General features: G+C 45.7%; 7 protein-coding genes and 4 long non-coding RNA genes across 21 annotated transcripts in view; 7 read left to right on the forward strand and 4 right to left on the reverse strand.

Moving 5' to 3' along the window:
• The first annotated feature begins 44782 nt into the window (after positions 1–44782).
• On the forward strand, positions 44783–48936 carry LOC309541917. Of its 2 annotated transcripts, none has more exons than XR_014224001.1 (3): positions 44783–45237; positions 45445–45544; positions 48781–48936. It is a non-coding gene; the product is annotated as an uncharacterized lncRNA (long non-coding RNA). The 2 variants fall into 2 exon arrangements; XR_014224002.1 differs by lacking the exon at positions 48781–48936 and adding an exon at positions 46219–47113.
• On the reverse strand, positions 45641–54532 carry CDNF (cerebral dopamine neurotrophic factor). The gene is made up of 4 exons (XM_082240182.1): positions 54385–54532; positions 49997–50124; positions 48795–48936; positions 45641–45922 (listed from the first exon to the last, which is right to left on the reverse strand). The coding sequence occupies exons 1-4, from the start codon at positions 54494–54496 to the stop codon at positions 45744–45746; spliced, it is 561 nt and encodes a 186-aa protein (XP_082096308.1). The 5' UTR covers positions 54497–54532; the 3' UTR covers positions 45641–45743.
• Positions 54533–54696: 164 nt separating this feature from the next.
• HSPA14 (heat shock protein family A (Hsp70) member 14) lies at positions 54697–67646 on the forward strand. Its single transcript, XM_082240131.1, has 14 exons — positions 54697–54849; positions 56438–56518; positions 56603–56685; positions 57106–57154; positions 57802–57895; positions 58006–58096; positions 59561–59665; positions 60397–60558; positions 61662–61817; positions 62727–62829; positions 63663–63878; positions 65721–65894; positions 66464–66534; positions 67468–67646. The coding sequence occupies exons 1-14, from the start codon at positions 54793–54795 to the stop codon at positions 67544–67546; spliced, it is 1521 nt and encodes a 506-aa protein (XP_082096257.1). The 5' UTR covers positions 54697–54792; the 3' UTR covers positions 67547–67646.
• A 958-nt stretch (positions 67647–68604) lies between these two features.
• On the reverse strand, positions 68605–82373 carry DCLRE1C (DNA cross-link repair 1C). Of its 4 annotated transcripts, XM_082240118.1 has the most exons (14): positions 82207–82369; positions 81141–81192; positions 79879–79963; positions 78757–78816; positions 77090–77145; positions 76204–76305; positions 75679–75751; positions 75050–75190; positions 74790–74891; positions 73264–73400; positions 72117–72171; positions 71038–71126; positions 70332–70432; positions 68605–69611 (listed from the first exon to the last, which is right to left on the reverse strand). In XM_082240118.1, the coding sequence occupies exons 1-14, from the start codon at positions 82313–82315 to the stop codon at positions 68611–68613; spliced, it is 2163 nt and encodes a 720-aa protein (XP_082096244.1). In that variant the 5' UTR covers positions 82316–82369; the 3' UTR covers positions 68605–68610. The 4 variants fall into 4 exon arrangements, with proteins under 4 accessions (XP_082096244.1, XP_082096245.1, XP_082096246.1 ...); XM_082240119.1 differs by lacking the exon at positions 74790–74891 and having other exon boundaries at positions 82207–82373; XM_082240120.1 differs by lacking the exons at positions 81141–81192; positions 82207–82369 and having other exon boundaries at positions 78762–78816; positions 79879–79969.
• Positions 82374–82661: 288 nt separating this feature from the next.
• On the forward strand, positions 82662–92364 carry MEIG1 (meiosis/spermiogenesis associated 1). Of its 3 annotated transcripts, none has more exons than XM_082240185.1 (4): positions 82662–82683; positions 83525–83660; positions 85566–85731; positions 92126–92364. In XM_082240185.1, exons 2-4 carry the CDS (start codon positions 83533–83535, stop codon positions 92252–92254), a joined length of 423 nt encoding a protein of 140 aa, XP_082096311.1. In that variant the 5' UTR covers positions 82662–82683; positions 83525–83532; the 3' UTR covers positions 92255–92364. The 3 variants fall into 3 exon arrangements, with proteins under 3 accessions (XP_082096311.1, XP_082096309.1, XP_082096310.1); XM_082240183.1 differs by lacking the exon at positions 82662–82683 and adding an exon at positions 82858–82990; XM_082240184.1 differs by lacking the exon at positions 82662–82683 and adding an exon at positions 83014–83204.
• LOC309541918 lies at positions 91450–104953 on the reverse strand. The gene is made up of 4 exons (XR_014224003.1): positions 104841–104953; positions 93047–93116; positions 92252–92398; positions 91450–91656 (listed from the first exon to the last, which is right to left on the reverse strand). It is a non-coding gene; the product is annotated as an uncharacterized lncRNA (long non-coding RNA).
• LOC309541924 lies at positions 100107–102812 on the forward strand. Its single transcript, XR_014224009.1, has 2 exons — positions 100107–100201; positions 101073–102812. It is a non-coding gene; the product is annotated as an uncharacterized lncRNA (long non-coding RNA).
• A 189-nt stretch (positions 104954–105142) lies between the features above and the next one.
• On the forward strand, positions 105143–126840 carry TMEM243 (transmembrane protein 243). 3 transcript variants are annotated; one of them, XM_082240174.1, is made up of 4 exons: positions 105143–105486; positions 123159–123209; positions 125197–125301; positions 126207–126840. In XM_082240174.1, exons 1-4 carry the CDS (start codon positions 105409–105411, stop codon positions 126327–126329), a joined length of 357 nt encoding a protein of 118 aa, XP_082096300.1. In that variant the 5' UTR covers positions 105143–105408; the 3' UTR covers positions 126330–126840. The 3 variants fall into 3 exon arrangements, with proteins under 3 accessions (XP_082096300.1, XP_082096298.1, XP_082096299.1); XM_082240173.1 differs by having other exon boundaries at positions 105229–105486; positions 125197–125244; XM_082240172.1 differs by lacking the exon at positions 126207–126840 and having other exon boundaries at positions 105223–105486; positions 125197–125858.
• A 149-nt stretch (positions 126841–126989) lies between these two features.
• On the reverse strand, positions 126990–160972 carry DMTF1 (cyclin D binding myb like transcription factor 1). Of its 3 annotated transcripts, none has more exons than XM_082240123.1 (17): positions 160849–160972; positions 152081–152197; positions 149838–149960; positions 148739–148833; positions 148094–148208; positions 147325–147401; positions 145447–145604; positions 143953–143985; positions 142432–142541; positions 141350–141578; positions 140374–140525; positions 135387–135602; positions 133771–133856; positions 132348–132506; positions 130717–131103; positions 129335–129479; positions 126990–127743 (listed from the first exon to the last, which is right to left on the reverse strand). In XM_082240123.1, exons 2-17 carry the CDS (start codon positions 152187–152189, stop codon positions 127634–127636), a joined length of 2304 nt encoding a protein of 767 aa, XP_082096249.1. In that variant the 5' UTR covers positions 152190–152197; positions 160849–160972; the 3' UTR covers positions 126990–127633. The 3 variants fall into 3 exon arrangements, with proteins under 3 accessions (XP_082096249.1, XP_082096248.1, XP_082096250.1); XM_082240122.1 differs by having other exon boundaries at positions 152058–152197; positions 160849–160866; XM_082240124.1 differs by lacking the exon at positions 152081–152197 and having other exon boundaries at positions 160849–160949.
• A 17592-nt stretch (positions 160973–178564) lies between these two features.
• LOC309542574 lies at positions 178565–179344 on the forward strand. The gene is made up of 3 exons (XR_014224295.1): positions 178565–178682; positions 178910–179011; positions 179134–179344. It is a non-coding gene; the product is annotated as an uncharacterized lncRNA (long non-coding RNA).
• A 14883-nt stretch (positions 179345–194227) lies between these two features.
• The window catches only part of ELAPOR2 (endosome-lysosome associated apoptosis and autophagy regulator family member 2), a 103672-nt gene continuing 12745 nt past the window's right edge, over positions 194228–285154 (forward strand). The window contains exons 1-17 of the mRNA XM_082240109.1: positions 194228–194386; positions 240575–240689; positions 245489–245684; positions 246668–246815; positions 253735–253821; positions 257176–257281; positions 259343–259495; positions 260900–260988; positions 263501–263681; positions 267904–268032; positions 269253–269343; positions 269971–270073; positions 270691–270828; positions 271692–271955; positions 272565–272738; positions 283727–283916; positions 284684–284780. Coding sequence (XP_082096235.1) covers positions 245521–245684; positions 246668–246815; positions 253735–253821; positions 257176–257281; positions 259343–259495; positions 260900–260988; positions 263501–263681; positions 267904–268032; positions 269253–269343; positions 269971–270073; positions 270691–270828; positions 271692–271955; positions 272565–272738; positions 283727–283916; positions 284684–284780 — 2114 coding nt within the window. The 5' untranslated portion in view covers positions 194228–194386; positions 240575–240689; positions 245489–245520. The remainder of the gene's footprint in view (positions 194387–240574; positions 240690–245488; positions 245685–246667; positions 246816–253734; positions 253822–257175; positions 257282–259342; positions 259496–260899; positions 260989–263500; positions 263682–267903; positions 268033–269252; positions 269344–269970; positions 270074–270690; positions 270829–271691; positions 271956–272564; positions 272739–283726; positions 283917–284683; positions 284781–285154) is intronic.

Raw genomic sequence — 285154 nt, forward strand, 5'->3', positions numbered from 1 at the left:
CCTTCTGCACTGTTTTACGAGAGCTTTGTGAGTTGGTGTTGAAAATGGCTGGCAGGAGTTTGTATATCTACCATTTCTTGTTAGCAATAAACCAGGCCTCGAGAGAAGTTTCTGCAGAAAACTTTCTTGCAAAACTGTACAAAATATCAATAATGATGGTCATCCAACACCATTGTTTTGGTGCCAGTCTTTGTTCTACCTTAATAAGAACATACTGGAGGTACGTGAAGTAACACCATTGCATTTTTGATTAGCCTCTACTGACACCACCACATTATAAGGCAAAGAAGGCAAGGGATGGTGCACAGACAACATATTCATTCATGAGGATATTCAAAGTCTCAGATCTTCTTAGAGCTCATCCACACTTCTAGGCACAGGTTTAAAGTTCCCTGTCTGAGGGCTTTTGCTTTTTTTTGGTTGTTTGTGCCCTGTTGCTTTCCTGCAAAAAATCACTCTTTACCGCTGAATCTGCAGGAAACCCAATTGCCATTTGTTCTGATTTAGCATTAAAGAGCAGGTTTTCCTGAGGAAAGTGCCAGGGCAAAAATAAATAAATCCCACTTTGATATGGATCAGGAAAGCACACACCTATGGCTAGAAAGTGTGGGGCAAAAAGTAAGTAGGGATGAGCCCTTACTGTGCTCAACACCAAAACATTCAGACTGTTGAACAATAGCGGTCTGCTTTCCCTGCTCTTCCACCTTGTCCACCATGAAAGGAGAGCTAAGGCACACAGAGATAAACTGCAGAGGAAGAAAGAGAGCTGACTCCCCCTCCCCCTCCTGTAAGGCGGGCTGAAGCAGCTGCTTCGGGCAGCAGAAGCACAAGAGGCGGAGCCCTGCCTGCCCCACCACTTCTGGCGATGGCAGAATGCCCCCACCAGCATTCTGGCATGTGGCATGGCCGCTCTTCTTCCTCGCCCAGGGCCAGAGAAGACAAGCGTTTCAGCATTGCGGCCTGCTCCTGAGGTCGACGAGAGGAGGGCTATTCTGCAGCAGGGTGGGGAGCAGAGAGGGGCAAATTCCCATTTCGTCTCAGATGGTGAAATGGGACAGGCGGCCCCTTCCTAACCATGTTTACTCAGAAGTCCCATTGAATTCAGTGGGGCTTACAGGTAAGTGGGTTTCGGATTGCAGCCTTAGTTGGATATAACCCAGAGAGCTCAGGAAAAGGAACATCTGCATCTTGGGGGGGGGGGGATTCTGCTAAAGTTTTTTTGCATTACTGAACCAAATCAGATCAAATTGTAACATTTAGTGACGTGTCCTTCACAAGTTTACGCCATTGGCTCAAACCTCTTTCCCTTGTTCCAAGAGAGGATCTAGCACCCTTTTTGTTTTATAACTGCTTGGTTTTTAGGAAATATAAATTATTCAGTCTATGCAGATATATATGTAATATGTACATTGCTCCTGCCAGAGAAAGACTGGGGTTTGGGGGTTTTTAAGTTACTTATGTAAGTGGCTGCCAAGTGAAGATTACCTCTCAATGAGACGCATGTATTTGATCTACCAGTTCTCACATGTTGATTGAGCGGAGGGTGACTGACTGCTCCACATGACATTTTGATGACCCTTTCTATACACCTGGTTTGAGTTTAAAGTTAGTGATGGAACATACATCTAGGCATCTTTTCCAGCAGTTTCCCATTTCATAATGATGGCTTTAGAAGAACACATTACATTGAGTCCACATACATCTATCATAAAACACATCCAGAATTCTTCTCTATAATTTTTCAAAATGAGCACAATATTGTCCTTTTATGAGGCCTTGAGGCCTCTTGCATTTATATTTTGGGCATAAAGAAACTTTTTATTTTGCCACCAGAAACCACTGGTAATTAAAGGATTGGCAATAGCCTGATGGATGGTCTTACATTGTATTAAATGGTCTTTGTTATAATGGTTACATGTGGATAACATAGTTTATCATATAGCAGCAAAATGCACATTATAATGGAATCAGAGGAGGGGGAGGGCTCTCCCCTGTAGACCACCTTGAATGGAGAGTCATTGTGCCCTTACCATGGCTAAACCATGGCTCTAAGGAAGAAAGTAACCCCATTGAGAGAGAGTGAATGCTAAACTGATTTGTTTCGCCCTGGTGACCCCATCCATTGAGAATCAAGGTCACTCCTTCATCTGCCTTCATCAGTCCCACTCTCTTCTGCCTTGGTCAGACCACACCCAGAGTACTGTCTCTAGTTCTGGACACCACAATTTAAGAAAGATGTTGACAAGCCAGAACGTGTACAGAGGAGGGGGTCTGAGATGATCCAGGGTCTGGAAAACAAGCCTTATGAGGAATGGTCAAAGGAGCTGGGTCTGTTTAGCCTGGAAAGGAGAGGAGATATGATAGCCATCTTCAAATGTCTCAAGGGCTGTTACATGGAAGCGGGAACAAGCTTGTTTTTCCTGCTCTGAAGGGTAGGATTCAAACCAATGGCTTCAAGTTACAAGAAAAACTTTATGATAGTAAGAGCTGTTTGGCAATGGAATGATCTCCTTCAGGAAGTTGTGGACTCTCCTTCCTTGGAGGTTTTTAAGCAGAGGTTGGATGGCCATCTGCCATGGATGCTTTAGCTGAGATTCCTGCACTGTAGGGGGTTGGACTAGATGACCCTTGGGGTCTCTTCCAACTCTACCATTCTAATGAGCCATCACCCAGGTTATCACCTCAACACAGGAAGCTAGCCTGGTTTATATTTTAACATTTGCTGGATCCAGGGATTAGAAGGATCTCACAACCAGCCTACTTCCTCCCTCGCCCCCAGCTCATAACAATACTATCTGAAGCTCATCAGACCAAGGAAATCAGTGCACAAAGCTGAAGAGGGGGTAGGAAGTGGTATTCCAGTAATCTTCCAGAGAGAGCTGTAGCTGGTGTTTCAGTTCTGCCCTTAGATTAAATCCCTAAGCGCCTTTGCCCAATTTGTGCAACTCAAAGGACTCCAGTCCCACCCAGGAGCCAAGTGCATCGCACTCTTCCTTGTACACACTGTGAGAGGAGTGCCTGCCCACCTGCTGCCAATTTGCTGAGTGCTTCGCTAACGTTAAAGACCTGGCTCCATGTGTGTCAAATTTACACCTTTGGCTTCTGACTGGGACATCCTCCTCTGCTTGAACTTCAGTTCACAATATGCAGTGCCTTGGATGAGGGAAGTAAATGACTTAAGGACTCGTGTTTGTGGAGGACTATGGAGACATGTGGCAGGACTGTGAATGAAAGAGGAAGTCCTAAGGAGAAAAATCTGGCATCAGTGATGCCCCATATTATATTCAACGTTTAGGAATATCTGGCTGATCCACAACTTTCCCTGTCAGCCATGAATTAAAGACCAAAAGGTGAAGACAGACAGACATAACATTTTAACGGTGATTGCAGTGGCTGCCTCAACTGCCTCTCCAACTCATGCCCTGGTGGACCTTTCTTTCTTTACTTTTTAAAGTGATATGCATTTTATTTGTTCATTCTTCATTTGAGAAGACCATGCACAATCATTTAAAAATCAGTTGCAAATTGTTCCAGGCACTCAGAATGGAGGAGATGACAGTTATTACCAGTGCTTTTTTTTCTGGGGTGCTCAAGGGTACGAGGTACAGGCCCCTCTTTCCCCAAATGTCAGAAGTCTGGCACTTACTGTAACAACTTTATGGTGAGTACTGGCACCTTTTTTCCTACCTATATAAAAAAGGCACTGGTTTTTACTGATATCACAGATGCTAACCAACAGGCATTCTCCAGAGCTGGCTTTTCTCTGGTCCACGATGTGAGCAATGCATACATTTTGCAGAACTTTTTTTAAAAAAAGATTCAGGATAGAAAAATGGAATGTTGTGAAGATACAGCTACACCAGTCGCTGTTCAAATGTTAGGAAGAGGTGCAAAGACAGCAGACATTTTCCAATTGCTCATGAGGAAGGAAGTCCTGTGATAAAACCACAACAATTAGGATCAGGAAGGAACAATTCTATTCCTAGATTAACCCAGGTTTTCTCTCTGACCATGGGGAAATTCCTTCAGTTTTTTTTCAAAATGTTAGATATTTCAGGACTTCATTATAGCCATCCCGTAAATGTGACACCTTGTCACCGTCATCAATTTTTACCCTGCTCTTCTGTTTAAAACAATCAAGCAAAACCCCCCAAAGTATGCAGCCTAATATGAAACCAATACAAAGTTAAACCGATACAGAATGTGAGGCAATACTAAAGATAACAGCCGCAAGAAACCAATCCAATATGTTTAAATGCTGCCCTTTAAAACAGCGTCTCACATGTTTAGACTGTCAGTGATTGTAAAAGAAAGTGGTTCTGACCTCCTTTGCCTGGTCCTCAGACCCTGGTTGGCACAAAGAGTCCTTACGAAAGAGTTCTTTGCAGAATGCTGCTTTTATTCTTAAAAGGGGTCTTCTCCAACCACGAGTGACAGCTTTTACACACACCAAATGCAACCAGCTTTCTACCATCCATCCAACCAACCCACACCCAACACTAACATTGACCACTCTATATATACAGGTACAATTTGGTGAAAGGTTGCATGAGTCATTGTAGGCCGCTGACTGATGCTGACTTAGTTCTTTTAGCATTAAAGAAACAGTGGCCAATTTTTAGCCGTGACCTAGGCATAGTGGGGGGTGGAGGTGGCATAAGTTTCCACCAACCTAGAAGTGGACAGAGAGAGGCAGAGGGAGAGAGCTCACCAGATCTCCACCGGAGGATACGCTACAATTTTGACACCAGACCTGAGAAGGCCCCATCTCTTTTTCCGGCTGGCTTGGACAAATATAAGAACAGCTTCAATGGTGGGGCTTGTAGCGCTGAGCTCAGCGACTTACATGAGCGCAGGGGATTTGCAAAGTAAACTTGTACAGGGTGCGTCTTGTAAAAGGGGCCCCGTGGAACCTGTGCACGCTGTATCCCTGGGACCTCTTTTAAAGGAATCGCCCCGCATAAGGCCAATTAGGGCTTTGAAAGTCAGCACCAGCAATTAATTTATGAATATACAAAGTTATAGACTGCCTGCTCGTAAAAATATCAGTGATGATCAAAATAAAAGCAGCATTTCCGCTTTCCCCTTCATTTTAAAGAGCATGTCTAGTCAGAGAGGCAAACGGTGGCAGCTGCTCTCCTAGCCATATCACCCAGAAACTGAAGGAGGACCCCTTTAGTCCACCCCAGAGCAAGAGATGGAGGGGATGGCAGAGAGGCTTACGGAGGGGGGGGGGCAAGAGCAGCTCCCACGACAGGGTCAGAAGGGGCCGGACAGATCATGGTGCAAGCAGGCAGGCAGGGCTGCTGGCAAAAGACCTTTCCAGCCATTCCCATCATCCCAGAAATGTGCCAGGTCAAGGAGGACTCATACCAAGCCAGAGGCAGACTTTCCATTTTCAGTGGCACCCTGTACAATGCCAACCCCCCCCCCCCGCGCCTCTCTCACTGTTGTTGCACCCCCTGCAGACCCTCTCAGCTTGGTGAACCAAACTGTGCCTCAGCCCCATTGCATTGCCTGGCCGATTGACTTCACAAGGGATTGCAAAGAGGCTTGTTTAAAGCAGCACCGCTGACCGCCCCCCCCCCAGAGCACAGGGGCCACATGGGCGCCTTCCTGCCTGTCAGAACCCCCAGGTCTCCTTCTTACTAAGCTTTGGGAAGGGGAGGGGTTCTGACAGGGTCCTGGAGTCCTCCGCCTTTTTCCCGATCTGACTTCGGGAAGGTGGCACAAGGGTTGGGGTGCGTGTCAAATTTTGGCCTCGCATAGGGTGCCATTTATTTATTTATTTATTGAAATTATATACCGCCCTATACTTGCAGGCTATAATCCCCTAGGACTGCATATACACCACAGTGAGTTACTGTCTTGTAAAGAATCATCTCTATTCACTGCAAAAGTGAATATTATTAATACAGTATTAATTATAACTATCTTCTATCATAGTACTGGATCATGACTTACAGTGGCATAGCTACACCCCTCTCAAGTATAATTAATTTACCACATTTAAAAGATTTGAAAATTAACATCTGTCCCTCATTGCTTTTTATCCAAATAAATGTGGTGGAAACAATAGAATTAAACTTAGTGCTTCAAATCACAAAGTTAATTTGTACCTAAAATAGTTGTGAATTGAAGGGGTTTTTAAATTACAATTTGAATCAGATTTAGAATGGGTGACATCCACGACAGATGGACTCTGTCTGATACTAATTTAGCTAGAAAAAATAATTGGGCAAATCCTAAATTCATTCATCTTCATTATGCTCCTAAACATGTCCCTCTGGGGTGGGTCAGCTGGAAGACGTGGTTAATTAGTTCATTATCCTTTCACATTTGAATTTTATTCCCCTTTTAGATGAAATGTAGGATGAGGTCCTATTCGGAGAGCATTGTAATTGACAGGCACATGCTGTGAGGAGTGGGGAAAGATCAGTATGGATTGTCTTTGGATAATGGTGGTCCCTTGAGGACCCAGCACAACGTTAGTGCTAAGCTATGGTTGCCTCCTAGCGGCACGGTTATGAAGCCGCGATCATTGGTTGCAAGGCTGCACATCTGGCTATGGAAGAGATTGCAAAATCTGCTCGTAGCTGGACATGTTATCCTAAATTAACAAGAGCCGAATGATTTTAAGCCACTTCACTGCGCTGACCTCCCGGCCAGGATGTAGCACAGCAGCTTCCAAAGAGAGAGAATCCCAGTCTGAAAGTGGCAATCAAAGCCGCTCTTCCCCACACCACCTCCAGATATTGCTCTTTGCCAGGCTACTCCAGATGGTTAAACTGCTCTCTTTGGCAGGAACTAGATGATTAATGGCTGCTGGAAACCCCCTGTCCAACCTGCTTCTGTATGTGAAACAGGGCAGGTGGAGATGGGGAAGAAATCTTGACCCAGATGTTTGGGGTCATCTTCAGGTACCCACTGCAAGGTTTCTCTATAGAGGTGAGGGGAGAGGGGAGCTATTGATACTGTTGATAGCAGCCTCTTAATCTGGCCTCTCACAGGAGATGCTCTTGAGGCTGCTCTTTACACATCAGACATCATGTGATTGTGTTACATTCCATTTCAATTGGTAAATTTCTGTGGGTGTTAGGGAAGCATCATGATGGATTTATAGAGTCCAGGAAATAGAACCACAGGGAAGATGAAGTGACCTTGTTTACTTTGCCCAGGCAGGAATTGGGACCTCTGGCTGCTGCCCTAACTTTTAAACACATTTCTTCACCATTAATCCTCACTTCTTCCTATTGCAGTGCCTGGATTTATCACCCCATATAACACACCTGCTAAAATAATTATAATGTGCTTCTTTTAAAGATAAAACTGACAAGGTTCTGTAGGCCTTGAGAGCTGGATCACTCATGTTTTTTGGCAATGTTTCTTCGAGATGAAATGGTGGGTGTCAAGAGTTTGTGTAGGTCTGGTAGCATTTCATTTCTCCAAAAGGCCCAGGATGCGCCCACCAATACACGCAGGCAACAAAAGTTACATAGTGCAGCACTGACATGGAACCTCATGGGGAACATGCGCTGAACTGGGAAAAATCACAGGAGCTGAATAGTCTAAGAGTTGTCCCTCATTTGTGTTCATCTCTTGATGAGCGCATGATCAAAGGAGGATCTGGACATACAGTATGTAAATGAACCAGCACAGATCAGCTACTCAGACAGAATTTTCATTGCACCCATTCACAAAACCACAACTATTGTTTGGTAAGTAGCTGTAGTTCACACAGTCAAGTGTGAGTTATCTGGAGATACGTACATAATGAAATGAGGAGAAATCTCGTGATTTCTATTTGTGTCAACCAAATGTGCACTGTAATAAGGGATGTTCTACTGTATTTGTCTAGGGATATGGATTCACAGATTTGAAATGTCAGACAGAAAACAGTTTTCATTTCCATTCTGTTTTTAATAAACATTTAAAAAGGCCCCTTTTTTTTGTTTCTTGTGTTGTCAGGCTACCCTATGATAGGGGTGGCGGGGTAATTCCTGTTCTAGGTTCTCAAAAAGCTAGTTCATGGTTCATTTAAATGTAAATATTCCATGGCTTTACCATAACTGATTTAGCTGGAAAACCTGTAACCGAAAGAAGAGGGACGTCTTAATAAAGGAGGTTGTGGTTCCTGGGGCAGATACAGTGGCCCTATTTCCTGAGATGAAAACAACTGACTGCATTTTTATTGTTGATTTTCTGTGCTTCCCAGGGCTTCTTTTTGGGTGGAATGGTGAGATATCAGTTTTAAAAATAAGTCACTCAAGAGGCTTGGACTTATTTACATCCATCCCTTAAGGGTTCCTTTCACAGCTCAGGGAAGCAAGGGCTGTCATATTCTGCTATTTACAAAAATCTATCCTTATTCTTGCCTCACCTGCCTTCTGATCAATACGAGCGAGGGACTTATTTTGTGGTACGATGCACTTTGCCTTACTAAAGAGGCCAAGGAGACCATCCGCTCGCACTCACCTTTGGCACTCCGATGATGGATGGTCGGGGTATCTGTGTACGGACAGGGACTTCATCGCAGCCCATCCCTTCTGCAGGCAGCGCAGATGCGTCAGGAGCCCCAGGCACGGACTGGGCAGCCACATCGTTGCTTGAGCTGCTCTTTGCTCTTAGGCTGCTGTTTTTTTCTGTGCCACGTCTGTGGGGGGAGATTTCTTCTCCAGCCTCGTGGCCCTGAGGATCCTTGGGGTGGGCGGCTTCTGCAGCTGGCTGCCCACTTATAGCAGAGTCGGTTGCAACTTTTTGTACTTCCGCGACGGCCAGGCAGTTGGGCTCAGGCTGGTCGAAAGGCGTGTTTTCCCTCACACTTCCAAAGCAGGTGAGCAAAGCGGAGCAAGGAAACGGATGCATCGTGAATACCAGGATGCTGCTGCTGCTTATCCCACGTTTGGGGCTGGCATTCATGCTGTGGAATTATCACATCCTGAAGAGGGGGGAACCAAAAGGTGACAGCAGGTAGTCTTCTTACCATGGTTCTCCCAATATCTGAAGTCCAGAATATTCCATGGCCTTGGAGATGGTGGGCTGGAGAACCATTCCGCAGGGATCTAATGGAGGCAGACGATGAATGCCCAGTGCCCTTGGACTGGGCAGAAGAGGCGAAGGTGCAAGGAAAATGTTTTGCAGCAGATTCTCGTTGTCAGCAGCCAAACAAAAAGCTCTTACAAAAGAAGCATCTCCACAGCAAGCTACAGTTACAGCCTAAGGCTGAACAGATGCTTCCTGGTGAGGTAGTGCTAAGTCAATAGTGCTGTGGCCTCAAGTTACTTGGCCGAAGCGGCAAAAAAAGATAATGTAGCCTGATCTGCCCAGCTATAATAGTATCAACGTGTGTATCGGTGACATCATAACAATAGCATAAGCGGTTCTGGTTACGCAACTCAGATGATTATTAGCAAAGGCCCAACATTAAAATCTTTGTTTGTCACTGATGAAGATAAAAATGTGTTTTCCAAACCCCTGCAACCCATCCATTATTAAAGTGCAGAGTTTGATTTTAATCTTATGTCAAGAGGGAGACAATTGGGTTCGCTCTTCTACCTCAGTTATATCAAAAGATTCCTCCTGTCCTATGACTGTGAGTGCACAGAAGAGCCTTTGGGACATCTCTCTCTATGCCCCATGTAGACGGGTGATTCTTTCTTTTTTATCAACTCACCCTCCAGACCTTATTTCAGACCCTGCTATTGTGAAGTGGGGGCAAAGGCCACTGTTCCTGGGGTGAACCCAAAGCCAATAAATCACTACCAGGGGCGGAAAGGGAGTGAAAGGTTTATTTCAAACAGCAGCAAGAAAGGCACAGGTTAACACCCAAAGTCTGCACACCATCCTAAGGGATGAGGCTCACATTGCTATGGTTTCTCTACGATGTTTCACATAAACACAGTGCCATCAGCCCATGTGTGCATTTTCATTGGTTCCCACAAACCTGCTCCAATCTGCAGAAGCAATATCATGGCAACAGGTAACTTTAAATAAAGCTGCACCTTTACACGTCCACTAGCTGTGGCCGCCTACTTCTGATGTACTTTTCTCTTTCTCCGAAGTCTCTGGCTTCCAGCTCGCAAGGCTGACTGCCCTGGCATGTTGCTTTGCCCAAAGATAAGAAAGCTCACAGCATACACAAAATCAAGTAGTTCCATTAACAAATTTATACTTTAAAGGAGTTTAAAGGAGCAACATGAAATAGTTGTGCCAAAGCAGGAGTAGTGATCTGATGGGTCTCCTCCTCCTCCTTGAGGGCAGATGACTGAGCCACCCAAACAGCACCAAATGTGTGCCATGACAACACTGCCTGGCAAGATTTCCCATCCCTGCCCCATTCATGTCTCTGTGTGTAGGGAATGATTTAACCAAGAGGGCACAATTATTCATCCATAAGAGGAATCATGCAGCTAATATGAAGCATTAAAAGAAGATCCAAATCATACTCGACTGCCAAGGCAACAGCATCCAAATCATACTCGACTGCCAAGGCAACAGGGAACATTTTGACTTACTGTCAAAGAAAATGCATCAGGAATGTTGCCTGCTCTTTCAGAGAAGACAACCACCTTTCATTGGCACTCGTATCACTGCCTTCTTGTAAAATAAACAAAGAAAAATGTCCTGTTGGGCAAACCAAAATCTGGATCCTCTTTTCCAAGCTATATGTGGGTTCAGCTTTTGAGTATGATTAAATGGAGAATAATTCTTAACAGATAGTGTGGTGACTATCATTGATCTGCGTTACCTGACCATGTGTTGCATTTTATGAAATCATTTTGTATGAAGTGATGAAAAAATCTGCTCATTGACTGGATAAACAAGGCTACGTTGCAGTCTTAGTGCTGTCACAGGAATAATATATGAAATAAATGCTGCAATTATGACCTAAGTATATTGCTATTAGAATTATTTTTTGTGTTTTGGCTGCAGTGGAAAGAAAATTCACAGCCCATGTTTCCTAAATGTCATTAAATAAAACATCATGAAGGAAGTTGGGTGTATTGACATACTCTTTGACTCCTTGGTCAGCACTGTAGACATAGACGTATAGATGCACACACGTAAATAGGGTCCAACAGTGTTATATCACTGTAAATGAGACCAGAATCTGACTCTGGGTGGGAATCAGAGCTCATATAACAGCTGAGGTTTCAAGTGACCTCCTGTGTTCAGGTCACCTTCAAGGTGTCGCATCCTGGCATTTCCCCCTCCCCTCTCCCTTGTAAGTCCTTCGGAATTGCAGAGGGGCAGCAATGATTTTAGGCTGCAATCCATGCACCTGTGTGTCAGCTTCACCATCAGCTGGACTACTCTTGGAGTAAACATGCGCAGGATTGTGCTGTGAGTCTGCTGCAGTTTTAATTGGGGATTGGATTTCAGAGATCTCAACCAAGAAGAAAGGACTGGAGTTTGCCATGGATTTCTCTTAGGAACTTGGGATGGGGGATTTGATTTAAACAGTCTGTCCAAATAGATACAGTGGTACCTCTGGATGCGAACGGGATCCGTTCCGGAGGCCCGTTCACATCATGAGCAGAATGCAACCCGCACCTGCGAGTGTGCGGGTCATGATGTGCCGCTTCTGCGCATGCGCGTGACATCATTTTTTGCATCTGCACATGCGCGAGCAGCGAAACCCAGAAGTACCGGTAACCCTTTCCGGTACTTCCGGGTTGCCGCAGGACACAACCTGAAATGCTCAACCTGAAGCAAACGTAACATGAGGTATGTCTGTACATGGCTTGTGTCTAAGAAGCTGCTTCCATTTTTGAAAGCGCAAGGCCACATGTGGTCATGAAACTCTGGTGCCAGGACTTCCTGCAACACAGACTGCTATTTAGTTCAAGCTTCTGTCAGTCACTTGTGGCTCATGTTTTGACGGATGCTTATTTCATTATACCCTCTTTGAGCTGTGAGGAAGTAAAGGCCAGGTTACAAAAATGGCAGTTTGTCGGTATCGGAAGGGGGGGGAGGGTTAGCCAGGACTTTTGCCCCGGGTGACGCCTCTGGGGTGGGGGGCGCCTTTGAGGCTCCTAGCCTACCTGCCATTGTACTGTCTGGGCTTCAGGCGGTGTGGCTCTCTGCTCTGTGGGTGAGTGACTGAGTGGCATGAAGAGGAGAAAGAGAAAGAAGAGAATGGAGTTGGCTTGCATGCCCAGCCCTGGCCGTTCCTAAAAGTGAGCGACCCTCCTCCTTCCCTTTCCCAAAGATGGGATCCCCTGTCTGGTTTTGCAGCGGTGAGAGTCTTCTGAAGCAAGGTTCCCCATCTTACTTGCAAGAGGGAGAGAGCAGTTGGAAATCCTGGAGAGGGGAAGTGGGGGAAAAGGCTGCCCTCCAAGCAAACTCGAAAGTGTGCATGTTTGTTGCTGTCAGCTGCTAGTTTTGCTGTTAAGTCTAAGGAAGGGAGAGTTGCAAGGGACCCAGCCCCCTGAAACGCAGGGATCTCAACTGAAGCATCCCCCTCCTCCTCCTTGTCCTCTGCTACCCCACTGCCAGGCAGTCCGGAAAGCGGCAAAGGAGCTGCAGAGTCTTGTTTACACCAGATAAACACTGGTATTGACTGGTATTGTGAATGAAGAAGACCTTTCCCTTCCACGTGCTGGGGTGGGTGGATGCATGGGTATGGGGAATATCCTTCTTCTTCTTCTTCTTCTTCTTCTTCTTCTTCTTCTTCTTCTTCTTCCTTTTTCCTCCCCTCCACCTCTCAGAGATGAATTAAAAGTGGTGGAGAGATCAAACCTCCGTCAAACCTCACTTTAAATTCTGTAATTGCAATGGTTCAGCAGCCAGCAATCTTTTAGGAAACTTGTGGAGTGTTTATTCCGCAAGTTGTCTACTCAGAAGTTAGTTAGTTTTCAAAAAGGGGGAAAGAGAGGACCCAAATAATTACCGCCCAGTCAGTCTGACATCAATAGCAGGGAAGATTCTGGAGCAGATCATTAAGCAAACAGTCTGTGAGCACCTAGAAAGGAATGCTGTGATCACTAATAGTCAGCATGGATTTCTGAAAAATAAGTCATGTCAGACTAACCTGATCTCATTTTTTGACAGAATTACAAGCCTGGTAGATGAAGGGAACGCAGTGGATGTAGCCTACCTTGATTTCAGCAAGGCATTTGACAAGGTGCCCCATGATATTCTTGTAAAGAAGCTGGTAAAATGCGGTCTTAACTATGCTACCACTCAGTGGATTTGTAACTGGCTGACTGACCGAACCCAAAGGGTGCTCATCAATGGTTCCTCTTCATCCTGGAGAAGAGTGACTAGTGGGGTGCCACAGGGTTCTGTCTTGGGCCCGGTCTTATTCAACATCTTTATCAACGACTTGGATGATGGACTCAAGGGCATCCTGATCAAATTTGCAGATGACACCAAACTGGGAGGGGTGGCTAACACCCCAGAGGACAGGATCACACTTCAAAACGACCTTGACAGATTAGAGAACTGGGCAAAAATAAACAAGATGAATTTTAACAGGGAGAAATGTAAAGTATTGCACTTGGGCAAAAAAAAATGAGAGGCACAAATACAAGATGGGTGACACCTGGCTTGAGAGCAGTACATGTGAAAAGGATCTAGGAGTCTTGGTTGACCACAAACTTGACATGAGCCAACAGTGTGACGCGGCAGCTAAAAAAGCCAATGCAATTCTGGGCTGCATCAATAGGAGTATAGCATCTAGATCAAGGGAAGTAATAGTGCCACTGTATTCCGCTCTGGTCAGACCACACCTGGAGTACTGTGTCCAGTTCTGGGCACCACAATTCAAGAAGGACACTGACAAACTGGAACGTGTCCAGAGGAGGGCAACCAAAATGGTCAAGGGCCTGGAAACAATGCCTTATGAGGAACGGCTAAGGGAGCTGGGCATGTTTAGCCTGGAGAAGAGGAGGTTAAGGGGTGATATGATAGCCATGTTCAAATATATAAAAGGATGTCACATAGAGGAGGGAGAAAGGTTGTTTTCTGCTGCTCCGGAGAAGCGGACACGGAGCAATGGATCCAAACTACAAGAAAGAAGATTCCACCTAAACATTAGGAAGAACTTCCTGACAGTAAGAGCTGTTCGACAGTGGAATTTGCTGCCAAGGAGTGTGGTGGAGTCTCCTACTTTGGAGGTCTTTAAGCAGAGGCTTGACAACCATATGTCAGGAGTGCTCTGATGGTGTTTCCTGCTTGGCAGGGGGTTGGACTCGATGGCCCTCGTGGTCTCTTCCAACTCTATGATTCTATGATTCTATGATTCTATGATTCTATGATTCTAGTCCCATGCTATTTAATGGAGCTTACTCCCAGGTAACTGGGCAAAGACTGTGCAGTCTTATACTGCATTCGTAAGCATTTTTACTCAGAGGTAAGTCCCACTGAGTTCCATAGGACTTACTCTCTGGTATGTGCCTGATCATTGTCACAGTTTCCATTATTATTATATTTATATATTGTGCGAAGTGCTTGACATGCAGATCTTGGAGCTGTGGGGTCTGCCTTTCCTTAGCAATATGGGAAAGGGGAAACTAAGCACCCACTCATGAAACTCTTGGTATCTCCAGCTCAGCAGTGCTAGTGCTACAAAAGAGTCACACCAGAGGCTCAGAGGAACTTGGCTCCATGGCTATTACCATGCTTGCCTTGCTAAGAGGAAGGGGGCTGAAATAAAACACAAGGGATCAATAAAAACATTATATAAAAAATTAAGCTTTGTATTCAAATGATAGATTGCCTACTTTTTATGCCCTTTAGAAACAAATGTGTTAAGGGCTGTGTGCATGTGTGTCCCACATGCTTTGACCTTCAGTCTTTGACCCAGGTGAAAGTAAGCCTTGTTTCGCCCCTGATGGTTGGTTATAGTTCAGCAAGGAAACATCAACTTCTGAACTTGTCTGGTATTTTCATCAAAGCACCCCCAGGACTACGGCACAATCCCAGTAGAATCCCCCCCCCCCATTTTCCCATCACGGTGGTGCATTGGTGGGAGAAGTTGCTGCTGGGAGCAGTTTCCCCTCCTGTCTAATTCTTCGAGATACAGAAGCCCTCTCAGGGTCTTCAGCTGACCAGCCTCCCTCAGGAACATCAGTGGCTCAGATCCACCACAAGCCATGCATTCTGTGGCACTCCCTCCCCACTGAGACCAGGCAGGCCCCTCCCTGCTGAATGGCAGGTGCCTAACAAAGACCTTTCTATTGCAACAGGCATTTTAAGTAAGTTTAGCAGGGCCCAGTGTCCCTGTGCCTGTTGCATTTCCCAAAGGCTTTAGAACCAAAAAGTCTTAGACCTGTAGAGTTGGAAGGGCCCCCCGAGGGAAATCTAGTCCAACCCCTTTGCAATGCAGGAATCTCAGCATGCGGTTCCCGCATCCAATTTGAAACCATACCAGACCCTGTTTAGCTTTGAAAATGCACCAACAGTTTTATTGCTGCACCACTAGTAACTTGTGCTATCAATTGCAGTAAGATCCACAATATTCAATTTAAACAACAACTACACTATTCCAGCCTCCCTGGGTTAACTCTGTAGACGACAAGTTGCATTTGCTTCTGCTGGTCTCCTTTTTCTGCTTAGGGTGGTATCATAGCTCTGTAGCACAGCAACTCCCAGTAGGTGATGCCAGGCTAGCTGGAAAAATGAGCAGATTCAATATAAGAAATATTCCTATTTGCATATGATGGTTGCTTACTATTTTAATGGAAGATGGTAGTCTGTATGCATCCATGTTTATGATCTTGCCTAATGAGGAGTGGGAGACACCCCTTGTCTTTTACATAGCACAGATGGGGCTCATGTTAAACCAATTTTCAGCCACGCTTTTTTGTGATATGTGAAAGTAACTCTAATGAGCCATGGGAATTAATTTACCATTCAGAACTGCGGAAAGACATCCCAAACCAAGTGTGCACCGTTCTATGGGAATAGATAATAAATAGGCTGTATCCATCATTAAATCCTACAAGTGTGTTACGGTGAGCTTTAAATCATAATTTTGGTTGCTATAAAGATTACAGTTACAGCATAGGTTTGAGATGCTGCGGTTTGCCATCATATCAGATTAGCCCGAGGGAGGACAGAGTATTAAAATGTAATCTTACCCTGTGATATCATATTTGGATATGCACAATAGACAAAACTATTCTCTTTCTAGCAAATGGTCCTGTTCTAGAGTTACAGCCTCGAAACTGAAACTAATGGCTTACAGACCTCCTCACGCTCCTTGCCCCTCCTTGGGGGCAACATGGCCAGGGTGAGCTACTGCAGACACAGCAAAGCATCTCTCAGCCACCGTTGGCTCTTATGGATAACTACTGACACTGGAAATTAGCCTTTGGCTAAAATAATTTTCACAAAAATTCTTCAACTTGTTGCCTTTCTAAATCCTTAAGTAAAAACATTGCTCTGCCCTTGTTATCAGCCCACAATGAATGCAAGTCCAGCTCTGCCCAGGACTGGGAATGGGTTGGGCTGGATAAAGTCCACAGCGCTAGAGGGCGGTTGAAGGGCGGCAGTGGAGAAGTTAGCAAGAAGAGGAGGTGGATTTGGCTCATTGGCTTGCTTCCCTTTTCTCTCACGCATACCCTCCAACATGCTGAGTCTTCCCATCTGTGCTCCCACGTGAATCACATGACCTACAAGAGATTGCAGAACCCCAAAATATGCCTTTCTCTGGGTCGTGCTCTCACAGCACACACAAACACGTGAAATTGTACTAGATCGCGGCAACCTCAATGGCTGCCATGTTCCTGCATGAAAAAGTGGATGTCCTGTTTTTCCTAGGACACTTGAAGGGTATGCTCATGCTTTCACACCCTGTACACCCCTGGCAGACTGTTGGCTCTATGCCATCCTGCCCACTCCCAAATTGCAGAAGAAGAGGACCTTTGCTGCGTCTCAACAAGGGGGGAGGCACAGTTGATGGCAACTCTAAAGAGGCAGGGCCTTTGCAGTGGCTGCACCAGTATTGTGAAATACCTTGCTCCATGAAACATGGGTGGCCACCTCTCTGGCTGTCTTTTCCTGGTTGGCACCACCAACCTTGTTCAAGCAGATGTTTGCCAGCTGTGTATTTTATTGGAGACCCATCTTCTCCAACTTTGTTGTATTTTCTTAGTTTTCAATAATATGGTGATCTTAAACTGGAAGCCACCCTAAGTAGTGCAGTGACACTAGAAGGGCAAGATAGATATTCCTATATAAATGACCAGATGGGTGGGAGGCCGCCTGCTCTTGATGGGGTTATACTTCCCCTGAAGGAGCAGGTTCATAGCTTGGAGGTCCTCCTGGATCCTTTGCTGTCACTCGAGGCTCAGGTGGCCTCAGTGGCCCGGAGTGCCTTCCATCAACTTTGGCTGGTGGCCCAGCTATGCCCCTATCTGTACAGGGATAGCCTAACTACTGTTGTCCATGCTCTGGTAACTTCAAGGTTAGATTACTGCAATGCGTTCTATGTAGGGCTGCCTCTGAAGACGGTTCAAAACTTCTGCTGGTGCAGAATTCAATGGCCAAGACGGTTTGAGCATGTTACACCTATTGGTCTGACTGCACTGGCTACCAATTCATTTCCGGGCCCAATTCAAAGTGCTTGTTTTGACCTATAAAGCCTGAAATGGCTCAGGACAGCAATACCTCTTTCCATATGAACCTACCCGGACCCTGAGATCATCTTCTGAGGCCCTTCTTAATGTGCCTCCTCCTCAAGAGGTCCAGAGGGTGGCAACACAAGAATGGACCTTCTCTGCAGTGGTTCCCCATCTGTGGAATGCTCTCCCCAGGGAAGTTCGCCTGGCACCTTCATTATGCACCATTGGTCAACAGGCAAAAACACTCCTTTTCAATCAGGCTTTTGGTTGAGCTGATTGGCATCCTATGCCCTTTTAAAATGTGGCTCTTTGGGGGGGGGGGGTGTTATTGAGTTATTGTTTTTATTTTAATATTCAATATTGTGATCTTTTCCGTGAACTGCCTGAGACCTCTGGGTATAGGACAGTATATAAATTAAATGAATGAATACAAACAAACAAACACATATTCTATACTAAGCCTGCCTCAAAGCACATCTTCATCTATTTTGCAATACACATTAAGATAATGCCCACCACATCAAAATACAAGAGACTGCCAAGAGACCACGTATGTTTTCAGAATGTGACTTTTCTCATGTGAAAACAACCTCACTCCCCTCGTCATTTTTACACCAAAACATCTGATGAGCAGCCTTCCCCAAGTTGGTGCCCTCCCAATGTTTAGGACTACAGCTTCCATCAGCCCTTGCCAATGTGGTCACGCTGGCTGCAGCTGATGAAAGTTGCAGTCAAACACCAGGAGGAGTCCAGCCTGGGAAAGGCTAAGAACAGGGGGCTTATAATGGACTCATCACCCTTTCATTTGGACTAGACTGCAACTCATGGTGACATCCCACAAGAAAGGTGCAACTAGCTTATAGCTGCCCCTTTTGTGCAGGCTGAATTGTCAGTCAAATCCGATCTTCCTCTCCCTCCATCTCCTATCAGCCGAGCACAGCAGGCAAACCCCACTTCCAGTCTCACTGCACCCCAGATGGCTAATGAGGACAATGGGAGGAAGACGCTTGCTTCTGCACCTGGACTGAGCTCTCTTGCATTGAGAAGAAATGCAGGTCTATCCTGTCAGTTGATTCAGCCCTTTCCTGGTTTCTGCTTTGCACCAGCAATTCAGTTTTACATCCTTTAGGGTCGCTTCCCCTGTTCCTGCCTCTTTTGTCCTAGCAGGATACTTGGCTCTACTGGAAATGTCAGCCCGTGCCTTCAGTGGTTTATTCTGGCTGGCATCCCAATCCATTCTAAAATTAGCCATGCAATCCTATACGTGGCAACCCGGAGGTTGGTTCTTACTCCCAGGTAAATAGATATAGGGCTGCAGCCTAGCAGAACATTCCTACAGTGGGGGGGGGGGGGTCATGGTGGAGAAACCATAAGTCCTACCTGGTTTAAACTAGCTCAAGTTGGAGTTTGCAGGATGGGGAGGCTGGAGGGGATGTTCCACGCTCCATCATTAATTTATTTTTAACATTTCCCCGAGGGAAACAAAATACACCAGCTCCAGGCGCCATGTAATCCGTGAATGCTAGTAGCTGTTTCCATTGCATGAAAATGACCAGTGAGTGCCATCCAGAGTGCATAGGGGCCCTTGAACTCCTTGGGGCTAAGAGGACTCTGGGAGCACCTGATCCCACAGCATTGCTGTTCGAACATGGGAGCCCATCCAGTGCCTGGCAGAAGCTCAGTGTTAACGTCATATAAAATGGGGCACAAAGTACCCTTAATTTCCTGGTGGGTCTTTGGACTCCAATAAAGAATTGCTGTTATACCATTAATTTCAGGGATTTGTGGGCAACCCATAGAGAACTTAGCTTTCTCCAGGTTGCCCCATATCCTTTAGAATTTCAACTTCAGAGCAAAAGTTGAAGCTGAGCTGGTGAAATCCCTGCCTTAGATATCAGCTCTGCCACGAGTTCCCAGCTTTCTCTGAGCCACAGGGTGATATAAGGAATGTAATATTAGCACAGCTGCTGACATAACAGCAATGTGTGTGATGTGCTTTGAGTACTCGTACTTCCTCACTTCCTATCACCTATCCATATAAGTCAGGTTCCAACGCTTTGTCCCACTTTGGGTGGTTCTCAGTGCTTCCAGAGACAGGCATTTATTGTGGGTTTGGTGTGCCTCATTCCCACAAGTCTTTGCAGCATCCATATGACATTGCTGGCATCAAAACGCCGGCCTGTTCCCCCTCTCCACCATTTAATCTGGATTTACCTTTCATGCGAAAACCAGATGAGTTCTAAAACCTTGTTCAGTTGATGGTGCCCGTTTGTCATATCTGAATCACCTGCTTGTGTCTCCTTGTACAGGAGGTCATGCAGTTGACAAGCTCCCCTTCCAGATGTGTCATAACTATTAGGAGGACAAAGTTGTGCTGCTTTTTAAAAAATAACACCTCATGAGCCCTACGTGCATAATGTATTCTGGAAGTTTATAACACCATTAATCACCCCTCTTTTGCCGTTTGGCATCCTCACAGCTTCCTGTATTGACTTTGCTCTCATTTGATTGAGTTCCATTCTGCAGATTTTATTATCTTCTCAGAACCGACCGGCAGCCAGCCTGAAAGGGCACCTGCAGGGCCTCATCTGGTTCCTCCGCCTGCCTGATCACAAGCTGGAATTGCTGTCCCCTTGCCCAAAAATGATTCTAACAGCTGTCTCATTTCCACATGCCTTCCTGATCTCAAACAAATTATTTTTAAATCCTCTCTCTTTTGACTCCCTGTAACCTTTTCATGAAGCACGGCTTAATTGTGGTCTATTTTAAGCTATGGCAAGTGAACTTGCATTGTTTCTTTTCCTGAGAGAGGTGGACATTTCAGGAATAAACCTAAAAGACCAACTAAGTTAGTTCTTGGTATGAGCTTTCGTGTGCATGCACACTTCTTCAGATACCACACTTCTTCAGATATCTGAAGAAGTGTGCATGCACACGAAAGCTCATACCAAGAACTAACTTAGTTGGTCTTTAAGGTGCTACTGGAAAGAATTTTTTTATTTTGACTATGGCAGACCAACACGGCTACCTATCTACTACAGGAATAAACCTGTGCAGGATAATTTCTCCTCTGGGTGCTCCGGGGCTTCTCCTCAGGGGCTTCTCCAAACTTGCTGCTCTCTCCCACCATCAAACCCCCTTTGCCGCCCAGCGTACCCAGGCAAGGCGCTGGTGAGGGGAGCTGGGATCAACCACAGGCTGTCTGGCAGAATGGCACATTCTTGCAGCAGTGTCCGGGACTCCTCCCTCTCTCAGTTTCCCCTTCTCCTCATCAAGGTAAGCTTGGAAAAGGAAGTGGTGGACTGCTTCTTTTTACGCAAGCTGAAATATACTCAGTCACGTAGTGATTTCATGCTGTTTATTGTGTAGCACCCTGCTTGTGGTTAACGCTTAGCTGGAATGAAATATTCAACGCAGCAATAGAGAAATTAAAATAATTATTTATTTGTCAGACAAATAAATGAGAGGCACAGTGGTATATGGTTACCAAGCTCTGGCCTGGCCTCCTGCCATTATGGCCAGCACTTATATTCCCTTAATCCAGCCCCCTTTGCTCCTCCTTTGGCTGCCTCTGTCCAATCAGCCTGGTTGAATTTCCTATTGGCTGATTGCTATAACCAATCCTAAAAGATACACCCATATCCTCCTGTCCTTATATGGAACACAAAGAGCTATATATTGTTACATCTATAAATGACAAATAAGTAGTAATATATCTTACATGTGTCTCAACAAGGCATCTTAATTACCAGCTCACCTCTTGCCCTCCTTGCCCTATTGCCTTCTAAAACAAATGGTTAATCTTAAATTTTTATCTTAAACATATGTCAAGGATCTTGAGTTTCACATCAACATTGAAAGATCTCCTTCATTTGAAGGTTTCTAAACAAATGTCTGACAACTAATATATCAGGACTGCTCGGATGGCGTCTTCCTGTCTGGCAGGGCTAGGCTGGTGGCTGACTTAATTTAACTCTTACAACTATATGAAATCTAGCATTTCTTAAATCCTTTGCATAATTACATTTAAGACAATATATTTAATACATAACATAGGTAGCCTTTTAAAAGGAATAAGGCCTTTGTAAAGTAGAAAAGGAACTCAGTAAAAAGGAACACAGTAAAAAACCGCTTTAAAAGAAGCCTCTTCAGTTTACAACCCCTCCTTCAGCCAGCCGCTTTTCCCATTAGCTCTTCCCAACATTTATTGCCCTTTAACTCTCTTCAGTTTAAGAAAGAAACAGCTTTAAAAAGACTTCCCAAAAAATGCTTTCTTTCTGCCAGCCAGATGCTTCTCCATTTGGTCTTTAACCTTGGAAAGAAGATCTGGCTCATTTTACTGGGAGGCACATTGGCATTATTTTACTATTTACTCATTCCTAATTATTTATTTCTGCCTTTTTTATCTTCTGTAACATATAGGGTCAGTGTCCTCACTCAGTCTGTAATTCCAGCTTTTACGACTTTGAGAATTGTTTTCTGCTATCAATCAAAGGGGCCCTTGTCTAGGAGGATAAACATTACCAAGGTTGTAAACTGCTGGTCTTCTGCCTGGCTTGAAACTTTTGAAAATTTAAGCTCTCTCTTTAATATACAAGTCCTGATCAAACATTAATAAAATGCAGGCTTATGCCTGATGCCTCATTCCCCCCTTTCAAGCTCAAGGACCTTCATCCCAAGTGTCCTTGATAGCTTGACCTTCATCATGTTCCTGAGGTAAAGCTCTGTATAGGGCCATGATATGAGGTAGAGTTTCATTTGAAACCATCTTGCTAATTGTACTTCTAAAACATGAAATGATACATGGCATCATACATAAAACCATTACCACTACTGTCAAGAAAAACAAGCAAGACAATAGTATCCCTCTGAGTCCTGTGACATTAGGTAACCAATTGGTGAGCCATCCCATATCCCATCCTTCCCATGTTTGTACTGGGACATGTGCTATATTCTCCATCTTTGTGGCCAACACACGGATTGCCTCACCATTATCTGAAATGTTAAAGCAACAGGCATTCCCTGTCAAGTTCAAGACTCCACATAGGCCTCCCTGCTTGGCAAGTACATAATCCATTCCCATTTTCAGCTGCAAAATGGCGGCTCTACTTTCATCCAACTGTTGTGCAATAAGTCTCAAACTCTGGGCCGTTGCATTGGTTACAAGTTCCACTACTGCTTGCAATCGAATTATTCTGTTTAGATTATAAATAGGATCCCGTGCCCCTTGTATGAGCTCACCAGGATTCCAGGAGGCAGGATCATAATAGGCTATAATGCGCTCTGGTGGCCAATCATCAGTACCGCTCCAACTTTGGGTACTTCCTCCTGCTATATGAGAAATATCAGCGTTTCTTCGTGTACGCTTGGCCAAATTAGTGGGCATAATCCACATTGGTGGTAATACCCATCCCAGGAAACAAGTCCCACTCCATTTGGAGGGGAGTTTCTTGTATGCCCATTCTCCACATATCCACCACAACCATCGGGTCTGAGGTTTTTGGTACGTGGAGTACAGAAGGCGAAATAGCAAAAGAGGTAGAGAGTTCACAGTGCAGTATGTTAGATTGCCTTTTTCTGTCACAGTTATGTTCCATACCACTTTCCATGCATGAATAAAAGGAGGTGCACAGGGCAAGGCATTCCGAGTTCGATAGGTAGTACCGTGTGCCCAGGTATTCTTAATATTATCCCAAGTATAGCGACAATGAGAAGAGCCTATCATGGTAGAATCAGCTGCATCTGATGATTTATGTACACAGAATTCCCCTTGTACAGGTATAACTCGTATTGGTTTAGTTGAGTTCCATCCGGGGAAATTCTGTATTTCTGTTTGGTGTGGTATTTCGCTTACCATACCAATGGCATCTAATGGTATCGGTAATAAGGGCATACCTCCCTCTGAATCATCTGGCCCAAGAGAGCAAACAAGGCAATTGGTCCTATTTGCAACATTGGCTACCATTTCAGCTAAACCTACCCACATATTGTGGTCATGGCGGAATCCATATTTAGTCAATTTGGTCAGATTCAAGGACCCTTCCCCTTTCCAAGGGATCAGGATTAATAATAAAATCATGTTGATGTCTAGCATATGCATTCCTTCCACAAAAGATTACCTTATTGTGATAGCAGATAAATATTAGTCCCAATATAATTCCCCCAGTGACAGAAATGGGGAACCACCAAGACCAAAACATATATCCCGAGGATCCCCAATGAGTAATATCTCTGATAATTGTTCCACAAGGGGGGGGCAGTCAATTAATTGTATAAGAGAATCTTTCCTTTCACAATCGCTGGTTCAGATGCTCCTCAAGCTTCAGGCGTGCGCAGGTCAGCCAGCTTCCAGGTTGTGGCTGCAGCAGGCCGGTCGTCTAATGTTGCCCGTGACCTAGCCCGTTCCCGGTAGGGCTAGATACAGGGGTTTTTAGAGAGAGTCAGTTTAAGAGGATTAGAGGGGTCACCTTTGCACGTCCAACTGCCTTCGGACTTCTTCAAACGGGAGTGATGAATCCAGGGGTTCACCTCAGCTACCTTCACCGCTGTTGGAGTAGAGAGCAAGACGGTGTAAGGTCCACGCCACTTAGGTGCAAGTGGATCACGTTTCCACTCTTTCACCCATACGCTATCGCCAGCCTGGAACTGATGAATCGGCTCGGCAATGCTGCACGGCGTGCGCTCGAGGGCCCACCTGTTAAGAGAAACAAAAACACGGGAGAGAGATTGCACTTGTCCCTGTGTCACATGGTCTCCTATTTGTTTAAGGTCAGCTGAAATATCCTGAACAAAGGAGGGCGGCCTCCCATACAGGAGCTCAAAAGGTGACAACTTAAGTCTTTTTGTGGGTGCACACCGAACACGAAACAGTGTTATGGGTAACACATCTACCCATCCCAATCCCGTTTCCTGGGTTAATTTTGCCAATTGGGTTTTCAGAGTCCGATTCATTCTTTCAGTTTTCCCTGAACTCTGAGGCCTATAGGCTGCATGCAGTCTCCATTTCACTTGTAGGACTCGACATACTTCTTGTACTACTTGATCAATGAACGCTGGCCCATTATCACTTCCAATGCATCTAGGTAACCCAAATCTCGGGATCAATTCAGTGAGGAGTCTCTTAGTTACCTCTCGTGCCTTTTCAGTTCGGGTGGGAAAAGCTTCAACCCATCCGGTAAGAGTATCCACAAACACAAGGAGATACTTGAATCCCTTAGAAGGGACCAGCTCTGTGAAGTCCACAATTAGGCTTTCCATGGGGACATATCCCACATGTTGGATTCCAGGAGGTTGTACCGGTCCCTGCCTGGGATTGTTTTTAGCACAAAGAACACATTTCTGTGAAATGCAAGTTGCTAATTGTGATAGATTAATAATATACAACTTCCGACTGAGACTCTCTCTGGTTGCAGTACCGCCAAGGTGAGTAGATTCATGATAATTTCTTACAATTGTGCCTGCTAGATGATGAGGTACATAAATCCTATTGTCTGGCAGGATCATCCAACCGTCCTTCACAACCGCTCCTTCCTGTTCAGCCCACTTCCTCTCTTCTGGGGTATAGTGAGGTTTAACTTCTTCTGGAACTACCTCTGGTATGAGGGCTGCTATAAATCCTCCCACAGGCTTTTGGGCTGCCTCTCGGGCTGCTTTGTCAGCAGCATGATTTCCTCTGGTTATTGGATCCCTTCCTCGTCCATGACCTTTGCAGTGCATTACAGCAATCTGTTCTGGAGCCCATACTGCCTCCAACAGGATTTCTACTTCAGGTCCATATTTCAAGGCCTTCCCGTGGGCTCCTATTAGACCTCTTTCTTTCCATAGAGCTCCATGTGCATGCAGGGTTAAGAAGGCATATTTAGAATCAGTATAGATGTTTGCCTTACATCCGGCTGCCAATTGCAGAGCTCTAGTTAAACCTATAAGTTCAGCTTTTTGTGCTGAGGTGCCAGCAGGCAAAGCTTCAGCTTCCACAACTTCCTCATTGGTGACCACAGCATATCCTGCTCGTCTGGCACCTTCATGCAGGTAACTGCTACCATCAGTATAATATACAACATCTGGATTTTTCAATGGTTCATCTTTCAGATCAGGTCTACTGGAATAAACTTCATCCATTATTTGGAGACAATCATGTGATTCTTCATCATCTACCTCTGGTAGGGGCAGCAAAGTCGCTGGATTGAGCATATTCACTACTCGTAGATGAATCCTGGGATTTTCACACAATAGGCCTTGGTACTTAGCCATCCTTGGGTTCGTTAGCCAATAACTACCCTTATATTCCATGAGTGTCAGAACAGCATGAGGTACATTCACATACATCGTCTGGCCGAAGGTAAATTTATCAGCTTCTTTGACAAGGCTTGCAGTGGCCGCTACTGCCCTTAGGCATGGAGGCCATCCTTTTGCTACTGAGTCCAATTGTTTTGACAAATAAGCTACTGGACGGTTCCAACTTCCTAATCTCTGGGTCAGGACTGCCGCTGCAATCCCATTCTGTTCATGTACATACAGCTGAAAGGGTTTTTCCGAATTAGGCAGTCCAAGGGCTGGGGCCTCCATAAGTCGTTGTTTGATAACTAAAAAGGCTTGTTGCTGCTCAGGTCCCCATACGAATGGGTCCTTTTCTGCACCTCGAGTGCTTTCATGTAAGGGCTTGGCCAGACTGCTGAAATCAGGTATCCATAGTCTACAAAACCCTGCTGTTCCCAAGAATCCTCTGAGTTGTTTCCTTGTGGTAGGTTCCTTGATAAGGCAAATAGCTTCTTTCCTCTCTGGTCTCAATGCTCGTTGTTGGTGTGAGATGTCAAAGCCCAAATATTTGACCTTTTCTAAACATAACTGTGCCTTTTTCTGGGAAACTCGATAGCCAGCTTGCCAGAGCAAGTGGAGCAGTTCCTCTGTACCTTCTTTACAGGTATCAAAATCCTTTGCTGCTAGTATAAGGTCATCTACATATTGCAGAACCACCTTTTCTCCAGGTATTGAGGGGTAACTTGTTAGATCCTTCGCCAAGGCAGTGCCAAATAAAGTTGGGGAATTTTTGAATCCCTGGGGCAATCTTGTCCAGGTTAGCTGGCCTTTTGTTCCTGTCAAAGGGTCTTCCCACTGGAAGGCAAATATAGGTTGGCTCTGTGGTGCCAGCCGGCAACAGAAGAATGCATCTTTCAAGTCCAATACAGTAAAAAATGTTGCTTCTGGTGGGATCAAACTCAGCAAGGTGTATGGGTTTGGTACATTTGGGTGCAAGGTCTCGATAGCCTGGTTTACGAGCCTCAAGTCCTGCACTGGCCTGTATTCATCTGTCCCAGGTTTTCGAACAGGCAAAAGGGGTGTGTTCCATTCTGATTGGCAGGGTTTAAGCAGACCATATTTTAATAGGCGGTCCAAATGTTTCTGGATGCCCTCTGCTGCTCGCCGGGGTAAAGGATATTGCTTTACAGATACAGGGGTAGCCATAAGTTTTAAGGTTACTACAATTGGAGCTATATTCTTGGCCATTCCTGGTGGGCTATTTTCGGCCCCTCCTGGTGGCACCTGTAGGGTTCGGAGGAGCTTGTTTAACTCTGTATCCAATGTGGGTTGGACTTGCAGGGCTGACATTAGGCGCCATGATTGTTCCTTAGGTACTGAGAGGGAAATTATTCCTGCTGCCTTTGATGGCAGTTTCATTTCTGGACCTCGAGGAGTGAAGGTGATTTGGGCCTGCAATTTGGACAGCATATCTCTACCTAAGAGAGGTATTGGACACTCAGGTATATACAAAAACTGATGGGTTAAACGATGTCCCCCAATCTGGCATTCCAAAGGTTGGAGGAAAGACCTCTTAGCTGACTGACCAGTGGCACTTTTAATGACTACACTTTTGGATGCCTTTTTCTGCAATAGTTCTGGGAGTACTGAGTATTCAGCCCCAGTATCAATCATAAAGTCTATTAAATGGCTTCCTAATTGAATCGTGACCGTGGGCTCCTGGAAGCCTAACTTTATGGAGTCCGGTCTTTCCTAGTCTTGGGTAAAATCCTCCTCTGCCAGTCCAATGAAATTGTCTCTACTCTGTCCTTGTCCAGGTCTCTGATATCTTCCATTTCGGATCATTCCCCGTCCCCGTCCCTGGTTTCTTGGGCCGGAGCCTGGGCCTGGGCCTGGGCCTGGGCGTACTTCTTCCAACCTCAGGGGTTCAGGACATTCCCGCTTCCAATGACCCTCCTTCTTGCAATTCGCACATTGATTCCTTCCCAGTGGTGGATTCCTTCCCCGCCCTCTTCCTCCATTTAAGGGGCGGTAGTCTTGCTTCACTGCTGTGGCCAGCATTACCATCTTTTCCTTCTGCCACTTCTTCTTCTCTTGTTTCTCAGCCTCATCCCTATTCTGATAAACTCGGCGTGCAATGGCCATAATTTGGCTCATCAGCATCCCTTCCCATCCTTCTGATTTCTGAATTTTCTTACGAATGTCAGAAGCGCACTGGGCCACAAATGTAGCAGTAATCATTCTACTGTTTTCAGGGGCTTCAGGGTCAAAAGGAGTCCATATACGATAGGCTTCTTGCAGCCTCTCTAAAAAGTCTCCTGGACTCTCATTTGGTTTCTGTTCTACTTCTGAGACTTTAGACATATTAGTGGGCTTCTGGCATGCCCTGCGGATACCTTGCACAAGCGTCTGGCGATAGGTGGTAAGTCTGGCCAGGTGAATTACATTGTTTGGATCCCAATTAGGATCTTCCAAGGGAAAGTTGTCTTGGAGATGACGGTCAATATTATAAATATTTCCCACTCTGGCCTGCTCACGCAAATATATCTGTGCCTTTTCAATTATGTCTCTCCTTTCCTCAGTGGTGAACAGAGTATTCAGGAGCTGGCGGCAATCTGTCCAAGTAGGACTATGAGTATTTATTATTGAAGTCACCAAGTCCATCATAGCCTGAGGTTTTTCTGCAAAAGATGGGGTGTGTGTTTTCCAATTCATCAGATCCGTAGTTGTGAATGGAATGTACTGGAGGGTCGAAGTTCGAGGTGGCCGTGGTCCGAGTTGCCCGTTAACCAGCACAGGCTCCTCAAGTGCATCAAATACTCTTCTGAGAGGGGCTAGTACGTGATCTTTCTCTTCGCTTTGCTCTAGGGGCCTCAAATCATAGGGGATGGTATTTGTCCCAAGGCGTTCTTTTAGCAGCCTTATACGCCTGGCTGTATTGCTTGCTGACCGATTAAGGTCTCCCTGTAACTTCTGTAATAATTCTCTAGGACTTGGATGTACAGGGGTTTGGGGTAGGCAATCAGTTGTTCCACTAAAAGAGACTGTAGATGGAGTTCTACTGGGACTCACAGATGGAATAACCGCTTCTGCTTGGGCTTTATTATAGGCCTCCAATGCCTCCTGAAGATATTTATCATAATCTATCAAGGAATCAAGTTCTGTGACTCCAGCCCCATTATTCATTCCACTTTCTTGCCTTGGGGTTACAACTGGTGGAGTGTTTGGATTAGGCTCCCTTCGATGTGGAGCATAGGGTGGTGGAAGCAGCTCTTCCTCTGGTCCCTCAAAAATGGGTTTGAGTTTATTTGGCAAGATTCCTTTCCTAGCTTCGGCTTTTACAGCCAATAATTTGCATCGTTGGACTTTGCATTCCCTTATCCATGGAGGATTTTTATTTAATGTGCTCAGCCAAGAATCTATATATGAAAATTGTTCTGGGCACCCTCCAGTTTCTTTGGCGATGTTAGACCAAAGTTTGCTTACTAAATTTATATCAAAGGTTCCTTGAGATGGCCATTCAGTATTTTGCTTCGGCCACTCTAATTCACATAACGTTCTCAGGCGCTCTGGCGTCATTTTGACTCCATACGCCCCTGAGAAGGCTTTCTTAAAATTATTTAACATACATTCAAGAGGTGTATTTCCCCCCTTTGAACCCCCAACTCCCATTGTATGGCCCTGTGAAGTATCCACTCAGTCACTCACACACACACTTCGTGGGTTTCCTTGCCTGGTGAAGTCGCCTTACCAGGAACCGAAGTACTGCCCACTCCACACTCAGGTCAGCTACAGATTGCTCTGTACTTTCTCACACATACAATGCGCTAGATACTTCACCACACACTACCTCCCATTCTTCCCTTTTCCCCCACCAGACCACCATCTGATATACCCAACCACCTAGCGTACTCAGTTCCCACTTACTGAGACGCAGAAGTTTGATCAAGACTTCTCTTCCTCCCAATTAATTGGAGGGCCAAAAAATCCTTTGTGCACTTACCCTTGGTTGGTTCCGTTTCCCCCCGGTCCGTCGCCTCCAGTGAGCAGGGTATCAGACAGATGAGACTTCTGCGTTCCCCTGGAAAAAAACTTTCCAGTGCGCGCTGGGTAGGCAGTGAGTGGTCCTCTCTCTTGTACCCTGCCCAGTAGGGCGAAGGGGCTGCGTTCCAGCAGACCACTTATCCGAGTCGCAGGCACCATAAAATGTAGCACCCTGCTTGTGGTTAACGCTTAGCTGGAATGAAATATTCAACGCAGCAATAGAGAAATTAAAATAATTATTTATTTGTCAGACAAATAAATGAGAGGCACAGTGGTATATGGTTACCAAGCTCTGGCCTGGCCTCCTGCCATTATGGCCAGCACTTATATTCCCTTAATCCAGCCCCCTTTGCTCCTCCTTTGGCTGCCTCTGTCCAATCAGCCTGGTTGAATTTCCTATTGGCTGATTGCTATAACCAATCCTAAAAGATACACCCATATCCTCCTGTCCTTATATGGAACACAAAGAGCTATATATTGTTACATCTATAAATGATAAATAAGTAGTAATATATCTTACATGTGTCTCAACAAGGCATCTTAATTACCAGCTCACCTCTTGCCCTCCTTGCCCTATTGCCTTCTAAAACAAATGGTTAATCTTAAATTTTTATCTTAAACATATGTCAAGGATCTTGAGTTTCACATCAACATTGAAAGATCTCCTTCATTTGAAGGTTTCTAAACAAATGTCTGACAACTAATATATCAGGACTGCTCGGATGGCGTCTTCCTGTCTGGCAGGGCTAGGCTGGTGGCTGACTTAATTTAACTCTTACAACTATATGAAATCTAGCATTTCTTAAATCCTTTGCATAATTACATTTAAGACAATATATTTAATACATAACATAGGTAGCCTTTTAAAAGGAATAAGGCCTTTGTAAAGTAGAAAAGGAACTCAGTAAAAAGGAACACAGTAAAAAACCGCTTTAAAAGAAGCCTCTTCAGTTTACAACCCCTCCTTCAGCCAGCCGCTTTTCCCATTAGCTCTTCCCAACATTTATTGCCCTTTAACTCTCTTCAGTTTAAGAAAGAAACAGCTTTAAAAAGACTTCCCAAAAAATGCTTTCTTTCTGCCAGCCAGATGCTTCTCCATTTGGTCTTTAACCTTGGAAAGAAGATCTGGCTCATTTTACTGGGAGGCACATTGGCATTATTTTACTATTTACTCATTCCTAATTATTTATTTCTGCCTTTTTTATCTTCTGTAACATATAGGGTCAGTGTCCTCACTCAGTCTGTAATTCCAGCTTTTACGACTTTGAGAATTGTTTTCTGCTATCAATCAAAGGGGCCCTTGTCTAGGAGGATAAACATTACCAAGGTTGTAAACTGCTGGTCTTCTGCCTGGCTTGAAACTTTTGAAAATTTAAGCTCTCTCTTTAATATACAAGTCCTGATCAAACATTAATAAAATGCAGGCTTATGCCTGATGCCTCAATTGTAGCTCGTAAAACAGTGAAAATCCCCCCCCCCCGAACCTCAGGCTTTATATACATTATGTACACAATGTGATTGGCTGAGTCTGCTTGCATTCTATGATTCTCCTGACCTAATAGGCTGATTAACTTCCACCTGGGGCCTGAATGGGCTGCTTCTGCAGGCCAATCAGTTGTTGCATTCAAGGATCCTACTTGCCTGTTGTTCTAGGATCCTAGCTCAGTGCATAACACAAGCATTGAGTGTAGGCCCTGCTATGCTCCCAGTGATGCGTTGGAAGTGGGATAGAGGACCAAGCCTGGTCACACCTCCACTCAAAAATGTGTCTTGGGCCATGGACCCCCCCAGCCCCCCAGGTTACGCCAGTGCCCCGAGGGTCATCTACTCCAACCCCTGAAGTGCAAGACCACGCAGGAGGCCAGTATGGGGACTGAACCTGCAACCTTGGTGTTCTCAGGACCACATTCTCACCTGCAGACCTAAGCATGAATTATTTCAGAATTAATTTCATTTTAGATCGGCCCATTCCCAATGGGGCCAGGAGTGACTTTGCCCATTATTGGTAACAATCTAAACTGTCCAACTTGAAACTATCGGTGTGTGATTGCATTATTATATGTTCTTCCATGATGATTATTTTTTAAAGCCTGCTCAAAGTCTGAAAACCTTGTCCTCCAACATCCAGTTTTATACATTAGAAGCCAGTGGCAAGAAAGAATTAGCCTGCCAGGAATTAGCCAGTCAAAGCAACCATTTTGCACCCAGATAAGCAGCAGCCTTGGAAATCTCCACAGCCTTCTTCTTTGGGAAACTGAGGCTGCTTCAAAGCTGAGCATTTTATCTCTGGGTGCTTGTCTCCCTCCTTCTGTTCAGGGTTGTGCAGTCATGAGTGAGTGAGCCATTGTGGTGCAGTTCAGCCAGGAAGTGCACAGGGTGAGCTCAGGCTAGTCGCCATTGTCCCTTGGCCTGGCCTGCCTCCCTCCCAGGCTTGTTTTGAGGATAACGTGGTGGCAGTGGCAGCGGAGAACCATGTAAGCTGCTTGGGCAGGATATAAGTGTAGCAAATAATAAAGAAGTTGTACATGTGTATATTTATTTTATTATTTTATTTATTTCAGGACTTTTATCCTGCTTTTCTATCCGAACAAGCACACTCAAAGAAAATACAAAAACAAAAAACATCCAACCCCTCATGACAGTCCAAAAAATGAACTGAGCAAAATCATCAAGAAACAAAGCAGAAATCTGGTTTTATTTCTATAAATCAAACAGAAGGCAAACGAAATACAGAAGCCCTCACCTGGTGGCAGAAGACAGTAAATGGAAAAGTACCGTATTTTTCGCTCTATAACACGCACCCCACCATAACACGCACGTAGTTTTTAGAGGAGGAAAATCCGTAGGCATGCCACCTGTAGGCATTCCCTCCATAACACACACAGACATTTTCCCTTACTTTCTAGGAGGAAAAAAGTGAGTGTTATGGTGCAAAAAATACGGTAAATCTCTCAGGGCAAGGAGTGCTGCAATTTAGCTGCTGCTGCTGCTGCTGAAAAGCCCCTTTCCTTGGTTTTTGCCACCGCTGAAAAGCCCCTCCGCCTGGTACACGGAACTGTAGAGGCGAACTTCTAAACACTTGAGCAACAGCTACAACGACACCAGCTATAATGGGTTGGGAGTTACTCGTGCGTAATCCTGCTCCGTTTGAGCATTAGATTGCCTGGTTAAACCCTCCGGACTGCACAGCCCATCTCAGCGTGGCTGCCCTTAGTCACTCGTAGAATCTGTCTGTGGGCGTTTCTTAAAGCGTTGCCAACATAAGAGTTGTTTGACGCCCAATCGTTTCCGCCTCTCACTGCGCGGGAGTCTCCTGCGCAGGGTGGGCGTGGGCAGCGGGGTGCTTGGGCTCTCCTCGCTAACTTCCAACGAAGAGTCCTGGAGCCCCTGCACCTCCCTGCCCCGTTGCTCTCCTGGATCCCTGGTGTTACACTCATTCTCTTCCCCTTCTTCCCGGCTGAGTCTCCCTCTAGCGCTTGGACCTTCCCCTGCAGAATCAGAGACCCTCTCCTTCTCCTTCTCCCGTGCTTCTGATGGCAGTTCCCTGACACCAGCAATCCCTAGGAAGCTTCTGGGGATCAACAACAAAGTGTTATTCTGTGAGAGGGCCTGTTGCTGTGAAGGCACAGAATCTCCTTCTCTGCTGGAGTCACGAATTCCACAAAGCCCGTCCACATCCCTCCGTAGGAGCCATAAATTCAGCCAGTCTACAGGCTGACAATGGCCCAGGATGCTAGCCTCGTACCAGAGGCTGAACCGAGCCTTGTCCTCTCGACACAATCTCTCTTTATGGCTGAATTGCTCCCCACAGTAGCCAGTGTTTTGAGGCTTCCTTCTCTCCCCCCCCCACCGCCCCCATCCCATGGTTGGTGGACAAGGCACTTTCTCTTCTCCTCACCTGAGACAGAGGGGCATAAAGCACCTCTGGGCCACTGCCAGACACTGTTGCGGCACGGCAGGCAGACGGGAGCCACACGGCCCGTAGAACGGGCGCTGGTCACCGGCAAACCAAAGCGCATTCCCAGCTCCTCTGCTTTTCAGGGGCAATTAATAGGCTGTTGTGCCAAGTAGAGCACCCAGTAAAACGGCTTGCTAAGCCAACATTGCCTAAGGATAGCTTTCTTCTGTCCCCGTTTTAAAGGAGAGGTTCTACTTGGGTTTGAGGCCAGACAGTTCTACCATTTTAGGACGGGATTCTCCGCCTCCCCAAATCATGCTCATTTGCTGCACAATTCCATACGATGGATGAGGAGAATGCTGAGGACGTAGTGTATCTTGATTTCAGTAAGACTTTTGACAAAGTCCCCTACGATATTCTTGCAGAGAAGCTGGTAAAATGTGGGTTGAATGAGGTAACTGTCAGGTGGATTTGTAGCTAGTTGGGTGACCGAACCCAAAGAGTATTCATTAATGGTTCCTTGTCATCCAGGAAAATAGTGACAAGTGCCACAGGGTTCTGTCCTGGGCCCGTTGTTCTTCGATGTCTTTATAAACGACTTGGATGAAGGAATTGAGGGGATGCTCATCAACTTTGCAGAGGACACCAAACTGGGAGGGGTAGCTAATGCCGCAGAAGAAATAATCAGGATTCAAGATGACCTTAACAGGTAGGAGAACTGGGCCCAAGCAGGGACGGAGGAAGGGTGGTGCGGTGGGGGCAGGCCACCCGGGTGTCACTACTGAGGGGGGTGACAAAATGCCGGGTGGCACTCACTCTCCCGGGAGAGACATGGTGGCTTAGCTGCATGCAGGCTCCGCGGTGCCCAAACGGTCTGCCCGCCGCCTCCCCCTCAGCTGCAGGGCAGGCAGGCAGACTCCTCAGAGGCCCCACAGAGCGTGTTGCCCTGGCTTGGGGAGGGACCCCTGGGCGCAGGGCATGCGGATTGCTCCGCTGCTGCCCAGGCATCCCCCTTGAAGGCAAGGCACAATCCTGGGACACTCAACACCCAACGGTTTTCCATTTCCAAGGCACGGGGTCCCTCCCCAACTCCAGAACCGGTACCTGAGCTCCTCCTACCTTGCTAGTTCCTCCTCATGACTGAGTTCCTAGGACTCCACGGATCTCTGCTAATAAGAGCTATTGCCAGAGCCCCTAAAAAAACTACAGTGGGGAGGCATTTGTTTTTTTAGAATAGGGATGAAGAACCTGCACCTTGCTCACGCCCATTTCCCAGGAACGGGGAGTTGAAGTGCTTCTTCTAACAGGATGATTACAGGGAGCAACAGTGCTTTGCTTCAGCTGGAATTTGCTGGACCTCCACTCCAGTCAATGTCAATATTTATTCTTGTCATCTCATTTTTGACCACATCCAGCTTACCACTGTACATGGTTCTTACATTCCAGGTTCCTATGCAATATTTTTCTTTACAGCATTGGATTTTCCTTTCGCTTCCAGGCAAAAAGCAGAGGCTTGACAACCATATGTCAGGAGTGCTCTGATGGTGTTTCCTGCTTGGCAGGGGGTTGGGCTCGATGGCCCTGGTGGTCTCTTCCAACTCTATGATTCTATGATTCTATGATTCATATCTGCAACTGAGCGTCCTTTCGGCTTTGGCCCAGCCGCTTCATCAGCTCTGAATCTACTTGTCCTTGTCCTCCGCTCTTTCTCAGTAGCATGTTGGACGCCTTCCGACCTGAGGGGCTCATCTTCCAGCGTCATAACGACGACAACAATAACAACAGTATTTCTATGCCACTCATCTCCTCTAGACCTCGGAGCTCCTCCTACCTTCAGAGTTCCTTCGCATGGTCACTGATGGGCACACTTGATCCTATGACTGGACTACTGATCCTGAAGAGCTGCCCAGCCCAGCTTCAGGTCCCCCCCCCCTTCTAGGACCCATCACTCTCAACTGCCTCCCCCCAACATTCACTCTCCCTTTCCAAGCCTCCTCCAACCTTCAGTCTCCACCAGAATTCCACTCTCTCTCTTCCCCCCTCCATCCCTGCTGGACATTCACTTGGGAATTCTAATAGAATCACCTTCATTACCCTACTGCAAAAAGAGAGGAAGAGGTTACAGATGGGAAATGTCCGGGAATCCCAAAGTCTAAACTCACAAACCCTGGCTGATATCTCACAGGAGGACTCAGGATACACCCCAGACCTCAACCTCCCTGTGTCAAATTAAAGATTGTAAGCCCCTTGGGGCAAGAACCTCTTAAGGGTCACATGCAGTGATGGTGCAAACAGATAATACAAAATAAATCTCACTGCGCTCCTGCCCCGTGCAAGATGAAGCCCGCCAGACGCCTTTCCCTTAAAACCAAAGCTGTGTACACACGATCCATATGGGGCCCCTGCAGCAATGAAAAGGGGCTACATCCGCAGAGCTGCATTGCTGACAGGCAGGGACCTGGCAAGCTATCTACAGCTGTCCACAAGTCAAGCCAGGGAGCCAAGCCTCATGCGCCAGTGATGGGTGATGCTAATAGCAAAAGTAATAGTAGCAGTAGTAATAATAATGATAATGATAATTGTAGTGAAGTTGCCATTGTTAGAAAAATCATTCCTTGGTCAAGAAGACGAGTGTGGCCTTGTGGGTATTCTGTCAGCCGCAAGGACCCTGGGAAAGTGAGTTGTATATCTTTAAAACCCAGACTTTCTGGCTCCTTGCCATGAGAGGTTTATGGGAGGAAAGGGGTCCTTGATTAATGGAAGGTTTGGCACCTGGGTTGTGGGTGTGAATCTCTTCCTCCTTCCCGGAGGTTGTTTGTTTTCAAACTGCTGAGAATTGGGGATCTGGTTAATTTCCACAGGTGGGAGGAAGATTCTTTGATTAAGGGTTCAAGCCTAAATTGACCCAGCTGCAAAAGAATGAGCTGATCAAATTAAGACTCTTGATTGGCCAAAAGTTACGACGCAAAGTCAGAATTGTGGATAAAAGATCCAGGGATGTTTTGTTAGTTGCTCTCTGCCATTGCAAAATGCTAGATGCCATTGCTCTGCAATCCGCAAAGATGCCCGGCTGTAAGTTCCATCGTTAACAGCCGTTTCGTCCTTTTGAAATGGAAATCCTCTACCAGCTTCATTATACAACAACTTGAAAGGACTCTTGACTATTCTAACCGTGTTCTCTTTGTGAGTATGTATGAGCTAGTTATAATGTACAATGTTATTGTTTTCATGTTTGTAAGACTCTTAAGAAGTGCCTGTGGTCTTTCCACAAGTTTTCAGTTTTCTTTTTAAAATAAAAACTTTTAATTTAGAACCTGTTAGTGTGTTGGTGCCTTTTCCGGGGAACAGCTAATTCCAAGCCTTCTGCTTAGTCATGCTATACCGAGTGAACTTCTGCCTGCAAGCTTGTGGATGCAGCTTGTAAGGAGTGGGGATTGCCAGGGTAATTGGACACACTCTCCTCCCTGGGTGGTGTCTCTGGAATTCCCTGAACTAAAGGGAGTGGTGGCAGCCTTACCGGTGTGATTTCAGTCTGTGTTTGAAAAGTAACTTCCCTCGCCAACCTATTCCAGGAACCTGAATTGGCCGGAGAGCAGAGTCAGGGAGGGGGGAATGGGGTGGACGAGTGGAACCGTTACTACATGTTGGCAGCTTGGTGGGATCTAGAACTTCCCTGCGGAAAAGCACTGTAACGTTTTAAAAATAGTTTGGCACGTATCTTTTGTGGCTTACAAACGGTTTATTATTTTGGATAGAGATAGTTAGGATGGAAGACTCTTTAACAATTGGACAACAATCCATGAAAACTATTGATGAATGGGGGGTAGTAGGAGGAGCCAGTACCCTGCCGGTGGAAACCAACCCCATCAGGACTCCAAGTCCTAGTGAAAAGTCCGCGTCGTGGTATTCCGATGGGTCCCAGGAGGAGCTGGTGGATTCCAGCATCCCAGAGACGATTCGGAGGGGTCAGCAAAAGACCTGTCGTGTGGAAGGAGGGAGGGCTGCGCTGGAGTGCCAAACCCAAACTCCTCGTGAGGAGGTGCAAGTAGAGACAGCTTCTGCACGTCCTAGGGAAAATTTTCCTGTTTACACAGAGTCCAGGGAGATGGATTTCTCAGAGGGACTTGATGTGGAATGGATTCGTGATCCAGTGGACGGTGGATTCCGTTCCAGAGAGAAGTGTCCAAAAGTCGGTGGGGCTATTCGTCTAGCACCAAGATACGACCGGATGGCGTATGATTCTCAAAGCTTGCAGCAACAGCAGCAAGAGGTGACGGAGAGAGGCTACAGCCGAGGGGCATATGCGCCGGATGTACGCAGGAAGGTGGGACAGCCTTCGTTTAGCCCGGGAAAGACCTACTCGCCCGTCAATGCTCAACCGCTTCATGTGCCGGTGCGTCGGTATGTGGTCGAGGAGGAGGAGTTCTACCAGAGACCTCAGCGTGAATATGCAACAGCAGCGGAACCGCGACGCCCGGATGGGTGGTTGCCGCCTAGCAGAGTTCTAAGGTATGAACCGGTCCCTGTGCAGGGGGGAAACCAGCAACAACCGTCCCCTCCAGGACTGACTTTAAATAACTTAAATTGGAGGGTGTTTCAGAAATACCAACCTCCCACTGATGTACTGTGTTACCTAAATCTTTTTGAGAAAACTTGCAAGGACATGGGGGTTGCACCAGAACTGTACATGTTGGTTTTGCGTTCCCTGGTTTGTGGGGATTTGTCCGAACTAATGGGAACTCTTCCCCAAGATGACCAAAATGACTATGAGAAATTTAAAAGACTAGTTATGCGACGGCTTGGATTACACCCTGAGCAATACAGAAAAGCTTTTCGGAAGGTGGAGAAAGGTGGGCTCACTGATAACATAGCCGTTTTCTCTGCAAAGATGGCTCAGAATTTTGAACTGTGGCTTGCAGCCGAGGGGGCTCAGGATGCGAAGGATATCAAGCAGCTCCTGCTAATTGAGCAGTTGATGAGGTCCCTGTCCCCTGATATTGCTAGCTTGGTTGCAGACCAAAAGCCGCGAACTTTGGAGGAAGCTACCTCCTTTGCTGAGTCCTTTAGGATTAATCGTCCCCATTGGGCTGCTAAAGGGGGGAACAATGCTAATAGACCTATGATTGGGTCTGGAAGATCTGCCCCCCCCCATTAAAGAACCTAGCCCAGGTATTCCAACCCCTGCTAAAAACTTTGCTGCAACAGGGGGAGACCGTCCGAAGTTGTCCCCGGCATCTGGACTGTGTTTCTTGTGCAAAAAGCCGGGACACGTGAAAGCCGCTTGTCCCCAGTTGGGAGATAAAAAGCCCCCCATCCTCACATCCACTCCCGCCGTGCGAATGATCCAGCGGCTGGAGGAGGACTGGGAGGAGGAGGAACAAAAACCTGGAGCTGGAGAAACCCCGTTCCTGGATGGGAAGGGTGTGGCAGCTCCTAAGGCTATGGCTCCTGGAACAGCTGAAGCCATTTCTAATGCCGTCACAGTGGGACCTGTGGGTACCGGTGCTGGTCCAAATGCGCCTCACGTGAAGTGGGCTATTTCGCAGTTTACAGCGCCCATCGAAGTCAACGGAATTGCTGTGAATTCTTTTAGAGACACTGGGTCAGATATTACCAGCGTGTCTCGTGATCTGGTTATGCCTATACAAATGCAGGATAAACCCATGAAAATTAGTCCTTTTGGTGTGAAAGAGATTCTTCAACCTACTGCTATTATTTCGATCTCGTACATGGGTTTTCAAGGAAAAATGTTGGTTATAGTGCATGACCCCAAAATGTGTAAAAGTCCTGTCTTGGTTGGTAATGACTTGGGATACCGGGTGTCCCAGCTACAACATATAACCAACGTGTGTTCCATCAAGGTTTCGTCCACCCAGGTACAGGGAATGGAGAACTGGGGAACAACACCCCAAAGTTTGAGAGTTGTGGAGAATCTTGTCCCGAATAGGGAGGGTGGAAGTTTGGCGCCTGATACTATAACTCCCAAAATTACTGAGACTGTTGGGACTGTAACACCTGAGGAATTGGTGGGGAGGAGGGTTGGCTTGATACGTATTGCCACTCCTTGTGTTAATGAGCCCTGCTCAGCGTCTGACGTCATCCCCAGAGTTCATCGAGTTGTTGTGCCTTCTTTTCAAAGTATGGACTCTGTTACCGTGACTTTACCAAAGGACTCAGTTTTGTCTCCATGGAACCAGCCTGACTTCCAGAGGAGTAATCCTGGTTGTGGGACTTTAACTCCCCGACCTGCAACTGGTGATTTGTTTACCTCCAAGGGTTGTACGGGGGAACCTTTTGATCTAGGTCTTAGACCCCAAGCTAGTGAAAGTTTTCTTTTGGGTGAAAATGTTGTGAGATCTGCAGTTTCAGCACAGCCGCTTGCAGAAAACCCCCTAGTAGCACAAACTGTGAACTATGCAAGTGTTACCTGTCAGCCAAACGCTGAGAGGCAAGCAGAAGGAGGGGGGTCACCTCCACCCAATCAAGCAGCTGTAAGAGCTTTTGAGTTTTTTGATCATTCTTTCCTAGGTTACCGGGAAGTTGCAGAAACTCCACCTTGTGAGACTGAGTTTATTTCTGTTGTGGCTAACAAAGAAATTCTTTGCCCACAGCTCAAGAACTTTAAAGACCCTGATGATGTGTTTATTGTGTTTCAAAAGATGTTTTGTAATGCAAATGTTTGTGTCAAGAAGAAAGTGAATTTGGTGGGTCTTTTACAGAATTTCAGTCCTAGGAAACAGTGTGATGATGTTAAGAGCAAAAATGTTTTCAGGTTTGCTTGGACTTCCATTTTGCCCAATCCCTGCGTTCCAAATCTGTTGGGTATGTTTAGAGGAAACTGGGAGGGATTGGAAGAACTTAATCTGATTTTTTCTGATTTGTGGCCAAAACGCCTTAAGCATGTGCAGAGTGTCTTGGCCCAATTGCAAGATCCAAACCTGACCGTAATAATGTCTAAATGTCAGTTTGCTCAAGGAGAAGTGGTGTATTTGGGATTTAGAGTTGGGTCTGGAAGCATTAAAACTCTGGAGGCTAAGATACAATGTATTCAAGAGTGGCCTCGCCCTGTGGTGGAAAAAGATGTGCAGTCCTTCATAGGGTTGGTAAATTATTACAGGCGGTTCATCAACCATTTTTCAACCCTGGCAGCTCCTCTCACCAACCTTTGCAAGAAATCCTTGCCAGTTAAGATAGAGTGGAATGAGGAGTGCCAAAGAGCTTTTGATTTGTTGAAACATGCACTGGTGAGCAATCAAGTCATGTTGGCCCCAGATCAGAGTCGGCCGTTTAAAGTACAGACGGACGCTAGTCAAACTGGATTGGGTGCCGTTTTGTTACAAGAAGATCAAGAGAAAAATTGGCGTCCCGTGGTTTATCTGAGTAAGAAATTGATAACCAGGGAACAAAATTATTCTACCATTGAAAAGGAGTGTTATGCTTTAGTCTGGGCTCTAACCAAACTGCGTCCCTATCTGTGGGGTACTTTCTTTGAAGTCCAGACTGATCACTCTCCACTGTGTTGGTTGGAAAGAGTAAAAAGTTCTAACCAGAAATTGGCCAGATGGAGTATGGCCTTGCAAGATTTCCAGTTTAAGGTCACTCACATTGCTGGAAAAGAAAATGTGGTTGCTGACACCCTTTCTAGGATGTACCAATCTGTTCCATGAAACATGAATGTGTATTCTGTCAACATCTTCTGCTGAGAAATTATCCTGAAACTGTGTAAATAGTGGATTGGGGGGGGGTGCTATTAGTGTGTGTGATTTAAAAAAGCTGTTGAAAAAACCCCTGGTCCAAGAAAATCTACCTCATTGTAAAAATAGTTTTGAGAGAATAGAGGGACTTAACCCTATATTCTCTCTAGGGGGGAGCGTGTAGTGAAGTTGCCATTGTTAGAAAAATCATTCCTTGGTCAAGAAGACGAGTGTGGCCTTGTGGGTATTCTGTCAGCCGCAAGGACCCTGGGAAAGTGAGTTGTGTATCTTTAAAACCCAGACTTTCTGGCTCCTTGCCATGAGAGGTTTATGGGAGGAAAGGGGTCCTTGATTAATGGAAGGTTTGGCACCTGGGTTGTGGGTGTGAATCTCTTCCTCCTTCCCGGAGGTTGTTTGTTTTCAAACTGCTGAGAATTGGGGATCTGGTTAATTTCCACAGGTGGGAGGAAGATTCTTTGATTAAGGGTTCAAGCCTAAATTGACCCAGCTGCAAAAGAATGAGCTGATCAAATTAAGACTCTTGATTGGCCAAAAGTTACGACGCAAAGTCAGAATTGTGGATAAAAGATCCAGGGATGTTTTGTTAGTTGCTCTCTGCCATTGCAAAATGCTAGATGCCATTGCTCTGCAATCCGCAAAGATGCCCGGCTGTAAGTTCCATCGTTAACAGCCGTTTCGTCCTTTTGAAATGGAAATCCTCTACCAGCTTCATTATACAACAACTTGAAAGGACTCTTGACTATTCTAACCGTGTTCTCTTTGTGAGTATGTATGAGCTAGTTATAATGTACAATGTTATTGTTTTCATGTTTGTAAGACTCTTAAGAAGTGCCTGTGGTCTTTCCACAAGTTTTCAGTTTTCTTTTTAAAATAAAAACTTTTAATTTAGAACCTGTTAGTGTGTTGGTGCCTTTTCCGGGGAACAGCTAATTCCAAGCCTTCTGCTTAGTCACGCTATACCGAGTGAACTTCTGCCTGCAAGCTTGTGGATGCAGCTTGTAAGGAGTGGGGATTGCCAGGGTAATTGGACACACTCTCCTCCCTGGGTGGTGTCTCTGGAATTCCCTGAACTAAAGGGAGTGGTGGCAGCCTTACCGGTGTGATTTCAGTCTGTGTTTGAAAAGTAACTTCCCTCGCCAACCTATTCCAGGAACCTGAATTGGCCGGAGAGCAGAGTCAGGGAGGGGGGAATGGGGTGGACGAGTGGAACCGTTACTACAATAATAATACATTTCTACTCAGGGCTTCATGCCCCTCCTATCTTCACAGTTCCTACTCATGATCAGTGATGCGCAAGTATCTTGGCAAGCATCTCACCATCATCTGTCAGGCATCCCTCTTGCAGGGTAATATAAGGCTGGCTTGCAAAGTGGCTCTTTGTGACATCAGATGGCAAACAGGGGCCAGGCTGCTGGGTTGTCAGGCAGCTGAATGAAGAAAAATAAAATCAGGGAGGTCAAAGTATGCTGGGATGAGGCCACCGTGGGTCGGGCCAGAGGGTGCTGTTGGGGTGTGTGGTTGCGCCTGCCCTTGTTCTGCATCTTGCTCCCCCGCCCCTTCCTTTAGCTGCTTGATAGAATCATAGCATGGTAGAGTTGGAAGGGATGCCAAGGGTCATCTAGTCCAACCCGCCAGGAATGCCAGGATCCTGCCCACAGTCAGCCCTGGCTGGGCTCCAAACTCCGACCTTCTTACCAGCCAAATGCACTGACCCCTTGCAATTCTGCATGGAGGGGAGAAAAAAGAGACAGAAACATTTTGCTTTCTCTCTCTCAGGACATGGATATGAGAGCCACACCATGCAGCCCTGTCCATAGCTCAAGGGCCGTCACAGGGAGGAGGGAGGAAGCTTGTTTTCTCCTTCTCCAGAGGCCCTCAGGACCTGAAGCCGTGGCTTCAAGCTACAAGAAAGGAGATTCTGACTCAGCTTCAGGAAAAACTTTCTGACAGGAAGAGCTGCTTGACAGTGGGAAGGAATCCTCAGGAGGCAGTAGACTCTCTTTCCTTGGAGGTTTTTCCACAGAGGTTGGATGGCCATCAGACATGGAGGCTTCAGCTGAGATCCCTGCACTGCAGGGGGTTGGACTAGATGACCCTCAGGGTCCCTCCCAACACAACAATTCTGTCATCCTATGATTTAAAGTGCTTCCCTCTCACAAATCTACAATTCCAAGAGCCTCTGACAAACTACAATTCCCTGGATCATTTAGTGGAAGACACCTGCTTTTTAGAACAGGGATGAGGAACCTGCAACTTGCGTTCCCTGATTTCCTAGGAACCAGGAATGGGAAGCTCAAGTGCTAACAGGATGCTTTCGGGGACCAGGGTGCATAAAATATTGTTCCAAAAGTTGAGTGTCTCCCCTCTCTCTGCTGAGCGGTGGCAAAACCCCATGGTGTTCCAGGCTCTCACCTCTGGAGGGTTGAGACTTGGCAGAGGCGGCCGTACCTTTAAGAAATACGGTTTATTCACCTGTTTACACCTTCAGTCTGCATGGGGGGGGGGAGAGTCCAGATCTTTCAGCAGAGTCTTTCCAAAGGGACTTGTCCCCCACAGCAGGGCAGCCAGCCTTCCCAAGTTGGGTTCCAGACTCTCTTCCTCCTCCTCCTCCTCTTCCTCCTTCTTCTTCCCAGCACCCCTTGCTCAAAACCTCTTTTTTCCTTCTACCTCACACCCAGTTATCCTGGCTCTTTCAAATCCCGTCTCTGTTCAGACCGCAGGGCAAGGGAGAAGCAGTTCTCTGGCATTTCCAGTTCAACTCTCCTTGTCCTTGAATTGTTTCCTAATGGCCCTCGCTTGGCCAGGTCCTTCTGCAATGGCTAGCCCAGCAATTCCTCTGCAGCTTGTATTTCTCCCTTCAAAACCCAAATAATCCCAAATCCTACCATCTATTAATTTCTAGGGTTTGGTGGGATCCTCCCTCAATCTATAACAATATTGTGTGATATTGTAACTAAGGTACATAATTCTCTTCGAATTCCAAAGGGAACGTTAAGCGGGGTGGGGGTGGGGGAGTGGAATTCTGGTGGAGAAGATTGGAGGAGACTTGGAAAGGGAGTCTGAATAATAATAATAATAATAATAATAATAATAATAAAAAATTTTATTTATATCCCGCCCTCCCCAGCTGAAGCTGGGCTCAGGGCGGCTAACAACAATCAAAATAATCCAACGATTCTAAAAACATTTCATTATAAAAATTAATTAAAATCAAATTGATGGCAACCATTAAGCAAAATTCTGTGCAGATTGCCAGAGGAGGAGGGGAGGCAGTTGAGAGTCGGTTGAGAGAGGTGGGTTCGGGGGGCACTTGGTGGGGGACGTCAAGCTGGGCTGGGCAGCTAATTAGCTTAGGATCAATAGTCCAGTCACCATCGCCCAAAAAGGAACGGAGACACAGCTCAAGGGAAGTAATAATACCACTCTATTCTGCCTTGGTCAGACCACACCTGGAATACTGTGTCCAATTCTGAGCACCCCAGTTTAAGAAGGATGTTGACATGCTGGAACGCGTGCAGAGGAGGGCAACCAAGATGATCCAGGGTCGCTTGAAGGAGCTGAGTATGTTTAGCCTGGAAAAGAGGAGACTGAGAGGAGCTATGATAGCAGCCTTCAAATATCTGAATGGCTGTCCCATAGAGGAGGGAGTATACGGTACTTGTTTTCTCCTGCTCTGGAGGGTAGGACTCGAGGCAATGGCTTCAAGTTACATGAAAGGAGATTCTGACTAGACATTTGGAAAAACTTTCTCACGGTAAGAGCTGTTCGACAGTGGAATGGTCTCCCTTGGGTGGTGGTGGTGGACTCTCCTTCCTTGGAGATTTTTAAACAGAGGTTGGGTGGCCATCTGTCATGGATGCTTTAGCCACGATTTCTGCATTGTAGGGGGTTGGATTAGATGACCCTTGGTGTCCCTTCCGCTTCTACAATTCTAATATTCTATTATTCTATGATTCCTCAGATGTAAGTCCTACTGAAGTCCATGGAGGACATTTTTAGGGGAAGAAAATGCTACGGAGTAAACCCTACACAGACAGACAGATGCCAAGAACAACTCCCAGGTAAGTGTGTGTAGGATCACAGCTCTTTTGTGCCTTATTTTTCTCATCTACTCAAGTTCTCTTTATACTTCACCACAAAAGTATTTCAAGGCCCAGGAACTTCTATTAACATTTATTTATAACAAATTCCTTGGAACTATTAATATTTCGGGGTTTATGCTTAGAGATGTAACTGCATGAAGTAAGATCAGGCATTCCATCAGAGGTCAGCTCTGGAAGATGCAGCTGTATGTTTTGGTGCAAGTGCTCTAATCAGATCCACAAAGTCCGTTTTTTCAATGCATGCTCTGCACACTTCTCCCCAGCTGTCCAGGATCTTCCTCAGCTCAGCCACTTTCATCTTAGAGAGATCTACCGCTGTTAAATCCAGTTCCATTTCTGTAAAAACAAAAAACCTGAATCATAAGCTCTATTAATTTTATTTGTGGTATTATAAACAAGGAGCTCGTGATCCTATGCATGTTCGAGGAGAATATTGCTTTTCCAGCTAGCCTGCTCATGCTACAGGACGCCTCCAGCAGGCAGACAGATGCCCATGGAATCTCACAAGGAAGGAATCTGGAATCTGCCCATGGAATCTCACAAGGAAGGGATCACAAGGAAGGGCTGGAATCCCTCGCACTTGGTATACCCCCCATGAACATTTGGTTATCAAACCTAATATATTTCGACAGATCTATTATTTCCCCCACTCCTTTCTAAACGCCATCCAAGGTATCTTGCAGCAGTGAATTCCATGTATTCCATTCTGGGCCCAATCCACGTGGGGCAGTTCGGCCCAGAAAATGAGGCAAGTCCCGCCCACATCTTATTTCCGCAGGGGTCAACGGGACAGAATCTCCCTTGGGTCTTTGGGCCCCCATGGGAGGTTGACGGGAGTCAGGCCTATTTAAGGCTTCCCCCTTCAGAGTTTAGGGCCATTTTGCTCCAGAAGCTTAACCCTCAGGTTCAGAGGCAATTGTGGGGGCCGACGTCACATGCGTGACTTCAGGATGTCTGGAGGAGTGAAGCCAAAGTTGTTGGCCGTGTGGCTTCAATGGTCCTCCTCCTCCTCCTGGTGCTGCCACCCGTCTGTGGCAGGAGGAGGAGGAGTTGGCCATTGGAGCTGCTTTTGGACATTAGGGGGGACACTGCTACCCAAAAAATATTAGGGGGGAGGGCTCAGCCCCCAGGAGCTGGTGCCCCTGCTCAGCTTAGAGCCTTTACTGTGCTATCTGGATTGCTGGTTGACAGGGCAGGAAAGGAATTTTTTCTCTCAAACTGATAGGCTCTTGGATGGGAGTTTTTCCACCATTCCCTCAGTAAAACACATGACCCTTTTTTGTTGTTTTTTGTTAGGGGGAATAATGTATGTATAGGGGTGGGAATGGCATTGGGCAGGATCAACGGAGTGAAGCCAGGTATCCCTAAGGGGCCTGAGGGGCGAATTTGCCTGGCATGCCCCAAGCTCAGGTTGGGTCTTTGCCTGGTGGGAATCCTCACCCGGCTGCCCAGTCAGATCTTGCCAGCTTGGCTTGCACCACAACAGGGCTCAGCACTGTGGCATGGTTGGTCCAAACCCAGGGGATCCCATTCATAGGCGCCGACTCCATGGGGCCTGAGGGGGCTCGAGCCCCCTCAAAAAAAATTTTTGGGGGGCTCAGCCCCCCCAATAATCTCGGGCGCCCTTCCAGCAGAGCGCCGCCGCCGTCCCCGCCTCCTCCCCACCTGCTCCCTCGCCAGCCAGCCAGCCAGCCGCGCGCCCTAGTCGGAGAGCCCCGGCCGTCCCCCGCGAGATTAGGGAATCCCCGGGGGTGGGGGCTCCTGCCTCGCTGCTTCGCAGCACCACCGCCACTGCCAAGGCACTGCTGGGGGGAATTTCCTTCCTCCTGGCGGTTTCAGCGGTTTAGGGCCGGAGCGGAGGGGGCTCGCCCTCTCTTCTCCGGCTAGCCCCACGTTTCCCGCATATCAGCTGTTCCGGAGCTGATTTATAGGCGCAGCACGCTCTCCCCTATTTGCTCACGAGGAGGCGGCACCACTTTATTTGCATATTCATGAGCTTATTTATTATTCATGAGCTTTCCCGGGCCCCCCCAATATTTTTTATAAGTCCGCGTCCCTGATCCCATTCCACCAGCAGCGGGGGAGTTGATGGCAAACCGATGCTGGCGCTATTGCCACGCTGACCTGCACCCTGCATTCTGCAGCCCATAAAGAACTGGCCTGATTTCATCCCAACACCTGGAGTCTTGTCAGTTCATTGGCTGCTCTTCTGCGTAATGTGCTGGCCAGGACAATGATGGACATTGTGTAAAGAAGCACTTTTTTTGTTAGTCCTCATTCTAACTGATAGAAATTATATTTTCAAAAATGCAAGGGATAAGCTAAAACTTGCTTCTTTGCTCCAGCAGCCCTGGGTACAGCCTGAAATCTGCATAGTGACTAGGAGAGCCTGAACCAAAAGCCCAAGCAATTTTGTGCATGTTTATACAAAAGTAAGTTCCACTGTATTTCATGGCATATGCTCCCAGGCAGTGCTTTTCGTCTAGATGAAAAGGTGCCGGAACGCACCTCCCTCAAAGAGGGAAAGGTGGTCTCCCCACAAGCCTGCCTCAGCTGAGCACCTTAATGAGCTCCCCCCCCCCCGGCTCAGAGTGGGGGGGGGCTTGCTCAGCTGAGGTGGGGCTTTCCTGTGCATCAGCTGTTAGCTGGGAGGCTGAAGAACCTCAGCAAAGCTCCGCTGAACATCCAAGTCACAAGGGGACCCACTCTGGGGCCCGTACAGGATGTCCTTGTGAGCCGGAGGTGCAACGGGGCTTTGCTGAGGCTGGTCAGGTCTCTCCCCCTACTTCCAAGACCCAGCTGAGAGGTGCTGAAATGCCTTTCCAGCGCATTCTGGTTAAAAAAAGGCCCTGCTACCAGGTAAGTGTGCTTTGGATTGCAACCTGGCTGCCCTCTCTTCAACCTACCACATTCTTGAAAAAACATAATTCCCCATGTTGAAAATAGCAATAGAAAAAGCCTCTCATTGCTGCCAATCACAGAGTCTAGGTTCTAATTTCCACGCCCCGTTTGCAGATCATGGCCAAGTGCGAATGAGTGAGTCCGTGCAGCACAAATCCCAGCCTGCTTCTCTTCTTCCCTGATCCTGCAGATGCCCAGAGCTAAGCCATGGTTTGGTTTAGTGCCATGTCTGAACCTGGGCTCCTTTGTCTCCAATATGCCTATTTTGCTATGCCCTCCTCTGTTTCGCACAGGGATTTCATCATACCGTATTTGAGCTCACAGATTTGAATGTCGATTTTCTTCAGCTTCTCACAGATCTTTGGCACAGGTATGTGAGCACTCATTGGGCGGCTGACTTCACCAATTATCTTGGTTGCTGCATCACTTGTGGCTCCGATGTAGTAGCACTACAAGAATAGAAATCTTGTCAGTACCAGTGCAGAGTTAGGGCTCACTCATACTTCCGCTTGCCTCGTGCCTAGAAAGCACGGGTCCAAGTGGTTCTGCCTTTGCTCTGCTGCTTTCCTCTGGAAAACCTGCTCTTTAGCACTAATTGGAACAACTGGAGCAAATCTTTGGGAAGCCTGAAGCAGTTTGCTCTGATTCATCACTAAAGGTCCTGCTTCCCTGGGGGAAAGTGGCTTCCCTCTTCCTCCTCTCCCATGCATGCACTCTACCTTTAAAGCACATTTTTGCTCCTCAAAGGATTCTGGGCACTGTAGCTTGTTGCTGGGAGCTATAGCTCTGTGAGGGGAGAACTACAGTTCCTTTCAGGAAAAGAATGTGCTTTGTGTGTGTGAAAATAGAATCCCTGTGACCCACTTGTGTGGGGTGAATCACAAAGGAATCGGCCAGGTGCCTGGATTCAAAGTGTGGGACTAAACTAACTCTCTAGCTAGAGAGAGCCCCTAGTTGCAGAGTTTAAACTCACAAAGTCAAGCAGGACAGTGAAGTATAGGAATATAGGCTGCCAAAACCTTTTATATATCCCTTTTAGACCTCTTGCAAAGCACTCCCCTCTCTCTATCCCTCCTGCAATGAACAGACCACACACTCTTAAGCTTGAAATGCTTTACTTACAAAACATTCCAAAGGTCTGATTCACGCATTTATCCAAATAGCAGCAAGAAGAGCACAGGCAGAATACTCATGAGTTGAAAATACAGAAAGTTGGCTTGGAGCTTGCCCTGGCATGTCTTCCTTGGTTGGTTACATGGCATGGAAAGAGAAGGAACAGGGAGAGAAAGCTCCACTTCCTCCCTCATTGGAAAAGGGGAGGGGGTGACCAGGCGGAGTCTAGGAATCTAACTCTGTGCAGTCTTACCCTTCATGCATTAACTGGCACTCACACATAGTTATGTTTGACTGCAATCTCCCAGGCTATGAATGTGCTTTTACGGTAAAGTGTGTACACACAGCCTAAGCACTGGAAGCATTCCCAAGGGGGGAAAGAGTACGAAGTCATACCAAGCGGTTTTCTTTTCCTTTTGTGTTCATGCAGCTCCTGACTAATTCATTCTCAATAGAAGCCACGGAGAAATCAGAGTGCTTTTCTTTTAAAGAACTATAAAATCTTTTCAAAAAATCTTGACACACTGTGTAAGAAAAAGGTAAAATATAAAATAACAGACACACCCAGAGTGCTTTGGTCAAAGAGATCGACAGAAAACAAAGTGGAAAATAAATTTTAAAATGACTAGCTTCACACAGAATGGCTTGCCATTCTTGCAGCGCATGCACATCTGATCTGGAAATGGCCCCATGCTGAGGTGCTTATTATTGCCTTCCAGTGACGCCACTTAGGCCCCCTACTCATCACTGTGTCCCAGGGAAAGACCCTTGCCTTTCCCTTGAGGACAGCAGCAGGGGGCATTCCAGGGGTCAGACAGAAGTGCTGGGCAGGGCTAGAGATGAGAAGGCCTGGAGGGGTGGGGAGGGGAAAAACTGGGGGGGGGAGATTTCCCCATATTTTTTGGAAATAATTGGGGGGAAATGGAAAAAATGGGGCAAGGGTGGGACTGGGGCTTCTCCCCATTCCCCTCACCCCGGCCAGGCTTTGCCTCTGTTGTGAAGCCACAGACAAAAGGAGGTGGAACGAAAGATCACAGGATCAGAGTTGGAAGGGACCTTGAGGGTCAACCCCCTGCAATACCATGGACCTCAAACCCACAACTCTGAGATTAAGAGTCTCAGGCTCTGCCAACTGAACTATCCTAGGCCTTTTTTAACATAATTTTTAATAGTAAATAATAGTAATAATAATCATAATCATCATCTTTCTTCAGTAGGCAATGTTGCAACCACACAAAAGTCTGAGGTTTCAACCCCCACCCCTCACAGGTCACTTCATCAAGGCAAGCAAGAGGGCACACACTAAGGAATCCAGGCACACACAATGTGCACGGGGGGAGTGTGCATTCCCTTTTCCAGCGACTTCCAGGTTGCAGCAATGTGCACAACCGTGTGTGCATTGAACAAGCATAAAACGGTTGTTGCCATACCCTCCAAGTGTCCCTATTTCCAATCCCAGCTTTGATTTGATCCTGGAATGTCCCCATTTCTCCCACCAGTGCTGCCACTGCCAGTGGATGAGCGACTGGGTGGCAGCAGTGGCGACTGCAAGGCAGCATCCCATGGCCTCACCATGGCCAGGGCTGCCGGTTTCCTCCCTTGGGCAACTCATAGCGGCTGCTGGAGGCAGGAGAGGAGCCCAGCCTTGCCTGATGCTCTGAGAGGCAGGCCGAGGGCAGGGTTGCCCTGGGAGGGAACAAAGGGGCAGAAGAGCAGAGTCTTGCTTTAAACAAAAAATGCTTTGTGCATCCACGGCTAATCTTGCCCCTTTCTAAATTTATTTCTTGGGTATTTTTCTTTTTGTAAATCTTCCGAAGAATAAAATAAAATCGGGACTAAAGGGTTTTCTCAGGACAGTGGAGGGCACGTGTTCTGTGCCCTGTAGTGGTGTTGGCACCCACAGGGGCATAGGAAGGGGGCGCGGGGCACCCTGGGTGTCATCCTGAAGGGGGGGTGACATTTGGCACGCACCCCCTGCCCACGACTCCCCCAAGCCCAGCGGGCAGCAAAGCGGCTGCTGCAGCTCTCCCCCTTCCCCTCGCTTGCTGTAGGCTTGGAAGTCGCAAGGGGGCAGCCCCCAGGGGGGATCGCGCAGCCGTACCGAGATCCGCCCTGGGGAGGATTGCCATGCCAAGATAGGTCCTGTGGGCGGTTTGTCCCCACCCCCGTGGGCAGATCGCTTGCCCCTGGGTGCATGGTATGTGTGCCCCTCTGGGTGCCAGAGCACCCAGCTCCACCACTGGGTGCTCACCCTTCTTCTGACAGGACATGCTTTGCAGAGGGCGAGAAAGAAATTGGGGGTGGAGAGTGGGAGGGGAGAAATGTCCCTATTTTCTTTCACCTGAGGAATGTTGGAGGGTTTGTGTTGCCGGCACGACAATCCTCCCTTTGGCGCCTGGGGTTCCCTACCCCTTGTAGGACAGCCCTGCTGTTACTGTGCAGGGCTGGCATTAAGGGGGGGGGGCAGTTGGTGACTCTTGGGCAGGATCTGGCCCTTACACTGACCCATCGTGGCTACCAGAAAAAGCCAGAAAGTTGTTGGGAGGCATAGGACCTAAAGGAGTCAGCGAAGATTACACTCAGTGTGAAGAAAGCCCACCACTTATATTCCTAGGCTGCTTCTTGCCCCCAAATGCCTTTCAGGTCACCTCCTCTATATAGCCAAATAAAAACAATGTGGTTCTCTTGCTTATAGATGGACATCATTTTCGGAAGAGGGCTTGGATATGCACACTGATCCTCATACACACAGGTGATCTTCTCTATTATGTGAAAAATAAAAAAAAATATTTCTCGCTACTGCCAAAGAGAACATTTAATTCATCTTTATTCAACACAATTAATCTATCACTTGATTGAAATGAAACCTCCAGTTTACAATAAATATTAAAGATATCAATAGAGACAGTAAAAAAAAAGAAACATTTAAATTAAAACAGTAAATGAAGTTCACTTCCCATATTGTAGAAGAAACTACAAAAACGCAGTTGGAAATATCCAGTACTTATTCTTCTGTCCAGTTCCTCTAGAGGTAGGTTCTTTTATTTGTTTCAGAATTTCATAAAAGGTCGATAGATCATTTGAAAACTAAGTGGTTGCTGGCCTGTGCAGACAAGTTTGCTACCTATAGGGTAGCTTTATTTATATGAACTAGCAGAGAGAAAGTTGTGATCTATGTTTTATCATACCACAGGCAACAGCTCTTGATCATGTAGCTGGCTTTCTCTGGTTCTTTAATGGGAAAGAATCAGTCCTTCTGTGTGAACCAGTGAGCCCCTTCCTGGGTCCAATTCCAGGACAGCAGAAACAGCTACTGGTTGAATCCCCCCCCCCCAATTGAGAAGGACCCCAATTAATGCAGCACCGTGCCACCATCCAGCAGATTTGGACATTGTTAAAGGCCCTGGGAAAGTGTGCTCACTTAGGTTATGTTGTGGTGCTTTTGCTTCACTGCAGATCATGAGTTCAAATCCTGAGGACCATCGCACTGGGCTCTAGAGCATGTCATGAATTTCTCTGATACTCCAGTCCCTCCTGAGTGGATGTACGCTGATTCTGAAAACACACTTGCTAAAGGAGTGCTTTTAATCCCCTGCCCTTAGGTTGCCAATACGAAAAAGGAGCTGGTGTTTCATCACCTGTTTCACAAAACCCTTATTTTGAACCATGATCCTATTCTGAAGGCTCAAACCATTCAAAACATAGTTCCTTACACATAACTGAGTTCTCAGTGAGGGCGTGTTGTTATTATTAAATTTGTATTCTGCCTTCCATGCAAAGATCTCAGGGCTATTCACAGCATAAAAATAAAAACTCTAAACACATAATGAAAACATGAATGAAAACAAATCCATATATCCCCTCCCAAATATATACTAGTTGTAAACCTCTGAGGTTTACAATCAAGTGGTATATACGTTTTATAAAATAAAATGGGACTTCTGCACTGAGCATCAACTTGTAACCCAGTGATGGCCAAACTCGTCCCTCCAGCTGTTTTGGGACTACAATGCCCATCAGGCATCAGCTTACAGGACCAGTGGTCAGGGATGATGGGAGTTGTAGTCCCAAAACAGCTGGAGGGCTGAGTTTGTCCAAATCTTGTATTTTGACATGCAGATCTACTTAAAAGCTATCATTTAAAAAGCAGCAAAAAAGGGGGGAAATGGTCCAGCCCGAATGTAAATCGCACTGTGTGAGGAGGTCCCATCAACAGCAACATTGACAGCAGGGAGTTAGTATTGTGCCACAGCTGCAAGCTTTGGAAAACAAACAAACGTTCCAATTTTGCACCATTTAGAAGAACTGCAACAAACACAAACAGGCATTTTTTATTTTTTTATTTAATTTAATAAACTGCCCTTCACTTGGGGATCACAGGGTGGCTTTACAACACAAAAGCACGTGCCATAACACAGCACACTGGCGGCTGACTGGGAGCCCTTTAAACCTCAGGCCAAACGGATGTGTGGTTGTGTGTTGCGTGTTTTCCTCCATGTGTGGCGTATAAAGTGGGCCTGTCCCATATTCCAGTGCGAAATGCCACGTCCTGCGTTTCGTCCCGTATCCCGGGTCTCTTCTCCCTCTCTCTTTCCACGTGCCGGTGTGTGGGGAAGGTCTTGCCTTTAAGCTCCGGAGAGCCAAGCACAGGCGGGTGTACAGATTCACGTGTATGTGCGTGCACACGTGCGCGTGCGGGACTGCCATGCGCTCCTCTCAGGTCCCTCCCCGCCCCCTATTTCGTGGGTCGTGACCCCGCAGCCTCCCCCCCCCCAGCCCCTCACCTTCGCACGGAGCTTCTGCGCCCCTCGCGGGGCTAGAGGCGGAGGCGAGGCCGAGGCAGAGCGCCACGGCGACGCAGCAAGGGAGGCCCCCCGGCCGAGGCGGCCGCAACATGGCTGCGTCTGCGGCACCTGATCTCGCGAGAGTTCCGTCCGCCCACCGAGAACGTCACGCCGCGACGCCGATTTTTAATGTTTTTTATTTTGCTGCCTCCGTCTGTGCGCTTCTTCCGGTTACGGAAGCAGGCCCGGGCTTACGCGGCTGCTGATTGGCTGTTGGATCTGAGTTGGGGCGGGGAAACAAAGCTGCACGCCGGGAGGTGGAGGGAGAGGAAGCGGCACGCGCATGCGCTGACGCGGCCCGCCTCGAGGTGCATTGTGGGTAAGACGTCTCCCGGCGACGGCGGATCCATGGCGGCCATCGGGATCCACCTGGGCAGCAGCTGCGCGTGCGCGGCCGCCTATAAGGTGCGCGGCCGGTTGGGGGGGGGGTCTCCCCACTTCCGTGTAGGCATAAGGGGGGCAGGGGAAAATAAATGTAAATTTAATGATAATAATTTTCGTTTCCTGGGCGAGGTAGTGCTGTTGAGTGGCTAGAGCGGGGTTTGAGGAGGACGCTGGAGTAGCCAGAAGCCTTTAAATCACAGTTATTGGTGCCGTTGTTATTTATTAAATTTGTATCCTCCTGAATTTGTTTGTGGGAGGGGGACGTTATTGCTTTGTTCTGGTTGAAGGGCAGCATACAAATTGGATTAATCCTAATCACCCTAATCAGGAGAGAGTCCGTGGTCCCCTGTGTCCTCCCCCCCCCCAAAGAAAACCAGCCCTGCAAGAGGAGCATCTCACATAAATAAAAGAAAGCTTATGTGCTTATTGTAAAATGCATTTCCATCAGTTTACTTGAATGACACTTTGCTGGATAAAGTAATATATGCATTGGTCTGGTTTGCACATAATTCTAAGCTGTAGTTTTTTATACAGTGGTACCTCGGGTTACATACGCTTCAGGTTACACATTCCACTAATCCAGAAATAGTACTTCAGGTTAAGAACTTTGCTTCAGGATAAGAACAGAAATTGGGCTTCGGTGGCAGCAGGAGGCCCCATTAGCTAAAGTGGTGCTTCAGGTTAAGAACAGTTTCAGGTTAAGAACGGACCTCCGGAACGAATTAAGTACTTAACCCGAGGTACCACTGTATTATGGTTTATGAAATCACAGTTTGGTAGTATTTGTGAACCCTGCTAACTTAACTATGGCCAATTTACTGCCAACAATCTATAAACTGAAGTAATGATTTGTTGTTGGCTTATGAAGCTTAGTTTGTTTTAATTATGGCTTACATGCGAGTCCAGCACTTTGTTATCTATGGTTTGGGGTGGGCCATCAATCTAGAGCAGCTGGAAAACAAATCAACAAACAAAAGGATCCTGTTATATTATTCTCAGTATGTACAGTGGTGCTTCGCAAGACGAATGCCTTGCAAGACGGAAAACTCGATAGATGAAAGAGTTTTCAGTTTTGGAGGTGCTTCGCAAAACAAATTTCCTATGGGCTTGCTTCGCAAGACGACAATGTCTTGCGAGTTCCTGCTGGTTTTTTTTTTTCTTTCCCCCCCTTTTTCTAAGCCGCTAAGCCGCTTATCAGCTGATCCGATCAGCAGATAAGCCGCTAAAAGCCGCTAACAGCGCTAATCCACTAATTCGTCAATGGGCTTGCTTCGCAAGACGAAAAAAACGCTAGACGAAGAGAATCACAGAACGGATTCTTTTCCTCTTGCGAGGCACCACTGTATTAGAATAGAAGCTTCCATTTACAAGAGTTTCCTTTGTACATTATTTGTCTTTATACAAAATTTACCCTGTGCATTCCGTGGAAAAGTAATAGTCAAGAACAGAATCTAGCCTCTGCTGGACAAACAAAATTAAGGGATCCTGTATTAAAAAATGATATTGTTTTCCGGGGTTTCCAAGTGGTAATGAGTTACTGTGTTTAATTTCTGTGTCAATGAGCTATTCTACTTAATCATTCTCCTCCATGTGTGTGTTGCTTCTTCAGGATGGTCGTGCAGATGTTGTCGCCAATGATGCAGGTGATAGGGTTACTCCTGCTGTTGTTGCATTTTCAGAAAACGAAGAGGTAACTTTTCCCCCAGTATAAATTTGAAGAAAAAGTGGTGGTACCTTTGTTGTTTTTGAACAAATCTTTTAAAATTATTTCCAGGTTGTTGGTCTGGCAGCAAAACAAAACAGAGTGAGAAATCTTTCAAATACAGTGGTGAAAGTGAAGCAGATTCTCGGGAGAAGGTGCGGAAAGTAATAGTGAACTTCATTTTGGGATTTAGTGTGGGTTTATCTGACAGAATGGGATTGTTAAACAAAAATGTATAAAAACTGGCATGTAAGTACAAACCTTGTTACCAGGCTTAAATATGCAAGTAGGCTGCTTAAAAGTCTCTTGTAAGCAGTATATATTTTATTTAACAAAATTTAAAGCAAGTTATTCTGGAATGTAACTTTGTTTTGTTTTGAATTTTTTTCTACTATTAAGAAATAAAAAGTCCAAATTCTGATATCATGCTGAAATACATAAAGAAAGCTTTGAACAATTAAAGATTAAGGAGGACTTCATTAAACACAATTCTTATGTGCTGAAAATATAAATGTAAATTTTGGGGTGTTTTTTTTTTTTGTTTAAGTACACGTCAATTTCCCTTGTTTTGACAGCTCTGGAGACCCACAAGCTGAGAAGTACATTGCAGAAAGTAAATGTTCAGTAAGTAAGAAGCTACTTCATGTTTTCCTCCCATTACTATTAGTAGTATTTATAAACTGCTAAACATTTCACAAATACCATAGTGATATACAACAAGCAGAACCAGATAAAATAGTTCTCAAAAATCCAGCCCAGCAATACGTCCAGATACTGGCCTGATTCTAATGTCACAAAGAAATAGAGTTGGGTGTCAAGCAACAAACTGATGACAATTTGTTTCAGATGTCCTAATGACAGCACCCAGTGGTGTTATACAATGTTAAACAGCAGGAGAGGTCTGTTGTGACTGACAGGTCAAGCTTGTAATTAGAGGGAATGATTTCACTCAGTTCTCCAATCCCATTGCCTTTGGGGGAGGGAAGCACAGGAACCTAGCACAAAAACTACTGAACCAATATATCTGCAATTCAGCAGATTATTTACCGAAGATTACTCTTGTGCCTGCTGGAGGGATACAGTGCAATGCTAGTGGACTCCTCCTTCTTCCCCTCCCCATTTGTTCTGGAGTGTCACCAACCCTTGGGAGCAGACCTTGGATGTGTGTGTAATATTTGCTTTCTAAATCATTTATCAGACGAAAGGAATCTTGCAGAATCTTTTATAACAGATAAGCTGAGAGAGAGTCATATTTGTATTTTCATTTGTAGGTCATTGAAAAGAATGGAAAACTAAACTATGAAATAGATGGCAAACTTGTTTCCCCAGAAGATGTTGCAAAGCTTATCTTCAGTAAAATGAAAGGTATGATATTAAAATGTACATTTTTAAACTATTTCCCCAGAAGAAAAGTGGTACGTATACCTCTAAATTGAATTTGCTTGTACTCACAATACAATATATTTTTGTATTAGAAACTGCTCAGTCTGCTTTGGGCTCAGATGTTAACGACACTGTGATTACGGTACCTTTTGACTTCGGAGACAAACAGAAGAATGCCCTTGGGTGAGAATACAGTTTTCAGTTTATTTTTATTAAATGTATTTGTGGGAATTTGAGATGTCTGGACAGGAGGCATTTGGACATATTTGGACTTGGAAGATCTGGGTTCAACATCTCAGCTCAACCATAAGTGCATTGTGCTAACCTGGAGTAGCTCAAATCGCATCTAAGTGGACTCTTTCAGTGAAATTACATCACTTGTTGTAGTTGTTTAAGAACTTCCTGCTTAGAGGTTCTGGCACCACGGAGAGAAAACAATATTCAGGTTCCTACCACACAGTAAATGGACTGTTAAAACTACTCAGAAATTGAGTGGCGGGTCTGTGATAACTTTTGGCTCACTTTGTAGCCACATGATAGACAACCACATGAGCTTATAGCTGCCATACGGGTAGTTCTTAAATAGGCAGCTTACGGGACATTGTTGTAGGTCAGTCTTCCATGGAAGCTGGTATCTTGAGCAGAGGCCAGATAGTCACAGATTTACGACTACCAAGCACCCTGGTTTTTCACTAGGAGGAACTGAAAACCTTTACCAGCAGTGGCCTCATCTTTCCTGGCCAATTTTCACTCGCCAGGACTAGCATGCATCTTGACTTCCAGTTGGATGCCTCTATTCCTCTCTTCTTGCCATGGTACACATTCTGCATAAGGAGTGGACCATTCAGTGCAGAGCACTGTATAAAATAGGAAAGGGCTCAGACATGCCAGCTGAAGGCATTTTGCTATTTGTAGCAGATTTAGGGCTAACAGTTAAAAAGTCTTGCTGCGTCATAGGAGCACTCATTTGTGCCTCCACCTGTTCCCTATTCTTGATGCCGCCTGATCACTTTACCCTACTGCATGTCAGAAGAAGAAGAAGAAGAGTTTGGATTTGATATCCCGCCTTTCACTCCCCTTCAGGAGTCTCAAAGCGGCTAACATTCTCCTTTCCCTTCCTCCCCCACAACAAACACTCTGTGAGGTGAGTGGGGCTGAGAGACTTCACAGAAGTGTGACTGGCCCAAGGTCACCCAGCAGCTGCATGTGGAGGAGCGGAGACGCGAACCCGGTTACCCAGATTACGTGACTACCGCTCTTAACCACTACACCACACTGGCTCTGACTCTCAGGCACCCTCCCCTTCCTTGTGTTCAGACATTGCTAACTGCATAGTCACCAGGGTCTCCAAAGAGAAACGGGTGCACATTTCCTGTACTGGTTTGAGCTTCACGTTCAATTTGCATGAACAAACAGGTAGGCAGCTTATTCTCCTACCACAATGTGCCTATCTGTGCTTAAGTAAAATGTCTCTTGGCATGCTTACTGTATGTCTTGTAGCAGGTTGGCAATGTTTTGTAAGGTGTTTGTGGTGGTGATGCAGGGATAGGGTCCAGCTATACCAAAATAAGGTACTTTGCTGTTTTATGTTGAAAGAAGGCATCAGTCTAAAGTGATGTACTAATATAAATTGTGTCTTTATTGCAGAGAAGCTGCTACTGCAGCTGGTCTTAATGTTCTTCGGTTAATTCATGAACCATCTGCAGCTCTGCTGGCTTATGGAATTGGGCAAGATTCACCCAGTGGAAAAAGGTGACAATTGGTCTTTAAGCAACCATTTCCCCCGTGCAATCCCAAGTATGCTTCCACAGATATAAAACTCAACAGGACTTAATCCTAGTTTCAGGATTACAGCCTTGGTTTCAAACAGTATGGTGCAGAGTGAGTTGGCTCTAGGGTTGTGTGGTATGGACCTTTGTGAACTTAATGCTTCCCTGGGCAGAAGGGAATTTTTGCTGGTCTCCTTCCCTCTGTAGGTCCTTGTGCAGATGAAAATCTGCTTTAGAAGGTTGGGGAACCCTCTGGAACAGCACGGGGAGGGAGTATTAGGAGCTGCTCCCCTCAGGAATATTCAGTTCATGGAGCAGAAGTCTCTGCGGAATCTGAGCCAGAGGGATCCTAGACTGCTATAAGGAAGAAAATCCAAGTCCTTTGCAACATATTTTTTTTTAATTCAGGAGATTCTAAACAAGTGGCAAAGGCAGGAAACCAAAGCATTATACTTTAACCAATCTTTAATACTGTAATTTAGATGGACTTCATTTCAGGGTGGGCCAGGGCAGTGTTAAGTGAGAGAGCACTAGGAGGAGAACCTCCCTGACCTGGCTTCTGCCCCATGGAGTGCAGCAGTGGCACTGATACCAGGAGGTCATTTTGAGACACAGTCGTCATTGTCCTGAGAATCTGCTATTAAGGCTTTTAGTATTGATGCTAATGAGGCAAGGCATACTGATTTCCTTTTCTTTATATTGTGTGCATGGAAGCAATGTGCTGGTGTACAAGCTTGGAGGAACATCCCTTTCTATCACGGTTATTGAAGTCAACAGTGGACTTTATCGTGTTATTTCCACAAACACAGATGATAGTATAGGTGGCATTTGTTTCACAGAAGCCTTAGCACAACATTTAGCATCTGAGTTTCAAAGGTAAGTTCTCTGTATCCTAAATAGTATGTGGTGTTTTGTAAATGTGTAGTAAGGAATCATTGCTGTTAATTTCGTAGTATGGAAAATTGCCAGCACATTTTGTAACAGATTTTTTTTACTGATATACAATACATTTATTTATGAAAATCATTTCTATCCACCCTCTGGGTGCAAAAATATCACTTGGGGGGCCACAACATATATAACAGGATTTTTAAAACAATTACAGTTTAAAAATAATAAAATATTGTCTCAAAATGAAAACTTCTGGAAATAAAAATAGTGAGTTTTTTAAAAAAAATTACAACTTCTAAAGGTCTACGCTGTTGAAATAAGACAAACAGTACATTAACATAATGTTTTGGGGAAAGGTTGTTACTGTAAATTTGACATCAGTTCTTAGTTCAATTTGGAAATAATCCCAATCTTGTAAAGAGCTATTTACCAGGTTGTCTGAGGTGAGTTAGAATTGTCTCCAGGCAACTAGATGGAAGCTTGCGAACAATGGTTTCCTCCCCTTTTTTTCTTTTCAGGCCACAAATGACTAATGTAACTATGAGAGGGCAAGCAGCCTAGTATTTTTATTATTATTATTATTATTATTATTATTATTGTTGTTGTTATTATTATTATTATTATTATTATTATTATTATTATTATTATTATTAGGGCTAGTGACTTTTGTGGACTTGCAAGGCTGTTAGATACTTTGTTTCATGCTTACATTATTGAAGGATCCTGATATATATCACTTACAAGCAGCATGGGAAAGTTGGGGTGGATATAGCCAAAGTTAAGCATTTCCAAATTCTGTTGATTTCAACATGAGAGTTAAGCACAACACTAAGATGTCAGAGCCTTAATGTTTGCATTTGTGCTTCATGAATACTTACTCAAAAGAACCTCTCTTTCAGTTACCATACATCCCCAGCTTTCAAGAGTAGATGCATATAATGTTTATACTTTGAATTTGAAAAACCTGATAAATTTCAGGATCCACCTTTCCCCCCTGACTTCTAGGGTAAATGATGGCCACTATTACTGAGTAGGTTCTCTGTAATGGTTAATAATGCTTTTTTTGTAAAACAACAACAACCCCGTAGATCTTATAAATATGATGTGAGGGAAAACTCCAGGGCCATGATGAAGCTCATGAACAGCGCTGAAGTGGCAAAGCATTCACTATCGACACTCGGAAGTGCCAACTGCTTCGTTGACTCCCTGTATGATGGGCTGGATTTTGACTGTAATGTGTCTAGGTAAGATATACTCTTGAATCTCTGCATGTGTAGCATTGGTTTCCATGACATCCTTTAAATTTAACTTGTGTGAATTTAGCTTTAGATGCTTGGCATAAAATAAAATTAAAAATAGGAGCAGCTTCCGGAGGGGGGCGGATGTTGGCAATCCTAACTACCAATACACTCAGCTTGGGAGAGCGCAGGGAAAGGGGATGTTGACAATAGGAGATTTTGGCTTTATGCATGATCTCCAGGATGTAACCCCTACATAAGGTAATGATCGTGATAGTTGGCTACTCTCCATATGGAATGTATTTATAAAAAGGCAAGAAAATTATTATTATTTATTAGATTTCTTACTCTCCCTTCCCCATGAGGTCCCAGGGAAGTGTGTTACAACCGTTTAAAAAGAAAATATTAAAATTGGTTAAAACATATGACAGTATATGAAGTTGGAATAAAGAGGTACATTGAAGGTGCCAGAAGGAATCTCGCAGTTTAAGGGCTGCCACAAAGATTCCCCTCTTCTAGCCTCCCACCGCACCCAGGATTTCTTAGGGTAGTGGAACACCTAAGAGGGCCCCGTCCACTGATCTGAACACCCAAGAGGATCTGTAGGGAAGGGGCTGATTTTTCTGGTATCGGGCCTAAGTTATTCAGGGCTTTAAACACCAATGTGAGCATTGGGCTCAGAAGCAAACTGGCAAGCGCGTTCAGCTCTTTTGAAGCTGGCGTTGTGCGAGTTCTAAATGGAAACCCAGCCACTCACTCTTCTGGCTGCTTCATTTTGGAGCAGCTGAAGTTTCTGAGCCATCAGAAACTGAGGGCAGCTCCATGTTTAATATTATACTACTGTATTGAGTTTCTCTGCAAACTTTTCCCTGTGGATGAACAGATATGGATGTGCTTGTTTTTTTAACAACACAGGGCCAGATTTGAACTTATTTGCTCTGCACTTTTTAACAAGTGCCTAGAAGCCATCAAAAAGCTCTTGAAGCAAGTTGGACTTACAGCAGATGATATCAATAAGGTAACAATACAAATAACTTGGTTTATTTTGAAGTCATTCTTGAAATTCTTGTTTTGACAAAAATGTAGGAAATACATAAGAGTATATTCACAAAGAAGCAGATGCATTTGGATGGTTTGGACTATTGTTCAAGGCTTCACAAACCATGCTTTATTAAACTGGAAATGAGATCAGGGACAAGCATTCCTCCCTAGTAGGGCTGGGCAATATATCAATATCTCGTCCAAAACCGGTTTCAAGTCTGTATTTTGATATCGGTTTCATAGTTTTTGCCCTGGCAATATATCTTGAATCATGAAGTGTGTTAGGACTGGATGATGTACCATCTAAAACCAGTTTCAAGTCCATATCATGGTAATGGTTTCAGAATTTTTGACCTGGCAATATATCTCAAATCATGATGTGTGCGTGCGTGCAATGCAAAAATCACCATGCAGGAAAAAATTGTGAAGCCATCCAGTGCCTCTATAGTTCCACCCTTATTTCAGACATCGGGAAGTATCAGTATATTGCTATGTTTAGCTGGTGATATATCTGGTTGAAACCCAGGTATCACCCAGCGCTACTCCCTAGCTGCTCCCCTCTTCTCAAGTGCTGCTTCACAGCTTAATTCCTGAAGCCACTGCTCTCCATTACATCTAAGTGGTTGGGCAGCGGGGGTGGGGGACTATAACTTAATGCCAATTAACAAGCCAGGATAATAAGTCTGAACATCTGTTTCCCCCCACTTTCTCTGTGTGTGTGTTTGCAAATTTTGCATACACAAGTACCCTTTGAAAAGCCTAACCGGTCCATCTTTGCTGTTGTCCTATTAATGCTTTAATGTCCTCTAGGTAGTTCTCTGTGGCGGATCTTCTCGCATCCCAAAACTGCAGCAGTTGATCAAAGAACTTTTCCCTAGTGTTGAATTGCTGAACTCTATTCCTCCAGATGAGGTCATTCCCATTGGGGCTGCCATGGAAGCTGGGATCTTGCTAGGAAGAGAAAATACATTTTTAGATGATGAGATACTGCCTATTGAATGTTCTGCCAAAGATATCTTAGTCAAGGTAAGCAAACAAATTAAATGAATGAATGAATGAATGTCTTTATATCTCTTGCTTAGAATTAGAAAGAGAGCTCCCTCCCTAATCTGTATTATCTATCTTCCACCACTGCTACCTTTGTGGGTTTAGGTTTTAATGTGAAAACTTTCCTGAAAGAAATTTGGGGTCACTTAGGCAGCAATTTAGGAAATAAGTGAGAGACTGAAACACATTATTTCATATTGATGCACAGTTAATATATTTGCCATTCAGAACTCTTCATTTTTAATTGAAGGACTAAGTATTTGAATAGGATTCCCTAAGATTCCAGAATTAACAGGTCATCTTAACACGCCAATATAAACAGTAAACTTTCATATTTTTAAATTTAATTAAGAGTCTATCAAATAAATCCAATTCTTTAAAAAAAATTAATTTGGCCACCTATTTCACCTTCACATCTGATCCATAAATTATTTCAACACTCATAGGATTTGACTAGTAGCATGAATCAATACAGAATCATATTTAAAATCTCCCCTCCTTTTTACTCAAGGGTCACTGTTTGTGCTGTAATGTTTTCCTGTCTGTCGTCGCAGTGCACATGCTGTAACACATTGTGGTGCCTTAAGATTTGGAGTCCTTTCTGTAGAGTGATTATGTTGCATATATCTTATTTCTTTACTTTATATTCTTCATTGAAAAACAAAAAGTACATAATTACATGTGCAGAGAGTAAGATGACAAAAAAGAAGAAAAAAGAAATAGTAGCTATGTAGAAAACAACAGAACAACAAAATACTATATACATTACAAACAAAGGATTTTTTTTATTGTAGTTAACCAGACTTTAACTTAATACGGTATTTAGAAAAAATAATTCCAAATATTGTTAAATTTGGCCATGTTTGCAAGCAGTTTGTTCAAGTGTAATGGGTTTGTCCATATCTTCAGGCTTGAAAATAAGCCACTTATTTATTTTTCCAGTTCATTAATACCTGTCTTTTTGCCATAATGAGGACACAGATAGTCCATTCATATTCTCCCTTTGTTAGATTCCATGTGTTTTGGGTATATAATTCAAAAGGATATTTTCCTCTGCAAATTTATGATTATTCCATACAGTCATGTTGATCGTCTCTATTACCTTCTGCCAAAAATTTATCAATATAGGACATTGTACAAACCTGTGTTTTAGAGAAGCATTATCTCCAGCAGCTCAATGTCTTAGTCCTTTCATAAACGAGCGCAATGGAGTCCTAAATAGTTGTTTTGCTGTATGAGACTGAATTTGAGGTCCAGAGGCATGCTTGTTATAAAACTTAACATAGTTTCCCATTGTTTGGTTGAGAATCTCCAGTTCCTTATACCATTCTTCCTATATAAGGAAATGGGTGTGTGTGTTGTTACATAAGAGTTAATCAGCTGTTTTAATATCTCTGGGGTCTCTGCAGCTGTAAAAGCGGTTGGTCCGTTAATGGCAGTTAGCATGTGCTTTATCTGAAGATATTACCCTTGAGCATTTAAAGGTAATTCATATTTGTCTCTTAGAATCATAGAATCATAGAGTTGGAATAGACCACAAGGGCCATCGAGTCCAACCCCCTGCCAAGCAGGAAACACCATCAGAGCACTCCTGACATATGGTTGTCAAGCCTCTGCTTAAAGACCTCCAAAGAAGGAGACTCCACCACACTCCTTGGCAGCAAATTCCACTGTCGAATTAACTTGTCAGGAAGTTCTTCCTAATGTTTAGGTGGAATCTTTTTTCTTGTAGTTAACATGGAATAGGCATAAAATTCATCCTTCTTGTCTATTGATTGCTCTAAGTTTAATATACTCAACTTCATCTCTCTTATTTCTTAGGCAATGGATCAGTCAGGGGCTGATAAATTTGTGATGGTGTTCCCATCAGGAACCCCTTTGCCAGCTCGAAGGCAGCATACTCTACAAGCCCCAGGAAGCAACTCCTCTGTCTGTCTAGAATTATATGAGTCTCTGGAAAAGATCCCCATAAAAGAGGACAACAGATTTGCACAGGTGAAGAAATATCAATAGAAAATAACGCTTGTTTTCCCCCAGTGTTTACTCAAAAGCAGACTTCAGTGTCACAAATCTTAATTGTATGTTCATTAGGCATTTGAAGCTTTTGCCTCTTAAATTCCTTACCTTATAAAATGTTGTAAACACATCCACAGTATTTTTAGAGCACTAAAAAAACATTTAAAAAAAACATTTTAAGCAGATAAAAACTATCAAGTAACTTGGTTATTCTGAATTAAAATTGTAAACAATAGGGGCTGCAAGTTGCTCACCTGTGTTGAAATACATGCTAATTTATTACTCCATTTAGCCTTACAAATTGATTCACTTGTTTTTTCAGAGCATGCTTTGTCTGCCTTAGAAAACAATTTTTCTGAAATTACCTTGAAACTTTGTAGCTCAATATTTTATATTTTAGCTTTTGTATATGGCAGTATAGAGCAAATGGTTTAAATCAAAGTGCTTTTGATATAATCTCACTTGCATTTCTTTGGTTTTGACAGTTAAGATTGCTAAAATAGATAAGATGCAGATGACAAAGGATCTCAATGTTTTGTTTTAAGCAGATTGTCCTCCAGGATTTAGATATAAAGGAAGGTGGTCTGCATGATATCCTAACTGTTCTCACAATGAAAAGGTACTGAAAACCAAAATACTACAACTTTGGTTCAGCATATCAAGTACATGTGAAATGTCCATCTTTCAGAACTTGGGTTTTTCTGTTGCAGCTTTTTGGTAGTATCTACTTTTCAAGGTGGGACGCGGGTGGCGCTGTGGGTTAAACCACAGAGCCTAGGACTTGCCAATCAGAAGGTTGGCGGTTTGAATCCCTGCAACGGGCTGAGCTCCCGCTGCTTGGTCCCAGCTCCTGCCAACCTAGCAGTTCAAAAGCACGTCAAAGTGCAAGTAGATATATAGGTACCGCTCTGGTGGGAAGGTAAATGGCGTTTCCGTGCGCTGCTCTGGTTCGCCAGAAGCGGCTTAGTCATGTTACGCCGGCTCCCTTGGCCAATAAAGCGAGATGAGCGCCGCAACCCCAGAGTCGGTCACGACCGGACCTAATGGTCAGGGATCCCTTTACCTTTACCTTTTCAAGGTACTGCAGAAATTCCACCTATCGGGTGTTGATGTATTAGGGGAGAACTGTGGATCAAATCAACTTCTGGAATATCAGGGGTGCTTTTTCTTTCCCAGATCAGTGGGCAAGCGTTCTTTGAACTGTGGGGTGCTCTGGTTAACATCCCCTTCTGCTGGCCCTTTCCTTTCCAGTTAAGAGAGGGGTGGGGATGTTGCTGGATCACACCTCTCTTCATTCCCGAGTGCTGGCCACGCTCCCCATGGCTAGTGAATGCTGGGAATCCAACAGCTCGAAAGCCACAGGTTCCCCACAAATGAGAGCATGTTTTCTGGGTAATGGGACTCCCCACACCTGTCAGCTGAATCAAAGAATTCCACGGAGGAATGATGGGGACATCCAACATGGGAGCTTAGTTTTTGAGACCTATTCAGGCCCTCTCACGGTGCAGTTAGTCTCCATATGTTCACACTATAAAAATCTCTCTTTTCTTAGGGATGGATCACTGCACGTTTCCTGTACAGTTCAAGATACCGGAAAATGTGAAGCCATTACTGTAGAAGTGGCATCGTAGTCTTAATTCAGAAGGTTCCATTTTTTTAATTGTTACCTCAAACCAGGTTTTAAGGGAGCGATGCCATGTGTACAATACAATAAATACAATACAATGAAAATATGGAGTCTGCATACATCTTTGGAAAATGGAAAAGTTGGGTCATTACAGTCTTAAGAGGAAGTTGGTAACAGTTGTGCATTCAGCAATGAGCTGCAGAAAATATTGCATAGGGGAGCTAGAGTTTTATACATGGCAACTGACAGATAAGGGGTGAGAGTAAACAAGAGTTCATAAAACCCAACATATACCTAAAGCGATGGAAATAATCAAGCCGGCTCCACTTCATGTCCAAGAAGCACCCTTTACGCCTGGATGGTTCCGCTATGACTCCTCTGAATGCCAGAGGTGGTTTCAAGCCCAGCTAGTTTTGGCTAGTAAACATCTGAGCAATTATTTGGGAAGATAAGTGAGAAAGGAGGAAAGTTGCTGATTGTGTCAAACCCATGACCTGAACACTGGACTATTTTGGTTAAACGTTTTCTTGCCTCCCAATTGGGCTATAATTTTTATTTTCAAAATGGTACGGTAGTGTACTTTGTGAACACAGGTTGGCCCCAAAGCAGGAAAATGTATATGAAGGTGCTACTGGTTTTGGACTAATAGTTGAAGCAAAGAACAGATTAACAGACCTTAAGGAAAAGGGAGAACTTTAAATAATGGCAGCTTTGTTCTGCTGGTAAAAAAGACTAGGAAGAGTAGAAAACATTGTGTGGGTTATCGAAAGTTTTAGTGGTATCTGTATTAAAGTGTTAGAATGATCACAGAAAAGAGAAACTAAAATCCAAGCAGACTTTAAAGCCATGGTTTCCAAAAGGATTGCCAAAGTCATATTATCAAATCTCACTTCTGTTGTAGAACCCTAAAATTCAGAGGGCAAATGGTTCAATTAGATTTCCAGTTTCTCTCAGTGTGAATGAAGCAACTTCCTATAAAAACAGAATCATAGTTTGCATTTTCAGTATAAAAATTAAAAGTTACAAAAGCAAAAATTCAAATGGCACATGGTCAACTTTGCTTCCTGATCAGAGCAGACTTTCCCCTGCTGCCAGCTTCTTGTACAGGCTGCACAGCTGGTCTGGTTTAGGAACTTCTGTCTCTGGGGTAGAGGGGATTTCAAAGTCAGAAGAGCTCTGAGACTCTAGTTGGTCCTCAGGCTTGAGCAGCCCTGAACTCCCTTCTTTGCTCCTCTCCGGAGTTGATTCAGCCTGCACACTTGGCATCAGAGCAGGTGCTGCTGCTGCTGCTGCACTTGCCTCCTGAGCTCTGCCTTGGCGATCCGACTTAATACTGTTTGTAGAAGGTGCACTGTGAGCCAAAGCCTTGCAACTCTGCATGTCTGTTTGGTTTTCCCCAGCAGGGAAACAAGATGCGTAAAGCATTGCTCGCTCTGCTCCTCTCTTTAAAGGGCTGGACTCAAAAGTCTTTCGCTCTTGTGGGGAAATGAGCACAGTATCCGCCTGACTGTCCCACCCTTGGCTACCTTGTTCAGATATGTGCGTTGACTGAGAAGAGTTTTGGGAGGAGATGTGAGTAGAATCACTAAAATCCTCATTATCGCTGAACAGGTTGGGAGACTGAGGCTCACTAGAATCTGTGGGAGCTGGAGCAGAGTCCTCGTGTTCAGAGGCATCTGTGTCTTCCACGTGTCGCTTAAAGTAGGCATCCCACTTGGGCACTTCCAGGTCCTCGTTTCGCTTGCAAGTGGGCTCTGAACAGACCAATCCTGGATCCGGCAAGACAGTGGCAGACTCTGCACTGGGTGGCAGAAGTTCATCTAGAACCATGTCTTTCTCCAATTCTTCCTCCTCATCGTCATCCTCACCGTTGGATTCCTCACACTCTATGAAATCTACCTTCAAAGGGGCTGGCATGGAAGTTGCCCTATAACTTGTTTTGTCGCTGTCATCTTGATGGTTATCAGGAAGGGGCCTATTTTCAGATGCTATCATTTCTGGGAGAAGTTTTGGAATCTTGTATCTTATAGGAATCAATTCTGTATCAAAGAGATCATCACTCCCACCATCTGTCAAGACAAAAAAACCAGGAACATGAGAAGGTAGTAAGATGACTTGAAGCCAATCTCCAAATGCCTTACCATCATAAGACACCTTTCCCTGGATTATAAAACTTCCAAGCATTTGGGGGAGGGGGGCCTCTAAACCACAGCATGAAGGAACAGGTTGCCTAACTTCTCCCAGCTATTTTCTACATGCAGAGAGATTTACCATTGGTGTGCTTTTGTCTACAATTCCCTCATCGGAACAGGCACAGTCCAGGATTCTGTTGCATGCTTGAATCAGCAGAGCAGCCTATGAGGCTGTAAACCGATGTCTGGACTGTTGGACTCCAAGCTAACCAGGGTGACCACTCGCTGGGAGCCACTGTGATACTTGGGAGATAGGGTACAGGTGGAGAATGTCAGACTAGGACTTGGGAACCCTGAGCAAAATCCCTGCTTAAAGCTACGAAGTTCACTGGGTGACCTAAGTCATGTTCACTTAGTCTAAGCTAAGTCCCACAGGGGTGTTGGAAATGTAAGCTGGAGGGTGGACAGCAACTATGCATGCCATGTTGAGTTGGTTAGAAGGGTGAGATGCAAGTGAAATTAAAAAATGTAGTAAGTTCATTAGAGAGATGACATAATCATGCAATAAACATGATTTACTGCTTCAAAACCACAGGAGTCCTTTCCTTTGCCATCTCCATCTGACACGGAAGAGAGAAAAACTTGCCTTTCTCTTACCTGTGTCTGTTATTTCTGAGGGTTTGGCTCTCTTCAGTGCTCCAAGTGGTTTATATTTCAGCTCGTTATTTTTGTTGTATGATGTACATAATGGCTTTAAACTGAGAAGAAGCAATACAGAATTTTGTAGCTCTTTAGACTTCTGAAACATTTATTAGTTTCTCTTTAATTTTCAGCAAATTCAGATCACTTGCATACTACACTGAACTTTACAAAAATTCAGGTGTTCAATGAAAAAACAACAACCAACAACCCTGCTAAGATAACCAGAAGTACTTTGCCAGACTTACTATAATTATGGAAGGGGGGGGGGATGCCCAACCCAGGCCCAAATTAAATGAATTACTTCTGTACAATACTTCCCTAAAAGTATGGTTGTGTCATAAAAATAGATCTATATAAAACCGATTTAAACATACTTCTTTATCTAGAGCCTAAGCTCCTCTCCCTGATGTTACTAGACAGCAGAAACAGGATGCTGCTTTCATAATGAAGATGGCTTTCACTTGTGAATATGGACAATGACAGCGTGTTGTTTTACTATGCAGAGCAGAGATGGAAAATTACTACAAGGAATAAAGCTTTCTCAATTGAGCAGTTTCAGTGGGCATAACAGATAAATAAGTCATACAAGGCAGTGTCATTTTCAACACTAGTTAAAAAACATCTTTGCAGCAAAGAGCCAGAGAAAAAGACAGAAACTTACATTTCCATAAGTTTGTCTTCTGTCACACCTACTGGAATTACATTGGGAAACACATTCACCGGGCGAATGTAGCTCAAGAAATCCTGAATCTACAAAATAGGATTGGAGGAGGAATTAATTTCTGCATTTAAACCTGGCTTGCAGTCCTTTTTTTGCTGTGATTTGCCATTGCTTTGAGAGGCTTTTTTTCTTTTTACAAAGAAATGAGGCTGAGAGCGAAAAACTCTCATAGCTGACATGGTAAATGACTCCAGTTCCAATTCTGCCCCCTGTACCATGCTGGCACTGTGTCTCACCACGTCACCATCTCCAGTCAAAGCTCCTTCAGCATTCTGATTTGCGCACAAGACTGCTGTGCTTGTAGAATGGCCCCAGCAGGCATGAGGACCCCTTTGCTCAGACATCTGTAGCTTTTCTTTCTGACATATGCATCCATTTAAGGTTGCCACTTTTTATCTCTCTAGTTCCACTTCAGTGGGGTGAAGCCAGTAGGTCATTAAGGGGCTTAAATGAAGCAGGAATCCTTGGATGACGAGCAGACTCCAAATGTGATGGACAACACACTCTGAATCAGCACCTGCTATTGTGGACATTCCTACCAGGAGGCAGATGCTGCCGCCTTCTCATGCAGCAAGCGTCAGAAAACAATCAGCCATTCAGGGGGCATGTGAAATCTATGGACGTTTATTAATGCTTGGTTCCCTTTGCCTATTTCAGGCTGTGGAGCTTCAGGGCTGCGTTGAAGACAGCAAGCTACAAAGTTTCTGGTTCAAGTCTCCTGTCAGCTATGAGAGGAAAGAGGGGCTTCCCTAGGCATGCCACATCCTCCTCAAGCTCAGTCCTTGCCTATAAAATAGAGAAAATACCTGCTGACCACAAAGGGATGTTATCAGGATTACCAAGATAACATATAGCGGCTTCAACGTGCTTCATAAAGATGAAGAATAATCATTATTGTACTTTTACTAACCCCCAAAATGCATCCTATAAAGGCTACAAAATCTAAATATAAAATCTTGTAAAGGCTGCTCTGTATATTGTAAAAGGGGTTCATTTTACAAAACAAATACTATACATACCTCGCTGTAAGAAGAGTGGAAGGAAAAGCAAGCTCTGTATGAACTCTCCCCAGTCCTAAGCAGAAACCAGAAATTAAATTATCAATATGTGAACAGCATCAGCACCTTAATAAAAAGCAGATCACATATAAAAATCGATATCCTGCCTTCCTGGAAGAATATCACGGAAAGTGGGAGGCCAGCCAGGCCCCACCCACAGGCCAGAGAAGGAGCACCTTGTTCCTGCAAGCCTTTAAGGGCAGCGAAAACACTCGAGAAGGACTTTAAAACCAGTAGCTCGTGCCCAAGGCTGGTTCTTCCCCCACTTTTGTTTTGTGTCGTGTGTTTTAGATCATGTCGGAGGGCAGGGACCGCCTTATTACTCATCACTGCAAGACCCTATAGGGGCCTTCTTCAGTTGCAGAGTCATGCTGCACACCTACATAAAGATACCTGTATTTATCTGTATTCTGCCATGTGTGCCAGGGCAGCTATCAATATAAAATCCAAGGAAACTATATACAATAATCAAAGTGGCAAAAACTGCAGCACCTAAATGTACCTATCCTCTCCCAAATAAAAGTGCCCTCGAGTTTCACTTGAGCGGGGGCTGGGACTGCCTGATCTCCTCTGGAAGGGAGAAAACCGTCTCTTGCATTCACAATTAGGTCATTTAGTGCTTTATTTACTGGCAGCAGGGGACGCGGGTGGCGCTGTGGGTAAAAGCCTCAGCGCCTAGGGCTTGCCGATCGAAAGGTCGGCGGTTCGAATCCCCGCGGCGGGGTGCGCTCCCGCTGCTCGGTCCCAGCGCCTGCCATCCTAGCAGTTCGAAAGCACCCCCGGGTGCAAGTAGATAAATAGGTACCGCTTACCAGCGGGAAGGTAAACGGCGTTCCGTGTGCTGTGCTGGCTCGCCAGATGCAGCTTTGTCACGCTGGCCACGTGACCCGGAAGTGTCTGCGGACAGCGCTGGCCCCCGGCCTATAGATGTGAGATGGGCGCACAAACCCCAGAGTCTGTCAAGACTGGCCCATTCGGGCAGGGGTACCTTTACCTTTACCTTTACCTTTACTGGCAGCAACACCTTGAATGGGGTCTGGCAGAGTAGCTGCTCCATGCTCTGGACTGTTTGAGAATTTAAAAAATAATAATTGAAAAGAGTACTTGCCTCACTATTACATTCGTTTTCCTTGTCCTCTCTCCAAACCACATTGTGGATGGCTTGACGCTAATTATGTGCAACCGCTTTCCATCCTGAGAAATCACACCACAAGGCAACCTGTTCCCTCGGAACATTTCATCATCCTATCACAGAGACAGCATTAACTGTAGCACCCGGGCAGATCAAGCACATCCTTTTTTCAATACCTAATGTAACTTTGCAAATTCTTTTACCTACTACCTTCCTCTGCTTCCCTGTGAGAAATGGAAACACACACACACACACACACACACACACCCAATACTGGCTGCCTCCTGTGCACAGGCTGCCCACCTAGTGGCGACAGAGCACCAGAGTTCTTCCATTATTCTAATATTATAACATCTTCATTTATACCCCACCTTTTTCCCTGAGGAGACTCAAGGCAGCTTACAGATAAAAACAAATACTGCTAAAAACAGAAAATTCAAGCATTAAAATACAATTAAACCCTGAGAGAATTAAAAGTACATACATAAAACCTGTTTCAAACAGATGCAAAATCACCTAGATGCCTTTGTGCTCTGAGGATCAGAAGCTTCATACAGTACAGGGACCATGAAGAGAGCAGCCCAGCCAATGTGTCACCATATTGCCCAGATCTATTGGGCAGCCATGTTTGTTCTTTCATGCATCTAAAACTGGGGTGGAGGGAGGTCTTTGCAATATTTTGAGGAGCATCGCACAATGAGGGGAGCTCAGCACTCCTCCCCCACCCCCGGCACTTAGTATCACATCTAAGTGTAGCTTCTCTCTATGCTCTTGGCACCGGACATGCTTGGAATACACTTGATGTGCTTTTGGGCTCAACTGGAGGTGCTGAGTAGCATCTCTAAGCCCTTAAGCAGCCTGGATCCTGCACATTGCAAGGTACTTTCCCACCAACACATTCCTCCCTGAAGTTTCCTCTGGGATCAGCTGGGGCTCAGGAGCAGCTGTTCAGAGGTGGCAACCATTCCTGGAATGCCCTTCCCTTGAAGGTACACAGCAAGCTGCCTTACACCAAGTCAGACTACTGCTCCACCTCGCTCAGTGTTGCTGACTCTGACTGGAAGCAGCTCTCTGGTATTTTAGGCAGCAGACAGCTCTAACCAGATGTGCCGGGGTTGACCTGCAGAGCTTGTGTGCTGTCCCTGAGCTACCGCCCTTCCACTCAGCCAACCCAGGACTGACCTTCAGAGTGGTGTTTTCAGGGGCGGAAGGGGAGGAACCAGTCTAATAGCCTCCCTGATGGGTTTTTAAAAGTGATACTTCACTGTCATCTCATCTGTGCTTTAGTTTTATTTTGGTTTAGTGCATTTTATGGCGCTGTGAACAGTCATTTTAGAAAAGCCATAGGAAAGTAAACCTTCCCCCCCAAATAAGAATATTAAAGCTGCTTTGGCCAAACATCTCCTGGTTTCTTCAAAGCCAGACTCTTCTTTAACATGGAGCCCCCAGGGGCTCTAGCACTTAACACCCAAGGGGGGTGTCAACTGCTGACAGATACGCACCCTTGGATGGCGACAGGCATGAATCTGAGTGTGCCGATTGGAGGTGATGTGGTAGAGGATTTCTGGCATGTTTTTAAACATTTCCAATTTGTTCACGTGCACCTAGGAAATGAAGTTTGCCATTATTAGTGCTGTTGTAGACTAACTGAGAAAAGAGACAGCAAGCTTCTCCTTCTCAAGGAATTTGCCTTGCGGTGGGGAGGAGGGATCATGGTTGTGCTCCATTCAGAAAGGGGTTGTATTCAGAATGACAATCTTACCTTAACTCCAAGCTCCTCGCTGAGATTTGTGAACAAATACTCATATCCATAAGCTGCTTTGCAGTTCAGCCACACCACATGGTAAGGACTGAGGGTGATCCAGCTCTGCACTAACTCCAATATGCCTTTCATACATTCTTCCTGTTGAAGGGAAAAGACTGCAGGGCATTCGCATAGAGCAGATCTAAACGGATTTGCGTTCTGTTGAGCCCACAACTGATCCCTGGCCACTAAAACCAAGCACTTTGTGCAGGCAGAGTAGGGAGCCTCTTTTGGCCAAGGGCTGCCCTTCCACATGGGGGGGGGGGCTTCAGGGTCCACATACCAGCAGTGGGAAGGGCCAGAGGTACACACAAGTCAAATGTTTCTCCCTCCCTCCTGCCCCTTCTCTCTGTCCTCCATCCAGCTGAGAAATAGGCATCGACACAGTTCAAGACAACATTTCAGTCAGGTCAAAGCACTGCAGGAGGACATGGGCACCTACCAACACTCAGCACCCCTAATAAACTACAGTTCCCATTGAAAAGTTGAGTGCTAAAAGTCCCAAGCGGAATTCTGGCCAAGCAAGCAAGCTGCATGTTGGGTTTTTTGTTTGTTTAAAAAAACCTCTTCCTTCAAATTGTACTTACCCTGCTGGGGATCTGATAATACTTGGGATCACAGAATGTAGTATCCAAATACACACTCTGGATGTCTTTCACTCTGTAAGAGAGAAATTCAATATTCAAGATTGTGCTTGGCACAGCGCTATCAGTCGCGTGTTACGCAGCAACATACTCATATTTCTGTTGGCATCCAAAAGGTGACATTTGCCTTGACAAATGAATGCACCTAGAAGAAACCAAGCAGCCTTCCTACCAAAGCAGTGCCCAAATCTCCACGGCACACTGTGGCCATGGAAGGCAATATGCAAGCGCTAAGGCTCCGGGGTTTCCTTTCTGTCAGCTCCCGGGCCAAAGCTGTGACTGCTCTCTAAAGGTTTAAGAGGTTTGCATTCAGGGTCCGTGTGTTTTAGTGGTTTTCACACGCAAAGCATACCATTTACAAGTTATTGTACCTGCAAAGGGTTAATAGAACAGGGTTCTGCTTGTCATGCACCTGACCCTCTAATAAAGGGCAACGAAACCAAACCAGAAAGGTCCACAGTCCATTACCTGCTCCCCGAATGCAAAAGTTCCATTCTGGCCACTTCTCCCTTGGCAAGTCTGAAATCCCCAGTGTACAACACAGTGCCACTTTCACCTTGGAAGAGAAACCTGCACGAGAAAAGGCACTGCTGTGAGAACAATGGAATGGTGAAAGCCAGGAGAGTGGGCTATGGCACTGGTTTTCGGCTAAGAAACTTGGGCAACAGACGATTGCACATAGCGGGACGAAGAAGCATATAAACAGGAGCAATGCCCCAAATATCTTATCACGCTTGTAACTATATGCATTTGCTCTTGTGGCTCTCCCCAGTTCTCACAAAAAACCAAACAAGGCCCTGTTCCCCCAAGCTGTAAGTGCAATTTCATTTCCCATCAGCATTGGCATTAACTGCAGCTAACACCAATGGGATTCTCTCTTAATTACAGAAACAGCCTCAAATCCTGGCTTCACTTTTTGGTTCAGAATAACCACTAGAAAAGGATGGCAAAAGAGAAATTCAAGTCCCTCTACCACTCCCCCTCTCCCATTCTGCAACCTGCTGCTGGTTCAACTAACATTGCTATTCCTTTATTTTGTTTTTATTGTATTTTAAATCTTATTTTGTACTGTGTTTGATTCTATGTTATGTCAAAAGACCAACTCATTAATAAATAGTAATAAATATGAATACAAACTGCAATTTTGCCTGGGCATGGTGTGTGAGACCAAGGCATCCCATTAAAAGGCCCCAATGCCCATAACCAGGGACAGAAAGTGGGGGAAGTAAGTCTTTGGTAAACAAATCCAAAATAAACTAACTGCAGTTTAATTCTTATAGAACCACAACCCACTGTGACATATATTTTTCATATTGATTTCCATTAATTATCTGAAGGCAAGAAAAATGCATACATAACTGATCCTGGGCAATGGCCGGCTGGCAGAAGGGTTACAACTAAATCTTCTTTCTGGAAAGAGACACAAAGGAAGGAAGGAAGACACACAGACATTGACTCGTATCAAGTTAACTTTGTAATGAATAGTTTTTGCCTGGCTGCCGTGCAGAGTGAAGACAAGGAGGTGGGAAACAGAACCTTGTGCACACAGGGCATCTGGGGATAGGACCCTGTGGCCTGGGGGTGTGGGAAGAGACCAGTCTCACAGGCTCTTGCCCTGCCCCCTGACTTTCATTTATATCAAGGATGGGAATCCGGCCAGTGGATCCACTCCTTATCTCCGTATATCTCCCTCTCACCAGGTATAACCGGCGGGTGCAGTCGCCTGATGTCACAACAACTCACTTTTGCCCTTGCTCTGTGAATTCAAATGGTGCCGGCAAGACGTGTCCAGTGCTTCCCTAGCACTAACAATCTGCTGATCATCAGCCCTGGGGAAGTCCTGAGAAGTGGCGGCTGGGAAGTGCTACGCAAGGAGCTGTGCAGGCACAGACCACCAGCTGATCAGCGGTGCCTGAAAAACACCTGCCAATAAGGTGCATGGGCTAGAAGTTGCCTGCTCTTAATCTACGTGGCATGGGTTCTTGTGCCATATGCTATTAGCATATACTTTTATTATAAAGATGCAGAAAAGAGGAGAAACCTGAAGACTTCAAAGCACAGTATAAAAGAGAGAGGAAATTAGGACAAACAAGGCAGGGGAAGAAAGGAAAATAGACAGCAAGCTTCTATCGTATTTTTCGCCCCATAAGACGCACCGGCCCATAAGACGCACCTAGTTTTTTTGGGGGGGAATAAAGGGAAAAAAATTTATTTCCCCCCCAGGTGCGCTGCGCTACACCAGGAGCTTGGGGCGTGCGGAGCTCAGCGCGCCCCAAGCTTCTGCGTGCCGGCAAGGTCTCCGCTAGCGTGGGAGAGCCGGGTGCCTCTCCCAGGGCTAGCGGACCCCTGCGCTAATCCAGAAGCTTGGGGCGAGCTGAGGTCAGCGCGCCCCAAGCTTCTGCGTGCCGGCAAGCAGTCCGCTAGCCCTGGGAGAGGCGCGGGGCTCTCCCAGGGCTAGCGGACCCCTGCGCTACACCAGAAGCTTGGGGCGTGCTGAGCTCAGCATGCCCCAAGCTTCTAGGTGCGCGCAAGCAGTCCGCTAGCCTTGGGAGAGCCGCGGGGCTCTCCCAGGGCTAGCAGATCGCTGCGCTACACCAGGAGCTTGGGGCGTGCTGAGCTCAGCGCGCCCCAAGCTTCTAGGTGCGCGCAAGCAGTCCGCTGCCGCCCCAAGCCCCGCGCACCCGGTGGGACCTCCTGCCGGGTGCGCGAGGCTTGCAGACACTCGCCCGAAGCAGGGAGAGCCCTCCCAAGGGCTCCCCGTGCTTCGGGCAACAGGCTGCTGCCCCAAGCCTCGCGCACCCGGTGGGACCTCCTGCCAGGCGCGCGAGGCTTGCAGGCATTCGCCCCATAAGACGCACCCCGATTTCCCCTTCATTTTTGGAGGGGAAAAAGTGCGTCTTATGGGGCGAAAAATACGGTATTTTGTTGGCCAAAATTGGAATTTCAGAGCAAAGAGTAACTAGCACTCCTACCTACTTAGGTGAAATATTAAAATGTTAAACAGTCAACATAACTGACTACCTCACCAGATGCTTCATCAACCAGAGAAATCTGCGTTGGAGTTTCAACTTCAATGGAAACCTACAGCAGACAGACAAACAAATGTACAGAGGCACATTATAGGTGATGAGAACTGTTTTTACAGCATGTACAAAACAGATGTTTTTAATGGCATGGTAATAGCTAGGATCAGGAGACAAGCACATGTCTGTGGAAGGTAAGCCATTAACTTATGACAAGGCTCCCCAACTTTCTGGAGCCTGGGGGCATTCAAAATCCAAGAAACCTGTATGGAAGTCTAAGAAACTGTTGTGGGCCCCACAGAATGCCTGAGGACATGCGCCTGAGGGACCTCAGATCTACGAAAAGCAACTGTTAATGGGTACTTCTTGCAAAACATGACCCAGTAAAGGAAGAAATATTACTCATTCAAAAAACCAACTTTTTTCACCAAGTTTCTTCCTTTTTGAATCATGTTCCACAATTTCTTTGCAGCCTAATAATCCTCTGTTCTGCACCAACAGAAGCTCCACAAAAAGTCTGGAACATACCGTATATCAGACAGGAGCTTGAGATGAAATGCTAATGCCCGGCTTCGGCTGGGGAGGGCGGGATATAAATAAATTATTATTATTATCATCATCATGGAGTTCTCTCTGCATGAAGAGACCTGAGCCACCAACTCCTTCTGTGGCTCTGCCAGAGCAGAGAGAACCTGAGACTGAACAGTCTAAAGAAGGAAGAAAGGCCCAGGATACACCTTTGTATTTCATTTTAAGACACAACAGGTGAACAAAGTAAAGCTTAGGGTGGTATTGAGTTTTACTCAGAGTAGACATACTAAAATTAAAGATGACGACTACAACACAGTTTAAATGGACTTCACCACCTAGGACAGGCATCCCCAAACTTGGCCCTCCAGATGTTTTGGGACTACAATTCCCATCATCCCTGACAACTGGCCCTGTTAGCTAGGGATGATGGGAGTTGTAGTCCCAAAACAGCTGGAGGGCCAAGTTTGGGGATGCCTGTCCTTAGGATTATGGCAGCTTCATCTTTTGCTGACACTGCTAGCTATAACAGCTTTAAGATGCATTAATAGTGTCTGTTTACATCAACTACACATGAAAAGAGGTAACTTACAATGTGATTCTCCCAAAATTTATACCGTGGATTAGTTAGCAGCAGCTCCTTTGTTACTGGTGAACAATACAAGCGAACTTTTAAGCTTTGAAGAAAAAAGATATACATGTCTCACAAAAAAGCAAATGGTGGTTGTCCAATATCCAAAAAAATCAAACAACAAAAAGTAGTTCCCATGCCTCCTTGCAAACTCCTTCAACAAGCAAGTCTGTGATATGGCAAAGGTGTCTGTGACTTAAGGAGAGAGAAGTAAGCATTCCCAGACATCATTTGCTGTATTATATGCCCTTTAGTCTCTTCCCCTGCCTACAGACAGAAGACACCCATCTGACATCACACACTTGCTAGCTAGACAACTTTGCCTCTACCCCAGGGGTAGGCAACCTAAGGCCATAACTGTCAACTTTTCCCTTTTCTTGTGAGGAATCCTATTCGGAATAAGGGAATTTCCCTTAAAAAAAGGGAAACGTTGACAGCTATGCCTAAGGCCCAATTGTCTTCTCAATCCGGCCCATGGACAGTCCGGGAATCAACCTGTTTTTACATGAGTAGAATGTGTGCTTTTATTTAAAATGCATCTCTGGGTTATTTGTGGGGCATAGGAATTTGTTCATTATTTTTTTCCAAAATATAGTCTAGCCCACCACATGGTCTGAGGGACGGGGGACCGGCCCACGGCTGAAAAAGGTTGCTGACCACTGCTCTACCCAAACTCCTCATCTTCCAAGATTTGAATCCCACATTCCAGCACCTTCCCTGCATTAGCTGAGTACATTTAGGGGATAAATAGAAAAGGTTGGCTACAATTCTCAGGGCATGTAAAAATATGCACTGCAGAAAGTGCAGTGTAAAACACACATAGATAAATGAATCCTAAAACTAAACTACTCTTAAGAACTGGGCAGGAAAGGGGAGGGAGAAATCCTTAGAATCTGAGCTACACTTACCCACATGGGAGAAATGGAAGTGAAATTGTAGTTTTTACTAAGGACGCAGGCAGAATGCTAAGAACTCAGGTAACAAACAAAGCAAAATGGTGTATATGCAGTAAATCAGAGAATCTACTATGGTCATTTTATAAATTACAGATTACTGTATTTAGTTGCAGAATATGAGAAGCTAAACTTCCATGTTTAAAATAAAAACAAGTTTCTTCTCATCCTTAAGGAGATCAGCCTGAGAAGGTGCTGATGCTTTCTTATCCCTTCACTCACCACAGGTCCCAGGCTATTCTCACACATGTCTTTCTCCCTTTTCATTACCTGCATGCCAGTCTTCTTTTTAGGGAAGGCGCTCTCAGGCCTTTCATGTGATCTAAATATTAACATATTAAAAGAGGAAGATTATTTTAGAACTCCGCCATGCTAAGAACAGTCTTGGGCCTCAGTACAGGCCAGAAGGACAGACACAAGCATCAGCATGATCAGAGAAGCAGGGTTAAATCAGAATCTTCTAAAACAGTTGCTAAGGAAATAGCACAAATTGCTCAGGGGACAGGATCCTCTTTTCTGTCTGAAGAACTGCAGCCCAATTCAGAATCCCTCCTTCTCCTGAAGTGTGCAATGAATGCCATTACAGGGAACTCTCCACTTATGAGCATTTAACTTGTGCGGGTTCAGCTTTATGCGCTTGGCAATTAAAAAAACAAAAATTAAATTGGGGGGAGTGCATGGGGGGGGTAGAGTTTATCAATCCCACCTGTCATTAAACCCAAAATGTTTTGACTTTATGTGATTTTGGCTTTATGCGATATCCCTGGAATGTAACCCCGGCACTGGCAGGTGGACAGACTTCTGTTACTGCTCAGGGACAAGGGCTCTGGGGTGTCGGCAGAGGCAGATCAGCAGGCAGAGCATGTCCAGGACCAGAGATTTGCCAGGAATGTTTCCCCAGCAGCTGGTTTCAACCAGGCGGGCAGCCCCTTTTGAAACACAATGAAGGGGGCAGTTCTGAGAAGAAAGGGTGGCACTCGGTGCATGCTCAAAGACACGCGTCTCTGTGAGTCTTCTCTTCCCGAGGCTGAGCCCCGGCAGTGGAGAGTAACGAGAATGAAAACTAGTGAAACAAAAGCAAAGCGCTCTCTACTTGGGTGTTGGAAGGATGTTGGGGGGGGGGCAGCATAAGCCAAGGGCTGTGAGGTGTAGCGGTTGGAGTGCTCGTCCCCCCCCCTCGGCCCCCTGGCTGTGACTCTGGGCCAATCGCTGGCTCTCAGCGGGGCCTCCCTCGCAGGGCTGGTGTGAGGGCGGGGGGAGCATGCGCAGTAGCAGCCGCCCCTTGCAAGGCGGAGGAAAGGGAAACGGCGAAGCAGCAGCAGCAGCAGGAGCGGACCTTTGTGGCAGTGGGACAGGAAATAGGCCCTGGCGCGGAGGTTCTCGCGGTCGAAGCGGTCGATGGAGAGCCGGAGATACTCGCGCATCCTCCCGCCGAAGCTGCTCATGGCGCCGCCGGACCCCAGGCGGCGGGGCTGCGGGGCGCCCGGAAAGGTCCGCCGAACTCCCTTCCGGCTCTTCCGCCGAGGCCACTTCCGCCAGGCTCCTTCCCGCGCCGCCGCCCCCATTGGCCGGAACAGGACCAGGCCCCGCCCACGCCTCGGCAGACGCCGGAGCTGAGGTAAACCCCCAAAGCGTGTGAAGGGTAAACTTTGCACTGATTGGCTGCTTACGGACAGCGCCCTCCCAGGTGCGCCTCCTGATTGGCCGCTTTCGTTCAGCGGCTCGAGACGCAGTCCCATTGGCCGAACTCCCGCCGAAGGTTGCTAAGCAACCTCACAACCGCTGAGTGGGGGAGGAGACGCTCCCGTGAGGGGTGAGTCGGGGCTCCGCGGGGCGGACGGGCGGGGCTTCGGCTGGAAGTGCGGGAGAGGCGGGGGGGCCCGGAGGGAATCACGGCGGGGCGGGACGGCGGAGCGGGAAAAGGGGACCTTCCCTGCCCCAGAAAGAAGCGTTGCTGATTGGGTGCCCAGTCAGCCCCGCCCACCTCTAGGTGCTTGGTCCCGCCCCCTAGATGGAGCCCCGCCCCTTTCAGGACTCAAATATCGCGGTATCTCGACCGACAGCCCCGCCTCCCGATTCCCTCAGGGGGGTTAACTTTATGAAAAGAAGAAGCAAAAAAGGTTGCTTCTTTTACGGCTGTTGTGGATTTGTTTAGTCTTTTAAGCTTTAAATGGCCCCTGGGAGAAGGAAGGGCGGGGGCGAGCCTTTAATAAACAAAAACTCCTCACTCTCCCCCCTAAGTTATGGTACTTGAGGCAATTCAATATATACTGTATTTTTCCGTCTATAAGATCCCCCCATGTATAAGACGACCCGTATTTTTTGAGCCTAAAAGTAAGAAATATATATTTTAAACATTCCGTGTATCAGACGACCCTCAATTTTAAACTTAAAAAACTTGGGGGGGGGACATAGTCTTATACATGGAAAAATATGGGGGGGGGGGAGAGAGAGAGAGCAACTCACAAGTAAATAAATGATGTCTCTTCCCAAGTGATTCCAAAAGCACATATTAGACCCTTCCAGATTTTTAATTCAGTTAAAAATTGGATTTATTTGTATTCAAAGTTTCATTAAGTCACTCAACAGGTACTTGCAGGCAGCAGTAGGTGAAAGTGCTCTACACACTTGGCTACGTTTTTTTGTTTTTGCAGGAGCTATTATGGAAAACCCAGTAGCCTTCATGGATGGTAAGGATGTACCATGTTCCGCTTTCTCCTCTGAAGAAGCACCTGTGTCAGACGTGCCTGGGACATCGTTCAGGAGAGAATCAGATAGCCTTGAAGACTCGTAAGTGGTGATAACACAGAGTCTTCATGCTAACATGCTAGTCAAGTTTGGTTTCATTCTTCACTGACAGATAATATAGGCCCACATATGAACAGAACTAAGAGAAAGTTAATCCTTCACAACTTGCAGAGTTGGGACAAATAGCGGCACTAAAACTTTGTGTTGTTTGGAATGCAGTATTTCTGTTGCCAAAGTCCATTTTATTGTATATAGCCAAAGGCCTTTATAATGTATAACAGGGAATAAAAGAAAAACATTCATACAACATAACCTGTAGCAGTTGTAAACATAAAAGAAATGTACATCATTATATTTAAAATTGAAGTGCATTCATGTAGCTGGAACGGAGCTTCTTGGCTGCCAGCACAAATATGGCTCCCTGGTGTGTAATATATAGATGTTTATCCGCTTGGAGTTCAACTGTTGCTTCCTGTGCAGATCGACCTGGAAGCCAATTAAGAATATAAATTTCCATCTGGGCGTTGTATACAGGGGGGAAATCAGCAGATAGTGTGTGATGACATCTATATATACATTTGCAATCCATATGGAGAATTCCCTGATATCTCCCTTCTAAAATATGCTGAGGGCATCTGTTGGAATCTTAGTTCTGCAAAGGCCCTGCGAAGTTGTGGAAAGGTCAGAGTCTCAAGGTAACGGGGCCTTGAGTGATTGGTCTTAATTTGGGGGTACCAAGTAGAGTAATGGGCGGCAATGATGTATACTCTGTCTTGGTTGGCATCCTGATCAATAATCCAATTTCTAAGGTCCCGTGGGCTAAGGGCTAAGTAGTTCTCCATTTGAACATTATAAGCCCTAAGCTTATATTGGCACTTTTCTGCCCAGCCCCCTGTCCTTGGTTGCTCTCACCAGCAGAGCTTAGTAAGAGTACGATACTCGAAGGCATTTAGCATGCACCAGTATCTCAGATAGGCTAGATCCATTCTGGCTGCTAGCAAGGGGAGACACAGCTCAGCTCTAAGGTGGGCTGCTGGTGTCCTGCAGGGAAACCCTAAAATCTGCCTCATAAATTTATTTAAATCTATTTCAGATTTAACACCAGTTCCCCATATCTCAGCTCCATAGCGCATTTGGGCAATGATTTGAGAGACAAAGATTTTAATAGCTGGGTTGATTAGCTGCCTGCCCTTTGAATGGAATAACCTATATAGCTGCCCAGTAGAACGACCAGATATTAGCTTAATTGCTTCTGTTTGATGACTTCTTTTGCCAGTCAGAGTCTGTATGATGGTGCAAAATAAGGTGAGTAGAGGTCCGGAGAAGGGACTCTGTGTGCTAGGATGATTCTCTGCCAGCAGAAGGAGGTGCACCAACGTTGGCCCTTGCCTGCTTGGGTACAGAAGAAAACACAAGGGGAAGGGGAATTGTACCCTATGGACACATGTCCTGAGAGCCCAGTTCTCCTTTCCAAAGATCCTTTTTTAAAGCAAAGAGAAATTCCCACTTCACTGCTTAAGAGATCTCAGTGGAAGAGAGAAATTGCACCCTGTGAAATTATACTACAAAAATGTCAGCTATTGTTTGCTGCCAGAAAGATCCTGGAGGAGAGGAAATTGGGATCCAAAGCCACAGTCCATGACATCATATTTCAGCAACAAAGACTTGACTCCCTTTTGCCAAATGTGGGATTGTGGAGAGGCAGAATATACCCTGTAAATGTCATGTGTCCCCACTCATTTGTCCTGCATTTTACATATAGCTTCATGTAGTTGATAGATTCTTGTACTTAACACAGTTTAGAATGGGTTATTGTTTACTTGTGTTTTAACAAACTATAATTAGTCGACAGTTCTCATGTCTTTTTATATTCACCTTCAGTTGAAATTCACTTCTAACTCTCAAGCATTCTCCATACAATTGAAACTCTTTAAAAATTACTTTCAGCAAATTAACTGGTGATGTCTCTGGAGCCACAGCCGGTATTGACACCAAGCCTAAATCCATACATCGTGCCAAGATATGGTCAGGTGAAGTTGAGAATCTCTACAGATTTCAGCAAGCTGGATATAGGGATGAAATTGAATATAAACAAGTGAAGCATGTAGACATGGTAAGACTTCATAATTATGCAAGCATTTTGTAGTTTAGTGGCAAACATTCTGTCCTTTTAAAATATTGCATATAAATGTTTTCTGTGACCATAATTCATTTTTTTATATTTGTGTTCTCTGCCTGAACTGATTTGCCCCTGGGTACACCCTCAGAACAAGAAGAACAAGAAAGCTTTTAGGCTGTGTTAGGGGACCAGTAACCTTTCACTTGGAGTCTACCTCAAATGTCTTGTCCCATAGGAACCAATTTGGGAAGCTTCACTGGCTTATAAAAGCTATTGGTGTCTTTGTGAATCAGTAGCGGTTACTCAAATCACACCTCCATCTCAAGATGTATTTGCAGGTCTAGCAATCAGTGTACATTACCCTGATCCAACGGGATCAAGAGTTCATTGTCCATGTATACCAACCATGATTTCTTCCCATTCACAAAATTCATATCAGAAATGAGGTGGAGTAACAGCAATCCTATGCTTACTCAGAAATAAGTGTGATTGAGTTCAATATTCAATACTCCGTTCTCAGTTCTTAATTCAATATTCAATACTCCGATTCAGAGCAGACCCACTGTCATCAGTGGACATGACTTGTCCACTGATTTCAGCAGGTCTGCTCTAAGTATGGTGTATGGGGTGTTGGGGAGGGGTAGTACCTCTGGTGGGGGACATGTCATGCTCCTTCTGGGGTAGTTTGTCCACCTTTGGTCCCCACTCTGCACTCAACTCTTACCTGTGGCTCCTAGAAGCTGTCAGGATGTGACAGTGGCCACACCCTGGGAAACAGCTTCAACTGACTGGCTAAACCAGGAGGAAGCTGGTGGGTCTCCAACCCCCCTGATAAGTTAGGGTCTTCCCCTGTAGGCCAAGACAGGCTCTGGTGGATTGAGTAGCTGAGACTGATAGTGGGTTCAACGGTCAAGAAAGCGGTTTTTGCACATGCTATGGATGGAAGTGAGGAGTAGACAGGGCTCATGAATCTGGGAAGGGAGCTCATCTAGAAAAAGGAAAACTCTGAACCTAAACCTCTGCTCCGTTGCGGGATACCTTTGGCAGAAGAAAAGGCTAAGAAGTACACCCTGCAGAATTCTGGAGTCCATAAGACGGTTGGATGGTGCCTTGCATGCCTCCTTCCATCAGCACCTGCAGCCAAACTGGTGCCAAACGTCTTGCTTTGCTTTCCTCTGTACCCCGTCAGAGAGACTGAGAGGAGGGTCTTGTTGTCTGGGCAGCCCAGGACCTCCAGACACACTGCCCAGGCTTGTTCTTCAGGGAAGTCATTTCAGTGCTGCTGGCACAACAGTTTGACTTCTCACCCCCAGACGTGCACTCCATTGTCTCTTGAGACAGATGGATACCAATAACTCTGAGTAGGACTCAGTTGGATCCTACCCCAGGTGCAGAAATTCTGACTGTCATGATTTTGTGTGCATGTGGCGGGAACACACAAACCTGTTTCCCTGACTTTTGATTACTATTTGGTAGGGGCCACTGGGTGTCGTATGCAGGTCTCCACTTCGCCAACCAGATCACTTTTTGAGTCTCTCAGAGTGCAGAAGAAATGTATGATACATGAAATACATTGGCTGGAATTCAAGGAATTGCATAAGTAATTTCACATGCTCAAGAACACTTTGTACCAGCATTTTGTGAGCGTCAGCTCCTCTCCTTACACATAGCATGCCATTATTGAATCTGAAGGGACGTTCTGAAGCATTTGGAGGGTTTGATATATAAACTGGAAAGCCAAATATCCCAGCAAGCATGCCCAGCTCCTTGGGAGTGCTTAAAGTAGCTGTTTGGATCCTGGCCATGAGTACAGCTCAGAAGTGGCTCTTCATATCATTCAGCCATGAGAAATGGATTGTCTCTGCTTTTTAAACAACTGAATGGTTGATAGTTAGTTTCACAGTGTGTGGAGGTTCTGGTATCCTTGACTAATCAACAGGAATCACACACTTAACGGGGGAGGAGGAGAATTCTGGCATTACAGCTGCATTTCATGTACGCTCTGGCTACATACCATACATCTGGCATTTACCGGCTAAAGGATTGCCTGCACACCTTCCTGCCTGAGGAGCTGTTATGGTCATGCCCACTCCAGCAACAATGAAACCAGCTTGGACTGTAAAGAGGCAGTTATTAGGGTGCTCTGGTGCTGTTCATCCTCCTCAGGTTGAGCAGTGAAAATGTTTCCTCCCCAAACAGGCTTTCGCACCCTCCAGCATTTCATTTTGAAGAATTAATCCCTGTTAAGATTGTTTTTTCCAGGTGAGCATTACAGAGTCCTTTGTATTCACCCAATTCTGACAATAATGAGAATGAATGGGGCTGGACCTTTTAGCCTTCCAGCTTCTGACCCTTCAAAACTCCTAGGTTTTTTGAGAACCATCTTTCTGTGGCTTTCTGTGTTTTGGATTTCATAAAAGCTGTTACCCTGGGAAATACATATGTGCCAGAGAACACAGAGTTTCTCCCATTTTGTTTAGAGCAGATTTTCTTAGAGCAGATTTTAGCTCATTTATTCATAGAGGAACTGAGCACCCTAAATTTACCATTGAAAATATTTGAAAGTATCCTTTACTAATTGAGATGAATGACCTGCAAGTGGATGGTGCTCACAAGACTGGATAAAACAGTAAAATATTGTGGAACTGAAGATTTGTTTTTGTTCACTTTGGTTCTCTGTATCACTTTATTCTTTCTGAGAATCCATGACATATTTAAGGTCTCACAGAGGGAGGGAAACAGCTTCATTTTGTGGAGGAAGCACAAGTACAGAGATGAATCATAGAATCATAGAGTTGGAAGAGACCACAAGGGCCAAGCAGGAAACACCATCAGAGCACTCCTGACATATGGTTGTCAAGCCTCTGCTTAAATACCTCCAAAGTAGGAGACTCCACCACACTCCTTGGCAGCAAATTCCACTGTCGAACAGCTCTTACTGTCAGGAAGTTCTTCCTAATGTTTAGGTGGAATCTTCTTTCTTGTAGTTTGGATCCATTGCTCCGTGTCCGCTTCTCTGGGGCAGCAGAAAACAACCTTTCTCCCTCCTCTATATGACATCCTTTTATATATTTGAACATGGCTATCATATCACCCCTTAACCTCCTCTTCTCCAGGCTAAACATGCCCAGCTCCCTTAGCCGTTCCTCATAAGGCATCGTTTCCAGGCCTTTGACCATTTTGGTTGCCCTCCTCTGGACACGTTCCAGTTTGTCAGTGTCCTTCTTGAACTGTGGTGCCCAGAACTGGACACAGTACTCCAGGTGAGGTCTGACCAGAGCAGAATACAGTGGCACTATTACTTCCCTTGATCTAGATGTTATACTCCTATTGATGCAGCCCAGAATTGCATTGGCTTTTTTAGCTGCCGCGTCACACTGTTGGCTCATGTCAAGTTTGTGGTCAACCAAGACTCCTAGATCCTTTTCACATGTACTGCTCTCAAGCCAGGTGTCCCCCATCTTGTATTTGTGCCTCTCATTTGTTTTGCCCAAGTGCAATACTTTACATTTCCCCCTGTTAAAATTCATCTTGTTTGTTTTTGCCCAGTTCTCTAATCTGTCAAGGTCGTTTTGAAGTGTGATCCTGTCCTCTGGGGTGTTAGCCACCCCTCCCAGTTTGGTGTCATCTGCAAATTTGATCAGGATGCCCTTGAGTCCATCATCCAAGTCGTTGATAAAGATGTTGAATAAGACCGGGCCCAAGACAGAACCCTGTGGCACCCCACTAGTCACTCTTCTCCAGGATGAAGAGGAACCATTGATGAGCACCCTTTGGGTTCGGTCAGTCAGCCAGTTACAAATCCACTGAGTGGTAGCATAGTTAAGACCGCATTTTACCAGCTTCTTTACAAGAATATCATGGGGCACCTTGTCAAATGCCTTACTGAAATCAAGGTAGGCTACATCTACTGCGTTCCCTTCATCTACCAGGCTTGTAATTCTGTCAAAAAACGAGATCAGGTTAGTCTGACATGACTTATTTTTCAGAAATCCATGCTGACTATTGGTGATCACAGCATTCCTTTCTAGGTGCTCACAGACTGTTTGCTTAATGATCTGCTCCAGAATCTTCCCTGGTATTGATGTCAGACTGACTGGGCGGTAATTATTTGGGTCCTCTCTTTTCCCCTTTTTGAAAATAGGGACAACATTTGCCCTCCTCCAGTCTGCCGGGACTTCGCCTGTTCTCCAGGAATTCTCAAAGATGACTGCCAGTGGTTCTGAGATCACATCTGCCAGTTCTTTTAATACTCTTGGATGCAGTTCATCTGGCCCTGGAGACTTGAATACATCTAAACTAGCCAAGTATTCTTGTACTATCTCCTTAGTTATTCTGGGCTGTGTTTCCTCTGCTGAATCATTTGCTCCAAATTCTTCAGGTCGGGCATTGTTTTCTTTATCGGAGAAGACTGAGGCAAAGAAGGCATTGAGGAGTTCAGCCCTTTCTGTGTCCCCTGTTTGCATTTCACCATCTTCTCCTCTGAGTGACCCCACTGTTTCTTTGTTCTTCCTTTTGCTACGAACATACCCATAAAAGCCTTTTTTGTTGCTTTTAACCTCTCTAGCAAGCCTGAGTTCATTCTGTGCTTTAGCTTTTCTGACTTTGTGTCTACACGTGCTGGCTATTTGTTTGAATTCCTCTTTGGTGGTTTCCCCCCTTTTCCATTTTTTGTACACATCCTTTTTTAATCTTAACTCAGTTAAAAGTTCTTTAGATAGCCACCCTGGCTTCTTTAGGCACCTTCCATGTTTCCGTCTCATTGGTATTGCCTGAAGTTGTGCTTTTACTATCTCCCTCTTAACAAACTCCCAGCCATCATGAACTCCCTTTCCTTTTAGTATTGTTGTCCATGGGATCTCACCCAGCACTTCCCTAAGTTTTATGAAGTCGGCTTTCTTAAAGTCAAGAAATTGAGTCCTAGTATGCTTGGCTGCTCCTTTCCGCTGTATAGTAAACTTCAGAAGAGCATGATCACTCGCGCCTAATGATCCTTCCACTTCTACCCCACTAACCAGGTCATCAACATTGGTTAGGACCAGATCTAAAATGGCTGTTCCTCTTGTTGCTTCTCCCACTTTCTGGACAATGAAGTTGTCTGCAAGGCCAGAATCTGTTTGACCTTATGCTCTTGGCTGAGTTTGACATCCAACAAATATCCGGGTAATTGAAGTCCCCTCATTACTACTATCTCCCTTCCTTTTGCATGCTTGGCCATCTGTTCCAGGAAGGCATCATCTATGTCTTCCGTTTGGCTTGGGGATCTATAGTAAACTCCCACAATGAGGTCACTGTTATTCTTCTCTCCCTTAATTTTGACCCAAATGCTGTCACTTTGGCTTTGAGGTTCTAAATCTTGGATCTCTTCACAGGTATACACATCCCTGACATATAACACCACTCCTCCTCCTTTCTCGTCTGGTCTGTTTCTCTGAAATAGATTGTATCCCTCCATTATTACATTCCAATCGTGGGACTTATCCCACCAGGTTTCAGTGATGCCTATTATGTCATATTTAGTTTGCTGTACCAAGAGCTCAAGCTCATCTTATTTCCCATGCTTTGCGCATTAGTGTACAGACATTGAAGTCCATTAATCATTCCCCCGTGTCTCTTATTTAAGGATTTTTTCCTCCCACCACTAGATCTGCACGCTTTTTGCTCCATTTGGTCTATGACATTTGGATGATCATATGACATTTGGATGATGGTTATAGAGGTACAGAATTGGGGAGCATCAACTTAAACTATTCATCACAGATTACAATCTAGATATCTTATCAAATATACAAAATGTATTAATGAAACACAACCAGGACCTGCACCCAGCCAATTTGCCCATCATGCTGCACCATGGTTTGGTGTTCTCTCCGTAGGCCAAGCTTCTGACTCTTACGCTCCCCAACTCCTCTCTTCCTCCTGCACAAATAGGAGAAGGGTGTCAGTATTTACTGTTAGTTTTCACAAGCTGTTACTTGTCATTGCATACGAACTGGGGATCACAGCTTAATTAATCAATTAATTATACTGACCCCCAGGGCCCCAGCCCTTCATTGACTGGTCCCATATTACCTAGAGTATCACCATTTACATGGATGTATAGGGTGTTGGGGGAGAGGTTGTGCTCCTTCTGGCGCTGTTTGTCCCCCTTCGGTCCCCACCCTGCACTCGGCTCTCAACTGTGGCTCCTAGAAGCTGCCAACCTGCGACATTGGCCACACTCCAGGAAGCAGCTTTGAGTGGCCCCAGATGGAACACCTGAGCAACTGCCCCTCTCCTAACTCTGCATGCACTGCACTTATATGTCGTCGCTGATGGGTACCTTTTTGCATTGTGCCGGCTGTTTGAAAGACATGTGCATCCCACCCTCTTGTCCTTCTGCACACAGGTGGAAAGGTGGCCTGAAACTGGATTTGTGAAGAAGCTTCAGAGAAGGGACAATACTTTCTACTATTACAACAAAGAAAGAGAATGTGAAGACAAAGAAGTTCATAAAGTCAAAGTTTATGCTTACTGATTTTTGTTACGCCCCAGTGTTGTTGTTTTTCTAAAAGTAAAGTGCATTGAAATCCTAATTTTGTTGTTGTGAATAATCTGGAAAGCATTAAACAAGTTGTTTTAAAAGTAGCTTGATCACTTTTTAATTATCTCTCCAGTCTTTCTGCAAGAAAAGAAAAAGACCATCATTATTTTATTGAAACAATATAAAAAGACAGGTGAGAAACTGTAAAAGTGGGGTGAGATCCAGTTGGCTTTTGGGGCTCTGCAATCCTATGAGCCCCATTGATGGACTGTTGACTTGTTCAGGGTTCACACTGAGGCCTCGCAGATGTGTCTGGTTGCGGCTTTGCTTCCTGACTTTATTTAGTTAAACTCTGAAAGCTGGACCACATCAGCATCCCAGCCCCCTCCCCAACTAGGCTGCAGACACTGGCGTGGCAGGAGGAAAGAGGCCTGCAGCTCTGCAACCAAAGCAATACCCTGGTTGGTAACTAAATTTTCACAGGTGCTGCCCATTTCAACTGACCAAGGACTGGAGGGCCAGCACTATGGACTTAGTCCCACACATGCCAATGCCACAGTCACTCACTCACTCGCTCACTCCCCTTTCTCTCTGCCTTGGGCTGGTTTGTTACGTGGTCTAAGCAGCTGACAGGGAGGGCTTTGCCAAGTCCACTCTTGCTATTTTTATATTGTGGCAGAGAGGTTCGGAGAGCAAAGTACAAAATAGTGTGAGAGTGAGGATAGGGGTCCTTTACATCAGGGTCTAAGATGGGCACCACCTGAGCTGAGTTCTCCAGGTACCTACCTTTCTCTAATATATGGAACTTTGCTTTTGTTCTCCTCACTCCACTCACTGCAGTAAAGAAAGGGGTGACCTATTTTTCAGAGAGAATGGAACAGGGGCGTCAGTGTTGTCAACATGGAAACTGCCACAGCAAAACAGCTTTAATGTCAGGCTGCAAGATAAAATGTTACTGAAGAATGCCTGCATGTGTCAGCACTTGCAGGGGTCTCTGGGGCAACACAAGTTGTGCCGGAAAACAAAAGAAGAAGTTTAGTTAAACTTAATTGGTTAACAAGTTACGAGAAAGGACTGTCCTCCATTTTTATGGTAGCTGAAAGTAAGTTTGCAGCTGCATTGTTGGCTCCTATAAATGAGTCCTGGGTTTCTACTTTGAGCTCCAGCTGTATAGTACTGAATTGTTTGGCATATCAAATGATGCCTGCTGAATATAATGATGATGATGAGTCTTGGAATAAATAAAATATAAAACTTGGTTACATGGATATATAATGTAGCTTTATGGATTATGGCCTCAGTGTTCCTGCAGAATTGGAAGGAACACTCTGTCTCTACCATTCGGATATTAGCACTTCAGGGACGGCATGGAAAAAGGACAGGGAAGAGAAGAAGAGTTTCTCAGGGAAGTTCCATAGGCAAAGCACATGCACTTCATGCAGAAGGTGCCAGGTGTAGACGTCTCCAGCTAAATGAAACTCAGGCACCTGGGCTCAGAGTGACCCCTGCCCAGGACCTAGAGAGCCACTGTGAGTCAGAATGGTCAGGACTAAGCTAGACACAGCCGTGGCAGAGCCATAGGTTCTGCATGTGCAATCTAATAGCCTTATGTGCTGTTGAATCCTGAAGGTGAGACTGGTCAGTCCTGGACACCACAGTAAAAATATCATTAAGACATTAACAGAACATCTGGTCTATACCATGACTTCTGTCTTGCTTCAATTTTGTGTTGTGCCCTTTTGATAGAAGACGTATATCCTAGCCGCAATAAAACTTTTGCTGAATACAAATCACCTGGGGAGGCATCAGTCTGGCAGGATGTTGATTCAATTGATCATAACTGATAGATGTTTAGACTGTTCATGCAAGGATGGCTTGAGCCTCTGTAGAAGCAAAGGTCTCCGTCTGAGAGCCTGACCCCAAACTTGATTGTACCCCAGCTGGTGGGAGCCCCAGCCTTCTGCTGGTGGCTGGGTAGCCATGACCAGGTCATGGCCTGATCTCAAGTGGGCTGCAAGAGCAGCAATCCTGCCATACAATTATATGGTGAAAATAAAAAGAAATGGGTCTCCAAATGTATGTTTGTCTGAAAGGTGGCTCAGGGCCTGAAAACTGGATTTTCATTTCAGCCATGGACTCAGTTTCTCAGCCATAGTTGCTAATGTGCAATATGAAAATAATCTGAGTTCAGTTTAAAGCAGAGCTGGGCAGATGAAAAAGAGTGGGTGTAGTAATCGCACGGGCTATCCACCCCCCCCAACCAGTCTTCCAGACAGTGGCAGGACCTGGCAGGGAGAGGGATAGTTACGCAAGTCACAAACCAAATGGTAAGCTGCCACAACCCTCAAATGGGGTCCAAGAAGGAGAACCCCCAGACCTGTGTCACTGTACCATGATGCAGACAGAAATCCAACAGGTAGATGTACCAAGTGGTCAGGCACCGGTTTAGCTTCTCCGGCAAAAGTCCTTTTCCAAATTTATTGAAAAAGCTACTCAGAGAGTAAAAGCTTGCACATTTCTTAAAAGGTTACAAACAAGAAAATAAAAATGTTGCACAGTATCACTAACTAAAACATACTCAGAAAGTATCAGTAGTTCAAAGCATAGCAAGAAGTCACAAAGTCCATTCTTCTGGTCAAACGCCCTCAGGCGAACACCACGGCAAGGTAGTCTGCCATTTGCATCTGAATTACCCAAGCCTTTATCCTTGAGAAACCCCATGTGGAATACAGGTTTAGGAACCAATCATTTCTTTGGGTTAATTACCAAATTGCCAATGGCTGTATGATAAGACAATAACTCCTGATTGTCAGAAGACCCACACAGCTGAACTTTGTTTATTCTCAGAGACCTTGAGATCAAAAGAGCCCTCTTTCCATTCTCAGACTATTCTGACATATCCCAGGCTCCTGACATAGGCGCCGACTCCATGGGGCCTGAGGGGGCTCGAGCCCCCTCAAAATTTTTTTTGGGGGGGCTCAGCCCCCCCAATAATCTCGGGCGCCCTTCCAGCAGAGCACCGCCGCCATCCCCTGCCTCCTCCCCACCTGCTCCCTCGCCAGCCAGCCAGCCAGCCAGCCGCGCGCCCTAGTCTGAGAGCCCCAGCCGTCCCCCGCGAGATTAGGGAATCCCCGGGGGCGGGGGCTCCTGCCTCGCTGCTTCGTTTCAGCCCCCGCGAGAACAGGGGAATCCCGACTGGCCACACCCCCAGCCAATCGGCTGGCTGGGGGGCGTGGCTTGCCCTATTTGGGGCCGGAGCCACTTTATTTGTATATTCATGAGCTTATTTATTATTCATGAGCTTTCCCGGGCCCCCCCAATATTTTTTATAAGTCCGCGTCCCTGGCTCCTGATAGCCTTTTCACACCCAGTCCACATTCAGGCCCCCAGCTGCCAGAATCTGTAAATCAAATAATGTTAAGTTGTGGGCAAACATATCAGACGATACAGTGATTCTTCCAAAGCAGCTCTTTATTTGTAAGCTGGAACAGAACTGACTGAGGAGCTCAGTCAGCCTGCTAATATAGGGCTCCAGAACAATGTAACTGTTGCCATTTTCTAAAACTATCCAATCACTGAACGTCACTTTCGATCCTTCATTTGCATAACTATCTACAGTATCCCCCTGCTGGCCCAGGGTGAGAACTTCAGTACATAACAGATAACATCCCATCCTGCTTAGAGTCAGGAGGCAATTTGATTTACACTTCTAAAGACAGGGAGTTTTACAGTTAAAGAGACCAGATGCCCATTCCCCAGAATTCCACAGTTTCAACTCTCCCACAAAGCTTCACTCTTGTGTGAACCAAAGTTTCAACATACTGTACTAAGATTTCCCAACTTCACTACAGTGGGAGATTTTCAAAAATTGATTAGCAGCAACAAAATTTCTCTCCACCCTGTTAACTAAAATGAAAGTGTGGTGTGGGGCAAGGGAAGCTGAAGTGGATCTGTGTGAAAGGACTTGAGACAAATTATGGGCTGGACATTTTCTCAGAGGCTTCCTGTTTCCTTAATTCTAAGGGTACCAAAGTGTTCCGATGTCATGATACTAAGCCAAACAAACCTGAAATCATAAATATTATTAAAAAATAAGGCTCAATCATGGCAATTGTTCCATATGTGCTAAAAGTATTGCTTGCTCATCTATAGAATTTACTACACAAAACAATCAGATAAATGAGGACACTTTTATTGGGTGGTTTGAGACCACATTGTTAGGTAAATATTGATGGAATAGGAAAAATAATTGTGACTAGAAACAATTTTATTGAAAAGAAATGTTTTGTAATAATCAAATTAGAATTACCCTGGGATCCTTTGGGGAACAGTACTGGATCAAGCAGACTTGGGCTTCTGTCCAAAGTGCTAATTCCCCTGGCATCCTTCACATAGGGATGAGGAAACATGTTTGTTCCTTGTTTCGTCCCCAATCAGAATCTGCTCAGGGTTTTGCATTCTGGCCAACTAAACTAAAGTTGCCAGCTTGCCCAGAGCGCTGCTTTTCAAACTCTGGAAATCCTCCCCCCAAACCACATACGAATCTCCCCTTGCAAGGGAGCCTTTGTGGAGTTTTCTTGAGTGCACTCTCAATACATACATGCTGACTGCGCCAGTGTGAATTGAGTATATGCATTCCAGAAATGGTCATGCATTGCACACTGATTTCTCTTCTGAGGAGCTCGCAAGCATTTGCCATAGAACCCTTGCAAGTTGCAGATGATTTTGAGGTGAGCCCTCAATTCATGTTACCCTGCAGCAACTGAGAAGATACCTCAGAAATATACCCACAACCCATTAGAACTCTAGATTGCAGCAAAGGATGTCTCTCTTTCATGTAATCTTGCCTGCCATTATGGTCTGTCTTACTGAGGAACCCATTATGTCTTCCTACAGACCTTGGGGCTTCCGTGAAGCACAGCTTGAAAGGAGTTGCACTTGAATGTAGTCTACAATGTGCAGCATTTCTGTGGCAGATGCCCATGGGTTCCTCAGCAGACAAACTGATGTGGAACATGCTGTGAAGATAGAAACCACCAACTTGCAATATAAAAGACGCCTTTTATGTAACCCAATCAAAGGTGGAATGGGGCTCCAGCTAAGTGCTTGACGGATGAGCATATAGACCCCTGAACACAGACCCCAGCCTAGTCTCGTTCTCTCCATATGGTGGTGGCAGGGTCAGGTTTGGGCATGGAAATCTCAGGTTCAGATAGGGTGCTTCCAGACTGCCGTTATTTCCAGCTGGGATTCAATCAGGTTTTGGCAAATTTAGGTTAATTGGGAGCTCTTGTGCAATGAACCCATTTTTCCAAATCAGACTTTTTGTGATTAAAAAAAAGGATGAGAAAATGCACTGAAAACTGGGAGATGAGACTTGCTCATCTAACTTCTGCACAAACAAACCAGGATGAATGTTCATTAATGTTATTTAATCTTTCTGCAAACAAATGAGGATGAATGCTCAATAAAAAGGTTGGAAGCATCCCCAGGTATAAGAAGCTCCCTGCAGGATTGTAACCAAATCACAATCTTTTACTCCAAGCTATCTCGTAGTGTTTTCTTAAAAAGAGAGAGAGAGACTATAATGTTATTCTGAATTCTTTGCATTGAAGGTTAGATGCAAAAGTGTCAGTAACTGGAGAGTCCAGTACTTTGCCTCAGTTTGAACTACAGGGCTTACTGCTGCCGCCGAAGGGACTTTGCTGACCTGGACTATCCTTTCAGCCTTTAGCCCACTTAAGAAGCAGATAAAAAGAAAAAAGAGACAATTGACACTAACACTGAGCTACAATTACCTCAGTGATGTTTGGAAGGGTTTGAGAAGAAGGCGTGTTTACATTTCAAAACTGGTTTAACTGTCCTGGTTTCTCCCTATGGAATCCTGGGAACTGTAGTTCTGTGTTAGGCTTCAGGCTTGTCTAACAGAAGCAACAACCCCTTCAGAGACCTCACAAAAGAATGAGATCTGCAGATCAGCCCCAGACGGGTGAGCTTTCAAACAAGTCTGATAGACACTGCTAGTGAGGTAATCCGTGCCTCGGTTGCTCATTAGTAAAGTTTAGGTAACATAGTAGTTGTGCGGGTTTGCCAATATAATGGAGTTGAGGATGTGTCCATCAGACCACATGGCTCAGTAGAAATACAGCAAGTCATAAAATAAATACATTGTGATGGGTAGGTTGGAAGATTTCCTCTTCCAGAGTATTATATCCTGTTCAAACTGATTTTATGCATCATAAGACTGATCCCAAGAACCTTTGAGCAGAACCAACAGAGAGTGGTTACTTTGTGAATTATAGTTTTCAATGGTTAATATTTGGGGCTTATATTTTTTGCCTATGAATATTGCTTATCATGTGACAGCACATTGCCAACATGTAAACAAACACATCCATTCATTCATTAGGAATGCTTGCCCAATTTACATCCTTGGGGCTCAGCAGATACCACAAAGAACTGGCCCACTTCTGATTCAGAATTATCACATGAGATGATGAAAAGTTTGCTGAAGTGTTTGCTGAAGTCACAGACCAATGCCGTTTTCACCCACCTTCCCTTTCAATGGGTATATTTGGTACGTTCAACCCAAGCTGTTACTCTTTCATTTACTGACCTGTATGTAGCTAAGATAGAAATATAATGCATTTTACACTTATTAATGCACTGGTGTGCCAAACTCCTAGGAAATTCCATCACTGCACTGAGAGTTATTTCAGGAGCTGAATGCTCTGAATCATGTTTATTCATCATTGACAGAGCACTTTGAGATCCTCATAGTGTCTGCCTTGAAAAGGTCATGGCATGCTAATTTTCCTGGCTTTCAGTGCCAGCAATAAAAGCACATTTTTGGCTATCAATCCTCATCATCACCATTATCATAGCCATCCTATTGTTGCTCTTTGTTGGTAGGTGACAAATGAAAAAAACAACAACCACAAAGAGAAATGAAGAGCAAAGTCTCAGGTCCCCTGAAATAATTGAGAAAAGGAAAATATGCTAAGGAATTGCACTGGCACTCAAAAAGCATCAGGACATTTTAAAGAAAGAAAGGAGACAGCCTGCATGGGCTAACTTTGGTCTCATGTGATCTACCTATTCCTGTGCTGGAAAGCCAGTGGTCCGTGGCATGTGCAATATATTTTCAACGGAAGAGGGCATGATCAAGATCTCTTAAGCAGGGATGGGAAATCTGTGACCCTCCAGATATTGTAGGACTACAGCACTCATCATCCTGACTACCAGCCGTGCTGACTGGGACTGGTATATGAGATACGTTGCTGTCCGAATCCACCATTCTTTGCAAGAATCCCAGGAATCTAAAGCTGCTAGTCAACTGATCATGCATTAGGTAACATAAGGACTACCTTGTGTTCACCTCTGAGCAATATTCTTTTTTGCATAAGGCACTGTAGAACAATAGAAAATACTGTACAGGTCTAGATGGAACAAGGAGCCAGTGTAAAGAGCCACAAAGAGGTGTAAGAGGACAAGTGGGAACACTGAGCTGTGTTGCAGAAGAACAAAAACTGAAGGCTGAGAGGGAGAAATAGGGATGCAATACTACATTATTAGCTCTCAAGTCAGTGCTTTCCCCCACTAAATTAGTGGGTGGACCATCCCGACTTCTGGGCTTGCCCTCCATGGGGCCAGTCCCATGACATCATCAGTTGTGGGGCCTTCGTAATTCTGGTATGCATGTGTGCTGGGCCCAGGGGTAACCCATGCAACGTGGTCCAGGACCGGTCCAGAATCCGAAGGTTCCGCTAGTCATCAGTCCGACAGGGCCAAGGCAGGACACCAAGCAAGGACAGGTGCAGGATCTGGCATACAGCAATGTTGCTCCCGCAACCTGAGGCGGGGCCCGACAGCCTTTTATCTTTGTCGGGGTAGCGGCCGGTCCTCATCCCCCAGCAACTCACCTCCCTGTTTCGCCTGAAGGTGAGCACTCTTCCTGCGAGTACTCAGGCCTCTCCTTCTCTCAGACCTCAGTCTCTGCAGCTCGGGAGACGTCGGTGGGTTACTAGACTGAGGGGCCTCCTCAGCCTCCCCTGACCCAACTGGTAGTGGAGCAGCTGTAAGTGATGGCCCAGCTGGAGGCAACGAGGTCATTTCCACATCTGGAGCCAGGGCAGGCTCAGGCCCCTGACTCAGCCCAGCTGGTGCTTGTTGCAGGGGAACCTGTGCAGACTGGGGCTCTTCAGAATCAGGCCCCAGACTAGGTTCAGCTGCCGCCTGAGGCAAAGGATCTGGTGCAGACTGAGTCTCCTCTGGTTCCGAGTTTGAGTCCCAGGCCATCACAGCATGCTGCTTCCATTGGTGCCACGGGCATCTTTATCATGATTCATTTTTGCATTGTGCATGTATGCGCACCGTCATGAGGTCTGGGATTGTGTGCTAGTAGCCACCAAGAAACAGCAGGAACAGGTACAAACTCAGTGGGGAGGACAATGATTAATGTGAGGATCATTTGGTCCTTCAAAGAGGTCTGCCTGATTTTGCCCTCAGGCCTCAAGATATGTCACCACAAGATCAGAGCACTGGATTTCCTGGTTCCATTATGACTATGTACTCATATCCGTGCAACAGGAATTCTCTAATGTTTAGTGAATACAGATCTGCATGTGCTGATAGACCACCCTTGGAAAATATTGCAAATGCCCCCAAACTCAAATATGTTGATAATCATCTAAACTCTGTTGCATTGCCTGCAATAATGGGTCTTTTTAATTTTGCATATATAATTCATGTATAAAATACTTCTGACGCACAAATTATGCTCTAGTAACTTGATAACTTTCTGCCTTTTCAGAACATACAAACGATTCCTTGTGGGCCAAGCAACAGGGCTACTCCCCAACTCCTCCAGATTAAGAGCACTTGGGGCACGATGAGTCTGGAGAGATCCTCACAGAGATTTGAATCACGTGCTGGTTAAACACAGAAAACACCGCAATGTTTCATCTTTGGGTGTGCCAGGAACCTTTCACCAGTTTGACTTCACTTCCAGTCAAGGTGCACTGTTCTTTGCCCAGCAGTTTCATGACTGGGTGGTCAATATGAAATTAAGGGGTTCGTCAGACTTCAGAAACGCCACTTGAGTGAACAATGCTCTCAGCATGCGAAGGTGATGATGCTTGAGAGGCTAAGGAAGTGGATACCAGCACGAGAAATTTCTCACAAATTGTACTTTGGAATTACTCAGAGGTCAGGTACCATTCAGGGTCGCTCAGCTTCCAATAACTTTTTCAAGATGGGCTCTTTGATGTGTCAAGGCACCCACTAGAAGTGGCATCAGCTTTCCAAGCCAATAAGGCTGCTCCTATTTGCAAAATCTAAACCACTCAGCAGTTATAGGTGGTCAAGTCTCCTGTTGTCTCCTCTTCCCTCCCTCCCTCTTTTCCTTTTAAAAAATTATGGTTAAATCACAAAGCTACCAGGGGTCCAGTTTACTCCTGTTGCAATGATTTGGTAAGTGAAAATATCAAGCGCTCAAGCTAGCTGAGGTCAATTATATATCCCTAACAATTTATTAAAATACAGTAGAAGAAGAAGAGTTTGGATTTGATATCCTGCTTTATCACTACCCTAAGGAGTCTCAAAGCGGCTAACATTCTCCTTTCCCTTCCTCCCCCACAACAAACTCTCTGTGAGGTGAGTGGGGCTGAGAGACTTCAGAGAAGTGTGACTGGCCCAAGGTCACCCAGCAGCTGCAGGTGGAGGAGCGGAGACACGAACCCGGTTCCCCAGATTACGAGTCCTGGAATGAGTGCTGGAATATAGCATTTTGCTTGTATCATAAGTTCCATTTTGTTGTGGTTATACCACTTCGAAAGTACTGCAGTATATTCACCTCCCCATTTTTGTCATTTTTTAAAAAATGTATATCTGTGTCAAGAAAACAAACAAACAAACAAACAAATAATAAAAAAGTAAATTATACCCTTGCTGCGAGAGTTAACATTTTCATTTTGCAAACTTGCAACACTGGTTCTCTATATGTGTGGTGCTATTTTGAAAGGGGGTACATGCTCAAAAAACAATGCAATGCTGAGCATATCAGGTATTGACTCTCACTCTGGAAAAAGCTGAGCAAATGTCAACATTTTTTCACTCAGGCTTTCCCTAGCCCTTAAGGGCAGACCCTATTTTATGTGTTGGAATCCTTCCTCTTTTTCTTTACACTTTTATACTACTATATCATTGCTTTTATGTTGCTTTATATTGTACATCGTTAACAGATTTTTTAAAAAGTGTTTTATAAATGCTTAAAATGTTTATTATTTTACAAAGGTATTTGTATAACGCTTTCTTACAATATCAGGGATAAAACTGTTAGCACATCTGCAAAGCTAAGCAGAGTTTGGTATGGTTTCGAATTGGATGGGAGCACCGTGTGCTGAGATTCCTGCATTGCATTAAAAAAGTTATTACTTTTAGATCATTTTTCTTTCTGAGTAAACCCAGGTGCATATATTGTGTCTGTAGAGCCCATTTTCTCCAAACGAGATGCAGTTTGTATGCATGCGGATGGATGTGCAACAGTCAGGCAGCTAGCAGGTAGACAAACGGAATGAGTCTCCCAGGATGAAAAATCCTTCTTCTCGTTTCCTTTGAAAACTCTGCCAACGCGAAGGGGCTGCCCAGGTGGCACCTCGTTCCCCGCAAGCCGTGTTGCCCCCCGGAGGAAATCGGGACCCTGGGAGGCGGGCGGCTGTCCTTCTCCTCTCTCTTCGTCTCCGCGCTGCGGCGGACGGGGTTCCCGGAGCCCCGCCAGCTCCTTCCCCCGCGGAAAACCCCCGGTCCCGATTTGCAGCCAGGGGCGGGTCTGGCCCGCGTCGCCATTGGCGGAGCCCAGCCCGTGAGCTCACAGAGGAAGGCCGGGCTCGCGTTCAGGGCGGCTGCTGCTGCTGCTGCTCCTGCTGCTGGTTTGCGACACTTGGCGAGAGGAGGATTATCCGGCCCAGGGGGAAGCAGGAACTTGCCGCCGCCGCTCTCTCCGCAAAGGGGCTTCTTCTCCCGGGAGCCTCGCGCCAGGTAGGGGCGGCCGGGGGGAGGCGGCGGCGTTGGCGTTCCTTTGCGGAACGTTGTGTTGCCGTTTGCTGGGCGGCGGCGGGGGGGGGTGTCGCACGTGGTTCTCCCCCCTGGGAAGCCGAGAGGGAGCTGCAAATGTCTTCTTCCTTGAGCTCTCCCAAGCGCTGCAAGCCGCTCTTCCTTTCCCCGAAGAGTCCTGGCCGGCGCGGGGCGCGGAGGGTTGCCGAGTGCCGGCTGCAACTCAGGCCGCCGCCGCAGATCCCCGGGCAGAGAAGGGCTGCTCGGTCCTGGGCTGGCGGCGGCGGCGGCTGCTTTCCCGGGGGAGGGCAGAGGGACCTTCGCCTTCCTAGTGGATCGCAAGTGCTCGAGGGACAGCGAAAGTTTGTGGCGCTTTGGTTTAAAATGGAACAGGTCCTTTGAGAATCTGGGCCGCCGCCGGTATCCGGCTGTGAGAAAACCTGGTTTGAAACAGGGGAGGAGACGTAAGCCCCCCCCGCCCCCCCCCCCCGTGGCAGGATGTGTAGGAGCAGCCGGTCGCCTCTTCGTCGGTTGGCGTGGTGGCTCCCGCATCTCGTCGCCAGTGGATCTCTCTGGCTGGGTTCTTCGGTCGAACCAGGTGCAGTTTTTTGTTCTCAGTCCCGGGGTTTCTGTTCACGAGGTTAAACTGCCCCTACAGCTCTCCTGTCATTGTGCACATTTCCTCAAATATGTATATGTAAAATGACTTGCATGACATCTTTTCACAGTTCAAACCGTGCTCCAGGTGGCTTATGGCACCCCCAAAAATGTATAATTGCAACGTAACTAAAGCAGCCATAAATAAATTAAATGTTAAAAAAATACACAGCCAAACTGAGCTGTATAAATTGCAGGGTCTAAAATAAATATTCAAAATATTTAAACAGCAACGGCCTCCACCCACCAACAAAACCTTCTAAACAACCCCCCAGTGGAAGAGTCTGCTCAGCAGTCTCTGCCTCTGCAGCTGGAGTCAATCTGCCCCCCCCCCCAGGTGCTAGGCCTCCCTCCCAGTTCTGGCCACAGCCCCTGCACAGCTCCTGGGCTTGCCTCCAAGGAAGCCTGCCAGGGGCGGGAAGCAGGAGAGTGTCTGTTTGCGGACTGCAGCAGCGCTCTCTTGTCTGAGGGCTCCCTTTCCCATTCCGTAGGCAGAGGTGCTTCACCTGGAAAGGTGGCTCTTGCCTGTGACACCTGGCAAAGAAGAATTTGTATCTGCTGCGCTTGCAGTGCAATGAGGTGGCAGGATGCTGAGACAGGAGGATGGACTTGAGGGAGGTTGCTGCTGCATGTGGGAATGAAAGGGAAATGCTCCCAGCCGGAAGGAAGGTTCTGCAGCCTTGCCTTCTGCATGGGATGCTCTGGTTTTCTGTTTGCAGAGAGAGTTCGACACAAGGCAGCATTCGGAGCCATAACCCCGCTCTCTTTCTGCAGCCTGAAGTGGTAACAACAGCCCATTCTACTGCCTCTGAGTTAGGCCATTAGTCGGGCTCAGCCCCTTGGCCAGGGTTCCAGTCTCTCCCAGTCCTACCTGGAGATGTTAGAGATTGAACCCGGAACCTTTGGGATGCAGAGCAGCAGCTGCTGTGCCTCTGAGTTACATCCTTCCTGCACCTCTTCTGTGTGCATAAAACAGGCCAAAGAGAGGGCTTGAAGGGGGTGGGTGGGGCGGAGAATGAGAAGATTCACCTGTGCAATATAATCCTGAAATGGAGCGGCCCCTTGCTAGTTCTGCCCAGGAGCAGAACCAAAACTTTGGAACCGTGGGTCGTGTTGTTGGGTGGGTTGTGTATGCCATGTTCCTACTGAGTCTTCTTTCTCTTCTTCTTCTTCCCAGCTCTTGATCATGAGGAAGGGAGTCGTGGTTTGGAGGAGAGGAGGCTGGGTTCCCTGGCTTTGAACGCCCAAGTTGTACGCAGCCTGCGGAGCAACAAGAGAAATGCGTTTTCCATAAATAAACTCTTCCCTCCGCCTGATGCTGCGGCTGCTTTTTGCCCCGGGCTCCAGGCCTCTGAGACAAGGAGTGGGTCTGTTCTAAGAGGATCTGCCGATGTGGGAGTGAGCGATCACAGCCAAGCTTGAGAAGAGTTGGGGGAACAATGGAGGACTTTACCACCCGGACATATGGGACCAGAGGGCTGGACAACAGACCTCTCTTTGGAGAGACTTCGCCAAGGGTAAAACGAAATCCTTCGTGTCCCTTCTCTCCTCCAGGAAGGGGGCTTGTTTGCGGGGCTGGCCCAGGGCAGTGGGGGGCTGCTAGAGGGCTGCGCTGGTGCTCCCTGAGCTCCAGCGCAGTGTTGCAAGCGATGCTGGCTGCAGCGGGGCTCAAGCCTGTGGCTGTGCGCAAGCCCAAAAGTTTCAGCTGGTTGCTGCTTTGAAAAAGATCCTGGGATGTATCTCTGCTGGTTCGTTGGCACCTCTGAACAGAGGACTGCCTGAGCAGCTGTGTAAGTGTTGGGAAGTTTCATTGGAAGTATGGCAATGGCGGGCATTCGTTGCTCTCTCTGTCCCCACCCCACCCCTTGTGGCTGGCAACTCAGATCCTTGGTGGGGTGTTGTCTCATGGACACATTATGGTTGTGCAATGTGTACAAGCCTTGCACCATCACATGCCCATATCATGCAGTATGGAACAACCTTGCTTCCTCGTGGGCTTTTCTGATACTGAGCACATAGTCAAACGGCTGCAGCGCAAAAGTGTTTCCTATGACAAACCTACCTTGGAATTCTCTTGTCTTGGGTTAGATTATTTCAAGGCCTTTTCTCCTGTAGCAAATTGAACCTTGTAACGTGGCCCTCTGACTTGCATTAGTCAGTGCAGTGCTTCCATATGAATGCCCGTGCTCGTCTTATATTGACCATACCATGCAAGAATTCTTATTTTTGAAATTGTTTATGGAATGCTGTATCATTGATTGCACAGTGCTTCTTAACTCGCTCTTCCCATCAAGACCTCTTTTATTCTTTTGTAAGAGTTCAGCTGCATAGACCAGTGGCGGGCATCTGTTGGGGCTGTTGGATCATTTTCTAGGCTCTTATTTGATTCCTTGGCCTGAGTGGTCTCTGGGGGTGCGGGAGCAGGAGGGTTGCAGCAGACTTGGCATGGCTCTGCACCCCTTGCACGTTCTGCAGCCCACAAAAAATGTAAGCTTAGTATGTTGCATGTAGACCCTGATGTGCACTGCTCTCAGTAACCGCTGATGGCGCTGGTTTACGTGGCACTCCTCCAACAGTGTGCGCATACATTTCACAAAATTGCCACACAGCCTTTAACACTTGAACCCAAGGTGGCTTATGGGAAATAGTGTCTGTGCTGGGTATATTGTCAGTGTTAGCAATTTTGAGGTGTTCCTAGCATCCTTGGTGATGTTGCAGGAGACACTTATTGTTGGCATTTGTCTGGGGTGAAGTCAAACGCTGGGTTGGCAGTACCAAAGTGCCAGCCTGTGTTGTGTGTCTGGAGGTCCTGGGCTGCCCAGATGACAAGACTCCCCTCTCGGCCTCACTGATGGGGTCGAAAGGAAAGCCGAGCATGACAGTGGGCACCAGCTTGGCTGCCAGAAGGGGGCGTACAAGGCACCATCGTGGGGACTCTGCTCTGGATTTGTGTAGGGTCTTTTCGTCTCGCAAAGATATCTCGCAAGGCAGCAGAGGGTTAGTATCAGAGTTTTCCTTCTCCTAGATGGGCTCCCTTCCCATCTGCCCCTCGCTTCCCTCTACAGCACGTGCAGAAACCACCTCCTTGACTGTTGGACCCACTCTTGGTCTCGTCTGCTCCATCCGCCAGAACCTGTATGCAGGGGAAGCCCCTAACGCCCCGGGGGTTTGAGACCCTTCAACCACCCTCACCTTCTAGGAGCCACAGGTGAGAGCTGAGTGCAGGGTTGGGACCCAGAAGGAGCCCAACATGTGTCCCACCAGAGGTACCATGTCCTGTCCCCTAACACCCCATAAGCCCCAGGAGACTCTGCAGTGCGTGATTTCAGAGGCACATCTTGGCTGATGTCACATGAAGCCAGAATTGTGTCCCCAGCATGCATTGCAGCTCTGCAAAGCATGCTGTGTAATCCTTCTCAGCTCACCTGCCACTTGGGCCAGGACACCCCCTCCCTCCTTTTTTGGCTGTGGTTAGAGATGCTTTCTAGGAAACCTCTGAGACCATGCTGCTTTTGTGCTTCATTTCTTTCTGGCCGTGAAACGCGATGGTGAGCTTTGCTCCTTGCCTTCTCTCCTCCTCCCACACTTGGTCTTGGCTGGCAGCATGAAGATGAGGTCTCTGCCCCTTTATTGTGTTCACTAAAAATGGTTTAAGACATGAGGGCTTATTGGGCACTACTTTCTTAACGTGTTTATAAATGTCATTTATAATATCACAAAGCAATAGGATTTCAGATAGTAATGACAACATAATTTTAAAAATCATTGAAGAGCAGTCAAGGAAAAGAAAGGAAAGCTAAGTAATTCATAGGAGAAAGGAAGAGAGCAATAGTTGCTCCTTGATAAATGTTGATTTTGTTAACCAAACAATGTTCCTCTACAGTGGTACCTTGGTTTAAGAACAGCTTAGTTTATGAACAACTTGGAAATAGAACACTGCAAACCCGGAAGTAGGTGTTCCGGTTTGTGAACTTTGCCTTGGAAGCTGAACATGTTTCGCTTCCTGTTGAGTGTAGATGTGATATTTGAAGCTTTTGTTTTTGCCATTTTTTGCGGTTTTTTTGTGTGGCTTGTTTTGACTGACTTGTTCTTTGTTTTGTGGGACTGACTTGTGACTGTGGCTTGTGACTTCGTTTGTGACTGTGTGGAATCCAGTTCAGCTGCTGATTGATTGATTGTGTGACTGCAGAAATGGATAAAAGCCCCCCATCCAAACAATGATTATCATCAGTGCATGTAAGAATTTTTTAAAATAAATTTTTATCCTCTACAATATTGTCTTATTTGTTTTATAGTACAGTATTATTGCTTTCATTTTATGGATCAATGGTCTCGTTAGATAGTAGAATTCATGTTAAATTGCTGTTTTAGGGGTTTTTTAAAGTCTGGAATGGATTAATCTATTTTGCATTACTTTCTATGGGAAAGCGCGCCTTGGTTTTAGAATGCTTTGGTTTTGGAAGAGACTTCTGGAACTGATTAAGTTTGGGAACTAAGGTACCACTGTATTTAAAAAAGCTGGTTTGAAATGCTGGGCATTTGGGGAGTTTTGCAGTAGAGAGAGATGGAAGTGCTGCTTCCTGCAGAGATTCCTTCTGTGCAGATTGGCTCTGTCTGAAGCCATGCAAAAGACCTCTGGTGAGGTAGTAGCTGAAGCAGAAAAAAATGCCATTTTATCCTTTGGCTTCTGTGCTGAATGCTGAATAACTGCTAGTTCCAGTTGACTTTGCTTGTAGGCAGCTGTCAATAATATTTTTGTGGGCCCCTTCAGAACTCCTGGCTGTGTTTCTGAAAACTTTGAGCCCTGCCTTGCTTCGGGATTGATAGCTGCATGGGGGACGATGGCTGCTGTGCTTGCAGAAGTGCCCAGTATCTCCTGTTGGGACTAGTGGTGTCCCCTGCCCAGGACCCTGGAGAGTCACTGCCAGTCAGAGGAGACACAACTAAGCTTTGGCAGCCCAGTGGACGGACTCTTAGGATAAAAGAAGAGCCAGCCCAGAGCAAGGAGCTTGCTTGAATTGCTTAGTATTAATTTGGGAGTGTGAGACTGCTGGTGCAATCTTAGACTTGTCTCTGGGAGCTAGCCCATGGTTTTTCATGGATGCCTACTCCCAAGTAGGCATGTTTGGGATTGCAGCCTAACTTTGCAGGATAAAGTCAGCCATCAGCAGATCCTCCCGGAGCTAGCGGTAGGGGCCTGCACATGTTTACTTGGGAGTAAATGCTACTGTATTGGGGGGGGGATTGCTGTCCAAGGGGAGAGGATTCTTCCCTGTTGGCTGATTGTTTGTCTGCAATGTGGTCTTTACTATACAAGCCTTTCTCTTCTGGGGAGAATTGCATTAGAATCATAGAATCATAGAATCATAGAATCATAGAGTTGGAAGAGACCACAAGGGCCATCGAGTCCAACCCCCTGCCAAGCAGGAAACACCATCAGAGCACTCCTGACATATGGTTGTCAAGCCTCTGCTTAAAGACCTCCAAAGTAGGAGACTCCACCACACTCCTTGGCAGCAAATTCCACTGTCGAACAGCTCTTACTGTCAGGAAGTTCTTCCTAATGTTTAGGTGGAATCTTCTTTCTTGTAGTTTGGATCCATTGCTCCGTGTCCGCTTCTCTGGAGCAGCGGAAAACAACCTTTCTCCCTCCTCTATGTGACATCCTTTTATATATTTGAACATGGCTATCATATCACCCCTTAACCTCCTCTTCTCCAGGCTAAACATGCCCAGCTCCCTTAGCCGCTCCTCATAAGGCATCGTTTCCAGGCCTTTGACCATTTTGGTTGCCCTCCTCTGGACACGTTCCAGTTTGTCAGTGTCCTTCTTGAATTGTGGTGCCCAGAACTGGACACAGTACTCCAGGTGTGGTCTGACCAGAGCAGAATACAGTGGCACTATTACTTCCCTTGATCTAGATGCTATACTCCTATTGATGCAGCCCAGAATTGCATTGGCTTTTTTAGCTGCCGCATCACACTGTTGGCTCATGTCAAGTTTGTGGTCAACCAAGACTCCTAGATCCTTTTCACATGTACTGCTCTCAAGCCAGGTGTCACCCATCTTGTATTTGTGCCTCTCATTTTTTTTGCCCAAGTGCAATACTTTACATTTCTCCCTGTTAAAATTCATCTTGTTTGTTTTGGCCCAGTTCTCTAATCTGTCAAGGTCGTTTTGAAGTGTGATCCTGTCCTCTGGGGTGTTAGCCACCCCTCCCAGTTTGGTGTCATCTGCAAATTTGATCAGGATGCCCTTGAGTCCACCATCCAAGTCGTTGATAAAGATGTTGAATAAGACCGGGCCCAAGACAGAACCCTGTGGCACCCCACTAGTCACTCTTCTCCAGGATGAAGAGGAACCATTGATGAGCACCCTTTGGGTTCGGGCAGTCAGCCAGTTACAAATCCACTGAGTGGTAGCATAGTCAAGACCGCATTTTACCAGCTTCTTTACAAGAATATCATGGGGCACCTTGTCAAATGCCTTGCTGAAATCAAGGTAGGCTACATCCACTGCGTTCCCTTCATCTACCAGGCTTGTAATTCTGTCAAAAAACGAGATCAGGTTAGTCTGACATGACTTATTTTTCAGAAATCCATGCTGACTATTGGTGATCACAGCATTCCTTTCTAGGTGCTCACAGACTGTTTGCTTAATGATCTGTTCCAGAATCTTCCCTGGTATTGATGTCAGACGGGCGGTAATTATTTGGGTCCTCTCTTTTCCCCTTTTTGAAAATAGGGACAACATTTGCCCTCCTCCAGTCTGCCGGGACTTCGCCTGTTCTCCAGGAATTCTCAAAGATGACTGCCAGTGGTTCTGAGATCACATCTGCCAGTTCTTTTAATACTCTTGGATGCAGTTCATCTGGCCCTGGAGACTTGAATACATCTAAACTAGCCAAATATTCTTGTACTATCTCCTTAGTTATTCTGGGCTGTGTTTCCTTTGCTGAATCATTTGCTCCAAATTCTTCAGGTCGGGCATTGTTTTCTTTATCGGAGAAGACTGAGGCAAAGAAGGCATTGAGGAGTTCAGCCCTTTCTGTGTCCCCTGTTTGCATTTCACCATCTTCTCCTCTGAGTGACCCCACTGTTTCTTTGTTCTTCCTTTTGCTACGAACATACCCATAAAAGCCTTTTTTGTTGCTTTTAACCTCTCTAGCAAGCCTGAGTTCATTCTGTGCTTTAGCTTTTCTGACTTTGTGTCTACACGTGCTGGCTATTTGTTTGAATTCCTCTTTGGTGGTTTCCCCCCTTTTCCATTTTTTGTACACATCCTTTTTTAATCTTAATTCAGTTAAAAGTTCTTTAGATAGCCACCCTGGCTTCTTTAGGCACCTTCCACGTTTCCGTCTCATTGGTATTGCCTGTCGTTGTGCTTTTACTATCTCCCTCTTAACAAACTCCCAGCCATCATGAACTCCCTTTCCTTTTAGTATTGCTGTCCATGGGATCTCACCCAGCACTTCCCTAAGTTTTATGAAGTCGGCTTTCTTAAAGTCAAGAAATTGAGTCCTAGTATGCTTGGCTGCTCCTTTCCTTGGTAGCATTAGTGGCTACCATTCCTTGGTCTGAGCATGGAAATGATAAATATGCATAAGTAGGTTGGGAAAATGCAGCTCAGCTGATCTTGCAATGTTGGCCTCGACTTGCTGACCTCATGGCAGGCATTCCCCTCCTGCATTCCTGATTTACAAGAACATCCCTTCCTTCCTTCCTTCCTTCCTTCCTCCCTCCCTCCCTCCCTCCCTCCCTCCCTCCCTCCCTCCCTCCCTTGTGTTGGGAGGACTTGCCAGCTCATCATGTGAAAAGTGATTCTGCCTTCTTCCTTTAATAACACTTCCAGCCAGCCTTGCAAATAAGCCTAGAAAAGTTACTAGTCCTCAAGTTTTTTGTGATTAGCCTGAGACTTGATGCTGGCCAGGAAGGAGGGGAAGTGCCAGCCAATCAGCCTTTTGTTTATTCATCTGTTATTTACTTAGAGTCAGTGTTAGGAATTAGCCAGGTTGTTTTGCGACTGGTGCAGGTCCAGTTGCAACCATGTTGGTGGTCTCTGAGTGCCAGGTTGGCAGCTGACATCTCCAGTTTTAAGTAGGCAAGCAAAGAGCTTCCTCACTGCCTTTGTCTCCCACCTTTTTCTGCAAGGAGTGCCTGGTTCATGTCACTCCTCAGTTAATCCCTGCATTGACTCTGTGAGGGAGGTTAAGAGGCTGTGCCTGGCTCCAAGGTCACCCAGTGAACTTCATGGCTGAGGGGATTTGAACCCCAATCTGACCCACTAACCACTACACCCCACTGGCTTCCTAGGGTACTTCTGCTATGAGATAAATTAAGTAGGTAAATAAATATGGGGAAAGCAAAATGCCACTTAGAGAAGGAGCTGAAATATTTTCCTTGAGACTTGAATTTGTTTTATTCTGGATTATTTTATTTGAGGTTTTAATGTGTTGTAAACCACTTTTGAGCTTTTTTTCTTTAAAATATAAAGTCGTATAGAAATGAAATGAAAAGTAATTCTAGTAAAAAATCGCATTGCGAAAAAAGGCGCCTAGACATTCTGCTGTGGTGACTGAAATCATTTGGTGATTAGCTTATTTAGCTGAGTTTCTAACACTGCTTGCAGTATTTATGTACCAAGAAGAACAGTTTTCTGGGCTCTTAGCAGGCTGGTTTTTAAAAAGTATTCTACCAAGTGGAATGATCTTTTGTTGCTTTCTGCTTCCGCCACCCTCATCCTGCTATTGTTTCTGTGATGGCTGGGAAGATGCTTCCTTTCCTCTAGGGTGAGCGAGAAGCTGATGGATCTGCTCTTCTGCTCATTTGCCTGCATGGGATTCCTGGTCGCCTGGGGTGACTAGTCAAGCTGATAAACACAAGGCAGCTTTAAGTTGCCGTTTACCTTTTTCATCCTGCTCTGATCCTTCCTCCGTGGGGCTCGGTGCACAAGGGCTCTCTGAGAAATGAACTGAGGACAAAGGGCCCACCTACAGCGGTTGGGGGGGGGGTCCCTCTGATTTGCTGCCTCCTCCTGGCTGCCTCTCTACTGTATTGGAAGCCTTTTGATCTTTCAATCTCTTCTGGCACAGAAGCTCTGGAGAACAACACACCGTCCAAGGTTCCTGTCCCTTTTCTGGATGTGTCTTGTTCCCGGGGCCAGCCCAGGTTAAGCAGCCACCTCGGCTGGTGGATGCCCCCAAGTCCATCCGTCCCCCCATGGACACCCTGCACTGTCACCTCCCTGGTGCCAATTTCTGGCAAGATCTCGCTGAAATCTTGTGAGATCCTGCGAGATTTTGGTGAGGTGCCGGTGCCATTTTCTGGCCGTGGGCACAGCAGTTGCTGTTTCGCCCTGAGTGGCCAAAGGGGTCTTGCTGCCCCTGCTCATTGGACTTGGGGCACAGACCCAGCCTTGTGCAGAAACACTGGAGAGCTGGTCAACCTTACTCTTGTGCCACACATGCGTCAGCTTAGTTGAATCCTGCCACCTGGTTGGTACTTGCTGGGTCTTGTTCAAGAAGACAAAGAAGCTGACCATTTGGGCCTGTGTTGAGGCATTTGTCCGACCAGTTGAGCAGATGGGTCCGGAGGGGTGAAGTTTGTTGGCTTTCCCCTGTCCTCCCAGGCTGTGTGGATGCGCCTGATGCTCTGTGTGGAATTTTGCCCCTTAAAGTGCCAGCGGCTCTATGGGGTCCATGGTCTCTATGTTGCGACTGTGGTGGGTGTGGAGCTGCTTTTGGGTGAACGCTGTGAGCGATCCACTTTCCAGCTCTGGAGCTGCAGAGGGGTGTGGTGATTATGCAAGTGTGCCCATGTGCAAGGCGGATACACGGGCAGTGCCCCCTCCATGCTCTCTAAATACAGTGGTGCCTCGCAAGACAAAATTAATTCGTTCTGCGAGTTTTTTCGTCTAGCGAATTTTTCATCTTGCGAAGCACAAAATCCCATAGGAATGCATTGAAATCCAATTAATGCGTTCCTATGGTCAAAAAAAGTCTAAACAAAGCCAAATTTGGTACAACAAGAGTTTATTAAGTGCTCTTTAAAGTCACACATACTGTAAAGAACATTTCAAAAATTGAAGGAACAATAAATTAAGCTTCTAAACATGACAGGAAAAACATTTAAAAATCAAAAAAGGGTACATTACATTTTCTAAGACTCTGGGGGACCACTCGAAGAAGGTTCCTCTTCCACTCTTTGCTTCTTGCTGAAGAACCTGTCCATGGTCTGCTGCTTCATCATCTCCTTCAGCACCTCCCTGAAAGGCGACATGACCGTCGTATCAAAAGTGTTCGCAAGGTCATGTGCCACGTGCTTGTTAGGGTGGTGCCGCTCTGCAAAAGCCTGCACATCCTTCCACTTCATGCAAATGTCCCTCAGTTCTTTGGAGGACAGCCGTTCCTCAGTTGCTTCCTCCTCTTCCAGCGAGGCCTGCTCCTGCGCAGCCTCTGCCTGCAGTTCGACCAGCTCCTGGGTGGTCAGCTCGTGGTCGTGCTCCTCCACCAGCTCGTAGACGTCCTCCTCTGTGACCTCCAGGCCCATGGTCCTCCCCAAGGCAACAATGTCCTGCACCACTGTTGACTCTGGTGCATCAGAGTCACTTGGTGCCACACAGTCCGGCCACAGGCTGCGCAAGCGCAATTCAAATTTCTCTGGCTGATCCCTTTCCAGGCCGTGGTGATCATCTTCAAGCAGGTGACGATGTCGAAGTGGTCCTTCCAGAATTCCCGCAGGGTGATGGTGGTGCAGTCAGTCACCTCGAAGCATCGCCTGAAAAGCTCCTTGGTGTAGAGTTTTTTGAAATTGGCGATGACCTGCTGATCCATCGGCTGGAGCAGTGGCGTGGTGTTAGGCGGCAGGAACATGATGTTGATGAAGCTGAACTCCTCCAACAAGTCCTCCTCAAGGCCCTTAGGATGAGCAGGAGCATTGTCCATCAGAAGCAAAACCTTCAGCGGCAGGTCGTTGTCCAGCAGGTACTGTTTGACAGCAGGGCCAAAAGCAAGATTGACCCAGTCCACAAACAGCACACGTGTGACCCAAGCCTTGCTGTTGGATTGCCACATGACACTCAGCCGCTCCTTGTTGATCTTGTGTCTCTTGAAGGCCCGTGGGTTCTCCGAGTGGTACACCAGCAGGGGCTTGATCTTCAGGTCGCCGCTTGCGTTGGCACAGAAGAGCAGGGTCAGACGGTCCTTCATGGGCTTGTGGCCAGGCAACTTGGCCTCCTCCTGAGTGATGAAAGTCCTTTTGGGCATCCTCTTCCAAAACAGCCCGGTCTCGTCGCAGTTGAAGATCTGCTGTGGAACGTAGCCCTCCGTCTTCACAGCCTCCAGGAACTCCAATGCAAAGTCTTCAGCCGCAGGAACATCAGAACTGGCAGTCTCTCCATGCCTGACCACGCTGTGGATTCCAGATCTTGTCTTGAATCGGTGAAACCAGCCTCTGCTTGCCTTGAAGACTTCTGGCTCGCCTGAGGTTCCTGGCTGTTCCTGGATGAGGTCTGCGTGCAAGGCCTTGGCCTTCTCACAGATCATGGCCTCAGTCACTGTGTCCCCTGCACGCCGCTTCTCTTCTAACCAGATGAGCAGCAACTTCTCCACCTCCTCCAGAACAGCTGGGTGGTTCTTCACGATCCTGGTGACTCCCTTGGCTGCATCAGTGGCAAGGATCTTCTCCCTCATCTTCAGGATGGTGCCGATGGTCGATGGGTTCCTGCCGTACTCCCTGGCGAGGTCCGTCACACGCATTCCACCGTCGTGCTTCCGGATGATCTCCTTCTTCATTTCCAGCGTCACCGTCTCCTTCTTCCTCTTGCCGGCCTCTGCAGCAGCAGTCTTCTTGGGTCCCATGGCAGCACAGCTCCTAGCTTCGTAAACTCAGAAAAGAAAAAAAAAACCAGTGCTTCACACCCAAAAAATTCAAAAGCACCCAGCCACCCACCACACAGGAATTCAAACCCAGAACCAAGTCCTTGAATTCCAAACACCCAACCCAAAATCCAACCCCCCCCAAAAAAAGTTTTAAAAGTTTAACTTAAAAAATGGCTGCAAATCACCAAAGTCTTCAAAATCCTCAAATGGCTGCAAAAGAAGCTTTGGAAAAGCTTTAAAAATCACCAAAGTCTTCAAAAACCTCAACTGTTCCCCCAGCCACCCACCACACAAAAATTGCAAACCCCTCCCCAACTGTTGCAAACCCCTCCCTAACTGCTGCGAACCCCTCCCCAACTGTTCCCCCAGCCACCCACCACACAGAAATTCAAACTCAGAATTTTTTTTTTGAAAAACAACAACATGGCCCAATAGTCACAAAAAATCATAAAAATTCAAAAAAAACCACACAAGCTCCCAGATTCTTGCAAACCCCTCCTCAACTGCTCCCCCAGCCACCCACCACACAGAAATTCAAACCCAGAATTTTTTTTTTAAAAAAAACAGCAGAGTGGCCCAATGGTCACAGAAATCATAAAAATGCAGGAAAAACCCACACAAGCTCCCAGATTCTTGCAAACCTCTCCCCAACACCAAGTCCTTGAATTCCAAACACCCCAACCCAAAATCCAAAACCCCCCCAAAAAGTTTTGAAAGTTTAACTTACCAAACGGCCGCAAAAGAAGTTTTGGAAAAGCTTCAAAAATTAGCAAAGTCCTCAAAAACCTCAAAAAAGGCTACCACACCGCGTGCTATGAGTTGCTCCTCGAAGTCAAGTTGCAACTGCACCTCTTCAAGCAATGCACCCTGGGTATTAACGGTTTTACGAAAAAGGAAACAAACTTGCAAGACATTTTCATCTTGCAAAGCAAGCCCAAAGTCTTGCGAAGCAGTTCAAAAACCGCAAAACCCTTTCGTCTAGCGAGTTTTCCGTCTTGCGAGGCATTCGTCTTGCGGGGCACCACTGTAACTGGTTTGTTTACGTGGGCCTTGTGGCATTTGCACCTCTGGCTTGCTGCTTCCCATGGGTGGATGTGTGGAAAGGGGCGTCTGGACTATTCTACTTCTCCTTGCAGCTGCGGAGAGTACCTCCTGTCATACTGAGAGAAGCCTAGCCTAGTGCTGCAGAATCTCTCCACCCGGCAGATGCAAAGCCCTCTTTCAGGCTGGTGGTCTTAAAGCGGGCTGCCCAACCTTGAGCTCCCATCTTCCCCGATTCCTGGCCATACTAGCAGGGAGACGGAGGACTCTGGGGTCCAGCTGCATCACGAAGGCTACAGGTGGTCAGGCTTTGTGGGGCTGGTGGGGAGGGAGATGCGGCTCTGTGACACGCAGCCTTAAGAAAGGCTGGATAGCCTTTTCAAACCAAGAGACGCGGCCAGCTCCTTGACAGCTCTTCCACTCCCTCGGTTTCCGTGTGTGAAGTTTGTTCGCAGTGCAGAACCAAAGAGATGCTGGTAGGTGGATGATGTCAGTCCGGCCTGCCTCATGAAAAACCCCAGATTATGGCAGATTTGGAAAACTGATGTCCCACACAAATGTGGATGTGTTAGAGTGCACTACTATGAAAATGATTCTGTTAACCTTGAGAATACAGACTTTGCATAAAACGGGAGCTCTCTTTTCACCAGAGTGAGCTCAGCTTGGATACTAAGATGGCAGACTTTTGTACCAGTGAACAGAAAACTTGTTCAGACGTCAGTCTTGCCTTTCCTTCCACGCTTCTGGCTAGTGTTTTTAAAATGTGCTGCACAAACTGTTCCTTGTTTGATTGTTGCATTTTGTCTTACAAGGAGACTTGCATTCTGGCCTCTGCTCAAACTTGCAGAGCTATCCTTGTTTCATAGCTCAGTCCTGGAATAGGTTTGCATTGCATTGTAGAGTTGGAAGGGACCCCGAGGGTCTTGCAGTCGAACGGCCTGCAGTGCAAGAATCTCCCTATCTGTGATATTTATTAAGATTTTTAAAATACACATAGAATTATAAAATACAGTTCACACAACTAACAATTTAAAAAATAAAAAGAGACATAAAGGAAAAAGAATGATTAGATATACAAAGAAAGAAAAACAAACATATAAAGTTTAAAGTTTAAAGTTAATTCCATCCTTCAATCCTCCTTTATCTCATCACCTTGGTTCTTTGACCCCCTCACACCTCCCCCTTTGTATTCTCATTTAAAAAGTCCTTTCAGCAAATCCTTACCCTCTGTCATTTTTCATAACTCTGTGTCATCACCTATTGTAAATATATATTTCTAAGTGTTAACAATCTATACTTGCATACACTTTAAAAAAAACACTTTTAACCAATACCACTTATTTTCCATCCAGCATCACTTTAACTTTCCTTAATTTTACAGTGTTTCTGCAGATAATCTTTAAATTTCTTCCAATCTTCCTCCACCGACTCTTCTCCCTGGTCACGGATTCTGCCAGTCATTTCTGCCAATTCCATATAGTCCATCACCTTCATCTGCCATTCTTCCAGAGTGGGTGGGTCTTGTGTCTTCCATGCAGTGCAAGAATCTCAGCTACACCCTCCATCCTCTGCTTAAAATCAAAACCCTTGGAATTCGTAGAGGCCTTGCAGTGTGGCTTCCGTGAACTTTTCGAAGCCTTTTTATTTCTCCTTGGGTTCCTCTCTGTCCCTTCATGCCCTTAGTGAAGGGTGTGGACTTGCCCATGTACTTTGCTTTATTGTGCTTTATTGGTTCACGAGTTGGCCCCTTCCTTCCTTCTCATGCCGTAAGTCTGAGATTGAGCTGCTGTGCAAAACGCAGGGCCAGCCTTGGAGCGCTCCTGCCTTCCTCACATCTGAACTGGTTTGGCAGCTGGCAAGAATCTGGGGACAGCAAGGTGGTTGTCAGGGAGTGAGCACTGCAGCCATGAAAACTCCCCTTTCTCTCTCTCTTTGTATGGCTGTGCAGTGATGCATTGACAACTGAACAACTTTCAGGGACCAAGCAATGGCCAGGCCAGAGTGACTCATCCCTGAGCAACGGCCTCTGCCAAGCAAGGAGCGCAGCGACAGGCCACTTGGCCTCCTGACTTTTAAGCTTCCCTACAACCTTCCACTGCAGTTTTCTGCTGCAGCACTGCACCTGCTGAGTACAGTATTATTAATTGAATTTCTATACAGCCCTATACCCTGGGTCTCAGGATGGTTCACAGAACAAAATCAAGATATAAAACTACAAAATACATAATGAAAATAAAGACAACCCAATAGCCCCCCTTGATATAGCAAGAGGCACCATACAGCCCTGCTTGCTTGCTAAATATATTTTTGCCCAACCATCCCATAGCTTGGCTCCCAAGGAAACTTACCAAGAAAATCCAAACCATACCATATTTTTCCATGTATAAGACAACCCCTGTTTTTTGAACCCCAAAATAAGAAATCAGGCCAGAGCCCAAACCTGAGCTGCCCACGCCAGACATTGAACCCAAACCCCTGTGCATTCAACATCCGTGTATGAGATGACCCCCAATTTTTGACTAATTTTTTGAAGTAAAAAACATTGTCTTCTACATGGAAAAATAAGGTAATAATGGTTTGTAGAAAGGTTTAGCACATTTAAAAAAACCCTGTTGAAATTCAGTGTGAGAGTTAAGCACCTGTGGTAATCTTTTCCATTGAATCTGAGGGGACTTAATAGAACATACAAAGCTGCTTTTATACAGAGTCAAAATATTGGTCTCCCTGGCTCAGGGTCTCCAGGGCATTTTTTCTCCTTAACGAAACAGCAATGTTGAATTTTGTATAATTAGATGCATATTTGCAGGTGTTTTTTTAAAATTATTATTACAGTGGGGTACCTCATCAAATTAGCTCCTGGTGACCAGTTAGCTTTTTTACTTTACATTTAGGATGCTTAGCTGCCTCCCACTCATTCACCATGTTGCAAAGGCCTGGGACTGACCCACTTCCATTTGGTGGGTAGTGGTCTCAGGCAAAGCAAACGGGGTGGGTGGGTGATTTAGGCCTCATCTGTACTATGCATTTAAAGCAGTCCCATGCCACTTTAAACCCTCATGGCTTCCCACACCCCAGTGCCTTTTTGGGCAGCCTCAGAGTCTTCCTCCTTGAGAACTTCCTCAATTTCCCCCCTGTTCCTGAGGTTTGTGTGTCGCCTAGTGAGCAATCCAGCCTGAGTCTCTGCTTCTGATCTGCTAAGCTGCCTTCTCTTGCCGGAGTATTTTTAACCTTTCCCTGGACTAAGCTTGCCAGCAAACCATGGTGTTTCAAAGCGCTGCAGAAAGACCTCCTGAGATCAGCCTTGCGACTCCTGGACCCATGGCTTCTAACTTTGGGTTCCTGGGACTGTGTGTGCCTTGAGGGGCTCTGAGTCCATGGGAAGGTGCTTCCCTCTCGGCTTGCCAGTTCCACCCTGGGGGTCACCTTGACCTCCATTTTTCAAAATGGCCATATTGGAAAACTTGTGTTAGGGGCTGTCACTGACTGTGTCACCGACTGGCTGCCCTTCTCCCTCCTTGTAGAAAAGCCCCCAAGAGCTGCACACACGCTCCGCGCGGCTCGTGAAAGGGAGCGCTGAGCAGAGCCTCCCACCTGCATTCGCTCCATAAGATGCACACACATTTCCCCTTACTTTTTAGGAGGGAAAAGGCGTGTCTTATGGAGCGAAAAATACAGTAGTTCCCGTTTTATATCTGAGTTGCTGAATTGGCTACATGCAAGAGACTGAGGGTGCGCAGAACACAGAGGATAGTTTATTTGGAGATATTGGAAGGAAATGGCCACATGTATGGTTCTCCCACCTGCACACTGAAGAGGTGCAGTCTTAAGAGGGATCTACTGTTTGGTTTTCTGGAACATGCAAATCCATAAACAAACCTCTGGGGGTTAAGTGTTCTTAATTGGTTACCCTGCATCCTTTGTGTGCGCCTGACAGACGTCTGTTGTTCCCTCCTCCCTTTCCAGATGGGATTTGTTGCGGCATCCCTCTTAAGCCATCAAGCTAATGGCAGCCCAGTTTCCCTATACTGGTGCCAGTGGGGACTTGCCTTTCTCCAGTCATGCTGCGGATGGGTGGTGGGCAGCAAGTTTTGCCAATCACGTTTGGAGAGAGGAGGGAAAAACCTCTGACTTTAAGAGGAGTTGGGGCAGATTGATGGAGGATGAGTGTGGGAGGCAGTTGTGGCGCCTGTCCTGTTCTGGGCTTGCTATGCGCATCTTGTGGGCCACTCTTGAGAATTAGGCACTGGGGTAGATGAGCCTTTGGTCACATCCAGCCAATCTCTTCTCATGTTTATCAGCTGCTCTGCTGCGAACTCCCAGAGAACGATTGCAAGCATAACCTGGAACATCTTCAAAGTAGTGCGTGGAAGCAGTTTTCCTTGTGGCGCAGCCCCACACAATGCGGACACCATTGTTTAAAAGGATGGATGGATGTCACCATGCCTTATGATACCAGCATTGCCTGTCCCTCAGTGAAACATTTTAAGCTGCATGGCAGATCTTGGGATCCCTTCCAGCTCTACAGTTCTATGGTTCTAAGCTGGCAGATATCCGTCTAGTTCACTTTTGTAAGCTAATGTGTGCATATTCATTCTCTCTCTGTGTGGCACACAATACCTTTGAGATATCTGGGGCTATGCTTCTCCCCAATGTGAGTTCCCTCCGCCCTCCCATTCCTTTGGTGGTCCCCATTGCGGCAAAAAAATGCTAAGGAACGATCCCACTTTCTTTGGGACGCTGCATGGAGTAGTTTTGGACAGGCAGCGAGTGTTAACTGCTAATTCCCTGCAGAGGCTGCCAGATCCCATTTAATGCTATGACAACAACTGATCCTAATCCTGTTCTGGGCCCTGATTACAGCTGGGCAGGCCAGCTTGCTTCTGTTTGCATTACTTGACTTATTTTCCTCAAAGCGAGGTATTCCTCATTCTCCCCCTTCTGCCTCACCTTTGCTTGCTTGCTTTTTGTATTTGTCACCCTGCCTACCCCACCCCCCATAAAAATACTTTGGTTTCATGGTCTGTCACCGACTAGGGAGGAGGGCAGGAATTGGAAGAGCAGTTTGGGGATGCAATGCCCAACCCCAAAATGGTCTTGGTGATATTTTGCCTCAAGAACAAATATGCAAACAGCAAACATTACAGTTTTCCCTATTTTACAAGGGAATACTCCAGTTGTCCGTGGTCTCTTATCTTGGGCTGAATTACTTTGTCTGCCCTGCCTTTGGTGCAAACTGTTTTTAAAATGCCACAGTTGGTTACTTGGGTTGCCCTTCTTCAAGTGTCAGTCTCTTCCCCCCAGATTTTAAAAAAGTTAAATCATATGTGTGAATAAAGAAATCCTGGCCTCCCGTCTACACCCATTTTACAAGTATCTGTGTGAACACTGAAGGCACCAGGCCATTTCCAATGTCGCTGACAGGTGAGATGGTTCCTTCTTGAACTGTTCATAACCCAGGGTGGCTGCTTTTCTCTTCCCCAAGTCTCCAGCCACACAGAAGGTCCCTTTGGCCAGGGCAAGCTGGGGCTGGGCAAAAGGTTTCCATCTGCTGTTTGTACTAGTTGTGGAGTTGTGAGCTCAGGCAGTCAGGCGTGTGTATCATTTTGGGAGGTAAAGCTTAGCTTTTGCAGATTGCTTCAGCGAGGGGTCATAAAAATGTTTTTGGGTTTGTGCCATTCAAAGCTGCTATTATTTTTGTGATCGGACAGCATTTAGCTTGGTAAATCTACATTTTGATGAAGAAGCACATAAACTGCTTTTGGGAAATCAAATAATTTTAATTTTACCTTCTGAAAATGTCAGGTAATGCTTAATAATTATAATGATATAATAATATGTAGATTCAACTGCCAACCAGTTGGACGTGCAAAATAAGCTCTCAAAGTTTATTTAAACGGTGCCTGTTTTTCTGGAATTAAGCAAACCAAAAAGGTAGCCAGTTTTCAATGCTAAACATATTTGGCGTGGGGATTTGCCCAGGCGGTTAACAAATGGCTGCTTTACACAGGTTTAAACATGGATGGTTGGCACCTGAAGGTGTGAGCTGCCTTTACTAAAGGGAGAATTCACTTTTGAAGACTATAGTCTTTCCACTCTATTTTTAAATCTTTATTGCATCTACCTCTGGTATGCCTTAAAATTCTTAAGATCAAAACCTGGGCATTGAATGCAAATCTAGCACAATTAGCACCAGATGTCAGCTGTTTAGAATAAGGCTTTAATAGAAATGTCAGAATGCTACGGCTAACACTGTGTTCTTCCTTCTTCCAGGATAGAATAATCAATTTAGCTGTTGGCAGCGTCACATCATTGCTGCTCATAGTAAGTATTCAAATCAGTATGGCAAACTTACAGCACAATCCTATGCAGAAGTAAGTCCTGTTCAGTTTGATGGTAGATGGGAGCAAGTCCAAGTCATGAAACCAAGTCATGACATCCCTGGCTTAGAGGTTTCTTGCTGTATCGTCCTCAGTGGGTTTTATTTCTAAATGAACTCATCTGCCTGGATCCCTCTGCCATTAGAGATGCCGGTGTCCTCAGGGGCTGGGAGTGTCTTTCGCCAGCTTTGGTTGCTAAGATGGTGGTGGCTGTTCCTGGATAAGGACAGTTCGATCACAGTTGTCCATGCATGGATAACCTCACAGTTGTGCTACTGCAGTGCACTGCCTGTGGGGCTTCCCTTGGGGCTGGGTCGAAGGCTGCAGGTGGTGCAAAAGGCAGCGGCTAACTTGCTTGTGGGGGCAAACGACGCCAGCACAGGACGCCTCGCTTGTAGGATTAGCGCTAGCTGCCAATCTGCTACTGGGTCCCATTCAAGGTGCTGGTGCCAACATAGGAAGCCCCATACAGCTCAGAACCAAGTGACTTGAGAGGCTGCCTTCTACAGGAATGTTTCTCCTACAAGTCCCAAAGGTCTCAGCAGCCCATTTTGCACTATTCCAGGGCAGAGCTTTCAGCATGGCTGCCCCTGTTCTGTGGAATAATCATACCTGTTGAGATAGAACAAGTGCCCACTTACTGCACTTTCTGGAAACAGTTGAAAGACATTTTAGTCCCAAGCAGATTTCCCAGCTGGAAGAAGGGGTCTTTGCCTCCTAGCTTTCAGAAGCTCCTAGCCAGCTTTCCCCCAGCCTTGCTGCTTCGGAGCCTTTTAACTTGACATGCTGATGGGAAGCATGCGCTCTATGGCTTCTCAACCAAGATCTCGAGAGGGAAATTTCTCTTTGCATCATGACCTGTCATAAAACTTTGTCAGCTCTCATCTCAACTCCATAATATAAACAACCCCATATGCCTGGGCTTTGCCTCAAGGGAAGATGTTCCCACCCCTTGCTCATTTTAGTTATATATTTCAAAGCTCCTCGTAACTTAAGCATCACTGTAACACCCTTTCAGTATTTGCTAAGACCCATGTAAAAAGATGTTTTAGCATTGGTACAAAAGAGATGTCCACATAAATGTTAGTCTTTTACAACCAAAACCTATGTACTGTCCAAATGAGTGTTCCCTTCCTGAGCCATTGGAATTACTTGCTTCAAGTATGTGCCCTTAAAAATAGTCAAAGCATGAAAATGTTATTTGGTGTGGCACAAATGCACTGCAGCCACAACCCTTGGTGGGCTTCCAATTTCTGTGTTCAAGTGAGCCAGATGGTCAGGCAAAGGCAGTGTGCTAACTGCAGCACAGACACCCTGAAATTCCAAGGAATCCAGCGTGCAGCTGGGGCTTGACGGTCTGAAGTGGAGAAATCCTGTTGTGTGTGTGGTCTGGCAACACCAGCTAAAATTTGCCCAAAAATATCCTGCCTCCCGTTGAGGAATGAACGGAAAGGAGCTCCCTGTTGTAGAAGCCTTGCTCAAAATGCCTGGCTTGTAAACCAGCACTCATGTTGTTGCCTACTTGGAGTAAGAATTGCCCTCTGAAGGAATGGGGGCAGAGGCTGGATCTTTCCCCCCACCCACTCCCATTTTAACCAAATGACCAACATAATTAAGCCTTGACCAGTCGTTTGTGTAGACATTGGAAAGTAGCATTAAGTTTTTTTGTCATCTGCTTGTAAGCCTTTGCGGAGAAGGATGGCATGCAAATTTACATGGAAATAAATGGAGCACCACCACGGTCCTCTTCAAAGGAGCAGGGGCAGTTCCTGACTATAACTGGTGTGATGCTGTTTAAACAGTGGCGTGAGATGGGTTGGGCTGCATTGCATGGAAATGTAATAGGAATTCCTCGCTAGGCAATGCATCAGAACTGTGTTTCATATTCGGTGTGAGAAGTAATAGCTGTGCCCTCCCATTCTTTCCTCTAGGTCACTCTAATCAGTGCTTTTGTCTTTCCTCAACTACCTCCAAAACCGGTGAATATATTTTTTGCTTTCTGCATCTCCTTGTGTAGTGTTTCGGCTGGCATTCTTGTAAGTATTGTGACACTTGCTATGCTAAGACTAAATGGACCTGCTCAAACTGGGGGGAGGGGACAGCAGCACCCCAAAGCCCAAGAAGGCACACAAGGGAGATGCACAGTAGTTTGTGGATTCCTCTTTGGTATATGCATGGCCAAGCAACGTGGCATCTGAGCCACAATGGAAGTTTACTTCTTTCCGTAGGGAGAAAAAGCAGTTGTTTTAGGAAATGTTGAACAGGTCTATGGGGTGGGTGTTTGGAATGGGGAGGGGTTCTTTTAAGGGCCTAATTCATTAGACAGTTGTCTACAAACTCCCATGGAAATGAGAAGAGCTGCCCTGGATTGATGGATAACACCCGGGGGGGGGGGAGTGACCTATTTTGTGTGTTGAATATCATGATCTAAATCCCATTGGAGAAGCAAATTTGCATCTGCCGGTATCTGTTCCCATACTTGATGTTTTAATTTACGTGGAAGGAGCAGCGTCTTTTGGAAAAATAAAAATGACTGCCTGTTTTTACTAAAATGAGCCTAGTACAACATGGTACAGTGGTACCTCGCAAGACGAATGCCTCGCAAGACGAAAAACGCGCAAGACAAAAGAGTTTTCCGTTTTTTGAGTCGTTCCGCAAGACTAATTTCCCTATGGGCTTGCTTCACAAGACGAAACGTCTTGCGAGTTTGTTTCCTTTTTCTTAAAGCCGCTAAGCCGTTAATAGCCGCTAAGCCGCTAATAGCCGTGCTTCGCAAGACGAAAAAACCGCAAGACGAAGAGACTCGCGGAACGGATTAATTTCGTCTTGCGAGGCACCACTGTACTTGCTTTGCCATAGAATTTGTAGGCGAAGGAGTGTCTTAACCTTTAGTGGTGCCTGCTTGAAATACTCATTTAACTAGTTTTTTTCCTCTCCTCAGATCTACTGGTATCGACAAGGAGACCTCGAGCCCAAATTTAGGAATCTAATTTACTATATCTTGTTTTCGATTATTATGTTGTGTATATGTGCCAATCTCTACTTCCATGAAGTGGGGAAATGACTCTTTGAGGGCATATCCTAAGGATGCATCAAGTGGCTTCTGGGCAACACTGTAGGAAATGCTTTCGGAACGGATTACTACCCCAGGCGAAGGCTTCATCTGAGCAAGCATCAAATGGGGACTTGCGTTTGCCATCTGCCATGACAGCTTTGTTTTTTTGGGGGAGGGATAAACAGCTACCAGTGCACTTAATGAACATTCCAACTCTACACATTTTTCAGAACGGCACAAATTTTTTTCCTTGCAGGGAAAAATGCATTTTTTTATTACACTGTACAAAAACTGCAGCACTGCAAATGTCTGTACTACAGTATAAATAAAAAGGCATCCTACTGTTACAGAAGACAAATAGGTTATTGTTTGTATTAAATTGAACAGTTATTGCTCCCTAAGCAACCAACTGTTTTGTAAACTACTGTCATTTTTCACATGAACAGAGAAAGTCACAGACTACAGACAAACCGACTTCTGAGGAAGCTAATTACAGCAATAAATATTGTTTTTCTACATATCTTTGTAGTGTTGAGTCATGTTTCCTACCCAAGTTGGACTCTAAGCTCCACTTAGTGTCTCCTTTTACAGCCCTCGCATGGGGGCAGGAATAAAAACCCAGCAGCCATCACTGAACTTGTGTGACAGGATCGTCCAGACAGCACTGACCTCCCACACTTGCGGTGATGAATTCAATTGTGAAGGTGGTTTTGGCTTCTATAGCAGAGTTCAGAATAAGCACTGAAAGGGCTTTAAGTTTATTGCAGGGGTCAGGGTGGGAGTAAACAGTCTCAGGCGTCCTTTTCTCCTATACTTGCGGGGAACGGATTCAGTGCATTTGATCATTCTGGGGCTACTTCATCCATCGCCAGCAACAGATAATTCTTTTGTAACCTCCTAAAGTCTAGTATTCTCAGACTAGTAGTGTTTCCATATGAAATGCACTAGAAGTAACAGTAAAGGACTGGAAAAATAGAACTCTCCTGCCACTCCTTGTTTCCTGTAGTTCCTGCACTGAGGCTATATTTTGTCCTGTTGATGCTCAAGAGCTGCTATCTTTGCTTGCAAGACTTGCTTGTTACTGCACTATTAACCTAGAGCACCCAACTCTCTTCTTATCAGAATCTGGTTCCAGTCTCGAGGAACAACCTACGAAGCAAAAAACCTTTGATCAGCTGCGGCCACAACTTCTTTAAACCTCTTCTTTGCCCAGAAAGGTGGGCTGAAGCTGTTTCAGCAAATGCTTTTCTTTCTTTGGAAAAGGTGGTTCAGCACTCAGTTCTTTCTATTTTTTGCAGCACCGTGGGATGTGCTCAGTGGCAGCTCACTAAATCTTCAACATCCTTGGAGTCTTCAGAACCAGGGCTATCCAAAGAGGAGCCAATGATATGGGAGTTCTCTCCATGGTGTTGCAATATAGGATCTGTAATGAAAAAATGGTTGTGAAAAACAAACATTCTAAGAGAGATACAGTGGTACCTTGGTTTAAGAACAGCTTAGTTTATGAAGAATGCAGTAGGTGTTTTGGTTTGTGAACTTTGCCCTGGAATAACAACATGTTCCGCTTCCTGTTGAGTGTGTTCCATTTGTAAATTGAGTCCCCCGCTGCTATGGGAAAGCACGCCTTGGTTTAAGAACACTTTGGTTTAAGAATGGACTTCTGGAATGGATTGAGTTCGTAAACTAAGGTACCACTGTACATGCAGGTCCTGCTTACCGAACACTATGTGTTCCCTGGAAATCATTCATGATGTGAGCATTTGCATAACAATTTCCATCCATTCCATTCTATTCATTCCCATGGGGAGCATTTCTGTGATCTCTCCGGCCTCCCACCATGGTTTCTGCCCCCAAATGGATGTGGCCGACCAGCAAAGCACAAGTAAAGAAGTAGACAAACTCTGGCTGTTTGGGGATCTGAATCAGTGGTGTAAAGGGGATTGGGGCTGCTTGTGCGTAGATGTAGCTGCTGCTCTAGGCAACGTTCCCTGGCTAAACCTTTCCCTGGCTGGACAGCCCCTTCTCCGTGGCTGTCTCAGTCACTGGCAGAATCCGTTAGTGGGCGTTTCCTGAACTTCCTCCAACATAAAAACTCCTTGACACCAAGTCTCCGCCTAGACTCCCTGCGCGGAAGTCTCCTGCGCAGGGTGGGTGTGGCCAGCGGAGGTCCTGGACTCTCCCCGCTGGTCTCTGTGGAAGAGTCCTGGAGCCCTCTCTCTGAAGTCCCTCCCTGCTCCCCTTTCTCCCAGGTGTCACGCTGATTTCCTTCCCCAACGGAAGTGTTCTCTCTCCCTCTGCTGGTCCCTTCTCCTGCATAATTGGGGAGCCTTACCTCCACTCTTGGCTCCGATGGCAGTTCCCTGACAAGTGGCATGTGCAGCGAGGTTTCAGCATAATTCTTTTTGTTGCTTTATTCACATCAATATAGTCTTAGTTTCCTGTACTGGGTAACAGTGGCTCTGGAAAGTCCCCTTGTGACTTTCCAGAAATGTTTTGCTCAAAGCACGACTGCCATTGCAAGTGTGATCCCACTGCTCTTTGTAAGCTACCTGAGTATCCCAGGAAGAAGCTTGGGCCTTGGGCTCTCTTTCCTTTCTCCCTCCCTAGGAATGATGGAAAGCTGCTTTAGAACTAAGCACAGCTCCTCAGCTGTATGAGCACAGAGGGAAAAGCCCCAGTTCCACAACTAGTTAGTAAGGAATCCTAGTCAAACCACGGTTTGATAGCCTCGTTTATTTCAACTAGCAATAGTTAGAAGAAGTTAAAATCGCCCCCATCCAGACATGGGGAAAATGCACTTGATTCTAACCTGGAAGATTTCAGAATCTCTTGTATGACATGGTAAGAGAGGGCAGCATACAAACCAGAGGGCTGGACAGGCTTCTTCCCATAATGGGAAACTGGTCCAGTTACATTGAGCTTCTCACAAGAATCACTCAGAAACAGCATTGCTTCACACACAGGAAATTAGTACTTTTTAAAAAACAGTCTGCTGTGTCAACCTCACGAGTTACCTGTTAGTGTTGTTAGGGGCAAAACGGATTCGCTGTCTATGTCGTCTGATGTCTGGATAAAGCCATGGGGCGAAGGTACAATGAGGACGGTGTCATCCATGGGAGACGCCTCAACTTGTTCTTCTGTCGTTGGAGAACTAAGATCCTGTGTGAAAACCAGCATTTTTCAACTAGTGTTTACAGAACAGAAACATGCTTTTTTTAAAAAAGAAAGTCCACAATAGCAAATAAATGAAGCACTGTGCAAAATTGCTTGCTTTGAATGAACCATTGTGGGTGGAGGATGGCAATTTTTTAACAGCAAAATGCTTTGTCTCTTAGTTGTGAACTGTGGCAGAGCAATTACTAGATTTATTTGCAAGGATGACTGAGGACTTATTTACAAAGTAGACTGAAGACGACCTCCCAGTGCATCCATCACCTATCTCACCCGGAATAAAAGTGCCAGGGCTTAAGTAACAATGATGTGTAAGAGCTAAACTAAAGCAGATGTAAGCTGAAAGCAAAGGGGTTGGTGGGGAGGGGGGAGAGAGGGGGATTGGGACAGTGGCAGTGGAGGACAGGAGACTAGTTCTCCCCACTCCAATGCCATTTCCCCAGTGAAAAGAGAGCTTTCAAGGGCAGTTTTATTTAGTTTACTTCTGAGTGTTTTAACAGCCACAAGCCACCAGGAGAATTGCTGGTTTCTTTGAACCGCCAGCAAGTGTTAGGAAATGGATTAATTGAAGAGCTGCCTGACACGAAGTTGGACCATCGGTCCATGTAAACCACAATTCCAGTTCAACCAGCAATATTCCCCAGGCAGGCATCTCACTCCATGTTGCTACTTGATGACGTTTTAACCTCAGATGCAGGGGCTGAACAAAGCATATTCTAGAATTATATTATCCCACTTCTGAAGTTGCTCAGAGATGCTGACATTTCATTCCCTGCTCCCTACACATATGTACTTGAACCAGGATCATGCGTGTTCATGACCATTCTCACACATGTTCTCATCACTGAACGTTTGGCACTTCTCTCACTTTTGTCTGAAGCAATGAGGAACACCAAAGGGCACACAGGAGCCAAGAATGCCCCACCTTAAGATGATCTCCCCTCGGAGAAATACATAAGCAACTTTTACAAATTGGCCAAAAGCAATTCTCAATGTTTCACGCAAACTCAATTTGCAAACTTGGGTGTTTTCCATGGAGTGCGCATTCTACGGGAAGCTGCAGTCAGTTCTCAGATGAGTGTACCAGCACAAAGCAGGTTTGTTTAACATGGTTAAAATATCAAAGATGAATTGCATGAAGTTGCACTTGCTGAGCCTCAAAAACAACTGCTACAGATCCAGCCACGTGCCAAATCCTCATGCTGCTAAGTATTGCTTTCCTTACCTCAGAAACATAGGTGCCAGCTAAGTCAGACCGACAATCCTCTTCACACTTGATATCAGTGTGCAAAATCTCTCCTCCGGCTCTCGCCATGACCCTGCCAATGAGTTCACTGCTACTCCTGCCACCAAATTTGGAGGCGTCGTCTTCGCTATATGCAGACTGCTCTTCCACAGCCAGCTTGGGTTGATGGATGTCCTCTGGAAAGGCGTCTGCTTCCAGAGCCGTTGGAGGGTCCACCAGATTAACTGGCTGAATGTCTGAATCAACAGCAAGTTCTGCCTGGGTTACGGAGGGAGAAATCTCTTCTGCTGCAACAGTGCGGATTATGACACTTGGTGCATGGCACTGCACCGTAACATTGTCACCGGTGTTCAGCAAGTGTTCTGGCTGTGAGAAATGGCCACAAAATTGATAAGTGCCACATAGTGTTGTGACTGACTTCATTATGCCCCTTCAGCAATGGTGAAAGGGGACCAACTATGCATTTTATTTTAAATTATTCTATACATACATCGTAACATTGCACACAAAATTACCCATTCTTCACTATATACTAAATCACATAAAAAACTTGACATCTTCTCTATTTTCCTGAAAAGTTATGTTCAAATACTCAACAAATAAGCTTTACATTAAGTTTTTTCTATTAGCCAAATTGCACTAACAGTGGGAGTTTTACAATGTGCTCCAGCCTTTTGGCTCTGGGCCTTGTAACTCCCTCCCCTCTCCCAATTATAAGCTTTTTAAATCCAAGAAGAACCTTGCTGAATGAGACCAAAGCCCTTTCTAGTCTATTGATATTGGGCGGCCCCTGTGAGAGCAGGATGTGGGGCGAGAGGAGCTACTGGCTGGAACCAGCAGGCGGTTCAAAGGCTTCCATGTTATGCTCTTATCAACCTGCCTTATCACAGACGTTCATATTTGGGGCTTTAAAAACACGAATTTAGTCATGTTCCAATCTTATTATTTCAATGTATATTGATTGGTTTTTCTCACCCCCCTTGATCATTATATTTTACAAAATAGTGAGAAGTAATGCCAGACATCAATAAACAAAATCTGAGAGATGAGCACATACTACTGTGCATTTATTGTGATCATGAAGGGTGGAGAAGGCACAGCCCTGACTTCCTTGGGAGAGACGGGTCTGTCAGAGGAAAAGCTTCAGAAATAGATGAGAAGGGTTGGGATCAACCAGGCACCTCAGGAGGTGGCACGCTGGCACTGGTTTGGGTGGGACACCTGAGAGATACTGAGGGGCCATCGCTGCTCCAAAGGCAGTAGAACTCACCCCAAGGGTCAGTCTGAGGCTCTGTCCATTCAGGCCACAACTCGGATGCTGCTGAATGCAACCTGTGCGCACAATGCCCTTCCCACAGTCCATCAAGCTGAACCCCAAGGTATGATGGGCACCATTTTAAGATTTGACTTCCCATAAATCATTGTCCCTTGTCACAACTAGCACAACTAACACTGCAGAGGATTTTCACCGGAGAAAATACATTCAAGTCAAAACTGTTCTGCGCTGGCGTTTCGTTTGATGCAGCACAGCTGCTCCAGCTGACTAGCAGCAACTCCAAGCCCCCCCCCCCCGCCCTTTATCGCTCCAGTTTCTCCTTTGAGACACCTACGGATAAGGCGTGGACGATGATCTGGTCTGGTGAGGCTGGTGCCGTGGCAGCTGTGAGGGTCACTGTTGGGCTGGTGGTCAGTGTCAAAGGCAAGCCTTGGGTGGAGCTTGTCTGGAGTAAGTACGTGCCTGGAGTCCCCGTGGGCTGCAGATGGAAAGACTCAAGAGAAGAAGGAAGAAGATCAATGGGAGGGTGCTCTGCAACTCACTCATGAAGGACATTGACTCTGAGGAAGTCAGACTCAAAACGTAAACTGTGTTCCTAAATGCAGCAGAACTGAAATAACCCTAGAAATGTAGGACAACTGCCCCCCCATGTCCTTCCTTTCTCCCCACAAGGAGAATGTCCAGCAGAACAAAGCAGTGCCTGCGGTCACCCATGTTATCCTCAGAGCCATCCTGTGAGATAGGCTTGGTTCAGGGACTATCCCAAGGGCACCCGGTGACTTCATGGTCAGGGAGGAATTTCAACCTGGTCTCCCGAGTTCCAGTCCAACCCTCTTCAATAGACTACATGGCTCTGAAATGCAAGTGTTCCATCTACTGCATAGAAAGGCAAGTCCCTCCTTGCTTTGCAATGTGCCAGGCTCTCTGGAATTTGACCATTGGCATCTACCAGTTAAGCCAGCTAGCTGGGATAAGAGGTATGAAGGATGCCCATTTCCTATTGATTTATCTTGTCAGACAACTGGGGCTGAGACTCCTGCATAAGATACATTCTCTTAAAGGAGGAGAAGAGAGAGCACCATCATTTTCCTTACACAGGGACAGGTGGACTTCAGGTTTGTATGGCCTTTAAAACAACAACAACAACAACCACCACCACCACCACCACCACCACCACCACCACCACCACCTTAGTGGTCTACTAATACATTTTACATTTTGAAAAGAAAGATGTGTATAATTAGGACCTCTTAATGTTAAGTCATAACATTAAGACATCTTTTGTTTCGTGATTCCAAGCACTGAGAACATAAGAAGCATCTTTCTGGACCAGACCAAACTCCAGAATGATCCAACACTCTCCCATGAGAATCCCAATAGCCCTGCAGAAACCAGGTGCTCCATCAGAGACTGGCCAGTCGTCCAGCCATAGGGATGGCAATCCTACTTTTCAGAGTGCTCCTGATTCTTCCTCTGAAGTTTGACATGCCTGCCCAAAGTGGCCAGTGGAGGGCTGGCTGGATCCAGTTACCCATCCCTGGTGCATGCAGATAATGTGACACCATAAAGTAAGTTGTTTTGCATGATTTTAAAGCTTCCAGTTATATTATGCTGTAATATCCTGCTAACTGAACCTCACACATTTTATAATACTTTATGTTGCCATAAGGACACCATTGAGATGCTCCTTACCTCAAACTTAAATCTGAAAAACACAAAACATCAAACCAGGTAGGTGTGGAATCTGTAGAACTTACTGGCAGGATCTCAAAGGTCTGCAGTGTCCCACTATTTAGAGTTATCGTCTCAGAGTCAACAGAAGCAGCAGGGGAATCTGCAGAAGCTATGGGAGTAAGAGGGAGAAACATACTCTATTTATTTATTTATGAATGAATAATATATACAGAGAGAGAGCGCGCCCTAGGTGTATTTAACTGATAGACAATCACATAATTTAGTATTGAAAGACAAAGGCTACAGTGGACTGCCAGGACAACGAAGCAGTTAGTGAGCATCTTAACAGTTGGTTTGCCATAAATAAGCCTCTCTAAGCGTTGTGATCCTTCAGCTGGGAAACACTAATTTTTTTACTACTAATTACATTGGGAAAACAGTTGATAAATATACATATGATAACTACACAGAGATTAATTAAAACTTAAAACAAGCATTTTCAACACAAACACCCCCTACCCCCGACAGGCTCTCATGGTGGGTGTCACCAAATCCATGTCAGCAGCTGTGTGTGAACATCTCATGGCTCACTCTCACTGTGGGGTCAATCTGAAGTGGCCCAAAGAGGCCCCCAACTCCTGAATGGTTTTGGTCTGCTGCTCAACATGGAGAGGAGGTATCGCTACTTACACACGAGTAGCATACTAAGAAATACAGATATAAAATCTCATTGCCGTGGAAAAAAGCAGGGGCATGTGTCAATACATGAACTGTGTGGGAAAAGGGTGCCTTCCTTGTTTATGAGTCTCTTCCTCCACACTGCTCTGAGCAGCTTATGTATGGTTCAGAGACAAGGCCAAATCTGCTTAGTTTCAGTAGAGGAAATCACTCCGGCGTCTTCAGGCTATTTTGTGAGCAGCAGCAACAGTCTGCCTTTGTTCAGCCTGCAGGAATGCGGGTGAAGTAGCTGGCCTTCAACCTCAATTTTCTGCATTCTTCCAAAGGTGCTGGCTGCATGCACTGTCCTCTGCTGGATGAAATCTTCAGTGCTTAAATAGATTATATCCAATATAATGTGCTGTGCAGCAGCTATAAAACAATCAGGTGCTCTAGTACTTTCTTTATGTTCACTTTTTACATTAGCTGCCTGGAAAGCAATACTGAGAGGGCAGGATACCCCCCCCCCATTTAATAAATTAAAAAAATCACTGGCAGTGCTGCATTTGCTTCCCTCCTCTGCCTTCTTCCCGTATCACTCTTAGAATCCCCTGCAACTTTATCCCAAAGGGTGGGGTACAAACCCCCCACTAGCAACCCCCACCGTCTTAGAAGCTACCAGCGTGGCATAACATAGCCATGAAATCCACTGCCTTCCTAACCACAGCAAACCAAAGGCCATTTCCTTTTCCTCTCTGAACGCAAGAAGCCTGCCCAACTTTTCACATTCTCATGGCTATAGTTATGGTTACCCATATTCACTGCTTGCGCCACGTGAATGGCGTTGGCGCATAAACCATGATGTACATACTGTGTTCTGTCTTTGCTGCATATGCATGTTATGTATGGGGTAGCCTACAGGCCAACTTCTTGCCAGACCAAAGAGAGATCCTCTTCTCTCTGAAAATCAGGAAACCCCTTGATTTGAGGAAGGGCAATGATCGGAGGGAGGAGGAACAAGTGAGGGATCAGAGGGACTTACAGACATGGGTAATCTGAACTGGAATCTGCAAAGCTGCCATGGGGCTCGGAGAATTGCCTGAATTCTCATCCAAGCGAGCCACTCGAATCTGCACGTGCTGAACCCCAGAACTGGAATGAGCATTTGGCAACCCAGGTACAGGTTTCGTCTCTGAAAGCTGGTGCCCTGCAGCGTTCGTCTGGCTTTCATGAAGCTGTTTCAGACCTTTTATAAGAACTGAAATGGGGAAACAAAAGGGTCACTCGGAATGTTACTAGACGCAAAAGACAGAGAGAAGTGTTTGGAATAAAGCTGTGTGTATGACAAGAGTTCAAACCTCAGGAGAACTTTATTAAAACTAATTCCCTGCAAAAAAACCTCTTGAGTAAAGAGCTTCGTGCATCAGGCAAATCAAAATGAAAAAGACCTAGTCTTCCTAATGTCAGAGGCAAGCACATCTATCAGTCTGTCCACATCCTCTTCCTGAACTGTTTGCAAATAAGATGGGAAATCTTTCTTCAGAAGACTCTCGCCGCTGCAAAACTAGACGGGGATCCCATCTTTGGCTTTACTGGGGAAAGGGGAAGGAGGAGGGTCGCTCACTTTTAGGAACGGCCAGGGCTGGGCATGCAAGCCAACTCCATTCTCTTCTTTCTCTTTCTCCTCTTCACGCCACTCAGTCACTCACCCACAGAGCAGAGAGCCACACCGCCTGAAGCCCAGACAGTACAATGGCAGGTAGGCTAGGAGCCTCAAAGGCGCCCCCCACCCCAGAGGCGTCACCCGGGGCAAAAGTCCTGGCTAACCCCCACCAAGCTATGGCACTGGGGAGTGGCAGACTTCTTTTGACAACCTGAGAGACAAGAGAGTCACCACCCTGCTATGGGTAGGGTCCAACATTTGTCATACTCACAAGTACACCCATTGAAAGTTAGATGTCCCTCAATATCTATTTATGTATTTAAATTTGTTATTTGCCTTATTCTAATTACTTTGTATGTATGCATGAGTGTGTGTCCATGCGCTATTTTTAAGGAAACAAACTTTATGAAAATGTATATATGCAATATTCATTTAAATAAGGAGAAGTTTAACTAACACAAAAACCTCAAAACACTACAATCTCAGTCCTAGATGTCAAGAGCCAGCCTAAAATAAAGACTTCACTTTATGCCTTTGCTTTTTCAAAGTTTTTAGTTGCATTTTGTAATCCATGTCAGGACCACTGAAACTGAAGAAAGGCAATAAAAAAACCAAATGAGTCAACACAGGAACTAATAAAAAAATATTAATACCTTATCTTAGAAAACAAGGATGGCTGGGGAGATAACTGCACAAAACAGCCTTAGGACAACTGCATAGGTTATTCAAAGCTCCTATCTGTCTAGTCCTCAACACGCTTCTCCAGTAGTCTTCTGCTGTTACCGTTTCCTGCATGAAGTCTTCTCCCTCCTCTTTCGGGAAAGCTACATCTATTAGTAGCAGCAATCCTAGAGGAAGAACCTCTACAAAAGTTGAAGGTTTGAATCTCACCTTTGTAATGAACTCTAAGAAAAATGTAGCCTCCAATCTGAAAATTTGGGGAGAATAATGAACTACCTCAAAAGACTGTGGGAAGGATTACAAGATATGGAAATCAGGTGGAGCACTCTTAAGGGCTATGCAAGCGCTGTTATTTCCTACTTTATTTTACCCTCCCAGCAAACAAACAGCAAGCAGGTAAGGTAACTGTCAGGGAACTGACCTCAGAGGGAAAGGAGGTGATAGGGCTCCCAGAGACTGGGAGAGACTCAACAGCCAAAGCAGGGACCAGCAGGGGGAGCGCGGGGTCTCTGGAGGAGGATCTCAGGGATACTGAGAGAGATGCAGCAGCGCAGGCAGGAAGCAGGGGGGAGAAAGGGGTGAGAGACACGTCCAGTGAAAATAGTGGGGAGGTGTCAGAAGCAATTGCAGGGAGACCCATGCTTCGTCGGAAGCTGTCACGTCGTGAGTCCAGGAGACGTGTTTCCGTTAAGGAACTTCTTTGTTGGAGGCGTTTCCGCAAACAGCCACTGTCGGACTCTAACAGTGACTAGAGCAGACATGTCTGAGGAGCTCTGTCACACACAGAGGTTTGTGGGGCCGCACAAACTCTGAAGGGGCACCATTTTAAGCACAAGCAGCTAATCATCCCCTAATAGCAGTCCGACAGTCTCTGTACGCTGCCTGTGCAGGAGAAAGCATCATGAGCGACCCAGCCGGAGCAGGGGGAGGAGCTGATCCAAGCTTGGAAGAAAGATGCCGAGCATTGGAGGTCCAACTGGCGCTGCAGACGGCGAGGCTCGAGGAGAGGAGGGCTCAAGATGCAGACAAGAAGGGGAGAACCACTCAGTTCCCCAGAAAGGTACCAGGATTGGTGCAGAAGTTTGGGGGGGACCCCAAGGATTACCATGCCTTTAGGACTGAAATGCAATATGCCCTGAATGTCCAGTTTGATGAGTTCCCTGATGAGGAATCTCGAGTTGCTTTTGTAATTGGGCATCTTGAGAAGGGCGCGCGAGACTGGGTTCGACCCCTGATGGCAACGCACAACGATATCCTAAAGGACACTATGAAATTTTTTCGTGCAATGGATATCATGTTTTCCAGCGACGTTGAGGAAGGGGCGGTGCGCAGACAGTTAATGGCTTGCAAGCAGGGAAGCAGATCTGTCCGTGAGTACTGGACTGAATTTACCATGCTGATTCACAGATTGGGGTGGGATTTATCGGCAGCACCCATTCAGATGCTATTTGAAGAAGGTCTTTCTTCAGCTGTGAAAGACGAGCTGGCCAGGAGCCCCAGGGCGGTGTCTATGGATCAGCTGACCAAATCTGCGCTGACCATTGGAGCGCGCCAGGAGGCAAGAGCCTTGGAGAGGCGGGAAGGGAGAGGGGAACGTTGGAAGGAGTTACGCATTCCAGACATTCCTGAGCCAGCTTTCCCGCCGGCAGAGCCGATGGAAATCGGAACAGCCCGCGCGCGCGCAGTTTCAAAGCCCAGTGAGGGGGCGAAGAATTGAGGGAAAAGGTACTCAAGCAACTGCACGATAACCCCACAGCAGGGCATTTTGGGCAACACAAAACCATGTGGCTGGTTACCAGGGAATTCTGGTGGCCCAAGGTCAGGGAAGATGTGCGTGAATATGTGAGAGGGTGTGACCGTTGCCAACGAGCCAAGGGGGAGAGGCGGGCACCGGCAGGTTTATTAGAACCACTACCCACGCCGGAAAGACCGTGGGAGGCAGTGGCAATAGATTTTATGACTGATCTGCCCAGGTCCAAAGGGAAAACAGCCATTATGGTGGTGGTAGATCTGTTAACCAAGATGGCACACTTTATAGCCTGCTCACATGCGGTCACAGCAGAAGAAACCGCCAAATTGTTTGTGGAAAATGTGTTTAGGTTGCATGGCGCCCCCTTGAGGGTGGTTTCGGACCGAGGGAAACAATTTACTTCCAGGTTCTGGAGGAAGCTCATGAGCTTACTGCATGTAGAGGTTAATTTCTCTACTGCCCGTCATCCAGAAACCAACGGGCAGGCGGAAAGAGCTAATGGTGTCCTCCAGCAATATTTGAGGTGTTATGTTAATGACAGAGAGAATGATTGGGTGGAGAAGCTGGCGTTGGCAGAATTTGCTTACAACAATGCAGAGAACGTGTCCACGGGAATGAGCCCTTTTTTGGCCAATCACGGGTGTCATCCCCGAGCCTTCCCAGGGGGGGAGGGGGAGAACTGGAGCGTTCCAGCAGCAGAACAGTTCGTTGAAGAAATGGAAGCGATCCATCGCCAACTCCAACTTAATTTAAACCGGGCGAAGGAGGAATATAAGAGGCAGGCAGACAAAACCAGAAGGGAAGGGGAAAGCCTTAGGGTGGGAGACCAGGTGTGGCTGTCCACCCAAGGCTTACCATTTAAAGGAGGTTGTAAGAAGTTAAGACCCAAAAGACTGGGCCCATTTGAAGTCACGCAACAGGTCAACCCAGTGGCTTTCAGACTCCGGTTACCGAACCACATGAAGTTGCACCCAGTGTTCCACAGATCGTTGCTGTCACCGTATATAGGGGACAGAGAGGGGAGGGTCAATAGGGGACCAGCGATGGAGGAAAAAGAACACAGCTACCATGCAGCGGAGATCCTAGATTCCAGGTGGAAAGGAGAGCAAGTAGAGTATTTGGTAATGTGGGAAGGGGAACCGGAGTCGGAAAACACCTGGGTCAGGGCAGAGGATGTAGATGACGAGGTTCTAATTGAAACTTTTCATCAGAGATTCCCTCGAAAACCCCAGCCAGTGGCGAGGTTCCGGAGGGAATACTTCGCCACCACAGACGAAGAAGAGGAGTTGGAGGGGTTCTCTGATTCCGAGGTGGAGGAGGATTCAGCGAGTCGGAACAAAGACCGATGGAGGGAGATGTTCGAGACGTCGGAAGATGAAGAGGATTCGTTTCGGGGTTTCAGCTCCTCACCGCCCAGAGGAGAGGGAGGGGGCGGGGGGGAAGGGGGCCCTGGAGGGGAGGTGGATGTCAGGGAACTGACCTCAGAGGGAAAGGAGGTGATAGGGCTCCCAGAGACTGGGAGAGACTCAACAGCCAAAGCAGGGACCAGCAGGGGGAGCGCGGGGTCTCTGGAGGAGGATCTCAGGGATACTGAGAGAGATGCAGCAGCGCAGGCAGGAAGCAGGGGGGAGAAAGGGGTGAGAGACACGTCCAGTGAAAATAGTGGGGAGGTGTCAGAAGCAATTGCAGGGAGACCCATGCTTCGTCGGAAGCTGTCACGTCGTGAGTCCAGGAGACGTGTTTCCGTTAAGGAACTTCTTTGTTGGAGGCGTTTCCGCAAACAGCCACTGTCGGACTCTAACAGTGACTAGAGCAGACATGTCTGAGGAGCTCTGTCACACACAGAGGTTTGTGGGGCCGCACAAACTCTGAAGGGGCACCATTTTAAGCACAAGCAGCTAATCATCCCCTAATAGTAACCCTTTAATACTTTACCAGGAAACGAAACCTCTTTGTGGTTTGCGATCTGCCTTTTGATCGTCCACCATTTACTACGAAGCCACTGGGGTGAGCGCACACTGCTCCATCCTTCGGCCAGCAGATCCCAGTTGATATCATTTTCATCAGATACTTCTAGCTCTGCTATTCTGACAGGATTACATGGGAAAGAAGTGTGTGTTAGAGAAGGCAGCTTCCAGCACAGAGGGAATGTTATGGTAGCTCCTGCTTTAATCAGATTTAGTAAGACTGCCCAGCAACAAATGGCACGTGGTCTCAAGAGTGATTCCTGGTGGACTGTGGTCAACATCCCAGAAGCCTCCTTTTGGGCAGTGTCACTGGAGGCCAAAAGCCTGAAAAGGCTGAGGGAGTGAATGGCTTAAACCCAGACAAGAGCCTCTCCAGCATTCCATCCTGCATTGGCAAACCAGACATCTCGGAAGTCCACAAGCAGAGTCTGAGGGTAATAACTCTCTCTCTCTCGCTCTCACACACGCAGATTTGATCTCCTGCATCTAGTATTCGGGGGCAGGCTACCTCTAAGTCTGAAGGTAGCAGCATATAACCATCATGACTAGTAACTATAGGCAGCCTTAGTGTCCAAGGATTTCTCTTCTCCTCTCAAAGCTTACATTGTCACCCAGTGTGGTGAAGCAGAAAAACCTTGGAGGATTTAAAGCAGAGACTGGGCGACCATCTGTCCTGGATGCTCTTGCTGAGATTCCTGCATTGCAGGGGGTTGGACTAGATGACCCTTGGTGCCCCTTCCAAATCTATGATTCTATAATTTCAATCTTTAAACTTTCATAGCAAGAAGATTAAAGTATCTGGGAACAAGGAATGCAGCGGCCATTGTTAAAGAGTTGCCTAAGGTATTAAATCAAAGTGACAGAGATGTTGATTTTGTCTTTTTAAATTCCCCCCAGCCCTGCTGCCTCATCCCTGGATGTGCTTTCCAAGAAAATGGCACAACCTCAGGATTAGGTTTATTTCATCTTCTTTAGTCCACTCGGTGCCTCCACTTTGTTTCCAGTTTAGGTAGTTGAGCCATTTGGAACGGCACTGCTTCTCAGACCGCGTCCCGACTCGCTCTGCCACAGCAGCCCAAGACACTCCTTGCGTGACAATGTCCCCAGGCTCTGTGCTGGTTAATTCATGTACCACTTCTGCCAGTCTCTTTTCTTCTTCTTCTGTCCACTTCCCTGAAGGAGGAAAAAAGTAGGGAACAATACATGGCAATGAAAAGCACAGTTTCCCTTAAAAATAAAAAAATTAGATGTATATATGGCCTATCCTTCAAGCTCAAAGTGGCATGCAGACGACTCTCCCCATTTTATCCTCACAACCATCCTGTGATGTACATTATGCTGAGAAACAGTCACTATCCCAAGGTTACCCAGTGAGCTTTACAGCTCCTTGGGGATCTGAACAAGCGTCTCCCAGACCCTAATCCTGCACTCTAACCACTACACCACACTGGCTTGGGCCCTTTTTTTCTTATCTATCTCTGTTTTACTCCAGCAATGCCTCTACACTTTCAGGTTCTTAAACTGCTCTGACCTCTCCCATGGCCTGTTCGAGAGAAATGTGCTTTTAGAAGCCTGGTAATGGGCTGGAGGCTCCCTGTATCACATCTACAATTTAGCCAACCTTCTATAGCGGTATATTTGTTGTAGCATTTGCAAACATGCAAAAGGTTCTTTCAACATTTTAAGAATGGGCAGTAAAGGGGCAGAAGAAGTTTAGTACAAGAACCAATATATGTGCATTGAAAAGTGTAAAGTCCTAAAGAATATGCACTAGATGCTGCTACCCAGAGTCCCTGAAACAGGCACATCTGACCCTTCTTCAGGGAGGAAGGACAGGATATAAATTACATAAACAATTTCCTCTCCCTGTCCTCCAAAAGTTTGAATCAATTATTTAGCTATTTAGTAATGACAGAACAAATTTCTAAAGCAATCCTGAGATGTACAGTCTTGAAGATTATGAGATACACTTTCTGCAAGTCAATTGTGCCTCCATTGGGAATGCCAATTGTTGTAATACTTGTACCTGTATTGCAGGTGTCCTTCATCAGCCTGCATCGGTCTTTTACTGAAGAAGCACTTCTTCCGAGGGCAGCTCCAATAGTTGCCCAGTCATTGCCGTGCTTTATCCGTAGCCTAAACGGAACAAGTGTATTCAGCATGGTGTGCAAAGCATTTCAGTTGTATATATTTATTGGTTTACGTCCTGCCCATCCTCTATAGGAGCCCAGGGGGTGGGGGTGCTAACTATATATAAATATAACCCACTTAAAATAATTAAGAATCAGGGCGTTTCCGGATGGGGGCTTATTCTGGCTAATGGTTTGTTCAGTTTTGGGTTTTTGATGAGCATGCTGGTAGAACAGCACAAAATAAAAAATAAAATCACATTCTTAAAACAAGCACAAATCTGTAGATCAAATTAATACATCAACATAGCCAGATCACCCCTCAAGGAATGGCTGGGTATAGGGGGCCTATTTAGCAATCCCATTTAAACAACCACCTCTACATCTCAAACTGTCTGTAATGATCAAATAATTGATTACTTCATATTTTATCTTTAACCTGCTTTGGAATTCTGTTCTCTGACAACATATACAGACATCAAACCATTCTAAAACCGATTGCCCTGAAATGCTGCACTCACAGTAGCCTAAGAACGACATAGAATAGTGCTTAAGGACACGTGAATCCCTGCACTCCACAGTGAGTTTACTCTGAAGCCTCACAGGACACCCTGTGAGGTCTAGAACCCAAAGCTTGCATTAAACTCCTTTTTTGGAGACGGGAAGTTGAACATATTTTCAGCCAACCATCACTGTATTTATTGCATGTGAGCATACAGATCTTACCCTTAGTTCTGTATTATTGTATTTCACAACTGAGTGCATTGCTGCATTTCATTTTGAAATGACTAGCTGGTCATGTCCTTTGACTACTGCTTTGGAATCTGTAGCATTGAAGGGTTTTCCTCCCATTATATTTTGAATAAAGACCATTGCATCTGGTAATGCAGCCAAAGATAATAGGTACCAATTTCAAAGGATGTTAGGGTTCTTATCGGATATCATGGGGCCTCGATTACACAGGAAGGTGCTCACATGTCCTTAAGCACTATTCTATGTTGTTCTTAGGCCACTGCTACTAGCAAGGAATGGGGAAAGAAAGAGACACTGGAGATGTAGTGTGAAATCGCAGAGAGCGCCAAAAGCTGTGCAAGAGATCAGTGAAGCACTTGCAGCTTAGTTATTTGCTCCACACAAAAAAGAGAGCCTGCCCTGAAAGTTTAATGCAATTGCAAAAGGGACTTGGGAATGCTCACTTTGAATGCCCAGTCCTGTTATTCCTTGCCTGTGCCTTCCCCTTCCGCAAACTACACTGTGGCTCCTCTTAAAAGAAGCTGGTGCTTGGCAAATGGTAACCTAAGGAGCCTGAGTAAATTCATGGGCCTTTGGCTGCCAACTGCACACAACTTTGGGGAAAGAGAACTGAAGGTTCTTCCAAACTGTTCACAAAACACTGATTAATGCAAAATAAAACTTACTCCTTGAGCTTTTCAATTTCATCAGGAGTGTACCTGTGAAATATACAAACAGCACATTTAATTAACAGACACACATAGAATTTCTTTCAATTTCTTGAATTCCCCTCATTAGGACTCAGCACAGCACACAATATGTAACATTATTCACAAAGGCAAATATAATTGCAACTTTCAGAATAAAGTAGAATTTCAAAGTGCAATATGCCATACTGGATTGTTACCAACACTAACCTGATGTTAAGGCACAGAAGAGAAAGCAATTGTTATAGTCTTTGACAAGGTTCTTAAGTTCTGTAGGATTCTCTACCCATAATGAGCAGACATACCAAATGGTCATTAATCTTGCCAATGTATTATTCAAAACTAGTCACATGTGCCCAGTGTCATGATTAAAGATGAAAATCCATGTATGTGCTTAGATACAGCTTCTGAAGTGAGCAGAAAAATAATGTAACTATTGGTGAAAGGTAAAGGTACCCTTGACCGTTAGGTCCATTTGTGGATGACTCTGGGGTTGTGGCGCTCATCTCGCTTTATTGGACGAGGGAGCCGGCGTACAACCTCCAGGTCATGTGGCCAGCATGACGTAAGCCGCTTCTGGCGAACCAGAGCAGCGCACGGAAACGCCGTTTACCTTCCCGCCGGAGGGGTACCTATTTATCTACTTGCGCTTTGACGTGCTTTTGAACTGCTAGGTTGGCAGGAGCTGGGACCGAGAAATGGGAGCTCACCCCACCGCGGGGATTCAAACTGCTGACCTTCTGATCAGCAAGCCCTAGGCTCTGTGGTTTAGACCACAGTGCCACCCACTGTGTTGGTATAAACTACCAATTATTCATCTATTTGGGCATACGATAAAAAGCAGCACTGATAACCCTGATCTTGAGCCAAAAGGCCCAGGAGTTCCACCCACGTCCCCACCATGCAGGTTGCACACATGAAGGGGTCCAGGATCCAGTCTTGGGCTCATGTCCCCCTCCACTATGGAGAACCTCGTATCTGACCAAGAATCTGAGTGCAGTTTGTCCAACACACAGTGGATACACATACATATGGGTGTGAAGTCCTACACAGAATCATAGACTTGTAGAGTTGGAAGGGACCCAATGGTCATCTAGTCCAACCCCCTGCAATGCAGCAATCTCAACACATGCTCCCCCACCCAATTTGAAACCATGACGGACCCGGCTCAGCTTTGCAAATATACTAGCAGTTTTATTGCTGCAGCAATGGCAATGTTGCATGACTCATTCCCATGGCTCTACCACAAGCAGAGTTCAAGTATCATATGAGACTGTCAACTTACTAAGGGTGAACATTAAGCAAGTGCTTAATTTGGAGAAATGTACTTCTCCAAGGCTTCATGGCTCAACATTGTTTTCCCCACCTTGATTCTTCTGGCCCTACATAACATGGTGCTAGGACTTAAAAGGGCCCCCAGGCCATTCTTAACCCTTCTCATACCGTTTGGTCAAATGTTAGGAGGTTTCATACTTGCCAACGTGGTTTCGATCATCATACATGCGAAGTACTCGTCTATAAACAGCAAAGAGAGGCCGGTTCAGACCCCATGCAATAGTCCTGTAGAAATCTTTCCTTTCATCCTTTGACATCTCAAAGATGATTTCAGTGGCATCTTTTATTCCACGTGCCTAGTCACATCAAGATTTGGACGACAAATTTAAGTTTCCCAACATCTTACAATAGATCAAGCCTGATACTTTATTAACAAGCTCTGCAAAACTATGTATTGAATGTTGAAAATGTGACCAAATGACTTTTTATCATTAGCTATTAAAAAATAAATAAATATGACTATAAATGCCCTGTTTCTATTCAAAATTTGGAAAACAAGTTACAATGCATTTAAATTGAAATCAAATTTGGGAAAACATGAACTTAAAAAAAAGTGATGCAGGAGATCCCAAGTGAGTGGACTTGTTCTCTTTACGTTTTATAAAGAAACGGACAGGAGAAAGGTTCTGCACCTGTGCTTCATGTTGGTTTTTGTTAACTTGCATATATATGGTCGTTTAAGGTTCTAAATGCCCATTTACAAAGATGCTCATATAACTAATATTATTTTTTCAGTACCTGAGCTCAGCAAAGTTAAATATATCAGACCAGTTTGCAAATCATGATAAGCCACAGTTAATGGCTTAACATGAACAAGAAGAACACTTGTCTACATTCATTAACCATGGCTTACTTTAAGGTGCAAACTGGTGAAAGCCTAAAAAAGAAGTCTGTCTAAACTGGTTGTTAAACAAACTAAGAAAACAGTAAGTAAGGGAAGTTGTTTGCAATGACTATCCCTGGATGCAAGGCTTGGGATATTACAATACAGTGGTTCCTCAGGTTAAGAACTTAATTTGTTCTGGAGGTCCGTTCTTAACCTGAAACTGTTCTTAGCCTGAGGTACCACTTTAGCTAATGGGCCTCCCGCTGCCACACGATTTCTGTTCTCATCCTGAAGCAAAGTTCTTAATCCGAGGTACTATTTCTGGGTTAGCGGAGTCTGTAACCTGAAGCGTATGTAACCTGAAGCGTATGTAACCCGAGGTACCACTGTATCCTATCTTAGGATCCACTGGCTTATTACAACCAATAACCCCTTGAACAAACAGAGGACTCTACAGTCACCCATTTATTTATTTAAGATATTTATATACTGCTTGTCAAATGAACCTCACAAAAGTGGTTTACATAAAAACTTTAAAACAAGCCTAAGTTAAAAACGGTAAAAAAGCAAAGGTACCAAAATGCTTTTTGAAAGCTACACCTTCCCATTCCTCAAGGCATGATGGTTCTTGGGTAGACAAAACATCTTATCATGGTGAGATTGCAAATACTGATAAAGTGACACAAAGAAAACTGGCTGCATTCTATAAATTGTGGCAGATTAGAATAGAACAAGATCTCTGTTGGATCTCTGTGACAACACTGCAGAAAGTAATAAGAAAATGAAACAACGGAGGAATTAAAAAAGTTGCTTGAAAGAGAACTAAGGCTTCTTAGAGAGTAGAGGCTGCTTGTAATTCTCCCTCCACATGTTCCTTCTTCGCCTATGGCTGACGATGACCAGCAATTTATTACAATGGTATGCTAAAGCTTTAAAAAGCCTTTTTGAAAAACTTAAATTCTGAGGCAAAGTAGGCCTACTAAAAATATTGTCTATCAAAATAATTGTACATTTCTCCCTAATGTGTACTTTCAAAGGACTGAAATTATTCAAAGGCTGTTTGAGGATGCTGTTAAAATATTAACATTAATAGCTTGTATCAAGATCCTGCGCAAGTGAAAGGCCCCTTAGCCAATGGCACTTTCCCCATTCGGCTACTGAAACCAGTAGGTTAATTGAATGCATCAAACCTTTAAATAGCGTTCTATGTTGCTCATGAGAATGTCTATTTCTTCTTTCGACCACATTCCCTGCTTCCATTTATGACCTTAGAAAATGGAGAAGACACTATCACTGGAAGTACTCAGCATTAGGAAGAACAGCTAGGTAACCCAGTGAAGAAATCAGGAAGCAAATTTCCATTACTAGCCAAAGGAAAAAAAGGCTAAACAGGGCAATAAATTAAACAGCATAACCTTCCCCATCATTCTCCAAGCAGGTGCCATGTGGAACAGCATTACATCTGTAGTCCTGATTCCAACAAACACTTATCAACAGGCTTATCACATACACACACAACATCTTCAGAAAAATAAATCCTACATGTAGAGAAAATGGAAGCTTCTAACATCAATGGATTGTGCCTAATACTTGTAAATAAGAAGCCTCCAACGTTGCCAAACAGCAGCAAAGGAGTAAAAAGGCTGAAACCAATGTAACAGAAGGTATAAAATTCCATTTGCTTACGCGAGTCAAATATAAATCAAATTTAGTATGTTATCCCTGAATGATTATAATGAAGCATATGGCCATTCTGTATCAAAGCAATCCTACAAAAATTCTCGTGTATTTGCCGTATATGATAAATGTTTGTGATGCCCAAGAGTACTTGAAATAAATAAAAAAATTGTCCGGTAGCACCTTAGAGACCAACTAAGTTTGTTCTGGGTATGCCCACGTCAATTGATGTCACATCAAAACGTAACAGACATAGAGATAAGCAGGAGAATGTGAATTTACCTTTGTTTGTTAATGAATCCTTATCCTCTTTGGTTGTAAACCAGGCCTGACTAACTGCAGACACTTCTTCATTGCCTAGAGAAGAGATTTCATCCAGTTGTTCATTCTGGAGAATCTGGGAAAGGCAAAATAAAAAAGGAGACCTCCAAATTGACCTTTGCTCTCATGAAGTCCTTAAGAATCATGAATTAAGGAGGATGCAGCCACCTCACCAGCACTTACATTCTGAATTATTTCACACTGAAATCCCCACGGATTATGTTGAATCAAACATGCAACCTTAAGCATTACATTTATTCTGCCTGGGATGGGGAACCCTCAGCCCTCCTGATATTGTTGGACAACCACCCTCGTCATCCCCAAGATTTAGGCCACACTGGTTAGAGGAAGAAGATGGAACATGCAGTCTTAGGGTGGGATTCACTTGACGTGTTTCACCCACGGGAGCCCTGGGCAAGGACGTCTGCTGGCCTAGCATGGCTTTCCCCGCTCGCCCCCTGAAATCGAAGAGCCCCCAGAACAGCGCCTGGGGAAGGAGAGGGGCAACTGTTCCACCCGGCATTTTATAGTTTATCTTATTGCACACCACTTTAGTAGCAGCTGGCTGCTTATAAACCTGCAACTAAATAAATAACGAAGCAGTACCTGGATCTGAGTCACAGTCCCTTCGTTGACCTCATTGTCAGCTACCTCAGTGGTAGCTGTCATAGTCACCTCAAAGCTCTGGTCACTTTCTGAAACTTAAGAATATGCAAAATGTAAAATTAGCACAGCACCTGCATCTCTGTTGCAACCTATGGCATACATTAAGGCTGTAATCCTGCGAGTAAGTCTCACACTGAATATTGTGCGATGTATTTCCGAGTAAGCATGCTTCTGCTTTAAAAATAATCTTATGTAGCAAGATCCTAACATCCCACCAAGACCAGAGGGTCTCATTTTTCCCTCTCCTACATGCAGGGTGGGGTCCGTGCTCCCTAAATGATCTCCCACTGGGGTCATGCCTCCTTGCCAGCTGCTCCTCAAACTACAAGACACTCATTTAATATCCTTACAGTTACAGGTAGGTAGCCGTGTTGGTCTGCCATAGTCAAAATAAAAAAATTCCTTCCAGTAGCACCTTAAAGATCAACTAAGTTAGTTCTTGGTATGAGCTTTCGTGTGCATGCACACTTCTTCAGATACACTGAAACAGAAGTTGCCAGATCCTTCTATATAGTGAGAAGGTGGGGAGGGGTATTACTCAGAAGGGTGGTGGGAATGGGAGATTGGCAGATAGCTGAGGTGAGCCTGTTCCTGTAAGACCTATTACAGTCGTTAAGAGTCGTCAACAGGCTCACCTCAGCTATCTGCCTATCTCCCATTCCCACCACCCTTCTGAGTAATACCCCTCCCCACCTTCTCACTATATAGAAGGATCTGGCAACTTCTGTTTCAGTGTATCTGAAGAAGTGTGCATACACACGAAAGCTCATACCAAGAACTAACTTAGTTGGTCTTTAAGGTGCTACTGGAAGGAATTTTTTAAATTTAATATCCTTGTGCAGCTCAGAGAAGTCCAACTACAGACCATTTGTCATCACACATGGGCATCACCCTCTTGCCTTCTTGCCACTTCAATGCCCTATCTGAAACTAAACCACCCCTCACCTGCAGAAGCAAGGCCCATATTCCTACAAGTCCTTTTCTGAACTGGACTCCGGATTGCATTCCTTCAGCCTTCCATTAGCAGTGACCGACTTACTTGGAACGGCAACCACAGAAATGCATGGAGTCGTGTCATCAAGACTCTGGTCATCTTCAGATGATAAGCAAAGCCTTTTATGTGGAGGTTTGACACTGTCTTCCGATTCTACTTCATCTGCCTCTAAACACACACACAGAAAAAAATGCTGTGAATGAAACTTAAAAGGAAAGCTTGCTGAGCACTTTCCCACTGCTTAAATGCTTTTTGCAAGTACAGTACCTTCTATATCAGCATTTCCCAACCTGTGGCTTGAAAAATATTCATAGTTTGTTATATATAAAATTGCTTGAGTAACTATGCTTTTAGAATAAATGTTTAAAGCTTCTGAAGCAGGTATCCTGCTGTTAGATGGTATTCTTACATACCTATGAACACAACTGCAAATAACTTTGTAAGTACTATAAATATTTCAATAAATTCCACATTAATAGAGGCATCAAGTATATGTCTGCTTGGATGTCTCAAACAATGCTTCTAAAACAGGCACAAACCTGCAATTAAAATGCATGTAACCAATGGCTGCTACACACGGAAGACCAAAATTCATGTGACAATAAAAGGATGGAACACCACAGCAAATGAATTTGAGCTAGTGGGTCACCATACCCAAAAAAGATGAGAACCGCTGTTCTATATAGCAATGTGACTGAGACTCCGGTGGACAATACTTTAATCAACACTGTACACATCATTAAAATAATTATTTACAACTTTTAAACTCTGAATGAAAAGGGTATACCATTTAGCTGTTCTAAAGAAATAAGGAACAGTTTCTCCTCACTCCCCCGTGTACTGGTTTGTGGAACTCCAATGGATGTTACACATCACACTATGCACATTAGGGAAGTGAAACAATGAGTTGATATTTAAAAGAAACCCAAATGGAAGCTTTGTTGAAAAGGCCATGCTATACAGTGGTACCTCGGTTTTCGAACAGCTTAGTTCCTGAACAACTTGGAACTCGAATGCTGCAAAAGTCAGTGTTCCGGTTTGTGAACTTTGCTTTGGAAGCTGAATGCGCTCCTGAGCTTCTGTTTTCACTGTTGCGCTGCTAATTTGCGTCCCCCCCCCATTGTAATCAAAGCCTTCCATTTCCTATTACAGTGTTCTGAGGTGATATTTGGAGCTTATATTTGGTGCTATGGTTTTTGCTATTTTTTGTGTTTTTGTGACTGTGGCTTGTTCTTTGTTTTATGATTGATTGATTGTGTGACTGCAGAAATGGACAAAAGCCCCCCCCCCCCCATGCAAACAATGACTATCATCAGTGCAGGCAAGGAATTTATTTTTTAAAATTTTTTATCATCTACAATACTGTCTTATTTCTTTTATAGGACAGTACATTGATTATTGCTTTCATTTTATGCATCAATGGTCTCATTAGATAGTAAAATTTGTGTTAAATTGCTGTTATAGGGGTTGTTTTTAAAAGTCTGGAATGGATTCATCCGTTTTGCATTACTTTCTATGGGAAAGCACGCCTTGGTTTTGGAACACTTTGGTTTTGGAACAGACTTCTGGAACGGATTAAGTTTGAGAACCAAGGTACCAATGTATAGTGAAGAGTTTATCAGACTGAAAACTTGTGCAGAAATCTATATACATTTGGGTAATTTCCACAATACTGGTCTACAACACTTTGTTCATGAAACCCTTTGTATGCTAACTTCTAAGCTAAGAAATCCAAGACCGATTCTAGCATAAATCCGGTCATGTGCCAGGCATGTTGGGTCTTGCCATTGCTCTGCACCTTCTGAGAACACAACATACAAAACCCAGAAGCAGGGGCGCTTTCTTAGCAGAGGGCAAGCGGTCTCTGAAGGAAGGACGGCAGCTCAGTGGAGCACACATGGTCCAAATGCGAATCCCTGACATCTACAGCTTTAAAGGATCAGGTGATGGAGAAGATCTCTGCACAGACTCTGGAGTCACTGCCAGTCAGAGAAGCCAAAACTTGGATAGACGAAGAAACAGTCTGACCTGGTATAAGGCAGCTTCCTAAGGGGAACCAGGGCTGATCTTTGCATCTAGAAGCTGCTGAAAAGCTTCCAGGGAACCCTAAAGATCCTCAGCGGTTCTAGAGCAAAAATCCCACAGGAAAATCTGCTCTACCTAAACTGCAGTACACAAATATCCAAAGGAAATAATATTAAACAGATCCCATCCTACTTTGTTTGTTGGTTAACTATAATTTGAAATAATATGGAGAAAGCATACAGTCAAATAACAGTTGTCTATACCATCCTGAGGGCAGTGAAGAATAAGGTTTCCTTCAGTGTCTTGGGTCAAAGTCACAGAATTCACGGTTTCTACTGTCACTGTGTCAGATTCTTCTTTAACTGTGCTCATACTCAAATCTGAACGAGAACAGATCACAGATTAGTAACGTTTAAATGACCACACCTGTTTTGAGTCTGTAAGCTGTCTATTATCCCAGAATCAACATGATCTCATGTGCTGCTTAAATTCTGGGTACAGAAAACATGCCTGCCAGGTAGAACCACCAAACTATAGCCAAGGCACAGACCTGGCTAAGAGAGCCACAGCCACTACCATTGTGGTGGAGGACAACGAACTCAGAGCACGCATCCAGTAGCCCATCACAGCATTGGGCACCTGGAACTCGTAGCTGGAAACACTCGTCATGTCTGGGTATGGCACAGAGATACGCCATGCTTACTCTCAATGCAGCCCTAACTATGTCTGTGCAGAAGTATTCCCAGGTAAGGGGGGTTAGGATTGCAGCCCAAACCTCTAAAGGTCTTAACCACACAAAAGAGGAAGGGAAGGAAATGAGGCACAACAGAGAAAGAAACTCAGGACAAAGTACAAAGAGGCACATTTCTGGCCTAAAAAAGGAGCCCCCCCCCCACTGCACAGTCTGATTAGGTGAATCCTCTTCTTATTTGCCATGAGCAACCAGGTGAGCAGCAGGGCTTAAACCTTGGAATGCGGAGTAGAACTTTCATGAACCATCAAAAATATATCATACAGAATAGAAAGCAGGGTAGCTGTGTTCTCAAAACTCCTTTAGAAGTCCCACCCCAAGTCACCCTTAGTTTTCTCCCAGGAACCAAGAGCTGCTGAATAGAGGGCACTTCAGTATTGCAAATGCATCTGACCACAAGTCTCATTTGGAAGGGGACTGAACACGAGTTAGTGCAACAGGACTGCTTGAGGTTCCCCGATTACATAACTGCAGAACACGAGAGAGATGTTGCTGTCCCGGCACCTCCATTTCCTCGTATCCAGAAATGCAAGAAGGGCCTTTACTCTTGCCAGAGGTTTGGCTCTGCCCTCGCTGGTTCTGGAAGTGGGAAAGTCCCGCATGCTCAGAGACTGTGCCTGCCCATTAAGGGAAACAGGAAGCCCTGAACACTTATTTTTTAGATGTCCTTTTTACGATGAGGCACATAGAGATACCATCGGCCCCCCATCTAGTGAGGCTTGCTGACCTTCCGGACAAGCCTAACTAAATTTTCTCCTCTTAGGCAAAGATCAAAAAATGACCCAGATGGTCACCAGATTCTGCGCGCAGATTTGTAGGCGTAGAACACCCCCTGGAACAAATAGATTGCTGAGAAAACTGCCGTAGCCGGCCTCCTGGGCGTCCCAGAGGCAATCTGCATGTTAGTTTAACCTTAGGTCTTTTTGTGTTCCTGCAACTGTTTTAATTTTAATCTATAAGCTGTTATTGTATATTGTTTTAAATGTCTATTTCATTCTTGTGAAAGCAGTCTCAGTTGTGCTTCTTGAAGTGGTCTTTGACTGTAATAATAAATTATTACTATTACAGCAGTTAGCACATAATTGTGCTTGCCTTGTCTCAATGTGGGCGGTGAAGGAGCATTTTGAAGTCTGCATTTATAGGCTCTAGTTGCCAGTCAGTGGAGCTATTTCGGAAGGTTTGGAGATTGCGGACTCCCATGGTGAAATGGGGACCTCTGCAGCATGTGAGGACCAGCAGTGCTCAATTGGCTGCACATTTTGAGGGCAGCTTCTAACAAATTAAAACATCAAAAACTTCCCTATGCAGGGCTGCCTTCAGGTGTCTTCTACAAGTCTGATAGTTATTTCCTCTGACATCTAAAAGTTTGGGTCCGCTTTCAATGAAGGATCACCTTACCCCACATTGTGCCCATTCACTGCCTTATCTCTGAAAATGGCACTTGCAGAAGTGGCTCTTATGTTTGCTCCCTACTTGCAAAGGAATCAATATTTCAGCAGGGAAGCACCTAAACACTGGAACTCCCTGCCCATTGCCATTGGGAAGGTGACTCTGCTGAACTGTTTTCAGTGTCTGCTGAAAAAAAAAAGTCTAGGCAAGTCTACCTGTTATGTAAAGCTGACATGCATTTTAATATTTAATCTTATTTTATGACATATATTTTAGCTGATTCTGTTTGTAACTTTATGTTTTATAAATAAATTTAACGTGTATTTTACATTTTATGTAAACAGCTTAGAGGTTTTTACAATTAAATGATGTGCAAACTGTTGAATATTTTTTTAAAAAAATAATAGCTTCAGTCTGTAATATTTTATAAATCTGATGAAAAATTATGTTTCCTTGGTGTTGTTTTGAAATGGTATAGTCAAAATTAAGTAAATTTAGCCATAGTGTGATTTAAAATGCTCAACCTTATCTATGTCTTGCTCTTGGCCCATGCGAACTCCCCAACTGAATGCACCCCCCCCCCGCCTAATCATGGCCTAGCAGACATTCACTAAATCACCTGTTTCAGCTGCTTCCCTGGAAGTGGAAAAGTGAAACAACTGGCAGGTCACACTGATCAGACCTAGGGATGTGCAAGTACCTGCATCGTGTCTTCAGTTCATGTCCCGAGACCACACTGACCCACTTCAGTAGAAAACATTAGTTATGCAACTGCTGCAGCATCTATCCTCTGCACCTACAGTGAGGGGGAAAAGTATTTGATCCCCTGCGAAATTTGCCCGTTTGCCCCCTGGCGAAGAAATGACCAGTCCATAATTGTAGTGCTAGGTTTATTGTAGCTGTGAGAGACAGAACAGGAAAACCCCCAGAAGACAAAAGTCAGAGATTGATGTGCATTATAATGAGTGAAGTAAGTATTTGATCCCTTTGCAAAAGATGACTTAGTACTTGGTGGCAAAACCCTTGTTAGCAATTACAGAGGTCAGATGTTTCTTGTAGGTGGCCACCAGGTTTGCAAACATCTCAGGAGGTATTTCATCCCACTCCTCTTTGCAGATCCTCTCCAAGCCAGTAAGATTTCGAGGCTGATGTGTAGCTACTCAAACCTTCAGCTCCCTCCACAGATTTTCAATGGGATTAAGGTCTGGAGACTGGCTAGGCCACACCAGGACCTTAATGTGCTTCTTCTTGAGCCACTCCTTTGTTGTCTTGGCTGTGTGCTCTGGGTCATGTCATGCTGGAGTACCCATCCTCGACCCATTTTCAATGCCCTGGTTGAGGGAAGGAGGTGCTCACCCAAGATTTGTCGATACATGGTCCCGTCCATCGTCCCTTTGATGCAGTGAAGGTGCCCTGTCCCCTTAGCAGAAAAACACCCCCAAAGCATAATATGTCCCCCTCCATGTTTGACGGTGGGGATGGTATTCTTGGGATCGTAGGCAGCATTCCTCCTCCTCCAAACACGGTGAGTTGAGCTGATGCCAAAGAGCTCAATTTTGGTCTCATCTGACCAGAACACTTTCACCCAGTTCTCCTCTGGGTCATTCAGACGTGCATTGGCAAACTGCAAACGGGCCTGTACATGTGCTGTCTTGAGCAAGGGGACCTTGCGGCTCTGCAAGATCTCAGTCCTTCTCAACGTAGTGTGTTACCAACTGTTTTGACGGTGACTATGGTCCCAGCTGCCCTGAGATCATTGACAATTTCCCCCGTATAGTTCTGGGCTGCTTCATCACTGTTTTCCTGATCATTGCAACTCCACGAGATGACATCTTGCATGGAGCCCCAGACCGAGGGAAGTTGACAGTTATTTTGTGTTTCTTCCATTTGTGAATTATTGCACCAACTGTTGTCACCTTCTCACCAAGCTGCTTGGCAATAGTCTTGTAGCCCAGTCCAGCCTTGTGCAGGTCTACAATCTTGTCCCTGACATCTTTGGACAGCTCTTTGGGCTTGGTCATGGTGGCTACTTTAGAATCTGCTAGATTGATTGCTTCTGTTGACAGGTGTCTTTTGTACAGGTACTGTAACAAGCTGGGATTACAGGTAAGACCTCTCCCTTACAGCAGGTGCTTCTAATCTCAGCTCGTTACATACAGTGGAGATACCAGATAGCCTGACATCTGGCTGGTTGATAGGGGATCAAATACTTATTTCACTCATTATAATGCACATCAATCTCTGACTTTTGTCTTCTGGGTTTCCGGGGGTTTTCCTGTTGTTACTCTGTCTCTCACAGCTACAATAAACCTATCATTAAAATTATGGACTGGTCATTTCTTCATCAGAGGGCAAACAGGGAAATTTAGCAGGGGATCAAATACTCACCCCCCTCACTGTACTATTTACGGTTCTTTTTGAGTAACTATTCTGTCACAGATTATATAATGAGTGTCATTCATGTTTCACAAAATGCCACCCAGGGCTGACCCAGCAGCTGTCTACAGAGCCAGGATTCCGCCATGCTGGAAGCAGGTGAGTTCAAGATCTTAAGTGTTTCTCCCTGCATGATCTGGAATTCTCTGCAATATCACAGGTTCTGGAGCTCACTAAACTTGTACAGGGATCTCTTGCTTCTGTAGCAGGAATATTTTTACTCGTGCCTACTGTAATTATAGCTTTATTTATTTACTGTCAGGGCTCTTGCCAAAGCATGCAAAAGTATCCAGAATTTTAAGACAGCATAAACTAAAACTCTGTGAGAACTTTCAGCTATTTTTTTTTCATTCATAGTATTTTTAGAATCACAATGCTCACTTTTACAGGAGTGCATTTTTCACTGAATTTGGCTTTTAAAAATCCCATGTGCAAAGCAATATAAAAAATGGATAAAAGTTTCACAATAGAACCCTTTTATAGGGGGAATTAATTCCTTTAAAATATGGATAACGGGCACGAGAGATTACAATGAGAAAGTAGTGACAAAGGCTTTTGAATGCACAGGTGTATTTGGGCAGAGTGTATTCTTATAGGGTGGCAGAGGATGGTTGTGGGTAACACATGTATAAATATAGTGCACTAGTGGGGACAGAATACTAGTTTGAATAATGAGGTCCCCTCGACATCATGGTTCTTTTATTTTTCCAAATTAATGAAGAATTAAAAGAGAGGTTCCCCACGCCCTTAAGAGAGCAGTTTCTTATTCAGCGGTGCCCCTCGCCATAGCTAAAGCATTTAGGATCAACAATTCATGATCCCCTGCCTTAGGTATTCAACTGCATAATGCTTCAACTATGCAGCCATCACCATCATTGATGGCCTTATTCATTAATAATTATCTATGTATATCTGCATTAGTCCTATTCAGCAATGGTCCTTTCCATATTTAACTGGCAGTGTCCTCATTGCACTTTTCATTCATTTCTTCCTTAATTATCTCTTGAACAGCCTATCAGAACTGAAACAATGCCTGCTTCTTTTAAAGACTTGCCTCCACTTTTTTATAGTGGAACAGTTCTATTTTGCTATAAGATATAAAAAGAAATTCAATGAGCTAATTATTAGGTCTATGGTGATCATGCAAATGGCAGAGCGGACTCTGGCCCATGAATGCTAATATGTCTTCAAAATGCAATGAGGCTCTTTGCCATTTGGGCTAATTGAAGACTTTACAAGTTCTGCAGAAAGTGGTTACGTTTTGTGTGACACTTTTTGAGGAAACAGAACCTAATTGAAGGGATTCATCCCAGAAGGGGGTATACAAAGATGCTGAGGGTTTCTCTTTCTGAAGCACTAAGTGTGACCACAATATTACAATACAGCATGTAGAATTCTGTGCAGAAGAGAAGATTTTTGGAACGTTATTTATTCATTCATCAGTAGGTGAATGCAGAAGAAGGCCGGCCGCTTCCCTCAGCATGCTGAATGGTCAGGGGTGGCGGAAGCTTCAGTCCATCAATATTTGGAGGGCACCATATTAACTACTTCTGCTCCAGGGTGCAAAGCCAGTGACATGCTGTGCATTTTGGGTTGCAGTGAAACTGAAACAATTGATTTCAGGGTGTTGTATGTGAAGATCTCACTACTTACTTATTTTACATTACAACGTCTGTGTCACTTTTCAACCAGAGATGGACCTCACAGCAGCTTACAAAATATAAATACAGTACAGACAAAATAGCATACCAATAAAAAACCTAAGAGCCCTGTCTGAATCAGACCAAATGCCTATCTAGGCCAGCATCCTGCTATCACAGTGGCCAACCACATGCTTATGGGAAGCCTGCAAGGAGGACCCAAGTGTGACAGCCCTGTATGGCCCATCTCCCAAAGGAAGGAACTCCAAAGACTGGGCAGCACCAGCAAAGGCCTGGTGGGCATTACTAGCATGCCCACCGACATAGCTCAGGAAGAGACAGGATGCCAGGCAGAAGCCAACAACAATGCTAATGGGTGAGCAGAATCATATAGAAGCAAGGAAGCCTGGGCCCAAATAATTTAGGGCTTTAAAGATGGTAATGAACACTTTGAGCTGGGTTCAGAAATGGATCACAAGTCAGTGCAGATTGAACACAATTGAAATAAGTGCTCTGAATAATGACCGCCCCTCAGTAACCAGGCAGCAGTGTTCAGCATTAGCTGCAGTCTGAGAACTCTTCAAAATTAGTCTTTATACACAGTCCAGATGTGACCACAGCATGTGCAACAGTGGCTAGACCCACTGGCAAAGGCTGGTCCAGTTGCACTCCCCAACTGCCTGGTCCTTCGGAGGGAATGAAACCCCCACCCGTAAGCATAAGACAATTTGAAAACTGAACCTAGAGTAGATCATCCTCTAGGGTGCCACAGGACTTTGCTGTTATGGGCAGGTCACACAAAACTGAGATGGAAAGATACCATTAGTTTGGAAAACCAGCCTGACACTAGGGAGGGAGGAATGGAATGCTGGAGCATTAGTATTTTCTGTAGGATGGGGTGCAGCTTGTGAGAAAAGTTGTTAATGGAGTGGGGGGAGGTGTTGCACTACATTCTGACAGCATTATGCAATACTTCAGGGGTGCAAAAGAAGAGGGCCGGGGGTGGGGGGGATAAACTGGCAGCGCTACATTCTTTTTCTGTTCCAAGTTCTGTAGAGAACAGGAGGTGCCAGAACAATTGGAGACAGTGTGAGTTTTGAAGCTGTGCAATGTTACATAATATGGAAATGCAGTGCATATGTGTAGGGGTGCAACAGGAGAAAGGAGTAAAGAATAATTAGCAGGATAATGTTCTGGCTACTTGTGGGATAGCAACCTTTTCTCCAAACTCCTCCTCTTCTCCTATGGCACCCCTGACACATAAGCACACTGTATTTCTGCATTATAAAATAGATGCTGCACAGCATCTCATCCCTGTCTCCCCCATCCGCTTTATTCTCATGCTCCTCCTCCATGGCCCTGTGAACTGCCTCAAAATTCATTTCTCAGGGCAATGTAAGTTAACACTGTTTGTTATTATTATTTATATGGCGGGTGTTTTGGGTTTTGTTTTATAAATGAGATGATAGAGGATATATTGATGTATTGTATGATCACCCCCTCTTCTTTATGGTATTGTTATAAGTTTGTGAAGGGGAGGAAAGACTCCTCAAAATTTCTGGAACCAGGAAAGTTAGAATTTAAACCAGTCCCATGAATCTTCAGATACAGCAGGGACTCAATGGCTGACCATGGCAGCCATTAAGAAAATAAAGGCAGGGATATGCGCCCTTAGCAGACTCTGTACCATGTAGCAGAGAGGTGGCCCCCCTCCTCCAGCTCTGTTAGTTAAGAGCTGTTTTTAGGACTGCAGTTTCCTTGATGTGAGCTTTAGAAAAAGGTGTCAGTCTGTAGGCAGTGAGCTGGGATAGAGGGCTATGGCTCATTTCTGTAGACTGTATGTCCAATGTCCTGTAGACTCAATGTCCAAATAGGAAGACTGTAGCCATGGGAGAAGCAAGAACTCTTTGAGAGCGTAATGCTGTAGGCTCCCGTCGTAGGCTCAGGCTGTATATATGTGTACACCATTTATCAAATAAACACCACAGCCCCCTCACTGGCCTCAATGTCCAAATAAGAACCCTGGGTTCTGACACCTGGACCTCCTGGAACCTCACCACCCTCAGAGATGGAGGTGGCGTCTCACATGGGTGTCAGAAGTGGGAACCTTCCTGTTACTTTTCTACAGGAGAGCTGTTAAATACACACCTGGGTCAAATGTGTGCATTTCTCGGAGGGTGTAGTCTGTGGGGCACCTGGACTCCCCATCTAATTTAGCACGTTAAAATACAAGTCGGGTGCCATCCTGGTGCCTTTTGGGGTGGCAGGCTCAGGTGGTAGATATTGTGTGAATAAGCCATTTATCATAAGGACCCCGCGGTCTCCAATGCGACCACAGAGTCAAGGAATCTCCCGGTGCTGCGGAGAGTGGGGTGGCGCGTGAGAGTGCCGAGTGTGGGGATGCCTGAGCACCGCTCCCCCTCGGGGTTAGACCGAGGCTGGGGCGGGAGCCTTGGACAGCGCAAGCCCCCCTGGGGCGGGCGAGGGGGAGACCCGCGACACGGAGCTTCCCGGGGGGGAAGGAGACTCCGGCAGGACTGTCGCCGCTGCCGCTGGTCGAGTGCGCAGAGCGCCCCAAGGCCTCGGGGCGGAATGAGAAGCCCAGGGGGCCTCGCAGGGTAGCGAGGGGGCCCCTCGGGGCTCACCGGAGAGGACGGAGGCGCTTCCCGTGCCCTCCCTCCGAGACCTCCCTCCCGTCCGCGGCCCCTCCCCCCCCCCGCGCACCCCAACCTCCGCCGGAGGGCCATGGCCTCCGCCTCCGCTGGGCGCCCGCCCGGCCTGATCCCCGGCCGCCTCTCCCGCCCGCCTCGCTTACTTCCTGTTTTGGGTCCGGGCACTTGAGAAACCAGGATGGAGGCGCCCAAGTACCAGGATGGAGGGAGAGAGAGCGAGTCCGCCCGCCCGCCTCGAGCGGACGCAGAAGGAGAAGCGGAGGAGGGGCCAAGTCGCGGGGGGAGGAAGCCGCCCGCCAAGGCCCCGCCCACGGCTTCCGGCGCCACAAAAGTCGCCGAGCGGGGTCGGGAGACGCGCGGCGGGAAGCGCGCCAAATAGGTCCCGCGTCGCGCGCCTCCGCCCCATTGGCCGGCCTCGCCGCCTCCGCGCCCGTCGCTCTTCTGACGTGGGGGAGGGGACAGAGGCGCCGCTTCGCCCCTCGCAAAATGGCGCCGCCGCCGCCTCCGCTGTTCCCTCAGCGAAGCGCAATAGCAGCGGGGACTGGGCCTCCCCCGGGATGTGAGGAGGAGGAGGAGACGCGGGGAGATAAGAATATTGTACTGTGCTTTCTGCTGGGGCCGGAGGAGGAAGCAGCCTCTCCAGGGACTTATTACGGATCTCTAGCAAGTTCTCATATATATAAAAAATCCAACATTCACAAAGCGATTTTAGCGTTTCTGTGAATATGAAATCACAGAACGTGACCAGACTTGACAGAAAATATCCCGAGTTTCCCTCGACCTCAGAACAAAACTCCCAACGGAAAGGCGGCAGAGCGTTCCCTTCCCCTCTAAAGGAGAATCTCCCGCAACAGCCTCTCTTTCTCTTTTCCTTCTAAAAAGCAATATATAAAAAGTGTCGCAGCATCTTAAGGCTGCCACATTGAACACAACGGGACCACGCAGAGGAATCTGCAGACATTTCACAGAATGGCAGAGTTGGGAGGGACCCCCGAGGGTCATCTAGTCCAACCCTCTGCAATGCCCAGCGACAGAAGCACCTGAGATGAAGAGGCTCCTGCTTTACCTACAGAGCGATATGAGCTGGTTGCCACTGTGCTTTTAGGAATGGTGGGAATGTGCTGTTGTGGAGGCAGATGATTTGATATCGTTACACGCCTAATCCCCCCTTTCCTCCCAGGAGCTTCTCCCCTTCCCCATTTTGCCTCAACCCTTTTGGGGCAGGTGAGGCTGAGAGATGGCAACTGGCCCAAGGTCTCCACCCTCCGCCCCGTGGTCTTCATCACTAGGTGTGGATTCAAATCCTGGCTTTCCAGGTTTTAGTCCAAATGGTCCAGCCCGTCTCCCTTGCTGGCTGCCCAGGAGTCTCCATGTGTGCTCTTTCGGGTGGCCATTGATGTGCAGAGCAGCCCCATCCTCTTCCAGGGCCACTGAAGACAAAGACAAAAAGATTCAGAAGCCACGGTGGTGTCCTTCCACTCTGGCCACAAATATTCCCACAGCATCTCATAAAGATCAATGGTAAAACAGTTCTTGGTTTCAGGCTTGCAGTCTAATGACACAACACAAAACAAAAGGGGGAAAAACAAACTTCTGAGCTACAGTCTGCCATTTCGAAGAAGACTTCTGTCATGGGTATGATTGACTGTGGATCAGCCATGTTTTATTCACGTACTTTTTGGAGAACATTTGCACACTGCAAGCAATACATCTCCCTCCAATGTTTTTCTTCTTGTGATTTTTACACAATGGCCATTGTAGGTAGACATAAACTCTTGATGAATGGGGCCTCCTAGGAGGGGGGCCTTGTCATAAGGTTGGCTTCACTGGATAACATTCCCTGAGCTAAGTTATACATGACTTAAGGTGTTTCCTCCACAAGTCCAGCATTTGACATTATTAACATAGGCGTGAACTATATAGGCAAAACGCTTGAGGCATGCATTTATGTTGGTATCCATTTCTCTTGGGAGATCATGGAGTGCGCCTCTGGAGGTGAAGTCAAACTGCTGGAGCATCACAGCACCGGCTCTGGCTGCAGAACCCACCCCATGCACCATCCCTTCAGACCAGGCTTCCTCAACCTTGGCCCTCCAGATGTTTTTTGGCCTACAACTCCCATGATCCCTAGCTAGCAGGACCAGTGGTCAGGGATGATGGGAATTATAGTCTCAAAACATCTGGAGGGCCAAGGTTGAGGAAGCCTGGTTTAGACTGAGAATAATTAGCTGCTAACAGTGAAAGGGGAAGTGCTCTGCTGGAGCAGATAGAGCCCAGGCACCTCATTCAAAACACAGGAGAAGAGTCGTCAAGGAGAATAGCCTCTACGTTCCTTGTTTCATGTGCTATGCCACATAATGGACAAGTTCACCTCACTGTCCACCAGGCAGCCTCACTGGGGTTCTGCTTCCCTTTCTCTGACAGGGTTCGGTTTGCAGCTTGGACTGCCAGTCCTGGCTTCCTTCATGGGGAGGCACTTCACCTGAGGGTGGCCTCTCCTCTAACGTGTGGTGATGGGCAGATTCCTCTTTCTCTAGGGCTCTTTGGCCTCTCTCCTGAAGGACCTTGTGTTGGCTGTGCCTACCTCTATGGGGATTTAAAGGAGAAAAGCAGAGGATCATATGTTCCTATGTAGCGTTTTACCTTTTTTTTTTACTGCATTCAAACTCTGACCCCCCTCCAATGGAATCCGAGGAGCGGTGTTAAAATGTGACACCAGAGGGCAGAGCACAGCAACCAGCAGCACGGAAAGAAACAGAATTTTGGGAAATGATATGATGAGGTATTACTTACACTTGACCAAAAAAATCAAGGTAAAAAAACGTTTTAGTTAACATACATGCCCTGTGACACTTTAGAATGACATATCTAATATTCTTCTAATGGGGGCAAACAGGTCAGTGTAGATCCAACTTGTGTTATGAGCAATTTCTAAAGCATTAAAAAGATCCAGAATGACAAAGATACCCTTGAATTCTCCAGTGACCATTGGGATTGTTCAGCAGTTGCTGGGTGAACAATTAAAAGAGATCAGATATACAATAAGGGTAAAAACAACAACATGGAATATTACTTCAACATGTGACCACAGTAGAGAAATTTTTAGTATGAGCATGGATGGAAGAACATACTATTATCCAATGCAGAGGAATGGTGATGGGAATTAATAGAAGTATAGCTAATTATTATTAATAATAACCATTTGGAATTCCCTCGGAGTTTCGTGGGAAGAAGAAATAAATGATGTGGTGACACTTTGAATAAAAAGAAATGTGGTTAAACAGAAAGTGGAGATGAAGGGTACCAACATGGACTGGATGGTTTAAACAGTCCTTTTCTAATGTAACCAGCAGACAAAGAATCAGAAATATTTTTTAATCTTTGGTGTTTCTTATTTCTGTGTTCTCCCTCCCCTTCTTTCTTTCCTTTCCTTTCTCTTTCCTTTCCTTTTTTCTTTCTCTCTTTCCTCTCTCTTTTGTCTTTTGGATTGTATTTATTCTATCCGTTATTTTACTGTATTGTGAAAACTTTAATAAAAATCAATTTGGATGAAAAAAATGGGGGGATGGAAAATTGTAGGGATAGTTTTATGTCCTAATTTCATGTGATGAAATTTGTGAAACACAAGTAAAATAAACATGCTAAATTGGATAAGAATTTAAAAGTATTCTTTTAGCCCATTTTGATGCCAGGCACCTGACTGAGCCAGCACCTCTAGTGCTCCTTATGGTTTCGTGGCCACTTGGCATTTCCCTCTTGGTTCTGAAAAGAAGACACCTGTGTCTTGGTTGGGAAGGTTGGGCTGCAGTTTCCCCCAAAGACAACAGACCCGCAGAGTAAACTCTGTGGTCCTTCAGCACAGGCTGCTCTGTGATGTTTCATTCAGGGAGCTCCAGGACACCTCGTGCTGTGGAGGACCAATTGTTGGCATCCATCTGTCCCAAGAGACAATGGAGTGTGCCTCTGGAGTGAAGTCCAACTGCTGCATTAGCAGAACCAAAGTGACCTCCCTGGGGGGCAAGTGTGGGCTGTGTGTCTGGAGGTGCTGAGCTGCCCAGAGGACAAGACTCCCCTCTTGGCCTTGCTAAGGTAACCCAAAGGAAAGCAGAGCAAGACATTTAGCACCAACTTTGCTGCAGGAGTTGCCAGAAAGAGACGTACAAGGCGCCATCTAACCATCTTGGGGACTCCACTCTGGATTTGTGTAGGGTTTACTCCTGAGCCTTTTCTTCTCCCGAAGATATCCTGCAAGGCAGTGGAGCTTTAGAATCAGAGTTTTCCTTCTCCTAGATGGGCTCCCTTCCCGGGTAGATGAGCCCCACCGGCCTTCTTGACTGTTGGACCTACTACTGTCGTACCTCGGAAGTTGAACAGAATCCGTTCCAGAAGTCCGTTCGACTTCCAAAACGTCTGGAAACCAAAGCACAGCTTCTAATTGGCTGCAGGAAGCTCCTGCAGGAGCCTGTCTTCGCATGCAGGGGAAGCCCTTAACTCACCCTCAGGTACCCTCACCTGGCTTAGCCAGCCAGTCAGAGCCATTTCCCAGGGTGTGGCCGCCATTGCATGCTGACAGCTTCTAGGAGACACAGGTGAGAGCTGAGTGCAGGATGGGGACCAAAGATGGACATTGTACCCCAAAAGAAGCATGATGTGGGTGTCCTCCACCTGAGGTACCACCCCTCCCCAAACACCCCAGATAACCAATTGGTAAGATAACCATTATACTGAAAAGTTCATGAGTCAGTCACATAAAATATGAAAATACATGACTGTAACTTGCTGTTTATTAACTGGATTTTGAATCCACTTTTGAACATTTTCATGACATGGTATAATAACTTTGGAGCTTTTCCTTCCACTTCTGAAGTTTCCCAGCAATGATCAATGAGGTGACTAAGTATCACAGTCCTGGCACTTTCAATAACTGACTAAGTCCACCGTCAGTCCCCTACCTGGTCACTGAGTAAGCTGCCACTCCCTGTGTGCACACCCCATTTACTCTGCAAAGAGTGCACTCCTGCTGCACTTTTGGTTCTCCACAGCCACCAGATGTCCCCGTTGCTCATGCTTGAGCTCTCTGGTTGCTCACTTTCACAAATGGGGTCCCCTTTGACAAGGTTCTGTAGACGATGAATGGGTATTGCTCTACAGCGTGGGCAGGCAAACTAAGGCCTGGGCTCCGGATCCGGCACAATTGCCTTATCAATCCAGCACGCGGATGGTCCGGGAATCATCGTGTTTTTACATGAGTAGAATGTGTCCTTTTATTTAAAATGCATCTCTGGGTTATTTGTGGGGCATAGGAATTCGTTCATCCCCCCCCCCCCCCGCAAAAAATATAGTCCGCCCTCCCCACTAGGTCTGAGGGACAGTGGACCGGCCCACGGCTGAAAAAGTTTGCTGACCCCTGCTCTACAGCAGCTGTTCTTGAAATTGTGCCGGGTGCACAAGGTAATCGCTGCAACCGCCATGAGAACAAGACAGAAAAATGAGTGGGGCTTACGAGAACAGGCTTGCTTACACTGAATGAGGGTGCAAAGTGTACAGCTCAACTATCTGAGTACACAGATTGTACACTTGTGCCTCTTATCCTAATAGGTACTCAGAATGTCATACCCATTGAGCATGCTCAGTCCTCCCTGGGCCTTTCTGAGGTCTGCCCCTCCCCCCTTCCCCATATTTATTTTTATTTCCTCCAACCTGTGGCTCCTGCAAACCTTAAGATGTGCATGAATGGTGCATAGTTGGCATTGCGTGGACATAAGCTCCCAAAACGTTTTCTGAGTGTCCCAGGTAGGGAATAAGTTTGGGGGAAATTGAATTAAGGGGCGATCTTGGTTCCTGGGTAGACTATTAAATTGGGCTATTAAATTTAAGTTGACTTCAGATATGGTTTGGGGGTAACACAGGGGAACTGAAGGAACTGAATGGATCTGGAACCAATCTTTTCAAAACAAACAACCTGTTTTGGTGTGAACTGATGTGGGGAGCAAATTAATTGAATAATTTGTCTGGGGTGGTTTGGACAGATAAATTGGTTGACTCACTTTATGTAACACTGGATGTCTAAACCTGTGTCTCAACCTGTAAATTTGCAAATTTTATGTAAATATGTGTCCATGGCCCTATAGCCTAGGCCTTTTAAGTTCCCAGAGAGAGTTTCTTGCATTGCACTTCTTATCATAGGGGATCCTAGGCTGGGAGTATGTTATGGGTACAGAAACTTAAGCCTGATAAAAGACTGCCAAGCTGATAAGATTTAATGGAGCTGATGATGCATCAAAATGAGTTTGAAAAGTTTGAAAGCAAAGCCAGTCAACCCTAACACATCATGCATAGCTCTCTCAAATGAAGTCATGGATTCTTTGGTGGAAGTTACGACTGTTTAAAGTGGCATGATGCTATTTTAAATGTGCAGACAAAACCTTAGACATTTCATGCATGCCATCTGTTTATTTTCAAACTCCCAATAACTCTCATAGTCGTTGTTGAAATGCAGTACAGCAGTTAAGTAGCTACTCATAGAAGATGGGGCTGCATCTTAAGCAGCAAAGAAGCTATGGAGGAAAAAGGAGGCCTGGGATTTTTATTTCCCCCCCAGCTAACTGCAATGCCATAAATCAATACAAAATGTCGGAAGTTGGAGAAGGTGAGATTGAAGAAATGTCCTTGAAAATCTGCAAGTCGAGTGAGCTAGACTGTAGCAAAATCTGATGCACAGATTATAGGCTTGATGACAGGGTGAGGGGCAGCGGTGACAGAAAGGGGCAGTGAGGTTAGATGGCAAGGAGTGACAGCATCTGTTTGCTCTCATGCCATTTTGACCTCATTTCTTCCTTTGCAACATGCTAAATGGGCTCCTTCAGATAAATTAACATGGGCACTGGAGTGCAGGAGATGGCACAGAAAATGTATCCAGAAATCCCAAAGTTCTTAGCTGATGCCTTCTTCTTCTTCTTCTTCTTCTTCTTCTTCTTCTTCTTCTTCAGATTCATTTTTATTTTTTAATGTGAGTTTACTGTCAGATCTGTTCAGAATCACAGGCTGGTTTTGATTGGTTTGCTGATTTTGGATGCAATGGACAGACTGTAGGTCGCCTTGGTTGCCCCCTGCCCTGGTGCTAGTCATTTTCCACCAGAAAACAGCTCAGCAAAGATGATTGCAAATAAGGATTAGAGGGCGTGCTCCAGCCCAGAGAGAAGCATGCCTTTACAAAGATGGGCGCTTGCGTTGTCTTTGTGGGTGGATGGATTTGTTTGTTTGTTTTGCAGTGGGGGACTAACAATGGAAAGCTGCCAGTTGAGTCTTCTAGACATACTGTATTCACTTGAGTCGAATGCGCCATCAAATCTCACGCACACCTCAGTTTTCAGAACTTTGAAACCAAAAAAAGTATTTGCTGGCAAATGTAAATGTTCCATTGAATCTAATGCACACCTTACTTTGCACAACGTAATTTGGCCAAAAAAGGTGAGCATTAGATTGGAGTAAATGTCTGGGACCTGATTCTCTTTCTAGATGCATCGGGCTGTCCTTCCCTGCCTGTGGCACTGTCAACACGGAGCACCAAAACTTAGTCTGCCATCCACCAAAGAATCGGGATTATCACCTTGCTGACCTCTCCTCCTTATGGGTTGGATCCAGTTTCAGTCATGCTTAGAGTAAGCCAATGAGAAAAGTTAGTTGCAACTTACCTAGTGATGGGGGAGAACTTTATTTCAGTTTGCATTTAGAACCTAATTTACCAAATTTGCACTTTACAAAAAAACATGAGAACTGAAACACAGCCATCCTTCAAAAGTCACACTTGCTTGAATTTTGCAACACATTTCTCCAAACAAATGTTTACAAAAATACATATGTTGGAGGCAGGGGGTGGGGAAGTGCCTAAAAATGAACATATTAGTGAAAAAATATGTTCCTGTTCTCCTATTTTAACAGAACAGAACAGGAGGTGGAAGGTGCCATTCAGAATGCGGTCTTGACTATGCTACCACTCAGTGGATTTGTAACTGGCTGACTGACCGAACCCAAATGGTGCTCATCAATGGTTCCTCTTCATCCTGGAAAAGAGTGACTAGTGGGGTGCCACAGGGTTCTGTCTTGGGCCCGGTCTTATTCAACATCTTTATCAACGACTTGGATGATGGACTCAAGGGCATCCTGATCAAATTTGCAGATGACACCAAACTGGGAGGGGTGGCTAACACCCCAGAGGACAGGATCACACTTCAAAACGACCTTGACAGATTAGAGAACTGGGCAAAAACAAACAAGATGAATTTTAACAGGGAGAAATGTAAAGTACTGCACTTGGGCAAAAAAAATGAGAGGCACAAATACAAGATGGGTGACACCTGGCTTGAGAGCAGTACATGTGAAAAGGATCTAGGAGTCTTGGTTGACCACAAACTTGACATGAGCCAACAGTGTGACGCGGCAGCTAAAAAAGCCAATGCAATTCTGGGCTGCATCAATAGGAGTATAGCATCTAGATCAAGGGAAGTAATAGTGCCACTGTATTCTGCTCTGGTCAGACCACACCTGGAGTACTGTGTCCAGTTCTGGGCACCACAATTCAAGAAGGACACTGACAAACTGGAACGTGTCCAGAGGAGGGCAACCAAAATGGTCAAGGGCCTGGAAACGATGCCTTATGAGGAACGGCTAAGGGAGCTGGGCATGTTTAGCCTGGAGAAGAGGAGGTTAAGGGGTGATATGATAGCCATGTTCAAATATATAAAAAGATGTCACATAGAGGAGGGAGAAAGGTTGTTTTCTGCTGCTCCAGAGAAGCGGACACGGAGCAATGGATCCAAACTACAAGAAAGAACATTCCACCTAAACATTAGGAAGAACTTCCTGACAGTAAGAGCTGTTTGACAGTGGAATTTGCTGCCAAGGAGTGTGGTGGAGTCTCCTACTTTGGAGGTCTTTAAGCAGAGGCTTGACAACCATATGTCAGGAGTGCTCTGATGGTGTTTCCTGCTTGGCAGGGGGTTGGACTCGATGGCCCTTGTGGTCTCTTCCAACTCTATGATTCTATGATTCTATGAGAACATGCAGTTGGGCAAATCTCCAGGGCCAGATGGCTTAACCTCAAAATATTATAGATCTTTGAAGGACTGGATAATTCAACCACTAAAGGAGGTTTATAATGAAATTTTGGAGGGGGGAAAAGCGCCAGAGTCGTGGAAGGAAGCTTAAATTACACTAATACCGAAAAATGAGTCTGAAAATGAGTCTGAAAAGACACAACTTAAGAATTACCGCCCCATAACCCTGCTCAATGTGGATTACAAAATTTTTGCAGATATATTGGCTAAAAGATTGAAAAAAGTTTTAGTTGAGGAGATACATAAAGACCAAGCTGGCTTTCTCCCGGGCAGACACTTGTCTGACAACACGAGAAATATAATTAACATTTTAGAGAAGCTGCAAGTGAATATTAATACTAAAGCTGTTTTAATTTTTGTAGATGCGGAGAAAGCCTTTGACAATATTTCTTGGAGTTTCATGAAGAAAAATCTTCAGGGGATGGGGGTTGGTCAAGGGTTTGAAAATGGTATAAGTGCAATTTATTCAGAACAAAAGGCTAAACTAATAGTTAACAATGTGGTGACAGAGGAATTTAAGATAGAGAAAGGGACACGAAAAGGCTGCCCAATTTCCCCATTGCTCTTTATTTCGGTCCTGGAGGTTCTGCTAAACATGATCAGAAGGGACCGTTTGATCAAAGGTATACAAGTCGGTATACAGAAATATTGTAAAATTAATGAATGTTAGAATGATGTTGGATAGAAACTAAGTGGTTTATAGCTGTAATGTTATAAGGGAATATGAGAAAATGGACTATTAATAGGTAAAAATCCAATGTTACAATATTTTAAGATTGAAGACTAGGATAAACAAAGAGGGGAGGGATTTGCTGAACTAACAAACTGAACTGGAATACAGAAAAGGGAGGCGTGAGGAGGTCCGGTAAATAAGCAAATGAAAGATAAATCATTGAAAGATTGAATTGTTTTTAACTATTTTTATTTTGTATTTTTCTTTCTCCTTTTTTATTTTGTAATATTCTGAAAATCTTAATAAATATCTTTTTTAAAAATATGGAAAATGCATTATATTAGGATAAATTACTAGCAATGATGCATGCATTAGTCAAAACTGCATACAAAAAGATGTGTATTAGAAAAACAGACATTAACAACAATGTGATATATATAAAACACAAGAAGCTTTCAATGATGAAGTCAAAAGAAAGATGCCAATTTTTCTTTTCATGTGCATTGTCTGTCTTTGTTGTTTAGAAAAATTAAAGTATTTAAAAAAAGCTTTAATAGGAGAAATGTGCACTAAAATGCTGAAGAAATTTCTTTCTTTTTTGGAAAATGACAAATTGCTGCTGAAATGTGGAGAACTGAGTTTCAGATTCCAGTTACAGATGGGTAGCCGTGTTGGTCTGCCATAGTCAAAATAAAAAAATTCCTTCCTGTAGCACCTTAAAGACCAACTAAGTTAGTTCTTGGTATAAGCTTTCGTGTGCATGCACACTTCTTCAGATACACAGATTGCTAGGGATTGCTAGGGTTGCCATATTTCAAAAAGGACTTGTCTTTGTCTGTCTGTCTGTCTGCCTCTCTCACAGCAGCTCCAGGGCAGCGTCCACAGTCTCTTCTCCCACTCCCTCCTTTTAACTTTGCCTTCCATTCAGTGGCACATGCAAAGTGCAAAGCCTGCCACAGCTGTCTGCAGATGCTGATGAAGATTTTAGCTGTGACAGACACAATGGGAAATTGTTTAAATGAGCTGGAAAGAGCCACGTTAGCTTCGTCATGCTTGGTGGCCCCGTGGCAGGAAACATCCCCGAGGCAGGCAAGCGTTAATCCGAAGACACAGATGCTGAGGGACAGAATCTGCACTCCTCCCATATGTTGGGCCCCTGCTGATAATTTAATGTGTTCATGTCAATTCCTAGTTATGATCTCGGAGAAGCAACATTAAATATGCTTGATTATTTTGTGCATGATCGTCTGTAAATAAGCACGTCAATTTCTCTCTTTTTTGGTAATTATTTTTTTCAAAAATAATAATCAGTCAAATAAGGCTACAAAAATCAAACCACCATCTATCATTTATACTTCTAATAAAAAATCCTACTATTTTACAAACCATCTTTTGAGGTTCTTTAAACCTCAAGACTTCCTTCCACCCCCTTCTACTGGTTCTTTACAACTTACATAATTATCTGCATTTTGTTATCATTTTTATCCGCTTGTCACACCTTTACATTCTCTAATTCTTTACTACTTACAAGTGCTTAATCTAAACATGCCAATGTACCAACTTGTTTACAGTATTTCTGCACATACACAATAAATTTTCCCCTTTCTTTTTTAAACTTCTCATTGTCAGTCTTTGAGTTTTGCCGTCAGCTTTGCCATTTCTGCATAGTCCATAAGTTTTATTATGCCATTCTTCTATTGTTGGCAACTGTTCTTCTTTCCATCTTTGGGCTAACAGCTAACAGGATCAGGGCTACAAGCCCGTCAATTTCCAGGAACAAAGTTGTTGACCTTTTTGGGGGAACATCTACCCCCAAAAAAATTTTTTTTGGGGATTTTTACAGCATTTTTCTTTAAAAATTGCCCTAGTTTTCCTGGACATTTTGCCAATTAGGCAAACAAAGATCCACCACAGGCCATTTTGACAGTCCAATTCCTGGACATGTCCTGGTTAGTCCAACGTTTGGCCTTTGATCTGAACAAGAAGATTATAAATTATATGTTATTTTATGATCAAATTGAAAATCTCACATTTATTATTGATTGATTGTTCAGCATATAAATGGTGCCTCACGCAACACATGCAAAAAGACAACGACTGCAAAGAGCTTGTCTAAATTTCTGCACTGGAGGAAGACTACAGACAGATGGGAAGGAAGATGAAAGGGCAACAGACAGACCAGAGAGGAACATGACAAAGATAGTTACACCTCCGTTGATTTTGTTTGATCTAAGCACCAGTTATCTGACAGTATTGTGATTTTGCCAGCCTGTTTCTCTCCACCCTCCCAATGCAAGCCAATCCCCAGAGGCCATGTGGGCTTCCCCACTAGGGCTCGCCATGCTTCAGTTGCTCCCTTTTATAGGGTAGAGGGAGGTCCACACAAAATCACCGCCCATTTGTGACCCTCCTGTGTTTATTCCTTGCTTCTTTCATTTCCCCTCCAGCTGAGAGCACTTCCAGATGGGGGGCTTCATATGATAAACAGGTTCACAATAGGTTCCTTGCAATAGCTTTTAATTTTTTTTTATTTATCCCATTCCCCACCCCCCACCCCCCACCCCCAGAAGAGCAAATTCAGATGAAATGGGAAATGTATGGATGCTACTAAAAAAAATGCATGCACGAGGAGACCCTTCCCACAATAAACCCTTGTCTGGAATCACCCACGGAAACCCCCATCTTAAAAAAAATATATACCTGCATGTTAGCACAATCCTCAGAGATGCTGACAGTCCTTAGCCTTAGCACTCCTGTCCTTTAACAGGTGTGTAGTTTGGCTGGTACACTGACATTTGGGGGGCGACGACACCACACCTCCTCACTTTCACCTGAGCACAACTTTGCCATTTCATTTCCAGTCACCACCTTTTCCAGGTACCTTCTGCCATGAAGACTGGTTGCTTAGGGCAAATGGGTCGCTGGGTCAACTGTCTGAGCAGCCTCAGCTGGCTGCCACCTGCCTCCTTTCTTACATCCGTCCATGGCATGGCCTCCGCTGGCAGCTTCCTTCTCTTTAGTCCGTGGAGACTAATACCACCCTTTGGCCTGTACTTCTAAAGCCAAAAGTAGCTCACTGCAAGGGATACCAGGAAGCAGGCGAGGAGGTTCTTGGTTCAAGCAGCAGCTGAAAGTGTTAGCTGTCAGTCTGGCAAAGTCTGGTGTTCATATTTTGTGTTCTAGGCTCAAATGCTTTGTGTGTGAGATAAACAGGTCTCATTCAATGTGTTCCTCACAAGCTCAGCAAAGGTTCTTAATGTGCCAAATCATGATTGGTACTTGTGACAAATCAATCAAATAACTTGTCCACCTGTGTTCAATTTTTGTTTCAGGGAGGTGGGAGATCTTATGGAAATATGATATTGCTCCTTTGTGCTGCTTTAAAGTCTTTGCCACAAAACCACTGAAACAGAGTGGCTGGGTGCATGAGCTCTGGGTGAGTAGCCCTTGGGCTGAGCAATAACAGCTTAGAAGCCATTTCATAATAAAATAGGTGATTTAGGAGCACAACGTAATCTGAACGGTTATACTGCAGTATAAAGGTAAAGGGACCCCCGACCATTAGGTCCAGTCGTGGCCGACTCTGGGGTTGTGGTGCTCATCTCACTTTATTGGCCGAGGGAGCCGGCGTACAGCTTCTGGGTCATGTGGCCAGCATGACTAAGCCGCTTCTGGCGAACCAGAGCAGCACACGGAAACGGCGTTTACCTTCCCACTGAAGCCGTAACTATTTATCTACTTGCGCTTTGACGTGCTTTCGAGCTGCTAGGTTGGCAGGAGCAGGGACTGAGCAACAGGAGCTCACCCCGTCGCGGGGATTTGAACCGCTGACCTTCTGATCAGTAAGCCCTAGGCTTTGTGGATTAGACCACAGCGCCACCCGCGTCCCTATACTGCAGTATATAATATGCATAAAGCCTGCATCCACCTGTCTCAAGAGACAATGGAGTGTATCTCCGGGGATGAAGTCAAACTGCTGTGTCAGCACCACCACCTCCCTGGGACGCAAGCCTGGGCAGCGTGTCTGGAGGTCCTGGGCTGCCCAGATGACAAGACCCTACTCTCAGCCTCACCGATGGGGTCGAAAGGAAAGCAGAGCAGTATGTTTGGCTTCTGGCTGCAGGAGTTGCTGAAAGGAAGCACACAAGGCACCATCCAACTACCTTAGGGACCAAAGCAGCCAACTGCTACGGACTGAGGTCTTCCCCCCCTAAAATGTTTGAGGGGGCTAGCCCCACCTCCCACATTGGTGGGCATTGCCATTCAAATGGTGTGCATGCACTGTCTGGTAATTGATAATGTAGGGTGGTGCTTTCCTGGCTCCCCCCAATATTCTATTCAAGTTGGCACCCTTGTTAGAGACTCCACTCTGGATTTGTGTTGGGCTCCCTCCTTAGCCTTTTCTTTTCCTGAAGATATTCTGCATTGCAGCGGGAGTTTTCCTTCTCGTAGATAAGAGATTTCCTTCTCCCAGATGAGCTCCCTTCCCAGGTTGACAAGACCCATTTGCCCCTCGCTTCCATCTACAGCACGTGCAGAAACTGCCTTCTTGACTGTTGGACCCATTCTTGGTTTCGTCCACCCAATCTGCCAGAGCTTGTCTTCACATGCAGTGAGTCCCTAACTCACTGAGGGTTTAAAACCCATCGGCTCCCCTCACCTGGTTTAGCCGGCCAGTGGAAGCTGTTCCCAGGGTGTGGCCGCTGTTGTATGCTGACAGCTTCTAGGAGCCAAAGGTGAGAGCTGAGTGCAGGATGGAGATCAAAAGCAGACAAACCAGCCCAGAAGAAGCATGATGTGTCCCCCACCAGAGGTAGTACCCCTCCCCTAATGCCCCATGCACCCCTCATAAAGCTAATGCATGTCAAAAACATGTTTACAGTGGTACCTTGGTTTAAGAGCAGCTTTGCCTTGGAAGCAGAACATGTTTCGCTTCCTGTTCAGTGTGTTACATTTGTAAATTGCGTCCCCCGCTGCTATGGGAAAGCAGGCCTTGGTTTAAGAACGCTTTGGTTTAAGAATGGACTTCTGGAACAGATTAAGTTCATAAACCAAGGTACCACTGTAGTTCAATTCAGGCAACTTGAATTGTCTGTAGAGGAACTACTCTTTCCTCCATCAAATGTGACTTGCTTTTAAGGACTCTAAATCTGTGTGCAGTGGGGGAAAGGGCTTACACAGTGTCAGGAGAACTGACAAGCTGAAAAGGAAATTAAACGAAACAGGCTTTCTAAAGGAAACACAATCCAATTAAAGGCTTCTCTTTCAAAGTACTGAGTAGGATTTGAAAAGTAGATTCCTGAAAGTGTTAGCTGTCAGTCTGGCAAAATCTGATGCTCATCTGATGACCACTGGCTACTCTTACACACCAAGTCACCTACAGGCTGATTATCCAATAGACTGTTTTTCTCCTTAAATACACATCTATAGACACAAACCCTGAGAAAATCGTAGATGGGGGCAAATTACTGAAAAGGAAAGTGTTAACCACCCCTCTCCCTGCCTCCCCCAAGCTGTGCTGTTCAAACTAGCAGCTTCTCAAGGCTGTATTTAGTTTCAGAAAAGAATTACAGGGTTGCATCTCTGTAGTTTGCCACTAAGAAAACAAAAGAAGAAAAGCTGTAAGATCTTTACTTGGGAAGGGAAGGCAATTTTTGCAAGATGGGGTTTCAGGTGCTGTTTAAAGTAGGTCGAGGTGTGATGGAGCTAGTGATGGAGAAATTTGTCAACTTCAGTTCCTCCCAGGCTCTAATTTGTTCAATCTTTAATTCAGTAATCAACATCTGTGTATGATTTTTTTTAAGTACTTATGAAAATTCACCAGCAATTCAGTGTCAATTTCTCATGCACATTTTCTGTGCAATTTTGCCCAACATATGCATTCTGTAAAGCAGTATCCCCTAATAGAATGCCCTGCAATATATGCATTTCTATGCAAGCTTCAGTCTAGTATACACATTTCCCCCTACACATTACTTGGCTGGAGAACTGCATTGCAAAATCTAGATATTTGCAGATTCTGAGGGATGGCTGTGTCTTTTCAAAAAGCACAAATGAGATATATTTGCCTTTAAACACAAACTGAGTCTAATTTCTCTCTCATCCCTAGATGGAGCATATTCTAGAGCAGTGTTTCCCAAACGTTTTTGGGCAACGGCACACCTGTTTACCGGAAAAAAATCTCGCGGCACACCACCATTAAAGCCCCGCCCCGTGACGTCAGCGCGCAGCGTCACGCCGGGAGGGACGCACAAAAGTGAAAGTTTTTTCCCTTCCCCTTGCCGGGGTGGGAGGAGGCAGCAGAGCGAGGGACTGAGGGACGGCGGCAGCTGAGGCGGCGGCGGTTGTTGTGGTGGTGGCGGCGATAGCGGGCGGAGGAGGAGCTGTCGCCGGGAGTTGCTGCTGCTGCTGTTGCTGCTGCTGCCCGGACATGCCGGCCTCCTCCTCCTCCGCTGTCTCGCGCTCCTCCCTTTTGCGCGCGCTGCCCCGCCGCTCGGCACCACCACCGCGGAGCCGCCCCCGGCTCAACGCGGATCCTCGCCGCCGCCGCCTCTCGCCGCCTGACTCGCCCGCCTCCCTCCCACGGCACACCAGCCGGTGTCTCACGGCACACTAGTGTGCCGCGGAACACCGGTTGGGAAACACTGTTCTAGAGAGGAGAAAGAAAGAGATATTCCAATTCAACAAAACTAGTGACTTCCCACTCGCCCAACTTTGATGTTTATAACCCAGAGTACATACAATTGTGTTTTAAGATTCCACCATGTCTTATTTTATCCTCTCCAACTTGTTTTCTTTTAATATGTTATGCTATTTTCTTACACTTCTGACCCTGCTGTGGTCTTTGCATATGGGAAATAACATACAGACTTGAAAGGGTTTCTTTAAATATTTTAAATTTGCATCTTTAATCAGTGCAGTCAGTTTTGCCATCTCTGCGTATCCCAGGATTTCCACCAGCCACTCTCCCTTTGAGGGTGTTTTCTCCTCCTTCCATTTCTGCACACAGAGAATCCTTGCCACTGGAGTCATATACATAAATACTGCAGAGGCTTTCTTTGGGCTTTCGCTCTCTAGTATCCCCAGCAGGAAGAAATCTGGCTTCTTGGGAAAATCCACTTTAATTTAAAAAAATATTTTCATTATATATCATGTCTTAAAAGGCCTTTGCCTTCCTGCAGGTCCACCACATATGATAGAATAACCCCTCACAGGCCTTACATTTCCAACATTTATTTAAAGCCATAACATGCTGTAAATTTCATTCCTGTTTTCCAAAGCTTTTCCCAAGCAGCCATATCTATATTATGTCCAACATCCTTAGCCTCAGGGCTTTTCATTCGGCCGGAGAGCACAAGAAGGCAGGTGTGTGCCATTGCCATTCCAAGAGAAGAAGGGAGGCGTTAATGATGAGTTCTTGTACCTCTTTTTCAAGAAAAATAGCACTGCCTAGCTCACTTAATCATTATTTTAAACACTTCATCCTTTGTTTTCCATGCTAACAGCAATTTGTACATTTTAGAAATTAATTTCTCATCATTTTCACATAAACCTACTTCAAAGGTTGACCTTTGCTCTGCAAATCCATTCTTTAAATCCTTTTTATAGATTTTGTTTAATTCATGATATTGGAACCAGATACCCATTAAGTTTTGTATTTCATTAAGCTCATTGTCCTGAAAACTCAAGAAATCTCTATATAAAGCCCATTTGGGTTGCAGATTTTATTCTTTATGTGCTCAGGCCTCCATTGCTGATAACCATAAGGGACTTTTATGTTCCACCAGATTCCTCCATATATAACATAAAGAAAAGCTTTCTGCACTTTGCCTTTGTCACACCACAGATATGAATGCCACCCAAATCTTCTGTCAGATCCTCCCAAGTCCAATAATGTAGTATTTCTTAACGTCACCCACTCTTTTAACCAAGTTAATCAAGCTGCTTCGTGACGCAGTTTTAAATTAGGTAAGGCAAAACTTATTCTTTGGCATCTCTTAAATTCTTAAAACTTATTCTTGCCAAATAAATATAGTTTTGTCTTTTTGCCATTGTTTAAAACAGGGAACCACATTGATTACCAGCACAGTCTGAAAGAGAAACAGCATTTATTTTTGGTACTACATTCCTTTTGACGACCGGGATTTCTACCCATCAGGGATTCTACCCATCCTTCTACTCCATCTCTGTAAGTCTGCTATAACCGTATTCCATATTTTCACATAGTTGTTTTGAAATAGCACTGCATTTTTATTTGTCAACCAAACACCCAGATATTTAACCTTCTTTTCAACCTTCAGCCCTGTCAAATCCTGTAATGTATATTTGATCCATATTTTTTTAAACTAAAACCTTAGTTTTGTCCTTATCAAAAGAAAAGCCATCTAATTGACCAAGCTATTCTGTTTTCCCCAGAAGCCTTTCTGCAGCGCAATCTTGTTCTCAGGGAATTCAAAGAGGACAAAGGTGGCAGATGCTCCGTGCGAAAAGAGAACTGAGGACACCAAAGAGAACAAGGTAACCCAAACTTCCATGGTATACATTTCTGGGGCCTATAGAAATGATAAAAACTAATCACACTGTTGTTCTTTCCTTTTGCTGCTATTGTTGCACTGATTAATCTGCTTCTCTCCCACCAGAGAGGCTTGCCTGGGGCCATCATGACATGTCTTCAGGCTCCAGGCAAATCGTCCCTCTTTGCCCAGGCATTCAGCCATTAAATAATTTATGGCCTGTTAAATGGGGGCGGGGACTGCTATTGTGATTATTTTATTATTATGCTACGTATTATAATGCTTTCTGTTGTTTTTTAATCTTATGTTCCACAAAATGTATTCTTCATATTGTGCACAGTCCTGGGTGGTATGTAAATTGAAATAATAATAATAATAATAATAATAATAATAATAATAATAATAATAATTATTATTATTATTCTGCTAATCATGTGGAGGGGCAGGAGTGTTGCCAAGGCACTGATGCCCTGCTCTTGACCAGCTGATTCATAGCCAACTGCCTCTCTGGGTTGGGAGATATTTTCAGGCACCTAAGGAGAATGAAGCCGGCACACCAAGTACCCTATTACAGTTGGAAAGAGGTGCTGCAGGCCTCCGGCTTCCACCTACAGATCCTGCAGCAACAGAAAACCCCAGTAAAAATATTTTTGCCAAAAGGAGGAAGGTTTAGAGCAGACCTCTGTCAGAGCACATCTCTTTATTACAAGTGTGGAGCATCCAAACTGAAAGCTGTTCAGCTGCAGTCTGAGGTGTTCTGCCCACAACCAAATTTTGTATCATGTGTATGATGGCTCTGAATCAATGTTTTGGATAAATACCTTCCGATCCTTACTGCCACTCCAGTATATATTTACTGTGTCACTGTGTTATTGCTGTTTGTTTGCCCAGAGTTTGTAAGCCCAGCTTTGTTTTGTGTAGCCATTGTTTAATTGGCTTTCAGTGTAGTTGGGCTGATCTATGTATGCGAGAGAAAGAAGAATAACAGAGAAGCAAACGGCAGCACATAGCCCTCATACACACTGAAATTTCATCCCATTATTTATTCCTTAATAATCTGGGAGGGAGGCAGTGGTGCCTTTCAGCTCTTCCTCCTGTGCTCCCTGACCGTTGGAGAAAAGTGCCTTGCGACTGATATTATACTACTCTAAGGGACCTCCACAGTTTTTAAATCTACCTGTATCTTGCTAAAACATCAACTGCCACTGCAAGGGATGGTTGGACTTTCCGAGTCTGGTAATGGGCCACCAGAGGTTTGGAGTTGTTGGGACTTTTAATTTTGGAGGGAATTTGAAATATGTTTTTAAACATCACATGGAGCTTAGTCTGGACTGTGAGAAAAGGGCTGATTTGCTGAAAAGGGTCAAAAACACTATGAAGCTGGAATTCCCGGGAGTGAAAGGAAAATATGAAGAAGAGCTGCGAAAGGGACATGGAAGAGATTTAAAGGCCTTGGATATAAGAGCACCAGGTTAATGTGTCCGACTAATGGGACAAAAAAAAAGACTGACAATCCCGGTACCGGGGGGAGGGGACGCTGGAAGAAGATTGGATTGCTTTTATTTTATTGTATCTTTTTTATATTATTACTACTAGAAATGTTCTATGAATTTTGGGAAAATGTTGAGATGAAATTACTTGGCTCTTGTAAAAAAGTCTAAAGAATTTGGCAAAAAGGTAATGGTTATGAGAAGTGGCAAAAAAAATTAAGTTTTAAGCTTTAAGGTCGTTTTTATAAGACAAGATGATAATAGAGTAAAGTAACGTAATGATAAAATATTATGAATTATGGAAAGGATTTGCTGTGACAATTATTAATTAAGATACAAGAGATGGGAGGAGGAGGAGGTCATGGAAAGAAGGTAACGGAAATTGGAGAATTTGAAAGTGATGGTTTTATTTTCTCTTTTTTTTTGTGTGTTTTTGTCTTTTTTTCTCTTTTTTGTAATGTTGTCTTTTTTCTGTGTAATTTAAATTTTTTTTGTGTGTTTTAATAAATATTATAAACACAAAAAACATCAACTGCCACTTGACACATAAGGTTCTCCGCAGAAGCAGCCTCCTATTAGTTCTCCATGGCATTTGTGATAAATGTCCTCATAGAGGCTGACTCACCTGTCCTCTTTGCACTGTGGATTTAAGCTTTGAGTGGAGCTGGAGGATGGTTTTTTAAAAAAGGAAGACTCCTCCTCTCCTCCAGTAACAGCATGTAAATCTCAACATGTAATGCCATCATCCTGGGTGAGAGCTTCCCTGGTTGAGCTTCCCTGGTTGCGCAAACTCCCAGGGGCTGAGGCAACCCCCCCCCGCAAGTATAAGTCCCCTCAATATACAGGGAGCATTTGACTCCACCCCTGGCTCCTCACAGCATTGCAGGTGTAATGTCAGGGTGTTGTGTAACGTTGCGCACGGACCCCCTCAAACCTCCTAAGGTGATTACGCCCCTGTGGATTTGTAGGTTTGTAGAGATGAATAAAGACAGACAACGAGATGTTTTCTTTCAGAGAGCTTGCGTGTGTGCCAGATGAAAGTGAGAGAGAGAGAGATTCTTTCTCCTCTAGCCTCACAGCATCTCCTTTTATTCAAAGTTACAAAAAGCATGGCCACGAATGTGCTAGTGGCTGATTGGCTCAATACAAGACAAAGAAACTGAAATCCTATTGGCTCATTTGTATGTAAGGCGGGCTTACATAGCTTCATAGATCTTTGGCACATGAAAGACAGAATGTTAGAGCTGTATTTAGACAGGCATATAAGCTCTTAATCCACCTATGACTAAGATTGATAATGTTATGACTAAGGTGTTTACTAATGTTTAGATTGTTATATAAACTCACACAATTAATTATACATTGAGGATTAACACATCATTGTGATTTACACATCATTGTGAACTAAAGGTGAACTAAAAGAGACAAAGTGTGGTATGTAAGGAATGCTATACAGAAAGATCTGTGCCAGGCACAGACCTTTAGCCTTGTGCGTGAAAGAGAGAGAGAAGCGTGATTGATTATAAACAGGCCTTATAGTCTGTTTTAGAAGCAAAGAGAAGATAGAAATAATTCCCAGAATGCAGGAGGAAAAGAACCAATGTTTTACTATACTAGGCACATAGAAATAACATGTCTACATCTCCTCCTTTTTTTTCTTCTTTGCGAGGTAAGGCAACTAGGTGAATAAAGCAACAATACTTCCGGATTAGTGGTTTGCCATCAAATGCTGGAAATAATACTGCTAGGGTGGATGGGGCAAAAGTACTTCAAGATTAGTGGTGTGCCAACGAATCTCAAAATAATCCTACCCACATCTCCCCTTTTATTTTTGTTTTTTACTTACTGGTGGCGTTGCCATTTCGCATAATAGGCTGCAAGGAGCGCGCTAGGTGGTGGTGGAGGAGAGAGAAGGCGAGAAAAAAGATTTGTAAGGCTAGGAATGCATTGGAGAAAGCAACAAAACAAAATTAATATACATACAATAATAATTACATAAAAAAAGGCATTGCGTAGCCAATCGAGATTAGGGAGCCACGCCGTAGACCACAAGGAAAAGGAATCCCAGAGTCCGGAAAATCCGATATCCTTTTTAATGTGATGAGTGAGATTTTGCAAATGAGAAATTTGCCTTTGAACGGCCTTAGAATTGTCAGTGATGTTAAAACAGCACATTTCCTTGAATTGTTCGCAACCATAATGATGTACCATGAGTAGGTAGTCCAAGGTAGATTTCGACCTTAATAAACCGTTGCGAAGTTCGGCTTGCTCTGTGTTGAGAAGATGAAGCGCCTGAGACGTAATATTCAGGGATTTTGCTGCAGAGCAAGCTAAGGAATTAATATTTGCGCTATTACGCACAGCCAAACCTGGAACACCTAAGAGAGAGACAGCTAAAGAGATGTATTCAGACCTGCTAGGGAGAGAGACAAGATCATCGCAGTCATCAGACAATTCAACACTACGCTGATGTCTAGAGTAAGAGAAATGATGTTTTCCAGGCAATATGATAGACAGACGGCTTAAACAACAAGGTGTACCGTGACTAATGTTTGCCGGAATGTAATTGAAAGTGTAACCTGGGCAGGACCAAAACCAGCCTGCTGGCAGTTCTGTGTACTTATATATATAAGAAATGTTTACATAATCAGAGCAATTGAAGTTATTTTTGCCCATTTTCACGCAGTTCTGTTTCGTACAGTTGACCATACGTGCACAAATAGCATTATAAGAGGCCATTGCGGAATCCATATAGGATCAGTGGACTTCCAAGTAAGTGGAAGCACAAACTTACTCATTTATTTGAATGGTTGCTTGTAATTGTTGCAACAAATCTCTTCCCCACAAATTAAGATGAATTTTGAGCACACAGGGCTGAATATATGCAATAACTTCAGAGCTATCAGGCAAAGAGACAGGCAGCCACTGTGCGCTTTTGCAAGAAGCCTGATTACCTCCCACGCCCCACACTTCAGGAGAAGTTTCAAGCGGCCAAGTTTGTTCCCAAAAATTACTCGAAATAACCGAAACATCCGCACCAGTGTCTATCAGACCCTCTAATATTTTTCCATTGATTTTATACTTACGAAGGAGTTTCTCTCTTCCAATACGTTGGGTCACAGCTAGAAGCTGTGGGGAAAAAGATAAAGAGAGCTTGTGCAGATTAGTGTCAATTGCATAAACAACATCAGGTGGTGAAGGCAGCATCACCAAATGAGCAAAGGATTCACCCTTTGTTAACTGCATGGGCATATGGCTCCAAAATTGAACCATGATTGTGCCCACATAGTCAGGAGGCAAGGCACCTGGGATGACATGAATGCCTTGTTTTGCAGCAGAAAATTTAGGTAAAATTAAACCTGTGATATTAGAAGGAAGTGGACCTGCCATTTGGCTGGCCATGATTATGATTTCACCAGGCAATGCAGTGTTTTTGGTCTCTTGATTAATCAAATCAATGGCAAATTCAGAAGGCATATTTTAGTAACTTTTGCAGCAGCAGAAACCAAAGGCTGACAACTCTCTATTCTTTCGGGCCCGAGAGTCTGGGCCCAGTGAAGTTTCCCTGAGACCTACATTGATTTGCCCAATGATAGCCTTTCCCACACTTTGGACATTTTTTGGAAGGTCTGGTCGTGGTATTTGCATTATTATTCTTCTGTGCAGTCCCACCTTGGGCCTTGCACTGCTTTGCAAAATGACCAGGACGGTGACAATTATAACAGTTTCCTGTTGGTCTCACGGAAGCCTGAAGTGCATTGGCAAACAAAGACATTGTATGAGATTGACTCCCTACTTCCGAACACGCTTTTATCAAATCTGCAAGGGAATATGTTGAACGGCTTATGATTGATTGCAGCATTTTTTTACAGTCCGTGTTAGAGTTCTCATAAGCCAATTTTTTTAGCAACTCATTCTGAGCCGTTTCATTATCTATCTGTCTACAGATAGATTCCTTCAGTCTATCCACAAATTGATGGTATGGCTCTGTATTCTGCTGTTTAACATTTACAAAAGAACTCAGTGGCTGTCCTGAGACAGGAATTTTACGAAATGCACGCTGCACGCAAGTTGCAGTGCGCTGAAAGTGTGAAGGTGACAACACGGCTTGGGCAGCCAGGGTCTCAAATGGAGGAGCGCCGAAAAGCTGGCTTGCTATATGCGTTGGATCAGCCAGAGCTATGGCTGCATGTTTAAATTCATTTTCAAAAACTAAAAATTGCGCTGGAGATAACATCATCCTCATTAAATCTTTCCAGTCAATCGGAATCATTGTATAAGAGGTAGAAATGCCCTCTATAATTCCCATTACATAAGAAGATTTAAGACCTGAATCACTAATGGCTTTCCTGAGATCTTTCATGACAGCATAAGGCAATTTTTCATGATAAACTTGTAATTGCTGACCTCCAGGAGCATTTTGATAAGTGAGAGGAAAAATTAATGGCATTTCACCAGCCCATGCAGCTGATTCTTCCAATGAAAAAAGCCCATCTTGCTTAGCCTGTAAAAGCCCAGCACGGACGGCTCCATATTGTTTTGGCAAAGCAGCATGGTCTAGAGACAAAGAGGAAGGGACAAAGGCATGCTGATTTGCTTGTTCAGGCAGAGAAGGGGGGCCGAGGGGGATGGGGGGGAATTTGTAAACTGAGACGACGCAGGAGCAAGGGAAGGAGAAAAGGGAGGGGGATTTTGGCTAGGTGATGAAGGAGACAAAGGGGGCAAAATCAGAGGGTATGGCGGGGGGGAAGGGATTTCTTCAGTTACCAGCAGTGAAGAAATTGAAAGAGAAGATTGTTCTAATTTTGCTATGGCGTTAGCACACTTTTGCCATGTGAGTAGGCAGCTGATTGGAGCACGTGGCTCAGAAAATAAAATTTTGCCGATTTTCTCCCATGTGCTAATTTGCAATGAGCCTTCTGCTTGATAAAAAGGACATTGATGAGTTATTTCCTGCAGTAGCTGTTCAATCTCTTTTAGAGAAATTTGAACTTTGTCTATTGTCTGTCTTACTAACGAAAGAAGCTCTTTCGCGTGAGCCTTTTGCACCTTACTTAAATCCCCTCCCATACTAACGAATTAAGCGCTTTAGACTTTTTCCCAGTCGGATTAGTATGAGGAATGCTTTTGGCTCTAAAGGGATCTCTATTGGGATCTGATTACTTACCCTTCTTCAGGATCACGTCAAGGGGTCACCAGATGTGGATTTGTAGGTTTGTAGAGATGAATAAAGACAGACAACGAGATGTTTTCTTTCAGAGAGCTTGCGTGTGTGCCAGATGAAAGTGAGAGAGAGAGAGATTCTTTCTCCTCTAGCCTCACAGCATCTCCTTTTATTCAAAGTTACAAAAAGCATGGCCACGAATGTGCCAGTGGCTGATTGGCTCAATACAAGACAAAGAAACTGAAATCCTATTGGCTCATTTGTATGTAAGGCGGGCTTACATAGCTTCATAGATCTTTGGCACATGAAAGACAGAATGTTAGAGCTGTATTTAGACAGGCATATAAGCTCTTAATCCACCTATGACTAAGATTGATAATGTTATGACTAAGGTGTTTACTAATGTTTAGATTGTTATATAAACTCACACAATTAATTATACATTGAGGATTAACACATCATTGTGATTTACACATCATTGTGAACTAAAGGTGAACTAAAAGAGACAAAGTGTGGTATGTAAGGAATGCTATACAGAAAGATCTGTGCCAGGCACAGACCTTTAGCCTTGTGCGTGAAAGAGAGAGAGAAGCGTGATTGATTATAAACAGGCCTTATAGTCTGTTTTAGAAGCAAAGAGAAGATAGAAATAATTCCCAGAATGCAGGAGGAAAAGAACCAATGTTTTACTATACTAGGCACATAGAAATAACATGTCTACACGCCCCTGTGTGTCACACATCAAGACTGACCAGATATTTCTAGGATAAATGGAAGGAGGAGATTGGGGGCAGCTGCTTTTGCAATTTTTAATGCATAAGGGGAAATCCTCACCCCCCAGGAAACTCAGGCATGATTTGCCAACCTATTTTGAGCACAGCTGGCACCCATGTAACCTGCTTGGCTTATTTAGGTCTGCCTCTTGCATGCAGACATGCATTGTGGAGGACTGGGGGCACTTGGGAGAAGATTTCAGGGATTTGGGAAGCCATTTTGACTAAGGGCTGTAGGGCTGGAATTCAGGGCAGGCACAGCTCACCAAGTTATGTGGAAAGGAAGAGCCTTTGTTATCTCATTATTACCTTCGAGTCTCTCAAATCCATATGAAGAGAGGAGCATATTTAAAATGAATTTGTGTGTGTTTTCAGTGATAGCCGCTATTTCTAGAATACAATAAAGCTGTGATCAGGCAATCCATTTGATGCCAGTCTGTCCTGCTGAGACTCAGTTTCCTTATCTCAGTAGTCCTGCCTTTTGGGGTAGGGAGGCTGGATGGATGGAAGAAGTCTTTAGCTCAGCCGGTCTCTATTTTGGACTCTCTGGTTAGACCTGGGGGAACTTGCACTGAAATAAGTTTGCAACCTTGAAGGGAATTCCACTCAGTTCTTTTAAGTAAGTATGCACAAAATTACAGACTTAGACTGAAAAAAATACATATGAATTTTTGAATCTGTGTTCCTGGAAAACACTGGGGATGTAGGAAGAACTCATGAAATTGTCAGAGCAAATTACATCTGCATTTCCTGTCAGATTGCCTTCTGTTCTGGGATGTTGTCATAAAAAAACAACAACAGCTCCCTGAGGAAGTCAGTAAATCAAACAAATACAAGCAAAAGATTTGCTGTTGTTAAAATAGTTCTACATTCTTCTCAACCTGAATGCTCCTACAACACTCATGCTCCCATGGGCTGCAACCCAAAAGGTCTTAAAGGTGTGCAAGGTGCTTTGATGCAACTACTAAGACTTCCCTTTAAAAAAACAACAAACTGTTTTAAACTATTGTTTAAAGGAAATTGCTCCCATTGTCAGAGACAGTATATCTCTGAGTCCCACTTGCTGGCACCACGAGCGGAGAGAGCGATGTTGCTGTCCAGTCCCACTTGCGGGCTTCCCATAAATGTGGTTGGTCCCTTGCGAGAACATGACGCTGGACGTGGCCTGATGCAGCAGGACTCTTCTTCTGTTCTTAAGTTAAAAACAAGAGGGGGGGGGAGAAAGCACAACAAATGAGGGGAGCTAAATTACAAAGCGAAAAAATGAATCCTGAAATGGACAAACCGTGCAATGGAAGAAAGGAAACAAAATAACTCTGCCCAAAATCAAAGTTGTAGTTAAACAACAGAGAAAATACAGAACTTGGTCAGAACACCTTTGGCAGAAGCTCCTTATACTGTATCTGTTCCAACTTAAAGCTTCCCTGAATTTCAGGACGGTGGCATATGGAATATATGTAGAATAAAGTTCTATAGTAGTAGTGTAACTGTTCTGAATTAGGACTTCAGCCATGAAGCTTCCTTGTTGGGCTTGGGCCAGCAACCATCTCTTCGCCTGACCTGCCTCATCTCAGAGGGTTGCTGTGAAGATAAAATGGGAGTGAGGAAGAATCCTGCACACTCCTCGGAGTGCCTTACATGAATACATTAAATGTGCCATTTCCTCTTGTCACATCAAGATTGCTTTTGTCTCTTTCTGTCTTTCTATGGGCCCAATCCACAGTGGCCACCTGCCAGCCAGTATTGCCTGCAGGTTTATTCTTTGCGGGGATTGAACCTGCCCTGCTTTCTCATTAAAACTGAGTTTCATTCAGAGGGGTGTAGAAAATAAAGTCCACTTAATTAAAATGTGCTGCAGTTTATGTACGCTTGCCTTGAGTTATAGACCTATAAAAAGGTAGGTGGTTATTTTTAAAATGTTTTCCTCATTAATTTATAAAGCATATTTGGGGAGCTGTAAACAGTTTTACAACAAAATGAAACCGGATCTGCGACTGCACATCCAACAGGATGCGTTCTGTTGCCCCAAGCGAGCACTTCTGGGGAGAGACACCATAACTGCAGCTCTGAAGGAGGTCACATCCCCGAAGGCCCTGAGGACTGTGAAGCATTCAGCTCAGGGAGGCTGCCTGGGGCACCTGGCCTGACTCACAGCTGGCTGGCAGCTCCATCTCCAAGGGAGGCCTTCAGGGCACAGAAGCAGCCGCTGAGGGACGGGCAAGACAAGTCAGTGGAGAAGAGGGTCTGAGCTGTGAAGCATGGTGGAGTTGGATAGTTTTACACTTTGGCTTTATTTTTTGGGAGGTGAGGAATGCTCTTTATGCGGCAACATGTGCTGCTTTGCTTATTTTGGAATATGGCAAGGCAGCCCGGCTGTGTTTGGGGTTCTCCTGCTCATTCTGCCAAGGGGCCCTGGAGTTCTGTCCCCAAAGCTTGGGACCCGTCTAGGAGTGCAGGAGCGCCGCTCTTTGCATCTTGCTTCTGATGGGAACTCACTAAGTGGCCTTAAGGAATGAGCAGACAGAAGGTCAAGCAGAATTTGCCGGTACATCCCCAAGTGATTTTCTTTAGTAAACTCAGAAAGGTTTCTGGCTCCCAATTGTTTGATGACAGCAACAAAATTACCTTTCCCTGCTAAATTAGGCTGCTGAAAGGAAGAAAGTGGACCAGGAGTAGCCTTTTGTGTGAAATGACATTGAGCAGATCTGGTACTGAAAATGAATTTCCGGACTCAGAAGGACAGTCTCATTATTGTATCCCATGTTAGTTCTACTCCAAGTAGACCCACTGATATTAATGGGTGTGACTAGTGTAGGCACATTCATTTTAGTGGGCCTACTCTGAGAACCTAGTTAGATACAACCCTCTGTCCTTTTGCATCTGGCTCTCCTTGGCAGATCTTGGAGTTCTAATAAACAGAAACGCACACAGAGCAAAGACCCCAAAATCTTTAAGTCTGCCCAGCTCTGCCTTAAGTAAGGTTACCACCATGGGCATAGCGGGGGGGGGCAAGACTTGGTTAGGGGAGGCAGGACTTTTGGGGGGGCAGAACCAATGTGATTGGTAAGTTAGTTAAATATTTTTATTGCTTTACTTGATGGGGTGGCTGCTGCCCATGGTTGCCACCCATCCCTAGAAAAATGGGATCACCCTGTTTTTGGACAAAAGTGTCCCCTGTTCTGTTTGGACTTTTAATAGAACACCTTTCGTCCGTATTTGAGCTGTGGGTCCAGCTGATGAGGAGCCTGGCATGATGTGAGGGACAACAGAGAGTAGAGGGAAGGAGTTTCCTCCTGTCCCTCATGCCTGCCTTCCTTCTCTCTTGCAGGTGCTCCTCCTCAGCCGTCACCCACTGGGCTAGCATGGTGGGGGTCTGCCCTGCTTGGCCCTTCTGCCACCCCAGCTTCACCTCCTCAATCCTCCCTCTGTGCTCAAATCTCTTCCGACGCCAGCATGGGTGAGAGGCTGGAACTGCAGCTCAAGTTGCCCATGGGAGCCAGCATGCAGGAATCTTTTTGCCCAACATGGGGCTCAAACTCATGAACCTGAGATTAAGAGTCTTATGCTCTACCGACTGAGCTATCCCAGCAGTAGGGTGTATACGGATGTGATAAGACAGCCTTGTTGTGGCAATCTTGCGGGTCTGAGAGCAGCTGAGGGAGCACAAACTTCTACATCCCTAATAGAACTAGTGCTTCTAATAAAAGAGAACTAGAAGGAGCAAACACAAATATTTTATGTGCAAAGGAATCTCACATCCCAGAGAAGGGAACGAGGGAGACCTCGCCTAAAACACCACCAGACATTACAATTAGCTGAGCAGTTATCACTGAGGATGTTGATCTCTCAGCAGCAGCAGCTGAAGAAAGAGTTTAATTGGAAATCAGCATCATATACTGTACTGATTGCCAGTTGCTTCATGTAATTTTAAAGTACTAAAAAACCCAACCCAACCTATTTGCAGAACCTCTCCCCCAAGCATGGTGGTGAATAGGCTATGAAAAAGCCAGATCCTGCGTTTCGTGCCCAAATGTTAAAAATTTCAGTCCTTTTCTCTCCCTGGAAGCAAAACACCACGAATTCGTGGTACTCTATTCCAGCAGTTGTGGTGTATCTTCCAGGCATTTGAACTGTGGGGACAGAGGTGGCCCCCATTCATAGAATCATAGAATCATAGAGTTGGAAGAGACCACAAGGGCCATCGAGTCCAACCCCCTGCCAAGCAGGAAACACCATCAGAGCACTCCTGACATATGGTTGTCAAGCCTCTGCTTAAAGACCTCCAAAGGAGGAGACTCCACCACACTCCTTGGCAGCAAATTCCACTGTCAAACAGCTCTTCCTGTCAGGAAGTTCTTCCTAATGTTTAGGTGGAATCTTCTTTCTTGTAATTTGGATCCATTGCTCCGTGTCCGCTTCTCTGGAGCAGCAGAAAACAACCTTTCTCCCTCCTCTATGTGACATCCTTTTATATATTTGAACATGGCTATCATATCACCCCTTAACCTCCTCTTCTCCAGGCTAAACATGCCCAGCTCCCTTAGCCGTTCCTCATAAGGCATCGTTTCCAGGCCTTTGACCATTTTGGTTGCCCTCCTCTGGACACGTTCCAGTTTGTCAGTGTCCTTCTTGAATTGTGGTGCCCAGAACTGGACACAGTAGTCCAGGTGAGGTCTGACCAGAGCAGAATACAGTGGCACTATTACTTCCCTTGATCTAGATGCTATACTCCTATTGATGCAGCCCAGAATTGCATTGGCTTTTTTAGCTGCCGCGTCACACTGTTGGCTCATGTCAAGTTTGTGGTCAACCAAGACTCCTAGATCCTTTTCACATGTACTGCTCTCAAGCCAGGTGTCACCCATCTTGTATTTGTGCCTCTCATTTTTTTTGCCCAAGTGCAATACTTTACATTTCTCCCTGTTAAAGTTCATCTTGTTTGTTTTGGCCCAGTTCTCTAATCTGTCAAGGTCGTTTTGAAGTGTGATCCTGTCCTCTGGGGTGTTAGCCACCCCTCCCAGTTTGGTGTCATCTGCAAATTTGATCAGGATGCCCTTGAGTCCATCATCATTCACTTCAGTGTAGTAGAAAGCTTTCTAATGAATCTATACAAACAGCAAATCATGTTTTAATTTTTTTCCTGAAGTGTCCAGGAAAGGTTGCCTTGGGATGGTGGTGTGCTTGGGAGGAAGAAAAAGCCCCTGAACCATTTACACATAGAAAATGAGAAGGGACGGCTGGAACACTTCTCCCCAACATCAAGTTCTCTGTGCGGAGGGAGGAGCCAGCAATGCTCACCCCACCCTTCTTGTCTGACGTCACACAGCCCAGGAAAAATGTCATCTGGTTGTCATCATAGTTACGTAGAGAAGAGAATTTTAGCAAGAGGTTTCCTCAACCTCCATAACTTATGACAAGAAAATCAGCACCTTCTAAAATTTCATTCCCCTCCCCCACTGATAAAGCCATGTCCTAGTGTAACTTCCAACAATATAATATCTCCTGTTCTATTTTTCAAATAAATATTCTAAAGATAATGGAGTTCTGCTAGGGTTGACATGGGCATTTTTAATCCTCAATCTTTCTTTAAGGAAAAAAAATCATTTGACTGTTCCCTCACCTCAAGCAGGATGTATCATTTCCTGATATTTTTCACTCCTTATCTAGAATTCATCCCACTGACCCTCCTGATATTTCTGGTGAGTGTGCAGTGAGTTTATCCCTCACAAAATGTCAGAAAGAAAATGCCTCGGGAAAGCACAAAGGTTTTGAGTTTCACTCGCCTGATAGGGTTAGCAGCAAAAGGTTAATGGTTTCTCTCACCCTTTTTTGTTGGCTAAGGCACCATAATGCCATCCTAGAGACCAAGCTAATCTTGGAGCAGCTGCTAATGGTTTTCTTCTAAACATGAAGACATCTGCTTAGATTCCCCTTTTCAGTTGTGTGCTGGGTATAAACATCAGATCAGAGGAAAATATGATACAGCCACTTTTGTGCCACTGTTTGTTCACAACATATGGCTTAGTTGGGGGATGGGCAGATCATCCCCGCCATTTGTGTTGCTTTCATATTTGTTCATTCATAAGTCAGTTTCGTACCATTTCTGCATTAATTTACAAATGTTTAAAAATGCTTGAAACTTCATATTTAAATACATATTTTAATCAGTATATGTATATAATTGTGCATGCTTTTAATGTAAAATACATTTAGATATGCACTTTATCTCAATGTATGCATTTCCAAACCCATTTTTATCCTAAAATGCACATTTTAAACACATTTTGATCTCTTTATCGAGCTATAAGAAAAATTGGGACAGGGTAATTATGTTCTAGGTGGGACGCGGGTGGCGCTGTGGTCTAAACCACAGAGCCTAGGGCTTGCCGATTGGAAGGTCGGCGGTTCGAATCCCTGCAACGGGGTGAGCTCCCGTTGCTCGGTCCCAGCTCCTGCCAACCTAGCAGTTCGAAAGCACACAGTGCAGTAGATAAATAGGTACTGCTCCAGCGGGAAGGTAAACGGCATTTCCATGTGCTGCTCTGGTTTCACCAGAAGTGGCTTAGTCATGCTGGCCACATGACCTGGAAAAACTGTCTGCGGACAAACGTTGGCTCCCTTGGCCAGTAAAGTGAGATGAGTACCGCAACCCGAGTCTTTTGCGACTGGACTTAACTGCCAGGGGTCCTTTACCTTTTAATTATGTTCTGATTGTCCTGTTAGGCTAGAAGGTACACATAAGAACAATCCGAAGCCCGGGGCTTTGTGTACATGGAGAAATGCACTTGTTTAGCTGATACATAGGGTTACTTGGCTGATAGCCTCGCAAAATGTACTGTGTGTTAGGCAGGCAGCCAAACCCCCTGTAGGCCAGGCTGGGGTTGTGGGGAAGGACAGTCTGCTGGGACTGAACCCCGTCTTCCAACTGCTGAATGTGTACATGGGCAGAAGTGCTGTGGGTGGGGTCCTAACTGGTGACAACCCAGGAAAGCCCTGAAACCAGTCTGCATGTCAGGGGTAGGTAGCTAACATGGTACCCTCTAGATGCTCCTGGACTACAAGCCCCACTATCCCTGACCATAGGACATGGGGCTGGGAAGACGGCACATCCGACGCCTTAAATATTCACACTGATTTTTAATTCTGCTTGTGCCGCTTTTATTTCTTCCATCTTAGTGTGTTACAGTTTGAAGTCTATGGAATTCCATAAAAACAAGACCCCATTTAGTCCGGTGCATTAAAGATGCCACAGCAAGTGCCCCAGACCCCCAGCCGCTCCAGGCAAGAGTCTGTCGTTACCGGAGACCCCGAAAGGCGGGAGCCCCAGCCGAGGAGCCCCGCTCGAAGCCCGCTTGCTCTCCGGCTCCCCTCGAGGGCCGCCTGGGCGGCGCAGCGCCGGCCGGACAGGTGCGCCCTCGGGGAGCCGGCGTGGCGCGGCGGCGGCGGCATCTCGGAGCGGCGGGAGGCGCCGCCGGATGGGGCGGCCGCGAGAGCGCGGAGCAGCGGCGCTGCGGCGGCGCCTGCGCACTGCGCGCCCCTTCCTCCTCCTCCTCCTCCTCCTCCCGGGCTCGGTCCGCCCCGCTGGCGAGCGCGAGCGAGTGAGCAGGTGGCGCGCCCGGCAGCCGCTCCGTTTCTCCGGGCTGGGAGGAGGAGGAGGAGGAGGAGGAGGACCAAGGCGCAGCGCCGGGAAGAGAGCAGGAGAGGCTCCCCGTCGGGGGCGAGCGGCGAGCGGGCGCGGGTCTGAGCCGGGCTCGGCGGCCGGGAGCTGCCTGGGTGCCAGGATGCGGCGGGCGAGGCGGCGGCGGCGGCGCTGCTGCTGCTGTGCCTGGACGGGCGCCGCGCCGGCCCCGAGCATCCTCCTGTGGTGCCTGGGCGGCTGGGCTCTGCTGGGCTGCCGGAGCGCCGAGGCGGTGGCGGCGTCGTCCATCCTGCAGCTGCCTCAGTGCCAGGAGGTGAGATGCGGACGCTGCTTCTGCTTCTTCTCCTCTCTCCCTCTCTCCCTCTCCCTCTCCGTCGGGCAGACAGAGCCGAGCAGTTGGGGAGCCCAGCGCCAAGGCGGCTCTCCAGCTCGCTCTCCTCGGGCAAGTAGGAAGTTGGTCTGGCCGAGTCCCTCGCAGGGATCTCCATCCCCTCGAAGTATCAGCGCTTCTTGGCCAAGGAGGGGAGATCCCACATAAGCAGTGGCGTAGCGTGGGGGGTGCAGGGGGGCCCGGCCGCACCGGGCGCAACATCTGGGGGTTATGGTTAGGGGGCGCAAATCCACGGGTTAGGGGGCGCAAATCCACGGGTTAGGGGGCGCAAATTACTTGCCTTTCCCCGGGTGCTGACAACCCACGCTACGCCACTGCACATAAGCGCTGGGGCACGAATAGGATTTCAGATAGGGCATTTTGGGGGGGGGGGAAGCGCTCCAGGTCTATGAACTCGGGCTGCTTCCAGGCGCCGTGTCCCTGGCGAGTTCTTCCCGATTGGTTTCCGCGGAGACTAGACCTGAGCTACTTTAGAGGAGCGTTTGTCCGGATTCATTTGCAGGGGAGATGGATGATGTCGTTGCACCGAAGCAGGTGTGGCCTCACACTTTTCTGGTGGCAAAAACCTCCAGGTTTTTTTTTGAGAGGTGGGACCTGAGTTTGCTGTGCAAGAGCGACAGCAATTGTGCAGCTTGAATCGGGTGGCGTGTGATCGAGTTATACCCCAAAATAGCGACAGCAAGAAAGCGCCCTTCCCAATGCTTGCAACAAGCAAGTTAGCCGATTGGTATTACTGCGTTAGTATTCTCATTTTGCGGATAAAAAGCGGATGCTGTGGGGTCGCCCCTCTCCCCTGCCTCTACTCCTGTGCCATTTGCAGTAGCAGCAACGTGACACGTAGAAATTAAGCGAGCAAGGAGATAAATGGACTGGGGTTGGGGAGCAGCTCCTGCTGAATTTCTGGGTGTTAGGAGCAGAGCCAGCAAAAACGGTGGCATCCTTAGAGATCGAAAAGTCCTCGTGCTTGTCTGGCAGCACAAAGCGAAGACGCGTCTGCTCAGAAGTAAGGCCTATCGCATCTAATGGGCTTTGCTCCTAGGAATGGGTGTGCGCGATTGCTGCTGGATCACTTCATAACTGAGGTGCGATTTTAATTGAAATCTTCCTGGTTCTTGGCTCCTGTTCTAAAGAGCCAGCTGCACACTGCAACTAAGCAGATGCCGTGAGACCTTGATGGGCTTTCTAAAAATTAAAATCAACTCTCTCTCTCTCTCTCTCTCTGTTTAGCTTTGGACAGAGGAGCTTGAGGGAGTGCTTAACCCTTTCCCTGATGACTGTTGTATTTTCTGAGTTTAACAGTCTTCTCCAGCAGCTTTTCACCTCTGTAGTGCCTGTTACCCTGGTATAAATTACCGTAATCTGGAACTCATGTGGGTGGGAGATGCATTCAGCGTGTGTGTTATTTGGAAGGAAGGAAGGAAGGAAGGAAAGAGACTTAAGTATCCTCATCTTCCTTAAAGGTTGTTTTTTCCAAAATCACAACCTCCTGAACCTGCTTTTTATTAATCACAATAAAGCAATCCTTTTTTAAAATATGTGCTTGTACATAATACGAACTTTCCCTGTAACTATGTCTGCTCATTTATGGAGACACAAGCAGAGCCGTCCTCAACAAATGTGGCTTTCACGGTTGGCTGCCCGACACCAGACCTGGGCAGACTTCACGTCTATAGGATCTACTTTACCTATATGATAGGGTCCCCAAAGCCCACTCACCAGACCCAGGTGCACACTAGGGGGACATGTATGTACAAATCTCTGTTTGAGTTACTTGAGATCAGGGCTTCTAATATGAGGGGAGGTGGGTGCTGCTTTTTGGTGCTGCTACTGCTAAACAATTGGGAATCAGAAACACTTGTTGACCTACTGCAAATCAGATCCAGATTGTCTCCTGCCCACAGGGGCGCCGACTTATAAAAAATATTGGGGGAGCCCATGAATAATAAATAATGAATAATAAATGAAAGCTCATGAATAATAAATAAGCTCATGAATATGCAAATAAAGTGGCGCCACCTCCTCGTGAGCGAATAGGGGAGAGCGTGCTGCGCCTATTAATCAGCTCCGAAGGAAATTGGGTGGAGCTTTTGCTCGGGAGGGAGGGCAGGAGGCATGCAGCCCGACCCTGTGCATTTTGGGCTGGGGGAGGGGCGGCGGTGGCGCTCTGCTGGAGGGGTGCCCGAGATTATTGGGGGGGCAGAGCCCCCCCAAACAATTTTTTGAGGGGGCTCGGGCCCCCTCAGGCCCCATGGAGTCGGCGCCTATGCCTGCCCACCCTCTGCACTATGGGATCTAGTGCATTTGCCAGGATCCCATGCTTGGAATGCAAATAGCTCCCTCTGGGAGGAGAGTTGCTCCCTAGTGCCCTCTGCAGCATTATGGCAGAGGTTTCTGGGGCATCCCCCTGGCACTGAATTCAGTGACGCCCTCAATCCCATTGCCATGCTAAGCAGTGTGGGTTTCTCGTGCAAGCCCTGGGCCTGAGGTTTTGCTTGTTTACTTTGTTAGATTTGTGAAAAGGACCAAGCTTGGCTTTTCACTTTTCTCTTCACATTTGAAACCTGTCTTCATTAGCTCTTCCAGAGAACTCAAGATGGCGTACATTTGTTCTCACAGCAATCCTGTAAGATAAGTTTGGTGAAAAGCACCGGAAGCTGCCTTTCACCAAGAAATCTTTGTCCATATAGCTTAATGTTGTCTGCACTGACTGGTAGCAGGTTGCAGACAGGGGTTTCTCCCAGCCCTACTTGGAGATGTTGAGGATTGAACCTGGGACCTCTTTCACGCAAAACAGATGCTCTACCACTTAGCTAGGTTAAAGGTAAGTTGGGCTGAAGCCTGCCTTGCCATAGACCAGGGTCTCCCAAACTTGAGTCTCCAGCTGTTTTTTGGACTACAACTCCCATCTTTTTTTTAAATAAAATGATATTTATTGAGAATTTAAAATTACAGAGAAAAAAAGAAAAAGAAAAAAAGAAAAAAAAGAAATTAAACAATACAAGTCAATAAAAAGAAAAAAGAGAACAAAACACACAATACATCAAAACCAAAAACAAAAGCAAACAAAAAATTAAAAACAATTCTAATATTCCCAAATCTTTATCTTTCGTTATCTTGTTTCATCGACCTCCTCACACCTCCCTTTTTTGTATTCTAGTTATTAATTATCTCAGCAAATCCTTTCCATCTTTCACTATGTTCTGTCATTAAATTGTCTTAATTTATTTTAACCTTATCTTACCATAAAAAGCCCTAAAACTTAAAACTTATTTGTACATAACTCCTTATAGCATTTCTACTAAAGCCAAATAGTTTCATTCCAACATTTTTTCTAACACTCATTAATTTTACAATATTTCTCTAAATGAATTTTTAAACTTTCTTCCAATCTTCATCCACCGTCTCTTCTTCCTGGTCTCGGGTTCTGTCAGTCCTTTCTATCCATTCCATTTAGTCCATCAACCTGGTGATCTTCTATCTGAGGCTCTTAACTCTTTTCCATGTCCCTTCTGCAGATCTTCTTCATATTTATACCTGCACTTTACTTTGTCTTCTGCTGATCTTGTTCTTAATTTCCTTCCTTTATCGCTGAGGAGTAGATCTCGGGGAGACTCCAACCTAACAATGTCTTTATCCCTTCTCGACAGGTCAGCCCATTCTCCATAGTCAGCACTAAAATCCAAAAGGTGTTTCAAGGCATGTTTCAAAGTCCCTCCAAAGTTAAAGGCCCCGACAACTCCAGACTCCCCCTGGCACAGAACCAGATCCCAGAAGCCAGAACAGCTCTGCATAGGAGGATCTATCCAATTTCCCATCTCCAAGCCAAACAAGACTCCATCTCTCCAAATCTGACTTTCTCCAGGTTCGGTCATCAAAAACAACAGCTTATGTTCCTGCAAGGCCGCGGCTTTCTCCACTTGTATTACTTGAGGTTCAACAGCAACCTCCTCCTTTGTCTTCTGCACAACTTGCCCTGCCAAAGCAGATTCCTGGGTCGGTTCCTGAGTGGTTTCTATATAGGTTTTCACTGTTTGTCCAAAATTATTAACTGCAACAGTCATCAAATCATCTTCTCATGTAGCTGTTCCAATAAAGCGCTTGTCTTGCAAAAAGCAATCACTAAGGCTTCTTCTGGGCACATTCTTGTTCAAGGTCAATGTCTGGTTCTCACGATCTTTAATCTCTACAGCTGGAGAATTCCCCAGATCGACTCCAACAACAGTTTCAAAATCTCCCTCTAGGGGAAACAATTTCTATTTGTATCCGTCCTTTTAAAAGCAGATCCAGCAACAAAATTACTTTCGTTTTTCAAATATTTTGTTCCTTTTAAATGCAAAAGGAAACATTGCAATCAATATGTTTCTCTTTTTTAACTATCAACAAACGTTTTATTCATAGTCAATGAACTTTCCCAAAACGTCTGTCTTCCTAGCAACCCGTTCCCAGGTTCAAGGCGGTGGAAATTTATCTTTCTTTACTCTCCCTCCTGCAGGCTTGAACAATCTAAGATTTCCCCCCTCTTCTCCTGCTTCCAAGGGGGGTTTAGTCGTTTTAGCCGATGGAGATTTAGTCCTTTACAAAAGACTTTCCAGACTTTAGCTTGCAATGTCTTTGCTTCAAACTATTTACAAAAGCGGAAGGCGGACTTCCTGTTTAGAACCTTCCCGCTTCGGTGCCAAATTAAGATGTTTCATAGTCCAATTTTCCGTTCTACTCACGGGTAGTTGTTTAAAGTCCAATTGTCCACAGGAAAAAGTCAGCGCTCTCCGGCAACAGCAATGCGGCTTCACTCCGTAAAAAGAGCAGTCGATTCGAAGCACTGCGCTGCTCACCCCACACCGCTCCGGATCCCCAAAACCGGGTTTCCCCGCGAGTAGGGGAGGCGCAAAAGGTGCCTGCCGAATCCCACGTCCACAGGCTTCTCCCGCCTGTGGTTTTTGATGGGTCTCTGCCTCGCCGTGGCGGTCCAGACCCTAATTTCCACGAAGCGGATTCCTCCCGATCAGAGGAAATCCGCCATTGCCGGAGGCGCTAACCCGGAAGTCCCTACAACTCCCATCATCCCTAGCTAGCAGGACCAGTGGTCAGGGATGAAGGGAACTGAAGTCCAAGAACAGTTGAAGACCCAAGTTTGGGAAACCCTGTTCTAGACGATGCACTGAGTGTCCTGACTGAGGCAGGATTTGAAACCTTATTTCCTAGCTCCTAGTTCCAAATTCTATCCACATTGACTCCACAAGGTATTATTACACTTATGGGCTTGCCATATGTACATATCTTTTTCATCTGATGCAGCTGTTCATTCAACACGGGCAGGACGCACACTAAACCACTCAGCTCAGCCTTCTTCACTCTTAGGACTGCGGGTGTTTTTGGATGACCTTTGGCTAAGTTGGTTGGGGCTGATGGGAGGAGCTCTAGGGCAACAACACCCAGTGGGCAGACAATGCTTTCAAAGGGCAGCTCCGCCCCCTCCTGATTGTCTGGCTGTGAAGTCCTTCACGGTGTGCCATTGGTTGATTGACAGGTGGGCAGCCTCAGCCATCTGTCAGATTTGGCCTGTCAGGGATTGAGGAGATAAGGATCTGGTTGGCCTGCCAGAAAAAAAAGTTCCCCAGCCCTGGCCTACAAGGACCTGCAACCATTTCCTCCTTTGCAACATTTGAGTGCTGATAGGATCTTCTGTGCTGTGCCTGCAGAAGTCCAAGGGGAAACCGCTGGTGTCTTCTGTTAAAAGGTTCAAGAGGCAGGGGCTGGGAAGCAATTCTCTGCCAAAGAGAGCTTCTGCCGATTGCAGTAGACAATAGTGGGCTAGATGGATAATTAGCCTGACTCAATATAAGGCAGTTTCAGAAATGCCCACTCTCACTGAAGAGTCTCTGACAGGCTATGCTGCGTGCTCAATTTATATTGGGAAAATGTTCCATGGCTGCCTCTGCAGGGTCTTTTCTGTGGTGGCACAAAGAGTTGAAAATTATTCCTGAAGGGAATTGGCTTATTTCTCTTTCTCCTCCTGGTTCAGAGAAAAGCTAAGTCATTCTTATTTCACCCAGATTATGATACTGCTGAAAAATAAATAAAATGGAAACTGAACCCCCCCCCCCGTTGTTAATGTTGACGTTTTGATTAATTCTGTATTGGTATTTTGATTTGGGAATATTTTGAATATATTTTAGACAGTTGGCTTATGCAGGATGTTCGGCAGAAGCACAGGGCTATGTACTCAGAAATAAGTTCCGTGGAGGTCCATGGGCCCTACTCTCCAGTAAATGTGCATTGCAGCCTTACAGAGCAACAGAAGCCTCTACTCTACCCTTCTGGATTTGATGTGGGTCTCCCTGCGCTTGGCTCTGCTGTCCTGCCACAAGGGCCCCTGCTAGGCCTGCTGGCAAGCCCTCTAAAGGGAGCTTTTGGGAGGCAGGGAGGGGGTGAAGCTGGGCTGGCCGAGAATCTCCCAGATCCTCAGCCAGTCCACTTACCAATTATGTGCCCAACTTTGACTTCTCTGCTGCTCTGGCCAGAGCAATTGCCGCTTCTGCCCTACCCAGTGCAAACGGCAGAGTTTCAGAGATGTTGGCGGCTCCCCTGCAATGTTCACCTCTGCTGTTTCTGACCAGGAGTTGTTATTATTTATTAAATTTATACACCACCCTTTATCAAGAGACCCCAGAATAAAATACAGTGGTATCTCAGGTTAAGAACTTAATTCGTTTCGGAGTTCTATCCTTAACCTGAAACTGTTCTTAACCTGAAGCACCACTTTAGCTAATGGGGCCTCCTGCTGCTGTCGCACCGCTGGAGCACAATTTCTGTTCTCATCCTGAAGCAAAGTTCTTAACCCGAGGTAATATTTCTGGGTTAGCAGAGTCTGTAACCTGAAGCGTATGTAACCTGAAGCATATGAAATCAGAGCTACCACTGTACAAGATAAAACACAAGTAAATAATTAAACCAAAATGTTGTAGGATATTAATCTCTGTATAAAGCCAGTTCCTGGGTTGTTCCACACCCGTCTCAAGTGATCAAGAAGCAGAGCCCAGGGTGGGACTCTACAAAGAAAAGGAAATGGATATGCAGATAAATACTAGCTTGGTTTTCAGCCGTGTCCATTTGGCTCTACCAAAAGAAATAAAGAAACTTCAAAACAGATTGCATCTCCAGCACTGGAATCTGAAGTGAGTCCTTAGCTCCCTTCCTTGCCATTCTTTCTGCTTTATTGTGGGTATTTTAGTAGTAAATCAGCAAACCAACCAAGAGTATAAAGCCCACTGTAGTTCCTGCTTTAACAATACAGTACTTCATGAGTCGTCCTGTTCTGCCTCCTCCAAGCAATTCTTTATGTTTCTTAATAACCAGTTATCTGAAGAGAAGCCATAGCAAGCAATTTGTTTTTGCCCTGGATCAAGTGAAAGTCAAGTTTTGAGGTCTGGCGGACATGCATGCTGAACTCAGCAACTTTCTGGAATAAAATAGTTTGGGGAAATGTTGAGGTCTTTCTCTGCCTATCTGTTGCTTTCATGGCCGGTGTCTTCAGTTTTCAAGGCCTTTTGACCTTGTAGCAGTTTGAAAAGGAGGCAAACTTGTCATACTAGCAAAAGATTTTAGACTGTAGCAAGCTGGTGCTAAGACATAATATACATGTTAACACACGCACATTCTTTCTCCCCAGAGTTTGATCATTTTTTGTTTGTTTTTAAATGATACTGCCTTCAAATGATATCCCTCTTCCCAAAGGATAGAAAGTGGAATTGAGGGTGGGAGTGGGGGGAAGAGACTGATGGGCAGGCCCGGTTGTCTGTTGTTACTCATGCAAACACTTGTGATAAATGAATGGCAGGAGCAGGAGAATGAACAAAGGGGGAAAGTTGACCATTTCAGCTGATACTAAATTCCCTGCAGCAGTTGCAGTGACTATTAAGCCAAGTCAAAATCCAAACTTGTACATTTAAAAAAATAACATATCTATCTATCATCTCTCTCTCTCTCTAACTTTCTATATTTCTATCATCTATCTATCTATCTATCTATCTATCTATCTATCTATCTATCTATCATCTATCTATCTATCTATCTATCTATCATCTATCTATCTATCATCTCTGTGAGTTGAGGGAGGAGTTGGCAGGGGGTTGGACTCGATGGCCCTTGTGGTCTCTTCCAACTCTATGATTCTATGATTCTATGAGTTAGCAGCCAGCAGCAAACTTAGCTCATTGCCGCATCTGGGAGCTTGCAACCAAGAGCTCTCAAACCGGGGCATTTGTGAGGGCGTTTAGTGGGAGAGTTTGAGGCGGAGGCCAAGAGTAGTGTCTCTCGGTGTGAGACGGGTGAGCTCCCCTTGCTCTGTCCCAGCCCCTGCCAACCTAGCAGTTCGAAAGCACACCAGTGCAAGTAGATAAATAGGTACCGCTGCGACAGGAAGGTAAACGGTGTTTCCTTGTGCTCTGGTTTCCGTCACAGTGTCGCATTGCGCCAGAAGCGATTTAGTCATGCTGGTCACATGGCCTGGAAAGCTGACTGTGGACAAACGCCAGTTGTCTTGGCCCGGAGCGAGATGAGCGCTGCATCCCTATAGTTGCCTTTAACTGGAACAAACTGTCCAGGGGTACTTTACCTTAACAGCAACACCAGAACTTGCAGCGTACTAAGTGAGGAATAATCCTCATTAATGAATGTCTTTTTCTAGTCACTCTGCGATAGATGTTCTGTCCCCTGTTCCAGTACATATATTGATATCTGAAGCAGCTCTTAAGGAGGCAAGTTAGGAGAATTAGCATCTAAATCAGATGTGATAAAGCACAATATATTCTACATCTACAGCAGAAGTTGAACTTGTTCCGAGTAACTTCATGGCAAAGTCAACTAGCAATTCATACTTTCAAATGAGGCCCCCCTATCCATGTTTTATACTTATGTAACTCTCTAGTCTTTGCTTATACAAGGTACCACCATTATCCCTTTTTCTGGCAAGGAAGAGTGGGTGGATTGAGAGCCTGTTTTGACAGCAAAACTCCTACCCTATGACTAAGGGTACATATATATAAGCCAATACAATGTGCCATAGACTGCTAGCGTTGCCAATATGTTGAGCTGAATAAAAACTGTTGCATTTTTTTTTTTAAAGTTAGGCTGATAAGAAAGTAGATTGAAGATATTGTAAGAGTCATTATCAGTCTTAACAACTAATGCATAACTAAGCACAGCGACTGCCAACAACTGTTGGGAATCCTCCTCCCCCCTCCCTTGGAACATTTGGGGTTGCCACCTGCCTGGAGGTACTGGCCAGCTTTCTTTCTTTTTTAAAGGATTATCAAACTGTGACTTAAGAAGTGTGTTCCTGCCCCCAGGAGAGAGCAAAGGCATGACCAAAGCAGAGCAGGTGAGTCAGGAGTGGAGCCTCATGGAATTGGATGCATCAGGTGTGCCCCAAAGCATTGTGGGGTGGAGGCTGGGGCTTCTGGGAGTGGGCTTTTCTGCAGCAAACTCTTACACAATTCATCTTCTGGAATCGATAGAAGTGCAGACACACTACAATGTACATATACTTGGACAGAGTTAGGCAAGTGAGCAGAGTGTACTGCTGTCCCTGGCAGAGGACAGCACTGACAAGAATTATTCTCAGGGAGAGGGAAACCCTCAGGTGAACCCTCAGATCACATCAGAAGACTTGGGAAAACCATGTCCCAGCTCCCTGAATTGGATAATACAGTCACAGTGTTGTGGTCACAGGAGCATATAAGCTCATTAGTTTTCAAAACTGAGTGGTATGAATGTATTTAGAGGCATGGGGAATGTTACTTCTTTGGCTGCTGGCAGTATTAGTGTGTGTGTGTGTGTGTGTGTGTGTGTGTGGAGTCCCTGTGGAAATGAAAGGCAAAGGAGAACCTGGGTGAGCAGGCAGAGGAGGTGTCAATGAGGTTCCATCCCATGATTCATTTGAGATGACTAAGGAAGACAGAGGGAGACTTGGCAAAACAAATTGTGGGTTTGTGGCATGGGAGTGCTGTGGGAAAGCATAACCAATGGCTTCATTCTGCAGCACATGGGGCAACCAAACCTAGACCGGGCCCTGTCCTGATTTCCAATCCATAATTGACTTCTGACTTCTGCTCAGTGATTGAAACTAAGACCTCCACGATGAAGCTGACTATGGACTAACATGAACTTATCTCTACTCATAAACTCTTATCTCTAATTCTGTAATGAATTATTGTGTTATACATATTTTTATGAGTTTGAGTTTGTAATCTCTATTTGAGTTTGTAATCCTTGTCAGAATACATACTTTTGAATGGATTAGTTTCTGTTACTATTGACTATTGATTTGTGAGTAGGAACCACTCCCACTATTGAAACTTATATTGGCCTGAGTTCTTGGTGTGCTTTTTTCTTGGCAAATTCAATAATTGGCAGGCCTGATCGGCAGGACATTTTATAAGAGGCACCAAGGGCTTTAAAGTGTTGAACTAGTGTTCAGCTCAAGAGCTCATTTAAATCTCACAGCAGCTGCTGTGCATGTGGAGGAGTCATTCCAGTTCTGCTCATGTCAGACCTGTGGTTCTTCCAGGATCCTGCCTGCTCTCTTTTAATGAGGAGAGGAGAAAGTGCCAGTGAAAAGGTCTCTTCAGAAAAATCTTGAAGAGAAAAGTGAGCTAATCACGATAAACCTTGTTGAAATGGATTTCCTTCCTAGAAGTTTAACAGCTGCTGTGCCAAACTGTTCAAAATAATGTAAAAACCATTTGCTATGCATTTATTTTGATATTTTTTTAAAAAAACTCAGTCTTTGTAGCCCGGAAGCTTGGACCTGTTAACAAGGCTTATGGACTGGAGCAGGTGGGTTTTTACTCAGAGCAATTCTCTGCCGTGAAGAGTTCTGGGCCATGCATTTCACTTAGTCCAAGATAAATGTCTAACTGCAGAACCAACTTAATAGAGGTCAGAAATATTTAAATTCAGGGACTCTTCATAGTTCCACCTCAGGTTTCACCTACAGATTTTTTTTTTTATTGTTTGAAATTCACATAAATGCATTGTGTTTTACTTTTTAAAAAGCAACCAGTCAACCAAACTGTTTTTGGAGCTGAAATTTGCTCAAATTTTAATCCCCATTCTTTTCTCTTAAACTTAATATAATGGCAAGACCCAAAAAATGTTCTGGTTAAAAGGCTTTCTTATACTTTATACATGAAAAAAAATTTGTTTTCCTCTTCCAAGGAAGGCTGTTTAGAAATCCCTTGAGAATATTTTGTGCATAAAAAGGAATTGTATTGCAAGGAATTGTATTGCGCCTTGAAGCAAACTTTCAGTGTCTGCAGGACTTTAAAGAAAGTCTCATGCTTTTATGGTGAAAAAGTGAGAACAATTTCGCGTAAACCATCCATGGTGTAGAATCTCTGTGGAGGCCCCTAGGCAGTCAAGATCTTGGGATGCCCTTCACAAATTATCTTCTAATGCATTTTTGTAATTTCCTTTCAAGATCAAATCAATATTATTTTGATCCGTTGTCATGGGGCCCGTAAAAGGTGTGGGGCCAGAGGCCGGGGCCGACTCTGACTCTTTGGTAATCTGGCATTCTGTAGAACAGGGGCGGCAACGTTTTTTGAGGCCGGTCCGGTCCACTCCCCAGCAGACCTCTTGGTGGGCCGGAGCGTGTGCCCCTGTGCGCGCCTGTGCATGCTCTCAAGCTATTTCTGGCGCACTTCCAGGATGGAGGGGCACCCATGCGCAGGCGCACACACTATTTCTGGCGCTCTGCCCACCTGAAAGTTGGTCCCCGTGGCAAGAAAAAATGGCACCGTGAAAAAAAAAGCACGGAATCCCCACGCTGATCCACAGAACGGCTGTGGGCCAGTTCCAGGAAGCTCACGGGCCGGAACCGGCTCATGGGCCTTAGGTTGCCGATCTCTGGTGTATAATATCTACTGCACAAATTGGGTAACAAACTGACTACCCTGATCAAGGAGAGAGCCAAAAGGACCGCAGCAGGGAAATCTTTGGTTGCTTTGGCCCTTGAGCCACTTGGTTGCTCAGTTTCCAATGTTCAGGCTGTGAGCGTGTTGCTGCTTATGTCTCCAAAATGGCACCACCTGCTCATAAGAGCAGGCCTAGGGTGACCCCAAGACTTGCAGAAGTTCATGCAAATCCAAAACCACCTTTAGAAAGCCAGGAATGCAAAACCAGGTGGGAAGGGAGTATCCTGGATTAGGGCAGTAAATTCAACACGGCAACATTTTATTACAGGTCTTACTCGTTAGAGCTTCTTTTTAGTGAGTGTCCTATTTCCCTGCATGAGGTGCTCAGGTGCAAGAGTGACAAGTGTGGCTAAGGGCACAGAGGCCCTGAGTGCCTTGCTAACTGCCTCTAAGGGCTGGCTTAGCCTGGTCATCGCACAGTCTGCAGGAGAGGTAGTAGCTGTCCTTGCCTTGAGAAAATATGCAAACTGAGATATTGCAAATTTCCTTTTCTTGAAAAAGGCAATAAACTAGTCCCCAAGTTAACCCAGCAATCTCTTCTTTATTCTGAGCATGGGGGAATTTAGCTGATCAGGGACCATTTCCCATGTTTTTTCTCTCATATATATATGTGTGTGTGTATGTGTGCACAACTTCACGGGAAGATACTGTACCGCACACTAGTTCACCAGCACAAGTATGCTCACAAAGACAGTGAATTTAATAAAAACAATAACAATGCGTGTGACTGGCATGGGGGGGGGGCAGACTGATACCTGGATGCTGAAGACTGAGACAGTGTTGTGTTTCATAGGTGCAAAAGGGGGGGGGGGTTCATTTCCCTTCCTGATATGCAAAACAGCATCTGTGGCCTTATTCATTATTAATGAGAAATAGATTTTACTTAATTACCAATGTCAGGAGGAAACGATCCTTTCTGCTAATGGCTATCTCCATTGCAATTATCTCTAAAGGGTAATGAGAGCTCACTTTTTGTTAATGTATCTCATTAGCCATGGATCATATTACAGCCAGCTAACCTGCTGCCCTGTTAGAGAGTGAAACACTCCCCCCCCAGCCACACAACCACTGGGATTTTCCTTCAGGTTTTAGTGCTTTGTATCCTGCTCAGTTCACAAGTATGTTAAGCCTGTGGGAATATGTTGTGTCTAGATGTCAGTTCTTCTGTTTACGTGGTTGTGATGCAGGGCTGATCATTTGATATTATGTGTTTTCATTCAGATGTTGGCCAAGGCTGACCAACAGGCATTGAGGGGATCATTTTGTTTAGTCTCCAAATGGCTGCAGGCATATGGGCGGCAATCTGTTGGCTGCATATTGGACAAACTACTTTCTGCATCGTTTTCTGTGAGCTGGAAGTGCCATTTCAGATTTCAGTAAGTGGAAGGCAAGGTTTCCAGCAACGCTTAAAAATTAACCCCACTCATAGATGCATTCAAGATTAAATTGCAATTCTAATCCCACATGTTCTGTAAGGCATGTGAAGTTTACAAAATATCTCCTTACAGAAATTGCTAACATGTTCAACTAGCGCATTATGTACGGGGGGCGGGGCTAAAATACATCCACATAATATATACAAACTCCAGAATGGTGTCAAACTTAGCTTGTGCATGTCATGGACTGTCTGGACGCAGAGGGGTGGTGGGAGGAACCAGCTGGGGAAGCCCCAAGGGAAGAAGTCTCAGAGCCCAAGGAATGGTGATGGGTCAATGATTGGTGGTCAGACAGAGAAGAGGGAGAAGACTGGGAAGAGGAGGTGCTGGAAGCTGAAGAGGTAACAGGGTTTAGTGCGTGGGGGGAGTCTATGACTGATAGAAGTCCAGGATCAGAAGCAGAAGCTGGCAAGTGGGAGGAGGGCGGGCATGCCCTAGATTGGGATGTGTAATTTAAACTGGTAGAAGTCTTCCCCATTCAGCAAATCTGAGTGTTGTTGAAGTCAACGGCGCTATCAGAAGTCCACTGTCTTTAGTGGGTCTTCTCTGAGGATGACTTAGTTGGACATCACCCCTTCCTGCTAATCAGTCCATTCTGGAAGAAAGCCAGCTCAACAGGAAGGAGCTTCCAGAATAGCTCTTTGCCTCTTTTGCTGGTGTTCTATCTGCAGAGAGCTGGTTTCAATATGAAAGAACATCCGGAAATGTGGTTCTTCCACCTGAAGTGTGGCAGACAGTCCTGTTACCTCAAGATACCACCACCCAGCAGTACTTTCCAGCCTTGCAAGGGGTTGGACTACTTCACCCTCGAGGTCCCTTCCAACCCCTTCCTAGCCGCATGTGTGTTACAGCGTCTTATGCAGCTACTGCCTCAATATTTGCCTTAATACAAATAAGTTTGTATTAAATAAGAGATTTTGATAATTTTTCCTAGTCTCTCTCTCTCTCTCCCCCTCCCCCCATTTTAAAATGCATTTCCATGTTTTATGAAGCAAGTGTGGAATTAAATGTACATGGGAGACAGTTTACAGAACATCGTGGTAAGCGAGAAATGCTAAAATGCAATTCGCCATCTGCTAGAAAATCAAGGGAGACAGACAGTGAAGAATCTGACGAGAAACATGGTGTGCTAGTTTCTGCTACCCCAGGTGTAAATTTACGCACTCTTCATTCATGCAACTAATGATTCACGACTTAACACTGGTGTAATCAAGAGCAACGTTTGGCCCATTACAGTACATATGTTTGAAAACAGACTGTAAAACATTATTTTTGCAAGGAGTATGAAAGGCACCTAATAGGTAGAGCAAAGCTTTTAGGGTCAAATAAATAACTGTGCTGAAATATGATCTGATTTCATTTTTATCAATTTCAGTGAAAGTTGTTACAACAGGTGCTTCCAGACAGGTGTTTGGTTGTGGAATGGATGCTCCTTAAAGTATGCAGGTTTTTTGCAGCACCCATAAGGTGTCAGCATCAAAATCCCGGCCTATTTTCCTAACCCCCTTTAATATAGATTTACCCTTTTTAGAAAGAACCCAGTAAGTTAACACACACACAAATACACACACACCTATTGCCAACAGTCCATCTATAATAACTGAATGACCCTTGACAGTATTAAGACCCCAACTGAAAATTCCCCAAGAGGATATACTTTCCTTTATTAAAGTGTGAAACAATTATTTGTGTGGGTGTGAACACATGCATTATGTAAGGGGAAGGAGATTACTGGATGGCTGGACTGGTCTTTTGGGCAGGGATTCAAACTCATCGCTATGGATAGACAAGGAAGTTGATAAGAATGCCAGGGGTATAACTTCAATAAAAATGCATTAAAAAAAAAAAAAGAATGCCAGGGGTCTGTAATAGGTTGGTGGCGTCTGCGTGATTCCTCTGGTGTATGAAACGCCTTTCCCATTTTACTGCCGGTGAGATGCATCCCACTGCCTATGATGCCTCCTTTTCTCTCTGGTTGCCGCATGTTGAGAAGGTGGTAGAAAAGTGTACTGCCTCTGAATGTGAGTGTTTGATTTACCAAATGCCTAGAGGTGCAGAGGTGCCTCTCTATGTGGCCCTTGGGATTCCCCCAGGCCACACCCGTCCTCAGCCCCGCCCCTCTGGCTAGGCCACACCTCTCATCAGCCCCACTTCATGCCCTTCTTGGGTGCTTCTAACAGAAAGGAGTGTAAGTAGAAATTGGACCACTGTACAAAATTACATTTGCTGCTGCCATGTGGCCCCCAGAACGTTGCCTAGATAGGAAGAAGGTCTTGGTTTGAACAAGGTTCCCTGTCCCTGCTGTGTAGTTATCCAGGAAGAGACATGCAGAAGGTCACAGGGCAGCTTCAGTCCCCCCCTCTCCAAGTAGGGCAGAGAGAGGCTCCAGTTGGAAACTGCAGAGGACTCTTGCCAGGCAGGGCTGATGATTCAGAGCTAGATGGGTGGAACAAGGGTGGTGATCTGCCTTTAACCAACCTTTGGTTGGAGCGACAGTATGATGAATCCATTGCCTGCTCACCCATGGTGAGCAAGATGCTGTTCCAGGTGACCTGAAAGGGAAGCTCATTTAAACTGAGAATGAGCCCCCAGCCCCACCGGCATCTTGTTCTTACATGGTTGTGCATGGCCAGCTAGACTGACTTATGTAGACTTCCTTGCTGGGTTGTTTTTGTCTTGTTGCACCAAGTCCTCCTCCTTTGATTGCAATGGTGTCACTCACAATGCCTTCTGTCTCAATAGGTGACATATTTTACATAGAGTCCTTAATGGGAATTGGGAGGTTTAAAGTGTATAAGCAGTAAGAGCAAAAGATGACAAGAAGAGCGCAAGATGAATCATGCCAAAGGCCCACCCAGGAGAGCATCCTGGTCTCACCAACCAGATGCCAATGGAAATGCAGAAGCAGGACCAGAGCTGCAGGTGCCCCCCCCCCAGGGAATCCTAGGACTCAGGGATGTTTCTCTTTGGTGGAGAGGATGGATCCTGTGTGTGTGTGTGTGTGTGTGTGTGTGTGTGTGTGTGAGCCCTCAGGAGAAACCGCCAAGTTCCATGGTTGGAACCAGGCCCTGCTCTTTTGTTTTCATCTTAAGGAAGTCCCTGTCACTCTGCATTGGCTGTTGTCACCTAGGCTGTCACTGCCGGTAAGATTAAAGTGAAATAATAAAAAGGGAGGTTGGGAAAGGGCTGAAAGTGGGTGGTTTATATAATATTTCTGCATTTTTAAAACCAACGAGAGTAAAGAAAAGGAAGGAATCTACCCTGGCAGCAGAGAATTAATAGCAAATGAGCAGTCTTTTGACTGCTTTCTGAGCTTGTTAATTCATTTCACTTTCTCAAATATGACAGCCCCGCAAAGCTCATTTCAGATGCAGACTGAACTACTGAATGCGCCAGCTGTACAACAGTGTAGGCTTCCTTCTTTCATCATGCTGGTGATGTGAGCCTTGTGGGTGCTGCAGGCAGTATGGCCCCATTGTACACGCCAGGCTAACCTTGTAAACTCTGGGTCATGAAGGAGGAGCTCCTGCTCAGACTTCTCCTTAGGCTGCTTTTGCCAGTTCTGGAAAGATTTAACATCTTTGTGCGATGATTACCAGCTTGGATGGCTTTGAAAGGAGATTATATAAATTCACGGAAAATAAAGCTGTTGGTTGCTACTAGTCATGATCACTGTATCTTCCCTCTCTGTGTGTTGAGGGAGGGATTAAACTGCATACCAGAAATTTAGCTTTGAACCAATAAAAATCAAAGAACCATAGAATCTGAGAGTTGGAAGGGATCCCAAGGGTCATCTAGCCCAGCCCCCTGGAATTCAGGAATCTGCTAAAGCATCCCTGACAGATGGGCATCCAACCTCTGCTTGAAAGCTTCTAAGGAAGGAGAGTCCACAACCTCCCAAGCGAGTCTGTTCCACTGTCAAACAGCTTTTACTGTCAGAAAGTTCTTTCTGATGTTTAGTCAGATGGTTGGGGTTTAAATTAGTTGTTGTTGTTGACCCTCCAAGTGCTCCTATTTTCCAGGGACAGTCACAGATTTACAGAAGTCATCCCGGTTTCTGATTTGATCCTGGTATGTCCAGCTTTTCCTTAGGATGTCTCGAAGTTCATTGGAGGGTCTGGAGTTCTGCAACCCCCGAGCCAAGGAGATACATAACTATATAACCTTTAGAAGACGTCTGCAGGCTTCCCTGTATAGGGAAGTTTTTTTAAAAAAAGGTTTAATGTTTTAGTATGTTTTTATATAGGTACGTTGGAAGCTACCTAGAGTGGCTGGGGCAATGCAGTAAGGTGCGTGGGGTACAAATAATAACACCATCATCACCATCATCGTTGTTGCTGTTGTTGAATAGGATGTCCCTATTTTCATTGGAGAAGTAGAATCATAGAATCATAGAGTTGGAAGAGACCACAAGGGCCATCGAGTCCAACCCCCTGCCAAGCAGGAAACACCATCAGAGCACTCCTGACATATGGTTGTCAAGCCTCTGCTTAAAGACCTCCAAAGTAGGAGACTCCACCACACTCCTTGGCAACAAATTCCACTGTCAAACAGCTCTTACTGTCAGGAAGTTCTTCCTAATGTTTAGGTGGAATCTTCTTTCTTGTTGTTTGGATCCATTGCTCCATGTCCGCTTCTCTGGAGCAGCAGAAAACAACCTTTCTCCCTCCTCTATGTGACATCCTTTTATATATTTGAACATGGCTATCATATCACCCCTTAACCTCCTCTTCTCCAGGCTAAACATGCCCAGCTCCCTTAGCCGTTCCTCATAAGGCATCGTTTCCAGGCCTTTGACCATTTTGGTTGCCCTCCTCTGGACACGTTCCAGTTTGTCAGTGTCCTTCTTGAATTGTGGTGCCCAGAACTGGACACAGTACTCCAGGTGAGGTCTGACCAGAGCAGAATACAGTGGCACTATTACTTCCCTTGATCTAGATGCTATACTCCTATTGATGCAGCCCAGAATTGCATTGGCTTTTTTAGCTGCCGCGTCACACTGTTGGCTCATGTCAAGTTTGTGGTCAACCAAGACTCCTAGATCCTTTTCACATGTACTGCTCTCAAGCCAGGTGTCACCCATCTTGTATTTGTGCCTCTCATTTTTTTTGCCCAAGTGCAATACTTTACATTTCTCCCTGTTAAAATTCATCTTGTTTGTTTTTGCCCAGTTCTCTAATCTGTCAAGGTCGTTTTGAAGTGTGATCCTGTCCTCTGGGGTGTTAGCCACCCCTCCCAGTTTGGTGTCATCTGCAAATTTGATCAGGATGCCCTTGAGTCCATCAAGTGTTGGAGGGTATGTTGTTATTGTTAGAAAGTGTTGTCGAATAATTAACAGGAAGCTGTACAGGCAGAGCCCAAGCAAATCAGAATGCTCATTGTCATATAACCTCCCTGTAAACAAATTGGAATGGATGCTCAGTAAATACTGGGCACAGTATGACCTCTGCCTGAGCTTTGGTCAAACAAGTAAGGGCTAGTGCTCTGTAAATGGCTTGTCTGGAGGACCTTCTGGTGTCGGAAGGCAGTAAGCCTATGGATACACATTGCTGAGGAACCCCAGGGGTAGTTTGCTGTTGCGGGTTCTGCTTGTGAGAAAGGGAGAACTACCCTAGCTGGACATTTGGCTTGATCCAGCAGGGCTCTTCTTATGTTCTTGACCACCTCTCAGTTGCTTTATATAAATATGCAGTTTCCACTGTTTCTTGGTCTCCAAGCTGAACATGTCTTCTTTTCAGTCCAGACCCTGCAGAAAAAAGGAAGCTCTAATGAGAACATGGTGCCCCGGAAAAGTATGGGATTTTTAAAAGTAGTAATGTTTTCAGATCAGTTTGCATGGGGTGGACACATTTATTCTATTTGCTGTCATTCCAGGCTACTTTTCAAGGTGGTTTAGGTAATAGTTCTAACTGAGGGCTGATCACTGTTGTGCCACCCAGATGTGGGGCTACAATTCCCCCCCTCCCCCTATTGCCTGGGGCTGATGGGAGTTGTATTCCAGCAGCATCTGAAGGGTCCCTTTGTCTCTCAACAATTCTAGTGGTGAAACCACTGAAGCAGCCAGGTCCTCAGGTGGAGTTTAAAATCCAAAGAGCAGAATCTTCGCTAGCAGAAGATTAGAGCCACATCTCTTCTCCAAAACATGCTTCTTCTTCAGCCTTGGCAAATAGATAAGTGTAAGGCAGCGTGTCTTAAAAGTTCCAGCGGCAGGTGGGGAGATGCCATAAGCCTGGAGCCCCAACACAACTAGCTGCAGTTGCTCTCTGGAGAAGGCAGCCTCACACTGCTTTGAGGTTTTTTCTTACAGTCACGTGGTATAAAAATTTTATGAAATAAACTAAAATAAAAACAAGGGCAACAACTTCAGGGCAGATGTATGTCATACATTTAAAGCACATGCAACATGCAAGACTTCTTCCGGAGAATTCTGGGAACTGTACTTTCCCTCTGCAGAGTTTCACACCCCAGGGCCCTTAAGCAACTGCCAAGGAGGCCTTGGGGGAAGCCAGATGCTGTAAATGTGCATTGAAGGAGCTTTAAATGTGTGGTGTGGGCCTGCCCTCTGAGTAAAGCCCTTTTAAAGCAGATCTTCATGCCAGGGGCTTGGGGAGACGATGCTGCCTAGGATTTGAGAACTGTTATACCTTTATCCCTTTTCAATGGTGCTTCAGTGCGCTCTCTCTCTCTGTCATTTGTAAGAATCTGCTGAAGAGCTAACAGCTTCACAGTTAACTGTGCTTAACCATAGCACAGAATTGCAAACTTGCTCTGTTGTGAGAGCTTCTCATTTTAAGAGCTTCTTCAACCTTGAATTGCAGTATTCACAATCAGAGATGCTGTTTACTGCACATTTCTAAGCCTCACTGCTGCTGCAAAAAGCAAACAAACCTCCAGAACATGATTAAGGGAGAGATTGAAGGCTATAATTGAGGATGCCACAGATATCTTTTACTTCTCTCTTCCTGAAGGTCACCAGTCTTCAGTTGTCACAAACAGGCAAACAGATTTTCAAACAGATACTGCATATATTCACAACAAAAGCAACGACCATCTTCACAGCCCAAAAGGGAGATATGCTGTTTATGTGGTCTTATTGCACAGGACAGGAAAAGAAGATCTGAATGTGTTGCTTCAGTGGAGAGGAAGGAGAACCATAGTCTCGTCTTCCTCCTACATCAGGTGTATCTCTGACACTGACATGCAGAAGGTCTCTTACTATCTCCCCAGACAGTGTATTCAGTGCAGACCCAAATAGTCCAAAAGTCTAACTTGGTATAAGGCATCTTCCTGTGTCCCTAGAATATTTTTCCAAAGTAGGGCTAATTCACATATTAAGCACATTACACATACACATTACACATACAGCACATTAAAAAAATACATTTGGGTGATGACTGGCAGCAGAAAAAGCACCCATGTTTCTTCTCCTCCAAAATCTGAGCTTTTCAATAGAGGTAGTTCACACTCTTAGTTGCCATTCTTTGTTGTGTACAGGCATCAACCAATTCAATCAAAAAATCAATCAAAAAATCAATCAATCAATCAATCAATCAATCAATCAATCAATACAGTATATGAATCAAGGCTAAGAATTTAGTGTGGTAGTGCTACTGAGGATTTAGTGTGAAATTTCTGTTCTTCTCAAGGAGAACTACTGTATAACCTCAAAAGCTTCTCAATGTTTTTTGAAGCTTTGCCAGCCTTCTCTGAGCGAGGGAGTCCTGAGCTGAGTCACCCGGGGCTCTTTCTGAAGGCTTGCGCGTTTTTGTGCTCCTTGGGTATAAAAGCTGAAGGCTTGTGCTGAAGGCAATTGAGTGGAGCAAAGCAAGGGGGGCAGAGCTGTCTCCGAAGTTGGCAATTTAAGGATGTGTACACTCTGCCTTTAAAGCACATGCTTTCCCTTCAAAGAATTCTGGGCATTGTTGTTTACCCCTCACAGAATTACAGTTATTAGCAGAATAATAAGAACTTTGTTTTTTTGGGGTGTATTTTGAACGTTCTTCAAAGGTAGAATGTGTATGCAGCCTTTAAGGTGGTTAGGATGGTGGTACCTGAGGTTGAATGGTACCCTTCGCAATGGTATGCTAGAAGAGGTTTGGCTAGTGAGCATCTTTGGGGCAGGATTGGGAGGCCGGCATCCGTTGCAAAGCCAAAGAGACAGGCTAGGGATGCTGGGGGTGTCCTGCCTGCTCTGCTGTCCATCAGCCTCCTTGGCTGGGCTGGCCAAAGTGGTCTCCTGTGTGGATTAATATATTTTGCTAGCGTACAGAAAGAAGAGTATTGACAGGTGTCAAATATCTTCTATCATGGAATTCCATTGGTGGGAGAAGATGACATTTGTCCAGGTCTTCCTTTACCACCTTATGTGGGCTTCATAATGCCCTTATGGAGGAGACTAGGGAAACCTGGATTAAAATTAACTCATCAACTATTTCTCAGGCCATGGGTGGCAGGGACCAGTTGCCCTTACTCACCCCCGCTTCAGTTTGCCCCGCTGCTTTCTCCCGGGAAAACCCACAGTGTAGTGGGAAACTGCTTGCGCTTCAGGGCTGCCTGGCTGTGGGGGAGAAGCGCAAGTGCGGAGGAGCCCTTACTCTACCTAACATAAGCAGGGTTGTTCTGAGGATAAAATAAATAATCCTCAAGTCTGTCACCTTGAACTTCTTGGAGAAGGAGAAAAAGACAAATGGGTTACCTTGCACTTTCAGGTAATCCTGTGGGAGAGGATTTTTTTTAAAAAAATCAATAATTATTTCACAAAAAATTAATGCAGATACAAAGATGGCCTTTTTGTTTCAGTTTGTGGAATGCATTTGCATCTCCAACAGGAAAAGTGATGCAGGGTAGTGGAAGATTTTGTAAACAGCACAGGAATCCCTGCATTGAGATGCAGAGTTAGCTGCTTTTGACAATCAGCTCTTTGGTATGTTCTCTCACTTTCTTCCTTTTGTTTTTCTTACCCCTCTGGACTGTATTAACCTTGTGCTGCCTCCTTAGTACTGACTGGAATAAGAGATGACAGCCACTGCCCTTGACATTCGGCATTCCAGTCCATATAGATGAACACTTTGTGGAGTTCAGTATGGAGAAGTGTTTCTTGCACATACAGACGTGGAAAGCCTGGGTCTAATAGAAGCGAGTGTGCCTTCTCAGCTGCTTTTCCCTGAACAGCAAGAGTTTACTTTGCTTCTGGGAAGTCCACATGTCCATGTCGCTGGAGAACAACTAAATGCTGTTCTCTCAGCTTTGCTCCCAGACAGAGAAGAAAAGGAGGGTCTTCCACAGTCCTTTGCAGCATGTAAGGAAGCATTCTGACTTTGAAAAGAGCAGCCCATTCAACTATTTTCTACCAGTGAATACTCTTTCAAGTGGCACAGAGGATGCACCAGTCAGTTGCTGGATTTCAGAGGAATAATTTAATGCTGTAAACTTCAGGCCTGGGGACTGAGTGTGTCTCTCCAGACCTCTCTATTTGATCCTTGGGACTCTTTCCAGGCCATTCCCCACTCCGTGGCTGCCTCCCTTTCCCCCATTGCCCTTGCCTCACATCCTTCTTGCATGGTGTTGACATGCTGGAATTTATTGTTGAACTCTTACCATGGCTCTCAATTGCCTGGATGGTGTATAGAAAGAGATGCATGAGTGTTTGTAGAAACTAGCCTCCTGCACAAAGGTAATATTTATCACTGTGCTCAAGCCACTTTTGTTTCTGGCCCCACCCATCACTGGCACGCACCCATCCCCTAGTTGCCCAGAAGGGAATGTGGACCTTTGTTACATGGTCACTGGTCATGTTGGAAGAGTAGAGTGGCAGGATCCTATCAGAACTAAACTAGTAGTTTAATGTTATCGCAAATACATCTCTATTCACCCCAGCATCTTTATTTATTTTAAACATTTAAATTCTTCCCCATAGGGACGCAGGGGAGCAGGGGATGCTCCAATCAATATAGTAATTAAAACAGCTTACCATAAAACCAATAATTAAAGCCACTGACAAAATTACATTGCAAAACCAAAGCCAAAACACAAACACTTAGGAGAAGGAACACAGAAGAAATGTGATTGTTACTTCTTCAGTTTCTGCCCCCCAAGTTCTCAGTTGGTCATTGAGAGAATAGTATGCTGGTGGTGCTGTGGGTTAAACCACAGAGCCTAGGGCTTGCCGATCAGAAGGTCGGCGGTTCGAATCCCCGCAATGGATTGAGCTCCTGCCCATCTAGCAGTTCGAAAGCACGTCAAAGTACAAGTAGATAAGTAGAAAGGTAATTGGCGTTTCCGTGTGCTGCTCTGGTTCGCCAGAAGTGGCTTAGTCATGCTGGCCACGTGACCCAGAAGCTGTACGCCGGCTCCCTCGGCCAGTAAAGCGAGATAAGCACCGCAACCTTAGAGTCGTCTACGACTGGATCTATCGGTCAGGGGTCCCTTTACCTTTACCGTTACCTGATCTAGTAGAGCTCTTTAGATGATAGGTATTGTTGTGGCACAGTGCCTATGTTACTGGAGCATCATGGCTGGATATTGGCCCTTTAGGTCCTTGGGGCTGAATCTTGCCTATGCCATGAACCCAGTAGGAGGTCCCAGGGCCACATATGAAACTAAGCACCCCACATGGTGCCATAGGTGCTGTAGGGTTCCTGGTTTTTGTTTGGATTATGGTTCAGTGAGACCCTGCCATGGTCCCAATGAGAATCCCACTCCCACAGTGGCTATTGGTCCTGGAAGCCAAGCTCTCGTAGGTGACTCGGGTTTAGGTACTTGCAGAGGCAAGAAAAATTTACTTCTCCCTTTCCATGTGCCATGGTTTTATGTGCCTCTGCAGCAGCTTTTAACAATAAAATATACAGCCACAGCACTACGAATGAGGCATTCTGTGCCAAATTTAGTTCAAGGCTGCCTTGCAGGATATCTTTGGGAGAAGAAAAGGCTAAGGAGTAAACCCTACATGGATCTGGAGCAGAGTCCGTAAGATGGTGGGATGGCACCTTGTATGCCTCCTTCAGGCAACTCCTGCAGCCCAGACCAAACGTCTTGCTTTCCTTTCCTTTGGACCCCATCAGCAAGGCCAAGAGGGGAGTCTTATTGTCTGGGCAGCTCAGGACCTCCAGACACCCCGAGGAGGTGACTTTGGTACTGCCAACACAGTGGTTTGACTTCAACCCAGAGGTGCCGTGGTGATGGGGTTGGGTTCAAAGTGACAGGAAAAGAGTCTTTAGCAAGGAGTGCTGGGAAGAAGAAGGGGGAAGAAAAGATTGGGATCCATCTTGGGAAGGCTGGCTGAAGGCTGGCTGGGAGAGATGCCTTGGACTTCAGAGCTGCATGGCTGTGGGGGACAAGCACAAGTGTGGATGAGCCCTTACCCTACCTAACGTAAGCAGGGTTGTTGTGAGGATAAAATTAGTAATCCCAAGTGTGCCACCTTGAACTTCTTGGAGAAGGAGAAAGATACAAATGTGTCCCACTTGAAAGGACCATGCTGTAAGATCTGGACTCCCTCTATGCAGACTGAAGGTGCAAATTGGTGAATAAACTAGATTTCTTAAAGCTATGATAGTCTCTGCTGTGTCTCAGTTTTCCAAAGGAACACAGACCCTGGGTGTGTGCTTGGAACCTCATGGGCTCTTGCCACCACTCGGCAGAGAGAGAAGGGGAGCTACCCCACTTTTTAACAGTATTGTCTTTGCCTCCCTCCCTTGCTCATAAGGCAGTTGGTGGCTGAAGGTCCTTTGAAGAAGTAGGGACAGTCCAGTCCAGTCTTGTTTGCCTGCCTGTCTCAGTCCACTGTTCCTTCCTACAGGGGAGTTGCTGCTTATTCCTAGAAACAGAATGGTAGAGTCCGAAGGGACCATGAGGGTCATCCAGTCCAACCCTCTGCAATGCAGAAATCGTTTGCCCAAACTGTGGCTTGAATCCACAACCCCGAGATTAAGAGTTTTGCGCTCTACTGATTGATTTTCCAAGATAGCACTGGGCTGATGCAGCAACAATGGTTGTAAAGGCGAATATTTGGAAGGTTGTAATCTGCAGAAACTGCAGGCAGCCTTGCACTTTGCCAAGATGATCTGCAGTGGCAGATGAAGGGCAGCTGCTCCTCATACATACAGAAGTGGGTAGACCAGGGGATCAGTAAACTGCAAATCTCTGAAACTCCTTTGAGGCATAAAATGGCTTGATTTCTGTCACTTCTTTGTGCCTAACAAGAGCTGTGCCTGTTAGTGATTGTGTATGGAAACTTGAAGGCCGAGATTGGCCCTAGATTACCGGTAACTGCATACAACCACTGGGACAACTTCAAAGCTCAGTGCCCAGCCTGATAAACCATAGCTTAGCAGTCAGGAAGAAGCCACAGCCCCATCAGCTTCCTTCACTTCCTCCCTTCCTTGCCAGGGTGAAGTTGATTTAAGATCCTGGCAGTCAGCTGATATTAAGCCGCAGTTCCTTGTTTGGATGTGAATGGCTAACTGTAGCTTGAAAAGCATTTTTGTTTAACTTCAGTGCCAAACATGAATGGAGTGAATAATACATTTCTCTTGAAGTGTCTTCTTCCTTCATAGGCTCTACCTTAAGGGGCTGAACCCTTTCAATTTTAGGGGTTTGGCAGTTCCCCATAGGCCTTCTCTTGGCTGCAACAGGCCTTGCCAGGGCTACCCGCAGTTTGGCCTTCCTGTTGAACCTGTCTAGGCCTCACCGTGGCTGTGGGAGACTCCGCTGGGCCTCCACATGGTTATGGCAGGCCCTCCCACCACATAACATCACATGTGCACATCATGCATGTGACGTCACACACATGCCATGGTCTCTCCTCCAAGTTGGCTGGAACTGTGTCCTCCCATCATTGAGGGAATTAGCAGCTGAGCATTTTGCATCTGCATAATGCATGAATGACAGACAAACACTGTTCGCAAATGGCAGGTTAGGGACCTGGCACAGGGGAAACACTCAAATTAGGGTGCATTTCCCATCACTTGCAAAATGCTTTTCAGTGGTACCCACGAACCTTCTGTCTGTGCAAATAAAATGCAAAGAAATTAGATTAGATTTTGACAACTGGCATAACAGCAGACTGCTTCTTACAATGCGTTTTCCTGTTTAACCATTAGTGTGTACTTGGTGGATAATGAGGAACTGATTTGGCTGCAAAGAAGAAAGCTGTCATTAACTACCTTTCTCCAGCAGGGATCAACTAAGACCCAATTAGGCATGTTATAGCTCCACGAGTAAACAGGAAGTAACTAATTATGGGAACAGAAGTTGCTTTAACAGACAAAGCCAGGAGGAAGCTGCTGACAGTGTTGGGCTGAAGGGAGCCTGTGCTTGAACAGGCGGTCTGAGCTGAGCATGGCAGGATCTTATTTGTGAGGATAAATCTTGCTAGATTTGATGAGGAATAGAGCACCGTTTTCAGTGCTGTGCAGAGCCGCTGTGCATAGTGTCCTGAATTTCTAGGCATGGTCCAGGAATTACGGAAGTCATCCTGGCTTCTGATTTGGTCCTGTCCTGGAACGTCCCTATTTCCTCTGCCAGCACCAGTACCATCACCACGAGCTCGGGGAAGAAGTTGAACCAAGCAACGACCATGGTGGCAGCGGCTGTGAGCGAGCATCCCATGGCCTTTCTGTCCTCCTCGCTTGGGCAGCTCATAGCAGCTGCTGGAGAGCAGGAGAGGAGGAGGAGGAGAGGCTGCGGCCGCACTGGCTCTGAGGGGCAGGCAGAGAGCAGGGCTGCCCTGGGAGGGAAGGAAGGGCAAGCATAGCAGAGGGCAAGGAGTCTTGCTTTTTTCTTTAATGTGTTGTGCATCCGTGTTTAATCCTGCCCCTTTCTAAAATTTATTTATTGGTGGGTTTTTTCCTTTTTGCAAATCTACCAAAGAATAGAATAAAATAAAATCAGAATTGAGAGGTTTTCTCAGGAGGGTGGAGAGCATGTTTTGGCACTTGCCCTTTTTCTGATAGGATATGCTTTGCAGGGGGAGGGGGGAATGGGGGGTTGAAGAGGGTCACTTGGGAAGAGTGAGAAATGTCTCTATTTTCATCTGAGGACTGTTGGAGGGTGTGACACTATTTTAATTCTGCATGCTTTAGCTCAGTGCTGACGTTTAAACCCTAGAAGGTTTTTGCTTACAAAATTCTGACATCCTGATACTAGCACCATGAAATGATGAAGCTTTATGAAGAGCTTCAAATAATATTGTCACACACTTTTTAAAAGTAGGAATTTGCAGTTGTATTGGAAGGTTTAAAGGTGGTTTACTCAGGCCGTGGATGAATCACAGAATCACAGAATCATAGAGTAGGAAGAGACCACAAGGGCCATCGAGTCCAACCCCCTGCCAAGCAGGAAACACCATCAGAGCACTCCTGACATATGGTTGTCAAGCCTCTGCTTAAAGACCTCCAAAGTAGGAGACTCCACCACACTCCTTGGCAGCAAATTCCACTGTCGAACAGCTCTTACTGTCAGGAAGTTCTTCCTAATGTTTAGGTGGAATCTTCTTTCTTGTAGTTTGGATCCATTGCTCCGTGTCCGCTTCTCTGGAGCAGCAGAAAACAACCTTTCTCCCTCCTCTATGTGACATCCTTTTATATATTTGAACATGGCTATCATATCACCCCTTAACCTCCTCTTCTCCAGGCTAAACATGCCCAGCTCCCTTAGCCGTTCCTCATAAGGCATCGTTTCCAGGCCTTTGACCATTTTGGTTGCCCTCCTCTGGACACGTTCCAGTTTGTCAGTGTCCTTCTTGAATTGTGGTGCCCAGAACTGGACACAGTACTCCAGGTGAGGTCTGACCAGAGCAGAATACAGTGGCACTATTACTTCCCTTGATCTAGATGCTATACTCCTATTGATGCAGCCCAGAATTGCATTGGCTTTTTTAGCTGCCGCGTCACACTGTTGGCTCATGTCAAGTTTGTGGTCAACCAAGACTCCTAGATCCTTTTCACATGTACTGCTCTCAAGCCAGGTGTCACCCATCTTATATTTGTGCCTCTCATTTTTTTTTGCCCAAGTGCAATACTTTACATTTCTCCCTGTTAAAATTCATCTTGTTTGTTTTTGCCCAGTTCTCTAATCTGTCAAGGTCGTTTTGAAGTGTGATCCTGTCCTCTGGGGTGTTAGCCACCCCTCCCAGTTTGGTGTCATCTGCAAATTTGATCAGGATGCCCTTGAGTCCATCATCCAAGTCGTTGATAAAGATGTTGAATAAGACCGGGCCCAAGACAGAACCCTGTGGCACCCCACTAGTCACTCTTCTCCAGGATGAAGAAGAACCATTGATGAGCACTCTTTGGGTTCGGTCAGTTAGCCAGTTACAAATCCACTGAGTGGTAGCATAGTCAAGACCGCATTTTACCAGTTTCTTTACAAGAATATCATGGGGCACCTTGTCAAATGCCTTGCTGAAATCAAGGTAGGCTACATCCACTGCGTTCCCTTCATCTACCAGGCTTGTAATTCTGTCAAAAAACAAGATCAGGTTAGTCTGACATGACTTATTTTTCAGAAATCCATGCTGACTATTGGTGATCACAGCATTCCTTTCTAGGTGCTCACAGACTGTTTGCTTAATGATCTGCTCCAGAATCTTCCCTGGTATTGATGTCAGACTGACTGGGCGATAATTATTTGGGTCCTCTCTTTCCCCCTTTTTGAAAATAGGGACAACATCTGCCCTCCTCCAGTCTGCCGGGACTTCGCCTGTTCTCCAGGAATTCTCAAAGATGACTGCCAGTGGTTCTGAGATCACATCTGCCAGTTCTTTTAATACTCTTGGATGCAGTTCATCTGGCCCTGGAGACTTGAATACATCTAAACTGGCCAAGTATTCTTGTACTATCTCCTTAGTTATTCTGGGCTGTGTTTCCTCTGCTGAATCATTTGCTCCAAATTCTTCAGGTCGGGCATTGTTTTCTTTATCGGAGAAGACTGAGGCAAAGAAGGCATTGAGGAGTTCAGCCCTTTCTGTGTCCCCTGTTTGCATTTCACCATCTTCTCCTCTGAGTGACCCCACTGTTTCTTTGTTCTTCCTTTTGCTACGAACATACCCATAAAAGCCTTTTTTGTTGCTTTTAACTTCTCTAGCAAGCCTGAGTTCATTCTGTGCTTTAGCTTTTCTGACTTTGTGTCTACACGTATTGGCTATTTGTTTGAATTCCTCTTTGGTGGTTTCCCCCCTTTTCCATTTTTTGTACACATCCTTTTTTAATCTTAACTCAGTTAAAAGTTCTTTAGATAGCCACCCTGGCTTCTTTAGGCACCTTCCATGTTTCCGTCTCATTGGTATTGCCTGACGTTGTGCTTTTACTATCTCCCTCTTAACAAACTCCCAGCCATCATGAACTCCCTTTCCTTTTAGTATTACTGTCCATGGGATCTCACCCAGCACTTCCCTAAGTTTTATGAAGTCGGCTTTCTTAAAGTCAAGAAATTGAGTCCTAGTATGCTTGGCTGCTCCTTTCCGCTGTATAGTAAACTTCAGAAGAGCATGATCACTCGCGCCTAATGATCCTTCCACTTCTACCCCACTAACCAGATCATCAACATTGGTTAGGACCAGATCTAAAATGGCTGTTCCTCTTGTTGCTTCTCCCACTTTCTGGATAATGAAGTTGTCTGCAAGGCCAGTGAGGAATCTGTTTGACCTTATGCTCTTGGCTGAGTTTGACATCCAACAAATATCCGGGTGATTAAAGGTAAAGGTAAAGGTACCCCTGCCCGAACGGGCCAGTCTTGACAGACTCTGGGGTTTGTGCGCCCATCTCACATCTATAGGCCGGGGGCCAGCGCTGTCCGGAGACACTTCCGGGTCACGTGGCCAGCGTGACAAGCTGCATCTGGCGAGCCAGCGCAGCACACGGAACGCCGTTTACCTTCCCGCTGGTAAGCGGTACCTATTTATCTACTTGCACCCGGGGGTGCTTTCGAACTGCTAGGTTGGCAGGCGCTGGGACCGAGCAGCAGGAGCGCACCCCGCCTGCGGGGATTCGAACCGCCGACCTTTCGATCGGCAAGCCCTAGGTGCTGAGGCTTTTACCCACAGCGCCACCCGCGTCCCGGGTGATTGAAGTCCCCCATTACTACTATCTCCCTTCCTTTTGCATGCTTGGCCATCTGTTCCAGGAAGGCATCATCTATGTCCTCCGTTTGGCTTGGGGATTTATAGTAAACTCCCACAATGAGATCTCTGTTATTCTTCTCTCCCTTAATTTTGACCCAAATGCTCTCACTTTGGCTTTGAGGTTCTAAATCATGGATCTCTTCACAGGTATACACATCCCTGACATATAACGCCACTCCTCCTCCTTTCTTGTCTGGTCTGTTTCTCTGAAATAGATTGTAACCCCCCATTATTACATTCCAATCGTGGGACTTATCCTGCCAGGTTTCAGTGATGCCTATTATGTCATATTTAGATTGCTGTACCAAGAGCTCAAGCTCATCTTGTTTATTTCCCATGCTTTGCGCATTAGTGTACAGACATTGAAGTCCATTAATCATTCCCCCGTGTCTCTTATTTAAGGATTTTTTCCTCCCACCACTAGGTCCGCGTGCTGTTTGCTCCATTTGGTCTATGACATTTGGATGATCATCTTCATCAATTGATAGGCTCCTACCTTCAGGAACACTGTCTCCCTCCCCCACATTAGTCAGTTTAAAGCCCTCCTGATGAGGTTTCTGAGATTTTTGGCAAAAACATTTCTCCCAACCGTTGTGAGGTGCAGCCCATCGCTTGCCAGAAGTCCATCTTCAAGAAACTGCAGTCCGTGATCTAAGAATCCAAACCGTTCCTGTTTACACCATCTGCGAAGCCAGCTGTTCACTTCCACTATTTTTCCCTCTCTCCCTGGGCCACGTCGTTCAACTGGGAGGACAGATGAGATGACAATTTGTGCATTTAGTTGCTTCAATTTCCTGCCGAGAGCCTCGTAGTCTCTTTTGATCTTCTGGAGGCTATTGCTTGCAGTGTCATTGGTTCCCACATGAACCAAGAGGAAGGGGTATTCGTCAGTGGGTTTTATGATTCCTTGCAGTCGTTCAGTTACATCTTGGATCTTAGCCCCGGGGAGACAGCACACTTCCCGAGACATCTTGTCAGGCCCACAAATCACTGCTTCTGTTCCCCTCAGTAGGGAATCCCCTATCACCACTACACGCCTCCTCTTAGGTTTGGTCGGGGTTCTTCCATGAGCTGTCCGTTCCAAGGTCGCCTGCACATTCCCTGAGGACTGACTTTGCTGTTCGTCTTCATGTACCTGATCGACTGAAATGAGGGAGAGATCCTCAAATGGAGTCTGCTCTTCGTCATCCATGTTAGGGGAGAGGACCTCAAAGCGATTGTGTAATTCTAAACAATCAGAACGAACCCTGGGCCTCCTACTTCTTTGAGTCACGTTTCTCCATATATCTGGCTCCTGTGTTGGTGAACTAGCCTCCTTCTCAGGGGAGTCCCCTGTCTCCTCCTTGATGGAGACGGTGTGGTCTGTTGCTTCCAAGAAGAGCTCCAGCTCTCTAATTCTTTGGAGCGTAGCTACACATTCCTCCAGTTGCTGGACTTTGTCTTTTAAGAGGGCAATCAACATGCAATTGCTGCAGGTAAAGCTGATGAATCCCAGATGGATCTAGTCTATTTCACTTTTGCATGTGTTCAATCTCATAATTCCATTCTTTTCTTTTTCCATGTTAATTTGTGATCTCTCTTCCTGAAAAAGTGTGGAATTCTGCATTTGAACATTTATTTAAATATTATTTTGCAACTTATTTTCTCTCAAAGCATTCATTTTTACAAATGTGTTTCCCCTTAAAAATGCATTTTATATTATTTCTTTGCAATGAAGGCTGTGAGACAAATATTTTGAATAAATAAATATTTCAATACTGGGGAGTTGTTTTTGTTTTAGCTGAAAACTGTGTCAAAATTAGGGAAGCACAAAACCACTGAATAACTTAAGTTTTGCTCTACAAATTAGTCAATGAAGTGCAGATCAGGCACAAAACTTGGGTGGAAGTTTGGTTCTGTGTAAAAAGATGTCTGGCCATTAATTTTCACTCCAATAGACAGAATTATATTTTGATTACTTCTTCAAGAGTTCTAAAAGTTCCTTGCAATATGACTCTATTGTGGGAAGCCTAAGATGAAAAGACTATCTGTGAGTTTGTGCAATCCTTTATCATAGGGAAAAGCTAACTCTTAGCTCTTGTGAGTGTGGCTTTCCTGGGTGGGACTTTGGGGTAGGGCAGCAGAATGGTCTAGACTGTGTGCATGCACTGCTGGTGTGCCGACACTGACCTGTCCGCTATCCCAGTCCTGCCCAGGGATGCCAGTGTTGGAAGGTTGCTCTTGGAATGCTACTGCACACATGCAAATGATCGCTTAAGGTTGCAGTCATGTTGTAGCCAACCTACATGTGTGGACTCCTTGAAAGGCTAGCAGGTTAATACAGTTGGTGGGCTGGGTGCCAGCCATGGGTAACCTGGTGGCCTCCAGATGTTGCTGGACTCTGGCTCCCATTAGCTTCCCATTACAGCATGGCCGGCGTTCAGGGCCACAGGTTTCTCATCTCTCTACATGGCAGCACGTCTCCTTTCCCTTGTTCTCTTCTTGGGTCTCCGTCCATAGTAACTTTGCTTTACTCTGTTATGGGCATGGCCTGAATCATGACTTGTCCATACCAATTATGACCAGATGGCAACAGTGCAGATGAACCCAAAGGAAGGAGAGAAAAGTGGGACCATCTCATTCATTAGAGCTGTGCTGTGCTGCTGCTAATATGGTCTCCTGGGGCACTCGAAAGGTCTCCATGCCAACCCACCTCCCAGAACACCAGCAGGAGAGCAGCAGCACTGGGGAAGTCAGGGTTAACCTTTCCTCTGTGCCGGGGGGGGGGGGGAGAGCTGTGACCTTCAGATGACGCTGGATCACAGCTCCCAACATAAAGGCTAAAGGTAAAGGTAAAGGACCCCTGTCAAACTTGACTATGGGGTGTGACGCTCATCTACTTTTCAGGCCAAGGAAGCCAACATTTGTCCACAGACAGCTTTCCGGGCCAGTGGGTAGCATGTGACGGAAACCAGAGTGCACGGAAATGCCATTTACTTTCCCCGCCACTGCGGTACCTATTTATCTACTTGTGCTGGCATGCTTTCAAACTGCTAGGTTGGCAGAAGCTGGGACAGAGCAACAGGAGCTCACCCCGTCATGCAGATTCAAACTGCTGACCTTCTGATTGGCAAGCCCAAGAGGCTCAGTGGTTTAGACCACAGTACCACCCGTGTCCCTCACGGCTCCCATCATATTGGCATCCTGGCTGCGTCTGAGACGAGCTGGAGTTTCTGGAGGGCCACAGGATACCTTTTTCTGCCCAGTGTCTTTTGCTGATGTGATTCCTCTCCCATCCAAAGCTATTTGCCTCAGAGCAGAAAAAAATGCAGGCACTGGAATGAGGCTAATAGTACCTTTGGAGGGGAAGAGTTTTAGATTGCAGAATTGGCAGGGGAGAGTGGTTAGCTGCTTTTAGGTAAAAATGAAAACATCAGGAGATATGATTATGGGCTTCCTACTTTTGGCCCTGACAGCAGGATTCCTGATTTGTCTTCCCTGTGAGCATACCAAGAAACTAGTAGCGTAAGGAGGGTACCTGTGGTATCCTGCCCTCATTGCAAACTGGAAATGGATTCAAATTGCATATTAAAGATAATGGAATATATTGATGGTTGTCATTTTGCAAGCTTCTCTTTACGGAATGGGATAATTAGGCATGTTCACAAAAAGGAAGCTGGAAAAGCCAAATACTGTACTGGCTTGCTCAGTGTCTGAATGAGAGCATCAGACCAGGCTGAGTGGCATCACTGTGATTTCTCATTCTGGCATCCCTGCAGCTGGGAAGGGACTATGGCTCAGTGGGTAGAGCACATGCTTTGTCTGCAGTAGGTCCCAGTCTTTGGTATCTCCAGTGAAAAGGATGAGGTAACCAGTGATGAGTGAGACCTCCCTGAGATCTTGGAGAGCCACTGCCACAGTGTACACAGTATTGGGCTAGATGGACAAGTCATCTGATCTTGTATAAGACAACTTGATCTCTGGGTGTGTGTCCACAGCCTAATGCATTAAAGCATCTTTGGCAGTTGAATCCTGCTAGCAGGAGAGCAGGAAGCTGAGGGAATGTGTGACGGACAGTGGATTTTCATGTAGCACCTTTTGGGTTGTCTTATTATAGAGCAGCAGGGGAAGTCCATCTTAGCCAGAGAGGTATAAAATCAGGAGCCTGCCTTGAATGTAGAAATGATTGGCTATGGCGCTCTGAGGAATGTTCTGGGATGCTCTCAGTCAGTGTGTCATTTTGTGGCAGATGAATGTGGAAGCTAAGCTGGTGAGGGCTTTGCTTAATGCAGGGATGGGGAACCCAAGGCCTTCCAAATGTTGCGGGACTACAACTCCCAGCAGCCCTGACCATCCCCCATGCTGCCTGGGGTGGACAGGAGTTGGAGTTGAGCTACATCTGGGGGGGGCACAGCTCCCCCCCCCCCGCCGGTTTAACATGTGGCTTTGTGGGGAAAGGAGGAAGCCTATTCTGTGGCTGGGGAGGAGGAGGAGGAGGAGGAGGAGGAGGAGGACTGGCCGAGGTGTTGCAGTTGTCTTTGCCTGGCCCTTTCCACATCATCTTTTCATTTACATGGGTTGTACCATCCTGAGCTGCTGCTCGTAAAGTTGCACCGATGCAACAGAATTCCAGTCTTGAGCCTGATCCCAGACGTCAGCTAGAGTAGCACCAAACATTATACATGATGTGGGGATGTAGCCCCGAATGACATCCCTGCCTTGGGCTCTTCCCCACTTCTCTGTCATGTCCAGCCACACTTGCCCGTGCCATGGTGTCATTCACCCTGTTTTGCATTTGAACTCTCACACCATCAGCATCTAGGGATCAGGTGTAGCAGCAAAGAAAAGCCATGAGGGGAGGCTGTGGTGACATGGGGGGAGCATGCCTAAACATTATAGGGAGAGCTGGGAGAGTTTGATGTGGACCAGCTGTTTTTGGCATCAGCCCTGCATCACCGTTAAGACCCAATCCCCCCGGTTTTGTTTTGAAAGATTTAAATTGATTTAGTCCTATAAATGTCAATACGGCTAAAATGAGTTCAGGCTGAAGTGTTCTCTTGAACTGATTTGTAGTTCACAGCCAGAGCTGATATTGTTTTATTTATATCCTTAGATTTGTTATATCAGGCTCCCTTGCCCAAATGAAAATGTAATCTACAAATCACTTGAATGTGGCTAGGATCAAAGCATAATAGCAGGTTATGTATGAGCTGCCTTAAAAACCTGTGTGGCATGAAAAATGAGGCATAGGTAATCAATAGCTGGTTACTGTGCTTTGTATTAGAGTGATTTAATTGCTCACATCTAGATTTTCCTTCCGCTTGAAATTTGTATGAGACCTTTTTCGTTTTCTGCCATTGGCTCTTGTCCCTGTAACTGACCAGAGGAGCTTCATTCATAAAACATAATGTGTTTAGAGGGAACTTTATATACACTGTGATTTGGGACACTCATTTCCTTTAAGAATTCAGTCTAGTCCCGTTTAACCCCCTCCCCCCGCAAATTCAGGACAGTTACTCAAAAGTCAGTTTATTTATTAATGAGATTTACATGTCACTCATTACATATATTTTCTGGGAGGCTATAAGTGATAATTATATACAAGTACAATGAATATTTTCTGATCTTTTGTTGGTTGGTACCCATTAGGCATTGTAACAAGGCAGGCAGGCAGGGGACACAATGCAGCAATGTCATTGCAGCACTATGGACAGCTCCTTGTGCCTACTGGCTCCAACAAAGCCCGGGCGGGGGGGGGGGGGGACTCCACTAAGGCCCTTGAACATTTGCCTCCAGTGCAACACTCCTAAGTTTGAAGAATGGAGATTCTTACAGGAACAGACACCACTTCTCTTTTCTCCCACCCAAGTAACTCCCATGTGTCAGGAGCAGCAGTGCTGAAGGCCCTTGGGCTCAGGGAAAAGTGCTCCCCAGGGTTCTGGCTCCAGTTCTGCAGGTTCTTGTCTGCAAGTCCAGACTCAGGGCTTGCCCACACTCCCACTTGTCCCACTGACTTCCCCCAAGGAAACCCACTCTTTGCCGCTGAAACGGAGCAAACGTCAATAAGGGTTTCTGCAGATTGTTGTTTGCTCTGATTCAGCAGTAAAGATCAAGTCTTCCTGGGGGAGTGGAGGGGGCAAAAGAGCCCTGCTGTTCAGGCAGGGGACAAACCCAGAAGTGGACACCTGGTCACCAGCCTCAGGCTCAGCGTTAGAAGCCCAGACCAGTTTCCGAGGCAGATGCTGGGTAGCCTTGGGCTCAGCAGGCGCATCTCCGACCTTAAGGTCAGGGCTGTGGCACTGGTGCAAATCCACTTCCAACCCTCTTTGCAAAGTGGCTGTGGCACCAGTTAGTGAAAATGCCAGTGCCACCATAATGTGAACTTCAGATAGCTCTGAAACAGGTGAGTGAAGCAAGGCTGACCTCCCTTTGTTGCTTCTCCATAGCCTCTGGCAGGCAGAGGTATGTTGCCTTTTACATGGATCTTCCATTTAGCTGAGATGGTTAATACCAATTGACGGTTTCATTTCTCTTGAGATCTCATTGGTCTGTGCGGATGTAAAATAGACTTGGGGAAACTGGACTGATTTGCTGAGCACATAGCAAATTTGTGGCATGCAACTGGTCTCTCTTTCTTACTATTTTATTTAGAATTTTCAAACACTCACTACATATTTAATTTTCACTGCTCTTTCTAGTACATGTGAACTTCCCCTCCATCCCTCCATGGTTTCCTTATTTTCCCTTACCCTGCTGCATATTGTAACTTACGTAACATCCCACTTTCATTCTAACTTAATATCTTTTAAAAATAAAGTTATTTATAAGCTTTTACAATATACAAAATAAAAATAAATCACAATCATTCTCTTATTTTGACTACCCTCCCATTCTTTCTGTGGTTCCTTCTTTATATTTTAATCTACTGCATATACAAATTATACCAATTTGTTATACAGTATTGGCCTGAATATAAGCGGCACTCCCCCCCCCCCAAATTCTGATCGTGAAAAGTTAAAGTGTGGCTTATATTTGCAACCTTAAAAAGGTAAAGGGACCCCTGACCATTAGGTCCAGTCACGGACGACTCTGGGGTTGCGACGCTCATCTCACTTTACTGGCCAAGGGAGCCGGCGTTTGTCCGCAGACAGCTTCCGGGTCATGTGGCCAGCATGACTAAAACGCTTTTGGCGAACCAGAGCAGCGCACGGAAATGCCGTTTACCTTCCCGCCAGAGCAGTACCTATTTATCTACTTGCACTTTGACGTGCTTTTGAATTGCTAGGTTGGCAGGAGCAGGGACCGAACACCGTTGCGGGGATTCGAACCACCGACCTTCTGATCGGCAAGTCCTAGGCTCTGTGGTTTAACCCACAGCGCCACCCGCGTCCCTATTTGCAACCTTACTTCGCTGGAAAAGTGGCGCAGCTCCCCCCCACCCGAGAGCAACCCAGGAGCGTGGGGCAAGGGCGCGCAGCCCGCCCACCACTCCAAAGCCTCCCTTGAGCCGCTGGAGAGAAGGGCGAAGGGGTGGAAGGCTGCCAGCAAAGCGGCATGACTCCCCCCCCCCAGAGAGCACCCTGGGAGTGCAGAGAATGGCGCCCTTCCTGTCCGCAGCTCCCAAGCCTCCCCCGAGCTGTCAAATTTTAAAGGTGCAGTTTATTTGCAGGTGAAGCTTATATTCGGGACAATACGGTATATGTTATTATTTTATTATTATTACTTTGCATTGTTTACATTAACCCTGCTAATGTCTTAATTTGTTTACAATAACTTTATGCTATAAATGAGTTCCATTCTTTCTTAAAAACTTTATCTTCTTGATTTCTTGTTCTTCCGGTATATAACATTCTATCAGCAGTGGTCATACATAAATACCTTTTTATTTTGCTTAGGTAACTCTAATCCCATTATTCCCCAAAGAAAAGCCTCTGTTTTCTTAATAAAGGTTAACTTAAACATTTTTAAAAATTCATTATCTATCATTTCCCAGTAGACTTTTGCCTTATTGCAAGTCCACCACATATGGAAAAAGGTACCTTCTTTTTCTTAACATTTCCAACAAGTACTCGATTCAGTTTTGTACATTTTTGCTAGCCTATTAGGTGTTAAGTAACATCTACACATCATTTTCACATAATTTCCCCTCAAATTATAACAGGCTGTAAACTTTATATCATTATTCCATGATTGCTCCCATGCCTCTATTGCAATATTATGACCAATATCCATTGCATTCTAGCAGGTTTCTCTTTAATTGGAAGATATTCTTTATTTTAAACACTTCATTCAGATGTTGATACGGTAACCAAGTTGTTAACCTTCCTTGTAACTCTTCAAACTCTTTAAATTTAATTTCACTACCCTCCTCCTTTAGTAAATCTCTATAGGTCACCCAATTTTCAGTTTCACCTCTGTTTCTGTTTCACCTCTATGGCTTCTAATGGTGAGAGCCAAAGTGGTGTTTTGTTTTCCAAAAGCTGTTTATATTTATCTCATATTCTATATAGGTTTTTCCTAATTATATGCTTCAAAAAGCATCTGTGTACTTTTGTCTTCCCATACCACGTGCCATATGCGTGCCAACCAAAACTGTTTTCGTGACCTTCTAGGTCTAAAATATATGGATTCCTTAAAGACAACCATTCCTTTAACCAGACATGACAAGACACTTCATAATATATTCTCATGTTCAGCAGAGTATCCTAACAGTATCTAAATTATTTTTCACTGCTGTTTACAGTTCAAATCCTACTTGCATGTTAATCTGGTTACTATATTCCTTCAAATATTCTACATAAGCTTTCCACTACTCCCTAGACACTGACTTCTCCTGATCTTTAATTTTCATTGTTAAACTTCTGTCAATTTGTTTGCCAGTCTTCCTTGGTTGGTATTTCTTTGTCTTTCCACTTTTTGCTCTTGTTGCTGTCATCACATATAGTAATAAACTGACCAACTTATTGGGTTATTTGCATTTTTAAAAAACTCCAGCGATGGTCTCAACATCTCTGTCAGAATAAAGGAGGAGAGAGTGTTTCCTCTCTGCCTCCAGCCTAATTAGTTAGAAAAGATCACTAGAGCATTTGACCGGGTTATATCCCTCCCCCCATCTCATAATCCTCCTTTTGTTCTTTTCTTAAAGAAGCTTTAGTGTAGTGGGTTTTTTTGTATGTTTAATTCCTGTTCACATGTAAATATAGATCACACGTGTGTCTCTAAAGATTATGGAAGCCCCTTTTAGCTGAGGAGATCTTTTAATAGCATTGTATGCTGTTAAGCAGTTAATCAGGTTAAGGGGAAAATGTCTTATCTGCAAGATGAGAAGTGAAGTGTCCTCTCTTCAGAGGGAAGGAGGAAAATTACCTGCTTTCAACCATTTGTTCTACAGTGATTACAAGATAGGCAAGATGAGAGCCATTATGTTGTTCTTAGTGTTTGCACTTGAACAATCGTACTTATCTATCTTGTAGAAAAGCTATTTCCTGAGAGCCCATCACACTCTATAGTGCAAAGGGGGGGGGACTTCAGGCTCAGGGGCCAAATGTGGCCCTCCATCTTCTCTCTCCAGTCCATGGAGAGCCCATATCCACACCCCCATTTGCTCAGGCCACGCCTCTTGGCAGCCCTCTTTCCAGGTATCCTTGACGTCTCTGGCTTGCCAGGGTTGGAAGGTGGAGAAATGAGTGTAGAGAAACCTTTGTGTGGCATTGTGAGCTGAGTTCTACACTAATGTATCGCATGTGCAGACATTTCTAGTTTTTGCCTCTAGTTCCTTGAAGGCTGCCCCTGAGTGAATGTGGACTTTGGATGGAAAGAGGCTTCCCTGGCCCTCCTCTAGCAGGGACAAGAAGCAACAGAGCCTTAAGGTAAAGGTAAAAAGGTAAAGGAACCCCTGACCGTTAGGTCCAGTCACAGACGACTCGGGTTGCGGCGCTCATTTCGCTTTATTGGCCGAGGGAGCCAGAGTACAGCTTCCGGGTCATGTGGCCAGCATGACTAAGTCACTTCTGGCGAACCAGAGCAGCGCATGGAAACGCCGTTTACCTTCCCGCCGGAGCGGTACCTATTTATCTACTTGCACTTTGAGGTGCTTTCAAACTGCTAGGTTGGCAGGAACAGGGACCGAGCAACGGGAGCTCACCCCGTCGCGGGGATTTGAACCACCGACCTTCTGATCGACAAGTCCTAGGCTCTGGGGTTTAACCCACAGCGCCACCCGCGTCCCGTAAGGATGTAAAATGGTGTAAATGGCCACTTGCCAAGAAAATCTGACACATTTGACATATTTCACTTCAAAAGAGAGAAGTCCCCCAAAAGGATTGGGAAAAACAGGGCCAGCCCAATACATTTTGGCACCTGAGGCAGACCCCAAAATTGTGGGGCCCCCTCCCAGGGAAAAAGGGGTGAAGAAGATCTACGGTACATTAGGAACAAGCGGAAAAGGAAGATTGACATCAACATCTGCTGCCCCAGTGTATCCTGCTGCCTGAGGCAGTCCCTTCCCCATGCCTCATGGATGGACCAGCCCTGTGTAAAAAGGAAGTTGCTGAAAGGCAAAGGCAACAGGGTCAGACCTCTCCAGAATGCTCGGAGGTTGTTTAAAAACACACTATTAGGAGCTCAACAGGAATGTTGATACCAGGAATCAGAACCAAGCTGATGCTTGCATCGTTACTGAGCAGAGTCCAGGAAGCTGGAGGAGGCTTACTCCCTGACAGTGGTGCGTGGAATTACTGGTACATTCTTGTGCAATTCCTGGTGTATCAGTGATGGTATCAGTTATCTGAGCCCGGCTACATGTTCCACTTGCCACACAACACATACACAAGCTCTAATTGTTGAGAGCTCCTGAAAGGCGCCTCTTCACAGGCAAGGGAAAGTGGCGGAATTTGCCCTGACACCAATACGGCTAGGGAAGGAGGCACAGCTAGCAGGTGGATCTCAGTATCTGTTTATCTCGCTTAGCTAATCTCTGCTGATCTTCAACTGCCAGAGCAGATTGTGCTGTGCTGAATTTCCAGAAGGCTTGATTTTTTATGCAAAAACGTTTGTCTGCTGTGGGTGGTGCAAAATTCTCGGCTTTCCACTCTTCCAGTATTTTCCCATGTCACTTCACTGGTATTGTTTCCCCTCCTCCTGTGCAGCTTTAGCACCCCCACCCCACCCCAAAGGGGTGCCCTTACTGCACGGTGCATTGTGGGTTGTGAAGTGAGCATGATGATGTCATGGTGCTTTGGAGCAAGTGAGACTTTACTGTGTGAGGATGTGGCTGAGATGATGTGGCTCCCATTGCTGTCACTCTGATATTGGGGGTGGGGGAGATGCAAGAGGCAATTTGTGCCTGTGGCCCTTGGCCTTCCAGCACTGAGCAGTAAGAAGGTCATCCTGATCCAATGTTAGCCTCGTCCGTTATGCATGACCAGTGGGGCAAAATCTTCCATCCTCATATTCCTTTCAGTGGAATATGCATCAGTACCACAGCTATGCTTGCATTTTGTCCCCGCTGGTCAGTGTTGCATAATGTGTAGCCAGGGTCCCCCCCCCCAAAAAAAAGTCAGTACAATAGCATAAAAGCAAAGGGTGTGTGTGTGTAGAGACCATGCTTTGGTTTCCTCCGGTCATCAAAATGGATAATGGAAGAACGTACGAAGTGTCTTTGCCATTATTGAAGAACCACAAATTGCAACGATTGGAAGGAGAACATTTATAAAACTGTCCTGCTGAGCCAAGTGGTTGTCAGAGGGGGATGGAGCAGATTATCACCATTTATGGCGCAGAAGGAGTGCGCTCAGTGCAGTCAAGCAGGGCACCAGAGCAGCAAAAGGGGTGATGCCCCCCTTCATCTTTAGGTGGTCTTATAATGTTAAGATTAGTACAGTTGCTGCAGTTGTATCTGGCCTTCCTTAGGCCTGTGCTTTCCAGATGAAGGAAGATCCAGTTGCATTGTGTGCTTGAGAAATTCTTACAACATTGTTGGACGACACAGATACCTTTTCACTGTCAGAACAGTACAAGGCAGTGCATCGTGGAAGCTATCTGGAAATGAACATCTATCTATTTTTGGCCTTGCTCTCCGTGTTACTGTTAACCTTTTCAGCTGAATCTTACAAATTGATTTTGGTATGCTTCCTGGAATACTTGGAAAAATGTCAGCCTTCCATTAAGAAAATTATGCAGGTTAACTCTTAGTTTGGTTTTCACTAGAAAAACACCCCTTCAGCTCCTAGCATTACACCTCAGACTCACCGTAGTCTTTGCAAAAATGCAAAAGCTGAGAGGAAAGGCCGGCAGGTTGCAACCTAGATTTGCCTTCTGCCTTGCTACTGAAGGGGGAAAGGAGGCAAGCACAGCTTTCCCTGCTGGTCCCTTTACTGTTATCTATAGACATCTTCCCTTCTATTCTCCAACTCCAACTCTCACATCGTGAATCAATGTCATTTTCTTCCTCGGTTGGAGAAGGACACCCCCCCCCCACTAAACAGGCATTGTAAACCCTTCTGGAAGCATCCATGTTTATCATAAGAAACAATGTGTCGATATTTCTCTCTCTCTGCAATGGAAAGTCTGTTCAATAGCATATTGGATTCATTTTACATGGCATTTCATATTGTTTCATCAACTGAGATGATCACATCCCTCTGGGGTGTCTAAGAAGGGGCGCTTCCCAGCAAAGCTAGAAACAAGGCGGAGAGGACAACTCACTATTTTTGTTTGTGAGCTTTCAGATTCCCTTTTTGTTACATCGAACCTGTGATGTGTTAGCTACCAACTGCACTTTGTGTTTCTAAGGGGTGTTTATTTAGTGAATTTAATGCAAAAGGACATTATCACTATAGTGGAGGTTTTTGGTTTTTTTATTTAAATTCCCCGTGTGGCTTGTACGAAGTCAGGCACATTGTGCTGCTGCAGAAAGAATTGCACTGGCTGCCCACCAGGTACTGGGTGAGCTTCAAGGGCTGGCATTGGTGTACAAAGCCCTGTATAGCTTGGGACCAGGATCCCTACAAGTTGCCTCTTTCCTTACATCCTCAGCCAATCACTGTTCTGCAGAAGAGGCATCTTGCAGATACCGTCCTGTCAGGAGCAGGGCTGGAAGAATACGTCAATTTCAGTTCTTTCGGTTTTTCATTTCTCTAATTTTGAATTCAGTTCTCCAAATTTATGTAGCAATTTTATTTTTAATTTATTAAAAAAATTAAAATCCTAGTGAGAATTATTTAGCGTTTTAGTGCAAATTTCTCCTAATAAACACATTTTCGTGGGCAGTTTTGACTAATGGACACATTTTTACGGGAAATTTCTCAACATATAATGTATTCAATTTTTCAATTCAATTTCTTTATTCGACCGATAGTCAGAATTAAAACATTACACAATAATTATAAACTATAACATCATAGGAGATACATAAGTAAGGTAGGGCCACAGAACTAGACCTCTCACAGATAACCCACATCAAAGCATATAATGTATTCTTGCATGTTATTTTCATTTGTTGTCAGGGCCTCAGGAACAGAGGCACAGGGGAGAGAGGAAATGGAGAGCGAAGGGGAAGAATCGGAGGGCAGCGTAGGGGGGTATAGCAGTGACCCAAGAGATTCCATGAGCTTCTCCAGCGAATCAGAAGATTCCCAGAAGGAGGCGCCGATGGTCAGGGCAAGGGGGGCCAGCGGGGACTCCCAAAGCAGCAGCTGGAGATCAGGACCAGCTTCCCCACCAGAGCGTAGTGGGGGGGAAGAGTCCCAGGTGTCAGGGCCAGCGTCTCCTCCAGCAGGGAGAGAAGATGAGTCGAGACTGACCACGCCTCCATCGGAGAGTGGGGGAACGGAGGGGAGGTCAAGTCCAGCTAGCCTCCCCGAAGGGGGAAGCAGTGACAGGAGCAGTGTAACGGTCAGGAGGAAGGTTGCCAGCTGGGCGTGCGCGCCAAGTTCAAACGTACAGGCACGCGGGACAGCAGAAAACCCGGATTGGGAACCAGGTCCTAAAGCCCGCCGGAGGCAGGGGGAAGACTCAGGGGACTCAGCGTCAGAAGAGTCTAGGAAGGGCAAGACCCCAGCTGACAGGCGGAGCCAGAGGAGGAAAGAGCAAAGGAAGAGGTGGAGCAAGGCTAGAGTCTTAAACTGGTGTCTGGGGGGAGGAGACTCAGACGGAGCTTCAGCGGTCTAGAGTCTCAGACGTAGAGCTGCACGCCGCGGCTGTAAAAACGAAAATGAACTTCAATAAAGACTTTTACATATAACAACGAACTGGCGTTGGTCCTTTGTGAGCTGGGACCTAGGGCAGCTCTGACATTTGTTATGCCCACTTTCTCCTAATATTTGCACTTTTGTAAAAATCATTTGGTTGGAGGACTGCATTGCAAAAGTTTGGATAAGTGGAAATGTCTATAGAGTTGCCATAATGTTTTGGAAGGTGGAAATTTGCTAGCATTTAAAGCAGGATCTAACTGAATCAAATTCATCCCCACCCCTAATCCAGAAGTCCATTCCACACCCCAGTGGAGGAGGCTGTATGGTGAGACCCTTCTAGTTCCTGGATCCAGGAAGGATTCAGATTCCTGGAGCAGTCAGGCTAGCTTCCTGCTGAGGTAACGGGTCATTAAGGTAACAAAGGAAGTGGCTTGGTGCCAGAGAACAAATTGGTGGGGCTGCCTCCCTTCACTTTCTGGTAGTGAGAAAGACAAAGAGTTGAGCTGAGTGAGCTGGAAGCTGGAAGCAAGTCTGCAGGCTGGGAAGCCAGGGAGTCAAATCAGGGCCACGCCTGGTTGTTGCTGGAATCTCAGGAGAAGCAAGACCCTCTTGGGGTGTGAATGCTGTGAGCCCCTCTCTCACCTCTCAGAGACTGGGCAGGTGAGCAACCGTGTGTGTTTATTCTATTGTAGATAGCTTTGGGATGCCTCATTGGAAGCGATTTATAAATGAAATAAAAATAATAATAGGCCAGTCATCAACAATATGGCAATGCCTATCGATCAATGGTGATCAGTGCTGATGTTTTCCTTTCACATGTGACATTTGGGGCAAATGTCCCCCATTGCTCTCCTAAGAAATGGTGTGCCTGATAGATATGGATTTTGTTCATCAGCATCTTTATGGCCACTTCTCTTGAAAGAGAGCTCTGCAGAATCATAGACTCATAGAATTGCAGAGTTGGAAGAGTCATGTAGTCATAGCCCTGCCCTGCAGGAATCACAGCTCACATTTATGAGCCACTTTGAGTATTTGTGCTCAGTCCTTTGAATGGCATTCCTGCCCATGAGCATTTTGTCTCACAAGCCCTGCCCCTTCCTCTGGCTGGATGTTGGCAGCCTCATTTCCAGAAGGCGAAGCCCACACTCTCAGAGTTGACGCATTTGTTGCCAGTTAGAGGAAATTTGGGCCCAAGTCTCGTTTTCTATGCATTTTCATTTAAGTCCTGATACTTTGTGACCCTTGTGCATTTTGTCACATCCATGTCCGCCCAGATACTGCAGTTCAATATTTCGTATATTAATGTGTTTCCTCCCCTTTGATGTTCTACTGATGCATTGGGATTAAATAGAAATGTAAATATATCATAACTGAAGCATTATTATTATTATTATTATTATTGCTTGCAGACAGAGTACCACTTTGAATACACGGAGTGTGATAGCAGTGGGTCCAGATGGAGAGTTGCAGTCCCAAACGTGGAATGTTCTGGTTTACCTGATCCTGTCAAAGGGAAGGAATGCAGTATGTATTGATGCTTTCTTGTTACAAATCTCATGTAAAGCTTTCTAGGTTTGTTTCTTGTTGCTTACATAATCAAGCACGACTTAGGATGTGATCAAATGCCCATTTATTTGGGAGCAAACCTCACTGAGCTCTGTGGGCCTGCCTTCAAAGGAAACACACGTAGGGATATTCTGTAGATACATTTGAAAAATCAAGTTGATATCTAGAGGGGTTTGCTGCTTCTTACTCTTTGAATATACTTACTCTGTGGGTTATTCTTAGGTTTTTGCTGTTCTTAAAACCAGCCCCTTTCTCTAAAATTTTATTCTCTGACAGTGACAGCCTCCTCTCACAGGTTTATAATTAAATGAACCCTAGTCTGCAGGTGTTTTCTCACACAAGATTAAAAACTTAATTTTTAAAATTAGTTTGTTAATGCAAGTATAAAGCTAATATTTGCCGGAACGATGCTGTTTTATTTTGCCAGCCTTGAAGCATTGGTTAAAAGGTGGGTTGCACATTTTAAAATAAATGAGCATAGCTAAGATTGAAAGAGTGAGAGAGGTTGGCGTGAGGTGGCCGGGAGCGGGGCATGGGGCAGATGCACTGACAGAGCCCATCTGGTGTTGCTGACAGTGTTTGCACCACGTCGGTCCCCCCCTCCCCTCAAGGGCAGGTGAATGCCACCCCCATCCCCCCCCCGCTGCCATCAACTGCTGCTCCTCAGACAGATTTATCTGGACTCCCCCCCCCCATGGGGGGAAGGTGCGTTTTGAGTGGGAAACGTCTACCTCCCCCAGATGCTCCTCTCTTCAAAACCACCTCACGGGGTGAATATTTATTTCAGAAGACCTGGCAGTGCTCACATTCATGCGTAGGACTAGAGCCAAAGCCAGAGCTGATCTTGCTCTGAATGGTTAACAGTCCGGCTGCTGCAGCTCCCAAGCTCAGCTGGCTCTGTGACTAAGCAAACGCACCCCCTTTCTGTCAGGTCTCGAATGCGCCAGCAACCAGCTTAACAACAAAAGGTTTTCTGCTCTTGTTTGCGTCTGACCTTGGTGGGTTTTTTAAAGTACATTTCTGGGACACGCTGAGTGCTGCGGAGCCTGGTGGCTGTTTTATCTTGAGAGGATGATGAGCACAATAGCCCAGGACGTACAAGCCATGGGGAGCCGGTGGGCGGAATAGGGGCGCGAGCCCTGGCTTCCTGGGGGAGGAGCTAAGCTCTCCTTTGAAGGAGGGGGGTGGACCAGCCAAAGAAAGGACTGGGCTTTCTCTTGCCACAGGTGTATTGCAACGCAGGGATGAGAAAAGGTATTGAAATATTGGAGAGCCAGAGAGCAGGAGATGTCAGTGTTGGGTTCTTGCTGCTCCTTTGACTTCCTGGCACCAGGATCACACGGTAGTTCAGTCTCTCTCCAGTCTGTGCCAGTTTCACTGTTCATAAATCCCTTAAGTTCATAAGTCCACAACATAAAAATACTAAAAAAAAAGAACACAAAATACGGTACATAAAAAAGCAATACACATTTAAAATACATATTGCTTAAGAAGCCAAAGGCCTGGTTATAGAGAAACATTTTGGCCTGGCACCTAAAAATATGCAATGAAGGCACCTGGCAAGCCTCCCTGGGAAGAGGATCCCACAGACAGGGAGCCACCACAGAAAAGGCTTCGTCTTGCCACCCTCTGGACCTTATATAGAGGAGGCACACAGAGAAGGACCTCAGAGTCTGGGACATTTTATATGGAGAGTGGTGGTCCTGGAGGTATTGCGGTCCTGAGCCATTTACGGCTTTATAGGTTAAAACCAGCACTTTAATTTGGGCCTGGAAACCGATTGGCAGCCAGTGGAGTTGGGCCAAGATTGGTGTATTATGCTCAAACCCTCTTGCCATGATGAACAACCTGGCTGCCAAGTTCTGCACCAGCTGAAGTTTCCAAACCGTCTTCAGAGGCAGCCCCAGGTATAATGAGTTGCAGTAGTCTAACCTAGAGGTTACCAGAGCATAGAGAACAGAAGTTAGGCTGTCCCTCCTAAGACAGGAGCACACCAGCCAAAGCTGATGGAAAGCATCACCTGAGCAGTAATCTAACCTTATACAGTTACCATGAGATGCACAGTAGGACTTTTAATCCCATGACTGTTAAGTTTACTTAGGAACCTTTTTTGAGGACGTAGACTTTGTTGTAGAGTTGGTCGGGACCACCAGAGTCACCTAGTCCAACTCCTGCAAGGCAGGAATATTTTGCCCAACGTGGAGCTCAAGACTACGACCCTGAGATTAGGAGTCTCAGTCCAAGTCCACAACCTCCGTCTTCATTTCAACGTGAGCAGTTTTACAGCCTGGACTATTTTAGCAGCACCCTTTTAAAATTAAGATTGAATTGAGGCTAAGAGTGTAGGCAGTTCTAATAAATGGGGTGAAATAAGCATGAATTCAGGGTCTATTAAGAAGCTCCATATAAATGATTCAGATCTGCCATGCTGAATCAGGAAAAGGAAATTATAGGTTATAGTATTCATATGAACATTTTGAGTTTAATTTTCCCAGTTTAATTCTTTATTCTTTATTGCTTCATGATATTCCTTGGTGTCTTCATTCAGTGGTATTATATTGACTTTAACCAGATAAATTCTATGATGCTATGCAAAAAAAAAAACTCCACAACACCCCCCCCCCAAAAAAAAACCCCATGGAATTTGGTATGAGGAAAATAAGTATCCTGAGAATATTTATTTATTTTAAAAGTTTCTAACCCTTATAATTGGGGCAATAGGCTTGAATGAGGAATGTCTTGTGAATTGATCCCAAATGATTCAAGGTCAGGGGAAGGCTGGGGTGTTCGCTACCCCATGAGCGGAAGCAGCATAAATATTGACACTTGCCCAGGACATTTCTACAGGTTGCAGAATTTGGGTTCCTTAAGTGCAAAATCGTTGATTGATAGCAAGCAAGCAAGCAAGCAAGCAAAGCAAGCAATGAAGCAAGATAACAAACAAACAAACAAACAAACAAACAAACACACCGGCAATGGAAGAGCCACAGCTTTTAACGCAGGAATTTTCAAAATGTGTTCTTCTGGGGAATTTTGGAGCTCTTTGGAAGGTTTTGGGATTTTCTCAAGGAGAACATTAACAAGGACAGGCAAACTGTCACCAAAGGCAGCTTGGTTGTAACTTGGCAACACAGAGTTTCAGAAATTGATGTTAAAACTGTGGTGGCAGGGGACTGTTACTATGATTATTTCATGATTATGCTGTTTGTTATGTTTTTATTATTGTGCTCCATAAAATGTGCCCTTAATGTTGTACACTGCCCTGGTATCTTTTGATAAAGGACGGTATATAAATTGAACGAATAAGCTAATAACAATTGTATTGGGCCCTTATGTGGAGGCTCAACAGGCCTGGCCAGCCTCTCCCCCAACTGAGCTGCAGTGTGCAGAGGGACCTTGGTGGGCATGTCAGCATGGAAAGAGGTCTCTGGTGATAGACAAATTACCAGCTGAAACACAAATCAAGTTGCACAGATTGTCCCGGATGTCAAAAGAGATTCATTTTGCCATTAGCCATGCTCAGCCTCAGATTGAACCAGGCAAGCAGCTGGCTTCCTCCAAGCTACTTCTGCTCATGGACATATGCATTGTGATGTGAAAAGAGCATTCTCCTGTGAAACGTGGAAATAGTTGGCCATTTGATAAAGAGACTGTAATGAAGCAGCAATGAAGGCTCCTGTAGCAGTGACGAGCCCTGAGGACTTAATGCTGGTCTAGGCTCTCCTCTATGACATGTTCATTAGGATGTTCATGTGAACATAGTGTTCATCTGACGGAGGGGATGGCCTGCACCACCGCATAGGTCACAGGGATCAATCACCTGCAGATCAAGGATGACTAGCTGCATAGAATGGGGGAGGCATCCTTTACTGCATGTGCGGCAAACCTGAAAGTCAGGTTTGGCTGGAATGTGCCTGTGAACTGCATTCTTGTAGTTCCTTGCTAGCAGGTTCTTCAGAGATTAGATGGGCATCGGGAAGAATGTCTGGCCAACACGTTGCACAAGACAGCCTCCGGGGATGCAGGATGCTTTTAGATTCGAAAGACAACCAAACATGTTGACTGCAGAGCTTGTCTTCTCCTTCTCCTGGGCGTCTCTGGCATTTTGACATGGTGTAATTTGTGACTAGCAGATTCTGGTCATTCATGAAAAACGAATTGGTATTTAGCTGCAAAATTAAAAGCACCTTTTGGTTAAAAGGTATGAGTGCACATTTGCTCTAGGTGAATGGTGAAACTAAGTATCTTTGCTGCAAGTTGTCAGAAGTTGCGTTAATAAATTTTATAGTCTGCACTATTCAAAGGGCTGAAGGGAACAATTTGAAGCAACAATTTTATACAAAGAAATTAATCTGTATGGGGTGTGTGGACTGCTGTGAACATTCAATTCTGTTATTTTTATTATTAAAAGGTGTAGATTCTTCATCAATGTTTAAGCTGTCCTCATTGTGAGATCAATGAAAATAATTTGCTAGGTGTGTCAATGGTACTATGTAGATGACCCAAATATTGTGTGCTGTCCATGTTGAATAAGGTATTGGTTTACAGAAATAAAATTCTTACGATTGAGATTTGTTTTCAGATCGGTGCTGTGGTAAACACAACTTGCCTGTAATGGATACCAGATCTGAGAAACAGGTGCCAGTCAAATTTGTGATTTTCTACATTTGAGGGTTGCTGAATGCTTGCTGAGAAGAGAGCTTGCAATGGACCAATTGCTTGTGCCCTTAATCAGCTGTGCATGTTTTCCTTCTCAGCTTTCTCATGTGCTTCTGGGGAATACCTAGAAATGAAGAACCAGGTGTGCAGTAAATGTGCCGAAGGAACCTATTCCTTGGGGAGTGGGATCAAATTTGATGAATGGGACGAGCTGCCTGCAGGATTCACAAATGTAGCCACTTACATGGACACAGCCATGGGCTCGGCAGAGAGCAAAGCAGACAGCTGTGGCAAGTAAGGACCTGGGGGGGGGGCCCTGTGCGCGCGCATGGCACACAGAGGCGTGGAGAAACCATTATAAATGAGGTGCAGTGGTGCCTCTGATGTTAAATTTTCCCTTCTCTGGTATATTTATATTCATAGGAATGTTGGAAGCCGCCTTGTACAGAGTCAGGTCATTAGTCCACCCAGTTCAGTATTGTCTACACTGATTGGCGGCAGCTCCACGTGGTTTCGGGCTGGGAGATGCTGGGGGCTGAGCCTGGCACCCTTTGCATGAGAAATAGGCACTCTACCACTCCACGGCCGTTGCCCACTCTTCCTAAGTTCAGAGTGGCTTGCATGGTCTTCTAGCAGTTTCCTGTTCAAGCACTGACCAGGTCCAGACACTCTGAGCTGGAATGAGGCAGCAGAACCAGCGGCTCTCATGCAATTTACGGGGTCTCAACTCATTGACTGAAATGGTAACAATGCACAAAGGGCCCGGTGCTCAGAAATGTATGTAGTGGTCTTCCTTCAAGGAGTTGACACCACCACTTGGACCTCAGAAGTAGCTGTGAGAAGCAATTTAATATTATTTTTGTAGGTCCAAGACTGCCAAGCTGATCAACAGGTAAGGGGAAATTTTCAAAAGGAATCCACTGCATCTTGGAGAAATGGTCTCCTGATAGAATGTTAGTTGCAAAATGTCTTTTATTTCTAGAAAGCTTGAAAAGCAATTGAATAACATTCTATTGTCTTCCTAATGTATCAGTGAATGCTTCCCTGTCATCGCTGTAAAGGAATTATAGCTAACACAAATCAGCTGCAAAATTTAATATTTTCTAGACAAAGAGAAGTGATGGATGAGAAGCTCTTTTATATTCTTGTCTTTATTTTCCCAGGATTTTTACTGCAGCAGATCATTAAGTAGCATTTGGGTTAAATATGGCTGATAGATGGATATTTATGGTGCCTATATTGTAAAACAATTCTTGTTTCTGCTCATGTTTGCTCAGATCGTCATGGACTCCTCGTGGGAATTACATTGAGTCAAACAGGGACGACTGCACCGTCTCCTTGATCTACACGGTGCACCTGAAGAAGTCGGGTTCCGTCATCTTTGAATACCAGTATATTGACAACAACATCTTCTTTGAGTTTTTTGTAAGGGGGATTTGTGCACTAAATCTACACTAAGGCTAAACTGCAGAGGCAGTCTTCTGAAAAGAACTCTCGCAGCTTATTTTTAAGGCAGTTTATTGGCATCCTGAGTGTCTTTGCCTCTATGAGGCTTATCGAAATGTGAATCTGCCTTATACTGAGACAGACCACTGATTTTATTTAGCACACTGCTGATTCACAGCTGCCCCCGAAATATGCTTTGCATAGACTCATAGAATCGTAGAGTTGGAAGGGACTCCAAGGGTCATCTAGTTCAAGGCAGTAATCTCAACTAAAGCATCCACGACAGATATTATTATTATTATTATTATTATTATTATTATTATTATTATTATTATTATTATTTATTACCCCACCCATATGACTGGGTTGCCCCAGCCACTCTGGGTTCTGGCCTCCAATGAAGGAGGCCCGCCACCTCCTGAGGGAGACTGTTCCACTGTTGAATAGCTCTTACTGTCCAAAAGTTCTTCCTGGTGTTTAGTTGGAATCTCCTTTCTTGTAACCTGAATCCGTTGGTTCGGATGGTCCTCCCCTCCAGAGCAGGAGAAAGCAAGCTTGTTCCCTCATCCATGTGACGTCCCTTGAGATATTTGAAGATGGCTATCATATCTCCTCTCAGTCTCCTAAACGTCCCCAACTCCCTCTTCCTCATAAGGTTTGGTTTCCAAACCCATGATCATCTTGGTTGCCCTCGTCTGCACATGGAATAGAGTGGGACTATTACTTCCCTTGACCTGGACACTATGCTTCTGCCAACTTGAGTTTTTCCCAGATTCACAGAGGAAGTGTTTATATGGTGTCTAGAGGCTGAGAAGTCTAGTTTAGCCAAATGATTTAAGTGCTTTTTGGTCATCTTGTCTCAAGCACATCAAAACCTATGGCCTGTCTCAAATGCTTGCTGAATATCCTTCCTTCCCAAAGCTGCTGGCACTCATGATCCAACTTGGAATGCATGGAGATTCTGGATGTAGGAAGTGTATCCTCTATCTATGGGTTTGTTGCACCTGGTAGCAGCTTGCCCAAAGGCTGCTGACTGTCTTGATCCCAGTGTCCGTGTGTCTAACCTCCGTGTGCGGATTCATACTGTTCATGACTGGCTGGATCTATAGTTTTTCCAGAGGGCCCTTATCGACACCTGTTGATGCAGGTGGAGGTGTTTCATGCCAAGAACCAGAAACTCCACAGCCTTTTATCCTACAGAGCAGCCAATGGCTAGTTTACAAACCTTCCAGTATGAGTGAGTTCAGGGACTCCCCATGCCAACAAATCTACATGTTGGCATGGTAAAGATACGTACAGGCCAAACTCAGCCGATAACGCTCTAAAATGTAGAGACTGTAATACTTTGGATTAATTGGGTTGTAGCTAAGGCACTCTGCCATTTTATTTACACGACTGGAAAGAGAACCTGGAGCGGCCCAGGAACCACCCACTCCAGATCTTTGCCCAAGAAGTGAACAAGGGCTCCACAATTTTTTAGATTTTCTGGGTCCAGCTGGCCTTTCTTAAGGCGTGGTTTTGCCATTGCCTCAGTTAGGCTGGCAGGGACCAGCCCCTTTCTAACACAAGCGGCCCACCTTGTAACTCCCTCAGCAAAGTGAAGCCCACCTGTGAGCTCCCTGACAGCCTCTCTGTCTTTACAGTCCCTGGCAGGAAGAGAAACTCTGGCTTCTGGTGAGTCTGGCAGGCAGATGCGTTGGGTGGGCTTCAGCCTTCGGCTTTGGTTCAAAAGGAGGGATGGCACCTGACTTGAAACAAAAATGTGATGTAGCTGGGGACTTTTTTTCCTTCTTTTTTGTCTTTTTTGCAGTTTCCAGAGCATCTTGTGTGAAAGACAGAATTTTGGCTGGGTTCCCAGAATTGTTTGAGTGAACCTTGGGTTTTTCCTAAGTTAAAGTCAGCCAATGTATCTTTACACAAATTGCACTGCATATGAACCATGAACTGCAGGACAGACCATGTTGCTCACCTGCATTTCTCCCCAGATTGTTGAATGTGCGGCTGGCGGGTGCCGGGGTGTGCTGTCTCTCTAATTCCCCCACTGCAGGCTTTGCTGAGCCGAGGGAGGCGAGGTGGGTGGTGTCAACACAATGTGACAGCTTGGCAGCTGCGGGCACTGCTCTCCCGCCCACATACCTTCCTGCACAACTCCTTCACTTGGCATTAGGATCTGCCGGCAGAAGTCACAGGAGCAAAAAACGTCTGCTCTCACCAATGTCTAAAAAGTCCGGCCCCTTTACGCCCCCACAGCTCTGTCCCTAGCACTGCCCAGGCCCCATGATTTTTGAAATCAAAAACTGGCAGCCCTGACTTGCCCATTATGCAAGGTCACAGCCAGTTCCAGCCACTGGGCCAAGTGACCTCTTTCTATATGAACTCAGAAGCCTGACCTGGGTCTGGCCATTATTTTAATTCCCCAAAGTGATGCTGGATCAGGGGTTCTGTGGAAAATGAAAGGGGTGGCTGGATGAAGGTAGAGGAAGACTAAAGAGTGGAGGATGGAAAATGTTCCTCTTGCTCATCTCCCCCCCCCCCCCGCTTTGTGTGAGGGATGAATCACTCCTGTTTCTCCTGCTGCCACAAAGGGCGTTTGGCCCTAATTAACATTTGCAGACTGTTTGGAGACAATGAGATGCGGCACTGTGGGCAGGAAGCGCCATGTGCCAGCTCCTTCTATGCGGCAGGCATGGAAACATGGGCAGAACAAGCAGGCCGCCCGAGGCACCTTCTGTTGGTTCAATACCATCCATTGCCCTTCGCTAATAAGACGGTACGTGCTCACGGGGGATGTCTTTTGAGGTACTGTCTATATTTTTAACTATACCGGCTTGTTAAGGTTCTGAAAAAGGAAGCCACAAGTGATTCTGCTGCAGTTACATTCATTTGCTTCCAGATACACACTTGTAGCAGCCGCTTGGCTGGGCAGCAATTGATTTCTTTCTTTCTCACAGGAAAGCAAAAGCATCGACTGCCTGAGTATGAGGCCCAAGAATCACTTCCAGCCAATGACGGATGTTGATCAAAGCATCCTTGATAGCTTTTCTGCACTCTGGGGGTGCCGTCTTTAAGTCTCATTAAGCAAGAGCAGCTCTAGTGTAGCAGTTAGACCAGGAGCCACTGAGGGGAAACACAGACAGACAGACAGACAGACAGACAGACAGACATCTAGCTCCATACTTAGGCAGATGCGCAGGCTGGGTGTCTGAACTTGCCCAAACCTCCCCTGACTCTGCTCCTTCCTCAAACCTGAGACTCGCTTTGGGGTGTCAGAGAATTCCAATGAAAATGGGAGCAGGAGCAAAAATTGCTGATGCTTGCTTATTTCTCCCATGTCCAGAAAGGAAATCAATCCAGTGAATAGAATCTGTATTTGCTGTTGTTCTTGCTTTCAGTCCACAAATGAGTAGTAATTGTTTACATTTCCCCATATTTGCATTCCGTTTCCTTTGCACTGGAAATAATGGGATGGAATAATTTAACAACAATATATGTACATTTTTATTTTATTTTATTTTATATTTCTAGTACCCCCCCCACCATTTACAATATAAAAACACAAAAATATACAACATAGTAACAAACAAAAAAACCCCAAACCCAGTTTAAAAGGCCATGGATTGTTTAATTGTCCAAAGGCTTGGGAGAAGAGGAACACTTTTGCCTGTCACCTAAAGGTGTATAGCAAAGGTGCCAGACAAGCCTCCCTGGGGAGAGCACCCCACAAATGGGAAGACCCGTTCTCAGGTTGCCACCCTGCAGACCTCATGCAGACGAGGCACATGAAGAAGGACCTCCGATGATGATCTGGATTGCTTCATACGGGGAAAGGCAGTCCTTGAGGTGCTGCAGTCTCTGCTGTCGGGCCAGAATTGATGCTCTTTATACTCTGGTGAGCAACCTGGCCACTGAATCCTGCACCAGCCAAAGTTCTGAACCACCTTCAAATGCAGCTCCACATATAGCGCAGTGCAGTAATCGAGTTACATTTTTTAAAATTTGTGTTTCTGATACATTTCAACTAATCTAGTTACATTGAGTTATGTGAATGGATAAGTTACTTAATTTCACCACAGTGGACAGCGGGATGAACAATTTTTCATGGAAGACGAACTGCAGCAAAACAGAATCCGAATCATAGAATTGCAGAGTTGGAAGGGACCCCAAGGGTCACCTAGTCCAATGCAGGAATCTCAGCTAAAGAATCCCTGGCCGACGGCCACCCAAGCTCTGCTTAGAAACCTCCAGGGAAGGGGGAATCCACCGCCTCTGGTGGGAATCTGCTCCACTCTTGAACGGCTCTTCCTGATGTTCAGTCGGAATCACCTTTCTTGTAAGCTGAATCCATTGGTTTGAAATGGAACTGCCTGTGGAATGAAAAATGAGGCCTTCTTGCAGCTCGTTTCACAAGGCAGAATATTATTTTTAGACACCATTATGTCTATAATCACCTTTAAAAGCTCTTTTATTTCCTTGTAGTTAGTTACTCCATAAAGCAAGGTCCAATTTTTCTGTAAGACATGGTTGTTGTTTTTTAAAAAATAATTATGTCAGTATGGCTCACATAGAGGAACTTTCCTGTGGATGTTGCCCCTGTCAGCTTAGAAGATGCTCTGTCTCACTTTGTCACAGGTTTATTTTTCTGAGCATTAGGGTTTCTGATTAAGCACCTCTCTCTCCCTCTTTCTTTTTACTCCAGTGTAGTTACCACAAAGATGCTTGAAATGTGAAGCTTAGGCTCCCCCCCAACCCCACAGAGGCCTCCAACATCACTGCTCTAGATGAAATAGCATGTTATTATCACTTTTCTTAAATTCCTGCTGTTACAGAATAGCCAGTCATTTTGCCTGCACTGCTATTGAACAATTTTGCTATTCTCCTGAACAGTTATTTGCTAGCAAGTAAAGTAAAAGTGCCCTGCAGGGGAGCCTCCCCTCATGCGCGGCCACAGACGATACTCAGGAATCAGCAAAGCCATCTCTGCCTGCCAGGTGGCCCGGCTGCGGGAGAGAGGGATGCATCAATTCAGACCAAATCAGCATCTTTTAAGTTTCCAAGTATCCATTGCAACTGTGTTTGAAAACATATTTGGAAAGTTTGGATTCATTTGCTGGATCAGGCCAATGCTCCGCCCAAGCCAGCATTTTGTCTCTGGCCCATTCAGCCCACGGTTGCTCCCTGCCTGTGCTGGTGACAGGTGCCTGAGGATCCTTCCAGGGATTAAACCCGGGGTCTTCTGTCCTTTGATTTAGAAACAGGCCACTATAAACATAGAGGCTTCCTTCTTTTTTGCCACAGGTAATAGGGGGGGAATTCCCGCTTTTGCAGGGGTTCTGCCCCTGCCCTGCCTCATTCTTCCCCATTCCACCCCAGTCCCCTTTCAGCGCATTAAGCACATGATTTTCACATTAAGGAGATGCCTGCAGTCCTCTCTGGACCTCCAGGCAGATTTGAGGGAGGCAACCAGTTCAGTTGCATGGGACATGGAGCCTGGGGGGGGGGGCGCTGGAGATGCTGCAGCTATGATTTAGAAAGGAGTGCGAGAGGCGTCAGGGTGCTGAATTTTGGTGTCACACAGGGTGCCACTGAAATTTGAGACCCCAAGATCTGCCACTCATGAATCTATTCCTCCCCCCCCCCAGCAAACCCAACACTAACTCAATCAGATCGTGACCACCACCGCATTTTGTGGCAGCGAATTTCACAAATTCAGTTAGATACTGCATTGTACAATGCTTTCCTAGCCTTGAAGCTGCTGTTGATCAACTGTTTAGCACGACATGCATGTGTAAAGCGAATCAAGGCCTACAGCCATGATCGGCAACCTGTGAGCCTCCAGACCTTGTTGGGCTGCACCTCCCATCAGCTCTAAGCCGTGGCCATACTGGTGTCCAATGAATGGGGGGGGGGGCACAGGTTGCCTTGCCAGGACTAGAGGAATCCAGCTGGCTTTTGGGTGCTGCTGCAGAGCAGGATGTAAGTGAAGTCCTGGTCAAGTATTCAACTCCTTACATGTAAATAAGTGTGGGCGAGGAAGCAGGATTATGCTGGCCAGCCCTGGCCCCTTAAGGTTCATTACCTTTTTCATTCTTTACAGCCCCCCCCCAAGTTTGAGGCTGAAGGTCTGAAGCAGAGAGCCCTCTCTGCTATGGAGACTCCTCCCATGATTTAGGTGCCTACTTGTGTGAATGAGGAATTGTCCTATTCCAATGGGATAGCATATCATGTTATATATGGAATAATATCATGTTATATATGGAATAATAGTGACCTTAGGAAAGGCTGTGTTGTCTCCACTCACACTCCTCCCACCCCACTCTGGAATAATAATGACTATACAGTTTGGGTTTACTGGGTGGCAAAGGTAAAAAGGGTTGCAGGTTGTGCTGTGGTCTAAACCACTGAGCCTCTTGGGCTTGCTGATCAGAAGGTCAGCAGTTTGAATCCACACGATGGGTGAGCTCCCATTGCTCTGTTTGAGCTCCTGGCAACCTAGCAGTTTAAAACCATACCAGTGCAAGTAGATAAATAGGTACTGCTGTAGTGGGAAGGTAAAAGGGTATTTCCATGTTCTCTGACTTCTGTCATGGTTGTCCGTTGTGCCAGAAATGGTTTAGTCATGCTGGCCACTTGATGCAGAAAGCTGGCTGTGGACAAATGCCAGCTCCCTCAGCCTGAAAGCATAGATGAGCACCACAACCCCATAGTCGCCTTTGACTGGACTTCACTGTCCAGGGGTCCTTTACCTGTTTATCTTACCTTAATGGCTGGCACAAGGATTACTGAGATGCATGTGAGGGGTTTTTGAAAACATTCAAAGTGTTACATAAATATTGCTTCTGTTATTGGCTGACAGCAAATTAACTCAATATCTGAAAGCTCCCATTTTTTAAATCAATAGATTCAGAATGATCAGTGCCAAGAGATGGACTCCACAAGCGATAAATGGATGAAGCTGACAGATAATGGCGAATGGGGCTCCCATTCTGTGAGTATAATGTTTCATGGCTTGGTGAATCGAATCATATAATCATAGAATTGTAGACTTGGAAAGGGACCCCAAGGGTCATCTAGTCCAACCCCCTGCAATGCAGGGATCTCAGCTGAAGCATCCAAGACAGATGGCCATCCACCCTCTGCTTAAAAACCTCCAAGGAAGGAGAGTCCACAGCCCCCCGAGGGAAACTGTTCCACTCCTTTCTTGTAACTTGAAGCTACAGTGGTACCTTGGTTTACAAACTTAATCTGTGTCGGAAGTCCGTTCTTAAACCAAAGTGTTCTTAAACCAAGGTCTGCTTTCCTATAGCAGCGGGGGACTCAATTTACAAATGGAACACACTCAACAGGAAGTGAAACGTTCAACAGGAAGCAAAAAGTTCACAAACCAAAACACCTACTTCCAGGTTTGCAGCATTCTTAAACCAAGTTGTTCATAAACTAAGCTGTTCTTAAACCAAGGTACCACTGTATTGGTTTCTGTCCCACCCTCCATCTTCTATGTGACAGAACTTGAGATATTTGAAAGTAGCTATCATATTTCTCCTCAGTCGCCTTTTTTCCTAGCTAAACATACCCAGTTCCTTCAACCTTTCCTCATGTGACTTTCCCAATCCTTGATCATCCTGGTCACCCTCCTCTGCATGTGAGTATCAACCTCTTTCTTAAATTGTGGTGCCCAGAATTGGACACAGTATTCCAGGTGTGGTCTGACCAAGGCAGAATAGAATGGGCCTGTGACATTCCTTGATCTGGTCATTAGACTCCTGTGGATGCAGCCTAGAATAGATATAGTGGAAACCTGACCGTCTCGTGATTGGATGTCTTTTTCACTCTGTAGTTCTCTGAAGCCCATCAAGGAACTGACTGATTTCCTATCAGCAACCCATACCCTCAAAATCTTATTTCCTACATGCCCCTACATGCCTCTACATGCCCCTACATGCTGTGGTGCTGTGGGGCATAGCTGCTTTCCCTGCAGAAGCAGGATTTAACTTCCCCTCCCTCCCATCAGCTGATGTGTGGGCAGTTCAATCCTGCTTGGTTTTGGTGCAAAAGAGTTCCATGCTGAAAACTCTCTTGCACACCCACAACCTGCAGGAAGCAGGATTGACCCCCCCTCACTCATAAGCCAATGACAAGGGAGATAAGTTCTGCCTGATAAGTATCTTTATCCTACCCTCACAAGCCAACTTTGACAGGTGGGTGGGATAACCTGATGTCTATCCCCTGTAGGCTGGCAGGGAGATAGAGACAAAACCGTTTCTCCACTTGCTTCATGTGGCTGCATCACTCAGAATTCCAAAGGGTTCACTGTAAAGATAAAAAGTTCAAATTTTTGAGACTGAATGAAGGATCATTCTCGGAACCACACAGAAAAAGAATCACCTTGTGTGAGCTGTGTAGGCCTGAGGCAGAGTTTCTCCTTTTATTTGCATGCAGATACCTTATCTCACATTTTTATTCCATGTCAAACCCATGAGCTGAGCAAACAGGGCAAGGCTTCATTTCTCTTTTCTGGGTGAGGGGAGAAAATGAAACCTCTGTATGTGTTTTAAGCAGACCTGTCAGTATGTTTGACTGAATTGTTTGCTCTCTAGGTCCTTTAAACTAGTTCAACAAAACTGGGGTGTGGTTTCTCAAAGATTATTGTGCCTCCTTGTCTCTTTTAGCTCCAAGGCAAAAAGTACTCTGTTTTCAAGTACCCTGTTTTACTTCTTGGAATTTGCAGCAACAGTGGGGTGTGGTTGTTTTTTCATTTACTCCTTGGTAGTTGCAAAGTCCGAAGCAGCAGACGGTGTGCGTGAGGATTCTTCCAGGGGTAGCTTGGCTTTGTGCAGTGATGTCAAGCTTCAGCAAGCCTTTCTGCATCGACTTTTTCCATTCAAGGAATGCTCACCTATGTGCTTGGACACATGCACAGATCATGTAAAATGCTGGTTGGCGGGGGCAGCCCGTCTCGTCTTGCCGCCTTGGGTGATGTGCCTTAGTGCTGCTCCCGCTGCTGCCACCCTTCTGCTAAAGCCTCGCTTTATGGGGTTCTACAGCAGCTTCTCCTGAGATCCTGTGGCGTTCTTGTGAGATCTTACCGGAAGCCGCTGTCACCACTTCTCACTTCTCTGGCAGTGGTGGCAGGAGCAGGTTTTCCACTTCTCAAGGTGGCTGCCTCGGCCCAGGGCAGCTGCACATGGGAAGGGGAAACTGGGAGCAGTGACCAAGCAGTGAGCAGTGAGGAAGCATCATGGAAACTTGTCTGCAAATTCCTGTTCTGATTGGAGAGACACCACATAGCTTTCCAGGGAACCCCAAAGTTCCCTGGAGCTCAGTTTGAAGTCACTTCTCTTGCCTAACATCCTGGAGTAACTATGACACCAAATGAGGCCAATGAGGAAGAGACCCCATTTGGTAAAGCAGAGTGGACTTTGGGCTGATGAACATGAGCAGCAAAATGACACTGAGAGTCCTTCCTGGACTGTTCTACTCCCCTCTGCAGATGGGGAGTTGCATTTGGAATACCTCCCTGTCTTAATAACATCCCTTCCTGAATGTAAAAAGCTAGTACTTTGGGGAAACACGTTAGATCCTTTATCCCTGGTAGGAGACATTTCTAAATCGAGGGGATTGGGGATAGAGGGATAGCCTTGGGGGAGAAACACCTGGGTTGAGGACGGTGGTCACCAGGGAAGTCTCTCAGCTTCACCCACATCAAAGAGCTGTGAGGAAAAGATGAGATAAAGCCACATCACAATCACAATATCTATCTATATCTATCTATCTATCTATCTATCTATCTATCTATCTATCTATCTATCATCTATCTATCTATCTATCTATCTATCTATCTATCTATCTATCATCTATCTATCATCTATCATCTATCATCTATCATCTCTCTCTCTCTCTCTATCTATCATCTATCATCATCATCATCATCATCATCATCATCTATCTATCTACCTACCGACCTATCTATCATCTATCTATATCTATCTATCTATCATCTATCTATCTATCTATCTATCTATCTATCTATCTATCATCTATCTATCTCTACCTATCATCTATCCCCCGCAGGCCTGAATAAAAATAAGATATGCAACTTTTTTATTTGCCATTTGAAGTGAAATAATCCAGGAAGGCCTTGCTCGGTGCCTTTCTGATAGTTTAGTTCCTCTCTTAATATCTGTTCTAGGGCGTGCTGGGTCAGACCATTGTGCGCTCAGGGGCAGCTTCCGACTGTGAGTCTCTACCCATACCCTTGTACGCACAAGTCTATATCATGTTCATATCAGGCTGAGGTTTGAATGACCTTTTTGTGTGTGTTTTTGTGTGTGTCTCTTCTCAGGTAACGCTGAAATCTGGCACTAATGTATTATACTGGAGAACAACAGGAATCCTTATGAGTTCTCAGGTGGTGAAGCCTGTCCTCCTGAAAAACATCACCATTGAAGGTACAAAGCAGGAGTTGGCAACCTTTTCTCTCTATCGAGGGCCACATGCCCCAGGAACAAACTGTCAGGGGCCACCTGCTGATGGTGGGCAGAGCCAGAGACACAGTGTTCTGGATCTACTAATCCACAAATATTCACCATGGCTGCCACATATTACAATTCCCAATTCTATGCAAGTCTACTCAGAAGGAAACTCCACTGGGTTTGGTGGGATTACTCTCAAACGTACAAAGGGGATGGGTTTAGTAAAACATGTCAAGAACCAGTGCCCTAAGACTCGGGACACCCCATCTTGTTCGTTCCGCAGAGTAGCAGAACTTTGGCAACGCTTGAATTCCAAAAAGACACAGAGAGCAGGAAATGTCTTTAGTAGAGATTTACTAAGGCATAAAGTTGGTTGCTAGCTCCCTAGCAAGGCAAAACTTAGATCATTTAGAGCAAATCCAGTTCCCAGCAGTAAAAAACAAACAAAACAAAACAAATATAAATGCAAAAAACAAAATAGCAGTAGGAGAAAGAGAGAGAAAGAGAATAAGAGAGTCCCCTGGGCAGACAGTGTGTCTCTGGAGGGAAAGGCCTTGAAGTTTAGAGGTAGCCCAGCAGGAAAATAACACCTGCGCTTTCTCTGCCTCTGAGAAGACCTGAGAACCTTTAAAACACTAGAATGTCCCAGAATGTTTCTGGGGGCCTATGTACTTCACAAAACTTATTCCCTGACAAAACATCCATACAATATGCTGCTCCGAAAAGCAAGTGAACAGTACAGTAATCCCTTTCTGATATAAATGTCACCCACCCCTAGCAGAAGCTTATGGATTTCTTCTTGGACAACCGGGGAGGGGGGATTTGAGCAGCATACACACTAATCTATTTGCAGCACAAAAACTGTATTTTCCCCCAGTCTGGAATGATTTATGTTCATGCTCAATGTGCTGCTTTAAATCTAGATTGATTCGAGATCCTTCTAGATCCACCAGGGTGGGTGTGGTTACTTCACCAGTGTGTGAACTCCCTTCCCCTCCCAGTACATTGTCTACATTTCTCCCATGCCCCAGTTGCTGAAGAAGGAAGTACCTGTTGCTCTCTTGCCATTCATCCATCCCAAGCAAACTAATCTTAACTAACAAGCACCATCACCACCACCACTAAGTGGCAGGACAAACCATCAATGAGAAAGTGAGGTTTTTAATTTAAAGGGAAAAACTAAAGGAAGTACATGCTGCATACTTTGTGTATCACTTTCCTTTCCACAACAAGCTTCTTTAGGTTGGGAGAACATATACAGCAAATTTATCTTGTTTTGTGTTACTCCTCTTTCTCACCGCAATCTGTACTGGACTTTAGTTTAGACAATATGCTTTTGGAATGCCTCAGTTACAGGACAACTGCTGACCTCTGTTGGGGATAACTAGATTTGCAGTGATTCCAATATACGTACTGTATACCTAGAATATTTGCATTTAGGATTTACAGGAGCATGGGAGTACTCCTGGAAGTGAAAATATCACTTTGAGATATTGTCATCAGAAGCAATTCATAAATGGAACAAAATAAATAAAAATGAAATTCATATGCCACACCTTTCTCGGCTTCCATGCGGGCACACATTCCTTGTCTTGTGGCTTTGGAACAGAGATTCCACTATAGTTTGGGATATATTTAGGAACATGTATCCTAGAGCAACACATTCTAGAGGTGTGATAAAGTCAGTCATTGACAATTAAGGGGTGAATGAATACGTTTTTTTGTTTTTTTTAAACAGACTTCATGTTCCTTTTCATGTCTTCTTTCTGCAAATAGTACACATATTGAAACATTTTTATTTCAAAATATGTATTTTGTGATATATTTTATCTGAAAACATGCATTTTTAGATGCATTTTGTTGTGTTTTTTTGAGCCAAGTAGTGTATCACAAAATTTTTAAGAAGTGTGAAGATAAGAAGGCAGTGTTTGGATACTTCTTTCCTTAAGTCCTGCTGAGCCCAATGAATTGGGTCTAATGCTGTTCTTTGGGGGAAGCCTTTGCTTCTATACTTGTTGAATTGCATTTGCTTTATAGGAGTGGCCTATACATCTGAATGCTTTCCCTGCAAACCTGGCACATTCAGCAACACACCAGGCTCTTCCACTTGCCAGCTCTGTCCTAGGAATACATACTCGGAAAAGGGTGCCAAGGAATGTACCAAGTGCCAGGAAGAAACACATTATGCAGGTATTGTGGAGAGATCTGAAAGGCTAGGTCCGGTTCAAATTAACCATAAACTGTCATGTCAGAATAGGATTTAGTAGCCATGTGTACAATTCTGATTTGTGGTTATTTTTGTCCCCTCCAGCCCCAAAATGTTGTATGAGAATGTCCTGTGATATGTCTAGCTGAGGAGGCTGTGGAAAGGGCTGCTTCATAGATGAAGTGGTGTCGAGAGATTCTAAAGAGAATTTGCCCTTAAATCTAAGATAGCAAAGACATGTTGAGGACTGCAAATAGTTTTCCTAGAGAGGGTCTCCTTGAAAAGGATTTGATGATAGGTTCAAAAATGCTGGACTCTGCTGTCTCCTCCAAATGGCGTGGCACCTCTCTGTGCATGCAGTTTGGTCTGGGGAATCCAGATCTCTCTTGTCTCTCAATAGAATATACAATGGGGAGGGCTGTGGGTCAGGGGCAGAGCATCTGGCTTGCATTCAGAAAGTCCCAGGCTCATGTGAACAGGATCTCAGGGTCCGAGTAGACCACAAGCATAACATGAGTCAACAGTGTGATGCTGCAGCAGCAGCAACAGCAGCAGCAAACAAATGAATGAACAAACCCAAATGCTGTTCTAGGGTGCATCAACAGAAGTAGAAATCAAGGGAAGTAACAGTTTCGCTCTATTCTGCTTTGGTCAGACCACACCTGGAGTCATAGAATCATAGAATTGTAGACTTGGAAGGGACCCCAAGGGTTATCTAGTCCAAGCCCCTGCAATGCAGGAATCTCAGCTGATTCACAGACTGATGACAGACACCATCCAACCTCTGCTTAAAAACCTCCAAAGAGGGAGAGTCCACAGCCCCCCGAGGGAGATTGTTCCACTGTTAACAACCCTTACTGTCAGAAGCCCTGTGTCCAGTTCTGGGTACCACAATTTAAGAAGGATATCAACAAGCTGTAACATGTGCAGAGGAGGGCAACCGAGATGATCAAGGGCCTGGAATCCAAGGGACTGGTTGAGGCAATTTTGTATGTTTAGCATGGTAAAGAGGAGATTGAGAAGAGATATGAACCCAAACCAGTGGCTTCAAGTTGCAAGAAAGAAGATTCCAACTCAACATCTGGAAGAACTTTCTGACAGCAAGAGCTGCTCAACAGTGGAACAGTCTCCCTCGGGGGGCTGTGGACTCTCCTTCCTTGGAGGTATCTATGCAGAGGTTAGAATCATAGAGTTGGAAGAGACCACAAGGGCCATCGAGTCCAACCCCCTGCCAAGCAGGGTGTCCCTTTGTCACGGATGCTTCAGCTGATATTCCTGCATTGCAGGGAGTTGGACTAGATGACCCTTGGGGTCCCTTCTACAATTCTATGATTCTGTGCAAAGTTTATTTTGGGTTCTGTGTTTATAAGTATCTGTTCTGCTTTCAGAGGAAGGATCAAGCCAATGCATTGAACGTCCTCCTTGCTCAAAGAAAGACTTTTTCCAAATCCACACACCATGTGACCGAGATGGAAAAGTGAGTAGCATTTCCACAGGAGTCTTCCACGGTGTGGACTGAAGTGTTGGTGGTCCTCATGGTTTGCACCCAAGACAGGGTGGCCAAGATGGTACCCCCCAGGTGTTGTTGGACTGCAACTCCCCCCATTTCAGGCCAATGGCCAGGCTGACTGGAGCTGAGAGGAGTTGGAACTGGCCCCCTTGACCTAAGTTTGATCCTTGGCTTAAGGAAACTTGAGATATTAATTGTAGTGGAAATATCAGTCTATTTGTTGGCCAGCTGCTAATAAGATAAGCATTTGCAATGTTCTTGGCAAGACTGTGGGAGTTTTTGTAAGTTAATCATCTATTTAAGTTCATAGAATTTATGAAACATGTTTTAGGTCATATGATATTGTGCTCTGTGACCTCTGCAACAACCTTGTGAATTAAGAGCATTTACTATCGAACCTTGAGGTAACCCGCTGTAATTGCAGATCACTGTGTAATTGAGCTGTGAAATCCAAATCCCTCCCCAAGGCTCTCTTATTTTGATTAGACTCACAATCCTTCTCCTTTCTCTTCCTGACCTTTTCACTCAAGCAAGAGGGAAATTATCCCTCTGAAATATAGAATGACTACATAGAAGAAAGCTTTCTACTCTTATGTCAGAGAAAGGGACTCATGTAGATACGAATGTTAGAAGAATAATTGGTTATTGTGCACATGCTCTTTTGACACATAGCTGTTTAAGTGCCTAGACTCTCTATGTGGTTCTGTCCTTTCACTCCATTTTTTCTTTTACAAGGCTCCTTGCAAATGCTTTTCTTCTTTGCTGTGTTCACATTTATTACATTTGCCCAGGTGTGTGATCTCACTTGAGCTACTGAAATAAATGGAAAACATTCAGTGGATTTCAGATTGGACTATGTAAGATCACAGGAAATTCTGTTGAACTGGCTACCCACAAATAATGGTTGAATAAGTGACAGGACTGGGTAGTAATTTGCAGAGGCCTTAAGAATATGCAGAAAATGATACTGGATCCTGTCCCACGACTCGGCAGTGTGAGAGGGCCCACCTCACAAGGCAGAACGGGTTATCATTGAAGGGCAGCAAAATGATCCACCCACCCAGCCGTCCATGTTATCTTTCCACCATGTAAAATGCCAGCACTTGCAATACATTTGTTATTTGTTATTATCCTTATGTCTCTCCCTATTCAGTCATTTCTCCCTTGCATGCGGCTTCTTCACACATTACACTGAACACATTACACATGTCCACTTGTCTCTACACACATACAAGTATTTGTGTGAAAGCATGTCCACTTGTTGATTTGTATGGCTCAGCTGTTGTGTGTACAGGGACACAGACTGTATACCTGTTGAACATAATGTGTGAACATCTTTATGATTAACAGTCACATAAAGGGGGAAGCTGCTCATGCATTGCTGGTGTGTGTGCAGAAGGGAAGGCTACTGAACATGTGTTGTATCATCATCACCATCATCTTATTAATATACTGCTGACTTGCTAAATGGACTTTCAAGCAGTTTGCAGGTATAAAACCAAAATACTGTTGGCATCCCTCTGTCTTGAGAGGCAATGGAGTATGCCTCTGGAGGTGAAGTCAAACTGCTGTGTTAGCAGCACTGAAGTGACCTCTCCTGGGCATAAGCCGGGGCAGCTTGTCTGGAGGTCCTGGGCTGCCCAGATGACAAGACTCCCTTCTCGGCCTCGCTGATGTGGTCCAAAGGAAAGCAGAGCAAGACATTTGGCACCAGCTGGGCTGCAGGAGTTGCAGGGAAAAGGCATTCAAGGCACCATCCAATCATCTTAAGGACTCCAGATTGCTGTAAGGTTTACTCCTTACTCCTGAAGATGTCTCACAAAGCAGTGGAGGTTTAGGATCAGAATTTCCTCCTCCTAGGTGGGCCACCTTTGCAGGTTGATGAGTCCCCCCCCCCCACACCTCACTTTCCTCTACAGCACGTGCAGAAACCACCTTCCTGACTGTTGGACCCACTCTTGATCTCGGCTGCTCAATCCGCCAGAGCAATTACAAAATATGAGCATTCATAAATAAAACAATCCGATCCGAACATTAAAAACAAACACACACAGTTGAACTGTGCAATGGAACAAGCCCATTAAAACAGTTAATTATGATGTGTAAGCTCTCTCTGAGATCCGAAACCCTGGTTTCATAGGGCTCCAGTTCACAGGGAGAGTCTGTGGGTGTTCTGCAGGAATGCCCCCAATGAGAGGATGACAGGGTAGGCCTGGGAGAGGATGGATGGGGAAAAGGTCAACGAGAAGGGACCACTTTGCAAAGTTGTTACAGTAATTGTGTGACTGTCTGATGGGAACTTCTCTTTTGTCTAAGGGTTCATTGGCTTGCTGGCATTTGTTTTCTGCAGGGGAAAACCACTTTGGTCACATTCCTCCCTCCCCTCTCTGACTGTTTTCCTAAGAATTGTTCAGTCCTGTGAATAGCTGAGTAAAATATTCCTTATCGTAACTTCACATATTTTCTCTCTTTCTTTCAGACTCAGCTCATGTACAAATGGGTAGAGCCTAAGATCTGTAGGGAAGATCTTGCCGAAGCAGTGAAGCTGCCTCCTTCTGGGGAGAGGAAGGAGTGCCCTCCTTGCAACCCTGGATTCTACAACAACCGCTCCTCTTTCTGCACTCCTTGCCCCCTGGGCATGTTTTCTGACGGAACTCGGGGTATGAGAACTTGAGCCCATTGAAAAGACCAGGTTGTATCCCACCCTGTTGCTCAACTGATGGCACACTTTTGCTGGTGGAATGGAGAGATCATTCCCCCTCCCACTTGCAGTCCACCCTCCCCACCAATAAATCTGCTCAAAATGGTTCCCCAACCCTTTGGAACAGATATTCCTCTCGAGTGGGGGGAGAAGTGGGAGGGAAAAATCCTTAAATAAGAGACACGGGGGAATGATTAATGGACTTCAATGTCTGTACACTAATGCGCAAAGCATGGGAAATAAACAAGATGAGCTTGAGCTCTTGGTACAGCAAACTAAATATGACATAATAGGCATCACTGAAACCTGGTGGGATAAGTCCCACGATTGGAATGTAATAATGGAGGGATACAATCTATTTCAGAGAAACAGACCAGACAAGAAAGGAGGAGGAGTGGTGTTATATGTCAGGGATGTGTATACCTGTGAAGAGATCCAAGATTTAGAACCTCAAAGCCAAAGTGAGAGCATTTGGGTCAAAATTAAGGGAGAGAAGAATAACAGAGACCTCATTGTGGGAGCTTACTATAGATCCCCAAGCCAAACGGAGGACATAGATGATGCCTTCTTGGAACAGATGGCCAAGCATGCAAAAGGAAGGGAGATAATAGTAATGGGGGACTTCAATCACCCGGATATTTGTTGGATGTCAAACTCAGCCAAGAGCATAAGGTCAAACAGATTCCTCACTGGCCTTGCAGACAACTTCATTGTCCAGAAAGTGGGAGAAGCAACAAGAGGAACAGCCATTTTAGATCTGGAGCTAACCAATGTTGATGACCTGGTTAGTGGGGTAGAAGTGGAAGGATCATTAGGCGCGAGTGATCATGCTCTTCTGAAGTTTACTATACAGCGGAAAGGAGCAGCCAAGCATACTAGGACTCAATTTCTTGACTTTAAGAAAGCCGACTTCATAAAACTTAGGGAAGTGCTGGGTGAGATCCCATGGACAGTAATACTAAAAGGAAAGGGAGTTCATGATGGCTGGGAGTTTGTTAAGAGGGAGATAGTAAAAGCACAATTTCAGGCAATACCAATGAGACGGAAACATGGAAGGTGCCTAAAGAAGCCAGGGTGGCTATCTAAAGAACTTTTAACTGAGTTAAGATTAAAAAAGGAAGTGTACAAAAAAATGGAAAAGGGGGGAAACCACCAAAGAGGAATTCAAACAAATAGCCAGCACATGTAGACACAAAGTCAGAAAAACTAATGCACAGAATGAACTCAGGCTTGCTAGAGAGGTTAAAAGCAACAAAAAAGGCTTTTATGGGTATGTCCGTAGCAAAAGGAAGAACAAAGAAACAGTGGGGTCACTCAGAGGAGAAGAGGGTGAAATGCAAACAGGGGACACAGAAAGTGCTGAACTCCACGATGCCTTCTTTGCCTCAGTCTTCTCCGATAAAGAAAACAATGCCCGACCTGAAGAATTTGGAGCAAATGATTCAGCAGAGGAAACACAGCCCAGAATAACTAAGGAGATAGTACAAGAATACTTGGCTAGTTTAGATGTATTCAAGTCTCCAGGGCCAGATGAACTGCATCCAAGAGTATTAAAAGAACTGGCAGATGTGATCTCAGAACCACTGGCAGTCATCTTTGAGAATTCCTGGAGAACAGGCGAAGTCCCGGCAGACTGGAGGAGGGCAGATGTTGTCCCTATTTTCAAAAAGGGGAAAAGAGAGGACCCAAATAATTACCGCCCAGTCAGTCTGACATCAATAGCAGGGAAGATTCTGGAGCAGATCATTAAGCAAACAGTCTGTGAGCACCTAGAAAGGAATGCTGTGATCACCAATAGTCAGCATGGATTTCTGAAAAATAAGTCATGTCAGACTAACCTTATTTCGTTTTTTGACAGAATTACAAGCCTGGTAGATGAAGGGAACGCAGTGGATGTAGGCTACCTTGATTTCAGCAAGGCATTTGACAAGGTGCCCCATGATATTCTTGTAAAGAAGCTGGTAAAATGCGGTCTTGACTATGCTACCACTCAGTGGATTTGTAACTGGCTGACTGACCGAACCCAAAGGGTGCTCATCAATGGTTCCTCTTCATCCTGGAGAAGAGTGACTAGTGGGGTGCCACAGGGTTCTGTCTTGGGCCCGGTCTTATTCAACATCTTTATCAACGACTTGGATGATGGACTCAAGGGCATCCTGATCAAATTTGCAGATGACACCAAACTGGGAGGGGTGGCTAACACCCCAGAGGACAGGATCACACTTCAAAACGACCTTGACAGATTAGAGAACTGGGCCAAAACAAACAAGATGAACTTTAACAGGGAGAAATGTAAAGTATTGCACTTGGGCAAAAAAAATAAGAGGCACAAATACAAGATGGGGGACACCTGGCTTGAGAGCCGTACATGTGAAAAGGATCTAGGAGTCTTGGTTGACCACAAACTTGACATGAGCCAACAGTGTGACGCGGCAGCTAAAAAAGCCAATGCAATTCTGGGCTAGATCAATAGGAGTATAGCATCTAGATCAAGGGAAGTAATAGTGCCACTGTATTCTGCTCTGGTCAGACCACACCTGGAGTACTGTGTCCAGTTCTGGGCACCACAATTCAAGAAGGGCACTGACAAACTGGAACGTGTCCAGAGGAGGGCAACCAAAACGGTCAAAGGCCTGGAAACGATGCCTTATGAGGAACGGCTAAGGGAGCTGGGCATGTTTAGCCTGGAGAAGAGGAGGTTAAGGGGTGATATGATAACCATGTTCAAATATATAAAAGGATGTCATATAGAGGAGGGAGAAAGGTTGTTTTCTGCTGCTCCAGAGAAGCGGACACAGAGCAATGGATCCAAACTACAAGAAAGAAGATTCCACCTAAACATTAGGAAGAACTTCCTGACAGTAAGAGCTGTTTGACAGTGGAATTTGCTGCCAAGGAGTGTGGTGGAGTCTCCTACTTTGGATGTCTTTAAGCGGAGGCTTGACAACCATATGTCAGGAGTGCTCTGATGGTGTTTCCTGCTTGGCAGGGGGTTGGACTCGATGGCCCTTGTGGTCTCTTCCAACTCTATGATTCTATGATTCTATTCTATGATTCTATGAAGTGGAGGGGGAAATGCCAGGAAACTGTTTCTCTCCTTGTTCCGCTGACGGAAGTCTTGCTGTCAGCTTAGCAGGCCTGTTGGGTACAGCCCACTGTTGTGGCACTTGCTGGCCCGCCTGGCTTGGGAGAGAGAATTATTTTTATCCCACCTTTTGAAGATGATATAGAGGCACCATTGTCCTCGGCTTGTGCACTCATTGCATGGTCATCTATGCTTCACAGGATCTTGCGGGATATTATCTCATTCTTTAAATCTGTAAGATCCATTTGACTAGACGCCACAAAAAGAAGGCTCAGACACCAAGGGCCGTGTTGCCTCTTTCAGCTTTATTAGAAAAAACTAAACTCTTCTCTGCCTTCTTCCTTGGCTGACTTCCTCCAACACCAGGCAACTTGTCCACACACAGCCTCCTTTCTTTCTTTTTATTGTAGAACGGCTTTTGTGGGTGTGTTCACTTTTTACATACTGCAAGTCATAGGATACCCATTATGTATTTATTTTTGTTTCTTGCCTAATACAGTACAACTCTTTTTAAAGCTACCATACACGGGATAATTTATTTATTTCAGAATATTGTCCTATGTCCAAAGATCTCAGGGCAGCTTGCAGTGCTTAAAGCAACAATAGTGCATCAAATTAAATAAGCAGAGAGCAGGCAAAAACATAAATCTAAAACAAACCTGACAATGGATTTGTGCCCCATAGACATATTGTGGTTCAAGAATGTCAACAGGGTGCTGTACAGGCTGGTATCCTGTGACACCACTCACTGTATCACTCAATGCAAAAGAATGTATCACTCTGCCCCAGCTGTAATAGGATGCTTCTTCAATGTCCTTCCAGCGCCACTTAGTCCTCCCCAATGTGTCTGCTTGATTTTGACTTTCCTCCAGTCATGATGCCTTCTCAGTTAGGATGCCTCCTCCCCATATCAACATTTCTTATGTGGAGTCATCATCCTGAGGTGGACTCTGCCCTGATCCCCACAGTCCAGCAGGGTGAACCACCCAAGAATGGCTAGTTCTCCCTGATTCGTAACACATCTAATAAAATGTTTCATTGTGAAACTAGCTGATTTTCTGCATGTATGCTCATCCTGTCCCATTTCTTCTTGTAGATTGTGAGGCCTGCCCTGCTGGTACAGAACCTGCTCTGGGCCTGGAATACAAATGGTGGAACGTGCTCCCTTTCAACATGAGGACTTCTTGCTTCAATGTTGGAAATTCAAAATGTGATGGGATGAATGGTGAGCATGTCCGCCTTCATCACTAAATTATTGTTCCTTTGGATGTAATAATAATAATAATAATAATAATAATAATAATAATAATAATAATAATAATAATTTATTTATACCCCGCCCATCTGGCTGGGCCTCCCCAGCCACTCTGGGTGGCTTCCAAAAGAATATTAAAATACTATAATACATCAAACATTAAAAGCTTCCCGAAACAGGGCTGCCTTCAGATGTCTTCTAAAAGCCTGGTAGTTGTTGTTCTCTTTGACATCTGGTGGGAGGGTGTTCCACAGCTCTTAAGAGTTGATGTGAGGGTTAAGGGAATGGCCTGTGGCATTTCTAAAAACATAGTCATACTGACCAACCTTTAAAAGGCTGTGGTAAAAGTTGATGAGGTGAGATATGTTGGCCTCTTTGGAAAATCTCTGGATAAAAGCTAAATATCATTATTGTTGGTTTTCCCCCCATGCTCATCAGCAGCATTTGTAAATTAGTACTTTTATTTGTTGGTTCAGTTTATCTTTGTCACTGAAGGAGGGTTCACCAGCTCTAGTAGGAACTATGGAAAAGAGGTATACATTCAGAAAATAATGCATGGTACCACTGCAAGTGTGTTTGTGGACTGTCACAAGAATAATGACTCCTCCATAAAAACTCTGTATCCACGGAAAGGTAGCATATCAAGGGACAGCATTCCAGTATAGCCTCTTCCCTGACTTGCTAGTTTTCTACATAAATAGAGTTTTTTTTAATGGGGCAGGGGCACTGAAACACTGCAGGAGAGTCCAAGGAGGATTTTGCTTATATTGGCTCTGAGAAAGATCAACAACAGGCAAGATTACTTCTTTCTTTCAGATATTGTAATTAAGGTTTTGTTGAAGTGATGTGGGTTTATCCCATAAAATTACAGAAAGGAACATTTGCCCACTGGTTAGATGGTTTGTTTGAAATTATGGATACCTGAGTTATTTTCCTACTGTGGCACAGATTTCTTTTCTTTGATTTTAAAGACGTACCTTAGGTTGGAATAAAACAATAAGTTACATAGATTCCCTTAGGCTTGAGCCAGCTTTGTTGCATCTAATTGCACTGAATTGGCCTAAATATATTGCATCTGTGTTTAACCAGCTGATGCATCTGGATATTTCCCCTCCCCGCTGTGATCTTTGTATACTTTTTAAGAAACCAACGTGCAAGATTATATTTACGTGGGGTTTTTTCTTGTTCAGGCTGGGAAGTAGCTGGTGACCACATCCGAAGTGGGGCAGGAGGGACGGATAACGATTATCTCATTGTGAATCTGCACGTACCAGGATTTAAGTAAGGAATCATTAAATTTCTATGCTATTCCTCACCTTTCCCCTTTCTTATGTTATATTCTATCTCAAATGGTTTGTGCTTAGACAACATGAGGAAGAAAGTTATAAATGGGGACTGAGGTCCTAAACGTCACGTGGAGCAGATCTGTGAAGACAAACACAGTTTCTGCTGGAGACATGTGTCGATGGGACAGGGTGGACACACAACTCATTAGTTCATTAGTACGCACCCATTTACTTGAATGTGAGACCTCTGAGGGCATCCAGGGAACATGATCCAATGAGTCATCTTCTACACGTTGCTTTCATTGACATTTTAAGTCGGGGAGCATTTAAGCCCACTCTCAACTTTGTACCACATCCACATCTGCAGGGAAGACATGGGAGCATACCCTGCCCCACACCTGCACTTGGATGATCTATAGTCCCCACATCCCCAGCTTTCATTTTTAAAATAAAAGTCTGTTTCCAGCATTTACAGAACCTGCAAGGTGAGGCAAAATGGACAGGAGCTATTCTTCAGCACTTCTGTGTGAGAAACTGGCTTGCGCCTTCATTTGGGTGTTTCACTCTGGCAGGGACCTTTGGAAGGACCTTGTAATTGTGCCATTTCTTCTGTGTTGAACAGGCCTCCGACTTCCATAGCAGGGGCGACAGGGTCAGAACTTGGACGGATTGCGTTCGTGTTTGAAACTGTCTGTTCGGCAGATTGTGTGCTGTATTTCATGGTGGTAAGCAAGAACGTGCTCAACATTTTGACTTGCCTTTATTTATTTAGATTTGCTGAATAGATTTATAGCCACCTTTTTTACGAGGTGGGTCACGATAACATATAAATTATTATTTTTTTATTTTTTAATGAGGTATTCACATTGTTATACACTTTATCTCTATCCTGTTCAAACATTAAATTATGATAACATATAAATTAAGCAAATTCATCACAATGTATGAAACTAGAAAACACCATAAACAGCCCTGAGCCCAGTAATTCCAGAAGTTTTTGTTCCTGGGCATATACCAAGGATGGGAAATCTCTTTCCTGTTTTCCCCACACCATTTCCAGGGGCTAATGACTTATAGGGCAGTTTAATCAAGCACAATGGTGTCATGTTACCAGGATTCTAGATTGCTATTAGTAGGTATGTGGAATAATGTAGGAAAAGAAGATGAAGGGAACTGAGTGAAAAGTTCCTGACAAGAGAGAATCTGGTATAAGATCCCTTCCTTGTGGCCAAAGCAGTAGCACAAACACCTACAATGATGAAAGTTGGCATGTCTGCTTTAGTAAATAGCCCAAGTTCTGCTAATTGACACTGTACATTTACTTTATGTCATTTGCTTCTAGGACATCAATAAAAAGAACACAAATGTAGTGGAATCGTGGAGCGGAACTAAGGAGAAGCAGTCGTATGCTCACATCATCTCCAAAAACGCTTCTTTTACATTCACATGGGCTTTCCAGAGAACAAATCAAGGCCAAGATGTAAGTAGCACAGGCATCTTAGTGGAAATGAACATATTTCATTAGGTTTCAGAAAACACTAATGCTGTGAAACAAAACTTTTTTTAGGCAGTTTTGGGAGGCTTGCCACATTCTAAGCCACCAGGGGAAGTTTGGGTGCAATGGGTATTGTGCCCCATCTTTGGGCTCCAGTCCTACGCTCTGCCAACCCGTATGTCCCTGTTATCCACAGACCCATTTCTACAGGTCAAGACTTTACAGAAGTATCTGAAGTCAGGGTGGTGAAGATTTCTAGATGATCTTGAGCAAATCATTCTCTGCCATCCTAACCTATCTCTCAGGGTTGTTGTGAGCATGAAATGGGTGTCGAAAGAGAAGGAAGGAGAATGTATGGACTCCTTGGAGGAAGGACTGAATATAAATGGAATTAAGAAATAAAATAAAAGCCTCCTGTCCCTCTTTGACTTCAAAGATCAGCAAACTGTGCTGGGCTGCCAGTTTAAATGAGATTGCAGAAGATCAGCAGCAGCAGCAGGGAGGTCAGCTCATCATCCAACTGAGAAATGCACCTCCTAGCCTATTAGTGATCCCTGAAAATGATTTACTGATTTATGGGGAACCCCAAAGGTATCCTGTACTGCTCAGGGGGCTTACAACAGTGTGGTAGGCCATGCTCCAGGTCAACACCCCTGGATTAACTCAACTGCCCAACTCTCTTGCCAGGAGCTGCTTGAGTCACCTTCCTTTCCGCTGCTGTCTTGCTATTAAAGCTTCATATGTTTTGCAAGGTTAGCATCAGCAGTGAGAGAATAAAGGCAGTGTATTTGAGGAAATGGTAGTGTGTCCCCTCAGTATGAGTTATTTTTGCCCATTGCTCTTTCCAGACCAGGAAGCTCATCAATGATGTGGCCAAGATCTACTCAATTACTGTGACCAATGCAGTCGATGGTGTCGCCTCATCGTGCCGTGCCTGTGCCGTTGGTTCTGAACAGTCTGGCTCCTCCTGCATTCCCTGCCCTGCTGGTCACTACATAGACAAGGAAACCAACCAATGCAAGGAGTGTCCTCCTCAAACCTACCTGTCAATTCATCAAATGTACAGCCAAGAACCATGTATCCCTTGTGGGCCTGGCAGCCAAAGCACCAAGGTAGACAGGTGCCATCAGTAGTTTTGATGTTTAAAAACAGACAAAGATAAGAATAACCTGAATCAAGTCAATGGTCCATCTTGTTCAGTGCTTTTTAAAGCAGTGGTCAACGCTCACAAGTGGAGCAAAAGTGAGATCGTTAACTCAGGTGGCATGTCCCATCATCTGGTAATCAGAGTTCTCTGGCTCTGAATTTGGAGTTTGCATTTAGCTCTCAAGGGAATGGCTATTGAAAGGTCTACACTCTAAGCCATCTAAGTCTTATATGAAATTTGTCATTGTTTAACTTTGTTGTACTTTTTCAGTAGGGAAGATATTTGAGCAGCCCCCTCCCCCACGGGATTCAATGTTTCCCCAAATGCTCAAGTTTGTTGAGCACAATTTATTTTAAAAGGTACACAGAGAAGTATATTAATTTCAGGAAACTCCAGAGTTTTAAAGGTAACATTGCCCCCCCCCCATAGCAAATGCAGTGGACCTGACTCCTGGGCGCTTTTGATTGATGACATCCTAATGGCCATTTGTGTGGGTTTGCTTCTTCTGGTGCAGAGTTTACAACTTGATTATCTGAAACTTGCCTTCACTTTCATTTTGCTTTCCTTTCTTAAGGACCATTCCGCCTGCTTCAGTGACTGCTTGTTCTCATATGCCAAGAACAACCAGAGCCGGACTTACGACTTCAGCAACCTGAGCAAAGGAGGCTCATTAATGAACGGACCAAGCTTTACGGCGAAAGGAACAAAATTCTTCCACTTCTTCAACATCAGCCTGTGTGGGAACCAAGTAAGCACCTGCCTTTCTAAGGCTAACACTCCATCCCACATGTGAAAAGAGGAGGCCATCAAACCAGGGCATCTCCTAGCCCAGTGTTTCCCAAACGTTTTTGGGCAACGGCACACCTGTTTACTGAAAAAAAATCTCGCGGCACACCACCATTAAAGCCCCGCCCCCTGACATCAGCGCGCAGAGTCACGCCGGGAGGGACGCACAAAAGTGAAAGTTTTTTCCCTCCCCCTTGCCGGGGAACCTCCAAGCTTTGGGCAGGCAGGCAGGCAGAGCTGGGAAGGGGGTTTCCAGGGGACACGGCAGCTCCTCGAAAGGCTTCTCTCAGCAGCGCTCAATCCTCCTCGGAGAGGATTTCCCCTCCGGTCCCATGCCTTTGTTTGGGGCATCGCTCCGGCTGCTCCCTCTCCCGCCGCGCAGGAGCGATGCCTCTCTCTGGCTCTCCCTCCGCGCAGGCTGAGGGAGGGAGGGAGGTGCGCGTGTGACCCGTCTCTGCTGGGAGACCAAACCCAGCGAGGCAGAGTCGCGCGGAGGCGCCCAGGCAGCGCTGCCGGCTGCGGGGAGGAGCGCCAGGCAGCAGCAGGAGGCGCGGCCTCTCCTCGCCACCGCCGCCCCGCCTCTCGCCGCCCGACTCACCCGCCTCCCTCCAGGCATCTCGCGGCACACGAGGCAACGTCTCACGGCACACTCGTGTGCCGCGGAACACCGGTTGGGAAACACTGTCCTAGCCTTCCATGTACCAGTGCCAGTCCCTTTCCTGAAAAAAATGAGGTGCCGGTACTCATGCCCTGATAAATTGGGAAATGCCACTCCCACCCCTCCTGGGGTCTTTTGCACCCCTTCTCTCCTGAATTTGCGATGAATTTTTAATAATGCATTTATATTTACTTTTTTAAAGTACTCTTTTGAAATAATAATACATTAATATTTTCATGAACAAAGTTCCTACATATGTACTTCTTGCTAAACTAGTAGAAGAATATATTTATATGTATTTAAAAATACTCTACTGAAACTGATACCACAACAACAACCCATTTTGTTTGGGGGATTCTTTTTCTAATTCACACACCTTGAGAAAGAGTACATTGAGAGAAGTCTGCTGCTCACTCTCACGGTGGAGATCACACTACTGATCCTCCCCCCAAATGACGCTGTTTCTGTCTAACAACAAGGAACACCCCTTCCTCCCCAATTCCAGCGATTTGTGGGGCAGGAACTGGGGGTGGAAGAAGAGGAAGAGTCCAGGTAGTCAAGAGGAAGAAGGGAGAGGAGGTGGGGGAAGAGCAGAGAGGTGGAAGAGGTGGTCCCAGAGGGATTCTGGCTATTAGACTCTCCTCTGTCTCCAAGGACTAGGGGGGCTTAAAGCAACAGGAGCAGCTGGAGATGCTGGGCAGGAGAAGCCTCTGGTTGCTCCTGGGCCATGTCAGATGAGGGGGTTTAACTGAGCTGGAAGGGGTATGGTGATGGCGTTGATCATTCTATCCAGGTCAGAGCACAAGTCTGAAGAAGAAGATGCCCAGATAGCTATTTAGCAGGAGTAGTGTGTATATTTGAGAATTTTGGGAGAACAGAATCATAGAATCATAGAATCATAGAATCATAGAATCATAGAATCATAGAATCATAGAATCATAGAGTTGGAAGAGACCACAAGGGCCATCGAGTCCAACCCCCTGCCAAGCAGGAAATACCATCAGAGCACTCCTGACATATGGTTGTCAAGCCTCTGCTTAAAGACCTCCAAAGTAGGAGACTCCACCACACTCCTTGGCAGCAAATTCCACTGTCAAACAGCTCTTACTGTCAGGAAGTTCTTCCTAATGTTTAGGTGGAATCTTCTTTCTTGTAGTTTGGATCCATTGCTCCGTGTCCGCTTCTCTGGAGCAGCAGAAAACAACATTTCTCCCTCCTCTATATGACGTCCTTTTATATATTTGAACATGGCTATCATATCACCCCTTAACCTCCTCTTCTCCAGGCTAAACATGCCCAGCTCCCTTAGCCGTTCCTCATAAGGCATCGTTTCCAGGCCTTTGACCATTTTGGTTGCCCTCCTCTGGACACGTTCCAGTTTGTCAGTGTCCTTCTTGAATTGTGGTGCCCAGAACTGGACACAGTACTCCAGGTGAGGTCTGACCAGAGCAGAATACAGTGGCACTATTACTTCCCTTGATCTAGATGCTATACTCCTATTGATGCAGCCCAGAATTGCATTGGCTTTTTTAGCTGCCGCGTCACACTGTTGGCTCATGTCAAGTTTGTGGTCAACCAAGACTCCTAGATCCTTTTCACATGTACTGCTCTCAAGCCAGGTGTCCCCCATCTTGTATTTGTGCCTCTCATTTTTTTTGCCCAAGTGCAATACTTTACATTTCTCCCTGTTAAAGTTCATCTTGTTTGTTTTGGCCCAGTTCTCTAATCTGTCAAAGTCGTTTTGAAGTGTGATCCTGTTCTCTGGGGTGTTAGCCACCCCTCCCAGTTTGGTGCCATCTGCAAATTTGATCAGGATGCCCTTGAGTCCATCATCCAAGTCGTTGATAAAGATGTTGAATAAGACCGGGCCCAAGACAGAGCCCTGTGGCACCCCACTAGTCACTCTTCTAACAGGTGAAGAGGTAAAGAACAGGTGAAGTCTCTGTGGACTGGAGGCAGGCAAATGTTGTCTCCATTTTTAGAAAGGGGAAGAAAGAAGACCCAGGTAACTATCAACCAGTGAGATTGATGCAGATACCAGGAAAGGTCCTATAACATTTTATTCAACAGTCGGCCTGTGAGCACTTAGAAAAGGATGCTGTGATTACTAAGACGCAGTATGGGTTTCTCAAAAATAAGGCATGCCATACCAATCTGTCTTCTTTTTTTTGGATGGAATTACAAACTTGGTGGATCAGGGAAATGCTGTGGATGTAGTATATCTTGATTTCAGTAAGGCTTTTGACAAAGCCCCCTATGATATTCTCACGAGGAAGCTGGTAAAGTGTGGGTTGAATGAGGTAACTGTTAGGTAGATTTGCAGCTGGTTGACTAACCAAATCCACAAAGTACTCATTAATGGTTCCTTGTCATGGGAGAAAATGGGGAGCTGCAGGGTTCTGACCTGGGCCTGTTGTTGTTCAACGTCTTGGATGAAGGCATTGAGGCAACGTCTTGGATGAAGGCATTGAGGGGATGCTCATCATATTACTTGAAAGTGCAGCAGGAGCAGATGGGAGGGCTTTGCTCGTGAGGAAGCCGGGGCAAGCATTGCACGGTGCATGGGGGAGGGGAAGAGTGCACACTGGGTAGCTAATGTGGATATACTCTTACTGCCCACACCATATGCTCATAGTTAATTAATTTAGGGCTAAGACACAACTGCTCATTTCTTTGCAAAGATTGCTGGCAGTGTTAAAGGTGCCGTTTTCCACTCCTTGAGAAAGGAACATTTACGTTGCCTGAGTTACTCTCCCTCTTGGTGGTATGCTTTGCTACGTAGCATGGACATGGTTATGGATTTGTTGGGATCACCCATGCAACTGGCCTTGGGGGCCTCTCTTGCACTCTTAGATGTCCCCATTTGCCTTCAATGGCATCATCACATAACCAAATCTGGTTGGCTGTGGAGCACCTTCATGTCAACCCATTCAGGATGTGATCCCATAAGAGCAGGCATGTATACAATGACAAAAAGGCAACCAAAACTTGAGGGAGCAGGAACCAAAGAATCAGATAAGAATTAAAAGATTAATGTCTGCACAAAATGTTTTGGGAGGAATTAATCCCCCCCGCCCAAATATTTGCATCCTGAAACTTTAACCTGGAGAATATTCTGTGCTACCCTATTTAAGCTGCATTACATTTTGTTACTGCTACTGTGAAATGCTGGGTGTCTGCTAATTGTATGAAGGTTTGTTATATTTGAATAATATTGTCAGAGTTGCTCCCCGATCCTAGCTCACAGAGGATCACGCTAGCCAGCGATCATTAAGTAAAAGTCTTTATTGAGTTACAGTTCCCATTCTCAAGCTGCTGCGTGCAACTCTACGTCTTATGGTTAGATCGGCGAAGCTCCGTCTGAGTCTCCGCCCCTTGTGCACCAACTTAATATCCTAGCCCTGCTCCACCTTTTCCGCCTGACTGTTCTCCTCTGGGTCCCTCTGCCCCCCGGGGTCTCCTCCCTCCGGGACTCCTCCGACGCCGACCCCCCGGACCCTTCTGTCTCCTTGCGCCGGGCTTTAGGACCTGGCTCCCTCTCCGGGCTGCCTACTGCGTCACTTCCCTGTGCATTTGAACTTGGCGCGCGCGCCCAACCTTCCACTTTCCGTCTGACCGTTTCTTCGCTCCCTGATGGAGGTGTGGCCACTCCTGACTCGTGCCCTCCCTCCTGTTGTGAGCTGCCAGCGCTTGATCCCTGGCCCCCTTCCTCTTCCCTGCTCTCTGGCGGTGACGCTGGTCCCGATCTCCAACTGCTCCCCTCTGAGTCCCCTCTGGCTCTATCTTCCTGGGGTGTCCCCCTAGGCTCCCCCCTTGCCCTGGCCACTGGTGCTCCTTTCTGTGAATCTTCTGATTCACTGGAAAGACTCGGAGATCTCGGGTCGTTGTCATCACTCATCTTTTCTTCTGCCTCCTCCTCCTCGCTCTCTGTTTCCTCCCTTGCCCTTGCCTCTGCTCCTGAACCCCTGACATCCATCCCCCCCTCGAAGCCCCCTCTTCCCCCCTCCCCTCCTTCCGGTGCGGGAGCTGGGTGCTGCTGTGTCAGGGGGACGAATGTCGGGTACAGTTCGCTTCCCGTGGCGGGCCTCCATCTGAAGTCTTCCGGTTCTTCCTCCCTGCTCTCGTCGACGACGGTCACCTCCGCTTCCATCTCTGTGCCGCCGTGCTCGAAACCTGGGTCGTCCCCGAAAACGTCCATGTCCGTCTCTCCCTCGCTTCCTCCTGGGGGCGTCGCTCGTCCTGGACCCTCCAGCCACTTTCTGCGCCACTGCTCCTCTGGTCTATCGTCCCACCAATACGAGGGTTCTGAGGCCGATCCCGAGGGTGACCCCTCCGGGGAACGTGCGTCGCGTGTCGGTTCCTCGTCCGAGTCGAACCCCCGGAACGTGCTGGCTGAAAGCGTGGGCGTGAAAAGCCAGTCGTCGAAAAAATCAGCTGGCATGGGCCTGTGTGGGAAGAGGGCATGAAACTCTTCTTTGAGCAGAGGTTCGTCTAGAGCGTAGCCTGGCACCCAGCTGTTGGCACTGGCCAGGGTGCCCTCCTTGGCGAGAAAGTATTCTACCCCCTCTTCCCCCCATCTAGAGTCCAAAATCTCTGTGACTTCGTTGATGCGCTCCTCCTGTGCCACTCCCCCTTGCTCGGTTCTCTCTCGGAGTGGCCTTGGTGCCGTGCCTGGTTCCTGAAATCTGTGAGGTGCCTTGTAGGGAGTGAGCACCGATCTGTGGAACACCGGATGCATCCTGGAACCCTCCGGAAGCGCCAGCCTTAAAGCCACCGGGTTGACCTGCTCTTCGACTTGGTAGGGCCCCAGTTGCTTATGCCCTAGTTTCTTCTTCGCCAACGACCTGGCCGGCACCGTGTGGGCTGCTAACCAGACCCAGTCTCCCACATGGATCTCTTCGCCAACCCTTCTGTGTTTGTCCGCTTGTACCTTGTATGCGTGTTTGGCCAGCTCCAGGTGCCGCCGCAGCTGATCGTGGACCTCCTGCAACTCTGACGCGAACGCATCTGCTGTCTGCGGCTCCCCCTCCCCCATTCTTTCCAGTCCCGGGAAGGTTCTGGGGTGCCTCCCGTTGTTGGCGAAGAACGGCGTGACCCCCGTGGACACGTGCTTCGTGTTGTTGTAGGCGAACTCGGCGAGAGGCAGGTAATCCACCCACGTCGCAGGCTGTTGATTCACATAACATCTCAGGTACTGCTGCATGATGGCATTGACCCGCTCCGCTTGCCCGTTGGTCTGCGGGTGTCTAGCCGACGCCAGGTTGATCTTGACGTTCAGGAAGCCCATCAGCTTCTGCCAGAAATTCGAGATGAACTGTCACCCTCGGTCGGACAGAATAGACCGCGGCAGACCGTGAACCTTGAACACGTGGTCTATGAACAGTTTGGCGGTTTGTTCCGCCGTGGTCACACGGAATGAAATGTGCCATCTTGGAGAACAAGTCCACCACCACCAGCACGGCCGTCTTGCCCCTCGAGCTGGGCAGATCCGTGACAAAGTCCAGGGCCACTCTCTCCCATGGTTCGAACGGAGTTTGCAGCGGTTCCAACAGTCCGGCCGGCGGTTTGTGCACTGGTTTGGCCCTCTGGCAGGTGTCACACCTCGCCACGTAGTCCGCGACTTCCCCTCTCATTCCGGGCCACCAGAAGTCTCTGGCGACTAATTCCACCGTCTTCTCCTTGCCAAAGTGCCCGGCAGTGGGCGCGTCGTGCAGCTGCTGCAGTACCTTGGCGCGAAGTTCGTCTCCTGGCACGTAGATGGCCCCTTTACGGAGGAGCAATCCATCTCGCAGCTGGAACTCGTCGGTCGCTGCCGTGCCCCTGTGCACCTCTGCCATCTTTGCTTGTGCGAAGGAGTCATCCTGCAACGCTCGTCGCACCGCCTCCAGGTCAACTGTTGCCGCAGCGCACGCCCACACTGTTGGTGCGAAGATGTGCATGGCGGCCGCTGGCGTTGCCTCCTCCAGATACTGCGGCTTACGGGAGAGAGCATCCGCCATGATGTTGGTGTCCCCCGGGACATACTCTATTCGGAAGTCGAAGTTCGCAAAGAACTCAGCCCAACGTATCTGCCTCTGGTTCAGGAACTGCGCCGTGTGCCAGTGCTCCAGATTTTTGTGGTCCGTGCAGACCTGCACCGTGTGCTTGGCGCCAATCAGGAAGTGCCGCCACGCTTTGAACGCTGCATGAATGGCCAGCAACTCCCTGTCCCAGATGGTGTAATTCTGTTCGGACTTGCTGAGCTTCCTGGAGTAAAACGCTCCTGGCCTCCAAGCCCCCTGCGGGTCTTTCTGCAGCAGGACTGCTCCCACGGCTCTGTCCGAGGCGTCTGTCTCCACCCTCATCGGCCTGCTGGGGTTGACATGAAGCAGCTGCTCTTCCGACGCGAAGAGCCGCTTGAGTGCCTGAAAGGACTGCTCCGCCTGCTCCGTCCAGATGAACTTCTTTTTCTTGGAGCTGAGCGTGTCCGTGATGGCCGCCGTCTGCATAGCAAAGCCTTTGATAAATTTGCGATAGAAGTTCGCGAAGCCGACAAACCGTTGGACCTCCTTCCGGTTGCGTGGGCTTTTCCAATCCAACACTGCTCGAACCTTGGCGCTGTCCATGGCGAGCCCCTTGTCAGACAACTTGTAGTCCAGGAAATCCACCTCCGTCACGTCGAACTGGCACTTCTCCAGCTTGGCGTAAAGCCTATGCTGTTGTAGCCTGCTCAGCACTTCCTTGACGTGTCTGTCGTGCTCCTGCTGCGATTCCGAAAAGATCAGGATGTCATCCAAGAAACAGACGCACGTTTTGTAGAGGAGCCCCGCCAACACGTGATGCATGAACGCTTGAAACACGTGGGAGCCATTTTGCAATCCAAAAGGCATAACTCTATATTCGTAGGTGCCCAGGGGCGTGAACTTGGCTGTCTTCCACTCATCTCCTTCCCGCATGCGAATGAGGTTGTACGCCCCTCGCAGGTCCAACTTGGTGAACACGCTGCCCTTCCGTACCTTTGCGAGGAGGTCATCGATTCGGGCATGGGGAAGTCCGATGGCTTGGTCACACTGTTTAAGATGCGATAGTCCACTACAAGCCTTTTTTGGGGCGTGTCCCGCTTCTTAACAAAGAATACAGGACTGCCCCCCGCTGCCTTGGACTCCCGGATGAAACCGCGCTCCAAATTATGATCTATGAACTCTTTGAGTTCCTGCAGTTTGTCCTCAGACATGGAATACAGCTTCCCTTTGGGCAGCGCCGCCCCCGGCAGCAGGTCAATTTTGCAGTCATATGGTCTGTGGGGGGGTAGCCTGTCTGCCTCCTTCTCGCAGAAAACCTCCAAAAATTCTGCGTACTTGTGGGGAACCGCTTGCAGCGTGCCTAGCTGCAGCTGTGACTCCTCTTCCTCTCCTTCCTGCCGGGGCACGATGCAGTGTTCAGCACAAAAGGAAGAGCCGAAGGTCAGCTGCCTCTGGTACCAAGCCAGCGTCGGGCTGTGCTTGTCCAGCCAGCTCATGCCCAATACAATGGGCGTGTCCGATAGTTGAGTGACGTTGAAGCTGATGATTTCCCTGTGATTCCCAAGTCGCATCACCATTGGTGGCGTCTGCTTCACCACTTGCCCCCCTAGCAGCTCCCTGCCATCCACCGTGACAACCTGCAGGGGCAGCGTGGCAGGCAGCAACTGTATGGCGTGCCGGTCGACAAAGTCCTGCCCTATAAAGTCCGCATTGCTGCCTGAGTCGATGGTAATTGGCACGTCCATGGTGATTCCATTGGGCAGCTGGAGCGATGCGGTGAGCCTCACTACTGGCTTGGGCGGGAGGGGGTCCATGGGCTGTAAAATCTCTGGGGACTGCTTCACTGACACGTCTGACTGGGCCCCAGTGCCTCTTCCTCCAGCCAGACAGCGTCGTTTCCCTGCTGTGGTTCTCCTTGCTGCGTTGCTGCAGTTACCATTGCTGAGGCTGCAGTGTGCTTGTGGAGCCTCCGGGGACACTCTTTCGCCATATGCTGTGGATCATCGCAGATATAACACTTCCTGTTCCCTCTAGGAGGCTTCGCTTTCACTGCTCCCGGTGCTAGGGCTCTGGCTGCTGACTGAGCCCTTGCACCTCCAACCTCCATAGGTTCCGCTCCTCCTCCTGGCGGAGGCGTGGATTGCGCACGCGCTGCTTCTCTGGGAAGGAAGGAGGAGCCCCTGGCTGGTTCGCGCCCTCCACGCCCTTCGTCCCTGCTCCACGGACGTTCTTCCAGCCGCACCCCCACCGCCAGCGCCCTCTGAACGATCTCCTGCGTGGTCCGGGGTCTCTCCCCCCTCGCAATTTCATCTTTAACCGAGCCGTGCAAGCCCTCCCAAAACAGGTCTCTTACAGGAGCCGAATCTCTGTCCCATTCCAGGGCACTGACCAAAGCGAAAAAGCGGGCATGGTACTGCCTTACGCTGGCCCTCCCTTGCTTCAGTCCATGTATCTGCTGCCGAGCAAGATCCACGTCAATGCTTGATAAAAAGCACCCATCCATCGCTTTAATAAAGGCATCCGCATTTTGGAGCGCCGGATCCTTATCCCTCCACAAATTGCACAGCCATGCTTTAGCATCTCCATGCAAATGGGACATGATGAATCCCACTTTCTCTTGCTCATCTCTAAAGTCTTTGTTCAGCAGTTGCAGTGCACACATTACATCTGCTCTAAAGTTGGGGTACTGTTGCAGATTCCCATCGAAGTGAGAGACCAGACCGCCTGTTCGTCTCCCCAACCCAATCCCCTCCGGTTTGGGTGTCAGTTGCCCTTGCTTAGTAAGCACTTCCAACCTGACCTGGAGATCCCTGTAGGCGGCAGCTGCGTCCTCCTCTCTCTTCCTGGATGCAAGTGCCTCGGCATTCAGTCGTGTCACTGCTTCTCTGAGTTCCGCTATCTGCTGTTCAGCCGTCATGTTGTCTGCCGTTCGTGAGCTCGCTAGTAGGCACCCGCTTTCTCTCCTCTCCGTGAGGCCGTAGATGCCCACAATTTAGGAGACGGAGCTTACTGTCAGAGTTGCTCCCCGATCCTAGCTCACAGAGGATCACGCTAGCCAGCGATCATTAAGTAAAAGTCTTTATTGAGTTACAGTTCCCATTCTCAAGCTGCTGCGTGCAACTCTACGTCTTATGGTTAGATCGGCGAAGCTCCGTCTGAGTCTCTGCCCCTTGTGCACCAACTTAATATCCTAGCCCTGCTCCACCTTTTCCGCCTGACTGTTCTCCTCTGGGTCCCTCTGCCCCCCGGGGTCTCCTCCCTCCGGGACTCCTCCGACGCCGACCCCCCGGACCCTTCTGTCTCCTTGCGCCGGGCTTTAGGACCTGGCTCCCTCTCCGGGCTGCCTACTGCGTCACTTCCCTGTGCATTTGAACTTGGCGCGCACGCCCAACCTTCCACTTTCCGTCTGACCGTTTCTTCGCTCCCTGATGGAGGTGTGGCCACTCCTGACTCGTGCCCTCCCTCCTGTTGTGAGCTGCCAGCGCTTGATCCCTGGCCCCCTTCCTCTTCCCTGCTCTCTGGCGGTGACGCTGGTCCCGATCTCCAACTGCTCCCCTCTGAGTCCCCTCTGGCTCTATCTTCCTGGGGTGTCCCCCTAGGCTCCCCCCTTGCCCTGGCCACTGGTGCTCCTTTCTGTGAATCTTCTGATTCACTGGAAAGACTCGGAGATCTCGGGTCGTCGTCATCACTCATCTTTTCTTCTGCCTCCTCCTCCTCGCTCTCTGTTTCCTCCCTTGCCCTTGCCTCTGCTCCTGAACCCCTGACAAATATGAATAAATATTTCCACATTGATTTATTGGGAAAACTAAAGAGGTCTATAATTAGGGTGCAATAACACAGTCAGACACTACATGGTGAAATATGCCAGCCATTTTGCTGATGCCTTCCATGAAAGGTACCCCTTCTGTTCACCAAATTCTCACTTTAAAGTTTTAGTGAGCTGGCGTATCATTATCTAAAGGCCAAACTGCGTTTAGCTAGCAATTCAAATGCCCTGCAAGACAGCAACATAGTTCATTGATGGATACCTTAAAAAAGAAGCAACAGCTATTTCTCAAGATCAGTTCTAATTATATATTTTCTAAAGGGGGTAACTACTTGATGGTCTTTAAAGGAATTGCCTGGGTTCTTCCATGATGGTGCAGCTCAAGTTTTGTGATTGTTTTTATAATTTGGTGGCAAATTGGTTTTCAGCTGCAGAAAGAAGTGCCTGACCTCTGATTTGCAAGAGGGTAGGAAATCCAGCATGAAAACAAGAAAATTATCTCCCTGTTCATTTAATGTCTACAGGGAGAAATGACAGCAATTTGTGCAGACAATATCACAGATATCAAGCTAAAGGATATGGTTGCTGACTCAGAAGATTATTCCGACATTGTACGGGCCTTTGTCTGCCAGTCTACCATCATCCCACCTGACAGCAAGGGATTCCGAACTGCTCTGGCACTTCACTCCAGCAGCCTTGCAGACGTGTTTCTCGGTAAGCGCTTTAATCTTCTGCTTGTTCTGATCAAGGCTGAACAGCTCTAAAGCCACGGGAGGAGAGGAGGAGGTGGTTACATGGCCTAATCCCCTGTGCCTCTGTCCCAGCCTGCCTTCAGCCAGCCTGCTTCCTCCTCCTCGTTCCCAGAATGCCTTGCCAAAAAACTGTGTAAAAGGACACCCTCTTTTCCTGCATTGACATCACACCCCGTGTTACAATGGCCACCTCCCTCTGTGCCTGGCAGTGCCTGGCAGTGCCTTTTGCCTGGGTGATGATTTCTGCTGAGGGGCTCATGGCTGCCCATCACCAGGCTGGCCTCAGGAGGAAGCCCATGCATGCTCTTGCCAGCCCCCCCCCCCCCGCCCTTGCTAAATTTGGGAACTGTTGCATTTTTCTCAAATGCTGGCACTTCATTGTATGTACAGTGGTACCTCGGGTTAAGTACTTAATTCGTTCCGGAGGTCCGTTCTTAACCTGAAGCTGTTCTTAACCTGAAGCACCACTTTAGCTAATGGGGCCTCCTGCTGCCGCTGCGCTGCTGGAGCACGATTTCTGTTCTCATCCTGAAGCAAAGTTCTTAACCCAAGGTACTATTTCTGGGTTAGCGGAGTCTGTAACCTGAAGCGTATTTAACCTGAGGTACCACTGTATATATAAATGTGTGTGTGTATACTATATATAAAATATGAGAGAACTTTCTTTCTCAATGTCAACATTTATTCCTTCAGGATATTGAGATGATTTATTTTTATTTTTATTTGCAGGAGCCACCATTGAAACAACTCTGGGAAATATTAATGTTAAGCCGGAAATATTTGAGCATTCTGAAAAGACAATACCTGATGTGTATTTCTATTACAAGTAAGTAGAAGCATCAACCCTACAGGTGCATTAAGCTTTACTCTTTGCTGGAATGTTAAAATTCAGAGGAAATCCACACAATTATAAGAGGCCAACGCTATAGAACCAGGGGACACCAACAATTTATTATATCCATTCCAGCTGTTACTACATTTTACTCAACAAGTCTCTCTCTCTCTTAGTTGCAGACAAGCCACAGTCACCAGGAGAAGGGAATATTCTGCTTTAGATTAACCACAGTTTAGTTTTATGTCTGCACTCCAAACTGTGGTTAAACTTACCGGGGGCGGGGGGGGGAGGGGAGCTGCTTTCGCAAACTATTGCTTGAAGTTGGCTTAGAATCATAGAATCATAGAATCATAGAGTTGGAAGAG

The sequence above is a fragment of the Podarcis vaucheri genome (genome assembly GCF_965113315.1).
Source record: "Podarcis vaucheri genome assembly, chromosome: 10".
Taxonomy (NCBI): domain Eukaryota; kingdom Metazoa; phylum Chordata; class Lepidosauria; order Squamata; family Lacertidae; genus Podarcis; species Podarcis vaucheri.

Bases quoted from the DNA above. Each gene is read 5' to 3' on its own strand.
- DMTF1 (XM_082240123.1), bottom strand. From the start codon at position 152,189: ATGAGCACAGTTAAAGAAGAATCTGACACAGTGACAGTAGAAACCGTG. The intron at 147,402-148,093 runs GTAAATTCACAT...CCATTTTCTAAG, and splicing joins GGATTCATTAACAAACAAAG to GTCATAAATGGAAGCAGGGA. The intron at 132,507-133,770 runs GTAAGTTCTACA...TCTTCTCTTGAG, and splicing joins AGACCTTTGAGATCCTGCCA to TCTTTCCATCTGCAGCCCAC.
- TMEM243 (XM_082240172.1), top strand. From the start codon at position 105,409: ATGGAGGACTTTACCACCCGGACATATGGGACCAGAGGGCTGGACAAC. The intron at 105,487-123,158 runs GTAAAACGAAAT...TCCTTCTTCCAG, and splicing joins TTGGAGAGACTTCGCCAAGG to GATAGAATAATCAATTTAGC. The intron at 123,210-125,196 runs GTAAGTATTCAA...TCTTTCCTCTAG, and splicing joins TCACATCATTGCTGCTCATA to GTCACTCTAATCAGTGCTTT.
- MEIG1 (XM_082240183.1), top strand. From the start codon at position 82,882: ATGGAGCCCCGCCCCTTTCAGGACTCAAATATCGCGGTATCTCGACCG. The intron at 82,991-83,524 runs GTTGCTTCTTTT...TTGTTTTTGCAG, and splicing joins GAAAAGAAGAAGCAAAAAAG to GAGCTATTATGGAAAACCCA. The intron at 83,661-85,565 runs GTAAGTGGTGAT...AATTACTTTCAG, and splicing joins TCAGATAGCCTTGAAGACTC to CAAATTAACTGGTGATGTCT.
- DCLRE1C (XM_082240118.1), bottom strand. From the start codon at position 82,315: ATGAGCAGCTTCGGCGGGAGGATGCGCGAGTATCTCCGGCTCTCCATC. The intron at 79,964-81,140 runs GTAATGAAAAGG...TTTTCTTCAAAG, and splicing joins AAAAGAAGACTGGCATGCAG to CTTAAAAGTTCGCTTGTATT. The intron at 69,612-70,331 runs GTAAGAGAAAGG...TTGTCTTGACAG, and splicing joins CTCAGAAATAACAGACACAG to ATGGTGGGAGTGATGATCTC.
- CDNF (XM_082240182.1), bottom strand. From the start codon at position 54,496: ATGTTGCGGCCGCCTCGGCCGGGGGGCCTCCCTTGCTGCGTCGCCGTG. The intron at 50,125-54,384 runs GTGAGGGGCTGG...TTTCTTACACAG, and splicing joins CGCAGAAGCTCCGTGCGAAG to TGTGTCAAGATTTTTTGAAA. The intron at 48,937-49,996 runs GTATGACTTCGT...CTATTCTTGTAG, and splicing joins AAGGAAAAGAAAACCGCTTG to TGCTACTACATCGGAGCCAC.
- HSPA14 (XM_082240131.1), top strand. From the start codon at position 54,793: ATGGCGGCCATCGGGATCCACCTGGGCAGCAGCTGCGCGTGCGCGGCC. The intron at 56,519-56,602 runs GTAACTTTTCCC...AATTATTTCCAG, and splicing joins CATTTTCAGAAAACGAAGAG to GTTGTTGGTCTGGCAGCAAA. The intron at 63,879-65,720 runs GTAAGCAAACAA...CTTATTTCTTAG, and splicing joins CCAAAGATATCTTAGTCAAG to GCAATGGATCAGTCAGGGGC.